Source organism: Homo sapiens, chromosome 7, assembly GCF_000001405.40.
Source record: "Homo sapiens chromosome 7, GRCh38.p14 Primary Assembly".
Classification (NCBI taxonomy): domain Eukaryota; kingdom Metazoa; phylum Chordata; class Mammalia; order Primates; family Hominidae; genus Homo; species Homo sapiens.
The window spans coordinates 25,549,214-25,793,006 of NC_000007.14; the positions used below are offsets into that span (position 1 = coordinate 25,549,214).

Here is a 243,793-nt window from a genome sequence, read left to right on the forward strand (position 1 = left end):
ACCCGCCTTCATGGTGAAAATCTAGGAACATTGGTATCATCTCGGTTAAAATGTTTGTTTTCATAAAAAGAGCCCAAACAGCCTTGGGATCAAAACAACTTTTCCTGGAACTGAGACATGTTTTATTCTCCTAAAGAAGTCCAAATTTAATTACGATTGGATAAACAGCATCTGGACATTCCTGATCTTATATTTTGACATGATTTAGCCTCAAAGGCAACGGTATTTTCTTAGGAGATGATCCTGCCTTTCCTTCTGACGGGTTTTATCCTCAGGTGGGGGAGGGGAGACACGGCTGGAATCTGTCACGGCCCAGCACCACTGTGCAGCCTCTTTCTGTGGGGCCTCTGCACGGGAGGCCAGAGGGGAACCCAGCACTTTGCAAAAGTATCCAAAAGGCTCTTCAAGAACCCTGAAGGGGGATGCCAACCAAATCTTAGCTGTCCTGTTTTACACAGTTTTATGACTTCTAATCTACTTCTATCAGTTATTCTGTTTTATGGCTGCAAATGATAAGATAAATTGGGTTCTCTTTCTCTCTCTCTCTCTCTCTCTCTGTGTGTGTGTGTGTGTGTGTGTGTATGTGTGTCAGTGTCACAGTTTAGAGGACTCATGACTTGTCTGTAAACCAAAACTGATCATTCCACAAACCCATGCCCTTTCTGACCTTGTGTAACCTCATCCAGTAACAACTAATGCAGAGAGAATATTGAACTCCAGAGCATATCTCTGAGGGCAAGAGACCAACCTGATGCCAATTTCGAATTGGCTTTAGTAAAGCTGTCTCCCTCAGAGATCTGATCATGCCTCTTTTATAAGGCCAGTCTCCTGGGTCCTGTGGGAGCAATTTCCCCTTATGTCTAAGCCCCTCACCTATGTGACATAGACGCATCACTTCACCTCTCTGGACTCATCTATAAAATGAGCAGATTGGATCAGGTTATTACTGTGGCCCTTCTAGTCCTAACATCCTACGATGCTATGACACCCTAATGCTGTATCCCGCCACCGTGATCTACAGTAGTTTTCTACAACCATAACTCTTTCTAGTGTCTCTCAGATAAAGGCCAGGTCCTAACCTCAAACCTGCATGGTATGTCTGCAATAGCAGGAACAGATGGGAGACAGGCACCAGCAATGTCCAGAGGAAAATGGGTAAGGTTAAATCAGTAGCATCCTTAATAACGTGGCCGTTCCTTTCTCCTTCTCCCCTCTGGGATTAAAGCTTGTGTGCTGACTGTTGAAAAATCAGTCATTAACAGCTAGGAAATGACTTCCCCATCCATCAGAACACTGCTCAGCCATGTTTCAGCTTTTCCCCCTTTCTCTGTGTAATTATTCTCATCCACCACTGATTACAGTTTATAATAGCCATAATTCTCTCCAAATCAATCATTACTTTACTTTACCACGGGGTTACCAGCAGAAACATGAGGGAATGCAGATACCCCCGGCTGGGCTTTATTTTTTGGAATTTGCAGGCTTTCGTCTGGATCTCATTTAATCATCTGGATGTTCAAAGAAAAGCAACGATTTTAATTCAAAGGCATTTTTTCTACTCACTCTTAATTCTTCCCCTCGTATTTTTTAAATGGAAATGATGGCTGGTTAAATGAGGCTAACACTGTGTGAAACCTGCTAGTGTTGTCACTTGGAAAGATTGGTAGGAGACATCACAGGATTCTCGTCATGAATCGATAAACTTCTTTGACACTTTACCTACCTGAATATTGTGTAGACTTCTCAGCCTGGGAGATTCCTGGGAAGTTCAATAATAGCTTTTTCTTTCCATGGACTGATTAGAACAAAAATTCCTACCATGGAGACAGTTTTTCTTGTACATTCTGTAGAGGTATGACAATCAGTCATTTACACTCTAGTTAGAATTTAAGGCAACCCAGTTTTATCCTATATTTAACAGACTTACTATGTACCATATACCGTGCCAGTGTTTGGGCAGGTTTCAAAAAACTAATTTGATCTATTCCTTGTATCCACATGGTTGCTGGAGGTAGTAGGAAGAAAAACGTGTAAATAACCATTTTGGCATTCATCATAGGCATCTTGGCTTATGGGGGTACACAGTACAGTAGGAGAATAAGAAGGGGAGGTATTTACATTCTAGGGATCTTAGAGTTCCTAGACAAAATGTAATTAGAACTGAACCCTGGAGGAGGGGGCGTAACTTGAGCAAGTTGTCATTCCAGGAGGGGGCAGCAGAAATTAATCACAAAGTCTTGTGGAGGAAGAGAGGATGAGGGAGATCAAGGCCAGTGGGAAGTGTCTGGAATAGTGAAATGCCCCGAGATGATGGGATGATATGAAGACCAGCAATCTGAAGGCTAGTGGCTGACTGCAGCATCAGGAAAACCTTTGGAGAACCACAGGGGCCCTTCCCAGGGAGCTCCAGAAACGTTTACTGAGGCAACCCTGGCAAATACAAGAGGATGAGACAAAACAGCAGGTCATTCAAGATGCATTATTAGAAACATCAGCTCATTCCTAGTGAAGTTTGGGACTTATAATGATGAAATTAGTAATTTTACAGTATTAGACTCCCCACCTACCCTCCAAAATGTGGTCTTTTCAAAGCCCCCAAAAAACTGGTTAAAGTTAACACTCTAACATAAGAATTTGTATAAGAAAATAAACATAACGTTTTGGAAGTACTGAATCAGCAGTGGTGGTGAGTGCTCTCAGACCTATTACACAAAGGCAGGGTTTGTATCCACGGTGGGAATGATGGCAGCTTATTCGATTTTGCATCCATCCTTATTAGGATATGCTTGGTTTACTAGGGAACCTTTAACTTTCATAAATCTCCTCACATCTTCATTAGCCACGTTAGCCCCATATGAGACATGAAATAATTTATGCAGCAAAAGCCCAGGGGTCTCCAGTCCAGGGGGAAATGTTCCAGGTAACTGCTAATCTGGAAGTGATTTTCTTTCTCAAACAGACTGGGTGGTCTATATCAGTGGTTTCCAGTTTTTTGCTTTTTGTTTTTTTTTAATTTCATGAGCCAGTAAAAAAAAAAAAAATTTTCGAGACAACATCTCACTCTGTCGCCCAGGCTGGAGTGCGGTGGCACGATCTCAGCTCACTTCAACCTCCACCTCCCAGGTTCAAACGATTCTCCCACCTCAGCCTCCTGAGTATCTGGGACTACAGAGATGCACCACCATGCCCGGCTAATTATTATATTTTTAGGTAGAGATGGGGTTTCACCATGTTGGCCAGGCTGGTCTCAAACTCCCAACCTCAAGTTATCCACCCGCCTCAGCCTCCCGAAGTGCTGGGATTACAGGCATGAGCAACTGCATCTAGCCAGATTTTTTTAAAAAAATTGTAATTGGATGGTGGTTGGTGATGGCGAGGGGAGTAACATGAGTTTGCCTACATTTTATTTTGCCAAGCCAGGGCATTAAAAATAACCACTACTATCTACTCTCTCCATTGTTTTACACCAAAAAAGCATAACTTTATACCAAAAATATAAGCAAGCCACAATCTCAGCATAAAGGATAAAGGATAGTCCTTTCCATTAAAAGCTTTATTGAACAAAATCTCGCTTCATTGTCCTTACTTTTCTTATTTTGCAACAGAATGCTCAAAGACATGTTCTTGAAGGGCTTGGGTCCCCTGAGAAGTTCTGGTCTGGGCGAGCCCTCCCTCCGGCTGCTAGAAGGTAGCCCAGAGAGACACAATCCTGGGGCCACTTCTCTGGACACACATTGGAAGAAATGGAAAGAACAGTCTCATCTTCCAGCACTGCCCAAATTGATCGGGAAGCAAATTATGACTATTCATCTTGACTCATGTTCAAAGTGTGACATTCAAAAACAGCAGGAGACAGAGGCTAAGAAGTTTGTCTTTCAATTAATATATAGGCCCTGTTATGGAGAGATGCCCAGCCTGTTAGGCTTTTTTGTGAAAGAGCAGCCATGTGGCATAGAGACGAGCCAACTCCACAGAATTAGGACAAAAAGTGCTAAATGTTTGGAACAGGACCTGGCCAGAAACGTCCTCTTGGCTAAGGTTTTCATTCATCCCCAGAGTGGGGGCAGAAAGAAGGAAAGGATTTGTGGCTAATAGTGATTATTGCTGAATACCTACAACATTCATGCTAAGACCTTCACCTACACCATTTCATTTAACCCACAAGGCAAGTTTATGACATAGGTATTCAAGGCAACTTTGTAGTGAAAAAAAAAAAAAGGCTAAGAAAGGGTAAGTTTTTTGCCCAAGATCACAGAGAGGTGGGAACAGAACTCTTGTCTGTCTGACCTCAAAGTCTGCCTTGACCACTGCACCAAGAAGCTCCTGTGGGATCTGTGGTTTGTTTTGCATCATCGCCTACCTATCCACGTGCACGGTCTGTAGTTATTTACTTAGGAAACTGTTTATACTGTTTTCCAGCACGGGCCTTTTCTGAATCTCAATGAATCCTTTGTTATTTTTATGAAGTTCTGTGTTGAGAGGCAGACTTAGCTATTGTTAGGGGCCAGCCAAAGGAACACTGGTACAGACAAGGGTCCGGCATCAAGAACGCTGGCCAGGTAAGCATCGGTCCTCATAGGACGGACCGCACTGGATCTCTCCACATCTGAGCAGACTGGCCTCGCCTTCAGGACCGGATACCTCATGATTTCCAGGGTTTTGAGAAAGCGTCTGCAGTCCTGCAGGCGATGGCCACTGGCTGCTGTGACTACAGGGCTGGATGCAAATTCCCAGAAACAGGAATCACCTTCTTTCCTCTAGGGCTTCCCTGCATCTCTGGCCCCAAATATTTCATAGCAGCCAGCACCAAGAAGAAATCCTGGGAGAGAGGAAGGCTTGCATGTTAATCCAGTGGTGATGTAATGAGAATTTCATTATCTACTCTGAATTCCCTCGTGTCCCCCATCCTCCTCTTGACTCATTAGCTCTCAGTATCTTGCTCCCTGCTGAATCTCAAGAGAATGCAATGAATGTCTCCCCCTTCCTCCAATAGACTGGCCATGGCCCTCTGCCTCCCTGCACTGACCCCAGGCCCACCCTGTGCCTTCCCTCCTGGCCCTCACAGAGGTCTTTATCCAGGCCCAGAAGTGCGCATCCTCCTTCTCCAGAGAGAATGGCATCCTTAGGGTGAGGTTCACTCTCAGGTCTGGAGTCCTTATCGGCTCTGCTGCTTCCATTCTGTGGGGTATGTGTGTGCGTGTGTGTATGTGTGCGTGTGTGTGTGTGTATGTGTGCTCCTGTAGTTCTGGCCACCCCCCAACACCACAGATATGTATTTCAGAGAGGGCTGTTCGGGTCAAAATATGACAAAATGCTTTTCAGTCTTCTGAGTCTAAAATTCCAGATAAAGATTTAGAACTATAGGAGATGATGCAGGGATGGAGAGTGGGGTTGTGGTTTGGGGAGAAAGTATAAACTAGAATTTTAAATCCATTGCACAGAGGTTACACTCAAAAGATGACAGTTTCATTCTTGACTTAGATAAACAAGGAAATATGTTTTCATATTTTAAAAAATCTGATTTTATTCTGCTGAACACTTCTGTCAGAGGGTTCTTGGAACTACCTGTCCAGGTGTTTGTGTGTGTGTTTGTGCATGTGTGTTTGTGTGCATGTGAGCATGTTAACTGGTCCCATAAACTAAGATGTGGAGAGGAAGGCAGGCTCCTCTCTGCGCTGTGGACCTGCTCCAGCTGTGCTCTCAAGGTGGCTGCTACCCTGAACACGCTGTTCAGTCTTTCAGAGGGGCAGGATCGACTTCACACTGGGCTCCATACATATAAAGGCTCTGCACTTAATGTTTTGCTATTGCCGTCTTGAGATTCATAGTAATCCGCATACAGGGGTTCTGCATTTTCATTTTGCACTGGGCCCCACAAATTATACAGCCAATCCTGTTGAGAAGAATATCATAGATAGAGCAATAGATAAAAAAAAAAATACAAATTTTTGTTGTATGTTTTGGGTTCACTTTACCTCTCTGAGCCTCAGCTGGGCTAGAATTTGGTGGCTCGCAGCCCTGACTGTACCTTCAAATCACCTGCAGGTCTTTGGAGAAATATCAACGTACCAGAACGAAGCCCAGTTTCATTTGGAAAGAATCCCAGTTTCAATATTGTTTTGGAGTTTTGTTTGAAATTCTTCAGGTGATTCTGATGCATGATCAGGTCTCAGTGTGCAGGCCTAGATGATTTCTAAGACCCCTTTAAGCTCTGTCTTCTGTAATCATGCATTCATTTCCCTCGGTGCTTGTTCAAGTTCTCATGACTGCTGCATTCAATTCCATAATATAGTCATGCTTGTTTTAATTTAAGACTCACATTTTAGGTTTGTTATTGCCTAGTAAAATTGACACTTCAGGAAGATGTTTCATGTTTATTTGTATGTAACTCATGACTTTGTACTCTTAAATGTGTGTGCAGCCCACATTAAGATTGGACTAATGATGATCTTTAAGGACCCTAATTTCTTCAATATTCCTTGCATTTGTGATCTATGACCCAAAGATCTTTCCACAGACATCCATGTTCATGTGAGAAATTAATTCCTTGGATGTGTATATGCTGTCGTGCTAACATCAATCCTGGGCCTTTGAGAAAATTTAATGTTTATACCAGAAAGGACAAAATAGGGAGTGATTGACTTCGTTCCAAAGCAGAAATTCAAATTCTCAGTTGCCCCAATAAGTTAAAAAAAGTCCCACCCTTAGTTGGTTTGGAAAACACCAATACTGTTGAACAGCTGATACCAAGCCCTACGCTGGGATTACTGTAGACAAAAACTTGGCATGGGAAAATTTGCCTTCCATGTTCTTGGTTCTTTCAGAGATCCCCCAAATGCCCAATGTGCTCAAATTGTATTATGCCCCCCTAGCCAGGCCTACCCTCCAAAGAGTGAGTACCCTATATGCCCCAAACCCTTCCTTCTTTCTCATAGCTGTCCCTGGAATAGGATTTTATAAGCTAGTTCTCACTAAAGTGTTAATTATTGATACAGTGAACTTTGTTATTTCTAAGTGTGTTATATTACATTTACTTAATCAAAAAGAATATGACTTTAAGATGGAATTTCAGGCATGTGTGGAAAGTAAGGTAGGAGTATATTTAGAACCAGAGCAGGCTTCCAGGGTCCCCTCAAATAACATGGCCCCCTCTGGCAACTAGCCATGTTTGTCATTTAAGCAACACAGAATGCTATGGGCAAACAAGTCTTTGTGAAACATGTGAAAGCATGTATTAAAAAGCTCAACCAACCAAATAAACAAAAGAATCCAAGGATGTCATTGGAATTCCTATTCACATTGCTCAATGCTGTAAACGTGAAGGTGCTTCAGTAAAACCTGGCAGATAAACAAGAGGTTAAACATGAATGCTGTGAAAAAGAGGAAAGGAAAAAAAAAGCGAATTGCAATTGAAAGAGAACTAAGCATAAAGGGTAGGCCTCTGGTGTCCCAGAAATATCTTGGGTCCGAGAAATAAGCTAAGAGAGACCTGTGAAAGATTTAATGAGAGAAATGAACCAAGGCGCCCCGTGGAGAGAGAGTGGGTGTTAAAATGCAGCCCGCCCCCCGCCACAGAATCTGGACCCCGGTACACAGCTATGTCCACGCAGAGAGGGGCTCCTTTTCCTAATGTGTCCCTTCAGAGGAAATGTCATAACATCATTTTCTAATTAGTTTGTCAGAAGACCACTCTTCTAATTTTCACAAAGATTCCCTACAAGCCAGCAGCAGCCCTGGAAACAAACCTATTTAATCTGCTGTCCCCTGGAAAAATATTTAAAGGCAGGAATAGCCAAAAGAAGCAGAATCTCATAGGAATTCAGACATAGACCCAACCAGGAAGGCACCAAAAAGAAAAAAAAAGAAAAAGAAAAAAAGGCAAGCAAAGAAGTCACAATTAGCGGTAAGAGAAAAACACAGAAACACATTTTGTAGGTCTCTGAAAATTTTCCATGGTATCAGGTCACCAATTACCAGTCAACTCTTGCCTGGAACAAACAAAAAGAAGTGACCTATCTCTCTTTCCTGCAAAGATCAGCCTGTAATTTAAGAACAATGTAAAAAAAATCAGAGTGTAGGGCTAAAGGGGTATCTCTTGAAACCTACAAGCAAAAGAAGTCGCCCTTTTTCATTTTGCTAATTTAATGTGAAAGTGAAATAGGTTCCTTTGCAACCTTGACAGCTAGCTTTCTGGGAAGGTGTCTAATATAGGACATAAAATGGAGACATGAATCGATGAGACTCATTAATATTCATAGACAGCAGATTAAGGTTGGTGGAAAAAATTATTTATGAAACGGGGGTATTGTCTTCCTTTCACCAAAAGGATTTTGTTTAGAGAGGATTGAATTGAGTGACAGGGCTATGACAGATTAGGTATGAATTTGCAGATTTCTTGGTTTATCTCCCAAAGAAACTAAAGCATTTGCAAGCAAAGAATGTCCTGGGCTGATCACAGTAAACGCTTCAGCACCACGTGCCAGTGGGTGTAATGAGGTGTCTCAAACGTGAGGTTCAGAGGCCACGGTGTGATGGAAAGCACTTGGGAGGAAATGAAAGAATGGACTGAGAGTGTGGTTATGTAACAAAGGAACAGGCTGAAAGCAAAACAGGGCTTACCTGATGTCAGAGAAAGGTGAGGGGATGAAACGGGCGATTCCTGTTTAAATGTATACATTGGGGGGATGAGAGAGAGCATAAAATCCAATAACATTGTATGTAATTTACAATTTCTCTTCTCATATTAAATATGTATTTGTTGTACTGCCTAAGAAGCCTTGTGTTATTTCTGACTGTTGTTCCTATGTGCTATTCTATAATCTAATAAAACAAGAGTGAAGGCAATGAGTTAAGAAGCAGGCACAGATCCTCAAGTGAACTCTGTGAACAATGCTTTGTACTCACACCGTTGGAGGATTTATTGATAGTTCCTTATCTGCATAAGCCCTTTCCTCCTTTATCTTTCTGATCCTTTACAGGCTTAGTGGAAATAAGCTGTTGGGATTTGTTGAAATTTTAAAGTGACAGATGAAAATTCTTTTTTGGAATTCAGCATTGAGAATGGCAGTGTGGGAACGTTGGAAGAGACCTTGAATTGTTCCCAAGGACGTCCGAAATGCCACAGATATTTAAAAGAAGTTTTCTGTTGGTTGTAATTGAAAAAATTTCAGCCTCCTATGCACAGGCCCAGCTCATTATAGTTTGAATGGTTGCTGTAATGTTGTAAGGATAATTGAAGAAGGGGAATATTTCATTAAAGACATCTACCCAAAAGGCCTAAATTAGGTAAGATCTCCAAACTAGTTTCTAAATTTTGGGGATACATATAAATGGATAGGATTGAAAAACACGTGCTGAGGAATTGAATAGGCTAATCTTTGAAAACAGGTCAGTTAGAACTGAGTCAAAGCAGAGACTGATGCAAAACAACGCAGCAGTGGCTAAAAGGAGGGTGCACAAACATAGTTTGAAAGCTGGGAGAATCCTTAGCCATCGTCTTCCCTAATCTCTTCATTTTGCAAGGGTAGAACCTAAGGCTGAAAAAGAACTTGGCCTGAATGGATCAACCATAAACCACATGTGGTACATCCATACAATGGAATATTATTCTGCCATAAAAAGGAATGAAGTCCTGACATATGCTCCAACAGAAGTGAATCTTGAAGATATCATTCTAGGTGAAAGTAGCAAAACAGAAAAGGCCACATACTATATGGTTCCATTGATGAGAACTGTCTAGAATAGGCAAATCCCTACAGACAGGAAACAAATTAGTCATTGCCCGGGGCTAGGGCAGGGGGAGTGGAGAGTGATGCTAACAGGGATGGGGTTTCTCTTTGGGGTAATGAAGTGTTCAGGAATTATATGGTAGTGATGGTTATAAAATCTCGTTAATATACTGAAATCCAGTGAGTGTACACTTTAAGATGGTAAGTTTTATATTATATGAATTTCATCTCAATTTTCTAAATTGTCCAAAAGAAATACATTAAAAGGAGGATTGATCAAAGTTGTTTAGCAAGTACCATACCCCAGGCCTCCTCGTATGAAAGGGGGCTCTTTCTATTCAGAGACTTTCTTCTCAGACCCATGTTTTTAATGTATAAAATAACATACATGAGATTAAAAAGAAAATCAGTTATATTAAAATGGAGTTATTAAAATATTTTCATAAAACCAAACTGTGACATAATATATGTATGTGCTTCTCTAATATGTGAGTGAATTCGGCATCAGTTGTGTGATGTTCATCTAGGGGAAGTTATCCAATGCAGACATTTGGTGTGACTTTTCCTTTTAAAAACAAAACCCCATTGATAATTAGCATCCCACACCCTACCAGTAAAATGCAGTTTATTAGGAAGCTAGTATGGAGAAAGATATTAACATGTAGAATTACCTCTGAATGGTGATACTGTCTTGTTTAAAATACTATTAAGCTCTGCTTTTTAATTTACTCAAGCCCCGCAGGTCCTCCCAGAACTAATCTGAACTCACAGTGAAGGTTTCCAGACACCACCAACATCGTAGGTTTTGATCTGCTCAGAGCCAAAGGACAAATTGGTTCTCTAACTCTGCGGTTCACATTCCACAGTCCCAGGGAGTCACAGCTGATCATGAGATCAGTTTTCAGGCATCTAACCCACAGGTGGCTGCCCTCTAATCTTGAGTTTTAATTGGCTGCCTTTAGTCATTTGCTTCTAATTAGTTAGAAAAGACGACTATCTGATGCAGACCAGCAAGGGAATAGGGCTTCTGGCTCTTTCCTTAAGTTGTTCTCCTCCATATGTAATATAGACGAAGCAAGTGTAATGTATATGATCTGCATGTGTGTACCCATACTCAAGTGAGATGCGTATGATCTGCACGTGCGTGTATCTATACCCAAGTGAGATGTATATGATCCACACGTGCGTGTGTCTATACTCAAGTGAGATGCATATGATCCGCACGTGCGTGTGTCTATGCTCAAGTGAGATGTATATGATTTGCACGTGCATGCATCTACACCCAAGTGAGATGTATATGATCTGCATGTGCGTGTATCTATACCCAAGTGAGATGCATATGATCTGCACATGTGTATGTCTATACTCAAGTGAGATGCATATGATCCTCAAGTACATGTAGCTATACTGAAGTGAGACGCATATGATCTCCATGTGTGTATATCTACTCACACACACATAAGTATGAGTCACATATATGTGAGTATACATACATATCCCCATCCACCTTGTCTCTTTGGACTTGCTCTTGCTTCACTATTCAAAACGGGAAGGAGCAGAGGACCCAGCTTGCTCCTCCTATCTGATGGGTAGTAGCCCAATTTCCTGACCCTTAACTCTAAGTCAGGTTACTGGACAATTTAGCTTGGCCCTCTGGCTTCTACTTAACCATTCTCTGGAGTCTTGATTCTTCCAAACAGCCTCATTAGCAGTGAATTTGATTTCTGATACTTCCAAAGCCTGCCATAATCATGTGTTTTGTGCTTTGGAGCAGGAAGTGCTCCTCCTTCTATCTCCTCTCCCACTTGCGAGTGTGACGTTCCCTTGGTTTTTGAGGCTTCAGCCAGCTCCACTTAAAGTGCAATCACCTCACTGGGTGCAGTAGGGGGGTGGCTATGACTTCTCATCTTCTCTACCTCTCATCCAGGGCGGACCTCACTAATTGAATGAACCTGGACCTAGCCTCAGACTCCTTCTGAACACAGTGAATCAATAAAGTCAACACGTGAGACAAAACTTATTTGCCAACCCTGAATTAAGCCGTTGTCCATGAACAGTGAAGAAGTAAGGTTTTTCCTCACTGACAGACAAGTATCTCCTCGTACAGTGAAAGGCTGTCCCCACCCACAGCTAACTCATTAAGACCAGCGTGTGGACTTCCGCATATAAGTTAAATGCTGCTGGACAACAGCTTCTCTAAAAGCAAAACAACATGTTTGAATCGTTGGTTAATATATGTAGGAAGAGCTGGTGCTAGGGAACCACTGGGGAGAGAAGAGCCAGAAGAAAGCTGTCTGTTCCCTGCACATTGTGAGATACCCCGCTCCCCTGGCATGACAAGCAGGTCGACACAGCTGCAAGGGTCCCTCTCATTCCCTGCACTGCCTCCTGGCCCCTGCAGTCAGCCCACTGAGTCCTCCTGGGCCTGGCAACCTGCTCTCCCTCTTCTCCCTGGACTGCTCCTGCCTTCTCTTTCTGAGCATGATTTGTTCACCTTCACGTGGACCTTAATCCCTCCAATTTCCCTCATGTCTTCAGATGCCAGCCTTAGTTTTTGAGCACATCAGGCATTGTTTTACCCACTAGCGTTTGATTATATTGTTCCATTATAACAGACCTCCCAGTTCCCTCTGCTGTTTCCACCTCTCTTAACAGCATTCCTGCCATCAAATCAGGAAGGCCTCTGGGAGGCTTCCTTGTTGAAGGAAGTATCCATTTATATTGTTTTACTCAACAATTCAGGTCCCATCTGTCATAGGATGACTTTCCTGGAACCAGACTCTTCTCCAGTCCAAACACATGCCACAGCCTTACCCTCTGCACCATCAAATTCTTGATTGTCGCATATTTCAGGCAGCAAAAGATCAGCTCCACGGCCAAAAGCAAGCCTGGCAGTGGAATAAGCCTATAAACTATGCCGGTCATCTTGGCTGCAGCTCCATCTTCAGCACAGAGATCTCTCTTAACACTACTGCTTCCCAGCACAGGGAAGAGCTTAAGGAATTCATCTTCCTCTCTCAGCTCTCACGCAGGCAGGGAGGGGGTACCTGAAGGTGAATTTCTACCCTCAGGTGAAGCCTTCTGGAACACCATTTAGCCTGGAGCCTCCTGAGCCCCTGAGCCTGTAAGCTTGACTTGGGATCTGAGAATTTGTCTGTGGGATGCAGAAAATACAGCCGTGTGCAGAGCATGGGGTGCCACCTCCCACCCCCGTCCCTGCCAGCCCAGAGAGGGAAAGCAAGCTCAAAACAATCAACCAAAGAGATCAATGCCTGTTTCCCAGGCACAGCTTGTAGTAAAAGCTGCAGCCAAGGGCAAAGGTGCCAGGCAGCTAAGAAGAACATAGCTGATCCTGAGTGTTCACTTTCCTCAGTATCAAATTTTTCATGGTGCCTTTCCCATGGCTACTATTCAAACAACCAGAAGACCAGCAGGGCCATGGAAATGGTCCTGGCTTTGGAATAAGAGTTGTGTGGGGTCCTGGCTCCTGCACTTGCTGGCAGTGTGACCTTAACCAAGTCCTGGGCAGAGCAATCTCAAGGCCCCTCAGTGCCCTGCTGATAAACTGAGGGATCATTACAGCATCCTGTTCTCTGCAGTGGTTATGAGGTTCTATAGTGCAATGGAGACACACAAGCCAATTATGTACTGTAATTGGCATTACAAAGGTGAAAACTTTTCCTTTCTGTCCTTAATTCAACAGCCTGTGGTTCTCCAGGGAGAGCTCCTCTGCCCACAGCTTCCCTGCCTGGCTATCTTCAGCATTTGCAGGGGCCACCCAAGGCTGGGAGTGGGGTGCTTGGTGGGTGAGTGAGGGGTAAGTTCTCCATGCCTCTGTCTCACCCATGCAGATGGATAAGGCGGCTGAAATTAATGACATTCTGAGCCACTGCCATGCTCATCTGCCTAACAATCCAATTTCTAGGACGTTTTAGAAGTTGTTAGCTGACTGCCAAAAATGAGGATCATTAAAAATAGATTCACAGCTGTTCAGGAAGCCAGAGATATAATTTTACCTTCATTATGCCTTATTGCAGATGTTATTGATTTAATCTCATTGCATTTTACTGTGTAATATCAATTTGCACTGTCTTTGACTTGGAAATCGGGAACTGTATTTATTCTTCTTATTCTCATCATAGCAGAAGATCTGCTTCGACTGACAGCCAAACTGACACCAGGCTCCGAGGCAGTGGCAGCATTTAGGCCAGGCCCGACAGTGTGGAGTGCAGAGGCAACTTAGTGGAGCTGAGTGAGAGAAAAATAATCTAAATATGGGGCCAGTGCCTCTTTTAGGAGTGTGTCTATGCTCACAACTGATTCAAACAAACGAATCAAAATAATCCTTCTGGCTTTGCTTGCATGTCACCAAATAAGTTCGTTTAATAAATCCTTCACTTTTCTGTCAATTATTTTATCCTGAAATTTTTACAGTGAAAATGCTAAAATAGAATTTAATCCAAAATAAAATAGGATGCATTAGGATATTATTTTCCAAGAGGTATTTCTCAGAACACTTGTCACGAGATACTCAATGATTTTTTTTTTTAAGTTTCCAAACTCAAAAAGTTTAGGAAACCCTACCCAATAAATATTCCTTTAAAAATGTTGTAATATGTGGTAGCGTATTAAAGGTTCCAAGAAGCAAATAAATGTGGTTGACTTTTTTTAATCCAGCATTTCCCAAATGAATTTGAAAAAACATTTATTCTCCTCATCCATTAACATCCCTCAGTGCTAGAGTGCCCAGGAACACCCTTTGGGAATCACTGGTTTAAGATCAATCTGGAAGAAGGAAGGCCAGCTCTCTGCTAAGGAGTCTTGCATCTTTGTTCACTGCCACTGCTGCCACCATCTTGAATCGACATGAACTGTTCTTGATTTACAAAGATTTGGGCCAGGTGCGGTGGCTCACGCCTGTAATCCCATCACTTTGGGAAGCCAAGGCAGGCAGATCACCTGAGGTCGGGAGTTCAAGACCAGCCAGACCAACAAGGAGAAACCCCATCTCTCCTAAAAACACAAAATCAGCCGGGTGTGGTGGCGCATGCCCGTAATCCCAGCTACTCCGGAGGCTGAGGCAGGAGAATCGCTTGAACACCAGGCGGTGAGCGAAACTCCATCTCAAAAAAAAAAAAAAAACCAAAGATTTGGTTCATGGGCTTTTGCACCTCAGTGGCTGCTGGTGCATCCCCCACTCTTTCCCTCGTTTCAGTGCCTCAGCTTCCAAACTCAGATTCTATACCACTCACTTCCAATCTCCTGCTTCCCCAAAGCCCATGCACAACCCTAGCCCAGAAGAGCGGGGGCTGTGCTGGCCACATCACCAGGAAGTGCACTGGGGCTCAGAAAGGCACAGCACATTTTTACCAGGTTCAGCCCATATGACAGCAGGGACAAAATTATTCCAAGTGTGTACTGTTTTTGTAACATTAACAGGCTTCACAGTTTTCAGCAACTCATTTAGTCTTGGTGATCAGTCGACATACCATTCGCTAAAATGTGCAACTGTTTCTGTCTATTTTATAAGAGGTTAGAAAGAGCCCTGTGACACCAACACGCGCATTTAAAAGGGTTCCATATGCACCGTTTGGTTTGATGAGCTCACACTCAACGTTTTACCAGCTCCAGTGGACTTCATCCAGGAGGGCATGTCTTGAGGACTTTTACTGCCTTGCAGACTTCATATTACTAGCTTCCAGGCTAGTGAACAACTATGTGAACCTGATGTATTTACAGCTTTGCCACTTTCTTTTGTTCGATAGAAAACATAACACCTTTGATCATGATGTCTAACATTCGCTGTCAGTTGGCAAAGAATGTTAAGCAATTGTATGAGCATCTCTCTCCAGCCTTCATCTGCTCTTCTCTGCCCTAATTCGATGATTTCCACCCAGACCCAGCCAGTGCTCAGTGGTGGCTTAGCATCACTTCTCAGGATCACAGCTGTGGGCAATGGTTTGGGCAGGGGTTAGGTCAGGGACACAGATCCAATATCATTTGGCACTTATTCCCCGGTATTACTAACCTCCCAAGACAGGACAACTCGTGCCCCTCATAGATTCTCAGGTACAGGGCCTGGCCTTTTTCTTCTCCACATCTTCCTCATGGGGTCTGCTGTGGAGCTCGCTGCCTGTTGCTAATTGACAAGTCAGTGTCTCCCAGCTACTCAGGAACAGAGCCAGAGTTGGATTCGTAGTCTGTCCCCGGGCAGAGCCAGCAAGTTCTGCTCCAGGGGTGCGATTCTGCCAGGGCAGGCAACTTATTCCTCGGTGTTCAGACTTCATTCTCACAAGAACGCCAGTTGAGTAACACGGATTGAAAAGTTGGCTGGGGCTCATAACTGCATATTTTGTGCCACTGAGAATTATCTAGAATTTTTTGAAAAGTCATAGTCTATGCATGTATGTTCAAGAATTGTGTTTGGAACAGGCAGGGGGCATAAGTTTGTTAATATACTCATAATTTCACTGCTTTTCAGATTGCCAAGAGATCTTTGAGAATGTTTAGAGGAACTGCCTCATTTTTATAATTAGGAATCCAAACTCCAGAGAGGGGCATAATTCACAGACACACAACTAATTCACTAAATAATTAATAAGACTGAGAGAAACTCCTCCTTATGCAAATTTAAATAGGAGAATCCATTCCCAGCTCCTTTATTGTTACCTGTTTTTCTTTTCCACTTTCAAGCTATGTTAGATTTTTGCTGTTCTGATATGATTCAGAATTATGTCTCCTCTTTTAAAATCAAACTAATATGTAATTTCCAATAAAACTGTAAAGAATAAGAGACAATGACAGACCAACAAGGAAAACTCAATCTGGACTCATATTTGAATTCCTGAAAAATACTGTGAAAGAAAATACAACTAATTTATGTAATGTAAAGAAAACATACTAACATAAATAACTAGTTCTACCTCTCTTAGCATACTTTTATAAAGGCAAAATGACAGACCCAGACATATTAAGAAAAGCATAGGAAAATAGAAATACATTTTACATCGCTAAAGCTAACCATTACAATTACTACTAAACAAAGGAATAAAAAAACGAAATTAAAAGCAGACATGAAGAAAACTAGCAGAGCGGCGCCACCTAGTGTCCATTTTATGAAAAGCGCCTAACATTTCCTGCGCCCTCCTGTGGTAGGATTTAGCAATCGGCCACAGACAAGAAAACAAATTCTATAAACATATGATTTGATTTCTTTCCTCTGGAAGGAAGACAGAAAGAGATAGCATCTCAGCATACTTTCTAAGCAAGATATACTTTCATTCACCATAATTAAAACAGAACAACTACAAACATACAATTTCCCATTGATCACAGCATCCTTTCTTTGGACATAATTTCAAGTAAACCCCAACCATTAACCTTTCTAAATGAAGTTACATTTTTTTAAGCCTCTCTGCCCTATGAAATTTTGTTCAGGACAAAATTTTGTGAATACCGTTCCTGTATCAACATTGTGGTAACATTTAAAAAGCAAAATGTAAAGAATTAATGTAGAAGTAAAGACGAGAGAATTTGAGGCAGAAATTAGAATCATCTTCCACACCTCAGTTTACCTATCTGGAGTGTGGGGATAATTCTAACTCCAGTGTGCTACCTTTCTTTGGTGGTCGAGGGGAGTTGTCATTGGCAAAATCAAATGGGATTAATGTCCATGGAAGCTATTGAAGAGTAGAAAGTATATGACTTACATGAAATAGATATACTTTGTTATTTTTATTAAGAGTTGAAAACTCTAGTGAGACATCAGCACTGGCTGAGTTGAGGACAAATCAGTGAATCAGGAAATTAGAAGCCCTGAACTAGCCCCACAGCTTCTCCTTGGACTAGTCATTTAAGTCTGGGTAGGGGCCCCTTTGTTCTATAAAATGAGGATATTTTGTGCTATATGGCCCATAGTGTCTATTTAGCTCTAAAATCTTAGATTCAATAATGCAATTGCTTTCTCCCTGCCTCTGTGCCTGCAAAGACCCTCACTGCCTGTTCTCTGGATTCTTGCAATATCTTTCTAACACATCTCTCCCAGCTCCAATCAATCTCTGACAGATTAATCAGGGAAGATGAGTATTTCCAACATACATATGAAAGTGTAAGTTCAGTCATCTCATTGCCCCACTTAAAGGCCCAAAATGACTTCCCATGGCATTTTGGGGGGCAACCAGCTTTTATGGGCATCATCTGCTCTGTGCCAGGCAGTGTAACTCATGCTTTCTGTGCCCAGTGTCATTCCATCCACACAGTGACACCTTAAGATAGACAAGGTATGAACCATTTTCATGAAGGAGGAAGCTGAGGGTACCAGAGACTCAGAGAAGGACTTCAAGTCTCCCAGTGAGCGAATGCAGAGCCTAGGATGAGAATCCAGGTCTCTGGTGCCAAATGGTGTAGTCTCTGTGAGTGATTAAGAGGTAGATTTTGGAGCCAGAAATACTGGTGTTGAAATCTGGGCTTTGTCACACACTGTATAACATTGGGAAGTCTCCTGAACTCTCTATGCCTCAGTTTCCTCATCTGTAAAATGGGGATAATAGAGATAATAATGATGTTTTGGTCAATGACGGACTGCATATATGATGGTGGTCTTACAAGATTATAATGGAGCTGAAAAATTCCTATCACCTAGCGGCATCATAGCTGTCGTACCGCTGTAGGCATTACTCACACGTTTGTGGCGATGCTTCTGTAAACAAACCTACTGAGCTGCTGGTCATGTAAAAGTATAGTGCATACAATTATGTACAGTACATAATACGTGACAATGTCAATCAAAACTATGTTATTAGTTTATGCATTTACTATACTATCCTTTTAATTGTTATTTTAGATTATGCATTTACTATACTATCCTTTTAATTGTTATTTTAGATTATGCATTTACTATACTATCCTTTTAATTGTTATTTTAGAGTGTACTCTATCTACTTATGGTTTTAAAAGTTACCTGTAAACAGCCTCAGGCAGGTCATCTAGGAGGCATTCTAGAAGAAGGCACTGTTACCACAGGAGACGACAGCTCCATGGGTGTTCTAGCCCCTGAAGACCTTTCAATGGGATAAGATGTGGGAGTGGAAGGTAGTGATATAAAAAGGAAATAAATAAATAAATAAACACATTTAAAAATAGAAAAAAAGCTTATAGGATGAGAATATAAGGAAAAAATATTTTGTACAGTTACACAATGTATTTGTGTTTTAAGCTAAGTGTTATTACAAAGGAGTCCAAATTGAAAAGTTTATAAAGCAAAAAAGTTACAGTAAGCTAAGGTTAATTTATTATTGAACAAAGAAAAAGATATTTTATAACCTCAGTGTAGCCTGAATGTGCAGTGTTTCTAAAGCCTACAATAGTGCAGTCATGCCCAGGCCTTCACATTCACCCACCACTCACTCACTCATGGACCCAGAGCCACCTCCAGTCCTGCAGGCTCCAGTCATGGTAAGTGTCCCATACACTTACCATTGTACCATTTGTTTTAAATCTACTGCTGTATCTTACTGTGCGTTTTCTATATTTAGATACACAAATACCATGTGTTACAACTGCCTACAGTATTGAGCACAGTATCACGCTGTTCCAGTTTGTAGCCAAGGAGCAATAGGCTATGCCACACAGCCCAGGGGTGTGGTGGACTCTGTGGTCTAGGTTTGTGTAAATACACTCTGGGTCTAGGTTTGTGTAAATACACTCTATGACGTTCACACGGCGTTGAAATCGCTAAACATGCACGTGTCAGAACATTTCCCCGTAGTGACACCTCACGTGACTGCATTGGTACCTCTCTCATAGTGAGTCAGTGCGTGTTGGACACTGGAACAGCAGGTATCACAAAGCGCTTCCAAAGTGTTTTGTTATCACCACATTTTCTCACGGAACTAGGTAGAAAGATTTTCCCTTCCCATTGAAGATGCTTCTAAACTTGACTCCAACTTGCCTTCCTGCCTTTTCTTCTACTTCGTAAGAGTTTAACACCTAATCGTTCCTGTCCCCTACCTCCCACCCCCACCTCAGATACTTCCAAGTGTATACAGTCCTTTGTCCAGGTCTCTGCTTTTGCCGCTACTGCTGGTGTTTCCGCATTCAGAAAGTCCATCTCCGCCTCGCTACCGACCCCTGGCGGTTAACAGGGTGACCGACGAGTGGCAAGCTTGTAATAAACAGTGGGTGTTGTCGATATTGCGGTCATCAATTATCAATAGCATTACAGTAGTCCCTCTTTATCCGAGGGGGATACGTTTCATGAACCCCAGTGGATGCCTGATACCACGGATAGTACCAAACCCTATGTCTGTGATATTTTTTCCTATACATACATACCGATGGTAAAGTTTAATTTATAAATTAGGCACAATAAGAGATTAACAAGGATAACTAATAATAAAAGAGAATAATTATAACAATATACTACAGTAAAAGTTACCTACTTGTGGTCTCTTTCTCTCAAAATATCTTTTTTTTTTTTTTTGATGGAGTCTTGCTCTGTCGCCCAGGCTGGAGTGCAGTGGTGTGATCTCAGCTCACTGCAACCTCCGCCTCCAGGGTTCAAGCGATTCTCCTGCCTCAGCCTCCCAAGTAGCTGAGACTGCAGGCACACGCCACCACGCCCGGCTAATTTTTTTGTATTTTTTTTTTAGTAGAGATGGGATTTCACCATGTTGGCCAGGCTGGTCTTGAGCTCCTGACCTCAAGTGATCCGCCCTCCTCGGCCTCCCAAAGTGCTGGGATTACAAGCGTGAGCCACTGCACCCGGCTCAAAATATCTTATTGTACTGTACTCACCCTTTTTCTTTTTGTGATGAAGAAGGGATGGAGCAGGACGGCAAGAGAGTTCATCAGGCAACTCAGAATGGCACACAACTTAAACTAATGAGTTGTTTATTTCTTGAATTTCCGTTTAATATTTTCAGACCATGGTTGACCACAGGTAACTGAAACTGCAGAGAGCAAAACCACCGATAAGGGGGAACTCCTGTATTGATAACATCTTTCAAGGCCCAATCTCAAAGCCACCTCCTTCATAGAGTTTTTCCTGCCTCCCACACATCTGAGACCTCCTCCTCTGAGTTCCTTCTGACTGTTACCTGGTCTACCTCAGGCTGCTTCTCATACTCTGAGGCTACACTTTTAAAAATATAAGAACCTAGTGATATTATTTTTAATAACACATTTTATTTAACATAATATATCCCAAATATTATCATTTCAACAAGTAATCAATAAAAATTAATATATCAAAAACTAAAATTAAAATGAAAAATAACAAAACTAAAATTGCCTGTGTTGTTTGCATTATATTTCTATTAGAGAGGCCTATTCTAAAGTTACTTTTTCTCCAGCTTAATTAAAATATAATTGACAAATGCAAATTGTATGCATTTATGGTATACAACATGATGTTTTGATATACATCATACGTTGTGAAATCATTAAATCAAGCTAATTAACATATCCATCACTTCATATGCTTACTTTTTTGATGTGAGAATATTTAAGATCTCTTAGCAATTTTCAAGTATACAGTGCATCATTATCTATAGTCATGATGCTATACAATAGGTCTCTAGAATGTATTCATCCAAAGTAAAACTTTATACCTTTTGACCAACATCTCCCAATCCACACCCTACCCCCCACCCCGGGAATATTAAAAAGCGCGGTATAGGAAAGGAAGATCCTTAGCATCCCACCTTTCAAGAAGAAACACTGATGTATGGCTTCTATTAGGTTAATGCAAAAGTAATCGCGATTTTGGCCATTGCTTTCCATGGCAAAAACCGCAATTACTTTTGCACCAACATAATAGATTTTTTTTTATTTGCAAATACGTTATTTTTGACAAAGTCAGGATCCTTGACAAAGTCAGGATACTCACCAATCCTGTCTCCTCTTCTTGGGCATAGTGAAGGGTTATACTTCCCGGTTTTAAGGATTATAACTCCCCTTACAGGTAGTTGTGGTCATATAACCAGGTTCTGGCCACAGAATGTGGTCAGAATGATTCAAGCCATATCCAGTCCATTACCTATCCAGGCATTCCTGTTTGCTCTTTCTCTTTATTCATCACTTGGATGAACTCAGGGGATCCAGAGGAAGAATTTGGGGTTCTAAAAGAGAGTAGGACTACACGACAGAATGAGCTAGGATCCCTAAACCACTGAGTGGAAGGCTGCCAAACAACCCACCTCGAACTGTATCCTGAGCAAAAAATAAGCAGTTATTGTGTTAAGCCACTGAGATCTTGTATTATTTGTTAGAGCAAGCTACCGTTAATTACCTGGATAGCTCGTATTGGGCATTTGGATCCAATTTCCCATTATTATTATTATTAATAAGCTCATTATTTCCAGTTTTTGTTATTATAATCCATATTTTTAGGATGAATTGCTAGAAGAATAAAGAGTATGTTTGTTTATTTTTTTATTTATTTTTATTTTGGATACAGGGTCTCGCTCTGTCACTCAGCCTGTAGTGCAGTGGTGCAATCTCAGCTCACTGCAACTTTGACTTCCTGGGCTCAAGTGAGCCTCCTGCCTCAGCCTACCGAGTAGCTGGGACTACAGATGTGTACCACCATGCCGGGCTAATTTTTTTTTTTTTTTTTTTTTTTGGTAGGGACAGGGTCTCACTATATTGCCCAAGCTGGTCTCAAACTCCTGGGCTCAAGTAATCCACCAGCCTCACCCTCCCACAGTGCTAGGATTACAGGCATGAGCAACCACACCTGGCCAGGTATTAACACTTTTATAACTTTTTGAAACAATTGACAAAATTCCCTTCAGAGAGAGTTTAATGTAGTATCTTTCTTCTTATATCTCTTATAGATGGGAAGCCAACTAAGGCGTTTGACTTCATTTGTTTTCAAGTATCTTGCAGATAATAGGCATGTGTTAAACAGTAAACAAATTAATTATTCAGCTCTCAGTGCATATGCAAAAGGAAATACTGTTATTTTTAAAATAATGACTACGAAGTGTAGATTTCAGAAACGGCATGAATTGTATAGGCGCTTTCAAGAAACAAGAGTGATAGAAAAAATGGCAGCAAGCAACGTCAACATGCTTAACTAGTAACTTCAGCTAAAAAGAAGGTGATTTTCTTCTTCTAATTCTCTCTAATTGCCACGATGAAGCCATGGATATAGCCAGCCAGTTTTGGTAAATACCTCCCACACCTTGAGCTGGCCCCTGGCACTTGGGCTACTAGGTGCATCTTTTCATTCCTCCATGAATTCTCTGTACAAATCTCATTGCATACATCTCTGCCAGGCATTTTTAATGTATCAGAAACTAGTGAGTTATTTGTCACCATATTTGGTCTTTTAAGAGACACAAGTGTTGAATTTGGGAGGGGTAAATATAAGAACAAATGACCTGTAAGATTCTTTCCAACTCTGAAATTTCAAATGAGAGGTTCTGCAAGAAAATAAATAAGATTGTCCGCTGCATGGGCCTACTCTGAAAGAAATCACAGAGCAAGCTGGGGGCCAAGTTTCAATCTATCATGAGTGTAGTTTTCTAGAAGCCCAAGCAGTGACAATAGCATATCTCTGTTTCAACCACAAACAAGGGCTGATTCTTGCTATCCAAGTTTACCCTAGTTTATGTCCAAAATTCTTTCAGAAGATTATGATTTCACTTTGAGTAGAGTTGAAGCTTTCAAGTCCTCAGGATGCTGAGAACAGCACAGACCCAGATTCCAGCCCTCTACTAACAAGGATATTCTCATGCTATAGTAGTATGAACCTCCTCTGAGTGCAATGAAAAAACATCATGCATTTGGAACGAATGAGGTCGCCATGGCCTTTGATGCTATTTCTCAAAGTTTTATTATTGATTAGGGGATGATGACCACAGAGGAATGAGAAAGAATTCTATCATATTTATTCTTGAAGGAATTTCAGTTGTAGATAAGTGGATTCCAGAACGTCCCAAGATAACAAACTGGCAAAAAGATTTTAAAGAAAAGAAGATCATCTTTCTATTGGACACCAAACAACTTGCTAGCTAGATTTGTTTTCTCTGGCTGAATTGAACTGATTGCCCAGCTGTCAAGTGTCACCAAGACACCCTTCATTAGGGAAAGTAGAGATGGAAATTGTACCTGTTAACTAAACCTCATGCCTCTTGAAGGAAAGTCAGAAAGAGATGGGCTTTAGGGAAGCAAAGCTGCTGGCATAGCATTTTTTTGTTTTCTTTGGACATTTTCTACTCTTTGATAGTAATATGGTGACTTGTAAACTGTAAACTCATCACCTTTTCAGACTTCTAGGTGGAAGGTGACTTCTACCAATGTCCTTTGCAACCTATCATGCATATACATATACATACACATATATACATACATATATACATATGTACATGCATACACATTTTATATATACATATGTGTATATATACACACACTCAGATAAGATCAAGGCTTAGAAAATGCTGTTTGATGGAAGAGAGCTTCAACAAGCCAAAGAGGATCAGAGCCTAACCATGGTACATGTGAACACAAGGACCTCATTCTCCAGTGCCTAGGGAATTCCTGGTGTGTAGAGGGTGCTCGAAAAATATTTTTTGACGGGCAAAGAGGGAGAAAGAAGGGGAGAACCATGAAACTCTTACTGGAGAAACTTTTTTTTTTTAAAAAAAAAGAACATAATTGCCAGATCTCCTAACACCTAAGTGGAGATGTATTGACCACCTCTAATATGTTTAACATGCCACCCAAGATGTATTGACCTCCTATGTTTAATATGACACCCAAAATATAAGCAATAACAGAATGAGATTCCAATCACATTTTAGTCAGAAAGCAGGTTCATTTCTATCAACTAACTCTTGAGAATTGATCTCAGAAAAGGACAGGAAACTACATATTGGCAATGCAGTGAATCATATGCCTTTCATTATCAGCCTGTTCTCTGCTGTTCTGCACCAGCCACTTCCGCTATCTCTGTATCAACTTGTGTTATGAGAATGGCTACCCAAAGTCATATCAAATAGCACACTCCCAATTTTCTTGCCATCTAGTATACATTTTAAATGACACAGTAGCACTGAGACTTTTCTAAATTCTGAAAGCACTGAATGAAACAATTGTGCATTGTGTTAATTATGGGGAGGATGGAGAAGCTGAAAATTGTGGGGACAAAGAATCAAGGCAAAGTAGAATGTTTCTTCTTTTGTATTGGGGGAAAGGTTTTAGCCCCAAAAATGATACAGCCTTTCTTATTGTTCATGGCATTGGTGATCGATCCTTCTTCCTTCATGGAAAAGCACCCGGTGCTGACCCTTGGGGGGTCTTCAGAAAACACAGCGTTCATTAAGTTTCATAAAATCCTCCACATCTGGGTTGAGCAGCTATCTCAAAAATGCTTTCCTGGCCCTCTAAACTGAAGCCTATTGTGTTCCTCGTCTCCTTTTTTGTTTGGACACCTTCATTTTGGCTTTAGCTGTATAAGGTACTTGGGAAAATGACTGCCCTAATCATAATCTTTAAGATCTCTACAGAAGGTGTCCATAACTGGAATTTCCTCATTACTTTAATATCCTTCTAGTCATAGCTTCATGGGCCTATTATGTGTAAATTAGAAACACATTATTCCACCAGCAAAGCTTTTCTTTCAAATGCGTAGAATTTTATAACCTGTCACAATGTATTAAATTCTGGATTGTTTGTACTGAAACTGACTTTTTTCTGTAAGAAGATGTCAAAGGATCTTAATTTCAGCTAATTCTGGCAACCAAAACAAGTCTCCTCTACTTAATAGCCGGCAATGGTCTCCGCAGCAAAATGCTTCCAGCAGCAATTGGAAATTACAAAGATAATAGTGTGTTTCTTTAGATTAGTATCACCTCTGAAATGTGAAGCTTTTGCCAATTCAAAGCTGCTTTGCTGTCATTTTAAAACTGAATTTCCTGAAAACTGCTTAAATATTAAGAAAGGTTGACACAGGTAGACAAGAAGACAGAAAACAGGAAAGTTAATGGGCAGATTGAGAATGACCTGTACAGAGTTCCAAAATTTCATATGAGCTACTTCCAAATAAGGGAAAACTTGGCAGGCATGGATTTGGAATCTTCTTTAGTTTATCCTTCTTTGCAGAGTCTGATAATCTCATTATTATTGCTTTTTGGCTTCATGACCATCAACTGGAATATTTCCAGGGATGATATATTTTGGGTGGGAAAATCATTATTTCCTTCACAACCAGCTCATAAAGTGTGATGAAAACTCAGCACTGGAGTAAAGAGTTTGCCATTAGGCATCCACTCTCTATCTTTGGATATTAACTCAAATATCTAACACCCAAGAGACATTATTGGGCAAATCAAGAAAAGTTCTATGCTTGACGAAAAGTAACTAACAAAAACAGCTAATTTTAACTAAACACTAGGCATGATAGTAAGTGCTCAATGTGCACGATCTTATTTAATCCTTAAAAAAATACCTATGGGGTAGATTTATTATTATCCCTGTTTTACAGAAAATGATCCTATGACCAAAGAGGTAGAATCAGGAGTTGAACTCAGATCTTCCTGAGTTCATACCTTAAAATTTTTGTTTTAATAACATCATCAGTTTCTCCTCTCTCTTTCTCTCTCTCTCCCTCTCTCACAAGATTCACTTCCCCCTTTTCTAAGAACCCAGGAATGTCAAACTCTCTATAAGAATGAGCTTGCCTGAATCATAAAGGAGATTCTGAGCCAGATATTGGAACTTCTTGTTGGTACCCCTAGGTCTCTTTGCATTTACGTAACCGTAGTACTTTTGTTCCCCATTAAGTAGGGATGCTGTGTGGCTGAGAATGTTCCTAAAAGATGCAGGCCTTTGTATTCAAGACGAACAGGTTACAGACCGATTTCCAAGGTACTCCAACTGACTAACCAATTCAATCAATTTGGGATTGAATAGAGCAAATCAATGGGTTGTCTTGGCATTGTGCCAATGGAGTTTCAGCCAGACTCAGTCAACTTCTGTGAATCTATCATTCTAGCTGCTTGGCCCTGAGTATGCAAACCAGTTGGTAGATGTTTTTTACTTTTCTCTCATTTAAAAAAAATTATGATTTTCCTTGTATTTTTGGCAAATTCTTCCTGAAACAACTCTAAGCTTGATGTTAAACTATTTTACCGATTATCCTCATGGTAATGTCAAATGCAGGTGTGCTTAATTTAAGTATTAACAATAAAAATAATTAAATTTGCTCTAAAATAATAACAGCATATACTTGTCATGCTTTATGGGCTATAATTTTTTTGTTTGCTTTTATCTGCATGTGGTTTCCAATAAGAAAATTCTCACAAGTGATATTCTCAGTTTTGTTGTTTACGTGACATGGGAAACTTGGACAGTCTCCTTTAAGACAGATGTAGCTTGGATGCCTCACACCTGAACAAGGACTCTCTTTTAATCAAGTGACTGCTGGGTTGCAATTAATAGAAAGTCACTCAAACTAGATGAAAAACAAAATGTACTTTATTAAGAAAGTGTTTTAAAAACAGAAACCAGAGCAAAAAGTATTTGTCAATGAACCAGAAGTTCAATTAATCAGAAAATTATTTCCCAAAGTGTTCTAACTCATCCAATTCCAGGCTTCTTTTTGTTCATTCATTTATTCATTTGTTCCATTAAGATGTACTGAGTGTCTATGATCAACCAATTATTGGGGACACAGAGATGGGGTGTGTGTTAGTCTGTTTTCACATTGCTATAAAGAAATGCCTGAGACTAGGTAATTTATAAAGAAAAGAGGTTTAATTGGTTCATGGTTCCACAGGCTGTACAGGAGGCATGGATGGGAAAACCTCAGGAAACTTACAATCATGGTGGAAGGTGAAGGGGAAGCAGGCACATCTTACATGGCCTGAGCAGGAGGAAGAAGAGAGGCAGGAAGGTGCCACACACTTTTAAAGATCCAGATCTCATGGGAACTCACTATCACGAGAACAGCAAGGGGGTAATCTACCTCTTGATCCAATCACCTCCCACCAGACCCCTCCTCCAACAGTGAGGATTCCAAATCCACATGAGATTTTGCAAGGGACATGGACCCAAAGCATATCACGGTGCTTGTATCTTTGCTTTCAATGAGCCTCATCTTCCCTTCCTTGGTATTCCTTCCTTCTGAGTGTCTCTGTTCACATGCTATTGAAGCATTGCTTAAAAATAATGCAAAAGATAGGAGTGAGTTAAGGAGAAGTTATAAAATGGTCATTCACTCTTTTTACTTTTTTTTTTTTTTTTTTGAGACAAAGTATCACTCTGTCACCCAGGCTGGAGTACAGTGGCACGATCTCGGCTCACTGCAGCCTCCCCCTTTCAGGTTCAAGTGATTCTCCTCCCTCAGCCTCCGAAGCAGCTGGGACTACAGGCATGTGCCACTATGCCCGGCTAATTTTTGTATTTTTAGTAGAGACGGATTTCACCATGTTGGCTAGGCTGGCCTCGAACCCCTGGCCTCAGGTGGTCCGCCTGCCTTGGCCTCCCAAAGTGCTGGGATTACAGGCATGAGCTACCACACCTAGCCTTAACTTTCTTAAATATTAACTTTGAACACCGGAATTGTGGACTTGATTAAAATGAGTACTTAGGTAAATTTCTGTAGAATGCACTACTTATTGGCTTTAAGGAAAATACAACTCAAAATTTTAAAAATTGAGTTCAGTAGGTCAGTACTGACATGATTATTTCCTTTGACTTGTACTTAAGGTTCTAACAGAAGAAATCTCCTAACGCCCCTGTTGTCGTCAGGCCTTTGCCCTGCTCAGCTGCAGGAGCAGTGGTTCTCCAAACTTGCATGCACCCTCTCAAGCGCCTGGAGGACTGGTAAAAGTCCCCATGGCTGGGCCTCATCTCCTGAGTTCCTGATTTCTTAGGTCTTGGCTGGGGACTGAGAGTTTGCATTTCTAACAAGTTTCCAGGTGATGCTGCTGGTCTAGGGCCCACACTTTGAGAACCATTGATCTAAACAAAGGTTACTCAAAGTGCCATGTGCAGATGTGAGCTAATTGTTACTGATCTGCAACAAGGCAAGCATGGAAATAGAAAGTATACATTTGGAATGTTTTATAATTTGACACTTTTATGGCTTCCCAGTGCATGATCAGTGGGCACACCTCATTAAATAGGATATAGATGAGTTCAGAGCTGTCGCATTTGCATCATGAGGCACATGTGGGGCAAGGTGCTGCTGGAGCCCACATTTCATTCTACGGTAGGTTGAAAACAGAAAACACTGGTCATTCACCATGCATAGTTTGAGAAGCATTGCTTCCTAAACCATCATGCTATATTGCCTCATTATTAAAAATCAAACAAATAAATGGTTAACACACAAATGAGTCAGGTTCATTCTTTCTTGTATTGTACGGGGCAGATGGGAGGAGGAATGGGCCAGACCTTGGCCTGGAACCCACTTCCTCAGGAGGCCCAGGGGAAATGGGCAGAGCTGAAAAGACTGGCCTCGAGTGTGACACTACACATCATTTGGGGGACAGAGGACAGCCCAGAGTCCAAGGAGCTTAGGCCCCTTTGAGGTTTTAGGTCTGAACAGAGAAATTGATCAGTTAGAATTAGGATGCCCACTCCTGCTTGAGGATTGAATTGGGTAAGCAAGAAGGTTGGCTGCTTCCCAGTGAGGTCGACATGGATCCCTCAATTACAGGTAGTCAAGGTGGGTTGAAACCCAATACAGAAGATTCTCAATTGCCACAAGTCACCTAAACCCCAGGTCTGGGAAACTGAGGTATAACCTGGTCTTGGGCATGGCTAAGTCTGCAGGTGGAGACCAAAAGCAGCCCTGGCCACAGCACACATGGGAAGGCAGGGACCAGGAAAAAGTAGGTTAGAAATCATCTCCTGATCTCAGCGAATTGGCTAGCATTTTCTTTTATATCTTTAAACACTTTTATTAAAATTTCCAATGATCTGATTCCTAATTATGAGGATTCAGCTGTTCTCTGCCTTCAATTGTAGGGTCCTCTTGAGCTGGCTAGAAGGATGCCCATGTGAATGAGGGCTTCTCTATGATTTTAAAGCTTGATGAATGTGCTTCAAATAGACTTTGCTAACTGTCTTTTCTAATGGATCTCCTGATGGCTCTACAATTTTACTAGCAGTGATTTATTTTTTAATATTTTGCACTTCAAGCTCTGATAAATTCAGTGTTCTTTCTAAGCACTTGTACAAATTAGATTGCAGTCAGAGGAGTTCAGCATTTTTACATGTTCAATACATCAAGATCTGATAAGCAGCTGTTGCAGCTGTCTGCTTACCTCTCTGGTCCTCATTGAAATCTGCCCTACTCCACAGCCTTCCTTGGCTGGATTGATCCCAAGAAGAGGTTTTCATTACTTTATATCTAGAAATAGCCTTCAGCTTGTTCTAATGATCTCCAGTCACCAATTTGAAAGAGTGCCCTTAGATGTCCACCAGTTACCTCTTGAACTTCATTCTTCCAGCCAGAGAACAAACTGCCCCAAAAATGCTGCAGACTGGCTGACTCAGCAGTGGTGCTACTGCCTGCTGATAAAGATGTGAGTTTAAGACCATCAGCTAGGAAAGTGGAAAGCAGTAGGACATGAGGTTTCACACGGGGGTCAGATAAGCCTGGGTTTCAATCTTGCTGTGTCATTTAGAATGCTTTTGATTGCAAGTAACAGAAAAAACAAGTGAAACAGCTTTAACACCAAAAGTTAGTAGCTGATATTGGAGCAGAGGCAGAGGACGCTTCCAGGTTGGTTGTTCAGCAGCTCAATGTCACCAGTAGTTCCTTTTCTCTCTACTCTGCTGTTTCAGCTCCATCCTCAGACTGATTCCCCGATTCCTCTCAAAGCTTCAGGCTGGCTCCAGCAGCAAGTGAGGCTAACTGCTTTTTCATTAGGGGCCAGCAGGAGAAAAAGAGGGACAACTGCTCTCCGCCAGTTGTCACACCGCCAATCGGATTGACTAGGGTAATGTCCTGCACTGATTAGCTGAGGTCTGGTTTATCTGAGCTATCCAATAAAACCACTGTCCAAAAGAAATAGGATTACCGCAGTTGTTTTAAATCAATTACAGTCACTCAATGGAGTTGAGGATGGAGCTGATCACACCAAAACCAGAAGTGCCCCTGGGGAAGAAGAAATGGATACTGGGGAGACCACCATAACATTCGTGATACTGGCTCTGCTGGTTGTATTCTCTTAGCCTAATCTTTTAACATCTCTGAGCCTCAGTTTTCTCATTAGTAAAAGAAGATTGCCTTGGTATCGACCTTCCTGGCTGTTCTAGAGATTAGGAAAAACATAGGATCATAAAGAGCTTTGCACTGGGCTTGGCACACTGTAAGGGCTCAATAAAAATTATGAGGGAGAAGATAAGTGAAGGGAGGTGCCCATTACATTTAAACATTACATTCTTTACAAGGCTTGTTTCAAGTGGGTCTTTTTCCTTAGCGTATGCACATTCAACGGCTATAAGTGAACAACAAAGACTTTGTTCAGAAACACCATTTATATGACTTATCAGGGCATGATTCACGTGAAGAAACTCAAGCTAGGCTGTTCTAACACATGGGAAGAATATCTGAGTTTAATACTACTACTAATAATGTTAAAACTCAAAAGATGAAATAAAGAAAAAGAAGAAAGTGAAGAGAGAAGTAGTTACAATTTATTGAGCATTTAGAGGTGTTATACTAAGCACTTTACAGGCATTGTGAGCCCTTGACATTGATTTTATTACATCTATTTGCATATGAGAAACACATTTACAGAAGTTGAGGAGTTTGCCCAAAGTCAATAGCCAGTAAATGACAAAACCTGGATTTGAACCCAAATTAATATGACTCCAAAGTTTATTTCATGTTCTCTACACCAAAACTGCTTGCAAGGGAGGGCACCCCATTCATTCATTTATTCATTCATTCATTGATTCATTCACTCACTTGAGCTCTCAGCAGATGGTCCCAGAGTCCCTGCCATGGGTCAGACACTGCTTGGTGTTCAGGGAAAGAAAGATGAATAGTACACAGGGGTACTTTTGAGATTTACACAGTGTGCAAGTCCTGGACTCCTGGCTTGTTTTGGGGAGTTTTTCAGGGCAAGACTTGCGAGGGGCAGGGTTTTATGCCCTTTTCTCAGTCAAATGAGAAGTGTTGGATCACTGAGGGTGATGGAGGCTGGCCATGGGCTGCTCTACCCCAGTTCCCTCCACCATCTGCTCTTCCCAATGAGACAGTTGAATCTTGCGATATCTCAGGGTGAAAGAGGTCGGAACATCAGAGGTCACCTTAACTCTCCATAACCCTGCTCCAAAAAAATAATTGTTTCAAAGGGAAATGGCATGACCAGTCAGATTCCTCTATGTTTGGAATCTGGACTAGACAACATGGATGGGTCTCAATGTTTAAATTGTCAATTCTGTTCAATTTAATTTATTAAAAAGTAAATGCAGCTGTTCTGGGATGGCTTATGTGCTGCAGATAGGGCTAGGTGCCAGAGATGTGTTAATATGTCAGCATCACAATGCCCCTGGCCTAAGTACACAGGCTGGCAGAACAGACAAACATAGAGAATATGGTATGCATTCTAATAGATTCCTGCCTGGTATGCCCCAATGTGGCTGAATAAGTTGTTAACATTTGTGTTACATTTTGGAAGATAAGTCCAGACTCGTTGGTAAATGCCCTCCTGACTGCCCAGGATCCATCCACCATCTTCTACACTTTCTGCCCTGACCCCTTCTCCAGGATGACTCCCCTCTGACTACATGTGCACTTGCCCATGACCCAAAAACTTAAGTCTCTAAGCCCCTCTCCAGCACCACAGTAGCCATCTGTTTTAATTGGTCCACATCTGTGCCATAACAGTACTTAAATACTTTGAGTGTCACCCCTAAATAAAGACACATACCACATGCTTCCTGGGAGTCCAGGAATGGGGAGAAAAAGTTGGGACCAACCAAAAGAGAGATTGCCTCTGAGAACACACACTGCTGGAACATTTTTGCTTCCTTGGATCTCTGACCACACGTCAATCATGGTCCTAGCACTTCTCAAAACTTCTCGCCCTTTACTCCCATCCTGCAGTCATCCTGCTCTGAGGCTCGAGGCAGCTGCTTACTGCCGTAGTCAACCAAAAGGCGCCAAGACATGTCTTAAGCACGGGGCTCCCAGAAGTTGGGGCCTGCCTCCAGGGAATAAGCTTCTGTGTGCACTTTGGTTTTGGTTTTTGTAGAAAATAAAGGACAAGCAAGTGGCTGGGTTCCCTTTAACCGATGATGGGAACTCTAACCATTAGGATGCTTTCGTCTGCAAGTGAAAAAACAGAAAGATTCAAATGACTTAACAGAAGCGAAAGTTCAAAAGAAGAGTAGTGTGAATCCCAGGCTTGATTCAACCTCTGTCCTGGTGATCTCATCAGGGTTCCATGTTTCTCCCATGTCTGTGCTGTGCCTGTCTCAGCTTAGCTTCAGCCTCAGTCAGGGCCCCTTATTGTTGCAAGATGGTGGGCAGCATACAAAATCTAAAAAGCTGTATTTTCTGGTGTTTCTGTCCTTAGAGGAAACCTTTCCCAGATGTCCCCAGTTGGCGTGTGGGCCTATCTCATAGTCAGAAAGGGGTCACATATTCACCCCTGATTAATGGTCCTTGAAGGGATTGCAGCCACCATTGCTGGCTTTTAAAATCAAGATTTGCCCTTAGAGTTGGAATAGGGATCTCTCTCCATGTCTCATGGGGTTCTGCTAGCAAATGAATATCATAGGCAAACAGTAATTGATGCTACCAGAACCTACTGGAAAGAGAAAGACCAAATTAGAGCAGATGGTGTTGGTAAACAAGGTGGAGTGCATGAGAGTGTGTCACTAGCGACTAGAGGTTAAAGGCAAAGGGCTTTGGAGTAAGGAAACCTAATTTAGAGTAATAGTATTACCTGGGCCATTGTTTCAGTTATTTGTTACTGTGTAATGCGCACCCCAAACTTTGGTAGCTTAAAACAACTATCCATTATTGCTCATGGGTCAGCAATCAGTTTGATGGTTCTTCCAATCTGGGCCAGGCTCATCTGAGTTCATCTGGACTTTCTCATATGTCTTCAGGAAGCTGGCTGGTCTAGAATGGTCTCTGCTAGAATGGCTTATGGGCTCCACGTGGTCTCTCATCCTTCAACAGGCTAGTCCAGGCTTGTACACCTGGCAGCCCAGAAATTTCCAAGAGAAAAAGCAGAAGAGTAGGAGGTCTCTTGAGACCTAGGCTCAGAACTAGGACACTGTCAGCAAAGCCTCGTTCTATTGTCCAAACGGAAGCCATAAGAACAGTCAAAAGCTGTGAAGTCACATTGCAGAGTGTGGATGCCAGGATTAATGAAGAATTATGGCCACCTTGCAATCAATCTACCACAACGACATTTGAAAGTCATTTCTCTTCTTTGCACCACAGTTTCATCACTTTTTATGAGGAACTAATAAAGGTATCCACCTCAAAGTCTTGAGAATTAAATAAGAAAATGCATATAAAGTACTTAACATAGTATTGGGCACATGGTAAGCATTAAGAAAGTAATAACTCTCATCGTGCTTGTGTATTGATGATCGCAGTTAGAGTTGTTATCATTATTATGTTTATTTTAATAATTATGATGATGTTGAATTTCTATCTGCTGGCTTTTAACACACTTTAGGATATAAGTCTAGTGAAACTGTGTCCAAAAAATTCTAGACTTTGTGGAAACCCTAGTTGGCAGAGCAGAAGGCTACTGATCAGAGATGGGTGATTGTTGAGAGTTCCCCATCTGCCTCCCCATGCTGTTTGGTGAGTATCATTCTCTTTAGGTTTTTGCTGTGCTGGCTGCTGGGAGCTCCCTAAGCTCATTTTCTGTTCCTCAAGTGGAACAGAGAATTCCTACGCTTCCTTCTCTAAGGAAGTGTAGTTTCATACTGTGATTTCAGCAGAAACCACTAATTTTGGCCAGCATTGCCCCCTGAAGGAGAGGAGCAGGCTTCACTCCTGCGACAGCTGACTTTCTGTTCCTTTCTGCTGTTGTCTCTGTGCCCAGTGCTGAAGTCCCTGGAGATGATCATGAAATTCAGGGTGACCAGGTTGGGCAGTGAGGAAGCGGAGAAGTCTCCCAGCCTCCTCTCACACCTACTCCTCGCCAAATCTCCAAGAATTAAAACCAGTTGGCAATTTCTTGGAAAAAGGGAATCGGCCTCTTAAATCTTGAGAAAAGAAAAAGGGTGTTTTTTTTTTTTAATGGCTATTTTGTTCCTGATGATCCTGGCATTTGTACCCCATGCAGACTCTGAACACGTGCAGGAGCTCGTTCCACAAGGCAGCCTGCTAATTTCATTTGCCATCACAGTTTTCCCATCTGCTAAGGGATGCACCCAGACAATTTTCCACATATAATTCACAGTCCTTTGTAATTTAGGCTCAAATAGAATCAACAGCTTGATCAAGACGCCATGGCAAGGACTTCAAGGGCAGGGCTTCCATTGTCTCCCATCTTTTGTGAGTGCATCCTCTCTCTGGCCGTTCTCTGCGTCTCTGTTTATGTCTCCTCCTACCTTGTTTCACAGTCCCTCACAATTTGTATTTGTCCTTCTCTTTCATCAAGCACGATATTTCTGTCTTGCAAATGTGCAGGTCTAACAAGATTCCTCCCATAGATTATGCAGCACAATGATCATTTTTGGGCCCCAACTTGCTAATTGCAGCCCCCACCCCCACTTCATCTGGCCAAGGCTAAGATGGATGCTCAATTTGCATTATTTATGTCTTTTTCTCTGTGTTTCTGGTGATGGCTTTTGCATAACATAGGTAAAATTTTGCTGACATCAAGAATTCATTTGGCTCGAGATGCTCAAAAGATTGTAGGAGTGGGGGGGACCCGGTTTGTGTAAACTCAAAAACCATCAGACATCCTTGCTCTCATCTGTTTCTTAGAGAAAAGTGGGCATTTGCTCCTAGCATTGGAAGGCGGCTTTTCATGAGAGTTCTCTGGATTACCTTGGACAGTCAGGTGAGCTCTTTTGTTTAAAGAACTTTGGTTCCTTTTGAGCTGTCAGTACCCTTTCTTTGAAAGGGCAGGGCAAGGCACCAAGGCTCATTTTAAAGTTCAAACACAAGTCCGTTGCCACATTGCAACTACAGCTAAAGATCATCAGAGCAAGGAGATCTCAGACAGTGTCTAATTTGACCTCCATATTTTGTCGAGGAAGAGACTGAGGCTCAGAAACAAGCAATGGCTCACCAAGGTCACAGAACTGCCACCAGCTAGTTCTGTGGTCTATCATTTTATTTGGTCCTTAAATCCCCTCCAATAGAACAGCAACCTTAAAGGGATCAGTCACTATTCTAAGCACTTCGCATATATTATCTCATTGAATCCTCATAAAATACCTATTCACTGGGACTTGTTGCTATCACCTTCGTTTCATAGATGAGAAGACTGAGGCACAGAGAAGGAAAATAACTTGCCTAAAGTCACATGGCACTAAGTAGCAGAGTTTGGATTCCACCCCAGGTAGCCTGGTTCAAGACTGCTTGATGTAACCACTCTGTTCTCCAACCTCGCTGAGCTGCCCCATTCCCCATATAATAATGCCCAAATTCCTTATTTTGCAACATAAAGCCTTCTACTCCTGGAAAAGCAGCCTGGTATTGGGAAAGGCAGTCTAGTGTGGGCAGTTTTGTGATTCTGCTTGGCCACATAAAAATGGGCCTTGGGCCTAGAGCTCTTCCTTACCAAGAGGTAGGGGCCCTCATAGCCTGTGCTGGGCTCATCACCTTGTGCAGGAATCTTCCTCTATTTCAAACTCAATGAGTACTGCTTAGGCGCAGGCATGGATGGCCCTCAGGCATGTCCCCTCACCTGCCCCCCGCCACCCCTTTTCTGCAATTCAGACCCCCATGGGGGAAGGGGAGGGGTCCTTCTATTCTCCACAAAGTGGGGTGCATGTAGCCACATCACCCACTTTTGCTGCAGGGTGGATCGATGGCCCTAGGGGCAATGCACTGCCAGCTGGATCTCATGCACACTGTCTCTACTCTCTTGCTGTAAGAGAACTGAATGCAGGAGAACCAAGGAGGCTGGTGTGTGTTTGCTCAGCTAGCAGCCTCTAATCATGCACTGGTCTCTTCCTTGGGTGGCACTCATCTGCCTTTTAACCTTGGCTGTACTTATTATATTCTATTCTGACACGCAGCCTAACACCCAGGGAACTGTTTATGAAGCTGCTATGCTGGGGATGACTTTTTGGCTACTTTCATGCATTCACTCTTCTTTGGGTACGCACGGATTTTCTCCTGGAGAGATACTCTTGGCTCCAGCAGAAGGCATGTGACTCAGGACTGGCCCATTAGAGCATCCCATTCCACGTAAGAGCTGGGCGTGTGATCCCTCAGAGCCATGTGCTGGAAAAGACTTGCTTATACCATCAAGAGAGAAGTAAGATTCTCTCTTCTCCACCAGAGCTCCCAGAGCTAAGGACATGAGGTGGGAGTTATCCATAGTTGTCTAGAGAATGAGGCCACTATGGGCCAGATCAGAGCTGAGATGAAGAGGTGGAGAGACACAGGGTCTCTTTGATACCATCTTAACTCTTACCGCAAGCTGAGCCCAAAGCCAGCTACTCTCTAGAATACTAAATTCCATGAGCCAGACGTTTCCCTTTTACTTAAGCCAGTTTGATTTAGGTTCTGTACTTGGAACGAAACTCTCAAATGATTACTGGGCTTCACCAAGTTCTTAGTCTCTCCACCTGGCCCTGCCGCCTCAAGCTCTGTCCTCTTTGAACTTCCTCTTTTCTCAAGCTGAAGTGCCAGTAAGAAGATGCAAGTCAAGCATCTTGTTGCATTTTGCCTGTCTCCCTCCTCTACAATGTAAGCTTCGTGAGAGGAACAAACAAAGAAACAAAAAAACCTAACCTGTCTTATTCTCACTGCTGTAGCCCCAGTGCCTTGAATAAGTCCTAGGACAGCAATAGGCACCCAAAAAATACTGTTGAATAAATGAATAAAGCTTTCCCTGATCATCTTCCCTCTCCTCCCTTTATGCTAAGTTGCTCATCCCCTATCAGACAGTGTTACATTATTCATCTTATACATTCCCTTTCCTAAATTATGAATTCTTTAAGGGGCCTGATACTTCTCCATATTCCCTGTGCCTAGCAGAGTTCCTGGCATAAAGTAAGGGCCCAAAATAATGGTTAATAGAAGGAATCAATTGATTAGGTCAACAGAACACTCTTCATTATACCATCTCAAGCTTTCTTAGCTCCCTGGTTGAGGTTTGCCTTATCCCATTCTCTGGCATCATTCATAATCACCACCTGGGGCTCAGCTGATGGACAATGGAGCAATTAACTTTCTAATGGCCAAGATATGAACCTTCCTCCTTCATGGTCAAGGCAGGAGGAAAGGACACAAAGAAAGGGCTAGCTACCACTCTCTGGGTTAGGTGATATTCAAGCTAGGAGTACTGGCTCAGAAAAGGAACCCCTGAAAAATAACAGAAGGAGGTGGAATGCATGCATTCAATCCACATAACAATCTCCTTGTGCAGGAACTGCACTTGGTTTCATAGTGAGCTCAAGTGCAATATAGTTTGCAGTTACTTTTGCTCCCTTACTTAGCTTTAAAGCTTTAACCTCACTTTGCTACAATAATGACTGCCACATCAATCAGGTCTGGCTGCATAGGATTATCATATCAGTCTATATGTTCCACCAAAGAGTAAGGAGATAATATAACTGCTATTACATTATAAGCTCTTGTTGAACAATAAACCATGCTTTTATGATTTATAACAACACATACTATAGTATTTCCATATTAAAAGACTAGAGTGATTTTACAAAGGAAACTCTTGGTAGACAGTACTTAATTACTACATATGATATGTATTTCATATGCATAATTCTGACATATTTATAAATCATGTTACATGATATATTCAGAAACTCTTTATAAGTGATAACTGTATTTTCTTTTCTTTTTTTTCTTTTTTTTTTTTTTTGAGATGGAGTCTTGCTCTGTTGCCAGGCTGGAGTGCAGTGGTGTGATCTCAGCTCACTGCAACCTCGGCCTCCCAGGCTCAAGCGATTCTCCTGCCTCAGCCTCCCCAGTAACTGGGATTACAGGCACACGCCACCATGCCCAGCTAATTTTTGTATTTTTAGTAGAGACAGGGTTTCACCATGTTGGCCAGGCTGGTCTCCATCTCTTGACCTGATAACTGTATTTTCTAAGCCACTTGCTTCCAAATGCAGGTTTATAACAAAGCTTTTATGGACCCAGAAAAATAAGGGCAATGATATTAGATATATCTTATATGTGTATGTATATAGTATGTGTGTATGATTATAAATTTATGAATGTTCTTTCTTGGGAAAAAAGGCCATTTATTCAAAGACCACAGACTCACACTTTTTTTTTTTTTTTTTTTGAGATGGAGTCTCACTCTGTTGCCCAGGCTGGAGTGCAGTGGTGCAATCTCAGCTCACTGTAACATCCGCCTCCCAGGTTTAAGCAATTGAGACTCACTTTTTTACTTTTTAATATCACCAACGGCAAGAAAAAAGGGCAAGAAATGTCCTCTCTTTTATGAAATAACAGTGTTTGTTATACTGGAAAAATATTGGGGTATTATACTTCAATCTCCTCAATTTTTTGACATTTTACCACATTCTCGGTTTATTGATTTTACTTCATTAGCTCATAAAATTACTCCAGCAAGGGCTCTCATGCTCTGACAAAACCCACAATGGGCCCAATCCTGACACTGCCTCTCTGGAAGTGGCCCATACCCCAAATTGTCCCTCTCTAAACCCTCCACCTCTCCGCCCCTCTGGTACCTGTACTCACCTTCTAATAGGAGGAAAGGCATGGAGAGCTATGAGACTTTAACTCAATGCTTTTTTCAGAGTGCTTGCATTATTAAACAGGATGCATATTACTCCAAAGGGTGATTTCTTATCATGAAATAAGCATGAAATATTACTCTTATTACTCCAAAGAGTAATTTCCTATCAGGCAGTGAGGTCAAGTAGGGTGAATAATTGCAATCAGCATTGGAAAGCTAATGTTGAGCACTTTAAATTAGAACCCTCAGCTGGCTCTCCTGAATGTCTGTCCTCAATGTAAACAGGTTGCTGGAAAAGCCAGAGCAGCAGTCTAGTGATGCCCCAGAAAATAGTCTTTCCCATGAGGTCGGAAATAAGAAGTCATTTCAATATCAGTATGGAAGTGGAGCTAAGAATAGTAATCATCTGCTGGTTATGCCACAAACTTCTTCTGTTTCATTTCTCACTCCCTTTATGACCTTTCTTTCTTCCCACTTTTTATTTTTTACCTCCCTCTTGTCACAAAACACTTTCTCCAAATACTTGAAACATATATTTAGTTGGTACAGCTAGCTACACATTGATATGATCTCTTGTGCAATTTGGATAATGGATTTCCAAGCTTTATAAGGAAGAACAAGCCCTTTTCCTTCTCTCCCAGAAAAGAAAATGAGATCAAGGACCCTTGGCTAAGAACATAATCAAGCCTTATTCAAATAGTAATCTTCAGCTTTTTCTCTTGAAAACTAAGGGAATGTCCATCCAAATCCCAAAGAGGAGAAAGAATATGTGGAGAGAAGAATGTAGAGGAAAGAACCAAGCAACATGACATGGAATTCATGGAGATAGCTGTATCTATTCAATTACAGCATAGGAAATGTTTCTGCTCTTCCTAAAGAGTTTGGGTAGTCCTGTCTGAGAGACTTAATGCTCGTTTCGGGAGATGTGTGCATTTAGGACAACAGTCATGCCTGTAACTCCAGCTGCAGAGGAGACTGAAGTAGACAAGCCCATGGCCACCCTAGGTATGTTTTATATGCCTTCCTCCACACCCCCAAACAGTATTGCCCTTCTCTGAGACCTAGGATGGCAATGGCCACTACTTCTGATCCTACTGAAGGTCCTCTCTGCATCTGTACTTTTCTCAGACTTGGGGAAATACACAAAGAGAAGTAGAGTTGAGGACCCTACTTCAGTTCCCACTTCTGTAACTGGTCAGGAAGCCCAACTTGGTCATCACAGCTGCCTTCTCCCCACCCTTCCTATGTTGTCTCTACCCACTGCCAGCAACTCAGCCAGGTAGGCTCTTACCTGATGGGATGACCAAACTTTCAATCTGGAATAATCTGAGTGCTTGATAGCCTTGGCCTTAACTGTGTTGCCTCACTTTTCCAGTGCCAGAGATTTTTGGGCAAGGGAGTGTGGAGACTGGATTGAAAGGCAGATACAGACTTAAATTTGAAAGGTTAAGAAAGGTATGCAAAGGTAGCATTATTGCCTAAAATATTTCACCAGAAAGGTGAACCTGAGTCTGATCATGCTTCTAGCTTTAACTAATAATTTACTGGGAAATACAGGGAAAAAGGCCCTGATATTTTTAATAAATTGAGAAGGAAGCTGTAGGGGAGATATTTAAAGACTAAGAAAGGCTAAGAGATTTAAGAGACATACCAACAAATTGCCATGTGTGAACCTTGTTTGAATTCCGATTTTAACAAACAGCCTCTTCCACCTCATTAAGAGATAAATATCCAGTACTTTTACTTTTCATGCTTAATAATTTTATTAAAGTTTATATTGTTGTTTGTTAAATATCAGTGGTAGAATTTTTAATACAAAAGATTAAGGGCACAATGAATAAAACTATTAATTTCAAATTTGATACATATTTTCGTTGCAGAGAAGTAAAATGTTCAAGAAAAGTCTTTTAAGTATGACAATACATTTCATTAAGATAAAACCATATGGAGAAAGTAGAATATAAAGAATGCATTTATAGAGATAAAGAAATGTAAAATTTCAAGAGCTTGTTTCTATATTTTTTTTAAAATAGTGAGATAGGCATCAAATTGTTATGATACTTAGGTTCTGTGGATACATTTAAAAGAGTAATATAGACCAGGCGTGATGGCTCAAGCCTGTAATCCCAGCACTTTGGGCGGGCAGCTCACTTAAGGCCAGGAGTTCGAGAACAGCCTGGACAATATGGCGAAACCCCAGCTCTACTAAAAATACAAAAAAATTAGCTGGGTGTGGTGGTGCATGCCTGTAATCCCAGCTACTCAGGAGGCTGAGGTGGGAGAATTGCTTGAATCCAGGAGGCGGAAGTTGCAGTGAGTCGAGATTGCACCACTGCACTCCAGCCCGGGTGACAGAACAAGACTTCATCTCAAAAAATAAAAAAAATAAATAAAAGAGTGATATAACAGTAGAAATGTGCCAGAAATTGCGTCCTTCATAACTGTCAAACATGCCAGAAATTGCGTCCTTTGTAACTGTTACAACTTGTGATTTAAAAAATTTAGATGCTAACTTAAAAGTGTGACAGGGTCCATAGTTTCAAAATTCTTTCAGGGGAATCTAAGAAAAAGAGATTAAAAATCCTTGCTGAATCCACTAATGCTCAACAATTTTTTTGGACTCGTGTTCGTTTTCTTGCATTAATACCTATCTACTCTCCTCAGAATGCATTTTAGGAAGAAAAATTTATATACTCTAAAAGTCTTTAATTGCTACAGTGGTACCAAGAGGCTTGTGCTTCTTAGCATCATTTATTCATTATTCATTTACTTAATACATTTCAGTTGAGCAGATACTAGGTTCAAAAACCTGTGCCAGGTCCCACAGAAATACCCACAGGGATCCGGTACAGATCCTCCTGTTAAAGAGCCTAGCAGTGATCAAACTCTTAAGCTCTGCCCTTGTTTAACACAGTCAGATAAGCCCAGTGAGACTCTTGCAGTAACCTCCTGAAAATTGAAATGGTCTTAAGAGGGTCTTGCACAACCACTATTGAAAATGAGTAAAAACTAAAAAATAATATTTCAAAAGGTATGTTCCCTAATTGTACTCTTAATTGAAATTGCTTCTTGGTTCTCTGGTGGCACCTCTGGAAAGATGAACTAGAAGCCAATTTATAAGGAGGTCAGTGTCAGAGAATCCATCCTTATTACTGGTAGGAAAAAAAAACTCAAGGAGGACAGGCTACAGAGTGATATCAATAATCCAGATCTGTCACTGCATGCCCCTAGACTTTGCAAATGCCCCAAAGATTATGTGTACATGGAGTTCTGATCTGAATATGATTTATCTGCCGCAGTCTGACCAGCTCTGTTGAACAGAGTCAGCTATATTTTTGGGGGCTTAGAAGATGACATTAATATTGCCCATATTTATCACTGTGCGGAGACATGGAGTTGCAAGCTGCAGTTCTGAGTTCTGTGGGTACAGAGTCGCAAGTGTATATTGGTTTCTGATGTGTGAATGATGCATGTGTTAAACCCAGTGAGCTTTTTTAAGAAATTTTTTACTCTTTTATGTATTTCTATCTACCTGCCTTCCTTACCGTACACAAACTCACACACTCATTTGTCCATTCTTACACAAAATAATCCCTTCTTTGATTATTCAGAGAAAAGCCCGTGTATGACTGGGACGTCGAGGATGCAAAAGTCACTATTTCTTAGTGAACAGTACTCCAGGCCTGACTCCTCTGGCAGTACATCAACAGGATGCAGTTCTGCAACTCTGCTTTTTATCAGTTTTGTGTTTTGTTTTGTTCTTAGCAATCAGAAGAGCAATCGCCCACCCATTCTCTCAGCGATTACTTAAAACATCAAGAAGGGATCTAGCCCACTGTTCTCAGTGATGGGCTCTAGGCATTATAAACCAGGCATTTCTGCTTGTCAACATTATTCACTCAGTCAACAAATGCTTATTGACCACCTATGGTATGCAAAGCCCTGGGCCAAGCATTAGGGAGAATTGTCTGTATTTCATAGATTCTGAAACAGTTATTTTTCAACATTTGAATGTCTCTGAATTTGGGGAGTTTACTTGGCAAGGCTTTTTTCTTTCTTAGTGATACCTAAAACAATGCCGTCCTATAATCAATGGCCTCTCAGATTTGATGAAATCCTACATTGTCCATGACATCTCTGCTTTCACCAAAAAAGGGATTATACAGAAGAAGAGGAGGTAAAACTCAGCTATCAGTGGGCTTTTCACTGATCGTCAACTTTCAGAGCAAGAGAAGTCTGAGCTTCTGTGGTTTGAAGATGATCTGTGTGTTTCATCTCCTCGTGCCCTCCCTGGCCTTACAAGCTGTCATAACTTCACATGGATTACCTATTATTATCCTATAGTTCTTAAAATCACAAATGAATTTTTTATTGATGTTGGGGGTGTGTGTGTGGTGCTTTCTGTAAAATAATTCATTAGGAAATTTATTTTTCATCCATTATTGAAGCCATCATTTGAAGAGACTGTTTCTTAGAATATATCTACCATGTGGATATATATGCCAGTGGAAACTAGTTAAAATATTTTTATTAAAGCAAAATAAAGGTTTTTTTGTGGTTGTTTTTGTTTTCCCTTTATTTATCCAAACATTTACAAACTCCCTATGATGCATCAGACACTGCTAAGTACTGTTAGGAGACAGTGACAAATTGGATACAGTTTTTGGCTTCAAAAGACTTACAATTAAAGGAAGGATAAAACCTGTAACTACCAATGCTCATATAGGGAAGAATGAGTGAGTCCTGGGGCCAAGATCCAAGAATATCTGAATGAAATCTGCATCATTCCATGGCACTACATCTACCATTACATATCACAAAACAAAAGCTGTTCTTCCTTTCCTCAGAAACACGGCTGCATCAGGTCTACCCAGGTAGACCACAGAATGATGAACCAAAACAGCCCTTCCACGGTTGATATACAAAGACAACTCCCAACCCCTGGTGGATAGAAAGGACTGCATATTTTGAAAACTTTACAATAAGCCAAGTGTTCCATGCCTCATATACCTGCTGTCATTGTTTTCTACCCACTGATCAGTGTTACCACTGTGTGGTTTCTACCCACTGATTGGTGTTTCCACCCAGTAGTCAGGGTGCTCCCCTGTTCTCCTTCCATAATGTTTCGTACCCTTTCACCCCTGCTCAGCTTCTCCCAGACCCCTCCCTCACGACTTTTTAAACTGGCTTTCAGAATCTTTTACCTTTAATTCCCTTGTAAAATGCTCCCTCTCCTTTATTTGAACTATAAGCTCTTTGAGGACAGGAACCAAGCATGGATGACACAGAGTAGACAATGAAAATATGCTTTGCTTTGTCAAGGAAGGATGAGAAAGAAGAGAAAATAGCTTATCTTCTTGAATATGGGAGTTTAGGAAACTGAAAAAAGCTTTGGCGCACCGACAGAGCAGGAAATTTTACCATAGAAGGCTGAAAAAGTTCAATCCTGGGTTTCCCCTCCTGGAACTATCTGATACCAGTGAATCCTTATCTTCTTTTTTTGCCCCAGCACACATGACAGTTGATAGTCACATGAATAACAGATTGTTGTGAGCAAAGTCAATTTATCTGGAATTCTCACATGATTGACTTTCAAGCCACCTTTCTGTCCTACTTGTTATACAAGTGATTAAAAGTGACGCTAATAAAGAGATAATATTGAATCCATTCTAATCTATGGGGGAAAAGTAAACCCACTTGCAGATTTTGCTATTTCATATTTAGTAACATGCTTCTTGAGACAAACCAGTCTGTGGATGCTCCAACACTGTCTTCAGCCCCTGGCCCTGCACACCCTCAGGACAGCTTAGCTTGCTGGCCACACCTTGTGCCAAGACCCAGAAGTCAGAATTCACAGCCACAGGAGCTCTTCCCACAGCTGGGACCCAGAAATGGTTCTACTTTCTTCTTTCAATATATAAAGGATCTGTAAACAAAAGGAACAAAAGGAAAAGCAGAAACATTATCAACATGAAAAGAAAACCATCCATTCTAAATATGTCCATTTATTTTAAAACAAAGCATACCAACACAAAGCTTTATTTCTAGTATATCCACGTTTATGGTGCCTAATTTTTAGAGCCTCCCATCTTGGGGGGCGAGCCTTTATAACATTTGTTGAGTAAAATTAACTGACTCATCATTCTTCTTCTAGTGATGCAGTCAATGTTTGTAGTTTATTTGAAACTCAAATTGAACTGGGTGTTTTGTGTTTTAGCTGGAATCTTATCCCTAGAGACTGTTGCTTGGGATTCACCAAACACTATATCCACTACTTCTGATCATGAGGATTTGAAGAAATAAGTACTTAATAATGGTGGCACTTCCAGTACTGGGGATCCTATCAAGAAGAAGGATTGGAGACCTCCTCACATCTCAGAAATCACAATACAGGCAGGGGCTCTACTTCCTGTATGGAAGGGGACCCACGTCTTCATAGCTGAGAAGGGAAGGCAGCAGCCAGCAACAAAATAAAAGATAAAAGGGAAGCCAAGCACTTGCAAGAACTACAGTAGATACCATCTTCTGGGCCCTGTACTGCGTCCCCTGTGCTATCCCAAGAGAGCTAATTCTGTTCAGCCTCCTTCCCTCCTGAGCCTCTGAGAAAGTAGAGAATAAGACTATAGTTCAGTGGTTTGAAAGCCATAATATTCTGACAAGGGTTCAATTTATGTTCAGCATTTTTTTTTCTTTTGCATCCCAGTCAGGACTTCCACTCAAGTTCTCTTAAAGGAAGGTAAATATTTACAGGTAGAAAATGGCACTAGGTGCCTTGATAAGTTCAAAGAAACAGTTAAATTTGTGTGTGGATCTTTGTTTTCTTTTTTCTTTTCTTTTTTTTTTTTTTGAGACCGAGTTTTGCTCTTGTTGCCCAGGCTGGAGTGCAATGGCACAATCTTGACTCACCGCAACCTCCACCTCCTGGGTTCAAGCAATTCTCCTGCCTCAGCCTCCTGAGTAGCTGGGATTACAGGCATGCACCACCATGCCCGGCTAATTTTGTATTTTTAGTAGAGATGGGATTTCTCCATGTTGGTCAGGCTGGTCTCGAACTTCTGACCTCAGGTGATCCACCTGCTTCAGCCTCCCTAAGTGCTGGGATTACAGGCGTGAGCCACGGTGCCCAGCCCGTGGTATGGATCATTTAATCACCATATCTGGAATATATAAACATGGCACATATTCTCTTTGCCACCCCCTGCTTTTTTGTAGCCTCAAAATTTGATCCAAGACTGGGAGTTAAAAAGTCCCATTTTGTGTAATCAGGTTCTGGTTGAACATGATTGCTGAATTATTTTAAATTAAAGACACATGTCTGGGGATTGAGCTGTATGTATTATTTCAGGATGGTGTCCATTAGGCCTTATCCACAGGGGCTATCTTCAACTTTTGCCACATTCAATGCATTCTTTATACATCAGTATTTTCAAAATGGTGAATCACATGTAAGGGAAAATTGGAGGGAATATGGTACTCGTTAAATGGTGATTTTTTGAAAATTATCTTGAACGCATTATTCAAACCTGTTTCCAGTCTCCCCTGCTAAGGGCCCCACTGCTGGTTGGAAAAGTTCTCTGGGGGGAGAAAAAACAATATTTTAAAGTCAATAACAATGCATAAATAAATAAAATCCTACAGTTGTGCAAGGCCCTTTTGCAAGCCTAAATCTTTGAAGACTTTACAACTGAATCAACATTTACTTTAACTCCTTGTCAGCCCTAAACACTTTAAATGTCTTAATTGCAGATCTAAATCATTGCGGCTGCCATCGGTTTTTCACTTTGAATGCAGATGTCCCTGAACTGAGGCTTTGTCAGACTTCACCTCGTAAGGGCAGCCTGCCTATTTAATAAATCGTTGCATCATGTCAAGGGCTCCTGCCCGGACTTACAGGTCGCCTTTCGTGAGGAGCAGTCAGGGTGAGGGAAACTGTGTGGCTGAATTCGTCTGTTGGCCCAGCCACATCAGGCATCCCTCCACTCCAAAGATCTCCTTCCTGCTAGGAGCTGGTGCGTCTGCTGCATGGTTGTTCATTTGCACAGCTTTATGGAGGTATTATTTACGTATCATAAAACTCACTCTTTTGAAGTCAAAACTCAATGATTTTTTTCATAAATATTCAGAGTTGTGAAACCATCACTGCAATCTAATTTTAGAGCAATTCCATCACCCCCAAAATAAACCTCATGCCCATTTGTAGTCATTCCCTCTTCCCACCTCTGGCCCATGGCAGTCACTAATTTTTCTGTCTCTATAGATTTGCCTTTTCTGGACATTTTATATACATGGAATCATACAATATGTGATCTGATCTTTTTTACTTTGCATAACTTTGAGATGTGTTCATGTAGCAAGGAGCAATACTTTTTTCATTGTAAGTAATATTCCACTGTGTAGATATACCATATTTTGTTCACCCAGGCATCCACTGATAGACATTCATCTGGGTCACTTCCACTTTGCAGCTATTATGAAACAACCTTCTGTGAACATATGGGTATTTTTTAATGAATTGGAGGTCAGATTGCTATTGTCATTCACAGTCAACTTTAAGTTGGGCTTACTCTTTTTTCAAGAAGTCACCCATATTTTTGTTAAAGCTGCCTATTGGAACATTCCAGAATAAAGTAGACTCCTGAGGGCTTCAAAAAATAATATTTATCAGAGTGAGACCCTCGGTAATTCCAGGGCATCAAGTGGTTAAACATAAGGGAGGGAACCATTGGAAGGAAGTTTCAAGACCAAGAGCGATTTGAAGAGCAGCAGGAGCCCCTTCTATGCCAGTCGTGACCCAGAGTTTAAAGAGCTCAGACCCACATGCGCCTACCACGCAAGTGTTCCTTCTGGCAGCCTCGGCACTGCCGGACTTCTGCAAGCCCTGCTTTCTTAAATAACATGGGGGCTACTCAGGGAGAAGTCAAGTTGGAAGTGGCAGGGGAGGTGAACAGGTCGTAACACAGGGAACGGAGTTGTCAGGCTTTGTTTATTTTCATGTCTTCTAAGACTTCAGCGACTGATAGGAGAGGCCAGCCATTCTGCCATCGAGGAAGGAGTGTTGTACTTGATGCGGAAGCAGCTAGATCAAAAGGCGCCCTTCTGTGTTGCCCCAAATCACCCATCTAGAGCCATGAAAAATCCGTGTCATGAGAAATCCTTTCCCCAGAAATCATCATGGAAAGCAGGCATATAAAAGGCAAACTGGTTTAGGAAATGTAATGTTGATCAAAAGGAAAGCCCCGCGTCCTGGGCCTGGCACAGCTCTAACTCTGACTGTGGCCTTGGGCAGGTCACTCACCACTCTGGGCCTCGGCTTCCTCGTTGCGAAATGAGAGAGATTGACATCTGGATTTCTGCCTGAGGTTTTTTTTCCCACATTCAATATTCTGTTTCTCTGAAGACTATGAAAACTGAAACTTTTGAAACCCATATTTAAAAGTGAAACCAGTAGCATCATCCCATTGGCAATCAAGCTACTGATGTCAAGAGGCATGATCTGGAATGCCAAAGGGTGAATAATTAGCATAAGGAACACAAGGTTTTTAAAATGTTGCCCAGTGGCACCCCTCCTTTATTTTGCAGATAGGAAAATTGTGGTTGGTTTTTTTACATATTCTCTTGCAGGTTGTTTAGCTTCTTTGTGTCGGAGTTAGGAATTGACCTAACATTTTAGGACTTCCAGACCTTTTACTGTATCAATTAATCCAGATTGCCTAGGAGAAAAGAAAATAATCATTCAAGAGCCTGTATAAAATAGGCCAGCATTTAAAAAAAAAAAAAGGAAGAAACTCTGACCTTCTAGCCAAAAACAAAAGCCATATTATTCTTGTTTTTGCTTTATGATTTCGGTTCTTATTGGAATGATGAAATCCTGCTGAAGAAAGAGGATGAAGGGTGGTTACAGTCTGATAATAAATGATGAGGCTGATGGACACCCAAGAAGAAAGAATGTTCCTGTTGAGAAGAACGTCAGCATGTCTCTTCCTCCCTTTTCCTCAGTTGCTTATGTCCTCTCTTGCCCATGGAGCCATCTGACATCTCTTGGCCAGGCTCTCAGACACATAGCCAGCTTTGGAGGGCTTAACACGCTTTCATTAGGACTTTCAAGTACATATCTTGCTGGAAGCCAGCGATCTCGGTCCACTTCCCCATGGCAACAACCAGCCTTAGAGTTCACAGGGATGCCTGCTCCTTTGAACTCCGTACAGAGTATTCCAGAGCCCTGGATTTTGACTGTCCTCCAAAGCCAGTGGCCAGCCTGGTAGTGAAAGAAATCTGGGGACAGATGGTATGAAATTGAAATCACATAATCACTACCCTCTCCCAAATGCTGGCCTGTTATATTAGCGAGTCTCCACAAAGTTCTGTGGCACTCATGCTGGTCTTGCTGGAGGCCTGCATCTTAAACAAGGGCGCCTGAACATCAGGGCTGATGAAGAGCTGGCCCATTAAAGAGGAATTTCATCAACGTCGTGTGGTCCCTCCGTGACCATCAGAACCACATGTGCATTTGAAGAAGTCCTCATGCCACTGGACCAATGACAAGGTCTCTTTCAACTTAGACCCATCTGTTGTTGAAAAACTACTGTATTTGTGAGAAGCCATTCTGAGGTGGAAAGGGAGTCTGATCTTTGGGGGAAAACATGGCTACAGGGGTTCTTTCCTCTGAAAATCTGTAAATTTAGCTAAAAGTTACTTCAGGAGAAAAAGCCATTGGTAGCAAGAACTTGGCATCATGGAAAGATCCCAACATCCTCTTTTGATTTACTGTAGATGTCTGGCAACTTCTCTTTGCTTCCCCTCTCTCAATTGTAAGATAGAAATGGTCAGTGTTCATGTTATAAACCAACATTTGCCTGCCCGAGCTGAATTCTTGTCAACCTCTGAAGCTACTGAGTGGGGAATGAAAGAAAGTGAGGGGAGGAGGAAGGCCCCTGGTGCACCCTGGAGGAACAGCACAGATTCCAGCTGAAATCTACATGAGGCTGGCTGATTCCACTTCTTCCAATCCTCAACTTTCATCAATGCCAGCAACAGCATATGGGACAATAGGATGCTTTGGTTGGCATCGACTCCTGGCCTGATGGTGTTAGTTTATTTTCATGGCAAATAATTATATTCTCTCCTTTCCTAAATATTTCAAAATGGTGCAAATAATATATAAATCCATAGGCATAAAAGTCATTAGATTCTTCAAGCAAGGGATTTTTAAGAATACACAAAATGACATATTAGATTTCTCCAAGCTCTTACTCAAAAAAAGCAAATAAACATTTATTTATTAAAACATGCTTGTCTCATTTTACCCTATTGTCATCCAAAAGGAGGAACAAAGGCAGAGAATTTGGAGTTTAATAATTTGTATTTTAAAGTGCCTCTTCCACTGCTTACTACTTGGATGATTAAAAAGAGTCTGAATTTCAGTTGTCTTATTTGAAAAAGTCAGTATGATAATAGTAAATAAAAACAAGAGCAATTTTAAGGGATTCTTGTAAACATTAAAAAAGTTATTATTATAAATATTAAAAGTACATGCTTTTTAAATTGTAAAGCCTTAAACAAAAACTGGTTATTATTGTCCATGGAGAGTAAAAGTGAATTCACCAAAACATCTGGAAAAGGTTTGTCTTTTGCACAGGGTTGTTTTTAGTGCGAGATGAAGAGAAAAATTCTGAGAATAGCATGATGAGAAGTGAGCTAGTTTCTACAACTTCTTTGTCTGCATTTCTCTCTTTCTGATTATGTCTCCAAAACTTCCTCGCTTCTTGAGCAGAATTCTCTATATTTCATAAACAGGGAGACATTGTTGTCAAAAGAACTCAAACTTGTGTTTGAGACAATCCTCCTGCCGTCTCCTATCTCTTCCAACACCTTTCCTCAGAGATCAGATACATTTTCCTGGCAAGATGTTCATTATTCAGAGGTTGCTTTGCAATTTCCTACAATTTCTGTTCACTTGCAAATAAAACCATGCCTTTATTTTAGGATATAGGGAAAGCTTTTAAGAACAGAAGTTAAAGTCAAGCATGAATAAATTTTATGCATGGCAAATATAGACTTTGATAACATTGTCTCCATCAGGGTTGATTGTAAGTGATTCATCACTTTCTTACTCATGTTACTGATAGAAATACTGGAGTTCTGAGTTTGTAAATTAATAAAACCCCTTATCGATAGCACAATATTCATTTAATAATATATTCCTAACACAGACCCATTGTATGAACATACATTGATTGCATTCTTAAATGGATCACATTACTGCATTTTTATCTATGGAGTTGGAATTATCCATCCCTCTAGAAGCCAGAAGTGTCATGAATTTTCTTTAGCTAATTCAGAGGGAAAAGGGTGAAAAGACTGGGGGCCAGGAGGCAAGACAGCATGGTGTTCAAAAGAAAGGTGGCCTTAGATTTTGAGAAGAGATGGCATGCTAAAGCACTGTGCCTTCTTCAGTTTATCTACACTGCCAAAAGTCTTTATGGAAAGTATAGTCTTTGGATTGCACTGGCCATCCTATGGACAAAACAGTAAGATGTTCTTTAAAATGTTCATTTTCATCTATATGTTAAGGAGACAAGCAGCAAGCTTTAGCAATCCTGCTAGCTAAGTAGTTCTGAACTTTTTCTAAGGGAGATGGGCAAGGATACTTTTCCAACTCTGATGAAGATTCCTCTTCCAAGCAAAAAACAAATATAAAACATTGCCTACCAATTCAGGCATTTTATGAATTGCCTGAACCCCATTTACTTCAGCTATTAAAAATAGCTGAAGTACTCCATGCCTCCTGAATGTACCCCTTTCTTAGCTCTTTTTCACATAAGTAATGGTCATGTTAACAACAGAGACTCTCCTTTATATGAAGCCATATGTCATAAATAGTATGTGATATGATTTATATGGTCAATAGTATCAATAAGTAGTATAGTCATACGTCATAAACAGTGATATGATTTATATGGTCAATAGTATCAATAAGTAGTATAGTCATACGTCATAAACAGTGATATGATTTATATGGTCAATAGTATCAATAAGTAGTATAGTCATACGTCATAAACAGTGATATGATTTATATGGTCAATAGTATCAATAAGTAGTATAGTCATACGTCATAAACAGTGATATGATTTATATGGTCAATAGTATCAATAAGTAGTATAGTCATACGTCATAAACAGTGATATGATTTATATGGTCAATAGTATCAATAAGTAGTATAGTCATACGTCATAAACAGTGATATGATTTATATGGTCAATAGTATCAATAAGTAGTATAGTCATACGTCATAAACAGTGATATGATTTATATGGTCAATAGTATCAATAAGTAGTATAGTCATACGTCATAAACAGTGATATGATTTATATGGTCAATAGTATCAATAAGTAGTATAGTCATATGTCATAAACAGTGATATGATTTATATGGTCAATAGTATCAATAAGTAGTATAGTCATACGTCATAAACAGTGATATGATTTATATGGTCAATAGTATCAATAAGTAGTATAGTCATACGTCATAAACAGTGATATGATTTATATGGTCAATAGTATCAATAAGTAGTATAGTCATACGTCATAAACACTAACCTTTTTTCTAAACCTTTTTAGCCCTTAATGGTCAGCCGAGGACAAAGACATCATCCTTTTATTAATTTTTTAAATGCCATAAAGTTAATAAAAAGTAAAACTATTTCCTGGAAAAGATTCCCCAATTCTTTGCTTTCCAGAAGGAATCTACATCTCTGTATCTATTTATTTAACTATTAGTCATCACTGCAATGAACACTTTCTTAATAATGAAACAAGTAAAATCGATGTGAGAGGAAAATCTTAATTAAAGAAATCCTAGCTAAAGAAAGAGCTAAAGAACGTAGTAATTCCTTTTTGTGGAAAATGGGTGAGGAGTAAAGACCTTTTATAAGAAATAAATTTCCTATGCAAATAAAAACTTGGTTTTATTTTTTAAATACAATATTATTTTTTAATAATGACAGAAGACTTAATGTGTCAGTTTTTTTCCTCATTTCATTGAGAATTAAGGGCCACCAATACTTTTTTTATAAGATACATCAAAAGCACATAAAGATCTTTCAAATTTTACCAAAGGTTTTCATTTAATTAAATCGACTTATTTAAAAGATATTATTTTATTCTGAAATAAATAGTTGCATAAATTCATATTCTTCTTTGTTAACAATTTTAAAAACATTTCTTGTATAAAAAATCAAAAGCAGTAGATGGCCGAATAGGAACAGCTCCGGTCTACAGCTCCCAGAGTGAGCGACGCAGAAGACGGGTGATTTCTCCATTTCCATCTGAGGTACCGGGTTCATCTCACTAGGGAGTGCCAGACAGTGGGCGCAGGCCAGTGGGTGCGCGCACCATGCGCGAGCCGAAGCAGGGCGAGGCATTGCCTCACCTGGGAAGCGCAAGGGGTCAGGGAGTTCCCTTTCCGAGTCAAAGAAAGGGGTGACCGACGCACCTGGAAAATCGGGTCACTCCCACCCGAATACTGCGCTTTTCAGACCGGCTTAAAAAACGGCGCACCACGCGACTATATCCCACACCTGGCTCGGAGGGTCCTACGCCCACGGAATCTCGCTGATTGCTAGCACAGCAGTCTGAGATCAAACTGCAAGGCGGCAGCGAGGCTGGGGGAGGGGAGCCCGCCATTGCCCAGGCTTGCTTAGGTAAACAAAGCAGCCGGGAAGCTCGAACTGGGCGGAGCCCACCACAGCTCAAGGAGGCCTGCCTGCCTCTGTAGGCTCCACCTCTGGGGGCAGGACACAGACAAATAAAAAGACAGCAGTAACCTCTGCAGACTTAAATGTCCCTGTCTGACAGCTTTGAAGAGAGCAGTGGTTCTCCCAGCACGCAGCTGGAGATCTGAGAACGGGCAGACTACCTCCTCAAGTGGGTCCCTGACTCCTGACCTCCGAGCAGCCTAACTGGGAGGCACCCCCCAGCAGGGGCACACTGACACCTCACACCGCAGGGTATTCCAACAGACCTGCAGCTGAGGGTCCTGTCTGTTAGAAGGAAAACTGACAAACAGAAAGGACATCCACACCAAAAACCCATCTGTACATCACCATCATCAAAGACTAAAAGTAGATAAAACCACAAAGATGGGGAAAAAACAGAACAGAAAAACTGGAAACTCTAAAACGCAGAGCGCCTCTCCTCCTCCAAAGGAACGCAGTTCCTCACCAGCAACGGAACAAAGCTGGATGGAGAATGACTTTGACGAGCTGAGAGAAGAAGGTTTCAGAGGATCAAATTACTCTGAGCTACGGGAGGACATTCAAACCAAAGGCAAAGAAGTTGAAAACTTTGAAAAAAATTTAGAAGAATGTATAACTAGAATAACCAATACAGAGAAGTGCTTAAAGGAGCTGATGGAGCTGAAAACCAAGGCTCAAGAACTACGTGAAGAATGCAGAAGCCTCAGGAGCTGATGGGATCAACTGGAAGAAAGGGTATCAGCGATGGAAGATGAAATGAATGAAATGAAGCGAGAAGGGAAGTTTAGAGAAAAAAGAATAAAAAGAAATGAGCAAAGCCTCCAAGAAATATGGGACTATGTGAAAAGACCAATTCTACGTCTGATTGGTGTACCTGAAAGTGATGTGGAGAATGGAACCAAGTTGGAAAACACTCTGCAGGATATTATCCAGGAGAACTTCCCCAATCTAGCAAGGCAGGCCAATGTTCAGATTCAGGAAATACAGAGAACGCCACAAACATACTCCTCGAGAAGAGCAACTCCAAGACACGTAATTGTCAGATTCACCAAAGTTGAAATGAAGGAAAAAATGTTAAGGGCAGCCAGAGAGAAAGGTCGGGTTACCCTCAAAGGGGAGCCCATCAGACTAACAGCGGATCTCTCGGCAGAAACCCTACAAGCCAGAAGAGAGTGGGGGCCAATATTCAACATTCTTAAAGAAAAGAATTTTCAACCCAGAATTTCATATCCAGCCAAACTAAGCTTCATAAGTGAAGGAGAAATAAAATACTTTACAGACAAGCAAATGCTGGGAGATTTTGTCACCACCAGGCCTGCCCTAAAAGAGCTCCTGAAGGAAGCGCTAAACATGGAAAGGAACAACCGGTACCAGCCGCTGCAAAATCATGCCAAAATGTAAAGACCATCGAGACTAGGAAGAAACTGCATCAACTAATGAGCAAAATCACCAGCTAACATCATAATGACAGGATCAAATTCACACATAACAATATTAACTTTAAATGTAAATGGACTAAATTCTCCAATTAAAAGACACAGACTGGCAAGTTGGATAAAGAGTCAAGACCCATCAGTGTGCTGTATTCAGGAAACCCATCTCACGTGTAGAGACACACATAGGCTGAAAATAAAAGGATGGAGGAAGATCTACCAAGCAAATGGAAAACAAAAAAAGGCAGGGGTTGCAATCCTAGTCTCTGATAAAACAGACTTTAAACCAACAAAGATCAAAAGAGACAAAGAAGGCCATTACATAATGGTAAAGGGATCAATTCAACAAGAGGAGCTAACTATCCTAAATATATATGCACCCAATACAGGAGCACCAACATTCATAAAGCAAGTCCTGAGTGACCTACAAAGAGACTTAGACTCCCACACATTGATAATGGGAGACTTTAACACCCCACTGTCAACATTAGACAGATCAACGAGACAGAAAGTCAACAAGGATACCCAGGAATTGAACTCAGCTCTGCACCAAGCGGACCTGATAGACATCTACAGAACTCTCCACCCCAAATCAACAGAATATACGTTTTTTTCAGCACCACACCACACCTATTCCAAAATTGACCACATAGTTGGAAGTAAAGCTCTCCTCAGCAAATGTAAAAGAACAGAAATTATAACAAACTATCTCTCAGACCACAGTGCAATCAAACTAGAACTCAGGATTAAGAATCTCACTCAAAGCCGCTCAACTACATGGAAACTGAACAACCTGCTCCTGAATGACTACTGGGTACATAACGAAATGAAGGCAGAAATAAAGATGTTCTTTGAAACCAACGAGAACAAAGACACAACATACCAGAATCTCTGGGACGCATTCAAAGCAGTGTGTAGAGGGAAATTTATAGTACTAAATGCCCACAAGAGAAAGCAGGAAAGATCCAAAATTGACACCCTAACATCACAATTAAAAGAACTAGAAAAGCAAGAGCAAACACATTCAAAAGCTAGCAGAAGGCAAGAAATAACTAAAATCAGAGCAGAACTGAAGGAAATAGGGACACAAAAAACCCTTCAAAAAATCAATGAATCCAGGAGCTGGTTTTTTGAAAGGATCAACAAAATTGATAGACCGCTAGCAAGACTAATAAAGAAAAAAAGAGAGGAGAATCAAATAGACACAATAAAAAATGATAAAGGGGATATCACCACCGATCCCACAGAAATACAAACTACCATCAGAGAATACTACAAACACCTCTACGCAAATAAACTAGAAAATCTAGAAGAAATGGATACATTCCTTGACACATACACTCTCCCAAGACTAAACCAGGAAGAAGTTGAATCTCTGAATAGACCAATAACAGGATCTGAAATTGTGGCAATAATCAATAGTTTACCAACCAAAAAGAGTCCAGGACCAGATGGATTCACAGCCGAATTCTACCAGAGGTACAAGGAGGAACTGGTACCATTCCTTCTGAAACTATTCCAATCAATAGAAAAAGAGGGAATCCTCCCTAACTCATTTCATGAGGCCAGCATCATTCTGATACCAAAGCCGGGCAGAGACACAACCAAAACAGAGAATTTTAGACCAATATCCTTGATGAACATTGATGCAAAAATCCTCAATAAAATACTGGCAAACCGAATCCAGCAGCACATCAAAAAGCTTATCCACCATGATCAAGTGGGCTTCATCCCTGGGATGCAAGGCTGGTTCAATATACGCAAATCAATAGATGTAATCCAGCATATAAACAGAGCCAAAGACAAAAACCACATGATTATCTCAATAGATGCAGAAAAAGCCTTTGACAAAATTCAACAACCCTTCATGCTAAAAACTCTCAATAAATTAGGTATTGATGGGACGTATTTCAAAATAATAAGAGCTATCTATGACAAACCCACAGCTAATATCATACTGAATGGGCAAAAACTGGAAGCATTCCCTTTGAAAACTGGCACAAGACAGGGATGCCCTCTCTCACCGCTCCTATTCAACATAGTGTTGGAAGTTCTGGCCAGGGCAATCAGGCAGGAGAAGGAAATAAAGGGTATTCAATTAGGAAAAGAGGAAGTCAAATTGTCCCTGTTTTCAGACGACATGATTGTTTATCTAGAAAACCCCATCGTCTCAGCCCAAAATCTCCTTAAGCTGATAAGCAACTTCAGCAAAGTCTCAGGATACAAAATCAATGTACAAAAATCACAAGCATTCTTATACACCAACAACAGACAAACAGAGAGCCAACTCATGAGTGAACTCCCATTCACAATTGCTTCAAAGAGAATAAAATACCTAGGAATCCAACTTACAAGGGATGTGAAGGACCTCTTCAAGGAGAACTACAAACCACTGCTCAAGGAAATAAAAGAGGATACAAACAAATGGAAGAACAATCCATGCTCATGGGTAGGAAGAATCAATATCGTGAACATGGCCATACTGTCCAAGGTAATTTACAGATTCAATGCCATCCCCATCAAGCTACCAATGCCTTTCTTCACAGAATTGGAAAAAACTACTTTAAAGTTCATATGGAACCAAAAAAGAGCCCGCATCGCCAAGTCAATCCTAAGCCAAAAGAACAAAGCTGGAGGCATCACACTACCTGACTTCAAACTATACTACAAGGCTACAGTAACCAAAACAGCATGGTACTGGTACCAAAACAGAGATATAGATCAATGGAACAGAACAGAGCCCTCAGAAATAATGCCACATACCTACAACTATCTGATCTTTGACAAACCTGAGAAAAACAAGCAATGGGGAAAGGATTCCCTATTTAATAAATGGTGCTGGGAAAACTGGCTAGCCATATGTAGAAAGCTGAAACTGGATCCCTTCCTTACACCTTATACAAAAATCAATTCAAGATGGATTAAAGATTTAAACGTTAGACCTAAAACCATAAAAACCCTAGAAGAAAACCTAGGCATTACCATTCAGGACATAGGCATGGGCAAGGACTTCATGTCCAAAACACCAAAGCAATGGCAACAAAAGACAAAATTGACAAATGGGATCTAATTAAACTAAAGAGCTTCTGCACAGCAAAAGAAACTACCATCAGAGTGAACAGGCAACCTACAACATGGGAGAAAATTTTCGCAACCTACTCATCTGACAAAGGGCTAATATCCAGAATCTACAATGAACTCAAACAAATTTACAAGAAAAAAACAAACAACCCCATCAAAAAGTGGGCGAAGGACATGAACAGACACTTCTCAAAAGAAGACATTTATGCAGCCAAAAAATACATGAAAAAATGCTCATCATCACTGGCCATCAGAGAAATGCAAATCAAAACCACTATGAGATACCATCTCACACCAGTTAGAATGGCAATCATTAAAAAGTCAGGAAACAACAGGTGCTGGAGAGGATGTGGAGAAATAGGAACACTTTTACACTGTTGGTGGGACTGTAAACTAGTTCAACCATTGTGGAAGTCAGTGTGGCGATTCCTCAGGGATCTAGAACTAGAAATACCATTTGACCCAGCCATCCCATTACTGGGTATATACCCAAATGACTATAAATCATGCTGCTATAAAGACACATGCACACGTATGTTTATTGCGGCATTATTCACAATAGCAAAGACTTGGAACCAACCCAAATGTCCAACAATGATAGACTGGATTAAGAAAATGTGGCACATATACACCATGGAACACTATGCAGCCATAAAAAATGATGAGTTCATGTCCTTTGTAGGGACATGGATGAAATTGGAAACCATCATTCTCAGTAAACTATCGCAAGAACAAAAAACCAAACACCGCATATTCTCACTCATAGGTGGGAATTGAACAATGAGATCACATGGTCACAGGAAGGGGAATATCACACTCTGGGGACTGTGGTGGGGTGGGGGGAGGGGGGAGGGGTAGCATTGGGAGATATACCTAATGCTAGATGACGAGTTAGTGGGTGCAGCGCACCAGCATGGCACATGTATACATATGTAACTAACCTGCACAATGTGCACATGTACCCTAAAACTTAAAGTATAATAAAAAAAAAAATCAAAAGCAGCTATAGCCAAGTTAAACTTCAAAAATTAACTTCAAACAACTGAAAATTATAAAAGGCATATGTTTTTGTTTTCTTTATTGTATCCCCAGGTAAATTATGGTATTAAAAATACCTCAGTCAAGGGCTTTACTCATGCCATAAAGCCTCATGTTACTTCTCAAAGAAACGAGAAAGAAAATAATTATATATGGGTAGATTATATGGTGATAATATTGTATAAGAATACTTTAAATGGAGTTGCCAAGATGGTTGCTTTATATTAAAAAAAGTCTATAAAACATATAATTCATAAGTGGACTCTTCTGCATTAGTAGAGTGAATGTTTCATTTTCAGAATTACAGACATATAAAAATCATACTTCCCTGCTATGAAAGACCAGTAAACATCCTTGTTTTCTGTAAAAACTTAAATGCTGGAGGCCAATACTCACAAAACATAATAATATTTCTGCTAAAAAAGCCAACTTTTTTTTAATGAGGAAAAGAAATCAAACATATACATCCTAAGTGCAATATTTCCAAACTTTTAAAAAAGGACAGTATGTGAAATTGCCAATTCTATATTTTTAATTTGCTCATGTTTGCTGAAATCAATTCTATTTACAGGAATGAATGGAATCGTTAAATACATACTGATGTGACTGGCTCATCTCATTTTACCTTGCTTTGAAGGAAGCCAGCTCTTATTGGAAAAAGACAACAAGGTAAAATAAGAATGGGACTTTTTTTTTAATGTTTGTGAAGCAAAACAAACAAACAAACAACCCCACAAGAACAAAAAGCAGGAACAACTCTCTTTCTTTTAAACACCTGTTACCATTAAACTCTGGGGATTTTATGCAACTGGATACCTGAGCAATATCCACGGTACATGCCTTACAAAGGAGTAGTATGCTAAGTTTCTCTTTCATAATCTGGAATGAAGAACATTTTTTCTTAGAATCAAATATTCCACTGGATAGGAGGATTCTCTGGTTGACTCACAAAATTCAAAACAACCCACAGTTTAGCTTGCCTTATATATGAATAATGTTTAAGCAGCAAACAACCATCAGAAAAAATACTTTCTATAGAAAAATGTACTCTATATTCCATCTCACAGTGCCAGAAGTAGCTCAATAACAACCCAGAGGCATGGCTAGCAGTTGGAGGGAGGAAGGAAGAACAGGTCAGCTAATCTTGACCACCATAAATTCCTACATTCTGTAATGTTGTTTGGAAAAGGTAATATTGTCTACAGCCATACTACTCTGAACACATCCAATCTTGTCTGAAAAAGGTAAAATTGTGACTCTCATAAAAAGATAAAATGACCTTGTTTCCAAGATTTTTTTCAGCTCATTAATTAATAAGGGATAAATAAGATGTTATAATCAGATCAAAGAAGAATTCAACAATCCACACATATATGGGTAATAAGGAATGTCAGAAATAATTTACAACAAGATGCAAAAGGATCTATCTGCAGGCAATGATCAATTACATTCCACCAGGTATAATAAATTTGACTTCTATAGATAAGAATTATTTTCCTTATTACCAGTTTTCTGCAACTTGCAAAACTATAAAATAGCTCAAGAACAATAAAATGTGGAAGTAACCCCAATTATACCCATCTAATTAGACAGAACACTTTTCTTTTATTTATTTCAAAGTACTTCATAATTTTCCCTGGCAATATATACAACAGTAGAGTCTATTAAGGCCAATCACATCCTTGATGTTGTGAATTGGGGAGGAAATACTGAATTCCGGATAGCAATACTCCCACTGTCTATTAATAAAGGCTATAATACCAGTGCTGTCCGGTAGAAATATAATGCAAGCTACCAATGCAGCCAACATAGATAAATTTTACATTTTCTAGCAGCCACACTTTTAAAAACATAGAAATTGTTAATTCGTTAAGTTTAATAAAATACATAAATAACTAAATGCAAAGTATTATCTCAACATATAATCAATAAGAAAAAATATCAATGAGATATTTTACATTCTTTTTTGCATTCTGTGTCTTCAAAAGCCAGTGGATGTTTTACACTTACAGCACATCTGAATTCAGACTAGCCACATTTCATATGCCTTACTGGCCATATGTGGCCAGTTGCTACTGAACAGCACAGGTCTACAGAAATCAAACTTTGGCAAGCTAGCTAAGCTTTGCAGGGTTTGGAATATTAATTAAAACATTTTAGGTTTGTCCCTATCTTATTTTCAAGATAGCCAAGTTCTCAGATATCCTCCTTTTAAAAAGAAGCATGATCAATGCCCGAGGAAATTATACAGGCATACCTCGGAGATATTTCAGATTCAATTCCAGTCACTGCAATGAAGTGAGTCACACAAAAATGTTTTGGTTTCCCACAGCATACAGAAGTTATGTTTACACTATAGTGTAGTTTATTAAATGGATATGTCTAAAAAAGAATGTGCATACCTTCATTAAAAACACCTTATTGATAAAAAATGCTAACGATCATTTGAGCCTGCAGTGAGTCGTCATCTTTTGCTGGTGGAGGGTCTTGCCTCAGTGTTGATGGCTGTGACAGATCAGGGTGGTGGTTGCTGAAGGCTGGGTGGCTGTGACAATTTCTTAAAATAACACAACATTGAAGTTTGCCACATCAGTGAACTCTTCCTTTCACAAGAGATTTCTCTGTAGCATGTGATGCTGTTTGATAGCAGTTTACCCACAGTAGAACTTCTTTCACAATTGGAGTCAATCCTCTCAAACCCTGTCACTGCTTTATCAACTAAGCTTATGTAATATTCTAAATTATTTGTTGTCATTTCAACAATGTTCACAGCATCTTCACCAGGAGTAGAAGCCACTTTCTTTGCTCGTCCATAAGAAGCAACTCCTCATCAATTCAAGTTTGATCATGAGATTGCAACAAGTCACTCGCATCTTCAGGGTACACTTCCAATTCCAGTTCTCTTGCTATTTCCACCACATCAGCAGTGACTACCTCCACTGAAGTCTTGAACCACTCAAAGTCATCTATAAGAGTTGGAATCAACTTCTTTCAAACCCCCATTAAAGTGGATATTTTGACCTCTTCCCATGACTCATGAATGCTCTTAATGGCATCTGAATGGTGAATCCTTTCCATACGTTTTTTAATTTACTTTGCCCCAGTCCCTCAGAGGAATCACTTTCTATTGCAGTTATAGCCTTATGAAATGTTTTTCGTAGATAAGGCTTGAAAGATGAAATTGCTTCTTGATCCATGGGTTGCAGAATGGATGTGGTACTAGCAGGCATGAAAACAGCATTAATCTTGTGCATCTCTAGCAGAGCTCTTGGCTGACCAGATGCATTATCAATGAGCAGTAATATTTTGAAAGGCATCTTCCTGAGCAGTAGGTCTCAACAGTGGGCTTAAAATATTCAGTAAACCCATGCTATAGACAGATGTGCTGTCATCCAGGCTTTGTTGTTTTATTTACAGAGCCCAGGCAGACTAGATTTAGTGTAATTCTTAAGGGCCTTGGGATTTTCAGAATGGTAAATGAGCATTGGCTTCAATTTCAAGTCACCAGTTGCATTAGCCCCTAACAAGAGAGTCAGCCTGCCTTTTGAAGCTTTGAAGCCAGACATTGGCTTCATCTCTCTAGCTTTCAAAGTGCTAGGTGGCATCTTCTTCCAAGAGAAAGCTGTTTCATCTACATTGAAAATTTGTTTAGTGTAGGCTCCTTCATCAAGGATCTTAGCTAGATCTGGATAACTTACTACAGCTCCTCCATCAGCACTTGCTAGCTCACCTTGCACTTTTATGTTATGAAGACACCTTCTCATCTTAAACCTCATGAACCAGTCTCTGTTAACTTCAGACTTTTCTTCTGTAGCTCCCTCACCTCTCTTGGCCTTCATAGAATTGAAAAGAGTGACAGCCTTGCTCTGGATCAGGTTCTGGTTCAAGGGAATGTGATGGCTGGTTTGATCTTCTATCCAGACCACTCAAACATTCTCCCTATCAGCAATAAGGCTGTTTCAATTTATTTTCATTCATGTGTTCACTGGAGTAGCACTTTTAATTTCCTTCAAGAGCTGTTTCTTCACATTCACAACTTGGCTGAGTAGTGCAGGAGGCCGAGCTTTCAGCCTATCTCAGCTTTAAGCATGCCTTCCTCACTAAGCCTAATCATTTCTAGCTTTTGATAAAGAGACATGTGACCCTTCCTTTCACTTGAACACTTAGAGGCTAATGTAGGGTTGTTCATCAGCCTAATTTCAATATTTTTGTGTCTTAGGGAACAGGGACGCCTGAGAAGAGGGACAGAGTCGGGGAAGGGTCAATCAGAATGGCTGGCAGTGGGGTAGTCAGAACAGAATTTATCAATGAAGTTCACCATCTTATATGGGCACAATTCGTGATGCTCCAAAGCAATGATAATAATGACATCAAAGATCACGGATCACCAAAACAGATACAATAATCATGAAAAAGTTTGAAATATTGTGAGAGTTACCAAAATGTGACACACAGACACCAGTGAGCATATGCTGTTAGAAAAATGGCACCAACCGAGTTGCTGGGCACAGGGTTGCCACAAATCTTCAATTTGTGAAAAAATGCAGTATCTGCAAAGTGCAATGAAGTGAAATGCAATAGAACGAGGATGGCCTGTGGCTGAAATGGCTGTCAGTGCGGCCCCATGGATGTCCTCATTAGCAGTCTGTACCAGTGTCTTTTCCAAAGGAAACCATACTTACCCTGTGATGTCAGAGGGAAAAATGAACACACAGGGACATGGCAATAACCATAACAATAAAGGTAATATTGCTGTACCTGTCACCTGAGTGTGACAGCGTGCATCAAAAACATTAACTTTTTCATTTTCAAATCACTCTTGTGGGGTAAAGAAAGGTAGAATGCTTCTCATAAGCCCTCTTCCACTGCAGCATGAGAAGAGACATTTTGCTTCTTAGCAAAGAAGTAGCTAAGGCATATCCAACTCAGTGTCTCAGAAACCACAAAGACCTCAACTAGTCACCAGAAGATCCAGCTCAAAGCTCCACCTCTGAAGGGAGAGAGCCTCCTTCCCCAGGGCACAGCCCTACAGCATCCCGCAATGCCGCAGCACCACGTCGTCAGTGCCAGGCAGGTGCTGAGGAGGAAGGTGGTAGGAGGAAGCCCAGCTTGCCTGTGTGAGCCAGGGCAGGGATGGCTCCTGGAGGGTTCCCTCATCTCTGTATTTATTTACTCCTCTTTATTGTGCCTTCTCCCCACAGGGGTTTCTGAGAAAGGGATTCAAGTCCCAGGGGTAGATGGCCTGCAGGGATCCCTAATAAAAAATTATTTCACAAAGTAATACAGTAACACTTGGAATTCTTCCTTTCTTGTCATGTTTCTGGTGTTTTATATAATCTGAACTAGGAGAATATAGGGCCATGTGTGTGTGAGAGAAAAAGAGACAGAGAGAGCAAAACAGAGAAAGACAGACAGCAGAGAAGAGAAAGAACTAGCCAAACGCTGGCTCTCAGACTCCAATCATATCCTCCCTTCCCATTTCCTCAGGATATCAGCTAAACTCAGTGCTCCAGGGACCAGTGGCCTCCAGATCGCCTTTGAGTCCTCTCCTCCCCCACCCTCACATCCTCTAGTGAACTTTCAAAAAAGCATGGAAGTCATCCTGCTCCCCACCCATCCAGCCAACTACCTAGACTCTGGTGGCCACCATGTGCAATCACTATCTCCTCTGCATGAATGGTACTTTCACCACCTGAGCGACACAGGCTTCCCATTCAATGGGCAGCATCCGCCTGTATTTAACATTAGCTGCTCAATAATAACCCATTGAAGGAGTAGGCCCTATGATGTTTGTATAAGGAGAGGGGCAGTGAAGAAAGGGCTCCATGTGCTGAATTCAAGAAGGGGGTTATTTCTTTCCTACTATAAACAGAAATGATTATAAAACCAGATCCCAGAAAGAGCCCCTCAGCCTTCACTTTGGCACGAGGGGGTTTCGTTTCTCTGCAAGACTACCTCTGCGTGCTGACTTCTCCAAGTTTTTACTGCATTCCAGGGAGGGAGATAGAAACCAAAGCAAATAAAGTGCCCCCAAGGGCCCTCTCCTCCCTCTGAAAAGCTTCTATTTTTAATTCTCTGCAGCTTTTAAAACAGTCAAATGGGGAAGTTTCAACAGTCTGTGGTGGAAGAGAATGCCTGCCCTCTCTAAGGACACCCACTTTAGATAATCCCAGTTGGCCACGGGACACCAGGGCCAGGGCTGGGCAAAGGGGTTTTCTTGGCAGTTTCTTTTCAGCACATTTCTGTCATCACAAAGTAACTTTTAACAACTGTGTTTTCCTCTCTACAAATGAGAAGAAGGCAGATTTTGAGCTGGTGGCTCACTGCATGCAAAATGTACCTGCTTCCCCCATAGCGTCTGGTTCATGCTACAAGTGCGTTTTCCTGGCACTTAGTGCTTTATAGAGATGCTAAACTGGAAACCAGGGATTCCTAAGCTCCCTGCAGAATTTCCCACATTCACCCCGCGTCCACCTCACCAGGTGGGTGGCAATCATGAGCCCATCATTTTCAGGTGGGAAAATGGGCAAAGCCAGAAAAATGGCAAGTCGTTTTCCCAAGCATGTCTTGGAGGATGTTAGCAGGAAGAGTAAACATTTCTTCTCTGACTCAGTCCGGTTTGTGGCCTCATGGTTACTCTCTCCCAACCACACAATCCTGACTGTCACCCTGTGAGCATCTCTTAAGCCACACACCATGCACTCTGACCCTTAAAAACCTGAAGTGCCCCCACACAGGTCTCCTGAGGTTGAAGTAGCTTTGGGCACCAGTCGCGTGGTGAGCACAGAAGAGCAGGGTTGTGGAGGAGGATTTCCTCCGCTTCCTCCTAGGCCACCTTTGCAGAGCTGTCTCTAATACCCACAGGGCCTACTTTCAAAAAGACATATTTAAGGCAATTGGCCGTAGAAAGCTCTAGATCCAAATAACCTTTCAGGGTTCTTAAGGACAGGACTTGAAGCTTGGGGAGGAAGCAGCAAATGAGCTCCAGGTGTGAAGGGGATGAGACAGGCTCCAATGCAGTGGAGAGGTAGGAAGCCCAGATTTCAAAGTTATTTCTACCTCCTAAGGTTACATCCATTACATCAAGAATTTAAGTCTTTAGCCAAAATGCCCTATTTCCTAATACAGAGTTTTTAGTTGGCAAAACCCAACTTATAAATGTCTCCTGAGCCCTCCTCTTCTCTCCAGCTTTTAGAACTCAACCAAAGCCCATTTTACATGAATGAAGGAACAAAACAGTAGAAAGAAAAAAAGAAGAAGAATGAATGTGGCTGTGCCTGTCCATCCTTTGTCCTATCATTTTTTATCAACTTTGAATCCAGTGAAACCTAACAATAATTCAGCCATGAACTTGCTACATAAACTGGAGAAATTTGGAGCATATATTTCCAATTCATTTACACTTGGCTCATCAAAATACGTTGCACTTAAAAAAAAAACGCTATTTGATGTTTAAGGAATTGTTTCCACCTTTTAAAATAAGCCTTTCTCAATTCAAACAGGAAGCTGCAGAATGCTAAGAGAATAGAAACTCAAATACAGGAAGGTCCAGGGACTGTTCAAAACTCAGAGCCATGAATTTAGAGAGGGTTCAAAAGTTGGCAGCGTGAACCCTCTCATCCCCATCCACAAATAATAAATATCACAAGAAGGAAAAGGAGAAAGGAGAAAGCCACTGGAAAGCCATAACTTATCCTGGCTCCAGACTTACAGTTCTCTCCAATAAACCAGGAGTTCTTGGAGAACTTAGGTTGTGCTGCCTACAGGGAGCTGAGCTACTCTTGTGTCATAAATTACCTTGCTGGGGATAAACTTTCCTCCAGGTTCAACAGACAGGCAGCTCTGCAAGACCCATCACCCAGCTCTGTGCTTCCTAAATTATACTTCATCTGGTTGTGACATCTGAAAAGCTACAGGGAGAATGATCACCCCAAATTTGACCTTCCTATGCCACTGGGTCTTTTTTTTTTTTTTTAAAGAATAATAACTACATCAGGGGAAAAAAGATACAAGAGCATCCTATTTGAAAACACAAACAGGTAAAAAATAGAGCTTCCTATACACCTCCCCAAATAATAGTATGATGTTTTCAAACTTGTCTACACTAAGGGTCTTTTTAAATTGCAATGTGACCCTAAGTTCTTCCCCAACTGAAATAGCAACAGTGAAGCTTAAAGTCATTGAAGTGAGAGCGGCAGGGATTAACTTTTCCCCTCCTTTCTTACTTTGCAATCAGCAACAGCCTCATTCCAGTTCTCCAGTCGTATTCAGATGTGTACACACAGAGAGACACATGCACTCAAACATCTGAGAACCCAGAATATTTAAGGAAGTGGCTACAGTGCCTTGAAATGTGATCAAGCCTCTGAGAGCAGGTATCAGGCCAAGAGAAATAACTCTTATCCGTAAAGAGTTCTCTAATAAATCAGAAAGCCTTTTCTTCCACATGTCACCTGACATGTTTAATTTATCTCGTTTGACAGAATTGTGGCAAGCAGACTGACCACTGGCACAATTAGAATGGGCCTTTGTGACCAAGGGCAGAATATCAGGCATGGAAGGGCACAGAAAAGGAATACACACAGTAGGTATCCTATAAATGCTTGTGGGCCAGCTCAGTGTGATGGAGGATGCAAAAGAAGAGAACGAAGATTTCAGATTTCACAGGTTTACAGCACATCAAGCCAATGCATAGACACAGTAACCAATCTTATCTAATCCAAGAAATTTAACTTAACTGGTTTGCTTCTTCCTGGAATTTGGCCTCTGTCATAAACTCTAGGGAATTGCATAGGCTTATTCATTTTTGCTTCTGCATTTTACTTATGGAACACAAGATTTACAAGGAAGAGTAGGAAGAAATGTACTCTTTCTAATGTCTGCACCTTCTGAACTTGTGAACGCAGTGGATTTATTAGTGTCAGCTGGCTAACCTTGCATCTGGTCATACAATTTGTCTTGAAAGAAAAAGCCTTTACCTGGAGAAAAAAACACACCTTGACCTTGCTATCAAAATAGCTTTTAAATACCTATACTTTATTTATTTAGGAAAAATGATCACAGTTACTAGCCCAATGTTCCCTTCCCTGCACCAACTGCTACACTCTAATTACCAAGGCTCTCCTGGCATTGAACAGGAGGAGACTGTCTTCACTTCACTTCTAAATCTTTATGTAAAGTAGGACTAAACTATCCCCAGTTATACAGGTGAGTAAACTGAGACATGGACAGAGATCAGCTTATTTTCTTCAAAATTAACTAGTGGCAGGGCCTAGACTTACACCCATTCTGGACCCCAGGTGTATGTTTTCAACTTCCTGGCAAGGCCACCTCTGTGTGCACCCGGTTCATCGATCTTCTTTCAGCAAGAAGATTATTATTGAATACCCAACGGGCATTCAACTTATCATTGATCATATACATATACTTTAATTATTTTTGTTCATTTACTTTTTCCTATTTTAAGATAATTGAAATATAATACACATAAATAAAAGTGCATAAGTATTCAGTCCCACGAATTTTCCACAAGGTGCATGTAAATCAGCACCCAGATCAAGAAACAGATCATTTGAACCCAAAAGCCCCCTCCTTTTTACCCTCTTCATTATACTCCTGTCTTCATTCCCAGCCAATATATGCCTTTCCTTTGGTTGGGGGCAGTAATAAATTTGGTTATAAGCACATGCTTTGGAAGCAGATTATCTGGGTTGAAATCCCAGTACCCCTTTTATAAACTTTGTGTCCTTAGGCAAGTTGCTTAATTTCTCTGTGCCTCAGTTTTCTCAACTCTAAATTGGAATATTAATAGAAACTCATGAGATCATGGGGAAGATGAAGGGCTATAATATGTATAAGAGCTTAGGAAAAGGTAAATAGAAAAGCTCGGGGTAAACCCGCAGGAAGAACCAGCTATTATTACTGGAACATTTCTCCTCATTCTCAGAGACTGTCCAGGGAAGACCAATAAGATGCAAAGATAGTAGAGCAAGGTAGATGGCAAGGGAGAGGGAGATAGAGAAATTCAATCAAGCATGTGCCTTATGTCAATATGAGAAATAAATCCACCTCTAGACTAGGGAGAGGATGAGAGCTGGACAGGTTGAAGAACAGCTCACTAGACAGTTTGCCAGTCACACAGAATCAAGTTTCTAAAGCAAAACTCTTATTTGAAACATAATGTATTTTCTCATCAGTCCTACTAATGCCCCATATGTGTGCAAATATGCCCCATATGCCAAAGATGATAAGCATGAGTGCTCTTTTAGATCACCCATGGGCCTTCCACTCCCACCATGACTCCTAATAGTCTAGAATTAGATGTATATTTGTTAGCTTCCTACACTAGAAAGAAAAAACGTGTAATTTTTTTCATCCAATTCACAGCTTAATTCCTTCTCCCTACTATACTTCATTAACTAGGCCATTTTGACTGACAGTGCAAAAATCTCTATTTGGCATAGCTTTTTAAGTAGAACAGATTCAGGCATTTTTTCCATGCTACATCTCTTCACATTTTTGAGTCACTTAAAATATTTTTGATCCATTTCATTTAGCACTTTTCAAAATTCTCTGTAGTGTAAATCAAAAGCAATACGTAGCTTAAAGCATAGTTTCCAAGAAGCCAGTTACCTCAGAGATGTAAAAATACAGGACAGATAATCTGCCATGCAAATTTCTTTTTATGTTTTCTAGCTGAAACAATGCATTTGCTGGAACTTCTTTCTTAGGTCTACATGTTTTATGTAGACATCAAAATATTTAACCAAGTTATAAAAGTCAAAAAAGAACAGAGAAAGAATAAAAACATCTTTCATGTAATATTAAAAATGGCAAGCATTTAATATTCATTTGAATAACGAGTTGACTACTGTAAAGAATTAACATAGTTTAGATTCTCAACAGTAACAGACAGATTGAGGTCTGACATATTGACATTATTAAGTTGCAATAGGATTTAGGAAAACTCAAAATAGATAGGAAAAGAGGCCCATGCTTGGTTTCTTCCCTCCCTCCCTTCTCTTGCTCTCTCTCCCTCTCCTTACCCTCCCTCTCCCTTGCCTCTGCAGTTTTTCTTTTCATGTTTGTTGTGAGGTAAACAGACCAGAGATGAATATTAAACTCTAACATGCTGTGCACTCTCAAGCTCTAACAGATCTTTTTTTTTAGTGGGATAGAGATAATGTTACTTACAGAGCCTTTCGACAACATGGCCATATGGCTGGCCAGACCCCCTGTCTAAAAGGAACAAAATGCTTCCTTCCTGGGTGGCTGGCTGTGGGCTGGAACAGTACATGATGTTCAAGATAAGAAAACGGAAGTTCCTCGTGCTGAGCTTAACCAAATGAGGTAAAATAAGAAATGGAAAGACAATGAGAAGCTGCCTTATTTGCAGCCTGTGTCAGAGCCAGCGCAGGGATTTGGAGTTGAACAGCATCTCTCTCGATCATAAGCGGGAAGGCCTTGTCCCAGCTACTTAACTCCGTGTAGATATAAATATGAGATGAAGCTGCTTTGTTACCTTTTAGGGATATTGCAAATACCACAGAGATCATTATAAACTGATTCTTCGTGCCCTTGAGCTTGCTGTGTAAAATAAATTGAGCCTGTAATTTCCAGTCCAGTGGCTAAGGATTCTGTCTACCCATTTCTAAGGCCAGTGATTCCCATTTGAAGGGTCTCTCCAACCCTTTAGAAACTAGATCTACCCTCCACAGGACGCTGGTGACCATCTCAGCCATGGCACTTGCCCTCCAGACTTTGCAATGCACCACGTGCCCAGCCTCTGCCCCAAGAAGCTCCAGCCACCACCACCTTATTCTGAGGCTTCATTTCCTCATCTGTAGAACAGGGAAAACATTAGTTTCTGCCTGATGGAGACACTTCTGCTCAGATTCTCTTTATGTGCCCAGCCTGCTGCAATCTATAGGTGATCAGGGCAATAGGCGTATCTGGCCATAATCAGCTCTGTGACCCTCAGCAACTTATGTAACTCTCCGGGTCTCCCTTCTCTCATCTGTAAAATGGGAATAATAAGACTGCTTCATAGTACTGTAAGAAGAGTTCAATGGCATATAACTCTCAGGAAGCCATTGCTAAGTAAAACAAAAGGATCCTCCTTCTGGCCTCATTCCTTCAGTTTCCTCCTTGACCCATTCCTCATGCTGTCTTTTAGGGTGGGACCCTCCAATTAGTCTTTCAGGTACTCCTTTCAGTTAAACATTTTTGAGCACAGTCACCAATATATATTTATATATTTATAAATTTTATACCTATAGTGCTTTGTTAATATGTTTTGTGCATTCTGAAAACACACACATACTACACAGAAGTTTTCAAAGAATGAGGTAAGAAAGTCAATAGAAATAGGAATTTAATCATGTTCTTCATGCACTCCAACTAATCATCTAGGGCTCCCTCTTCTGCTCTCTAGCCTCCCTGGCCCTGCAGGAGGAGTGTTCCCCTGTGGGATCCTGTATATCCCATCTTCTTGGGAGAGTTGCACACACCATAACCCAAGCATGGCTTCACTGGTCAGGATAAGCCTCCATTCTCAACACAGTAGCATGATCCCAGGTGACAGTCAGCTTCACGGACATGTGATCCATGCAGTGCCATAGGGTCTCATGCTCAAGTGGGTGCCATGCTTGGTTAATTCTCAGATGTTGCCATCTTGAAATTCTTAATAATTCTACCTTTGAACTTGTGCTTTGTAGGCAAAGTCTGATGGGACAACGGAATGTATATGTGAGCAGAGAAGACATGCACAGTACATGTGTCCACTGTTTCTTGCTGTCCCATTTATATGTATTGTTGGTGATGCCTCATGAGCACAGCAATTCTAGTGGGCCCACCTTGTGTGAGAGTTCAGTGACACTCCAAGTGAATACAAGGTGAGCATATTATGGAAGCTACCTGCTTCCAGAGTGCCGTAGTATACACGTGTTTCAAGAAGTGAAATAAAAGCAGTGGAGTTTTGTGCAGTGTTTTCACTGTTCTGGCAAGAATCAAATACCTATGCAAGTACAAGCTATGGAAACCAAATTGTATATTTTCAGTGATTCTACACACATGCTTTTACATTTTCATTTAAAGCTGACTTTGCACAATATAAAGATAAATGGGAAAATTTGTGCTAATAATTTAAAACTTTAATTTTTCTTTACTAAAAAATGACATCAGATAGCAAATAAATAACATGATGACAAGAGGAGAGAAAGAAATATGGAAGAAAGAAAAAAGTTTTCTATCTTGGTACCTTTAATACACTTCTTTAATGCTTTTTATACAAGCTGCCCCATGTTTTTATTTTACACCATAATCAGCTCTGCCCCCAGTCCTCTGACTCAGGTCCAACATGACTAATGTGTCTCTATGAGGAGTGAGTCCTCCCCACCATCTTCTCTCACTGGAAAAAGGGGAGAAGGCTCTCCATTCCGCCCTAAGAAATAATTTATCCTTCCGAGACCACAGGTAATCACATTCAGTTGATGACATGCTTCATATTTCACTTATTCATTCAACGAGTATTTGTGTGTTTATTGACTCTAAATGTAAATAATATCATGTTAAACATTTGCTCAAGGGAACCGGTACCTATTTTACCCTGTTTCTGACAACAGCAGAAAGTTCCTGCTGAAATGTCAAGATCTCAGTTCAAAAGAATCCTGCTGTTGAAACTCGAGAACTGAGCTCTGGAGCATCTACTCTTCAGAATCCTTTACCCACGCCCAGAAGCTAATGATTTCCAGAGGTGGCCACAGCAAAGAATTCATAGGAACATTGGTTATTGTGTCAAGAGTCATGTCAAGAAGGGAAGGTCACTGGTTCCAAAAATTCCAGAGGTGAAAAGTCACTCTTACAAATACCGTGTCCTCCACATTCAGCACATCATGGTATGTGCTTTATCATAATTTGGTGGGCCACCAGCTGTCACCAAGGCAGACATCATCCAAATGAAATTCTTCAACCTCACTAGCCAGGTGTCACTTTTACAGCTGGTTGACACTTTCTGCCAGGCATGGACATGGGTCAGGTTTTTGCCTCTTGAATGGACTAAGTCAGTGGTTCCCGAAGTGTAGTCTAGGAACAACTGGGGGTTCCTGAGACACTTCTTGTGGGTTTATGCAGTTAAAATATTTTCATAATAATCCAAAATGTTATTTGTCCTTTTCACTCTTCTCTCACGAATTTACAGTGTAGTTTTCTAGAGGCTACATAACAAATATTTCGTTGTTCTGATGGCTAATGGAATGGGTATTCTTGTATTTTGAAAATTTTTCAATTTTAATATCTAATATAGTTAATATTTATAGATATAGCCCAGATAAACATAAGCTCTCTGAAGTCATCAACAACTTTAAGAATGTAAAGAGATCCGAAAAACAGAACATTTGAGAAGTGCTGGACTAAGTGAAGCAGGTATCCATTACCATTTCCATTTCTTCAACGACTGGTCTACCCTCTTCTTTCCCAGATAATTCCTTCTCACAGTCCCAGCAATGACTAGTGTGATCCTTACAACTCACCAAGGAGACTGCCATGCCAATGACTAGCAGGCAGACAACTATAATTGAGCCTTGGTCACTTTGGCAAACAGAATACTAAAGATGTACAGCTATAGGACTCTGCAAAGTCACTCATCATATGACATAAGCCACAAACTACCCTTAGTATAATCAAGAGAATTTTAAACTGTTTTAAATTTTAAACTTCTTTTGCATAAAGAAGGATGTGGTATATATTAATTTTTAAAGTGCATTTAAAAAAATTACCTGGTTTTCCCAAACCAAAAAAAAAAAACAAACAAAGAAAAAATCAGTTGAATAAATTGCATCTGACAGAGCATATCCTTGGAAAAGGAAATCCCTGCTACCTCCTAAAGAATGTCTTCAACACACACATGAAACCCTTCATAGACACATATGGTATTTAATACATACCTGCTACGGAACAGCTGATGCTTTTACCTTTTCATGAACTATGAGTCATCCCCCTGCCCTGGAGAAGATTTTCTGAGCTTCATAAATATTGATCATACTCCCTAAATTCTAACAGGTGGTTTCTTCAAATATGAGTAATACTTCCCAACGTCACCCTTTATTTTCTACATTTAGTCATGATGTATTTGTTGACTACCACAGAAGAAAGAGGTATTCCATATAAATGAATATTCCGGATCACTGAAACTTAGCCACTTCAAATCCCAAGACATTTATTCATTCAAAAACATTCCTGGACCATGAGCTGGGCCTTGAGACTACTACGACCAATTAAGCAAAAAGTGCCCTTAGAATTGCTCATATTCTAATGGATGTTGAATAGAATCTGTCCTAAAATTTATTCCAGTCATCTTAAAAGTGGTGTATGTGAAGAAAAGATTAGAACATCTAATTTAATCTTTATCTTATTTTGGAGTATGTTTTATTATATAAACAATATATTCATTTAATAGCACATGCATAAATTATAAATAAATAAAAACACATCTATTGAGAGCGAGCACCCCCAAATTTTTACTGATGGGATGTGCAATTTTCCAAGGTTAGAGACACTGACTGAACGCCCTCTTCTAGGCCTTCTTTTTAAGACAAGGGGTCAGTCATCCTCATGAACCCTTCCTCAATCACTCACCAGCTGCATGGGCATTTGCTGGAAAATTAGAATACACTCTAAGCAGGTCTGGCTGTCAGGGAATTTAGAGATGATTGACCTTTTATTTTACAAAAGAATCAGGGCCCCAATTACTAAGTGACTGCCTAAGCGGTTTCCCAGTTTGGTGAAGGAGTTAGCAATGATTTCCAAAGTGGGAATGTGAGTTAGCATTGCAGTGGGTGGAGCCATGTGAAAACGCAGGATCCTGGACTGAGGATACAGATGTTTTTGGTCAGAATCTCCCAGTTTGTTATTTTCAGCAAGCTCCCTGGGTGATTCTCAAACATTCTCTGATTGGAGAACCGTGGGAGTTGGAAGAGGCCGAGGTCTCTGCACGAGCTGGCTCCTTCTCATACGTTGTCTCAGCTTTTAGAGCAGGAACTATGGTGTTCAGTACCACAGCGAGCCCTCAGGGCTTTCCAGATGTGTTTGACCCGATATATATGGCTGTGGAGAGCTGATTTTGCTAATTCTGGGACCACTTTCTAGGGGCTTGTTTCTGATTCTTCCTTTGATGTCAGGCTGTTGGCCATCATTTCTTACTGCCTTCGGTGTTATCCCTACCAATCTGTCTTACCTCCTTTGTTGGCCCCCTCCAATTTTCTGCTTTTAATTCGTTATGGGCTGAGAGACTATATAAATTGGCTTGTTAGAAGTATGTGTTAATTACAACTCAATCAGACATAGTTAAAGTGCATTGATTTGTGACTGGTGTTTCCGCTGCTTCGAGCCTGTTTTGCTTCCTTCCTCTTTCTCAAGCTGAATTCCAGAAGGCAGAGGTTGGGGGACGTCTGACCTCTGGTTAAGTGGGGCACTAGGATATTTACTTTCTTGTCACCTTTCACTGCTGTCAAAGCTCAGAGTCTGGTTGGCCCCCAGAGGAGCCAGTGTGCCTAATGATTCAGGACACCTGGGTCGACCCACTCCTCCATTTCTCTAAGCTCAAAGTGATTTACAGGAAGAACAGGAAGAGGGGATAGGAACCAGAAGCAAGAGGAAAGGCCCACTCTCCAGGGTGGACCAGGAAGTAGGAATCAGCTTCTCTGACAGACACACTAATTTCCAGTTCAAGAAGAGTCTAGGTCTGTCTCCCTCTAAGAGCTGCTGGGGCATCTCAGCCATGAAATGCCACATTAGGCAGCAAGGTTTCATCTGGCTGTGGGTGAGGAGGCATCTCTAGCCTAGAAGGCATAATCAATATATTTAACACTAAAGTTCATTCCATTCAAAAATACTGCTAGTTTCTAAAACATTTTCAACATATAATAATATCCTTATAGCCTAACCTTTATTTGGCTGTGATGCGATTGTTGAATGACATCAGGACAATTAGAAAGATCATAAAATTTTCATCTTCATCTTATATTAGGAAATAAAAATTAATTATCCTCACAATGCCCCAGGATCCTTCACTCTCCCTTCATTATACACAAACATACAATCTTCTGAGTGAAGAAAGCTCTCTGTCTTTACAAAGTTATAAAATGACAAAAATCAACCCAAAGTCAAATGTTATTTTATTTCATGGGGTTCTGGGCTTCTTGTGAGCTAATAATGTCTTGTTTTTTCCAGAAAAAAAAAATAATGTCTTTAGCTAATATCCCAGGTCAGGACATGCTTGACTGAAGATGAAGTGTGTGTTAATTTTGTTAAAAATGGGGTTTTGAGAAGAGGCAAAAAGCAAAAGGTACTTGTACACAGGGAGGGATCACACTGATCCATTTTCAGTGCTTAATTACAAATCTGCTCCAACTAATTTCCTTATTGTGCCCACAGCTGCTATTCTTTTGTCACCAGTTTATTTTTCTTTGAAAATCTGAAAAGCATCAAGGCTCACCCTGAAAGGCATCAGAAGCAGAACTGAGGTCCCAGATGCCCCATTACTGGTCTCGTTTGCAGGCCTGTTTGGTTGTTTATGTCTTGCATTCAAATCATTTATTTTGTTCAGACCCTCTTTTGCTTTGAAAATGACTTTAGGACACTGAACCGCTTTTATCACTCAACCGTTTGCTTGCTGGGTAACAGGAACATCCTGGTTTAATTAACATCATAACTTCTCAATAATCTCTAGGCAGGTCTTGTTCGGTAAATATCAAAAAGTTTAGAGTTCCAAAGACTTTCACAATGACCCAGGGGTCTGAGTATCTTTGTTGGAAAGAAAAAAAATGTTGCTCATATGAAGTCATAGTGATTTTGGAAGATTTTCATCTGTAAGTTTTCATGTCATATAGAATGGCTTGGAACTTGCAAAGGCTTTGCTTTCTCAGCCAGGAAGATTGGCTGCTAAAAGCAGCTAAGGCACTTGGTGGGTTGAGGGTGCTGGGGTATTAGTAAAATACACTATATTGCAAGCAGCATGGTAGAAAGCTTAAATGTTTGTTCCCAAGAGGCAGAGAGACCTAGGTTCAAATCCTGGCTTAGGCAAGTTATCTTAACCTCTTGAGGCTCAATGCTCCCAAATGTAAAAGAGAAATGAGTAGCATCTGACTTCTAGGGTTGTAATGAGAATTACATTAGCTAATGCTTGGAAAGCACTCCAACTCAGTAAACAAGAGCTCTCATTATTACCATTATTAATATTTGTTTCTTGTAAGAAGAGCTTAGTTGTTTGGCTGAATATTTCTGGTTTTTTTCTGGTTAATATCAGTATTGTGAAAAACAATGTAAGCTGATCTCAAGTGAAAATTGTTATGTTAACTAATCTAGGTAGGGTGACTATATAATTTGTGGTCCTAACCAAGACATTTTAAGAATGAAATTGTGCACTATTAATAATTATGCCAGGACAATAGGCACAAATCAGGACCATCCCAGGCAAACCATAACATATTCATCCCTTGCCGTAAGGAATCTCAAACCAAAAAATTATTAGAACTGAAGATAACCTTAGATATTTTCTAGTTCAATGCTCCAGTTTTACAGTTGAGGAAAATGAAGTCCAGAGCAGTGAAATAACTTACCCAAGGTCACACAGCTAGTAATTGAAAACCAGGGTCTGGAATTCCAGTCTTTTAATTTTAACTCCAGTGACTGTTCCACAGTATGGCTCTGCTTTCTAATGTCTTTAGCAAGGCTGGGGACTATTTTCCTCCTGTTTCTTCTTCAGGAAGGATCTCAAGCCATCCTACTTTGTTTTCTTCCCTCCACTTTACACCAGAACAGATGACGGCCTGTACAAAACAATCTTCTTAAAAGAAAGCTTGTCATTTTTCTAACCTAAATCCCTCATGCTGTTGTTAAAAGCTATTGTCCCTTTTTATTTATTCAGTCATGAGTTGAGAAAGAAAAAGAGCAACTGTTCCCCCTTCTATAAAGGAAATTATTTTTGGTCACTCTCAATTATTCTGTTTCATTTTCCCTTGGGATTAAAGATTTAGTTCTAAACCAGAATGCCCTTTTGAATGATTTTTTCCAAAACCTATCACCAGAAAACTTTTGCATCTAAGACCCCTGGAAATTATACATGTGAACGTACATCTTTATCCCTGTAAATTATACCACACGTATAATATTGTCATGAATAGATCTCAGAAGCTCTCATTTTAGGTGATTTTGTTGCATTATTTAGACAAAGCAAATATTCCGTAGACAGGATTTGACTTTAAAGAGATGAGAGAGCCAGATGACCAGAAATCACACATGTCAGGCCTTCCTGAGGTATATCACCAGCCTCTCTCTTTAATGAAGACCACATTTTATAACAATGCTCCTATACAAATGCAAATTTATGGAGATTGTTTATTTAGACTCTCGCTTTTGTACATCAATCTCCATGTTCCATCCTCCTCTCCTTTTTGCTTTGAAAGAGATAACGTGGTTATTCAGGTCATATCTCTCCAGGTTTTATGGTCTGGCATGCCCATAAAGATGACAGGAGGTGCATTTCGCAGGCAGCAGCCTTCCTCTCCCCAGGCTGTCTTGTGTTGTAGACCAGGTACCAAAGCAACTGCTACAGGATGGGTCCATACTTTCCTCCTGGATTTGTGGTTCATTGATGAACAAGGCATGAAGCCAGACAGTCATGAAGCTCCCAGACCCTACTGAGCATTGGCTGGGTGGAACAGCCAATGAATACCCTTAAAAGTTATCTTAACACACCGCCTCTACACAGTATGTTTGTTATGCACATAGATTTATCTCTAAGAGTTAAAATATGTGAGACTCTTTCTACATCTCTGATTAAAAGCCCATTTTTGAAAGAAGGGGCTAAGATATGTAGATGGCAAACTGTGTATTTACTCAGAACCTGGTCAGAAATGAATGAGAACTCAAAACCATCCATGCAGAACAGATACCAGCTTCATGATACCATTTAAGCAGGCAATATAAGTTGTGGTTAAGAGTGCAGACTAATGTCAGAGGTGAGTTCAAGCCCAGTCTCTACCACCATGTGACTTCAGGCAAGTTACTTATTCTCTCTCTGCCTCAGTTTCCTAATCTGTAAATTAGGAATAATAAAGAGTATCTGCCTCATGGGATTGCTATGAAAAGTAAATACTATGAGGTATGTAAGTCACTTATCATAGTAATTGGCACATTGGAAGGACAAAAGAAACTTTTGCAACAATTTTCTTTTTTATATAATAATGAAAGTTATCTGATATACATACATATATAGTTTGTTGTTTTATATATATAGTATATCATAGAGCATGTTTTGGAAGGAAAAGTTAACACAAGAAATATACATATATATAGTTTCAAGAACTATATATATATGTGTGTGTGTATATATATATACATTTATATATAGTTTGTTTAATAGAAGGCAGCAGAGAAGTTCAGGCTATGGTTAGAGCCAGCAGAAAGTGAGAGACGAGGACAATGATTTTAAGAACCGAGTGGCAGGCACAACAAGAGACAGAGACAAATGATGATGTAGACATGTGATGCCACATGGCTAAGCAAGAGCAATAGGACAGTAAGGAAAGGGCATAGTCAAAAATGCCAGTATGATCAGGATCATGTGTGGCAGGCCAGGCTGGTGCGGCATTTGATAAAGTGGCCCTATCTCTATAGCAAGATCTTGTAGCACCTCTTGTGAAGGGTTGCCTGAGGGCTCATCAGGGACCTCAGCCTCCAGAACCTAGGAGGAGAGGGGAATCTTCCCAGGATCACCAGGTGTTCCTCCGTAGAGAAGTCAGTAAGCAGGATGTATCTGCCTGTGCATCAGACCTTCATGTGCCCCCATCCCCACACTATAACCTCAGCCACAGAGAAACTGCAGCCCTGTGTGTTTATGAAAACCCCAGGGCCCAATGCATCTGGTTTTCAGCCATGGAGCTGGAAAGCAGAGCTACCCTGCCATGCTCTGCATCGGTCTGCACTCCATCCAACAGCTAAGAGAGTCAGGGCGGGCTCGAGTTTCATGGCCAGGCACTGAGGCCCTCCAGGTAAATTCCAACTGGTCCATTTCATGTGAAATGTTCCAGCTTGACCAAGAGTCGCTGACCTCGAGAGCAGTCGTTTAACCTCCATTACTTGGTTTATATTGGTAATATTTACATTGGGAACTTGATTAAAGCTGACCTTTGGTGAAAACGGAATCCAATATGTATTAGAAAACTCCCCGCCTTCTCCAGCCGTGTCAGGAGTCATCTGTTCCACGTCTCCCCTAATTGGCTGACTGCATCCACCTCTCTCACTGAATGTGTGCAATACTTTCCATTTGGTTTTGTGCCTTTGTCCCTCACTAGCACATTTGAAAGTTAACCAGGCTAGGAGCCGCTGCCTGGTTGAGGTTGAGGACAGAGTTAGTCTGTCATAAGTAGATCCTATTCATCACAAGGTGCAGAGAAGGCACTGAATGTCTCCTGGCCTTCCTGCTCTAAGGAACCTTGCCCCAGTGTGAAGTGATCCAGATGTCTCAACTCCTACCTTTACAAGGATAACTGAGTCCCCTGGGGAAGGAAGGTAGTGGCCATTGACTCAGGATAAAACTCCTCTTCCTACATGAAAATGTTATCTGTATTGCTTTTCAGATCAATAGATCCATAAAATTGAAAAGGAGGATACTTGATGAAATGTTTGTTTGCTGACATGTCCAGAAATTGCTCCTTACCACTGAATCAGTTCAGCAAGTATTTATCAATTACCTCTTTAAAATGCTGGACAGTCTGGGAGTCGATATACCTTCAAGGAACTTTAAATCTGAGGGCTGTGTGTGTGTGTGTGTGTGTGTGTGTGTGTGTGTGTGTGTTAGGAGTGGAGGCATGAATAGGAAACATATCTACACACAGAAGTTAAATAACAATCTCAGGTGATGAAAACACTATTGGCCCGTGCATCAAGATTCCTGGCTTTGCCACGAACTAGCTTTAATGCCCTTAGTAAGTCACACAACCTCTTGGGTTTCAAGGACATCCGCAGTAACGTGGAAGCCTTGGCCCAGAAGGTAAATTAGGTAAATTTCAGCTTGACAATATTCTGTGACTCCATCAACAAAGAACAACATAAGGAATGTCACAGACTGAATGTGATGAAGATACAAACGCCCAGTTGATTCAAGAGAAGGAGAAGCCATGGGTCACTGGCAGGCATAGAGCACAGAGGCACTGGGAAGAGGGTAACAGCACAGAGCATGAGCAATCTGGGAACACTGGTCCTGTAGCCTTGGGTTTATGGTTCCTGCTACAACTACGTAGTATGAGGCACAGACAGCTCAATATTCCCAATAGAATGGATTTCCTTTTGCAGAGATTAGGGGTAAACCTTTCAAATATGGACTGTTTTTCCTGTCTCAAGCATGCAATTTTATATCATTCTTATCACAATCCTGTGAAACTGGAATGATTATTCCCACTTTCCAGATAAAGTTGGAGACTGAGAGAGTTAATTTCCTCTGATCACATAGAGAATAGAACCAGGATGTAAACTTAACTCTGTTCATTCTAAAGCCCATACTCTGGTCTGGTGCAGACCCAGCCCTCTGTGTTCCCCAAGGAGTCAGTCCAAGTTACACCAGTTTGCTATACTAAAGGAGACAGGTGAGGAACACTAGCTGTCAGTGTTACTCACCTTGAGCACCACTCACTGAAAAAAACAATAGGTGCATGAGCATCCAATCTACCCTCCTACAAAATGAAAGGGCCTGAGCATCTCCAGAAGGCAGGAACAAACAAATGTCTGGAAAGAAATAAAATGAGTATGCATAGCAACAATTTAAAAGACTATATTGAGAGGAAGAAAGGCCACCAAATGAAAACTAGTTGGGGAGCTAGAGCCTTGTCTTTGAACCCAGGAGGCTGTTGGGTGTACCCTACACGATGTAAGGAGGCAAGGAGATTTCTCCCCATTCCTTCTCTCCAGTCCACCTGGCAAAAGCAGCCACTTGCAGTTTGGGCTGTCAAGGTCAAGGCCTAAAGAAAAGGTAGTACAAAGAAATGATAAATGTTTGAGGTGATGGAGATACTAATTACCCTGACATGATCATTACACAATGTATACATATGTCAAACATCACATTCTACGCCCATAAACATGTACAATTATTATGTGTCAAAGAAAAAATAAAAAGAAGAGGTAGTGACTCCTCTTGAAGTCACCTTGACCATATTTTCCCCAGCAAGCTCCCCACTGGGGGCAGGACACCCCAAGTGGTGTTGACACAGTCCCTCTGCAGTCCCTTTGGAAGCTGGGAGCCCAGGAGCAGAGCATGAGTGCTGGAACCAAGATGGCACTAACTTGGGGGTAGGCTTCGGGCACTGGAAGCCAACCCCACAAACAACAGAAGGAAATATCAAATTATTGGGAATCATGTGATAAATTAAAATTTCTTTTCAAGATAATGTTCTTTTTTCTATTTCTAGCCAAAGAATCTCTTTTCCCTTATCTAAACAATCAGAGAATTTGGTTCCCTCAAGTCTCAACCTTCCCTGTGAAGGTTATTATTGGCTCGGTTAAACAAAGTACTTGTTTATAATAGATATAAGAGATGACGAAGTCGTTTTGAAATTACACAGTTGTTGTAATAAAACCAGTTAAAACCTTATTTAAAAAATGTCACAGCTGGTCAAATGTATTAATGGCATATGGTTTAGTTTTCTCTTTTTTTTTCCCGCAGAACAATATGTGCATTGTCATTTCACAGAGTGAGTAGAGGATTAATGGAGCAAGATAAACTTTCTGCTTGCTGTTCTTATAGACAATCTACACTTTCATTAACTGACTCAAGCTTTATTTATCCCTTTCTATGTCTCATCTTCCCTGGCTTGCCATTTTCTTCCCCAAAGCACCCAATTACAGAATTCCTAAAATTCCGGGTAATGTAAGAGATGAATATTATATCATATAAAGCATGTTTTAGAAGGAGAAATTAATGCAGAAAGTACACACTACATAAACAAAATGCCCACAACTGGCAGACATAATTATTTTTTCTCCTGTTGATATTACCAACTGTAATAATAAAGTCAAAAATGTGCCCTAAAACATAATATTTCAGCTGCATGTAGTCATCATACCAGCAAAGAACATAATTGCATTATTTGTCCCCTCTGAAATCTCTCACTCATAGCTATACCTTTCCCAAGATCTCCTATTAGAGAATTATTTGGCTGTTTCCAAAAGTAACGCATTGACTGAAGTTTTGAAGTCTGGACTTGCCAACTTAGCTGTACCTGTTCACATGGGTCATCTCAGAATTGTGCCTGGATTCTGCCTGGAGCTTGGAGATGCCATCTCTAATCTACAACCCTGCCATGTATTTGTTTTTTGTCATAAATGAAGCATGGGGCTGTGCTTTAATTTTCCTTACTGCCCTCTGTCAAGTAATAACCATAAATATTGTCCTGAATCATTAAGTCACAACCTGAAATGTGATCCTGCCCAGCTCCCAATCAGACGGCCATCTGGAAGATGAAAGAAGTCTATTTGGGTTTCGGAATGATCCAGACTCTAATTTGTAGTAACAGTCTTAACAGGCTGTTTCAGAGACATTAACCAGCAACTTGTCTCAAGTTCTCAAGGAAGGCACATTGTCCACAGTTGGAGGCATTTGCTTCAAGCAGAACCGTGAACTGTAACTGTTGGAAAACCACCAGGCTCACTGGCTTTCAATCAAATGCCACATTCTTCCATGGACACTGGATTTCTACCCAAGGGCAAGAATATATGCATAGAGCAAATGCATACATAATATATCTCCAAATATTCTCTATGTCATAAGGAAAGCAAACATTTCAATACAGGAAAACAAATTGCAGCTTCTACAAGCAAACAACAATGCAACATGATAGATACATAATTTTTCCTATCACCCCAAGGTTACTCTTGCAGGGAAAATAAATTGTACTCTGATTTTGCCATAGAAATAATTTTGTAAACATAAAAAGAAAGTCACTATCTAAAGTCTAAAAACATATGCTTAGATATGAGTGCAGTACTGATTAAAAGGACGGTTGGTCAAACAATTTTTTTAACTATCTGAGCTTCCTGATCATTAGAGATGCAAACAGTATCAATAGGAGATGCCTTTCCATTTCTACTTGACTTTGGATTGGAAAACCAAGTAGAGAAAACAACTGTGAAAAATTATGCTTCTTCTCCAAGTTATACCTAGCACTGTTCTCTCTACGGAGTGAGTTGAATTTAATTTTTGAGCATTGAAAATACACGTAAAAATTAAATGAAGATATTCACTCATAAATAAATGATATTTTAGGCAAGTATGTCAATGGTGACTCTGAGAGAACTAAACAAATGCTAATGAACACAAGAGAGTTTCTTTTCAGCCTTCAGGGAAGGAAATTTCACGCCAACTTTCAGAAACCCTCTTTTTTGCCTCAAAATTTGGTTTGGCACCCCTCACTTTCAGTAATTAAAAATATTTATTAATTATTCATTAAAATTAGTGGCATAAAAAAGATAGATTAGAAGAAATTTAATTGTATTTAACAGCCTTATTTGAGCCTTTGAACAAATCAATTATTAAAAAGTCCATGATATGAGAGAATCTGATCATGGGCTGGGTATTAGATAATATTAAGGAATTATTACTACTCTTGTCAGATGTGATAGCATCATAGCAATTTTAAAAGTCCTTATCCTTCAGAGATACATACTTAAGTATTCATGAGTGAAATGATATGGTGGCTGAGATTTGCTTTAAAATAATAGGTGATAGATGTAATGTAGGCAGATGAAATAAATAATACTAGGTAGATGATACAAGACTGGCAAAATATTAATACGTATTAAAGAGGAGTGGTAGATACCTAAAATTCATCATCTTTTTTTTCTACTTTCATCTATACTTAAAATTTTTCTATTAAAAAATATTTTTTAGCATATTGAGAACCTAAAGCAGTGGTTCTCAACCGGGGTGATTTCTGGCTACTACAATTGAGGAGGCAGGGTGGTACCAGCATCTAGTGAGTAGAGGCCAGGGATGCCGCTACACATCCTGCTATGCACAGGACAGACCCACAGCAAGGAATTACTCAGCCCCAAATGTCAATGGTGCAGAGGTTGAGAAAACCTGGCCTGGACAATGTCTTGTTAGGATGGAGTTGATACATGGGTAAAATATAGTCACTGCCTTCATGGAGTTTACCATCTTCCAAAAAGAAGAAAACAAATAACTATCCTACAAGGCACCCTGCACCTGTCTTCTATCACATCTCTTTGTCAGTGACTTCCAGGAGGGATGGAAGGAAGATGAACTCCTTATAGTCAGGGGTTCAAAGGCAGTGCTTTTCGTTATTACTTACTTACAACACTAGCCTCTGGAAATAAGATTTTTAAAAGGTCTTTGATAGGAAGGTAATTTAATGGGTTACATTTTAGATAAAGATTGGTATATACACAGTGGAATACTACTAAGCCATAAAAAAGAAGAATGAAATAATGTCTTTTGCAGCAACTTGGATAAAGCTAGAGGCAATTATTCTAAGTGAAGTAACTCAGGAATGGAAAACCAAATCCCATATGTTCTCACTTATAAATGGGAGCTAAGCTATGGGTATCCAAAGGCAGACAGAGTGGTATAATGGACTTTGGAGACTCCAAAAAGGGAAGACAGGAAATGCCATGAGGGATTTTAAAAAAACTACACATTGGGTACAATGTACACCACTCGGGTGATGGGTGCACTAAAATCTCAGACTTTATAGTAATTGTATTTACTATACAATTAATCTATGTAAGCAAAAACCACTTGTACTCTAAAACTTTTTTAAAAAATTAAGATTGGAAGGGAAGTTGTTCTAAACAAAGAGAATAGAGAGTACAGAATGCAAGGGTGTGGAGGTAGTGGAAACTACAATTGGGAGAAATCTCTGATGAGCCTGAAAAGGAAGCGTCTCCAAGGCACACAGGCAGAGGCATTGGTCTTTGTACTTTCTGTGTAGAGAAGTTGTTCTGGTGTCCTCTCTCCCCCAAGCTACTAGGAAGCATAGTTATAAACATTCCCTTTCACCTCTCCAAATGAGGACATTGCATGCTCGGGACGGAGGAATGGGCCTGCACACCACGGAGGCGTCCGTGCAGAGGAGGGATCAGAAGTAACTGGATCATTTCCACCAGCCGCCCAACACTAAACCCACTGAAACCAAGCCACCAGCACTCCCTTATCTCTTCCAGGGAAAGTGTGCAGAAGTGTCCGCTTATTTTTAGAAGCCACTCAGCCACAGAACAGGTGTCCATAAGAAGAGGAGTGATTGTTCGTGTGGCTAAGTGGCGAGGAGAGAGTCACATCCATGGAGGGCCTGATGTGCCAGGCCTTGTCCTAGACACCTCTTATGAAACATCACCTTTAATCCACACACCAGCCCTGAGAGGTAGGTGGCATGAGCCCCACTGCACAGATAAAGACACTGCAACATGCTGAGAAATTGTGGCTTTTCTCAAGGTCCTGCAGCTCCTAAGCGGCATGTTTGGGATTCAGAGCCAGAACTCTCTGATTCTAAAGCCACACAATGAGCCTCCCATTCTCCATCCAATCTGAGCACATCAATAATACCAACAGTAACAATGAGTGGAGGCACTTCAGGCTGGGAGCTCTTCCTGGCCTTGCTGTGGAGGTGGGCAGTTTAGGTGAAAACCGGTACAGGCTGAGGCTGAAGCCAGGTGGACCAGGAAGGAAGAAACAGGCACCACTGTTTTGAGTCAGGACTTCCAGAACAGGGGTGGACAGCTGTCTCCTGTCTGAATGGAGGAAACTGGACATCCTCAGCCAAGGGCTGTGCATTAAGCACCAGCAGTGCACTGGTTGGGGGCTTTGAGAGGCTTATGGTACTTGAGCCTCAGGCCCAGGGGAGTTATCAGGAGGACCAGGAAAGCTGCCAACTCCATGTCAGAGTTCCCAAGCGAGCTCTGGCTAAGGAGCAGTTTGGGTGGTCCAGAATTGGTGCCTTCCCAAAACAAACAGGAGACGCCTATGTTCCTGGCTAACTCCCACTGTGACCCTAACATCTGGCACCCCAGGGCACTGCCTGGGCTTAGAGAGCTCATTAGTGCACACAGAAAGGAAGCTGTCCACGTCTGGGCAGAGGGGGTGGAAGAGAAGGTGGGTGGGACGAGAACAGTTGGAAACCACCCACTCCAAGAGACTCAGCTGAGCTAAGTATGGGCAGGGGGAAGGATCCCAAAGCACGAGGCGGGAACTCAGAGTCCTGTATCACCCGCTGTGTACCTGTCAGCAAGTTACCAATGCCTTGTGGACTGAGTTCAGTGTCTGTGAGCAAGGACTTTTGGTCAGCCAGACCTGGGTTCAAATCTAGCTCTGGCACTAACTAGATGTGTCACCTTGAGTAAGTCACTCTCTGAGCCTCATTTTCCTTATCAACAAAATGGCCAAAAAGAGGTACCTTCCTTACAGGGCAGCAGTGAGGAATAAACAGGCAACTGTGCATAGAATACAGGGCCAGGGCCCCATACATTGTAAGTATTCAATAAATGGCCAAATTTCTTAATATCATCACCATCCTTATAGATAATGCCACAGGCTCTGCTCTTTCTCAGCACAAGGTTGTTGTAATGATCCAATGAGACTGTCTACACAAGTAAAAGCATGATGAGGCAGCAAGGCACTGTGTAGACAATGGCCAGACTTCTAAGTAGGGACATGCTGCCTCTGCTCCCTTATTTTCTCTCCTGGGCTAAAGAAGATGTCCACAGGAATATTCCCTTGTTGAGGGTAACCAACTCTCTCATGGGGATGATTAATGGAGTAAATAATTCTATTTTCAGAGAAGTTACATGTCATTGGTTATTGGCTTTCAGCACATAACTAACAGCAAGAAACCATGTACTCACATAAGGCTTGGGGTTCAGATCATTGCACCCCTTCAAGTAGGGTCATAGCTTTGCATTCTTGAATTCCTTATCTACTAGCTTCCCCTCCACCTTCAGCTGACTGTCTTAAACAGAGCCTTTCTCAGTACACATTTGTTGGGGAAGTGATTTTTGTAAACATTTTAACAAATTGCTTGGGCATCATGGAGAGCCAGTTCAGTGTTATGTGTAACCCTTCCCAGGAGGCTGCAGGGAACACAGTGAGCATTTGCTATTTCCTCAGACCACTCAGACCTTCCAGTCTGGAAACCACAGTGAGAATCTCCAGAGAGAAGAGGCCTTATGGCTTGTTGACTCCTTCCTGCTTTCTATAGGACTAGCTCCAGCAGGATCACAGATGCTTCCTCTGAGTTTTATCTAAGACAGTTGAACACTCACAGGCCTGGGCAGGGCATAAAAATCTGGAAGGAACTTCCATGATGATCTGAAAAATGTCTTCTTTTCAGCCGGCTGGAAGTTTGGCTTAGGTTTGGGTCATAGATCAGGTCGATATTGAAGTGCCCCTCCCAGGTCACCCCAAGCTGGGAAGGGGAACTTTTGGGTCTGCTTTGATTTAGCCATTGCCAGTCTCCTTGTCATCACTCTGTCCTGTTTCTTTGGAGGCTGTGCTGTGAATGTTTTGCTTCTCCTGATGCTAGATGAGCCCTGTGGTCACTGGCCCGCCCTGGCCTACTGCCCACCACATCAGTCTTTCTGTCCAGTCTGCAGAGCCAGTACCTGCCTGGTCACATTTCCACTTCCTGGCTTATCTCTGTGCTCACAGCAGGTTTGGCTGCTCTGCAGATTCTGAGAATGGTGCCCAGCAGGACTTTCTGGGCTTTTCTTTTCTCCCCGTATAGAGGTGACTATGGATAAAGTATTGCCTCCCTAGTCACAGAGAGCTGCCTGGCAAAGCTGCAATGAGGGGCAGCCTTGCCTTTGGGCTAAAGATCTGAGGGATGGAATGAGAACTATGGCCTGCTCTGACTATGCAAGCTCTCAAAACCACGATTCAACTCTCTGGGGCCTTTCTGAGCCGTAGGGGACTGGGGAGGGCGTGGGCAGCTGGGGAGGGATTCAAATGCCCTTGTGATGAATTCTAATGCACCTATACACGTTCTACATCATTATTGTGTTCCGAAGACTCATCCACCACCTCCCTTCCTTGCTTGCTCATGGCTGCTGGTGTTCTCCCAAGCCCAACAACCCAGTGGGCCTCAGCTGCTACCAGGTATGAGGGATAGCGTACTGGGTGAGACCTGGACTCTGGAGCCAGATGGTGGGTTTGAACCCTGGCTCTGCTGCTTATTGGTCGTGTGACCTCAGGCAAGTTACTCAACCTCTCTATGCTTCCATTTCCTCATCCATAGAATGGAGGTGATAATAGGACCTACTCCACTGGGTCATGATAAGAATCAAATGAGTTAACATATGGAGAGTGCCTGTATCAGCACCTGGTATGCAGTGAGTGTTTGCAACATATAACAAATATTCACAGACCCAGTGTTAATTTTTCCATGGGATATAGGGGTCATTACTGAGCTTTGAGCTCTCTTGATGCTGGGGTTGAAGTTAACCTAGAATAATATAGTGGCAAGAAAACCACTTGACATCCTCAGCACTGGAGCAGTGTAGCTGTGTACCTTGGTTTCCTCTGCTGTACAATGGTAAACAAATACAATTCTCCAAATAGAATTATATTTTGGAATGAAATAATTCCAGTAATATTCTTAACAGAATACCTGGAAAATATTCAATATGTGTTTAGCTATATTCATTAATATTATTATTATGGTAACTGAGACAGGCCAAGGAAGGGTAAGAGTTGTTCTTGGACATCTGCTCCCCAAAGGACATCAGCAATGTCTGGGGTCATTTTGGGATGTCATAGCTGGGGTTTGCTACTAGTATCTAGTGAGTAGAGGCTAAGAATGCTGCTAAACATCCTATAATGCAAGGGAAAGTTCCCAGAGCAAATAATTATACAGCCCAAAATGTTTATAGTGTCAAGGTTGTGTGTTTTGAGTATAGCTACCGCCACAGGGCACCATATCCCTGACTGCTGTGTGATCACCCTTAGAAGGGAAATACCCTTGAGCAGGCTTTCCACTGTTGCACAGAAAAAAGGAGATAGTAACTCCAGATTCACTGGAGCAACTGAAGGGAGATGTCTCTCTAGGGCTAACTTCAGGTTTTCAAGTACCAGAATCAGGGAACCCCATGAAAGCAACAACAATCCCACACTGTGCACCTAGAATAGCTGCTTTGCTGAATTCTCCCTGATAATATTTGTAATCCTACCAAATGTGGGTACTGGCTCAATGGGCTTCTGCAAGCCAAACTTTCTCCCCAATACAGTCTCCACTGCTGTGAATGGCCACATACCCTTCCATGCAGTCACTCAAGCCAGAAACCTGGAAATCATTGTCAAGGCCTCACTCTCCCTTGTCCCCTGCAGCCAGTCATGCTGTTGATTCACTGTTCTAGATACCACTTACATCATTCACCTCTCCCCATTCCCACTGCCATTGCCTTGGTCTGGGTTTTCATGATCTTTCACTCAAGTTACTCCAAGAGCTCCTAATAGTCTCTATTTCCAGTCCCTTCCAACCCCTATCCATCCACCACCTTGCTCCAAGAAACATCTTCCCAAAACATAAGTCATGTCACTTATTTACTTAAAATTCTATCAGCAAACTATTGCCCCAAGCACAGGACATAAGATCCAAAGCACTTTGTGATCTGGCCTTGGCCTGCTTCTCCAAACTCACCTTGCCTTCCTCATTCTTCAGCTGCTTGCATGTCGCCAGACACGTGTCATATACAGTTGAGCCTCTGAGCCTTCTCATATGCTGTTACTGTGCCTACAACACTATTTCCAGCCTCTTCTGTGGGCTGACTCCTACTTTCCTTGAAGACTCAGTTTAAGCATCACTCCCTCTGGAAAAATTTCCTAAAACTCTCCCCGGGAGGCTGCATTTAGGACTTTCCTTTCTGCTTCCATAGTTCCTCATGCACACTCTTCTAATCCTGTATTATAATCATGGATTTCCTTACCTGATTCTTCCACTAGACCATCACCTCCTTTAGGTGAGGTGCTGTAATCATTTCTATTTACCAGCATTCTAGTACATGGCTTTGCACATGATAAGATGGTCAATAAATGTTAATGGAATGAGTAACTATTGGGGTTATGAACAATATATGGTTGTTGAATTAATTGAATGAATTATTTAATGATCTTTCACCCAAGTTACTCCAGGAGCTCCAAGGATGTCACTCACTATACTAAGCATCTGCTTTTTTTTTTCCTTTGGTGGATTTTTCAGGCACCTAGTATAAGCCAACCACTATACAGGTCTCTAGAAATTTCAAGATGAATAAGATCATGTAGTCTCTTCCTTGTGAAGTTTGTAGTCTGGCTAAGGACACAGACCCACTAATTCTGCCTCCCTCTCCATTCTTTTGCTCAAATAAAAAAATAGGATTCTCTCTTCATTGATCTCTTTTACTCACCCCCCTCATCCAACCCAGCAACAAGTCTCACTGAGTCTACCTCTAAATCATAATATCCTTCACTTTCATCTCCATTTCTACCACTATAATCCAAACCAGCATCTTTCTCTTTGACTCGTTAGTCTTCCAGCTTTCACTCTTGCCCTTTACAATTTATTCTCCCCATAACAGCCAGAACGATCTTTTGACAATGTAAAAAGAGCATGTTACTTCCGTTCTTAAAATAATTGCTCCTCATCACACTCTTACCAGGCCAATGAGGATGATTGAGCTCAATTCTTCACTTCATCCCTTAACAGAATTTTGCCTCCATACCCTTGCTATGGCTTCTTGGTAGGAATCATGTACTTCTCCACCTCTTGACCTAGAAATTGGCCATATGACTCCTTTGACCAATAGGATGTTAGCAGACATCACCAAAGCAGAGGCTCAACATGTGCTTGTAGAGACTGGCATGCCCCTTGTGCTTCTCTGACCTGCCAAGAGATGTTAAGCCCTGGTACTTCCTGTGCCAAAGAAAATGTGGAGACATATGGAGCAAATTTGAGGTGAACCCAAATCCTGGAGCAAAGCCCCACCAACCCACACACCTGCAAACAGGCGCTTAACCTGTGTAGTTGTACAGGACTCCTTGCTTAGAAGAGCCCCATGCTTGGTTTAATGTTCTTCTGTTACTGTTTTGAATGTTTTAATATTTTTAACAAGGGCCCTACACTTTCATTTTGTTCTAGGCCCCCAAAAATTATGTAGCTGGTAAGCAAGAATAAATGTTTGTTATTATAAGCTACTAAATTTTGGGTGGTTTTATTTATGTTCTTTCTTTGTAGTACCTATCAACTTCTGAAGTTGCCTCTCCACTTACTTGTTGACAATTGTCTTCTCCAAATAGACTGTAAACTTCTTAACAGCAAGGACCTTGTCTATCTTGTGTGTCTTTGTAGGCCCAGGGCCTGATGCATCCCAGACTTCCAATCAATGCTAGTCAAATAAATAAATGAACAACTTCCATAATTTCTAAAATCAGGCAAAAAGCACAAGAGCCTCATGGACAAAAGTATTGGTTCTATCCAAAGACAGGAGGTTTACAGAAGAGGCAATGCTTAAATTTCTTCATCTCCTTCACTCATCCTTTCTTGTCTTTTATCTATTCAGAGTACCCAGCACCTGAGTGAGATTAGCAACTTCTACAAAATCAGGTTTTTCTACAGTCATCTTCCAAAAACATAGATGGAGGAGAAAACAAGAAACACCCCTTTTCTCAGACCACTCCAAGGATAAGTTCACTGCTCGATACGTTAGGGGGTGGACAGAGGTGTTCACTGTCCCCCTGGCTTTCTTCTTCCTATTTATTTAATAACATGATGCCAAGAGTTTTATCTGGGCACTGATCACTCAGCTCAAGCCTCCTCTGCAGCCAGTTGTGCCACGTGACTCATTTCAGCCAATATAACATGAGCAGAAATAAATTACACTCAAACATTTGCTTCACAAAGTTGCTATAAGAACCTTGTGAAGTATGAGCTAACATCACACATAAAGGGCTTAGAAGAGTGTCTGACTCATAGTAAGCACCCAAGAAATGTGAGTCACAGTCATCATTAATATTTGAATCTTCAATTTTGCACTCATTATAAAAGAATAGTTTATGAATCTTCCACCGTTCTCACAGCCATGTAGTATCCCAAGTCTCTGGTTATCGATTCAGAGGCTGTTCCTTCATTGTTCTTCATTGTCTTCCATTGTCCTTTCTTCATTGTCCTTCCAGTGTATTACATTGGAGAAGACATTGCAATGGAACAAGTCACTAACCTAGCATTTCCCCTGCTATATTCCAACTCCCATAGGTAAAGGCGTGCCGGGGTCTCAGGAAAATGCATCCCATCTCAGATCTTATGGGCTGCTTTGTGCTCACCAGGCGGCTTTACCCAGCATCAGCATTTCCAAAGACATTTAGAGGCTCAGTAGAAGTGCCCAGAAGCACTTGACTGCTCTTGAGTAATAACTAGCTTCCTATTTGCAATATTTTGAAAACACTGTGCCATAGTCTATAAAACCGGAGGCAATTATGTGAGAAAGTGATAAAATGAAATAAACTATTTGCCCTGGAAAGCCACTGATTCTGAGGCAGTGTTGTAGATGCACGGTTCTTTCTTGAATCTTTCTTGAATCTTTCTGGCACAGCCAAATGATACAGTTAGGTGTTATGAGCACATGACCTTCAACATAGGCAATCTGGATTTGAGTCCTAGCTCCACCCTTTCCAACTGGGTGACCTTGGGAAAGTCACAGTCTCACCAAGTGTTTAAATGTGGCCCACTTCATACAATTGTAGTTTATGTAAGGAGCAAATGAGATGATGGAGGCAGAGCACTCTCAATAGCACCAGGAGCACAGTGGGTGCCACTGTTATTATTGTCGCATTGCTCAAAACTCACCGGGCCCAAGTCAGCTCTGTCACATGACTTTCAGCAGCGCTTCCTGACAACAAAGCTGTTTCTGCAAGTCACCAACAGCCAACAGACCCAGTGGACAAATAATTTTAACTGTCGCAGAGAGACTTCAATTTCCTATTGGTCAATTAAAGAATTCGTAACTGCCTCCTGCCCTTCTTGTTCAGCATTTTAAATGGTGCTCCCTAAATAGAACATGTTTCGTCCTCTTTTAGCCCAGCCCTTCCCAGTCAGGAGAATCTTTACGTGGGTTGTTCTAATCCACATTCATTTTCCATTTTGGAGTCCAGCTTATAATCTTGGGAATCAAGTCCTCCACTGGCTTCTCACCACAGGTGATTCTGGGAACAGGCCTCCCAGAAGAGCCTCTGAAAAACCTCCTGGGCAGAGGTGTGGCCCTAACATATTTTAAGCAGAGGAGGAAATTCTCTTCAAGCCACACAGGCAAAGGTTCATGAGAAAGTGCTTTCACACAGACAGGCTCAAGAGACTCCTCGACTCTGAAGAGGCAGGAACAGAATTCATGAGAAAATGGGACAAGAATTCAGCCCTCAGACCCACAGCGCTTTCAGATATTAACACCCTTGCCTTCAGTTTCTCCCAGATAGCAGGAAAAAGCAGCATGAACCATCACAGCTGAATCAAGCACAGGCTGGGCAAAAACAAACTCCCTCATGTCCCCATTGCAGAATTCACCTCTTGGCCAGCGTGAAAATATCCAGAACAATACAATTCAGGAATAAGCCATCTTATTTCCTACTGGTTTCTGTTATTGAATCAATAAAAGTTTTCCATTTTAAATATATACACTACTGTCCTGAAAATAATGCTCAGAGCATTTTAAAAATAAGTTAAGAATATTCCTCAATTGCATGTAACCCCCCGTATCCAAAGGAAACAAGGTCTCAGGTTATCATGTGGACGGAATGTGGTTGTGAGTAGGACGAGAGGCTCAGTGGGTCTCTAAGAGCTCTTCCAGTGCAATAATGAAGGCATTAAATTACCAGGTCAGAGGCCCCAGTTCACAAAGAAATAATATCAGTTTATTATTTCTAATCTTATTAAGTTAGAAAATAGTCTTGAGATGCAATGTCATCCTAGAATGGCTAAAGTATTGATTATGTGAGGCTGCACTCATGGATAGTTCAAGGAGCCTGATTTTATTTAATTTCAGTAATTTTTAAAGCATTCTAACAAATTTTCTATAAAGTAAATAATCCTGAATTATTTCCATAAATAATGTAGATATATGGTCAGATTTACTTAGTATTTACCAGTTACATATTTTGCATTACGAGTTAGAAAAAAAAGAATTATTTTTAATCCTATTTTCCCAATCCCCAGTGTCTTCCTTGAGAAAAATAGACTTTTAAAAATATATATTGCAGTTTTAAGAAAAATATGGATGTTATCAAACTAGGACTTGTGACAATCCATTGATGCTGTCATTTTCTTATAATTGCATTATGTCCAAAGCTGAAACCTCAATGTGCTATGATTTCGGATTATGCAAGGAAAAGCCTATAGCCAGGCATTGTTACAATGTCAACCTGCTGCAGCTGGAATTATAGACAGCAGTTAACCCTGCCAGTGCCCCTTTCTCCCCTGCCTACCAGCAGAGCTCCACTTGAGGGTAGGGCCAGAAAGAAGCTTCAGTCTCCTCAGCCACAAACCACATTCTCCCCTTATGTTCAAGGAAAGTGGCCCCAGTCTCTGGTGAGTGGGCAAGACTGGCTACTAGAGCCAACAGCTTAATCCAACATTGAATGAACACCTACTATATGCCAAGACCCAGGCCAGGCATTCAAGGATACAAGGTTTTCTTCCTTCTAGAAGTTTCCAGTTGGATGTATGTCTGGATAATGAAAGGCTTGGGAAAGTAATGTCCAGGGTGGCTAGGGACCTCTTCTCCATGACTAGATATTACCAAGGCTAAAAAAGTCACCACCCTCTGCTACCACCACCACATTCATGACATTGTTCTCAATATCCTTCTTTCCTTCCATATAGACAATTTTTTTTCATTCTCCAGGCAAATAACATGGCACCTGCCACGTCCCAGGTGCTGTGCCAGGCATTAGGAATACAGCAGTCAGTAAGATCTAGATTAGGCCATTTAGAGCCTTACAGTCTAATGGAGAATACAGGCAGGTCAATGAAAACCATATGGTATCATACACTGTATAAGAGTAGACACTTGGTACGAAAGGATCATGGAATTCTTTCTCGGGGAGGAGACAGCTAAGCTGAGTTTCCAAACATGATGACAACACATACAAAGGGAGATGGGAATGGAGTGCAGCATTTTAGACAACACATGCAAAGGCCCAGTGGTGAGAGAAAGAGACATGACAGGGAACTCCTAATTGATATGTCAGGAATACACAGTGCAAGGAGGCAAGGGAGGAGCCCCCAGTCCTGCTCCCAAAAGGCCCTGCATGAGGTGCTATGGAATTGGCTCTATGGTTGACTCACCTGGGGTCAGCCTCCACCAGTGGCTCACCTTGGCCTGTGTCCCGTAGGCCAAAGAATCCAGCAGTCTCTTCCCTGCCTCTCACTCACATCCCCTGAGGTTGTTAATTAGACTTTTCCTATCCCAAGATTTCATGAGCAGTAGGCAAAGTGCCTTCATGCAATTAGTGAGCCTGAAGTTACCAACCCAAACCTGAGACTCACGCCCTCAAGAATGTTTCCTCTCAGGATATTTGTTAGCTCAGAAGACATGTGTGAGCAAAGTATGTTATTTAGTGACCTATAATGCCTGAATAATGATCACAGTAAATCAGACCTCATTATGTGCAGGAGAGCCGGGCAGCCCAACTGGCTAGGTAATGAGGTCTAATTTAATGCCCTGGTATTATTCTCCACATGTTTGCTGGGAAGTTAGGGGTGGGATGGCGGGGTTGGCCTGGTGGATCCAGAAGCCCTGGGATGTTCAGCAGTTACCTAGGGAGGCTAGTACACATGTTAGGAGCTTGGGAAAGACTGTGCTCAGCAATGCTCAGTCCCTCCCAGTGGGTTACAACAAGGCCTGGTCCTCTCACAGTGGCTTAAACCAGAAAAGCTTATAGTCACAACTTATTACAACAAACAACAGCACCCTGGAAGCTATTTCTTTGAAATAAAAGGAAGGTTACAAAGGCAGGAAACGCCAGCACAGATAGCAAAATCAGAATCTCCATGAAAAGAAATATTAACTGTCAGAGGGTTCACTTCATGAGTCATGCGTCTCAGACCAGTTTGTGATCGAGTCTGCTCAGCATGTCAGAGCCAGGGGAGGTGGCTCTTGGTCCAGCCTTCTTTGAGTGTGAGTAGCCCTCATTTATTTCTTGCTTTGAGGAGCCTTTTCCATAGCAATCCAATATTGTGGTTTTTCATTCTTCATGCACAGCCTTTTCTCATTGATTACCTAACATCATTCGTTTGGGCCCGTTCCATACAAAAGTCAATGGAGAGATCAATTTTAACCATTTGATGTACAAAAATTTGCTCTTAAAACATCCAGAGACTGAAATCATTTATCTTTTGTTCACCAACTCATAACTCTTTTCCTGCTGTTGGTTTCTTGTTGGGTAGCAGACATCAAGAAGGAGACAGCCAGAGACCTTTGCGCAGGTGGCCTTCTCTGGATCCCCATGGAACTATCATCTAGGAAACCTCTGACATCTGATGGCAGTTTTAAAGGGTAATATCTGTGTGTGACATCAGGTGCCAGACAGGCTATAACACTCAACACGCTATCAGCTGAAGCTCCCTCACTGCCCCCTTCATCAGTTTTCAGTCCTCTCATTCCTATCAGTGGAATATGGTGAAACCCAACAAAGCAGACTGCACTGCCACGTGTTGGGGGCTCACATAAGGCGGATTGGCTCCCCACATGAAAAGCAATGTTTGGTGCAAATCCTCCTTGTCTTCCATATCAGCAAAATAGCAGGATTCTCTTGCATTTTCCCCGAGCAACAACTGGCGCATTTATTTCTACAGGGCACAGGAAATTGCTTCCTCCACATTCTCTTTGGACTTGAAAAAGATTCTTAGATCTCCCCCTTTTCTGGGAACTCTGGGCTCATAATCAGACAAAAAACCTTTTAGTAATACCAAGCTGTGATGCAAGATAATCATCCCAAGTGTAGGAGAACAGCAGAGAGAGACTCAATTGTGTTTTAAAGCACTCTGAAAAATAGCAAACCCATTCATTTGAACTCTTCAAAAGTATTCTGCATTATAGTTTCTCTAGCTGGTGTTTTAGCTGAATATGGCATTAAATCTTCATTGTATGGCAAAGCCTCTAACAAGCAAAATGGGAAGAGGCTAAATGTGCATTGGCTGCCAAGGCAGAGGTTTCTTTATTGTAAACCAGAACAGTGAGATGGGTGTGGGTGCAGTGGGCTAGTGGAGTAGAATCTGTCTGGGATTCAAAGTGATCACAATATGGTGAATATTGACTATGGTCAAAATATCCTGGAAAATCACATAGGATGGTGCCCATTGATGATGGACACACTGCCTCTCGCTAAAGTCAGCCCTGCTAGATTTTCTCTAGCATTGAAATAGGCCTATGTCTACACTTGAACTTCTGTCTAGGGACTAGTTGTCATGAAAACTGTGTGCCTATAAACAGTAGAATGGCACACAGCATTAAAAGAGGCTGATGCTGTGAAGGGCCGGGAAGACTGAAGTCATCTGCAAGAACAGCAAAGTTATGCTTCCCACTTCATGTACACCTTCTCCCAGTGGTCCTCAACCTTCAGCCCTCATCAGAACCACTGGAGGCTGGTTAAAGGACAGATCAAGAGTCCTACCCCCACAGTTTCTGATTCAGTAGGTCTGGGGTGGGCCTAAGAATTTACATTCCCAGTGAGGCTGTGGCCAACTCTGCAAACCACTGATTTGGGGGGTTGTGTGGACTGATGGGAACAACTTTCTATACTAACCACTTTCCTGCACTTCCATGCTGCCTTACTTGTACATCTGTACCCACATTTCCATTTTCTCCAATCTTGAAGTAATCGTCTGTCTCTAGCTATAGTTTCTACCAGCTTTGCTTCATTCTATTATTGGCTTTTTTTCCAGGTTGCAGAGAAATGTATGATGCCCTTCCTAATGTCTAAAAAATTTCATCAATCTTCAATTCCTTGCTGATATTGGTCTTGCATTTTCTCTACCACCCCACCAGCAGTGCCTAGATTTGCCAGAACACCAACCCTTTAATATGTAGGGCAATACTCTTTTTTTGTTCCTTTGAGCTAATTCAGGCATTCTCACATGCACACATTTTATTGGCCATTATAGGTCAAAACCTACCCCCACAAAGGCCACAGACAAGTAAATAACACACGTGGCACAGTGTGTTCAACTCAAGATGAGAGTCAGCACGTTTTCAATAAGGCACAGTAACTATTCACCAGATTATTATAGGATTCAGAGCACATAGGAGATATACAGTCATGTACGTAAGAGTGTGTGTGTTTGTGTGTTTATTTCAGAGACAAATAATGCTAAAATACTGCAATCCTTCACAGGTAGGACTTCAGTATCATATTCATGCTAAGAGTACATTGTTGGCATCACTTAAATTGTCTGTGATGTACTTGATTGACTGTGTTTTATGGCTAGTGAGAAAAATAGAGATATATAGTTTACAGTAACAAAAAAGAGAAAGGTGGCTATCCACCTCACATCTAATTCCCTGGTTTCAGAAGGTAACTCAGAAAAGGTTCTCTCCCACGCAATTAAGTGAGCTAATGAAAGGCAATTTACACAGCAGAAAGAGAAAATAACTAAACAAACTTATTTAACCTATGGCCTCATCAGGACCAGAGAGTCTCCTTCCTGTAGTCTAGAACTCCTGAACCTAAGAAACAATTCAGTTGATTTTCGTCTTTTGTCTGCAAACATCTAAGAAATGTTGGTTGAGAATAGAGTTTTGTGTTAAGCTGTTTGAATTTTTGAAAAATTATATATATATATATATATATTCATGCCTTATATGTCTCTAATATCACTAAATTTAATCAATAGTGGTTTTTAAACAAAGTATCATTTTCTCAATAACTGAAAACAGAAGTATTTTCCTTTGTGTCTGTCTTTGAGTTTTCCATATCTAAAGCTGAGAGTAGTGAGGGGCTCACACTGTCCCAAACAGATACCACCATACAAAGTGACTATTTTTATAAATACTGTCTTCCAGGAGCACAGCGACCTCTGCAAAAGCATTCTTGCAAACTCAATATTATCTCATGGTGGCAAAGTGATAGACCTATAAGGGGTCCAATTATTCAGGAAAGACTTGAGGAATGTTCTGCAATAATGTCGGAGTAATTCAAGTCTCTACTGCTCCCATACCTGCAGTCTCCTCCCATCAAAGTGAGGAATCTGTTGAGAGTTTTTTGAAGTCATAACTTCCCACTTTGCTAAGAATATTATAGCCAATATACCACAACATCTTTATCCACTGTGTGTTTTTTCTCTCCTACGCTGTAATTAAAATGTCCAACATTTAAATACTTTCTATTGTTTCCAGCTTAGTATGGGCAAAGGTTGTAATTCTGGGATAGACCTAATTACAAAGTCCCATGTCCCATTCTGAGCCAATTGCAAGCTTTTGCAAGAATTTTATAATCTGGAGCTCTGACATTTCCCAAGTGAATATCCACAAGTAGTGTTAGTGCCCGATTGTCTGAAGAAATATTGATCTCTCCAAGCTACAAGCATTTCATGTTTGGAGAATATATGATCCACACTAGATATTATTCTTGATCTACACTAGATATTCTTTTACTCCAGATGTAATCTACATTGAAGATTGTGAAGGATCTGTAGTTCTTTTTCTTTCTCCATCCATAATAAGCGCCATTCTCCAGTTCCTACAGGTTGTTCCTAGGCTTTATTTACGTATCTCGTTCTTTCAGAAAGTCCTAGACTGATGTTGTATTTTTCGAAGTAATGCTACCTGTTCTATCAGCAGAACCCAGAAATTTCAGTGGTTTAGCAAAAGGAAAGTTTCTTTCTCGCTCATGTCACAGTCCAGTGAGATTATTCCTGATTGGGAAGCTCTCCTCCATATGATGAATCAGGGACCCAGAATCTTCCCATCTCGTGGCTGAGCATCTTCATCAGGCAACTCCCAAAGCTGCCCTAGAAGTCATTTCCATCGTAACCAGCTGAAGGGATAATGAACATGGAGAACCTCACAAGGGAGCTTGAATATGACAGGCCTCAAAGTGGTGTAATTACTGCTGCTCATGTTTCCCAGGCTCAAACCCAGTCACACAGCCACTTAATTGCAATGGAGGTTGGAAAATGCAATGGGCTGTGTAAGCCCAGGGGGAAGAGGAAGCAGGTTTGCTAATTCCCAAGCAGCCTCTGTCACAAGGGCTTTTGCATCCTTTTGGACATCGTCACTGATGGAAGATGGCCATAGGACTGAAACAGCTGGCTTGCTCCGTGCAGACTTCTCCTTCCTGGTCTTCTGATTTCTGGGTAAGGGAACTCCTGGGCCTGCCCATGGGGAGCATCTTCTTTTTTTTTTTTTTTTTTTTTTATTATACTTTAAGTTTTAGGGTACATGTGCACATTGTGCAGGTTAGTTACATATGTATACATGTGCCATGCTGGTGCGCTGCACCCACTAACTCGTCATCTAGCATTAGGTATATCTCCCAATGCTACCCCTCCCCCCTCCCCCCACCCCACCACGGTCCCCAGAGTGTGATATTCCCCTTCCTGTGTCCATGTGATCTCACTGTTCAATTCCCACCTATGAGTGAGAATATGCAGCATTTGGTTTTTTGTTCTTGTGATAGTTTACTGAGAATGATGATTTCCAATTTCATCCATGTGCCTACAAAGGACATGAACTCATCATTTTTTATGGCTGCATAGTATTCCATGGTGTATATGTGCCACATTTTCTTAATCCAGTCTATCATTGTTGGACATTTGGGTTGGTTCCAAGTCTTTGCTATTGTGAATAATGCCGCAATAAACATACGTGTGCATGTGTCTTTATAGCAGCAAGATTTATATTCCTTTGGGTATATACCCAGTAATGGGATGGCTGGGTCAAATAGTATTTCTAGTTCTAGATCCCTGAGGAATCACCACACTGACTTCCACAATGGTTGAACTAGTTTACAGTCCCACCAACAGTGTAAAAGTGTTCCTATTTCTCCACATCCTCTCCAGCACCTGTTGTTTCCTGACTTTTTAATGACTGCCGTTCTAACTGGTGTGAGATGGTATCTCACTGTGGTTTTGATTTGCATTTCTCTGATGGCCAGTGATGATGAGCATTTTTTCATGTGTTTTTTGGCTGCATAAATGTCTTCTTTTGAGAAGTGTCTGTTCATGCATCTTCTAAGACAAGAAAGGAAAGAAAAAGTGGCAAAATGAATTACCAATAAATTATAGCTCCTTGGTTATCAGGGACACGTGTGCATACATTAAAAACAATTAAGCAGACATGATAGGAAGCTAAGTGTGCACAGTGAGAAGCTCTGAGAAGTAACTGGTAGGTGGCCCACACAATTTCAACCCCTCCTTAGTACACAGCTGGGGCTGGCATTCTGCTACAGATCTGCTAAGTCACCTGCCCTTTACTCATTGTTTCCCTGGTCCCCAGCATCAGAAGGAAGTTCAACTAGGGAGTTTGATTTTGCTGAGCTGGACAAAGCAATTTTCTGGTGTCATCTCATTTGCTAGCAACTGTGAGATGTCAGCACCATGCATGGTGTGGACCCAGGTGGTATGTGCATGCCCAGATACACAAAGAGCATACAACAAATGTCTGGAGAACTGTGAGAAAGACTCTTTCAGAGCAATAATTCTGTGTGATATAAGAAAGCCAGAGAGTTAACTGTCACCAAGGTCCTGGGAGTAATTTGATTTTTATGGTAAACCGGGAGACCTTTTTCCCTACCATTCCTATTTTGAGTGTAACTTTATCTTGTTTGCTTTTATGGATGCTAAAGGCTGGAAACCTTTAACACTGAGAAAGTTCTCAGATTTAATCTGGACATTGTTCAGCCAGATTTGCCAATCCAAATGGGATTTTCGGCCTCTGTGGAGAGAAGGGATCTGGAAGCAGGGAGATGCACAAATGCACAGTCACCTCTTCTTCCCAGCCCTCATTGCTAAGGCCGAAGGAAGAGAAAGAGGTCAAAGAAAGGGCTGGGTATTCCCCTTTAGGCTCTACCTTCCTGAGAAGAGTTACCCTGTGTGGGTTTCCTCCTGATCCCTGACATGGAACAAACTGGATCCCAGAAGAGACTGGGTATCTGCGGAGCTTGCTCTTTCGTGGATCTGGGGGCCCACAGTCTTCAGCCTACCACAGAAATGTTTCATTGCTTGGGCGAGAGACCTCACTAGAGCCCTGTAGCCCCCCACAGGGGAAAATCAGCAGGGCCATTTTGTGTAGTGCTTAGGATTAGAATGCCTGGTGTTCAAATCTTTGTAAAAGTGTCCTGTGACATTATTACAGTGCCCTATGTAATTCAACTGCTCAAAATGCATTTGAGAATTTGTCACACTTCTTGCTTTGCTTCTTTCTTTTTCTCTCTGGCCTCCCATATCATATTTCTTTAAGCGATCATTATCTTCACAGCCAGTGAGCAGGAAGAGGAAATAAATGAATGTCTCCTTCCTTCAGTGAATGAGGAGGGGCCCCCTCCAGATAGTCCTTTATATCCTCTCCTGAGAGACATTTGATTCCAAGTTGATCACGAAGGTCATAGTTCACAGTCAACACCCAAGCATCTACACAGCAGCATTAAAAAGAGGAGTTTTGTCATCAGTGATGAAAAGGAGGACAATTGGGGAATTTCAAGTAGCTCTAAAACACAGTAGAGTTCTCACACTCAAAAGCAGACAAGGGTCAACAGGTAATGAAGAGTGAAACTGGCTGGGAGGAGATTGGGGGCAAACTGAAGAGCCCTTGGCCCACTGGAAGGGCCACCACTCCCCAACATCCATTCATCACTGCCAGGCCAAATGGGGGGCCACTGTTGCTAGATCCATTGATTTTCTAGAGAAGCAGGGGAAAATGTTCCCATATGAATTATCCCATTCTCCAATACTGAAAATTAATTCATGCTTTCAAAAATACTTTGCTGGCCAACCCAGACACACTGAATGGTGGATGTCCATGGGGACTTCACTTTGCAACCTCTGTAAGTCTACCTCTCTACAAATAATTGAGGGCCAGCTATTATTGATATGCTCTTCTTGTCCATTTGTACATTTCCTGGTCATAGGACTTCTGTGTGAGGTAGTAAAATGAAATAATCCTCATTAAGAACATATCACTAGAGACCAGGAGCAGTGGCTCATGCCTATAATCCCAACATTTTGGGAGGCTGAGGCAGGAGGATCACTTGAAGCCAGTGAGCTATGGCCTCCTGTGAGAACCACTGCACCTACTGGACAACAGAGTGAGACTCTGTCTATAAAAATATAAGTAGATAAAAGTAAAAATAAGAACATTTAACTAGGAATACAGATAAAATAAATTCAATCTACGGTGGAAAGTAAGAAGCTACCTCATCTCCTTATAAAACTATGGTCTTTTCTCAGCAGTTTAAATTATTCAACATTATTAGATGTAATGTTCATTGAAAGAAGATTTTTGAAGTCATTCAAATCCAAGAATTTGTTCTTAGGAAGCCTGGCCACAGACATTACTAAACAGCAGCATTGGACAACTGTGGAAAATTCCTCTCAATCAGACCTCAAGAAAGATCTGTTGATTGATTGGAAATGGGAGAACTGCTTGTCCTCAGGAGGACAAGAAGAGAGGATTTGAATAAAAGTGCTGAAAATCTGAAACAAAGAAAGGGTCCTGTAAACAGCCTAGATAACTGGGCAGACAAGCCTGCCTGACTTACGAAGGAATATGACCCATCCATGATGGGTTCCATTAAAGGATCAAGGAGGCCTTCATAAGGAAGATTGGAGGACATGCCTGTGGCTGTATGCACATGTATGTATGTGGCCTTTGGCTAAAGGCCTGGACCAGAGTCCCCCAGAGTTTGGAGTTTGATTACTTCAAACATAGACATCTACACTACTAGATACATCTTCTTTACTAAGTGTAGGCTTCACCTCCATCCCACTCCCACCCCCAAACTCATCCCAAGGTTGAGAATCACTAATTAATTGGCCTGAATTCATAGTCACTGGACAAGGTTATTGGACATACACTGATTTCGTTATCACACACCTTCTAAAAGTTAATGAAAGGTTTTTATTAATCCAGGTTTTAATAGGCTACATTTCTTCATACCTAAAGAAGTAAAATGGGGGAAAAATTGAAAATAGTAACAGGAATTGATTATTTTTAATCTTTGTAAGTTCAAGATAACTCAGTTGATTGTTTTGTATCTCTTTGACAGAAAAACGAAATCAGGCACACACAAAACCGGATTCTCTGTGTCCTCATGAAACCTGCCTCTAAGGATGCATTTCTATTTATTTTTTAGTAGAAAAATTATCTTCCTTATGGTTTGCCTGTGCTTCCTTTTCATTGCTGCAGGGTTTCAGAGCCTGGGGAACTGGGCTTCTGGGGTCCAGGAGAGTCAGTGATGCCGGCAGATGCTGTGTCAGTGCCTTGCACGTGCCATCCTGGATCTTACGGAGGTCAAGATTTTTCCTCCTTCTTTTGTTCATCTTGTTCTAGGGGTATGAGAGTGCTTCTCCCTTGTTTAAGAACCCTAATTAGGGATTTTAAATCATATACTTAGTAATAACTGTAAGAGCAATTTTTAAAAAGTTTACAACAGGGTAGGAAATACAAAATAGTCACACTAATATAAAAAACACCCTCAAAAATAAAATGCATAGACAAAATATCAGAAATATTTTTCACAATTTTCCTTGGTCATGGGAGATTTTTCCAATCTTCTTTCTACAATTAATCAAAATGAAATGCCATTTAACTTCAGAGAGATGCTTTTTTTCCTTTGATGATGAAAGCAAATAATGGAAATAAATGAGAGTTTTATTACATTCAACTTTTCTTTGCTGAACATCAATTCATTCTATAATTAAAAATGTATTTTATAATTTACACATTTTTAATTTATGAAGTTAAGTGTCTTTGTTACCTGGTCTCAGTCATCTACAGCAGGGAGCAGGGACAGGATGTTATGAACTGATGGTCTCCACAGTCCAGCCCCTAGTGCTCAGAATCCAGGGGTACTCAGGCACTGGACGTTGGATCTCAGCATCAGCAATGAGCTGCATCATCTCTGACAGGAATGGGTGATAAGAACATTTCCCTTCACCATTTTTAAAAGCCAGGTCCTTGATTTGCATGGGCAGGAAGGGGGAACATGGTTGTGGGGGTGGTTAGTTTACCACATCACATTTTCACATTTTCATCTATCATAATTTAGATCTTTACATTTCTTGAGTTGGTGACTGATAGCCTCCAAACACATAAACACTCTCCACCTGTACAGAATGCACCAGGGACTCTGCTCTCATAAAGTCAGGACCAAGGTAGAAGTGAATAAAATTCTAAAGCCCACTCCTTAGCAGTAGTAAGTCCCAGGATCGGCCACGGCTACAGAAGGTGACAGTTTCTGGATGCTGTCAGTTTGCAGCAAATTGAAGTTTTGTGGTTTTATCTATTACCAGAAAAGCCCTCCAAAAAAATGTAGCCAGTGGGGAAGAAAGCAGGAGTCCACCGTCTCATTTTTAACAAGGACCAGCTGAAAAATGAAGGCGCACACCACACAAACCAGCTTATGTCTGCCAATTCATTTCCTGGCCCCAAAAGAAAAAAAAAACCCTCGTGTTTCCTCTTATGCAGGCCAAACATGGCAAAGCACCAAGGGAATTCTGAATGGAATCAATTGCACTTGTTACTAACTGAGTTTTCTTTTATTCTTATATTACCAAGGGCTGGATACTCAGCTGCAAGCAATTATAATGAAGAGTTACTGAGTAATGGTTTCCAGATTGCTCCATGATGGGGCATTAATTGAAAGGGACAATTTAAGAGCTTAGGCCATGTAAATGCATTTCTTATTCTGTCAGATTGAGAAATTTCTGGATGCAAAAGGCTGAAATGCTTAGAACTGATAAAGACTTAATAATGCCCATTTAAGCCGGTATTTTCAAAACGAGTTTCATGTTTTTAAGAGAACAAATATTAAATGGTGAACCTGTGAGCTTGTTCATTCAACCAGGACAATGATCTAAATAGCACATTGGCATGCTGCACTCATATTATAAACATATACATTGTATAAAATGTGACTTGTTTAGTCTGTTGCATTGCAAAGCCGGTTAAGTTTGCAAGTAAACTTTTATTTTTCAGTTCTCATGCTATTATGATGCATATTGAGCACCCTCTCTTGCTCTCTTGCTCTCTATATATGCTTTAAAATTTTAAACAGCATTTAAAAACACATAAATTAGTTTTATATGTGTATGCATGCTTTAAAATTTAAAACATTTCTAAACAGATTTGCTTGCATATGAAAGTGGACCTTCTCAAAAATTAATTGTGAAGTCCGTATCAGAAAGCTTTATTTTGGCTTTTTTAAAGTGGGCTTTTATTTCCCTGAGCCGCATTAAGCCGTAACATTTTCAAAGAGGTTCTCTGATATGCCACATTAAAGATAAGTATCATAAGACAGTAAGACAGTTAATGCCAAGCAAGGAAGAAAATCACCAGCTCTCTCAAAAAGGGGGAAAAAAAGAGTAGTACTCGTTTTTAAAGTCTAATTTCAGACTTCTGCATTAGTACTAGTTTTACTTATGAAAACGAAGGAAGAGAAGGAAGGAGGGAGAGAAAGAGAAAGAGAAAGAAGAAAGAAGGAAAGATGGATGGATGGATGGTAGACAGAAAGAAATAGATGCAGATACATTTTAAGACATGAATTCATCGTTGAGGAGAGATGGACACCACTGCTTTTTCTCATTCTGTTTTCTAAGTCTGAATTGCCATCTGAGAATTGGACTTTTACCTTTCCTTCTGACTTCAGTCTGGCATTCTGGATTTGTGCACAGTAGCTGTGGTGCTGATGGTAGACTTCTCCTAGAGTCTTGACACAAACCATGACATGGATGGCAACATAGGCAGAGGAAAGAAGTTGTCAACCTGGGGAAATTGAGAGCATTCAATCCAAGAGAATGAAAAGGAAAGGCCTCGTGTTATACTTGTTATTATACATTGCCCATTTTTACTCATTCATTCAACAAGCTATGTTGTACCCTTTCTCCATCTGTACTTCACATGCTGGCAAAGCACAAAACAAGGATGAAGGCATCTTATCTATTCATGGGCATATCTTCATTTATTAGACAATTCCTAGACTCTTCCTTGGATGGAAATCTTCTTTCTTATTGGATTAGTCATTCATAGAATGAAAGCCCTGAATTAATATCTGACTCTTCACCTTGGGCTGTTCTTTATCTGATAGTTGTGAAAGTAAGCTCAAGCACCAGTGAAAAAATCTGGTGGTCTTTTCTGCTCACTGTAAAGTCAAGGTCAAGCCCCATCAGAATGTCCCAAACAGAAGTCAAAAACACAAGCACTTGAAAAGTGGAAGGTCAATTTGGGACAGGGTTGAATACCATCATAAGTAATAAAGTAATCCAAGCTAATTATTCAAACAGAACTGTCAAGAATCCAAGATGAGATAGGGAAAGCATTCTTTGCCAGCAAAAAGCATTGCCTCAAATGATCCCTTTTTAGTCACAAAAATCTCCACTATGTATCTGTCCTTTACTTTGCTACCCTTTCTTTTTTCCATTCATTGCTGAAATCTGACATTTTAACTGAAGGTTCAAAACCCCTTTATTTATTTCCAAGATTTAAGGGGAAAAGGTTTCTTTTAAAACATCCTGAATTTAAAAATAAATAAACTGAACAGGAAGACTTAGACTGTCTATTTCAATTCATCTTGTGATTTCTCATTTTGTGGATTGTACTGATAAATTATTGTAAGTCACATCGTAATTTTGCCTAAGAAATGTGAGCATCATCGGGTGTTTTTAAAATATAATAGGGGCCCTCTTTCACCCAGCCATTTCCTGGGCTGCTGCTGTTCCTAGTAGCAGCCAAACACCTGAACAAACCCAGGAATTCCGGGCCAAATGGTTCTGATAACAGCAGATTTGGGTAGAATTGATTTGATCAAATAACTCATACAAAATGCAGCTTAATAGGTGTCCTTATTCTCAGGACTCCACTCAACTAGAGAGAAGAGAGTGAAAACACATCCTCTTTTGATAATGTAGTTTATTCCAAAAAAAATTTTGTACGAGTACATACACACATATTTGAATAATATATGAGTGTAACTACTACACGAAGGAGTATCATTATAATCTTGGATCCTGAACATATGCTTAATTTCAACAGCTTACAGAAAAGAATTAATGTTGCATGCATAAGGGTGCAGTGAAAACTTTGGACGTTGAGTTAGAGGGTTGGTTTTGTTCTGTTTTTTAACAATTTCAAAGTTCCTAAAATGCAGATAGTATGAAGAAAAGAACTGATTTTCTACATGACTAAAAATTCAGAGTCGGCAAGTTCATGCTTATGCTAAGCAGTTTTGCTTGAATCAGTACCTGGAAAAATTAAGGTAATTCCTGTGTTTACAGGCTCTATTCAAGCAAGGCAGGAGCAACATTTGAGAGGGATTAACAATCAAAAATTGAAAATCTACCATCACCACACAAGCTTGCCTTTTCATTTTGTACAGATCATAAAACATGTAACACGGACCAGACCCTTGTCCGGCAAATGTTCACATCCTAATTTTTAAAAATAGCTTTTATACACAATTGCTCTCTTTGCAATAAAACAAAGATTTGTTTATAGCTACAATTTAATTAAGAACCTTTTCGAAGAGGAAGATCTGGAAACCAGGGATCTTATTTTTTCTTTTTTTTTTTTCCACCAGGGTTGTTTGTTTATTGGTTTAATTTTCCCTGAAGTAAAAATACACTTTGAAATGTAACATGTCATTATGTAATTTGTAGTAACAAAGTGCAGGCCCTTGCACACGACAGCAAACAGGACCGCTCCGGCTCACAGACAGTCCCCATATCCACAGCCCCCTCCCCAGTCTGATTAACAGCCTGTATAAACATTCAGCCAACCAGAACAGCGGCCAGTGCACAATTTGGTCAGCCATAAAACTGCCAGCCAAACACAGACACGGGGGGGTTATGCAGAAATCTTAATTTGGGGGAAATGATCAAAACTGAGACAACATGGCCCCCACAGAGATCAGGAAGAGCTAACCTTTATTTTCATTAATCCCACCCCACCTCCCAAATAGCAAGGGATGCTATCACCACTGAAGGTAAAATGATAAATAAAATGTCCCTGAAATGCAGCGTTGCAGAGGGAGCATGGTCAAGAGCTCCACCCCTGAACAGCAAAATCTTAAGGGCAAAAATAAGCTTCTATTTTAAGGAGCAATTTTAAATGGTCTGAGTTATTTGGGAAAGGTCCTATTTTGACATATCCAGAATGGATTCCCTCCATCAGCATGTTTTCTATTGATGCAAGGAAAACTAATATGTATTCTAATTGTGCAGAAATTGGTGAAATTTATACAAAGGGTGTTTTGTGTTTTTTTTTTCCCTTCCCACCATTTTCATTGCCCTTGGCAAAAGACTTTAGACCCTTCACATAATGGAAAATTCAAAATGTTCGACGTAAATCAAATAATTAGTAAGAAACAGGTTTTAAAAAGTTTTTTTTTAGAATACTCTCGCAAGATGGTGAACTTGTTTTTTCTGGCTTGGGACAGGATTTCATAGCTCACTTTTGAGACTATATGGTACCCAACTTTTAACAGAATTGAGTCTTTTAAATATTCTCTTTTCTGAAAATATGCTGGTGGTAATGACAGTGATTGAATTAGCTATAGCAAAAAGACATTGCGTTAGTCTAGTTCCTTTCTCCTGAATAGCTTTTTGCTAACTGGTTACTATAGAGCATTGGGCTTCACAGAAATTTTTCACAATTTTCACCTTTGTTCTAGTCTTGCTCCTTAATTTGGAATCTCTAATTTGTTTGAGAAAAAACAAAAACAAGAAAGCATGATCAGCCACCTTACCAATGCTCTCCCAGACCGGGTTACCCACGTCTTCCTTCGTATATCTAATTGTGCTCACAAGCGTTTATTTTTTCCTCTCGTAAGAAACCTGCATGCTTTTTTCTAGGTGGCTTTCTGCTAAAGAAATTAATAACTAAACATAATGCAAGCTCCAAATAAAATGAGAAAATGTATAGATATATTGAATAATTATTTTTTCCAGGCCTTAGGCAAACCACTTGCCATTTCATTTAATTCTCACAAAACCTATGAGTTGGGTATATGTATTATCCACACTTTTTTTTTCTTTTCACAGATTAGGGAACTGAAGTACAAAGAGTTTCAGTAATTTGCCCCCAAGCCACATAGCATGTGAACAGCAGAGCGAGAGTACTAGCTCAAGCAGCCTAATTCAAGAATCAATCTACTGCCCCTCCTAGATATGATGTTATTGTCTTTGTCGAGAGGTAGGTATGTCTCAGATCCTTAGGGTCATTGCAAAGAGGTGGACAAGGAGCCCTCCATGATGATTTCACTTAGTTAGTAAGTGAGGTAGCCTGGTTAATCTAAGGAGCATCAGTTTCAAAGTTTGAAAGCTATGGGTTTCTTCGCAAGCTCACCATTGATTAGCTGCAGGACCTTGGAAATGTTTACTCACATATCCCAGCTTCTGTTTCCTCATCTGCAAAAAAGAAAAAATTTTGTGAGAGTTAAATGGAATGTCATTTTTTTTAATGCTTCACAAACATATAGAAGATTTTCAGGTCTTCTTTTCTCTCCCCTAGCTAATCCATTTATATCACGTTGTGATCAGTTTTAATCATTATAACATTACAAATATACTTTATGAAATTACCTTTCTAGGGTATAGCTTGATGAAAGGATTTCATATCTAAAACAAAATTTTAAACCGAATATTTGGGTACATTTTTTTTAACTCATTGGATCACACTAAATTGTAGATACTCTAAAAAATGAGTTAGGTCTCCTAAGTATGGCTGAAAAGTAGGCACATTTGCCTTCACTCCAAAAACCAGCAAGATAATTTCTAATATTCATGAATGTTCATTTCAAAAGCATATGGCAATTGCACATGGGCTACTCTTTGGTCAGCAAGTTAAAGAAGAGCAGAGATGTCAAAGAAGCTTCCTCTCTGATATCATCCATCAACTTATGGTTGTTGGACCTTCTCTGTCACAGCCTGCCTTCAACCGATTCTCTCTCATTGTTGGAAAAAGGGAAAAATGAGCAAAAACTACAACAAGCAATAATTCAAATCATTGCCCAAAATGTTCTTCCAACTCTGTGAGTTACATAACCTTAACCTATCTTGAAAACCACAGATTTCCATCTCCTTGGGATGGCAGAAAGCAACAGAATATTCTGAATGACATTTTCAGGTTTATGGGTTTGACATATCTTTCAAAACATTTCCGAATTTTCCCCACTTCATTCCCCAACACCTCCCAGGAGCACTTGCAGAGAGCAGGCCTAATGTTTTCGATGATAAATTAGTTGTCAATATATAGACAAGTTACTTTTTCCAAAGCCTCTTGGAGCAGAAGCGTATTCTACTTCCTCTCAAAGGCCCTAGAACTACCTGTGTACTGGCATGCTCACAAGAAAATTTTTATTCACAAGAATAATCTGTTGAAAGGAGGATAGATTTTCAAATGGAGTTTCAAATAATCCTCACCTTTGAGATCATCCGTGCTCACAGCCCAGTATTTTTACAAGATGAAATGATTTACAGAATCAAGCCTGGAAAAATTGGAGGGCAACTCCAAAAGGCAAGAACATGTTGCCGAGTCAATCATTCATCCTGCCAGGGAAACTTTTGTAGTTTCCAAACTGTTATGAGACACCGCTCTCTATCCAGGGCAGAGGAATCGTTGAAAAGGCAGGAGGTATGCTGGCCACACAGCCAGCATGGAGAGCTGGAGTTTTTGGCAGGGCACTTCCACCCCAAAAGCAGACAGAGTCCTGGAAGGGCGTTCGTGTAAACAAAGCAGGCAGATAGCTTCAACTCTGCAATGAGGCGCAACCTTTCCCAGATCAAAGCCTGGATCACAGAGACAGCCCTGAAGAACTGAGTGTCCTTTCTGGAACATCCAGCTCCAGGGGAGAGACTTGAACTGGAGCCACAACTTTGCCACCTGTAGCCAATGACTTGGCACACGAAAGCTCTCACAGGGTGGGGAGCCTGCAGCTGCTCCCACAACAGAAGATCAATGGAAAGATAAGACAACACAGGGAAGAAAGGTTTCTTACTCGAGATACTGAAGCTGAGATCATTTAACTAAAGCTTGCATCCAGGCAACCCAAGTTCTCTATGCAGTGTTGAAAGGGGATGGAAATCAGTACAGGGTCATAAGCTCTGAAGCCAGGTTGCTGGGGCTTTGACTCTCTACTCTGCGTTTACTAGCTGTATGACCTATGCCTCAGTTTCCTTACCTTCAGAAGGACCTAATAGTGCCTCCTCCATAGGATTTAATGAGTGACTGGGACACTAGAAAGCTCTCAAAATGTTGCCATTATTATTTGAAGTTACACAGACCTGGGTTTGAACCAGGTTTGGCTACTTAGCACTTTTGTGAACTTGGAGAAATGACAATCTTTGGGTGAACTCCCCAAGGGTAAAATGGATGTTAATACGGCCCTTGCAGTATTGCCATGGTGATTTAATTTTGTATGACACACAGTAGGCACTCAGTAATTGGCACTTCTGATTATTTTCATTTTTCCTGGTTTCTGACAGAGAAACCTGACAGGACTGGTGAGGCTGCAAGAAACATAGCCAGTAAAATTTAGGATCCTCTTAAGTCCCCAAAGCTTCATCCATATGCAAAAGAGATACATCCCCAGGGAAGACTGGGTCCTGGATGTTTTTAAATACACAACTTATTTTATTTTAAGAGCAAAAAGAGAACCTGGAAGTGTTCCCAAATTTAACATCTGCAGGCAGATAGGATGACGAAATGTATTAGTACTGAGGAATAACTTTCTCCCGTCTTCTTGGAAAACATCTGGGGTATTACCCTTTCCTCCACTCATTCCCCCACCTCTTACCCCAAAGCTGACTCTCAGCCGACAGTTTATCAGCAATAAATGGAAACACCTGTGTGGCAGATAAGGCCAACTGAGTGTGATCAGCTGAGGAAACCTTAGGGACGCATGTCACTCAATATTTCTTTTTCCATGCCAGGCAGGGCAGAGGCACAATCTAGCCTGTGACAGATGGCAAGGTTCACTTTCTCATTCATTCATTCATTCATTCATTCATTCAGTTAGTCATTCATTCAAAACAACCTCAGGAGGTCAGCAGGCCCAGCTCCCTGCCTGAAATAGGTCAATGCCTGAGCCACCAGGTGAATTAGAAGGCTATTGATCCTGCTTTTAACCACATCTGCAAAAAGACATTCTAGAAACTAACTCTGTGTCTTGTTCAAATCTTTAATCACCCTTTCTTTTGTGAAACCAAACCCCCTCCAGCTACAATTTCTCATCTTTATAGAGATGAGAAATATCATCTTCTGTACCCCATGGCCAGTCAAAAAGTATTTTTATTGCCATCTCTGCTGTAATAACCTCCCCAAACTTGAAAACTCTAAATCCGGTTTTCTTCCCATGTCCCCACACCATATTAAACAATCCCCACCTCCTTTGCTCTTTCTTCAAAGGTCCTACTCATCTACTCTTTAATTAGCTTGTTTCTTTTCTCTCAACTCATTCCAGCATCTACACATCATTTAGAAACCAAAACTTGACACAGAACTCTAATCGTTGACAAGAGATGTAGCTGCTATTAAAGTGAAAATGATCCATTGTGTGTTTTCACAAAGCCACTACCTGGACCCCCAAGCAAGTTACTTAACATTTCTGTTTCCTCACCTGTAAAGGTGATTCAATCATAAAGAATGAGGTCTGTGAACATGACATTAGGAAGACCTACCAGCAGCCGGTAGTCTGTAAAAGGTAAAAGTACTTCTTTTACTTCCTAAAAGAAGTAAGTTCAGAAAGACATATAGAAATTAACCAGGTCAAGAGAAGAAAGCAATCCTACCAGAGGCAACTGCCTGTGCAAAGGTCCTGAGGCCTGACCTGAGGACCAGGATGAGTAGATCCCAGAGAACAAGAAAAGGGTTGTGAAATGAGGCTGGTGAAGGAGGTAGAACCCAGATAACACAGGTCCATGTAAGCCAGGAGTTTGGTTTTTTTTTTCAAGGCACTGGGAAGATGATGAAGTTATAAGCAGATTTATATATTTTTTAAAGGCTCCTGGCTGCAGAATAGGTTGGACACAGAGAGGATGTGGGGAGAGTAGGAAGCTCTCCAGGTAACCCAGGAATGAGACTGTGAGAGCTCAGACTACGGTGGCATTTGTGAAGATGAAGAGACATGGCTAGATTTGGAAATGAGAATTAACAGCACTTCACTGATTCACTGAATATGGCAGTGAGCGGGAGGGAGGTGTCCAGGGTGCTGCCAAGTGTCTGATTTGCTCATCTTGGATGGCGCTGCTGTTTACTGAGGTGGAATGCTGGGGGAGGAATGGGTTTGAGGAAGAAGGCATGAGTTCAGTGTTTGGACATGCAGAGTCTGAAGTGCTGTGAGATGGCCAAGTCGAGATGTGGAATAGGCCATGGGATTTATGATTGGGAGCTCAGAGGAGAGCCTAAGCTGGAGATATAAATTTAAGAGTCACCAGCATATAGATAATAATTGAAACCATGAGTACGAACGAGGTCACGGAGGGAGGGTGTAGAATGTGAAGGAGAAGAGGGCAGTGTATCAAGCCTTGAAATTCTCCAATATTTAATGGTAAGCAAGAGGAGAATGAGCCAGGAAAGAGACTGGGGAGAGTCCCAAGAGGTGGGAGAAAATTAGAATGTCAGGTCATGGAATCCAAAGGAAGAGGATATTTTAAGAAGAAGGTGCTGCCAACAAGAGACACACAGAATGGCCAAGCAGGACCCATAGAATGTGACCTGTCAGGAAGTGAAATGTGGCATTTGTTTATCCTTAAGGATCTCATCTAGGTTACATTCCTGTGGGATTTTCAGGATTGTGTGTGCTCCTGGGTTTTGTTAACTCGGAATTTTTCCACCTTTCCTATGCACAGCTAAGGCTTACTGTTGCATGTTATGACTGAACTTTCTATCCAACGTGATCAGTTTAGCAACACCAGGGTTATATCTCATCTATCCAGATGCTTCTGCTGTTCAGACAGGAAAAAAGTCAAAAATCTCAATGATTCTTGCTAAAGTCCTGTCACTAATATTTGTGTGTTTACTAATAGAAGCCTTTATTTAGCTTTCACTGAGAGCTATTTAACCTTTACAGGTTTTACAAGGATCAATGTTCGGTTTCTTAATCCATAGTAAAATGGAAAAAAACCTGTGGGCAGGGGCCAAGGTGGAGGAGGAAGACCAAGAAGGAAGGTCACTGAGGCATGTGAAAATTGTTACAGTACAGTCAGTCCTCATTAGAAGTAGATTAAAATCTACAAAAACCAGGCAAAAGAACCACAAAATTACAGCAGTCTGAGTCCATTTAGTGAGGAGTAAATACACCTTAGTCCTCAGTAACCTTTGGAGAAAACATCACAATATACTGCCTGTTAATAACAGAGCAACCAAGGAAATTTTAAATAAATGCTTGCTACGTTAAAATAAGTGGGGGAAGCCTATCATGTGATTTTCTTTTCTGTCCCTTGTATTTTCTATAAAGTGGTTTTGAGAACTATAGGCTCAATCAGTTTCAAGTTAAATTTTTGGGTAAGAATTCACTCTAGGAGGTAATGTACACATCAGATTGTTCGGGGATGTTAGGATTGCCCAGAGGGCTCCAGGATCATCAGCCTTATCCAATAGAATGTTTCCTGTTGGCCTTTCACCTAATGGTTTCACAGCTATTAAATATGGTCCCCTAGATGTATCATTTTATTAGATATTAATACATTCAGAATGTGGCAAACTCTACAGTGCAAATAACTTAGTTTTTTAAACAAATAAATTGCAAGGAAAAAAGCCAGCGGGAAAGAGAAGCTACAGATTAAAATATATTTAAGAGCCACAACAACCAAATCCAGTGTATAGGTTTGTCCTGCTTATTAGTAAATGGACATTTGCTAATTAACTGCAGAAATTTTAAAACTGACTGGAAATCCAATCCTATTTTTTAGGTGTGATGACGCATGGTAATTACACATTTTTTAAAGTCCTTATCAAGATACATACTGAAGGATTTATAAATAAAATGACATGATGTCTGGTATTTGCTTCAAAACAATCCAGTGGATGGGGGTGGTGGGCCATGGAAGAACAGGGGAGAGGGCTTGGGGAGAGAGGAAATCAGATCAGCCTTGAGCTGCCGTGAAGGCTGGATGACGGGCACCTGTGGGTTCTCGGTGCCCTGCTCTCTACTGTGGATGACTTCTTGAAATTTCTCTAACAAAAAGCTTAAAAATAGAGAGAAGAGGCCAGGCATGGTGGCTAACGCCTATAATCCCAGCACTTCGGGAGGCCCAGGCGGGCAGATCACCTGAGGTCAGGAGTTTGAGACCAGCCTGGCCAACATGGTGAAACCCCGTCTCTACTAATAATACAAAAATTAGCTGGGCATGGTGGTGGGCACCTGTAGTCCCAGCTACTTGGGAGGCTGAGGCAGGAGAATTGCTTGAAGCCAGGAGGTGGAGATTGCAGAAAGCCGAGATCACGCCATTGCACTCCAGCATGGGGGACAAGAGTGAGACGCCGTCTCAAAAAATAAATAAATAAATAACGGGAAGAAGTCATTTCTTCTTCATCTTGTTATTTTGGAAGAAAACATTTCTAAACATCTTCTTCAGCAGGGTAGACTGAACAACACTAAAAACAGATTATTTAGAAAGTCCAATGGTGAATACAAAGATAAATTAAGAAGAAGCATACCTTGGAGTAATGGAGGTGTGACTATATTATTACCTCAGTAATTGAAACAACCAAATTGAAGCCAGGCGAGAAATCACTCCACACTATGATGGGTTAGAGAGCTCCAATGCCTCAATTAGAACTGATTTCTAATTGAAACACTGCTGAACTTCAGGCAGCAAAACCCGCTTCTGTCGCACCTCTGTGACTCTGTTCCGAAAGATAGGGTTCTGTGCTTCAGTGAGCTCCTGTATGAAGCCCAATCCCCCTACGCTTCTCCTTCCTTTGCTCTATGTTCCTCTGCTCCAGAGAAGTCACCCATTCATTTGCTAACTTAGGAGTGGCAATGCCAGTAAATATTTTGAGAAGTTTTAGGGAAAAAAAATATTTAAAATGAAATTCAAACTACTATGGAATGGACTCTTCACTTTCAAGCCATCAACTCTCTTTCCTTCTTACCTGGTCATGTGGTTCCCATCCAGATCCATCGTTGCCCCCTTGGGCTCCCTGGGCTACCTGCTTCGACAAGGGGAAGGCCACCATGCTGCCCTCTGCAGCTCCCTGGGTGAAGGGAGGACAGGTTGGCCAGGCAGGGAACCGCAGGCAAGGGCCTGTGACTGACTGACTTTTTGGTTCATAGTCATCTGGGTTGCATATGCCTGAAAACTTCTGGGGTTTCAGGGTACATCAGGGTCACTGGAGATGGCCAGTTCAGAGAATACCCAGCATCTGAGGTTTTTGCCCCCTCTCTGCTTGTGTTTTTACCTACACCATTTCCTGAGCTCAATAAGCCAATCACCCACTGAATTCCTATTCATCTTTTAAGAGCTCACTTCACCATCACCAAATCCGCAGATCTTTTCCCAACCTGCTCATCAGAGCTAAGGGGCCCTTCCTCTCCTTCCAATAGTTCTCTGCTTGTAAAGTTCTTATAAGATTTAAGTATCTAGGGAACCAACTATTTGGTGAGCTCCTCGAGGGCTGGACTGTGTCTCATTCACCTGTGTATCCATGCCCGGAGTAATGCCCATCCCTAGACAGTGCCTCATGTTCACCCCTGTGCATGTGAACAGGACACATGAGCTCTGTCCATAGCTCTCCAACCCCCTTCCACCGCTTGTCTCTAACCAACCCCCTTTGCCTCCTTCCTGCTACCCCTCCTTTTCCATACCACCACTTTCCCACACCATCTCCTTCTTCCCCTGAATCAAGAAGTGAGAACATCAGGAAAGAGAGGGATCAATTTCATGCCAGAGTCTCAGGCTGTCTCCACGGATTTTCCCATGCCAGACCATTTGGCTAGTGATTGCTGAACTAGATGAGAATTCTCAGCCCTACCCAGGAGTCCTCCAGCTCCCACTGCCTCATGGGCCCATCACAGCTTTCTGGATCAATAAACCTCTCCTTCAGTCAATAGGAGCTTTGTGAACTAAACAACAGATGCCACAGGGCCTAGAAGGCAAATAAATATGGTTATTCAACATTTTATCGCACTGTGTGTAATTCAGGAAATTTAATTATGGTCTCCCTAGCAACAGTAATGCAACTTCAAGCCTGGTACACAGGCCTTGTTTTCTGGTGCACAAGGGAGTGACCTTCACGCCTTCACCTGGATGGAGACCATGCAATCTGGCTGACTTACAGTTGCCATGGGAAACCTCAGTGAGTCTTCCTCCCAAATCCTCTGCTTCCAAATTCAAAGCTGATTTTCAGCATTTGGTATGGAGACTCGGGTGGGGGAAGGCACTAACATAACTCCAGACAAGTATAGGTAGTTAAGCATCAAAGGCACAGATCCAGACGCTGGATACACTTGAGACACAGAATGTCTGAGCAGGACTCTCAGAAAACGAAGTGTCAGGATCAGACCTGCCTACTGTTCTATTGCCTAGAGCAGGGGTTATTAACTTGGGGTCTGTGATGTCCCCAAAGAGAGACTGATGGCATGGTGATTGGGAGCATGGATTCCGGTGCCAGACTTCACAGGTTCAAATCCTATTTACCTCTTCCATTTATGGAGCTATATGACCTTAGGCAAAGGACTCACCTTCCCTGTGCCTCAGTCTCCTCATCCATAAACTAGGGGTAACATTATTGGGAGAATTCCGGGTGATTTGATTAGTTTTGCTTTGGAGCACAGAGTAATACTGGACCTCTAGGCAGGATTTACTAATGACAGCACTTAGCTATTTTGCATGGCCCCACTTGTAATCCTGTGCCTGAGCCAAGTCAGAATGGGGACGTGTCACATATGGGCTCCCTTGAGTTTGTTCTTTTTTATTTTCTGAGAAAACTATATTTCTTTTTCCACTCCTCACTCCTCTGCGAACTTTAATTAAGCCCTCTCCCATCTAGAGAGCCAGGCGAGGGTTAAGTTTTGTTTTTGAAAAGCCTCACAAGCTTGCACAGCAGCAGGTTTTGCCACAGTTTGACAGTTCCAGTTCAGCTCGGTGCGGCTGATTTATAAGACACTGAGCTCATTGGCTTTATCCTCTGTTCTCTCCCAGTCATTTCTCAATCGAGTCGCCCTGGCTGGAAACATCTGAGAAAGAAATTTACTGAGAGATGCACAGACAGCCTATTCACATTTCATAACTTTTCAGGAGCCTTCCCCCAGAGGAGCCAGCGGTAGCCAGTTAACTCATGCACAATCCCTAGCTAGTGTCCCTGCCCCCATCACTCCACTCACCTGTACAGACAAACCCAGGTCCCCTCCAAACTCGGCTTCTTTGACTCTAATGCTAAGTGATGTAGCCATCACAGCACATACTGTTCTTAGACCTCGCCCAGCCTCGCCTGTGACAGCAGGATTAGACAGGGAAATATGAATGGAAGGCACCCGATGGATTTAGTGATTTAATTGTCTGAGCACTTAAAAATTCAGGATTAATTCCACTTAAGTGCAGTTGTTTCTTTCTCATTAACAGGGATCTGTTTAGAATAATTTATAGAAATAGGAACCTAATGGAGGCTCAAAAGAAGCCTTTGCGTGACTTATCAACCTTGCTTTCCCCTTCTCTAGCCAGCCCCTCTCCCTGCACCAATCTGGTCTCAACATATAGAAGCCTCTAATCTGAAACTGGTGTTTCCCACTAAATCCTCCATTTGTGCTTGAAGTAATTTGCAATGGCCACTTTCTGTGTCTTGTTCTCAGATGTGTCTTCGTCAATTAGTGCAATGTCACAGCCGTGTGTAGTTATTGTAACTCCAGCTGTGAGCTGTTAATAATAAACTTGCCCACAGGACAACCCTGTCATATGGTTGATGGTCAATCAAGACTAAAATATGCATTAGAAGGAAAAAAAATGCTCCTGTCAACAGTGAGTGGGTGGAGGTCATTGGTTAGGATGCCGGCATGTAGCTGCCCAGTTCGGGTTAATGTCGTGTCGTCGGCATCCTTGACTCGCTCCCACTCTACGATGTTTGTCCTGAGACACAAAGGCGTGATAACTAAAATGACACAGCTGGAATCAGAAGACAAGTAGACAAAACATGGTGAAATGTAGAATATGGGTCAGGGAATAGGGATTTGTTGAAAAGAAACATAGCTCAGATTCTTTAGTAGGAAAAGAAGACAGATCTGCGTTTTGGTCATGGGAAATGATCTGTGGGCTACAAGACAAATTTTATTTAATGGGAGTTCTGAGGCAAATAAAAACAAGCTGATTTGTGGCAAATGAGTGAAGAAGGAACAGTCACCCACTTGGGTGATTCCTATTAATTTTCTTCACAGGATCACGAGGTGTTTTGATTATTTTAGTTCAGTTTTAAATTTTGGTTTTCCAAGGGGTGGCTATGAGTGGGGAGACTCTTGGCAAATAGATGAACCTTGACTTAGAAATCTGCCCCAGTATGAAAATCTAATGGCATTTACTTGTCTCGATGGCTAAACTGCTACTTACTCATCTCTATGTCAGTTTCATCTGCAATTACTAAGAACGAGTACAGAATGGTAAAAAGCCATGCCAACTGTCTCAGTCAGTCCATGCTTTTTTGTGTGTTTAAATAAGTTCTCAATACAATATCTATCATAGATAGCATTTCATAATACCCTGAAGGCCACACTCTAAACAATCTCCAGTCTCTTCACTACCACAGGTCTCGGTTCAACATTTTCTGTTAATAACTGAAAACCCAGGGAGGCCAAGGCGGGTGGATCACCTGAGGTCAGGAGTTCAAGACCAGCCTAGGTGACATGGTGAAACTCCATCTCTACTAAAAATACAAAAATTAGCTGGGCACGGTGGTGCGTGCCTGTAATCCCAGCTACTCAGGAGGCTGAGGCAGGAGAATCACTTGAGCCCAGGAGGCAGAGGTTGCAGTGAGCCGAGATTGTGCGTGCACTCCAGTCTGGGCGACAGAGCAAGACTCCATTTCAAAAAAAAAAAAAACCTGAAAACCCAGGTTAAAGCAGTACATGCAACTTTTTCTTTGAATTCAAGCATTCCATTGCCTCCTTTTAAAAAAGACATGTTTTTTTTCTCCTTTCTTTATCTTTTTTTTCTGTGCTGGTCAGGAAGTGAAATGATTCAATTCCTACCGAGGTTTCTTTTTCACAGAAAGAATGAAATATTTGTCCTCTACTAAAAACAGAAAAACTTTCAATTGGCATTCAAAGGGTAATCACACAATAAGGGCCTTATTAAAAGCCTGGAGCCCCGTTTACTCACTGTGGAGCCTGACTTGATTATTCGATAATTAGAAACACCCTGCTAATGACTGGACTGGAGTCTTCCCTGAGGGAGTGCCCCCTTCAGGCAACGCATTATTTGTGATTACACTTTTGTCATTAAGAAGGTAAATTACTCACTTCTCTTTCCTCCCATATTCTTTCCAGATTTGCCTGAAATTTGTGGGAATCCAGAGAAGGCTGCCCTGTCTGGAGATACCCACACACAGGCACATGTGCATACACATACATGCGTGCTTCTCCTCCATCCCAGTTAGTTGGTTGCTAAGGGTTTGCTGAATTTCCTGTCATTCTGAGGCTGTTTCACTTGCTCAGTGGTTCTCAGCTGGGTGCGTGGCAATGTCTGGAGTTGTGTTTGGTTATCAAACTGCAAAGAGGAGAGGAGCTACTGGCATCTAACTAGTGGAGGTCAGGGATGCTACTAAATCTATAATGCATAGAACCCCACCCCCGCACCCCCCACCTCGGCAAAGAATTATCTGGCTCAAAATGTCAACAACGCCAATGCTGAGAAATACTGCACTAATGATCAATTTAGTTTGAGATGACATGATCGATCTACGGGTTAATGTTCAGAATGAAAGCAGTAAGACAAAGGGGTATCAAATTCCTCTTACATCATTTTCCCTTCACCCCACCAAAAAATTATACCTGATTCACCCCAACTCTGCCTAAGCCAGTTTTCCACATGATATTGTAAGGTGGGGATCAGCAACCTACAGCTTAATGCATCTGCCACCTACTTTTGTACAGCCAACAAGCTATGACTGCTTGTTACGTGTTTAAATGGTTGAGAGGAAACAAAATGAATATTATCTGTGACCCATGAAAATTATGTGACATTTAAATTTAATATCCATAAATAAAATTTTACTGGGATCCAGCCACACCCACTTGTTTACATATTGGCCATTGTTACTTTTGCAATATAGCAGCAGATTAATTTTGACAGAGACTATATGGCCCCCAAAGCCTAAATATTTACTATCTGGCCTATGACAGAAAAGGTTTGCTGGCCTGTACTATAAAACCCAAAACCAATTATGTGCCCTGCACAAAAGACAGACTCAATGATTCCTGGAGGTCCCAGGTCCCACTTTGATTAGGAAAGGTGCATAAATAATGCTGCACTGTTTCTACATTTGCTACCCTCAGATATCACCAGATTGGTGGGAGGTCACTTACACACAAGTTATTTGTTTTTCTAATCTTACCACAGTTATAACTTTCTTGCCCCAATAAAACTCATCATGTGGTTTCAAAGCTGGGCTTTCCTCTCAATTTCCTTCCCCAGCATTAGCCTGAATCGATGATACAAAACCAGAGAGAGAAGACAGAAGGGTCTGATTTATCCTCCAACTGGATCCTCAGCCATGAGTAATTGAAAGAAAAACATAGGTGCACCCTAGCCGCAAATTCTCAGACATCCCCTGACTCCCCGCCGAGATTGACAGTCCTCTCCCTATTTCAGAAATAGTTTGAACTATTCTCCTTCCCCAGAAAAAAAGGGTATTTAGGGATGTTACCCACACAGACAGAAAGAGGTTAGCTGGAACAGGGTTCTACAAACACAGGGATTAATGCTGTTTAACCTCACCAATTTAAAATGTAAAGGAATACACGCAAAAAGCCTGCCCCTGGCACTGTGCATGCCAAAGGAGTTAAGCAGCCCCACATGCATGTATTCTAGTTTGGAGACATGACAAGGACACACATAGAAGGCTGTGAGGATGCAGAAGAGGGAGAGATCATTTCTGGATTTGGAGATGATAGTGATAAGGAGGAAGTGGGGCAAGAGGAGAGCATCATCATTTATTGGTGTCAGAAGTACTCTGAGCACTTTACATAGATCTTCACAGTAACTCAAAATGTTGATAGTGTTCAACCCGTTTTATAGATGGAAAAACTGAACTTCAAGACGTTAAGTAACTTGCCTAAGGGCACAGAGCCAGTAAGGTAGTGGAGCAAGGATTCGAAGCACATCTGTCTGACTGCTCTTCTCCATGTTGAGGGGATTTTGTCATTGAGAAAGTAAATTACTCACTTCTCTTTCCTCCCATTTTCTTTCTAGAGTTTTTGCCTTAAAATTGTGGGAATCCAGGGAAGACTGCCACAGCAGAGGCAGGATGTGAACAGGCCTGGATGAGTAGGATACAGATTGGAAAACTAAAGGGGAAAAAAACATTCTAAATAGGATAAAGGGATACGAATAAAAGAACAACTCTGGAATGGGTGTGTTACATTAGGGATGGTTCAGAGACAGAATAGAGGAGTCTCTTGGAAGCAGAGTTTACACAGGGCAGATAATACTCAAAGGTTTGATGAGGCCCAAACATTGCCAAATGCAACCATTGTTAGGAATCGATTTTGCAAAGTCTTGACATTTGACATTGAGTCCATGTGGAAGGAATGTGCTACAGTAATAGCAGCTTTATTCATGACTGCCAACACTTGCAAGCAACCAAGATGTCCTTCAATATGTAAATAGATCAAACCAATACAACCATGTGATGGCTGTACTTATTCAGTGATGAAAAGAGCTATCAAGCCACCAAGATACCTGGAGGAAACAAATGCATACTGCTAAGTGAAAGAAGTTCATCTTAGAAGAACTAAGAAAGAAGCTACATACTGTGTGACTTCAACTATATGACATTTGGGAAAAAGCAAAACTATGGAGACTGTAAAAAGACCAGTGGTTGTCAGCAATTACAGGAAGAGTAGGATGAAGAGGCAGAGGGTTTTTAGGGCAGTGGAACTATTCTGTACAATACTATAATGGCAGATACGTGGCATTATACATTTGTCAAACCCATAGGATGCACAACACAGAGAATGAACCCTAATGTAAACTATGAACTTTAGTTAATAATATGTCAATATTGGCTCATCAATTGTAACAAATGTGCCACACTAATGCCAGATAGTAAAAACAGGGGAATTTGGGGTGGGTGGAAGAGGGGACCTATGAGAACTCTATGTACTTTTGGTTCAATTTTTTCTGTAAACTGAAAACTGCTCCAAACAAATATTAATTAAAATTTTAAAAGGTTACTGGACCCAGATTCTAGACATGTCTCTGACTTTGAGCAAATCACAGCCTCTCTGGGTCTTATGGACCAAGAGATTAGTGCGTGACCCGCTACCATAGGACATCCTATGACTGGAATAATGTATATTTGTCCAACTTACTCTTTTCATTGAAGAGTGAAAGAGAGATGGAGGGTGCTTGGGCCTCAGGCTCATGAATGTAAGCCCTGAGGGTTTCTGGGTATTTGCAGCAGTGGATCAGGATCCATGAGATCACTTCCCTCTAGCACATGAGGTCACTTTGCATTTAGGGGCCCCAATACCAATGTGTTTGTGGTGTGGTCCTGGTTTGTTTAGAATGGTTACCAAATCCCAACTTCTTCAAACATTTTTTAAAGTGATGATTATTTTGCGGCATGATAGAAACTGACACCCACAAAATGTGTTGACTTTAATGAAGTAGATGTGAGAATTAAAACATCTTCCTTTCCACACCCAGCTTCTGAGCTTGTGTGCTGAGCTGCCTGACAGAAAGTTGGCCTCTGCAGGCCCCGCAGCTGCCATAGAAATGGCAGTGTGACTGGCAGCTCTCAGCAGTGTGTCCAGGATGTACTAATATTTACCAGAAGAGGCGGCCTCTGGTGTCACTGAGTCCCCACTCACCTCATGTGACTGCTGCTTCCAAGCCTGCTTCACAGAGTTGGCCCAGAGGAGGGTGTGGTCTGAGTTTGCATCAGAGATCTGGTTTTACCTTAACCCCTCAAAAATCACAATTATATTTAGCAGATCTCAGCAGGCATAGTATAAACAATAAAAACCAACCTTTAAGGATATTGTTCACAAAGGATGTAAATGCCAAGTAAGATGGGTAATTTAACTTTACATATATATGGATGGAAACATATATGGCTTTTAGATTGTGCCTGAATTTTCTACATATACAAACACACATACTTTTTAAACAGTTTGGGTACAGAAAATAATATCACCAACTTTTACTTGTGTGTGAACTTTGTAGACACAAAACTTAAACAGATGTGCATGTTTATGATTTTTAAAGATGCACATATGTAAAACATTCAATAGTATATTTGTTCACACAGTTGATTTAACTGAAAGACCCTGTATTTACATGTTTTAATTGTGTTATGTGAGACAGTGATACGTATATTATGTATGTTGACATTTATGATTGAAAACCAAGTGGCTCGGTAAAAGTGAGTTCTTCATGTGTTTTGAAACTGTTCCAGACCTAAAAGTTATGCACCACTTAGGAAGGGCTAAGGAATAGGAGGGGAGCTGAATGTGGATTGATTCCAAAATACTTCATGAAGGTAAATCATAAGAAATTAAACTTAAAATGTTTAAATTCCCTGCTCCACACAAATCGCAAACTCTGAGGCTATTTTTCTCATTCAGAGAAAGCAAGCAGCCTTCTGCTTCTGTTGATGTGTGACATTTGAAAGAAGAGTGGAGTCTGGGACTGGGGACGGGAGGTGGGCAGGCGTCTATGGAGGCTCCTCCATCCAACACTTCTCAATGAGGATTCCAGGAGGCCCAGCCTGTAAATGCTTGTATTGTCTTCCCGCTCTGCAGTCACGGGCAGCTGAACATTTTGCTTGGTACGTCCACAGAAGTTTTCTTCTTGCATGCAAGATTTGGGGTTTTAATACCTGCTGCGTTTGGAAAAATTCTAAAATCAGAAATGATGTGGTCTGAAGTGTTGACATGTTTGGCCCCATATGGACTACACAGCTCAGAGAAATGAAGTGGCACATTTATCAAGTCTCAAGTTTGGGGTCCCATATAGATTTATTTGAGCCACACCGGCCAGAGGTGACTGAGCCTCCACAGTCCTTAACGTGCTTATGTTTTTTATTGTCCTCTCCAGCTGTATAAGTGCCTCTGCCCTTTGGAACACAGTATTAACGGCACTGACAATTCTGCTCATTTCCCCTCTTTTTATCAGTAATTCAGCCTTATGAATCCAATAAATATCAGACTAGGCTTGAATTATACATTGGTGAATTCTTTATCTGTCCTTTTGCTAGTTTTCCACAGCTTTGGAGCAAATTATCATACCTAGTGCGACATACTTGGCATGGAACAGTGTCCCTAGGGAAACTCTGGTAAAGTTATGAGGTCATATCAAGTCAATCTAGAAATACAAGCAGTAGTACCAATCTTCAAATGCAGAAACTAGAGGCTCTCTCAGAACTTACAATTGCTCTCCATTTTATAATTCCAATGAACATAGAAACAATCAAGGCTAAGGAATTTTCTGCTCCACTCTGCAGAGCTGCGTAGTGCCCGGGTCGGTGTGAGGGGCACCAGGAAAGGGGATTTATGTCTCTTTGCCTTTACCCCTAATTCTCGCCTTGACCATATCCAGTAAAATCAGCAAGTAAAATCTAGCAAGCTCCAGTGAAATCAGGTTAAAATAATCACATGGGTAGCTTTCAGGAGGCTTAAGGTAACTGGGGCAAGTTTGTACGCATAGGAACTTCAGGCCGCTTCTAGTACCAGTTCCTCAGTCACAGCCCAGAACCAGCCCCACCTCCAGCCTGGGCCACCACTGTGGCTCCACTGGGGGGCCCAGTTTCACAAAGCCATAACTGTGTCCTCTCAACATTTAGAGAAAACAAGAGGCAAGCTCTAAACAACCTGTAAGGACAAAGTACACAATAGGAACGCAAAAAATTGGGAGGGAAAGCAGGCATTCAGAAGATTGTGTCAAATAAGCAGATTTCTGTAATAGTGGAAAGATAGAGTCAGAAGTAGGAGAATGTATGATGAAGGGGTAGGGGTGTGTGTTGCAAGAGAAAAATGATATTCTCTCTTAACCTTTTCTTTTGTCCCTCCCCCAACTGTTCTGCAACCTGCCAAAGGGGAATTAGCAAAGAAATAGACCTGCTCCTATCACACAGGTAATGCCAAGAAGCCCATGGAGAGAAAAGGGGAAGACCAGGAGGCCAGGCCCACCTTTCCACCATATTTGAGCATCACCACCACCACTGTCAATCACTACTACCAAAGTTTCTTTCTCTACACCTTTTAGGGGATAGGACAAGTTTTGTCTGAGAGCAAAGTTTTAAATCTGAGGGAAAGACAATCACTATGGATTTCAAGAGGACTAAATGTCTTAGCAGCTTGCAGTTAAATGTCTTAGCTTGCAGTTTCCCCTGAGCAGCTGCAGCTCTTGTGGTTGCCCCAGAGGTTGCAGATGGAAGGAGCCCACCGCTCCTGCAGGGCTTAGCACGTGGCTGGTCACTGCCTCGGTGGGGTCGATCAGGCCCCCTCTCTCTGCCATTCTGGGAGAAGTATCTATCATGGTTCTTTCCACACTGATTTTATTCAGGAGTTTCTACTTTAATCCTCACGTCTTTGCCCTCTTGTTTTGCCTGTAAAGAACTTCTCCGTAAGGCCTGGTTTTCCCTCCTTTTTCAACGTGAGCCTCAGCATCTTCTGCTCTTTGCTGCCCCACCAAATCTCCCTCTGTGGCATCAACCTGCCACCACACACATTGTCAGAGGTGGCATTGGGCAACGCAACTTCAGAGTTCCTTGTCCTGCCGATCTCTGAGAATCCATGGGGCACATTCCACAGGACACTGGAGATGTGTCTTGAGGAGGGGGAGATGCTGTGTGCCACATTCCACTCTTGGGTGGAATTCTGTAGTGCTCATTAGTCCACATTGAAGGTCCTAAGGCTTCTCACTGTTAAGTGGCCTGCTTAACTGCCCATAAATTGGTGTTGCACCAACTTGTTTTACCATGGCCCTTGCCTTTTGAGTCATACCTTCTACCATTTTGCAGAACTGCTGCTCTGAGGATCATGTCTCAGGAAATGTTGCTGATCCACATGGAGGGTCTACCCAGGAGCCAAGTGCTTGTTATGTGCCATGCTTCAGGAAACAAACTCCCTTTCTGTCCTCCTTGCCTTCTCTTTGACTCAAGCACACAGCAATTCCTGTTCAGGCCCAAGATGCAGATATAGAATTACCAGCCCTGGGATCCCAGCCCCAACTCAATGTACTACTGCTACTACCCAAAGAACTCCAGGAGGTTCCTCCTGTCTGCTTTAATGTAGCAAAGACTGATGGTTGTCCTACAAAATCTTTTCTTTCTTTCTTCTTTAATAAAAGAACCTCTGATTTCTGGCTGGACATGTGGTCACTGAGTAAAACTATAGTTCTCTGTCTCCCTTGCACCTAGGTGTGCAACTATAGGGGGTGCTGGGTACAACATCTAGGCACTATGTTTAAAGGGAGGGAGCATGTGCTTCTTTGTCTTCTTCTCCTTTTTACTGCTGGAATAAGGATGTGATTACAAGAACTTCTGCAGCCATTTTGGGTCATGAAGTGGAAGCCACATGCTGAGCAGGATAGAAGGGAACTGGGTCCCTGACATTATAGAGTAAAATCGTGTTCTAAGCTGACACACCTGGGCTTCTTTTTTTTTTTTTTTTTTTTTTTTGAGATGGAGTCTTGCTCAGTCGCCCAGTCTGGAGTGCAGTGGTGCAATCTCAGCTCACTGCAAGTTCTGCCTCCCAGGTTCACGCCATTCTCCTGCCTCAGCCTCCCGAGTGGCTGGGACTACAGGTGCCCACTACCATGCCTGGCTAATTTTTTTTGTATTTTTAGTAGAGATGGGGTTTCACCATGTTAGCCAGGATGGTCACGATCTCCTGACCTCATGATCCACCCGCCTCAGCCTCCCAAAGTGCTGGGATTACAGGCGTGAGCCACCACGCCTGGCCACACCTGGGCTTCTCTTATGAGAAAGAGAAATAGACTTTTTTTTATAATTTAAGCTACTAGTTTTTTATGGTTTTTTTTTTTAATTTTTATTTTTTATCCTTAGCAAACTAACACAGGATTAAGCCACTATTATGATGGGGTTTCTGCTACCTCAACAGAGTCTAATCCTAACTGCTTTGGTTCCTCTCTTCAGCTAACCCCTCAGACCTCTCAAGAACAAACTGAAAGCACAGATCATTTCCTAGAACAACCTCTCAGAAAGTCATCTTGACTGGGAACAAGTTAGCCTCAGGATGACCCCACTGGAATTCCTCTCCTGATGACCATCAGCCCCCTGTATCCAGACCCTCTGTCACTCAAGACCTTTTTTGAGGAGATGGGGAGATGGGGCTGGCTGGGGAAGTCTCCACACCACAGTGATTTGCACATCAGCAGATCCAACTGGGTGGTCTAGTCTAAGTGGCCATATGTTTTCCCACTGTTTGCCCCAAATAGCCATTCCCTGAGTTTTCCAAATTTTTAGTCTTCATGTGTTCACTTGGCTGTGTTCCCATTCACTGTTGGTGCCTTTCCCACAAGAACCATCCAATTTGTTCATTATCATATACACACCATCTATTCTGAAGGACCTCAGCGTGATTTGGTTCCAATTCAACCTCACACAACTTCTAAGTTAACAAAGATATTCTAATCTACTACCACGGTCCTGCCAGTCTATTCCATGTTTAAATCCTTGGTGCCAAGGCTAGTAATTCAAACAAAGGCACAACTCAGGCTATGTCACCCACAGATACCGCCTGAGCTGGGCAAGCCCTGGACCAGCGATCGTTGGCTGGAATTTGGTTCTCTGCACAAAACCAAAGCATGCTAATGTAGCAACCCGATGTGTGTGCTTCCAGTTTTGATGAATTTTTCTTCATCTCTGCTTATGAGATACATGAATAAAGATTAATTATATATCATGACAGTAAAACTAGGCAACTCTGTATATATACAAACGTGGTTATCAGCCTTTTTGTTTGTACCCTTATTGTAGCAGATATCCAATGCCTGGAATTAGAAGAGTTCACGGCATATGCTTGTCCTCTGCCATTAGACTGTGAAGTGCTTGTCCTCTGTCATTAGACTGTGAAGTGCTTGCAGCACCTTTACATCCTCTGCAGTACCTAGCTTCATGCAGCAGTTGAGGAAAAGCAAGTGTGTTGGACTCGCATGGACTTGGCCTGAAATTTTGAATAGCTGTGTAATTCTAAGTGAATTACTTAATCTTGCCAAGTCTCAATTTCCTCATCCAAAAAAAAACAGGGATAATAATACATACCTCTTAGGTTGTGCTGAAGATTACATTAAATAGTGTATAAGGCTGATAGCAAGTGGGAGCTGTGACTAAGTCATAGTGACACAAGTGTTAAGTGCTCAAGAAATACCTAATCAAATGGAGTTTTCAAGAAGCAAGACCCCCATGTCCATAATCTATTAATTATCCTATATATCACTAGGTCCCCTCTCTAAGATATTGAGTCATTTGTTATTTGTTCAGCCAAAAAGCATTAAGCATACATTACCTGCCAAGTGTTAAAAGAAGCTAGGGATACTGAGATATATTTGACATAGTCCTTGCCCTCACGGTGATTAGAATCTAGTAAAGAAACAGAAAGGTAAACCAGTAAGTGCTATAAAAAGTTATAGATGCTGTGCTAGAAGTGTTCTAGAATTCACGGAGTTCCCAAAGAAGGGAGTAGTCTGCTCTACTTGGAGCAGGTGTGAAGATGGCAAAGTCATGAAAGTCTTCAAGAAGTGGTGATTCTCAAACTGAGACTTGAAAAATAGATTGGTATGGGGCAGGCAAACCATCCTCAGCACAAATTAGTGTGAGCAGAGGCAATGGAAAGAAGTGCATTAGGCTGGTTTTGGGGGGAAACAGTAAATAATTCCTCATGGCTTAGGGTCAACAGAGGAGAGGACACCTGGGTGAGAGTTTGAGTTGGAAATGGGGTATAGGCCACCTAGGGAGGTTAGTCTTGATTAGTGGCAGGGAGTTTACTCAGCAAATTCCAGTCACCATCCAAGGGAGACGGACAGATACCCAGAGAAGGAACGAGGTGACACCACAATGGCCTGGTTTTCTACTATCCAGAGACAATGGAGCAATGTCTATACATCTAGGTTATAGGGCCCTGGTCTTGTGCACTCTCACAAATCCCCAGCAATATTCCATGTTCTGGTCCATCCCTTCCACTAACAGGCGTCACCCACCTGGTGTTTCCCTTTCCTTAGGAGTCAGTTCTCTGCTAGATGATAGTTAATTGTATAATTTTTAAAATCTCAAACATCTCAGTACACATCAGTGTACATTATTTATCCCAAGTTATAGACTTGCACTTGAACAGGGACTTTCTGGGCTAATACTTTAAACCAAATGGACAAAAACTCTAGTGGTAGAATTTCAAGCACTCTGGCACCTCTGTGAATGTGAGATTTTTGTACAGGAAAGTGGTGTTTTACCACCAGTCTTAGGCTGTGGGATCAGCTCCTTCCTTCGTGTTTGTGGCCAACAAAAGGGTTTACAGAAAAAGAAAATAATTTGCCCTTGCAAAGACTGTGAAAACAGTCATATTTATAAGCACAATTACATACACTTCTGACTCTATCTCAGTGGCCAGTATATGGTAGCTGCCTAACATATGACCAAAGAAGGAAGAAGAAAAAAGAAAGGGAGGAAAGAAGAAAGGAAATAAGGTTGTCCATAATCTTTTTTAACATGGCTTCCAGCATAAAACTTGGTAACTAAAAACAGATATTTTTTCATTCCTAAGGGGGCAGGGCAAGGGACATAGATATCCAATTTATTACCACTAAGATTTTTATCCTAAAATTTGAAATATTTTGAGTGTACAAAAAGCTTCATGTTGTATGCTCTTTATTGGATGCATGGATCTATGTTTATGGAAAGTTTTAACGGTTGCAAAGTCAAATTGCAAAAACGATTCATTTTTGTAGAGATCTTGATATATCATACTGCATTCTAATAAAATTTTCAATACTGGCAGTAACGTAGATTATAATACTAATGTTTCCCACGGGATCCCATGATCATAACTCCTTTGGTAAATGTCCTAGAGTTAAGGTGAATGCACCAAAGAGCTGTAACTCACTGACATTTAATATTGGCTAATGCAATATGAAAAATTCGGCAGCAAATACAGGCTGTAGAGAAACACTCCTTCAAGATTTGGAGTCCATGTCACTCAAAAAATGTTTTCTCCTCATATTCTGAGATTAATGCAGTTCTGACACTTTCCTCACAGATACACGATGATTTAGGAAAGACAACAAGAAAGTCATGGAGATAACAGATGAATGGGACCTTCAAGCAGTAACATTGTGACAAGAAATGAAACTTGAACTCTTTGAACAGAATTTTTCCAGGAAAGCCCTTTCAAACTCTTGAAAGGGAAACATCAAAGTCTGAAGGGCAGATATGAAAAAAGTTTCCCCTCTTACACCAAAGTGACACAAATTCAATCTGACACACATTTATAGTGAATTTTGTGTGCCAACAAAGATAAAAAGGAAAAGGATACGTGGTTGTCCTCAAGGAACTTATTACAATTATCTCTCATCTGACTGGGACCTCTGTTTTCTGAATATTGTTCCCTTCTATCCTCTGCCTACTTCAAAAAGGACTGAAGTGGTACAGGATTTTTCAAAGTACTCTTTAAGATGCTCAATTTCTGTCAAAATATTAGGAAACACAAATGGTAACTGCCATGAGAAAACATTTTTTCACCAATCAGTGTGGCAAAGATCAAGAGGTTTAAAAACAGAATCTGTTGGTAAGAGCGTGGAGCAACAGGCACTCTCAGACATTTCTGGTGGGCATGGAAAGAGATATGACCATTACAGAAAGCAACCTGGTGATGCTTACCTGAAGTTTAAATTCATTACAAGGTGATCCAACAACTCTTCTTCTGGAAATTTATTGCCCTTTACAAGTACTTTACTCGTGTGAAATGATGGATGTTAGGTATATTTGTGGCACCACATATATTCTGAATATGTCCATAGGCACATGCATATTGACACATATATTCTGAATAAGCAGAAGCTATAATAACTGAGGAATCTCTATATGAGCTCATACGGAACCAGAGCCAGATATATTTCTAGGAGAAACAAACAAGGTGCAGAAAGACCTTATGGTGTGTTCCTATTTACATTTAAATAGGTGCTGTGGGTGTGTGTATAGAGAAAGAGCCATGTTGTGCATAAAACATCTCTGGAAGACGACACAAGAAACTGAACACGGTGGCTCCTCTAGGGAGGGTGAGAGGGTGGCTGGGTCCCTGGGATAGAAGGGAGACTTACTGTTCATTATCTACCATCCTTTTGTATCTTTTGTACTAGGTGCCTCTATTACCAATTCAAATAATTAAATTTAAAGGGAAGGTTTCTAGAAGGGCATGTTTCCAAACCAGAGAGCTGAGTGAATGCACAATGCACACTATTAAACTAGTCATTTCTACAAGGCCCTACCACTTTTGAAGGCCATCAAATAGAAGGAGTTCGTTCTGGAACACAAGTCCTAAAACTAGATCCCCACAGACAGAATTGGGGTGACTCTGTCCAGGGGTCTTTGGGACTCACTTCCCAGGTCAGCATTTTGGGACGCCAGTGCCCTCTTTCTGCCTTGACTGTTGCCACCTTGAGGAAAAGCTCAGTTCCTCGGATTTCTGCGTCCATCAGCACCCTCAGCTGCGCTCTGTGCACCCCTGTCATCGGGGTGCCCCATGGCCTTCCTCACCCATGCTTGGTCCTGTCTCCATGTCCTCAAGCCCCACCCATCCACCTGGAGATCACAGGCAGTCCTAGCCACCATCCCCCGGGATGTTTACTACCTTCTGTCTCCCGCTGCTGCTGAGGAACACTCTCTGTGACAGGACATCTCAGTTATAGCATTTTTTTCATTGCATTTATTTGTTTGTCTCCCCAAACGGAATGTGAATTCCCTGGAGAGGGATCTGTTCATCTTTGTTTCCCCACAAGAGCCATTCAGTTGAGATGTTTAATAACTGACCATCAGCTGAAGAGCTGCTTCAAAGCTGGTGCCCCCTGTGCCTCCTGTGCCCTCTGTACACAAAACATTAGCCCCCACTGCCCAGCAGGGCCCAGGGATGCCAACCCTTTGGGGACTGTGCCGGCCCAATGGCAAAGGAGTTGCCTTCTTCCCAAAAGGTCCGTCCTGCCCCACCCTTCCAGAATTCACTCTCAGGCTTGGAACTGAAAAGAAGCCCCATGCTGTGATGGAAAAACAGGGTAGCTGTTCCACCAATTCATACTCTTTATTACATACCATGTTACACCCAACACCAGGACACAGTTTGACCTGCAGCTGAGGGCATTTCCCCTAGCCCACTTTCCTTCCCAGGGCCCCCAGTCCCCTGACGTTGCCTGAGAAGTTCCTGCTCAGGGCAACCGACCAGCAACAGTGTCCCCTTAGCTCCCTGAATGTCCCAAAGAGACAACTCCTGGACTCAGCAGCGGGCTGTCTTGTTTCCAAAGCCCACCCTCTGAGAACGGAAGCTCTGCCTTGGTTCTATGAAAACACAGTCAGTCCTGGCATTTTGAAAATGAAATTTCCCTGGAGGATACTTCACATCAACACGCAACTGTGCAACTTTCTGCCACACTTTCACCCCGACACCTTGGGAGTGGTGCTGCTGGTGCCTCTAGCACCTGCTTCCCTGTCCTGCCACCTGGATAAGAAACAAAGTGCAGTAGCCACATGCCTTATAGGGGCTGGTGTGGGGGTGGGAGTCCTCAGGATCGGCTTGGCTTAAACTAGGATTCAGAGTCTGGCCATGTCTAGAGAACTTCTGAATCAAAGGGGTTTGGTGTTCATTGGCATGAGGAGTGAGACCTGGAAGAAGGAAGGTTCATGCTTCAGGGCCCTGAGCAGAGGCACCAATGCCCCAGGAGAGACGACAGAGTGGCTCCAGCACAGTGAGTCCGGAAGGGGGCCTGGGATCTTCTGGCACCACTGGAAGCTCTGACAATTGGTGTTCAAGGCAGCCACGGGGAAAGAGGGCATGAAAGTCCCCAGGAAACAGCATTCTCAAGTGGCTTTGCAGGAAACAGACACTAACAAGGAAACCTAAGTAAAGAACCTGTGAGAACTGTCCTGAGCCCATGTGAAACACAACCATAAATAAAATCAGGGCAGAGGGCAGAGGCACTTCTGTCATGCAGCCGGACACAGTGAGGCAGCCAAGTCTGATGGTTCATGTCAAGGTGGCAACCTTCCTACACCAGGAAGAAGAGGCCTGAGGAATTTCAGGCTACAAAAGCAACTTGCAGACGTCAAGGGTACTGAAAACTGAATCGACAGTCTTTCATCCCTGAGGATGACAGCTCCCAAAATGTAGAACATAGTCTGCCTCAGGCTCTCCTGCCCCACCAAGTTCACTCCTGCCCTTCCCAGAAATGAGGTATGCAGGGACCAGTGAAATGCCAGCCCTTGCCCTTGTTTCTGCTGCTCTTAGAAATGACAGCTTGTCTTGACTACAGACACCTCTCCGGATGCACCCAGAGCCTCTGTCTATTATGCAAAGGGAATATAACTCTTGATAAGAGGAAATAAATCTGATCACCCAAAGCAGAAGCCAAAACCAGAAGGGTGATGGTGGTTTTCCAGCAGTGAAGAAATCCACGGCTTGATTTTTTTTTTTTTTTTTGAATATACATTCCAGATGTTTAAGAGAAATCTACAAGCCACATTTCTAGATTCCAAACTGGCCTCTCTGTTCATCTCCTCTCTGCCCTAAGCAACTCTCCTCTCTGTAGTTGAGTTAATTTCCCCCAAAGCCCACTTTGTTTATTTATTTGCTGAAGAGGTTCTCCAGTCATCACACATTTGCTTTCAGAACTGGGTGGACTGAACCAGTATTTCCAGGACTATCCCCTGCTAAGCTTCAGGCTCATCTGTTCTCCAAAAAGCATTTTTCCATCTTTGTTCTTGTTGCCTGTCACTCACCCCATACCCATAGTCATCTGTGGATATCTTGCCATCTTTCAAAATCAAACTCAACACCACCTCTTCCAGGAAGACCTTCCTGATTCTTCCAGTAGGAATTGATCTCTCTCTCTCTCTCTCTCTCTCTCCCGAACTGCTACAGGCCCTTGTTGTCTCTGCTCCTTTCGCGTGATTCCTCTCACATTGCTTTGTGTTATGTTTGCTTTCCAAACAGGCTGTGCTCCCAAGGAGTGAGTTGTATTTTGGATTTTCTGTACTACAAATTTTCTGGTATCTCACAGTACTTAGCATTACACCTCACATGTAATATAGACTTGCAGCCTTTAGACTGCAAGGGGCCTGCTATGGACTAAATTGTATTCCCCCTCAAATAATTAATATTTTGGAGCTGCAACCCCCAATGTGATGGTATTTGAATATTAGACCTTGGGGAAATAATTAGGTTTAGATGAGATCATGAGGGTGAGATCCTCACGATGGGACTGCTGTCCTTTCAAAAAGAGACACCAGCTGGGTGTGGTGGCTCATGCCTCAAATCTTAGCAATTTAGGAGGCCAAGGCGGGTGGATGACTTGAGTCAAGGAGTTCAAGACCAGCCTGGGCAACATGATGAATCCCTGTATCTACAAAAAATACAAAAATTTAGCCAGGCATGATGGTGTGCGCCTGTGTTCCCAAATACCAGAAAGGCTGAGGCGGGAGGATCTCCTGAGCCCGGGAGCTCGAGGCTGCAGTGAGCTGAGGTTGCACCACTGCACTCCAGCCTGGGTAGCAGAGTGAGATCCTATCTCAAAAAAAAAAAAAAGTGGGGGAGAGAGAGAGAGAAGGAGACACTAGAGGTTTTGCCAACTGTCTGTCTGTCTCTGCCGTGTGAATGCACAGTGAGGAGATGGTCATCTGCAAGCAAGAAAGGGAGCCCTCAGCACAACCTAACCATGGTGGCACCCTCATCTCACACTTTCCAGCCACCAGAACTGTGAAAAAGTACGTTTCTGTTGTTTAAACTCCCAATCCACCTATGGCACTTTGTTATGGCAGCCTGAACTGACCAAAACAGGCTGTCCACTGAGCCGGCCTTTTAATTTTCTACAGTGGTTAAGTACCAGGTCCAAAGCGACACAGAGCAGAGCAGGGATCAAAACCCAGTCAGTCTCCTAACCCCCAGCCCACAGCTCAAGCAAATAGAACAAGCTTGCCAAATAACACAGAATGAAAGAAAAGGCCCAAAGCAATAAGTATATTTTTCTTAGACATGTCCATATCTTAAACTCTTTTTATCCTAGCTTTGAAAAAACAAACCGAAGGTCCAAGGGGACTTCCAGCAAGGTCTGAAATTGAGAATTTGGCTTAAAAGACTGCAAGGGATGAAGAAAAGACCGGGAGAAGGCTAACTATTTGGTTAAGACAATATCATATTACAGAGTTATGAATTATGCAAATGAAACCACGGGATTCACAACCTCATGAGATTTCTTGTACCTACACAAAAAACTGTGTGAACAAGCATTTCGGAGCTTTGCTTTAAAATCTTCTGTTACTACCACCCAGTTACACTAGCTATAGGGTTTTACATCTCATGAAGGGCTTCCACATATATCATCTCATGGAATACATGCAACAGCCAGCACAGGTATCACCATCTCCCTGAAGCAGAGTACACTCCTGAGCCTTAGCTCGCTAAGTGACCAAGCGAAGTCACAGAGTTGTTGGAACTGTGACTGGAATACCCTGTGTGTCTATGTGTGTGCAAGAGAGCGAGGGAGAGACATAAACAGAGAGAGAGAGTTGGGGTGGGATTGATCCCACTTCACTATATTTTCCCAAGACGGCATTCAAAGAAGTCCCACAAATGTTCCCCATCAGCAGGCAGCTGAAAGAAAATAAACCACCGATGAGAGCTCTGGGCTTAGCCGTTGTTCTGTCACCAATTCAGTATTGACTGGGGTGAGCCACTTAGCCTCTCTAGTTCTGTTTCATCAACTGCAAAAAAAAGGTGTGTTGAATTGTTTTGTCTTTTTTTTTGTCCAGTCAATGAAAGGGACACTTTATTGAGGCCCCAGGGCCATGGGGCCTGGGCAGGAGGCTGCCCTTGGGGGAAGGAAGAGCCTTATTTGATCTTCCTCTTGGGGCACAGGTTGTTGGTGTGGCCTCACTTCTTGCAGCAGTTGACAGCACGGGGGTGCAGGCAAGCACAGCACTTGCGGCAGATCATCTTGTCGCAGTTGTATTTCTGGGCAAGCTGGCAGAGGGCTCAATAATGCCACCTCACAGGTGCAGCCCCAGGTGCAGGATGGACTCTTTCTGGATGTTGCAGTCTGAGAGAGTACGGCCATCCTCCAGCTGTTTGCCCACAAATATCAGACATTGCTGGTCAAGTGGAACGCCCTCCTTGTCTTGAATTTCGGCCTTGACATTCTCAGTGGTGTCACTGGGCTCGACCTCGAGGGTGATGGTCTTGCCTGTGAGGGTCTTCACAAAGATCTGCATCTCTGCGTCTGTAGCTCAGCCGCCTCACTCTTGTTTTGCCTTTGATTCCCTTTAAGTTCAGACAATCTGTGGTTTTCTAAATTAGACAGTTAGATAAAAGATCAGGCCAAGTCACTTCCAAAAATGTCTGAGCTCTGGATCAGGTACTCAGGAGGAATATGTATTTTTTCATGATGTTTCTTCCCCAAACTCTTCATAGGGGAAGGGAGCAGAGACAAGACTGCAACTAGTCTGAATGCAACAAGAATTTAAGCCAGTGCTGTCCTTAAAAAAACTCAGCTTTAGTCATTGGCACCAATGTGGGCAACATGGCTTTGCAGGAAACCAGATCCAAGTATGCAGAAGATCAAAAGCTTTACTCCACTGAGACGAGCAAAAGGCACATTTCTCAGACATTCTTCTCTATGGAATTTAAGATCTTGTGACATCCTGCCTAATTTAGACCCTAAACACCATTAATTTCAGGCCAGTGACAGCCCCAGATCAATAAATACTCATATCATAGTAAATCAGAAAACAATGTTAATAGCACCAAAAATTGCTTTATATGGCAGCAACTGTATTTATTCACCATATGTATTACTAATAAAATACAGAGAAGGTAAGGGCTTAATATGTCATTCTGTGAGTTTTTATATTTAACACAGACTATTTTTAATCAAATTCAAAAGATTTCCTCAATGATCCCCTGGCTCTAGAGCAACTAAGAACATTCATCAAGAGAAAGACATTAGGGCAGGTTTTTAACAAATGAGAAATAAAGTCATTCTCTAGAAAAGATGAGGGTTTAAGACATAATTATTAGGTCTTGAAAGCCTTGAAATTAAAGCCAGTACTAATACCGGCTTTCAAGTCCCATATTGTTTAGTGGGTATATTAGTCAGGGTTCGTTAAAGGGACAGAACTAATAGGATAGATGTATATATAAAGGGGAGTTTATTAGAATTGACTCACACAATCACAAGGTGAAGTCACACAACATGCTGTCTGCAAGCTGAGGACCCAGGAAGGCAGTCTGAGTCCAAAAACCTCAAAAGTAGGGAAGCTGACAGTGCAGCCTTCAGTCTGTGGCCGAAGGCCCGAGAGCCCCTGGAAAGTCACTGGTGTAGGTCCAAGAGTTCAAAAGCTGAAGAACTTAGAGTCTAATGTTCGAAGGCAGGAAGCATCCAGCACAGGAGAAAGATGGAGGCTGGAAGATTCAGCAAGTCTTCTCTTTCCATGCCTGATTTTATGCTGGCAGCTGATTAGATGTTGCCCACCCGATTGAGGGTAGGTCTGCCTCTCGCAGTCCACTGACTCAAAGGTTAATCTCCTTTGGCAATACCCTCACAGACACACCCAGGGACAATAATTTGCATCCTTCCATCCAAACAAGTTGACACTCAGTATTAACCATCATAGTGGATAAAGTACAATACTTGCTTTCAAGTCCCATATTGCATAATTGTTGTATTTTGTATTAATTCATGTTGGCACATATTATGGAAATTTCAAGGACTCTCTACCAATGAGTTTCTCCTTATCAGCAGATGTCCATAAGGAAGATGGCAGGAAAACTCATTCATCAGAAGAAATGTAGCTCATGACTATGATCGCTTTCCCAGCTCCAGCACTGAAGTCCCAACTTCACAATTTTTTGCCTTTCCAATATACAACATTACCTACCTGGCATCTTACTTTATGTTCATACTAAACAATGAAATTGGTGAAATGGGAAGTTCAATATCTAAGTTACAGTTCTTTCCAAACACATTAAACTATATAATACCTATTTAAAATGTTTATTCCAGCACCCCTTAAAATTATGCATTATGCACTCACACAACAAGTTGATCTGTAACTTTCAAAGTGTGTTGACTGTAATTTGGGTTTCAGCATTCATCACTTATCAAATACTCAGTTAATATCCGCCCTATAGATATAAAATAAATACTCCACAGTCCTTGCCACAATAGTCACCATATAGTGACTATTATAGAGACAAACATTATATTATAATATAAAGACAAACATTATATTATAATATAAAGACAAACATTATATTATATTATACAGACAAACATTAAAATGAGTAATTACAGTAATGCAGCTAGTGGTTCAATAGAGATATGTATAGTCAATAAATGTCAATAAATATCTATTGACATTTATTCTATTAAATTTAAAACTGAGAATTTTAAGTATTTATTGTTCATTGAAATAACAATAAGAAATCCATTGTATGCTAACATAAATAACATTGTTATGAAAATGACTATATTTCAAAAAAAAAAGCAAGAAAGTTACTAAGTGAAATAAACCAGTCACAAAAAGACAAATACTATATGATTTCACTTATATGAAGTACCCAGAGTTGTTAAATTCAGATGTAAATTCAAGTAGAATGATGGTTGCCAAGGGCTGAGGGGCAGAGGGCGTAATCGGGAGTTATTGGTTAGCGGGTGTAAAATTTTAGTTTTGCAAGATGAAAAAAGTTCTAGGGATTAGTTGCCCAACAATGTTAATGTACTTAACACTACTGAACTGTACACTCAAAAATGATTAAGATGGTAAATTTTATGTTCATGTGTATTTTACCACAAATTTTTTTAATTTTAAAAATTTAGTAACAAGAATGGCATAGTTTTACAGTTTTATGCATCTTATAAATGTCTAGTTTAATAGAACACAGCTGGATTCTTATATCTGCTCCTACATTCAATCTGTTACAATATATTGTTTTGATGGAAGTTTATGAAGATTATCCAGCATCACACATATTTTTTTCTAACTGCGATTAGGTACTTAGAAAAGGAAGAGCATTTTGATAGCTTTATCTGATCATTGCAGATATTCTTTGGTATCACACCAAAACTTAACAAGTGGTAGCTTCTTAAAGGTTAGTTATAATGTGGAATCTGAAACTATACAAATTAACTGTTGCTATATTCTGTAACATTACCATCCACTGTTTACTTCCTACATTGAATGAATCTTTTACCTATGCATGATTTTGTAACATCAAGCATTGGTCATTGGGGAAATATTGGTTGACTCTGTTAGTTATGCAGTTTTCCAGATGTTGCCATATCTTACTTTATATCACAAAATTGCATGTGTTAATTTCACTTCTGGGCTCAGAAAAGTCTTTAAGTATCCTGAAGCTATCAAGCTCATGGTGGTGAATACAAAATCTCCAAGATTCTAATTTTCTCTTGAAAGCTCAAATTTTATTATTAGCCATAAATACTATCAGTGAGTTTCTTGACACAATAAGCACATTTTGTTTATTTTTGCAAAAATGCACCACTAAAAAGATCTGCCATGTCTAAGTATCTATCGTTTGTCTTATTCTTTCAAGTAAAAATGGGGCCCCATGAAAGAAAGGACTAGACAGCTCCCAGTTCAAACGATCAAACAGTGATAGCATTGTACTTCAGTGTGCAGAAGAAGGGCCTTGTGCTCATGTCTCATTTTGTCACACAGAATATGTTTTAAAATTTTTTCATAAGGGCCAAGGTTTAGAAAAATTAATAATTTCTTACTCCTTCATCAAGGACGTTGTTAAAAGAAATTGTCTTTTTTATCTCCCCAGAAATACATGGCAGTGAAGAACACAAGGACCACTAGCACAACTTGATTTTAACACTTTGATTCGTGCTAAGAAGCAGCAGTTTTCCTGCCATTGCTTCTGCACCATTAGCGCAAATGTCAGCACAGAAAGGCAAGTAACCTCTTAGTGTTAATATGAAAATACTTTGATGTCATGGGTTCCCAGAAAACAGTCCATGAACCACAGTTGGAGAGCCTCTGATCTAGAAGGTTCTTGACTCTGGAAACAAATTTCCTAGGACTGTGTCCTGGCTTTTTCATTAGCCATATGGTGTTAGGCAAATTACTAAACTTTAGTGAGCCTCAGTTTTCTCATCCGTTAATAGAGATAATAATAGTACCTACCCCAAAAGAGTGCTGGAGGAAAAAATAAGCCAAACTATATAATGTGCTTACCTCAGTGCCTGGCTGATTGTATGTAACAAATGTTAGCTCCCAATGCCAGCTATTGTTATTAATGTTATTACCTTCTGCTTCTTTGCAAAATGCTGTAGATATTAAATGTCCTATAAATGTTGCTTAAAAAGCAATGATCTTCTCATTTCTCAGATGATGTTTTTATTTTGCCAAAACAAGATCTCATTTGACAACAAATCCCTAAAAATCCTGTCAATAAATTAAATATTGACATATTAAATGTCCCATACATATTAAATGTCCTATAAATGCTGCTTAAAAAGCAATGATCTTCTCATTTCTCAGATGATAAGTTTTTATTTTGCCAAAACAAGATCTCATTTGACAAGAAATCCCTAAAAATCCTGTCAATAAATGTTGGTGGACTGAATAAAGAGTCCCATATGGGAAGAGGTCATTGCAGATGTATGTTTATATTTAGGCATTATACCGGAAATGTTTTAGCTCCTCAGTGTAAAGAAAGACTATCATGATGTTTCTAAGGGCCAAATGGAGTGTTTTAACGTTTGAATGTAATGATTTGGAAATACCTAGATCTAAGACAACCCTAGCATGGAATCTTCAGTGTTAAAGAAAAAATTAAAACAGGTAGCATATCAGAAATGCAACAATAAAACAAAAATCATCCATCCAAGCCAGTTACTGGGTTTCTATCTCTAAGAGAGATTTGTGGCTTTTAAATGTTGTTTCTTTTTCAAGAGGATGATGTTTTTCTCTCTCTCCCACGAAAAATTTAATAGAGAAGAGGGAATCCCCAGTCCTCATCTTATTTCTTTATTTGGGCAAAAGTCGTGGCCTTCACAACCAATGACAGCGGAAACCTTTATGAAAACAGCACAGCCTTTTCAATCTCAAAACATTTACAGGACTATTAGATTTCAAGGAATGAAATAGCTGAAAAGTGACTACATTTGCCGTATTTCAAGCTGAGTGTGTAAATAACTAAGGTCAAACTCAGAAAACAAGGCTGGTAATTCCATGGTGACCAGCCAGACTCCGGTTCCCATCATTTATTCATATGTTGATAGACTTCCCCAGGAAGCCTGGGAAAATAACAGAAGTTACTCAACTTCCCCCAAGAGAAAAGGGCTTCATTTTTCCTTGGCAGATTCATTTCTAATCACATAGCAGGGAACCATTATTAACATCTGGATATTCAAAAAGAGCCACTGAATTATTATAAAAATGTTTCAAATCATCAGCCTAAAACTCAAATGATCTACAATGTGTATGATCTTTTTCCCTCTTTAGTCAAGAAGATAAATGGAGAAATTCTTTATATTTCAACTTTCATTACACATTTGTTTTTAATCTAGGAAAATTCATGTCTGCCTACTACACCTCCGTATCAAAGACTGATATGTCAGCATTGGTTTCTGCTCCTCCCACCATGAGCTTCTTTTGAGAACAGGTTTTTTTCTTTCTTTTAGAGACAAGGTCTTGCTCTGTCACCTAAGCTGGAGTGTAGTGGTGTGATCACAGCTCATTGTAGCCTCAAACTCCTGGGCTCAAGGGATCCTCCTGCCTCAGCCTCCCAACTCACTAGGATTACAGATGCATGCCACCACATCCAGCTAATTTTTAATTTTTTATAAAGACAAAGTCTCACTACATTGCCCAGGCTGGTCTCAAACTTCTGGCTTCAAGCCATCCTTCTGCCTCAGCCTCCCAAAATGCTGGGATTTCAGGCATGAACCGCTGTACTTGGCCAAGAACACGTTTTTTTAGGAGTGAGATTACTGCAAAAATTAGTTGGTTCAAAACAGCCACAGTCTACTACTATTACAGATTAATACTGAGTTATATTCTCTTTAACACAGTTACATGCTGTTAGGTTGAACAAGAATGAGGCAGATCAAATATCATGTTTAACCAGCCCCTTCCTCCTTTACACAGTTTTTAAAAATTTAATTGTCATGACTTGTTACAAACACACTCAGATATTTTGATGCCCTTTACCAAACCTCATCCAAGTCCTCAACATTAGAACCTGACAGCACTTGATAAATATGTAACACTTCTCATTAAAACGTCTAGTAGCTTCTCATTGCTCTTAGGATATTATACAAATTCCTGCCATGGCCCACAGGGCTCTGCTTGCAACCCCATCAAGAATAGGTCAGAGGACAAATGTGGTTCATGCCTACAATCTCAAAATTTGGGAGGCCAAGACAGGAAGATAAGGATTGCTTCAGTCCAGGAGTTTGAGACCAGCCTGGGCAACATAGCGAGAACCTATCTCTGCAAAGAAAAAAAAAATTAGCTGGACATGGTCATTCTCACCTGTAATCCCAGCTACTTGAGAGGCTGAGGCAGGAGGATTGCTTAAGCCTAGGAGTTCAAGGCTGCACAGAGCTGTGATCATGCCACTGCACTCTAGCCTAGGTGACAGAGTAAAACCCTGTCTCTAAAAAAAATTTAAATTTAAATTTAAATTTAAAAAGAATAGGTCAGGCCCAGGTGAAAAATGATGGACCATCCCCTCCAACCCCAAACCCACCCCAGCAAGGATGGACAGGCTAAAATCTTTGCAAGCAATATTTACTTAGGCAAAGCCCATTTCAAACTTCTTGCCCTACTAATGGCACCAACTTCCCACCACTGCACTCCACCTTCTGCAGGACCAGGCCCTCCTCACCCACCTAATCACCTGCTCCAGCCTCCTCTCCCGCCACACTGCCCATCTCTAGCCACCCTGAACCAAGACTCTGCCCAAGGTGCTTCCTGTGACTGTTTTTTCTGGCCAAATGCTACTTAACCTTAAGTCTCAGCATAAGAGTCACTTTCTTGAGGACATCTTGCCCAGCTCTACCTCATACACACTCAAGACTCCACAGGCATCCTTTGTCACACTCACCATAACAATAAATAGCTAACAAGCTATTGAAGTAGCCTGCTGTTCAATGTCCATCTCCCTACTTAGTCAAAAATGCAAAGATTAGGTCTGTTTGACTAGTGTAACCTCCCCAAAGCCCAGAATATAACTATATATAGGCGCTCAAAAAACATTCCTTCACTATGCGAGAGAGTTTTTAACAAGGTGAAACCCCTCCTGACTAAACTTCACATTCAGATGAAATTCAGTACAGATCAAAGAGTATTTCAGAGGGGAGAAATCTTTACAGTCTATTGGCTGTAAGGTACAGAAACTGAAGAGGCCAAGGGGTTTTGGTTGGTTGCAGACTTAAGAGGGCCAGGGCTCCCCAACATTTGTGTGACCCCCACACAACAGTGGGGGTCCCAAAACCACTGGTCTAAATATTTATAATCTTCAGATCGAGCTAACAAACAGTTAGATAAAATATGTCCTCTAGTCTTATCTTGAAAATATGCCTTCAAATCAATTAGAGGTCCAGATAATTAAACATAGTGAAATATAGAGACTTTAATCAAGTTGGGTTTTCAGCACGAAAATTATCCACATTTTAAAATTCTTGAGTAGGGGATAATCATTCTCTTCATCACATGCACACATACACACACACACACACAGAGAGAGAGAGTATGTAGTTATCCATTAAGAAAGAATGGTTGCCACTGTTTTGAAAAAAAAAACAAAACTAAGATTCATAGGATGCTCAGAATCCAGTTCTACTGAATTGCAAAACCAACATGTGTACGCATGGGAATTCTTGCCCATAAAGAAAGTGCTGCTCTCACTTAATCATCTCTCTTCTTCCATATCTACCCCAAGAAAAAGTCATGCTATGTTCCTCCTTTGTAGGAGGAAGTTTGTCAACTACATTCCAACTTTGATGGAAGTTGTCAACTTCCATCCTACATTTTCCAATATTCATCTTTGGTGCCTCCCAAAGAGTGGTATTATGAGAGAGTCTTTAGGTCTCAACCAACTAGCAGCAGTGTCCTGTCTTGTAATTACCAAGAGCATTTTGCACATTATCATGGGGTGAGGATCTCAAAAAGTGAAGAAAGACATTCACGATGTAGCACGAGTATACCTCGCACTACCACATGGATGTGATCTGACGCACTGTGTTCCTTCCCACTGACTCCCGCTTTCCTTCCCTTCGTCTTCCGTGCCTTTGCAGATTGTTCATCTGCATTTCTGACAGTGACTTTAACAAGGGTCTTTAATTTCATCCCTTCTCATTCTCTTTGTTAGGTAATTACCATAAACTGCATTCAAATACTCTATGAGAAACTTTAATATATGATTTATAATTAAATATAAAAAGAATATTAAATATAAAAGGACCCATGAATCCCTTTGAAGAGTGAAACAATCTATTGTGATGTGAACTAAATTACTAAACTATACTTGTTCTGTACAATTCTGTTTTTCCTGTGTTGTGATACAACCATACCCTGGAGAAGGCTTTGCTCGGGCTTCTGTTTGCTTACTTGCTACTGCACTTACTACTTTTTTGTAAAGACAAAAATATCTCAAAACGCTAACTTGGAAGAACCTGACATTCCAATTGTTTCACTGACAATATTGGTTGAGACATAAGGAATTACTTTGAGTGTCAATGTACCTGTGTTGATGAGAACTCCTAAATGTTTCTGAAGTGGCTTCCCAGGCTGAAACTTGCCGCATAACCAGTAGTAGAGGGAAGAAGGATAAAATTCCAAGGTGAAATGTATTAAACACAGACTTATTTTTCAGCTTCTCCTTTCGCTCCGCCTCCAGGAGAACTAATGCCTAATGATTCCAGGAAGTGAAAAGTAATTAAATTTCACCTGGTGTAAAGTTGAAGAAATTGTCCCATGTGAAAAGAATGTTTCTTTGCCACATTCCATAGATGGCAATAAACAGGCAAATTTCACTGGTTTTGATATAGCAGTATGAGCTTTCACAGGGCTCAGGTTGATTTCATTTTAAAAAGTTGAATTTATGGGACAGAGGATTGAAAGGTTTGTACTGACATGTTTAAAACCCTCTTTTAAAAAGTGGCATATTGCATCGTTCCATTTAAGTGTTCACACCGCAGACTGAAACATAATCTGTTTACTGAAAAAACAACATTTTATTGCCCTGTGAATAATTTCCCATTGAAAAAGAAAACAACTTACAGTATTTTAGTGCTTTGTGAAACATCTGGAAATTTTTCTTCAGTTGTGAAAGCTATGAAGAATTTGCATCCACAAATTACAAATTTTTAAAAAATGTAACACAGGAAAACTTCAAACATACTATTGAACCTACCTAACTTTGCTCCAAAAAAGCAAGTTTCCAAAGGCCCACTGAAGACACTCAGAGAAACAAGGCAACCAACTCACCTGAAGGCAAGTCTGGTTTCACAGAGAGTCCATTAGAGATGTTTTGCTTTTTTGTCCTCATTTTCTGAACACAACATAAAGTGGATTGTATCAGCTGTTAGGGTTATGCCAGGTGTTCAACAAATAAGCCCCAAGTTCCAGTGGCTTAGCATAGTGGGAGCTTTTTTTCTTGCTCACTTAACAGTCCAACGTGGTGTGCCAGATAAGGCAGGCATGGAGGTACTGACAGTGCCACCTCTGCCTCTGCCATCTTCAACAGGGGGCTTTCCAGCAAGGAGAAAGAGTCTGCGGCCTAGAAGTTGCCCATTAGGACAGGGACATTCCATTGGCTAAAACTGGACCATGTGACTAAGTGAGCTGCAAGGGAGGTGGAAACTGTAGACTAGTTGTCCCAGGAGGGACCCAACCAGCACTTTACAAGATTAAACTCTTTCTCCACATTCCAACATGGACAGTGCTTAGTACTGGCTTATCCAACCCTGACTGTGGGCTCTCTGTCAAGCACTCTGCTATGGGTACTGGGGTGTTTCTGAGGTAACACGTGGAGGAAAGCCACTTGACTTTAGACACTGTTTTGTGATATCAGCTCCTAAGCCTGCAGCGGTATCTGTGAAAGCTGTAAAATGGAACTAATTATTGAGATAGCAAGTTAACTAATTGAAGCTCTGCGAAGAGTTCAAGCTTTGGAGTTAAAAATCCTTTTGGCATTTTATTCTATTTTACTTTTTTCCCCTGAGACTTTTATTTTCCCACAAGGTGTGTCCGGAATTGGTTCCTGCTGGTGGGTTCTTCGTCTCACTGACTTCAAGAATGAAGCTGCGGACCTTCGCGGTGTTACAGTTCTTAAAGGCGTGTCCCGAGTTTGTTCCTTCAGATGTTCAGATGTGTCCAGAATTTCTTCCTTCAGGTGGGTTCATGGTCTTACTGACTTCAGGAATGAAGCTGCAGACCTTCGCAGTGAGTGTTACAGCTCATAAAGGCAATGTGGACTCAGAGGGAGCAGCAGTAAGCTTTATGGCAAACAGTGAAAGAGCAAAGCTGCCAAAGCTTCAAAGTGGATCGTTGAGCACTGTTGCCACTGCTGGCTCCCCTGGCCTACTTTTCTTCCCTTATTTGGCCCCACCCACATCCTGCTGATTGGTCCATTTTACAGAGTGCTGATTGGTCCATTTTACAGAGTGCTGATTGGTCTGTTTTACAGAGTGCAGATTGGTCCGTTTTACAGAGTGCGGATTGGTCCGTTTTACAGAGTGCGGATTGGTCCATTTTACAGAGTGCTGATTGGTCCATTTTTACAGAGTGCTGATTGGTGCGTTTACAACCCTTTAGCTAGACAGAAAAGTTCTCCAGGTCCCTACCCGATTAGCTAGACACAGAGTGGTGATTGGTGTGTTTACAGACCTTTAGCTAGACACAGAGCACTGACTGGTGCATTTACAGTCCTTCAGCTAGACAGAAAAGTTCTCCAGGTCCCCACCCAATTAGCTAGACACAGAGTGCTGATTGGTGTGTTTACAAACCTTTAGCTAGACACAGAGTGCTGATTGGTGCATTTACAATCCTTTAGGTAGACAGAAAAGTTCTCCAAGTCCCCACCCAACCCGGAAGCCCAGCTGGCTTCATCTCTCAAAGGGAGCTTCACGCAAATTTCAGACTCAGGAGCTTTGTGCAAAAACATCTTTCCAAAGTTGTAAGTGCTTCTTCCTATCCATCAGCATGGAATGTTCTTCCACTTGTTTGTATCCTCTTTTATTTCGTTGAGCAGTGGTTTGTAGTTCTCCTTGAAGAGGTCCTTCACATCCCTTGTAAGTTGGATTCCTAGGTATTTTATTCTCTTTGAAGCAATTGTGAATGGGAGTTCACTCATGATTTGGCTCTCTGTTTGTCTGTTATTGGTGTATAAGAATGCTTGTGATTTTTGCACATTGATTTTGTATCCTGAGACTTTGCTGAAGTTGCTTATCAGCTTAAGGAGATTTTGGGCTGAGACAATGGGGTTTTCTAGCTATACAATCATGTCATCTGCAAACAGGGACAATTTGACTTCCTCTTTTCCTAATTCAATACCCTTTATTTCCTTCTCCTGCCTAATTGCCCTGGCCAGAACTTCCAACACTATGTTGAATAGGAGTGGTGAGAGAGGACATCCCTGTCTTGTGCCAGTTTTCAAAGGGAATGCTTCCAGTTTTTGCCCATTCAGTATGATATTGGCTGTGGGTTTGTCATAAATAGCTCTTATTATTTTCAGATATGTCCCATCAATACCTAATTTATTGAGAGTTTTTAGCATGAAGGTTGTTGAATTTTGTCAAAGGGCTTTTCTGCATCTATTGAGATAATCATATGGTTTTTGTCTTTGGTTCTGTTTATATGCTGGATTACATTTATTGGTTTGCATATGTTGAACCAGACTTGCATCCCAGGGATGAAGCCCACTTGGATCATGGTGGATAAGCTTTTTGATGTGCTGCTGGATTCGGTTTGCCAGTATTTTATTGGGGATTTTTGCATCAATGTTCATCAAGGATATTGGTCTAAAATTCTCTTTTTTGTGTGTGTCTCTGCCAGGTTTCGGTATCAGGATGATGCTGGCCTCATAAAATGAGTTAGGGAGGATTCCCTCTTTTTCAATTGATTGGAATAGTTTCAGAAGGAATGGTACCAACTCCTCCTTGTACCTCTGGTAGAATTCGGCTGTGAATCCATCTGGTCCTGGAATTTTTTTGGTTGGTAAGATATTAATTATTGCCTCAATTTCAGAGCCTGTTGTAGGTCTATTCAGAGATTCAACTTCTTCCTGGTTTAGTCTTGGGAGGGTGTATGTGTTGAGGAATTTATCCATCTCTTCTAGATTTTCTAGTTTATTTGCATAGAGGTGTTTATAGTATTCTCTGATGGTAGTTTGTATTTCTGTGGGATCAGTGGTGATATCCCCTTTATCATTTTTTATTGCATCTATTTGATTCTTCTCTCTTTTCTTCTTTATTAGTCATGAAAATGGCCATACTGCCCAAGGTAATTTATAGATTCAATGCCATCCCCATCAAGCTACCAATGACTTTCTTCACGGAATTGGAAAAAACTACTTTAAAGTTCATATGGAACCAAAAAAAGAGCCCCCATTACCAAGTCAATCCTAAGCCAGAAGAACAAAGCTGGAGGCATCATGCTACCTGACTTCAAACTATACTACGAGGCTACAGTAACCAAAACAGCATGGTACTGGTACCAAAACAGAGATACAATGGAACAGAACAGAGCCCTCAGAAATAATACCACACATCTGCAACTATCTGATCTTTGACAAACCTGACAAAAACAGAAATGGGGAAAGGATTCCCTAATTAATAAATGGTGCTGGGAAAATTGGCTAGCCATATGTAGAAAGCTGAATCTGGATCCATTCCTTACACCTTATACAAAAATTAATTCAAGATGGATTAAAGACTTAAATGTTAGACCTAAAACCATAAAAACCCTAGAAGAAAACCTAGGCAATACCATTCAGGACACAGGCATGGACAAGGACTTCATGTCTAAAACACCAAAAGCAATGGCAACAAAAGCCAGAATTGACAAATGGGATCTAATTAAACTAAAGAGCTTCTGCACAGCAAAAGAAACTATCATCAGAGTGAACAGGCAACCTACAGAATGGGAGAACATTTTTGCAATCTACTCATCTGACAAAGGGCTAATGTCCAGAATCTACAAAGAACTCAAACAAATTTACAAGAAAAAAACAAACGACCCCATCAACAAGTGGGCAAAGGATATGAACAGACACTTCTCAAAAGAAGACATTTATGCAGCCAAGAGACACATGAAAAAATGCTCACCATCACTGGCCATCAGAGAAATGCAAATGAAAACCACAACGGGATACCATCTCACACCAGTTAGAATGGCGATCATTAAAAAGTTAGGAAACAACAGGTGCTGGAGAGGATGTGGAGAAATAGGAACACTTTTACACTGTTGGTGGGACTGTAAACCAGTTCAACCATTGTGGAAGTCAGTGTGACGATTCCTCAGGGAGCTAGAACTAGAAATACCATTTGACCCCGCCATCCCGTTACTGGGTATATACCCAAAGGATTATAAATCATGCTGCTATAAAGACACATGCACATGTATTTATTGCGGGGCTATTCACAATAGCAAAGACTTGGAACCAACCCAAATGTCCAACAATGATAGACTGGATTAAGAAAATGTGGCACATATACACCATGGAATACTATGCAGCCATAAAAAATGATGAGTTCATGTCCTTTGTAGGGACATGGATGTAGCTGGAAACCGTCATTCTCAGCAAACTATCGCAAAGACAAAAAAACCGAACACTGCATGTTCTCACTCATAGGTGGGAATTGAACAACGAGAGCACTTGGACACAGGAAGGGGAACATCACACACCGGGGCCTGTTGTGGGGTGGGGGAGGGGGGAGGGGGGAGGGATAGCATTAGGAGAGATACCTAATGTAAATGACGAGTTAATGGGTGCAGCACACCAACATGGCACATGTATACATATGTAACAAACCTGCACGTTGTGCACATGTACCCTAGAACTTAAAGTGTAATAAAAATGTATATATTAAAAAAAAAACCAAAGTTGTAAGTGCTGATGTATAGGCACAATACTTAGGCTTCAAGGACATGCAGTGATATCAGCCAATTTCCCTCAAGAACAGGTCCACCTAGAAGGTATAAATGAAAATATAGATAACTGAGGGGGATATTTGCCTGTAGATTCTTTTGCCCTTGTGCCCCAGTTTATGAAGCAGCCTTTTTCTGTGCTACCATCAGACACTCTCCTGCTTCGTCACCCTATGGGAATTGTCTGTTTCCTTGTCAGCCTCCTTCATTAGACTATAAATTCTGTGAGGAAAGGGATCCTTGATACCTCATTTAACCCCAGCACATGCCAGAGTCTGTAGCTCCTGATAGATGCTTGTTAGGTATTTGTGGAATAGGTACGTTAGAAAAAGTGAGAGCCAATCCCAGCACTTTTGGAGGCTGAGGTGGGTGGATCATGAGGTCAGGAGATCGAGACCATCCTGGCTAACACGGTGAAACCCAGTCTATACTAATAACACAAAAAATTAGCTGGGTGTGGTGGCGGGCGCCTGTAGTCCCAGCTACTCGGGAGGCTGAGGCAGGAGATTGGCGTAAACCCGGGAGGCGGAGCTTGCAGTGAGACGAGATTGTGCCACTGCACTCCAGCCTGAGCAACACAGCAAGACTCCGTCTCAAGAAAAAAAAAAAGAAAAGAAAAAGTGAGAGCCATAAGATATAAAAGAATCAAAGAGCTACTAGTGTTCTAAAGAGGGAGCAACATGCAGGGGGTCGGGGAGGAGGGAAGGTTTCCTGAAGCATTTGAAGTGGACTTTAAAGGAAGGATAGAGTTTCAGCATGCAGAATCTCCGGGATGGCATTGCAGGCAGAGCAGCGGCATATGTAAATGCTCAGAGGTGGAAAGGCAAAGATGTGTTTGTGGAATAGTCAGTATTCTCGTTTATCTTGCGCCTAGAGTATGTGGAGGAAGGGATAAGAGTTGTGGCTATTCCAGAAAGAGTTTTAGCTCTCGGGCTGGTAAGCATCTATTTAATTCTGTGGGCAGTGGGGAGCCAGGTATCTTGGTACCAAAAGGATCAATTTACTAAGTGGGTAGGGGGTGGAATATGTTGATGCGAGGCAGGAAGAGGAGAGACTTCGTGGAAGGCATGATAACCACCCAGGTGAATGGTAGGGCCCTAAATAAGGAAAATGACAGTGAGGAGGGACAGGACAGGAAGAGTTCAGGGCATAGGGCAGAGGGAGAGCCAACAGCTCTTGAAAACTGGTCACATTTTAAGGAACGATGATGAAGGAGGAGTGCAAAGTGGATGACAATACCGTGTGGCCATTTACAGAAGGAAAGACTTTACAAGAAAGAACTGATTTGGTGATTCAGGGCAAGGTGAAAAACTGGGTTTAAGATATTTTGAGCCTTGGGAGGGGCAGGGCAGGAGTTAGGGAGATGAGACATCCAAATGCAACCAAGAGGGAGTTGCAATGCAGAGCTGTTAGGTGGGGGTGGGGATGGGGGAGAAGGAGGGCCATTTGGCCCAGGCCTCATATTCATGAATTTCTCAAACTGAGACTTTTGACATTGCCTTTAAATGAGTGCCATGATCTGAATGGCTCCTAAAATTCATAGATTAAAACTTAGTCCCCATTGGGGTGATATTAAAAGATGCGGCCTTTTGGGAAATGATTAAATCATGCCCTCATGAATGGATTAGTGCCTGATAAAAGAGCTGGAGGGAACTAGCTTAAGGCCTTTTTGCTCTTCTGCCATGTGAGGACACACAGTTCATCCCCTCTGGAGGAGGCAGCTACAAGGCGCCATCTTGGAAGCGGAGACAGGGTTTCACCAGACACGAAACCTGCTGGCACTTTGATTTTGAACGTTGTAGCCCACAAAACTATGAGGACTAAATTTCTGTTATTTGTAAATTACCCAGTCTTAAGTATTTTGTTATATAATAGCAGCACAAATGGCCTGAGATGATGAGTTAATGTATACAGTCCTTGAATTCATGTGGGTATTGAAGTTTGATAAATACAAACTTTAAAAATACCACAATTTTGCAGCTCTATTGATATATTAATTTAGTGCTCTAATATACATGGAAATGTAAAAATATTATAGAAGTGCCTTCTAAGAACACTGACAAGGGATCCTCTCATAATCTGCATTTACCTCCAATTGTAGCAATATTTTCACTGAGTTATAACTGCTGCCTCCCTGTCTGTCTTCCTGCCTGCATGAGGGATAGAATTGTGTTCTGCTTAGTTGAAATTCCAGTAGCTAATCTAATCTCTGGCTGAAAGAAGGTTACCAAAAATTAAATAATTTGGGAGGGATAGTAAGAAAGGAAACTCATCTATATTGAAGTAAAATAAGTACAGACATCAAAGTGGAGAACAACTTTATAGAAGAAAACAAGTATCTTCCCTTCAAAAAGGGCAACAAAACAATCTTGTGGTATTAGTAATTGTAACTAACATATGGCAGCTCTCAAATACAAACCAGGCGCCATCTTTTGTGTGAAGCTTCCTGACATTATCAGAGAAGTTCTGTCCAACTCAGTGTTGGGGTTGGGGAAGAGGAGAGGAGAGCTATCAAGGGGAATACCACCCAGTTCTTTTTAGCATCTTGGATTCCACTTTTGAGCTCATAGAAACTTTTCCAGAGAAGCTCTCTGACCATCTTTTCTATTTCTTCCTTTGGCTCCAGAGTGAGCATGGATTAAGAGAAATAAAATCAAGATCTGGGAGATTTAAGCAGATCTGAAGACGAGAGAAAAATAATCCTGGCTATTTTTCTTCCCCAGTAAATCCTGGGCAGAATGTTTCGAAAAGAAAGAACATCACATTGCCCAATTATTACAAGAATATACTTCTGATACACCTGTTCTACTTCTCAAAGTCAACTTTGATGACCTTAATTTTATCTACACTACAGTATAAATTTTCACTGAGATCTTTATCTCATCCTGACACCAATTAGCACATGCATTTCAGCAGAAGAATCTACAGCAATTTAATACATACCTTCGAAGAAAACAAAACGCTAATCGAAATGAAGACTGTCCCAAAACCAACTGAACAGGTGTGCATTTCCATAATGGCTGCACAATTCAGCAACCAAGTGGTGTTTGCTGCTTTTGCTTGTGAACTGAATTAGTAATCTTCACATGCCCTGTCCCGGTGATTGAAATAAATTACTTTGTTAAATTGCGAAGCAGGTTGACCCATCTGTTGGCCCATGAATGTTCAGATTCTCAGAGGGTTTATTATTCTAAATAATGACTGCCATATGCAGCAGTAAACAGTTCCTTTAAAACTGACTGAAGGATTTGGTGCTACTTTTGAAGGCAATTTATAAAGCTATTCATGTTCCTCTAAAGGATCTGCCCTGCAACTAAACTTCCAGAAAGGTTGTCTTGATCTGTTAATCCTGACAGAGACACCTTGTTCTCTTTGGAGAGGAAAGAGGAGGGAAAAAACAGAAACATAAGTTCCAGCAGCACCTACTAAGTGTCAGGTGCCGGCACATATGGTAGCACTGCCCTGTGAAATCTCACAACAACTATGTGAGGTGGATATTATGATCCCGGAGAAAACAGGAGATCAGAGAGGTTAAGTGACACATCCAAAGGCAACTGCTATGCTGGGGAACTGGGACTCGAACCCGGTCCGCCTGGCTCCATGACACATTGTGCTGTCAGAGCATCTGATGAAAAGTGTTCACACTGGGACTCGCAGTGAGTGATAATTCTTTTGCACAATTCAGATCCATGGGAGAAAAGAAGTAAAAAAAATTTTAAAAAAAGTTTATGCCACTGTTCTGATTCTACTTAATTCAAACTGTTCTAATCATGCTTTCCCCCTCTTTTCTAAAGTATAAGCCCCACTATTCCCTCCCTGATATTCTCCTTTAAGGAGGAAGAAGGCAGAGCTCTGAACTCTCATTGGTAAGAATCGAATAGGAATGTTTCAAAGACAAAATTCTGTGAGCCCTCTTCACATGCAGCTTTCCTTACTTCAGATCATCCTCATTTTCAAATCCCTGGGAAGAATGCAAGCTCTGCCCACACAAGGTCCATAAACTGCTCAGACCATGAACCAGCCATGATTTGTTTGTGATGTTAACAGTGACTCGTTGTGGCTAGATTACAGATGTTAGATTGCTGATGGATGGCCCAGAGCCAGCACATGGTCGGCTCTTCTGGTATTCAACTGCAAAATTAATCATGTGTGGAAAGGTACTTTTTTCCATCTGTGAAAAATGAAATGGCTAATATACAGTATGGAATGAGTGCCCTGGAACAATTCCTTTCTTAACGGGCAAAGAATAAAGCTATTAAAAGAATAAACTCCTGTATGTGACATGATGACAGTGGGATTTTTTTTGATGAGCTAAATGAATAAACTCTCTCTCTCTCCTTTGATTTATGCCAGCGCAGTCTCTCAAAGCTTCAAAAGGCAGAAAGCACGTTTGGAGATGCCGATGGTCTCTACTCTCTTTGTTTAAAGGGAGTGAGAAGCTATGATTGGGCCAAAGGCAAGCGTCTGACAGGCAAAGACCTGAAAAGGTCAGCACCCAAGTGCTCAATCACAGGGAAGAGAAGGGGTGCCTTGGGGGGTTTGCCAGAACCTTTGGTTAAGGAAGCTTGCCCTCATTTCAACAACCCCCAGGCACCTCTGCATGGGCCGAGGCCAGGCCCTGCCTCTGTGGTTGGTCTCCTCCCACGACCAGAGGAAATTAGACCTGTTCTTTGCTGTCAGCTTAAATCCTTAGGAGGGGGCTAGAAATTAAGATTGTTCTTCACTCTACCAATGATGGAACCAAAAGAAACAAAGCCCACATTGAGAAACTTAGAAAAGGCTTAACATATACAGTGAAAATAAATTCCTGGCCAAGTACATTGAACATCAGAAAAGATCACCCAGGTAAAATGTAGTTGGGTTATATAATTAGTTTATTTAAATCAAGAGCAAGGAATACATGTTCAGAAAAGCATAAAACATCAGACAAATCCAAATTCAAAAAAAAAAAACAACAACAAATTCAGAAATATGCTACAAAATAAGCAGCCAATACTCTTTAAAATTGTAAAAAACAAAGACTAAGGAACCGTTACAGATCGGAAGAAAGGAAGGAAAGACAATAGCTACATGCAATGTGAGATCACAGGCTGGATCCTGGACCAGATCAAGAACATAATGGCATAACGAAGACACTCATAGATTAATTAATGGCAGTTAACCATCAACCTGCAAATTGTTAGCAATGCTCTATCAGTGTTAATTTCTTGGTTTTAGATCATTGTAGCATGGTTATGTAAGATGTTAACATTTGGAGAAATCTCTGTAGCGTTTTTGCAACTTTTTTGTAAGTCTGAAATTATTTCAGAATAAAAAGTTTTGTTACAAGGCACTGATGCAGAAAAGCCTACAATGAGAAGCAGCAGCCCAGGGGTCACTGTTTCTCCATCCCAGTCCTATTCCCCATATGCAGTCACTTTTATCTCTTTCAACTGTTTCTTCAAATAGTTACTCATGTATTGCTAAATAGTATGCTTAAAATACTATTTCTTGATTTATTAATTTTATACAATAACTACTGACTTCACACCATGATGGGTAAGAATTTAGCTCACTTTCACCAACTTTTAAATTATTTTTCAGGCTGGGCATGCTGGTTCATGCCTATAATCCCAGTACTTTGGGAAGCCAAGGCGGCCGGATCACATGAGCCCAGGAGTTTGAGGTGAGCTTGGGCAACATGGCGAGACCCTGTCTCTACAAAAAATTAAAAAAGTAAAAAAATTAACTGGGCATCGTTGTGCATGCCTGTGGTTCCAGCTACGTGGGAGGCTGAGATGGGAAGATTGCTTGAGCCCCAGGAGGTCAAGGTTGCTATGAACTGTGATCACACCACTGCACTCCAGCCTGGGTGACAGAATGAGACCTCATCTCAAAAATAAAAACAAAAATAAATTAAAAATAAAAGGTAAAAAACTAAATTACTTTGAATTAATTTTAGACTTTTTGAAAGAAGTTGCAAAGACCATAAAGTCCCCAATTACCCTTCACCCAGCTTTCTCCAATGTCAACACCTTCCATAACCATGATACAATTATCAAAACTCAGACATTAGCATGGTCTAATTCTGTTAACTAAACTATAGCTTTTGTTGAGATTTCTCTGATCTTTCCAGTGCTGTCTCTTTTCTGTTCCAGGATTCCATCCAGGACACCATATTGCACTTAGTTGTCATCTTCTCTGGTCTGTGACAGTTCCTCCATCCTTCCTTGTGTTTTGTGACCCTGACATATTTCAAAACAGCTGGTCAAATATTTTGTAGAATGTCCATCAGTTTGGGTTTGTCTGATATTTTCTCGGGATTAGATACAGTTATAGATTTTTGGAAGGAATGCCACAGAGGTGACATGCCCTTTGCAACATTTCAGGGATATTATATCAATATGTCTTATTATTGGTGAACTTAACCTTGATCACTGGATTAAGGTAGTATCTATGAGACTTCTTTAAGGAAAAGTTACTAATTAATTTCTCCTTTTCATTAGAAGCATGTCATGAAATCCAGCTCACATTCAAGGGGAGATGAATTAAACTCCAAGTCCTAGAGAGAGATATATCAAAGAATTTGCAGACACATGTTAAAACCACCACAGTAATACACAAACATTTTGGGGAAGACACTCTGAGGCTACATAGCTATCCCACTTCTCTTTAAAGTTTCACCCACTATTCTTAGCATTTCTTGGTGGATATTGCCGCGGTAATCACTATTGTGAGGTTCTTATGGCAATTTTCAATTTCCCTCATTCCATCATTTCTTAACATTATTTAATATATGTAAGTAAGACTTGTTCCTTCTCCCCATGTATTTATTTAAACATGTATTTATATCAGTATGGATTTATAGATATTTGTTTCATTTGGGGGTTATAATCTAATACTGTCATTGTTGATTTTGCTTCTCAGATTTTCTAGGTTTGGCCATTAGAAACTCTTTCAGGTTGGATCGTGTGTCCTTTGGATATGTCCCATCCTTTCCTTTTTTTTCTTAACCACTTCTTTAAATTCTGGCACCATGAGATGCTCCAGGCTCATCTTATGTTTTCACTGCCCCAGCCCTAGAATTAGCCATTTTCCCAAGAACATCAGGTTCCTTTTATTAGAGAATAATGTTTAGAAACCAAAATCTGGAGCTAAGTGTATTCATTGCTCAAGGATGTCACTGATCCTAGCTCTCAGTGAACAACATTAGGTTATGTGTGTATGTATACTAACCCATGTATATTTACTTCTGTATCTGCTTAGCTGTATATGTATTAAAATAAACATGACTTCATACGACATCTCTGACTGCAATCCAGCACCACAGAGTTTATTCTGGCATTACTCCCTTATTTATCTGTAACTTCTTTTCAAATAGACAATCATGTTGTCTGCAAATAGAGACAGTTTTGTTTCTTATTTCCCAGTATGCATGGACTTTCTTTATTTTGCTTTTCAAGCTCACTGAACAGTGATGAGAGAGGAGATCCTTGCCTCATTCCCAATTTTGGAGAGAAAGCTTCCAGTCTGTCACCATTAAGTATGATATTAGCTGTATATTTTTCACAGAAGACCTTATCAGGTTGAGAATTTCCTTTCTATTCCTGATATGCAGAGAGATTTGTCTTGAACGAATGTTGAATTTGTTAGATGCTTTTTCTGCATCTATTGAGATGATCACATGACTTTGCCTCTTTGATCTGTTAATATTTTCCCATTTTTCCCAAAAATTTCCAAATATTTTCCCAACTATACCCGTTGATTGTGAATGTTCAACCAGCCAGGCTGAATGGTCCAGGTTCATTCCTGGAATGAACCTTGCTTGGTCCTGATATATTAACCTTTTTCTATATTATTGGGAACAATTTGCTAATATTTTACAGAGGATTTTGAATCTATATTCATGAGAGATAGTCTGGGGTTTTCTTTTCTTGTATTGTCTCTAGTTTTGGTACTAGTAAGGGTAGAGTATAGAAATAGAAGAGGAGATGGTGGGGAAATACCTCTAAAGACTGCCTATCACTTTAGAGATTGAATAAGATAAAAATCAAGCCATCAGATGAAACAAAGTGAAGCTGAAATATATAAATTTAACAATGTAAAAAGAAACATGAATTCAAAACATTGATACTCACACAATTGGTCTTAAAACCAAATTCTGTCCTTCCCTGAAGAACAAATGGAGCTTGGGTTAGCTGGCTCTGGCAAAGCCTGTAGCCTTCCTCTCCCTACTTTCCACAATTAGAACACTATTGGCCAAGGTCCTTTTGGATCAGCTGCTATATAATGTTGACAATAATGTCAACTGCACTCTCCTGGAACTAACTAATTAAATTTCAAAGTTTAATCAAAAGAAAGTGTACATGTTCCCTATTAATATGCTGACTTTTTTGGAAGTTGGGTGAATGTTAGCTGCACTTTCAAAATAAGCTAGGGATTAGTATACAAGATACACCGTGAAATTGAGGCCTAGGCTCCTAGAATAGAAAGCCAGAAAATATTGGCCTGAATATAGTGGGTGTTAATAAATATTTGTTGAATGAATATATTTAAAACTTGTTGTACTCGGAATGATTGTCAAGACTCATACTACTCAAATTTTCAAGATTCTCTGTTTACCAAAACTAAAATGTGGATTTTTCTTAAAAAGTCTCATTCTCTTCTACTTTCTATCCAGTTGTGTCCTAGAGGAAAACTTACCCCATTAGTTTCTCGTTTGATCATACTTATGCAAAGTGTTGTTTGTCAAAAGTCCAAAGTAATATTTTATTCACATTTGTCTCAAGAGCTACTATACTGCCATTGTCCAAGAGCAAATGAGGTCACAGCCTACACTGCCTGCTCTCAGTTTCAAATTTAGAACAAAAGGATTCTCTAAAAGTGTGGCTGTTTCCCAAGACCATCCAGCAGTGAAAAATTGGTCTGAGAGCCTAAAATACCTGCATATGCATAGCAGCTGTTACTTTTTGTTTCCTTTGTGCCAAGCACTTTGCTAAGCTGCTTTTATACATATTATCTCACTTAATTCTCACAACCAGCCCATGTGATTGCTGTCAAAAGTGTCACCTTGTTCATCTTATCTTGTTCAGAAAACTGCATCTCAGTGCAGGAGGTGAAGGGCACCTGAGATAACAGTTTCCAAAATGATGCCTCAAATCTCTAGCCCCAGCAAAATTTTTATCATTGAGATAACCATGAGATAATTACAGCTTAGATTTTGCTGATAGTTCAGAAGAAACCCCAGTTTTGAATGTAAGCAGGAAGAGGAGGTGAGTAGGGAAGAAGGAGACTAGAAACTAATATTCATTGCATGCCAATATCAGTGACTGGGATGGAAACTTTATATTAACTCATTCAATTTGCACAAAACTCCAGGTAGATATTATCCCCACTTTACAGAGAAAAAAAAGCTGAGGTTTAAGGCTTAAGAGGTGGAGGCAGCCTTCAAACTCAGGTCTGTCTGACTTCAGAACACATTCTCTTTCAATACATATAACACGCTTCCCCATTTCTTCTTGATGGAAAAAAGCAGCCAGTGGTTTAGATTGTCATTCCAGTTCCCTATATTACTACCTCTTGAATACTGAAAAATTGGTTCCATATTAAGAGTGGTGAAAACTTTGGTGGCCAAATAGAATCCTTTTTCCAAACACATAGTTTTAGTTGTACCCAGAGAAAGGTTACATTAGATGCATCTCATGCCTTTTCAGAGTTATTTGTTGAAACTTATAATCAAATTAGACATTGATAAGTCTTTGCCAAGAGTTTTCAACTGCAAACTCTATGAGCTCAGAAACTTTATCTTGTTCATAATTTATCCCCATTACCTAAAATATTGCTTAACTAACAGCAGGCACACAACAAATATTTATTGGGGAAACCAACGTTTTCAAGTACAATAATCCAGGATTTAGCTTACATAGTGCCATCTGTCATATTTAATAAATAGCTTCTCCCCTGTGTGCATGTCCTATGTGTACCCTGAGGTCATAGTCTAAAGAGGGAAATCTTTCCCCAAACCGTAGGACTGGATAACAGCAGCAGACAATATCCCTGGTAATGTTTGCAGCTTAATGCCTGGAATGTAGAAAATGCTCAGTAAACATTTGTTGACTTAATTATTGATGAAGAAGACCTACACCTACTGAATGCTTACTCTTAGTCCGACAGTCTACTTGCTTTATCTCATAAAAGCATCCTACGGCAGTTCTATAATAGCTCCCTTTTCATAGAAAAGCAAAGTAGGATTTAGAGAGGTTAAGTAACGTGCCCAAATTAGTACAGTTATTATGTGGCAGCACTGAGATCAAACCAGGACAGCCTGATTTCAGAGTTCTCAGCCTGAGTCACCCCATAGCACTTGGTGAACTTGCCAATCCCACTCCTCCCTCAAGGCCTTTGCTCTTCTCTCCCCTGGATCTTTGCACAGCTGGCTCCTTATTCAAGTCTCTGCCCAGTGTCACCTCAGAGACCTTCCCTAACGACTCCCTACTCTGTCTCCGGATCCTGTTAGAGTGCCTTCACAGCATGACCCACCATCTAACATTCTCTTGTTTATGATTTGATTGCTATCAAGTCCCCCAACCAGACCTTGAGCTTCATGAGATCAGGGCCTTGTCCATCTTATTGGCCACTGTGATCTACAGTATGGTGCTGAGCCTAGGACATCAAGGCCCTTTCTAAATATTTGCTGAATTGCTGAATGACTACTGCAGGCTGGATAACCCCTGGTGTGTTAAAGAGGACAGTTCTTTGCAGGCCAGTCTTCAGAAGAGTGTCTGGTGCATGACTGATGCTTCTCTCCAAACCTATTAAGCCCAATTCCCATATTAATGCTTCTCTGCCATTTTGAACAAAAAAAATAGATTTATATGTGGGCCAATTGAGCAAATGTTTTCTGCAAAGAGGAAGGTTCAACGACTTAATGATTGTAGCATGCTCTATAATTTCTCCAACAAAGACACTTTGCTGAATAAAAATAATTTCCACCCCTCTCATATTGGAGCCATACCCTACTTAGCTTCTAAAGACCAAAATGTCAGTTGTTCCTGGTTTACAGAATGCTTCTCCACTGACAGCCTTAAACTTTATGTATCTCACAGGATAAAATCCAAGGAAAAAAATTTATTACAGAAAACGCTCTCTGGCCTGGGTCCAACATTTGATGATGGAGAATATTAATAATATTGCTTGGGCTTGACTCTCTTAAGTCTCTCACTTCCCCCAACACATGTCTGAAAGAGCTTGATATATGTGACACACATCTTGTTTTCAACCTCCGTCAGTGAGCTAGTTACCAGCAGAATTGTTTTGCAGATCTCCAACCAGTTTGAGACCTCCCACCTTGCTGCCAGGTTTGTTTCTTCAGAAAGTCTGGCCGTTCTGATAACATCACCCTCCTCTTCATCCACCCCAGCTTTGTGCTTTCCAACCCAGTCACTTGGAATCACTCTGAGCTCACTCACCTTGAGGTACCGTACTCCTTGCTTAGAGTCGCTCTCCCCCTACTTATGTCTTCCTCTCCTTCTTTTTAAAGACTCACATCTGCATTCCCACCTCCTCTTGCCTGACATTATCCCCAGTCCAGGCTCACTCACTCCCAAATACTTCCCAGGTTAAGTCAGATGCCCTTCCTCTAAAAGAACTTTATACAGACACGTGACTTAATTACTTACAATACTCTACTTATCAATGGGCTCCTGGCATGTCTGCTGTATCCTGCACATGACAGGTAGCTCCTCATAAATGGCTGGGAACTGAATTTATCCTGGCTCCCCCACCTCACCTTTATATTATCTCATTTAATTTGTACAAAAGTCCAGGTAGACATTATTCCCATTTTACAGAGGAGGAAACTGAGGCTTAAGGCATAAGAGGTGGAGGCAACCTTCAAGGTCAGGTTATCTAAGAGGAAAAAAAAAATCATTCTCCTCTACTCATTCTTCAGAAAGTTGATTTCACTCATCAAATAAGAAGGCAAGATTTTAGTTCCTGATGTCATTCTCCCAAATCTGTCTCATGATCTACGGTCACCCAGAATCATGGTGGGTAGAGGTGATGGCCTCAGGAGCAAAGAACAAACACATGGACATCAAGAGCATGAAGGCATTCCTTGGACAGAAAGTTTCTTACACTCATATGCTCCTATAGGTCATTATGCATGAACCAAAAAAAGGACCAGGATGGGCAAGAATCAAGGAAGCTTCCTTGTTTTTGCCCAGCCTTCATCTGACTGAAAACATACCTGCATGTATAAGCTTTCCCTTTAAATCACTGTACCCATCTCCAAGACACAAAGGAAATAATAATTGTGTCCTCTGTAAGAAATGACCATCTAGTAAAAAGACCAGTGTCATTTATAGCTTGCAGAATGAATTGCTCATGCAGCCACCTGCCAAACATAGTTTAGGATAGCATAGCTACCGGGCATATTGGTATGCTTTTTCCTGGCTGCCACTATTTTAGAAAACATTTTGAGAACTTGTCCACCCTGGACTCATTGAAGACATTTTATGGTAAAGTCAGTTTAGGCAGAACCTCCGTCTGGGACCATGGCCAGGCTCTGCACACCTGGCATACTTCTCGCCACTTCCTAAACCCTCTCAACCATAGGGCCATCATCTCTTACAGCCTCCAAGGAATCACCAATGTGGACTTCCTATCCCAGGCTTCCATTCTCCATGCCGCTATCTACACGTAAAATATAGGCTAAGAGGCAGCGTCATACTTAGAGCCCACAAATTCCTCCCCTGACCTACTTTACCCACTGAACCTCGAGAGCCCTCAGCAAGACTCAGTGCTGAGTCACCACACACAGCCTGCATCTCCCATGCCTTCCTTCCTGGGAATCTTATAAGGAATAGTGATGTGGCATCAAAGAAAGGTACCTTCCTCCCGCTCCCATGGTTTTGCTACTTAACTTGGCCAAAATATGTTTTCACAGTCAGTCTTAATGATCTGACTTCCCAATGGACTGCACCAAGTCCAAAAATACAAAATACAAACAATACTTCAAAGTGGCCGGGCGCAGTGGCTCATGCCTGTAATCCCAGAACTTTGGGAGGCTGAGGAGGGCAGATCACCTGAGGTCAGGAGTTTGAGACCAGCCTGACCAACGTGGAGAAACCCCGTTTCTACTAAAAATACAAAATTAGCCAGGAGTGGTGGTGCATGCCTGTAATCCCAGCTACTCGGGAGGCTGAGGCAGGAGAATTGCTTGAACCCAGGAGGTGGGGGTTGTGGTGAGCCGAGATCGCATCATAGCACTCCAGCCTGGGCAACAAGAGTGAAACTCCATCTCAAAAAAAAAATTTTACAGAGGAGGAAACTGAGGCAGGAGGCTGAGGCAGGAGAATTGCTTGAACCCGGTGGGCAAAGGTTGCAGTGAGCCAAAATTGTGCCACTGCATTCCAGCCTGGGCAACAGAGCAAGACTCTGTTTTTTTAAAAAAAGAATTTCCACAGATTATTCACTCCACAAATGCTGTTGTCTGTCACCCTGTACTGAGCACTGTTTGAGGTGCTAGAGATGCAATGAAGAACAAGATATGTAAGGCCCCAGCTCCTACATTCTAGAGACAGGGATGGGCAGAGACAAACAGTAGTCAAGGAAATAAACCAACATGATCATATCACAGAATGGCAAGTATTAGGGCAGAAATATAAAAAGGTGATACAATAGAAAGTGATTAAATCAAGAGTGATTGGCAGGAGCAACAGGAGTGATAGTAGCTGGCTAGAGAAAGCCTCAGAAGGAGGTGATGTTTTAAAGGGTACCTAAATGACGAAACACTTGACCAAAAAAAGGGCCAAAGGAAGAGAGGAAAGAGGGTTATGGTGATTTAAAGAGAAAACTTGCACATAGAGGTATGTTTTCAGTCAGATGAAGGCTGGGCAAAAATGAGGAATCTAGGCCTTCCTTGACCCTTGCCCTTCTTGGTCCCTTTTTGGTCCATGCAGCTTTGCTGCCTCTCAGCATTCATCCATTGAAGGCTGAGGTCCACTTAGGGACCAGTAATGGCAAGGGTTATAGAACATCATATTTAGTGTAAATTACATACAGATGCTGAAATAGAAGGTTTATCATCTCACATACTGTGAAAAACTCTTCCCACACCTCAGTATGAAGGATGCTTGCATGGTGATGTGCACTGGAAAGAAATATTCAAGATGCTGTCTCCGGGGAATAAACTCTTAAGACACTGGGAACCATGTTCATAGCATATCTGGGGAAAGAAGATCAGAAACTGCCCCTTTGGTCTGCATGAAACAGCACCTTTTCTGAGAGCAAAACAAAGCAAAATTCCTAGTGACCTAATATAAAGAGGAGGCTTATAATTTATATAATGAAAATATAAATTATGTTATAATATGATAACTTAGTAGAGGTACATGGTTATTGCTTTACAATATAGTCTCTTGGAAAGAAAGCTGAGGTCGTTATACCAATATGGAAAAACAAGTTCATTCTTTCCCAGTGGTTAACTATAAATGTTTTCTTTATTAAGCAAAATATCCACGCAAGTGTTGTTTTCTTCATTGTTTCAAGGTCAGCAAGGCTAGGAACTGATTAGCAAAAGCAAGCAGTGTCTCTCAGACACAGGAGGACAGGCCAGATGGGGGTAAATATTTTTCAGAACAGCAGATTTTCCTCTACCAGCAATCTTTGGGGAAGAGAAGGGAGCTCCTGGGACAACTATCAACACAGTAGCAGCCTGGTGCATTTTCTTGTCCTCCCCTGGAGACCTATTTTCTTTGCAAAACTACTGTAATTTTAATGGGCTGCCATTTGCTCATTAAAGTCACCTGGGAATTTAGTCAGCATACGGACCACAAAACAGGACCCTGTATAATGTTTAGGATTTTGTCGTTTAATAAAACATTTTATAAGCTCAGTGCGTACCTATTAATAACTGCACTTCTCTGGGCTCAGCAGCCTACCCTGTGGTCTACAGTGCAGTGCACTGACTACTATAGGTGAGTTATAGAGAGATCTTTTCCCAAGTTCCCATTTGTCTTTATTATGACACTCAAATAGCAGATGATGAGCAATCAGTCATTGTTAAATTCCATCCCTGGGAATTGAACCAGGCTTGGCTTCTTTTCATTCAAAGTCTTCTTGCAGGCGGCCTCCTTTGGAAAAGGGAGGCCCTGAGCTTCTGATCCCATGGAGGGATTTATTATCTGCTGCAGAGGAGTGAGTGAATGAGTGTGTGTGTGTGTGTGTGTGTGTGTGTGTGTGTGTGTGTGTGGCTATCACCGATGGAGCAGTTCCTAAAGGCCAGTCCATGAATTGGCCCTGTCAGAATCTCCCAGGATGAGTGACAAAAACAGGCATTCCTAGTCCCCAGCCCAGACCCACAGAATTATCCTCAAGGACAAGATCCAGAATTGTTTGAAAACCAGTGCCTCCAATTTTTTCTAATACACAGCCAGATTTGGGAGGCACTTGGAAAACAGAATATTCACCAGATCAGATGTTCATCAGATCAAATGTTCACCAGATCTACATACTCTGTCTGCATAGTGGAATAGTTCGCTTTTAACAAGAAAAGTGAAAACAAACCAAAACACAGATGCTGGTGCATAGCCACAGAATGCATCTCAGAGCCTGACCCTCCCATTCCATGAGTGCTGATCACAATAGTGGAAATGTGAAAGGTGCCACACAATCAATCAACATGGGTAGAAAACTCAAAAAAGACACCACTTACTAACAGGCATTGTTTTCTTGCACTTATTACTTATTTCTAGCATGTTTTCTCATTTTACCTTCAGTTCCTACAACTATGGGAGAGAGGGCTTACATAGCCCCAGGTTCCACATGAGGCATGACTCAACCCTAAGAAGAAAATGAGTCCCCAGTACAAGAAGGCAAGGAAGGTGGCAGTGTTTGAATAGCAATGGGGATGAGCTGAGGGTGAGGTCGGCCAGAGAGCAGGGCCCACACCAGGGACAGGCAAGAGAATGCACACAGAGAAAGTTTCCACCCGGGCAGGTGGCGGTGGCTCACACCTGTAATCCCAGTACTTTGGGAGGCGGAGGCAGGTGGATCACCTGAGGTCAGGAGTTCGAGACCAGCCTGGCCAACATGGTGAAACCTCGTCTCTACTAAAAATACAAAAATTGGCCGGGCGTGGTGGCAGGTGCCTATAATCCCAGCTACTCTGGAGGCTGAGGCAGGAGAATCGCTTGAACCCGGGAGACGGAGGTTGCAGTGAGCTGAGATCGCGCCACTACACTCCAGCCTGGGTGACAGAGTGAGACTTCATCTCAAAAAAAAAAAGAAAGAGAAAGAAAGTTTCCATCCTTTGACTACCTTGACTATGTTCCATTGACATATTTCTCAGGGCTTTCTTTAATATCTTCTCACCATAAATACAACAAATCTCAAGTCAACGTATCCTAAAATTTGTTGAGAAGGCACCACTTTTTGAAGTTTGTGCTTAGGGAAAGCAGTTGTTCCTTTGAAAAAGCCCAGTTTTGTTTCTGATTGGGAGGTGGGCATTGGGAGGGGAGCACACGCCCCCGAGAGTTCCTAAGGGAAGAAAATTGTGACCAAAGGAAATGCCCCAGTGCTGTCTGAAGACAGAAATCAGCGACATAAATTGTGAGACATCAAGCCTGGTTCTACTTGTCTTGTCCTATTATCAACTAATGTCCACTAGGGGCTGTCTCTGCTCAGCGACTGCACTCCATTCCTGGCCAGCACTGTCACCTTTGTTCTTCCCAAATCCCTTATCAGCTGGGTGTTATTATTATCCCCATTTTAAAGATGGGAAAACTGAAGCTCAGGGAGAGTTCAATAATTTGTCAAAATTATGACTCAAATGTTTTCATCAATCTTTGTTCCCAGATTCAAACAATACCATCTGGGGCACTGCAGGCTGCCAGCTATTCTTTCCTGTCTAAGGAAGGAGAAGAGAATGTTAACTGCAGCAAAATGATCTTTTAACCAAAAACTTTCCAACAGGAAACCAAGCCAGTTTTAATGGACAAAAAAAACAAAATAAAATAAAATAATACTTATTTAGAACATGAGGCACGAGAGCCACTACAACCCAGCACACTTGTAGTTTGGGATTTGCAGTCCTTCTGTGACCAGCTCCATCTCTCCCCATCACCTCTGCCCCTCAACAAAAACACAATTGGGATAAAAATTTTAAAAAGTTAAAATATCTTTACCTTCCCTCAAACAACAATCAAATCTCTTTCTAGAACTTGTCTTTTCTGAAAGCCAAGCCCTCCCAGAGAGCATCTTAGATCTGGGACCCCTTCTCAATAGGCGATTGATGATGCGGGACCCAGGTCCCTGCATTCCTCAGGCGGCTTTTCTCCAGGGAGTCCCACCCACACTTGAGCTTTCTCTCAACCTCTCCTTTCTGGATCCTGCACCTCAGAGAACATAGAAATTTGGCAGGAGGTAAATTTGAGTCCTTTGGAGATTCTAAGAAGCCCGCTATGACCCAGTAGCACATCAAAAGCATCTGACTTTTGCCCTGCACAGAGCCTTCATGCCCTTTCCAAAGAGCGTCCACCCACTCTCTATGATGATTAGTATTGATACTTAGTGAGCAATTACAATGCACCACACACAATGAGAAACACAAAAGCTCCTTTACCTTCCTTCCACCCAGTGCCCAGCGTCCTACAGATGAAACGAACAATAGCTGCCATTCACTGTGCCCTTACTATGGTTCAGATCTTGTGCTGACCAACTGACATTTACTCTTCACAAGAATGTCAATAGGTGGGAAGACTTAAGTATCCCCATTTTATAGATGGTAAAGCTGAGACTTGGATTCTTTCCACGCTAGTGAGTAGCTGTGCTGAGATCAGCAGGTTCCAAAGCCCAAGCTCTTAACTAGTGTACCATAATGTCTTCTACCACTTAGTAACTATTCACGGCCAGGACAGAGAAAATGATGGGCTTTGAGTGACACACATTTTCTGCTCAGGTTATCTCCCATCTTGTCTTGGTTGCACTATTAAATATTTTAAAAGGAGAGGCAACAAGATGGAAAAAGACCTTCACATTTCACTTGCATTTATTTTACCTTCAGGCAGGCTTTGCAAACACTCTACAAAGGGAGGTAGACAAGACACAGAATAGCAGTAAATGCCGAGGAAAATGCAAATCCCTTCTTTCACAGACACAGTTATCATTATTCCAATAAAGTGTAATGAAATAATAGAACAGCCATGCAAAGTGGGATTCAAGGGGACTTTTATGTTTTCTCTGTATCTATTGTCCACAAATGCTTTCCAGCATGACATTTTCCCAGGCCTGGGTCAAAACTGAGAAAAAGAAGGACACTGAAATGATCATGCTTTTTATAAAACTAAATATGTTTACTCTAACTGATTATTCTTTATGCTAAAAAAATTTTTAGTATACTAATAGCCTTTCTCCATAGAAGTGATGATGAGAGAAGCTGTTCCTTTTCTTTCTCTGTCTTTTAATTGTCCTTACTTGATCAAATAAGAGTTGGCCACCTTATGTCAGTTTTTCAAAAAACTCTTTTTAAAATTTTACTTATTCTAGAAAGTCTTGGGATAATTGCTTCTGATTTTTCTATTTTTTCTGAATAACATGTATTGTTTTTGAAAAACTAATAAAAAGTTACTTTAAAAGAAATAAACCATAAATAATTAAGGGAACTACATATGCATACCTGTCCTCCTGACTATAATTTTATTTTTTTAAAAATTTTAATGCAGCCATTTCTGATTCTTTGTGTTACCTTCCATCACTGGTGGGAAAATGCAGAAAAGCAATGTCAAGGGGTTTTTTGGCAATGTCGAAAAATGTTAGAGGTGAGAGAATAATTAGAAGCAGCAGCGGGTCAAGTGAAATTTAGCAAAAGAATATTTTAAAATTATTTTGATGAAACCAAACTGATACAATAAGAAATCATTTGTTTGCTGGGCAACAGACGACATTTTTCTCTATTGCAGAAGTGAAACTTAAAAAAATTAGCTTTGCCATAGCTTAGACTGCGGCAAAAAAAAATGGTAAATATCTGATTTAAAAAATTTTAAAGCTAATTATCTGACCTTATTGACAGTCAAGGAACAAAACCTCTATTGTGAACAGACTCTATTTCAAGAGCAGACCAAGGAAGGATTTGGCAAAATGAAGTTTAGACTTAGACTAATTTCACATGCTAATGAGAATCTCCAGATAAAAGCTGCTTTGTAATGGGTGCTAACCAATTGGCAGATTAACAAGATTCAAACCAAACAGAGCACGAATTAGTCATGTTTGTCATAAGACCATATGGCTAGAAAGAAACCAGGTGAATTTGGTTTAGCCTGTGTTGGAGGTATTTTTTGGTACAATATAGTTAAACAGCCAGAAAAATCAGAGTATCTCATAGTCTAACAGCCTTTACAGGGAGATTGTGCAAGGTTCATGTAACCCCTTGGAATACCTTTCAGGTGGATAACGTTTGTATCCATCAAAATAAGATGCTAGAGTTTACATTCATTCCCTTTCTTTCAGTCTCCAGAATCCCTGCACCAAAGAGAGAAAACATGGCAAAGAAAAGAATACAGGTTCTCGAGCTACTATCTAATATGTTAGCCCTAGCTACATGTGGCTATTTCCATTTAAATTCAAGTGAATAAAGTTTGTAAAAAGTAATAAAATTTAGAATCCAGTTACCTCACCACATTTCCATTGCTCAACAGTCACATGTGCCCTGGCTACTGTATTGACGAGCATAGATATAGAATATTTCTATCATTGCAGAAGCTTCTATTGGGCAATGCTGCTTCAGAGTCAAGGATCTCACTACATGAACTTCACTTAATTTACTCATCTGCAAAATTAGGAAACTAATAATACCAATCTCACAGGTATGTTAGGAGAATCAAATGTATGCAAGAGTTGTTTGTAAGCTATAAGACAAATAAATGTTAGCTATTTGGATGAGGATAGTGCTAACGATGATTGTGACGATGATGATTAATGATTTCCATATAGGAAGGCTTCAGATGGTTAGGGATGATAAGCACTCTTAGCCTTTACTCAAAGTTTGCACGACCCCAAGTTGTGAGGGTTTTCCTCCAACTGTATGCTCCCTCTTTCTTCTTGAAAGTTTTTCCTTCACTCCATGCTGGGAACAAAGACCTAGACAACGTAAAAGGAAAACATCCCAGAATTCTATCTGAACACAAATTATGTGTGACTACTAAGCTTAAAATATATATATATATTTATATATAAATATCATACATAAATATATAATATATAAATATTTAAATATATATAATATATATGTATCAGACAGAATTCATGTTATCCACCAAATTTTGTGTTTCCCAAGGAAGTGCTCCTAACCCCAAGGAGCCTGTGGAAGTATAAGGGTTGGCCAGAGCAGGGGCAGGTGGAGGAAAGGAAGGGAGTGTCAAGGAATGTGGTATTAGAGTTATTGCTACTATTACAAAAGTTTTCCCAGAACTAGTATGTTTTCCAGGATGAATCTAACCTGGCTGATTTACATATAAAGCATTCATTCTGTCTGAAATTAAATTAATTCAGTCAACAATATTATTTGGCAGAGCCACAAACAATTTTCATTTTTGTAAGTCAAAAATAGTCAAACACTGGCAATTTCATATGGTTCAACCTAATATTGCCTCAATTTGACCTGTAGCAGACGAGCCAAGATTTCAGGTTTTAGCTGATAGACCTGGGTTCATATCTCACTCTGCCATAATTGCTTGTCTTTGGGAAATTAAAAAATAATAGGAAAAAGAAATTTAGTATTTGGACTAAATCTGAATCTTTGAGAAAAGAAAATAAGAAAGTGGTTTTTGGCGGCAAAAAGGTTGACAACCATTGATCTACTCCGCAAGGTAGGGCTTTTAATTGGCAACATACTGCCTCCTTTAGGCAATTTTAATCATCTAGAACATAGAGAAGAAGAGAGATAAGTAAGCAAAGGACATCTTAAAAAACAAAGACTTATCAAAAAGCCCATGTCCTTCATATCTTAGGCGTGATAGAAGCACTTTCAGGTTTGACCAAGACAATTGTGTGTAAAAAGCTATACCAATGGCAGAAAGAAGCAAAACTAACTGCAAAGGCCGGATACAGAGGTTAAAAATATATTTATCTAACAGAACTGACAAGAAACTCTTGGTCTTGACCTTCTCAATGGCCTGACAACTTTACCATATTATAATAATGCTAAATATCCCTACTCGAGAAAGCAGAAACGTATTATGTTGTCAGGCTGTTCCTATATAAATAAGAAGTCATTGCGCTAAAAGCTATGATGCAGAGAAGGGCAGCCCATATGCCTGCCACCGATAAGGGAACCAAGGGAGAAAGGCTGCTCAAATACCACTTGCCCATCATGGCCATGCATGAGAAGGGAAAGCTGTGTCTGCGAGGACACCCCATCAGTGCCAGAAGAGGAAGGCCAAATCAGGTTGTTGAGACCAGGGGTGAGATAGAACACCAGCCAAGACACAGAATCCACACAAACCGAGAGAAGTTGAAGAACCAAGAGATCTGAAAGCAAAAAGTCGCAGAGCAGACAATCAAAAGGTGGGCTAGATGGATTCTGGAACAAAAAATTACTAAAATTGTGGCTTTTACACAACATGAGCATAGCTCTATGTGGACAAAAGGGACCAAAAGGGATACACTTTTTACTGAAAACTCACCCATGTAGGAGGCCCTGTTTCAAACCACAAAAATTCCAACTTGTTACTGGAAATGAAGAAAATACGGTCTTAATTTTAAACAACAACCTGATATTCATTTAGACCAGCTGTTAAAATGACAGTATGCAGAAAAGAGCACAGAATTTTGATTCAGACAATCCTGAGTCATGTGGCTCAACCATTTATTTTTATGCACAAGGTCACATACTTGAATCTCGGAGGATGTCAGTGTCTTCATCTTTGAAACAGAAGCAGTAGTGCCACTTTCCCAGTGTTGTGGTAAAGACTAGATGAATCCACATATGGAGAGTACCTGGGTCAATACCTGGTACTTAGTGTGTATTCAATAAGCCTTAGATCGCTTCTCTTCTCTGTATTGATAATTCATTTTTAGCAACTGAAACAACAGTTTCTAGACTTATTTTCTCTGTTCTATTTGTGCTTCATCAGTCATTCCCCTTGCACACTACCAAACATAAGTTGCTACCTAAGAAGGCTGCCCTGTTTATTCTTCCAAAGCAATGTCAATTTCAATCCCCACTTTTAGACTTACTTAGAAAGAATATCTGAGCTTTATTTTTGGTCTTAGTGATGATAGTATCCTTTAGCTGGATGTCAACTCTAGGAAGATTTCATTGTCAGCTGATGGCAGCAGGGTGGAAAAAATCCTTTAAAAGCAAGAATAACCTCCCCCACACCTGCCCAAGAAACAAAACACCAAAGCCAGCAGCCCTCGCCTCCCAGCGTGAGCAGCTGCTCTGGGCTGAGCCCTTAGCTCTCCAGGCCAGGCTGCTGCCTACCTCACCCTCCAGAGGAGCCCTTGTTGGGTCTTCAGTCCCTGGTCTCTGGACTTATCAGGAGCAGACATCTGCAGCCACGTCTGTGGGGACCACCCAGAGGGCAGCTGGAGAACCCTGGGGCTCCTTGCAGAATTTGCAGAAAGGTCAAGAGTCACATGCCCCAACCCGTTCTCTAAAAGCATCTCAGAAAGACCCGGTGGAAAGGTCATCTTAAGACAGTGACAGGGCACAGCTTGTTGGGGGAAGAGAGGAGAGGACAGAAGAATTTCTTTTTTAAGTAGCAGAAAGTACATCTGTTTCTTGCTCAGCTTAGACTTTCAAGTCTGATTTTTATTTCGATGGCATTTCCTTGGCTTTTCCAATTCATGTCTAAATCACAAAATGTGTCCATTGTGCACTTCTGGGCTTGCGTACATGTGCCACAGAGCACAACACCGCAAATGCATTTTCTCACTTCATTAAACATTGCTTTAAAATGGCATCCAAATGTCCGCTCTCACAATCGCGTCTAGGGGAGATTGTGTTACTTTTTCCCCCACAGTGGGAACAGAAGGAACAGCTAAGTCACAAGCTGTGATGTTTAATATTTTTCAATTTCACACGTCCAACTCTGAAAGCTGATTGTAGGGACAGCCTGGTCAGCCATGCCACTGCGTGCAAGGGCTCTGGTTGTCTTGGGGAGGCTTCCCTTTAGCCTTGCAATTCTCTGATCTACACTGCAACAGCCATAACTGGCCTCACCCCAGGGGATCCCTTCTCACTTCACTGGGTGAGGTGCTGACTCCACCTCCCCCAGGCAGGTCAGGACGCATTCTGCTGACTTAAGAAGATGCCACGTAAATTAGAACTCATGTAACCATATGGTTCAAACCTGCGGGTCATATTTTATACACAAATGACTATGACAGGCAGTATTTTTGTGCTGACAAGTTGTATTTCATCCATGTTTACTTAGAATTCCATGCTATCATTAAAAGCTGAACAATAGAACTTTATCTTATTTTCACGCAAAAATTTCACTGAGTGTCCCTCTTATTAAAAAAAAAAGAAGAAGAAAAATTCACCATGAAGCTTTTGCTCTCTCTTTAACTCTTATTATCCAAGTGTTGGGTGCTAAGATGCTTTCATATATTCTGACATCGGGAATTTGAAAGTTCTTGAGCCCTGGCTTCCAGACTGGCCAGCATTAAGTGTGCTAAACAGCTATTTTATTTGGGTCCCAAAAATAAAAAGTATATTAGTTTACCAACCACCGCATGCTGTGCAGTGACCTCTGGATGTTTGAAAGCTGAACCAATTGATTCAGTCTTCTGTGACTTTACCTCCTGTAGAGCAGCAAATAAGAGAATCTCCAATATAGTGGCCAGTTACCTCCCAGACCTCTAGGTTAAGAAAGAAAATAGTAAACAAAATGCTAGCTGGGTCACTCTATAGCCTCTGGTCCTTCAAAGACAAACCTTAGAAAATACTTCTCATGTTTCCTAGAATTCTGATTAAACCCACAACCCAGCAAGTCCTAGAGACTCTGACTATATTAAGGTTGCAGGAACTAAGAGACTTCAGCACAAATCTTGAACTCAAGCTGGAAAAAATAAATATAAATATATATATATATACACATATACATAAATAAATAAATATATACACACACATTAATAATGCCTTCCACCTTGAGAAAATGTCTTAGACCCCCACATTCTCCTCTCTGCTTTTGCAATCCAATGTGACCCTATTGGCTGGGCATGATGGCTCACGCCTGTAATCTGAGCAATTTGGGAGGCCGAGGTGGGAAGATTGCTTGAGCCCAGGAGTTCAAGACAGCCTGGGCAACACAGGGAGACCCTGACTCTATGAAAAGTAAAAATAAAAAGAATCATCTGCAGTGTGACTCTATTTTCTCAATCAAAACTAGGCAAGTGGTCTGGGAAAGGTATTTTTCCAATTTATAAATGAATTGATGGAAAATCCTCTGACAAAGCTATCAAAATTATAGTCATATTGGATTACATATTTAACAACTGACCCTTCTTGGGGTCATTTCTTTTAAATCAGGGCTGCCCTGATCACTCCAGGCACATGGTTGCCAAATCTCAACCCTCCCCAGAACCTTCAGAAAGCTGTCCTGAAGTCTGAGAGGCATCTCTGGAAGCTCAGGGAAGACAGTTCATCGCCTCTCTCCAGACCTGGCTGTGAATCCTCACTACACTTCTTACTTTCTTTAAGCAACTCCATAGTGCCACCGAGCCATTTCCTCACTTGTTAAATGGAATGCAATATACAATGCCTAACGCATTTACCAAATGATCATGTCTTCACTCTATCCCTAATTGAAAGAACAACATGAAATTGCTGCCAGGTAGCTGCCCAGGACAAGGAAAAGTGCGACGGGACTGAAATCTGATTTTGCTTCCTTCCAGGCTCCTCCCTTTTGGAGGTGTCTGTCTTCCCCAGGTGTGTATCTTTCAAGTCTTTACTGATGATGGCTTAAGAATTGATTCATCCCAGGTGTATTTTAATGAGAGACTGCAAAACTTTAAAGACTTTAAAGATTGAAAGGAATTATTTTCTTTCAATGAACATGTGTCATTCTATTATTAAAGTAATATATGATTACTACAAAAAAAATGCAGAAAAGTAAAAAGCAAAAGAATTGCCCATCATTCTGCTACTGAAACACAAGCACCATTAAAATTTTGTTGTATTTTTGGCACGCATATTCTTTGTAGCCTTTACTTGTGTGTGTGTGTGTGTGTGTGTGTGTGTGTAAAAGGGGATGATTATATTGTTGATTTTAGTTTTGACTTAGGAAAAATTGCATATACAACTTTGTATCCTTCTTGTCATTTAGTATGGTAACCCACCAAGCATTTGCTGCATTACCATACCCTTTCCATAAATAATAATTTTTAATGGCTGCAAAATAAGGGATGCATTTTTGAAAGTAAAGTTCTTTTTTAAATTTTTTTAAACAAAAATTTCTAACTCTAATAGATCCTGGAGAAGATAAATGTATAAAACCAAAATTAAATGTAAGTTCTCTGAGAGCAAAGACTTCTGTCTCTTTTTATTCTCTGCAGTAACCTTGGTGCTTAGACTACTGCCTGGCCCATGATAGGTGTCCTCTAATGAATAAGAATAAAATCAGAGGAACATGAGGCCTCTAGGACTCCAGCTTCCAATGTAGCACTGTGCCCTGGTTTGCTATGAACTCATTCTACAGAATGATTGACAAGTAGCCTGCTTTCTCTATGTTTTTATTTTCTCCACGGTCTTTTGCTAAGACACAAGTACAAGTAAACACATGATTCATCAAAATATCAATTGATTTTTAAAAGCACCTGTTTCCCATTTAAACCTTCACAACCATGTTTTGAAAACTGTGGGGAAATCTGAAACTGTCTCAAAATCTTTTTAGAGTTCTTTAGAAATTTTTTTTAATGCCAGTTGTAAAGTCATGTCCATGTCAGTGATTCTCTGATCCCCAAATATCTAAACCTGTTGGAAACTGTGCAAACAGATAATAATAGGACCTCATTTAAAGCAAAAGTAAATTATAAAAAATCCATTACTTTGTTTAGCCAACAGCTTTGATACCCAAGAAAACACATCGAGACTTTGCCCTGTCCTGGAAGCATTTGGGTAAAGTGCTGGCGAATGTGATATCTAATTAGATTCTAGGGTCTCATCACCAAGAACTAGGGGAAAGATCAGGAGTTCAACCCAAGAAACCAGTTCATGGAAAATATCAAATAACAGTTGGGCAATGCTGAGAGGCTATTTACTGAAATGCTCATACCTAGTGAAAAGACCTCCTGGGCAAAAACTTTTTTTTCTAATCTAGGAACAACTATTGAATTTGCTTTTTGCATTATACTGAATAATTCTTCTTTTTTTTTTTTTTTTTTTTTTTTTGGAGACAGAGTCTTGCTCTGTCGCCAGGCTGGAGTGCAGTGGCATGATCTCAGCTCACTGCAACCTCCACCTCCTGAGTTCAAGCAATTCTCCTGCCTCAGCCTCCCCAGTAGCTGGGACTACAGCTACGTGCCACCACACCCAGCTAAGTTTTGTATTTTTAGTAGAGACGGGGTTTGACCATGTTGGCCAGGATGGTCTCGATCTCTTGACCTCATGATCCACCCACCTCAGCCTCCCGAAGTGCTGGGATTATAGGCATGAGCCACCGCGCCCGGCCTATACTGAATAATTCTTAGTATATTACATTAACGTATTGCCATAATTTGGTTTTGCCCTTCTGAAACCTAAAGATATAATATATGCCTCTGTAAATGCCCACAGAACTACTGTGTGAGCAAAATTTGACTTTGAAAACAATTATAATGTGGGCAAGAAAAATGTTAAAATCTTTAAACATTATCAGGCCAATATATAGCTTGTTATATGAGTTCCAGCACAGGCAGCCCAAAGAAATAAGGAGAGATGTGCATTGCCACTTTCTCCCATCTCTCCCAGCCTACAAAATGGGCTTCAGATGACAGAGGAAGTGTCTGAGGCAACGGCAAATGTGGATAACAGGTTGGAAGATGGAACTACCAAGGGAAAGAAGGCTAAAGGAAGTGGGGAGATTCAATGAGATAAAGAGGAGATAGAGAACTTTTTGGATTTTAAAAATTAATCTTCAATTACGTGAAAGGATGTTTGTGCAAAATGGTGACCCACTTTTTTCCATCTCTACTGGGGCAGATCAAAAGAAAATGGACTTAAACTGAGGCCGAGTGGTTTAGGTAAGACAGAAGAAGGAATTTCCTGAATGTGGAGGTCGTTAAAAACTAGAATGAGTTACTAAGGAAGTCTGTGGACACTCTTCCTCTGGGGAACATTTAAAAATAAGATAAATTTTCATCTGTCAGGGCGAGTTTAGAAGTAATCCTACTAGAAGGCCTCTCAAAGCATTTTCCAGCCCTATAACCTGAGGGCCAAATTCCCTCTGATTTTATTTCTAAAGTTAACTAGATGCGAGATGAATGCCTGAAGCAGAATTCCAGATTTTAGATACAGTAACTCGAGGCTGTCACCTTTTGTTCTATAATAAGATGCCACTTTGCATAAAAACTAAAGTCCTAATCCTTCCTGGAAACCACAGCAAGGAAAAAATTCACAACTCAAAACTTGGCAAATTAACTCTTGCTCAGACACCTTCACTCTCATCCTTAAAAATACAAAATACCATCTCCTCCTCTACACTGTTTTTTGTTCCCTTATGCCTATGGAGCACGTCTTTCCAGTTCTTAATTTTATTTTTCCCAGACAGCCATTCCGAATATTCCATTTTTACAGCTAGTCAGTTTCTTTAAACAGTCTTTTGAAACCTAACCAAATACTTTCCCAGCAATTATTTGGCGATGTTTCAATCTTAGATATACCAAGCTAAAAAACAAGTTTGCATTTTGAACAGCTGTACTCAGACACATTCCTTTCTCTTCATCTTCTTCTGAGTTTTAATCAAGCCAATCGGGGGCTTTCATTACACCTCCCAGGATGGAATAACCTGACATGGTGAATATTGATATAACACCCTCCCTTATAATTGATCAGCTTTGTTTCAGTTCCATGGTTTTCTTTTCTTTTAAAAGCTTCGGGTCTCCTTTGTTTCAGGTTAAATCAGGAACATTAAAAGCAACTGATATCTAAAGCCTCCTCCAGGTCACTGCTGCCTCCTCCTCCTCATTCTTAGCCTAAGGTTTTTTTGTTGTTTTTTTCTTTTTTCTTTAGCTTCTCCATCCTCCTACTCACCCCTCACCCCAAGGCATTTGTCAAAGGTTTCCTCTGACTTCTCCAACCCTTTTCTCCAGTGTGAACTCTGGATTCAAGTGTGAGGAAAGGAAATCTGGCTTAGGTAAGGAAAGGGGAGACCATCCAGGGTAAAGGGAAAAGAAAGGGGTTTCAGTCGCAGCGATCGCTGGCCAGACACTTCCTAACAGTTACCTCTCAAGGACAGCAAGAAAAGTCCTTGAAAATCTCATCTGGGCACATGGATGGCAGGATGGGGCACAAAGAGCTATGTGGGCTCCTAGAGAGACAAGGTGAACTTATTCCTCAGTTAGGAATCCAAATAAATCATAATGCTTAAACTATTCGTGAAATCATCAAGTATCTACAGATTTTTTTCCAGTTCTAAATGAAAGTAGCCAAATGATGGTCATTAAAATGAAAGAAAATCATCCTTATTTTTACTTCTGTACAAGCTTCTCGAAGAACTTCAAGTCTTAGTGGAGATGGGGTGAGGAGCTAGTGACAGGGCTCTGATGAGTGGAGAACACCAGGTTCTTCATCTCGAGTAGAATTAGAAAAAATGAAACGGACACACATGGAGTAGTTTTAAGGAGCAGAGAGTTTAATAGACAAGAAAGAAGGGGGAAGAAAGAAAGAAGAAGCTTCCCTGTACAGAGACAGAGGGAGGGAGGGCTCCAAAGCTGAGAGGGAACCCTGCTATCAACTAGCTATATTCGATGGCTGGAGGAGGCGGTGTCTGATTTGCATGGGGCTCAGGGGATTGGTTTGACAAGGCATGTCATTCACGTAGACCGTGAAAAAACTGGCTCTCTCACCCTAGTCTTTTAACATGCAAATGTAGGGCGCCATGATGTTCCACACACCTGGGGATATGTGGGGGCAACCATGCTGCTAGGCACATGTGGGGGCAAGGGTAAGAGGGCAACGGTGGGAATCGCCATGTTGGGTGGACCCAGTTTCTAACGCCTTGCATTTGCATATTAAAGGTTGCCAGCCGGCCATGTTGGGTGGATCCAGTTTCTAACGGTTTGCATTTGCATATCAAAGGTTGCCAGCTGGGGTCTAAGAGTCAGGATTCTCTTTCATGCTAGACAAGAGCCGCGAAAAATCTTCCAAGGACCCCTTTTTTCCTCTCTATCTGCCTAAAATAATTTCTTAGTAACTCCTACCACACTAGATCGTCTTAGTCTTTACACTGAGAAAAGTAAAAGAGGTGTGTTCTCTTTTTGTACAAATGGGGAAAGCCAGGAATAGAGTGATGACATATTTTACCCAGAGTGACATAAGTAATCACAAGGTTCTCTGCATCTATATTACTATATGCTTTGCCAGAATGCCCTGTTAGGATGAAATTTATTTATATAGTTAAATAGTTAATAACTACATAAAGGAAGGAGAGAGGAAAAATAAAAACTAAATATATATATGTGTGCACAAAAAGATATTAAATTGAGCTTATGAATAATATATTTCAATAATACATTACTAATTATTTAACATGAGGAGAGGAGCTGATTAGTAGTAGTCAGTCTTCTTGGCCATAGTCAGTTTCATCAACCTCTTCAGTTCTGAAACCCCAAGGCTCTCCCAAGGTTTACCTGGGGAGATAACCACAGCCCCTGTCCTCTTCAGGCAACTCGGAGTTCAACTTTCCTTTCTCAGAAAGAGAGATAGCAACATCTCAAGAGATAGAGCTAGAGAAAAGTCACAGAAGCATCTATGAATTGGTTCCCCATCAAGGACACCCAGACACACAACCCACTCAGAGACAAACCGTTCTGGAATACTTCATGTTGGAGTGGTTAGCCCTGCTCTGTGAACTGGTAATCCAGTCCTTTGTGGAGCCATCTCTGGGCTAATTGTCTCTTTGTTTCTTGAAGGTTGAGAGATTATCTTCAGCAAAATTCCTCCGTTTAACCCCTGGACTTCCTTACCCCAATTCATCCAACCACCACTCTCATTTGCAGATGAGAATCTTCATTTGCACACATGGCCTTGGCCTTTGCCTCAACCCTTTCCCTAAGACAGCTAGCTGGTTCTATCTTGCTCTCTCTCCTTCGTTTTTGGTGCAGATCAACAGCAGAGCCAACCTTGGACAGGACAGGACGAATCCACACTTCCAACTCACAGAAGCATGGAACCCAGTTAGGGAGAGTCTCCCAAAGCCTTAAGGTACCACAGGGCACCATGTCCTCTGCCAAAACTTTTGGAAACAGGGCTGGTTCTACTGCAGCAGAACAGATCACCCTTTGAACAAAAAGCTCCAAAACTTACAAGAAAGAGAAGATGAAAGCTGCAGCTCTCTTCTTTGAATTATATATTATCTATGCCTAGAATGCCCAGAGGGGTCATGAATTTAGAGAACTCAACAACAACAAAAAGTCAATATCTGACACCTTGTGTTTCTAAAACTCATTACAGCTCTGGGAATGAAAGTATAGGAAGAAAAAAAAAAACAGTGAATAAATTATTTAGAAGAGGAAATGTTTGGATTATTTTCTTGCGTTTTCTTGAGCTTTTCCCAATAGTTTCAGAACTGGTGGAAAGAGAAGGAGTTCTGTCTCCTAAATTATCTCTTGAATTCAAATTTTCTCTGGTCTGGGATTGGAAGGATCCTTCATACTTTTATAAACTGGACTGAAAAATACAGAAGCCCCCAATCTTAACCCTTTCTTCTCTTTCTAAAATATCCTAAGGAAAAGCAATAAGAGATTTAAATCCCATATCATCTGAGAAAGGGACTGGGTTTTTTTCCCAAATCAACCTTTCCAATTAATGAAGCCCCTATTCCTTATACTGAATTGGGGAAATGTCTTGTGAAAAAGTTGCTGACCCTCCTCTGATACCTGGAACCCTACTACAGAGTCTCAGATTTGACTCAGAGAAGGTTCCAGAGGTGTGTCTGCGTTGTGCTGTATTGCACTGAGCTGGTGCCTGACATTTTAGATGCTCAGTGAACATGTGGCTCTAACTCAGTCACTGCAAACTCCTTAAGATGTCTTGCTCATCTCAATGGCCACAGTAGGTAAACATTCAATAAAGCCTGATTGACTAAACAAATAAATAAATGAGCAATCATGTCTAAATCACTAAGGGAGAGGTTTGCCCCCTCCTTCCCCACTCCCATCCTCCAGATCGATCTTTTCTGAGAATCACTGCTTGTCCGTTTTCGTCCCCTAAGACATTTTAGTAATCAAAGGAATGTACCCTATTCCAAGAGTCCTACACATTCTGTTTCTTATTTCATCTGAGAAAGAATTTACTGAAGAGTCCTCTCCACCACATGTGGATTGAATTTCCATTCTCTTCTCCCCATTTCCACCTTTCTTTTTATTTCTGTCTCCATCAGAGCAGAGCATTCAATATGCTGCAGAAATAATTTTCTGCTGAATGAGGTTCGGCCATAAGTCAAGGGCAGATTTATTAAGGCCCCTGCACAGCCTGTTCCTCGGCTTACTGTCGACATGACAGTTTAAATCTTTGATCACCCTTACACGTAACCCCTTCACTGCTGAACAGCCCAGATCTACAAGATGAGCAGCTCCTCCTGGTACTTGAGATGAGTTGAAAATGGTTCTAAATCCAAGCAGACAGGGCATCTTCACCAGGACCCAGGGGTGTCCAGTGTGTTCAGGGATTTTCAAGGTACAGTGAGGCATGGCTTAATGACAGGGACATCTTCTGGGAAATGCATTGCTAGACGATTTCATCATCGTGTGAACATCATAGCGTGTACTTACACAGACCTAGATGGTAGAGCCTACCACACACCCAACCTATATGCTATAGCCTATTGCTCCCATGCTACAAACGTGTAGAGCATGTTACTGTACTGAATACTGTAGGCGATTGTAACACAGTAGTAAGGATTTGTGTATCTAAACATATCCAAACCCAGAAAAGGTAATGCATTTTGTGCTAGGACCTTATGGCAGCTATGATGTCATTAGACAATAGGAATTTTCCAGCTCCATTATAGTTTTGTCGGCACACTGTCATAAGTGTGGTCTGTGGTTGACCGGAACACAGCTATGCAGCACGTGACTGTATCCCTCCTCCCATGCTCACTTCTCTTTTCTACCTGCTTCTGCTTCCAGGCAGGAACTTCATCATCTCCACTGCTGTGCTGTGGGAAAACTCCACTGCAGCTTCTGTTCCCAGAATAGCTGTTTTATCTAGTGAGTTCACTGGCTGTTCTGTGAGAGACTATTATTTCTGTGTTCTGTTTCTGTTTTTAGTAATTTTACCTTTCTGTGGCAAACACCTGGCATCACATAAACCAGTGTTTTAAAACCCATGAACCAGTCGGCTAGTAAGGTTGTATGGGTGCTATGACAATTACTTTTACATGTAATTTGATGTTGTATATTGCATTTGAGGTACTTTGGTTGCCACTACATACACCCACACCCACACACACACACACACACACTTCACAAAACAGTGCTAGAAGCTGCTATTAAGAATATTAAAATGCTTGCACAAACTTGAAGTCTCCAAGAAAAGATTCCTCTGTCCATGCTAACACACGTAAAATACCTGTATCGTGTTTCTTTGATATTCCCTTGTCTTAGATTCCTTGGCCTAAGTCTGGCTCACTGATTCCCACTGAGCAAATGATTACTATTGTTATTCCTCCTATATAGATAGCACTTTACATGTATCCATGTATCCACTTTACACATATCCTCATTAGCTTCTAATAATTCCTGCAAGTGGGTGTTATTCTGATTTTGCACACAAGAAAATCTGAGGCCTTAACCCAATGAGTTGCTCAAAGTGAGTCACTAATGTAAGTAAAAGACAACCCTCAGATCCTCTTTGGAGGCACAATCTCCTTACAAATAACTCCTTAAGAAATCAACACAATGCTGAATGGCTTGTGAAAGAGGGGTGTTAGTAAAATACCTCTTTTTGTCTGAGTGTAAGTACAAGTTTGCACTATACAGAAAGGTATTAAAAAGGGGGAAAATGACCCAAATCCCCCAAAGAAAAACCATGCTACCATTTCGATTCATATCCTTCCAGATTTTTTTCAACGAGAAGATGTTGCTGTGTTTGTTTCTTTGTTTGTTTTGGTTTGGTTTTTTGAGACAGGGCCTCACTCTGTCGCCCAGACTAGAGTGCAGTGGCGCAATCTTGGCTCATTGCAACCTCCACCTCCCAGGCTCAAATGATTCTCCTGCCTCAGCCTTCCGAGTAGCTGGGATTACAGGCATGAGCCACTACCACTGGTTAATTTTTTATTTGTTTTTGTATTTTTAGTAGAGACGGGGTTTCACCATGTTGGCCAGGCTGGTCTCGAACTCCTGACCTCAAATGATCCACCTGCCTCAGCCTCCCAAAGTGTTGGGATTACAGGCGTGAGCCACCATGCCTATCAGTTGCTGTTGTTTTAAGATGAGATACTAATCCATTTTAATCAAAAATGTTCACAAAATACCCCTTGAGCATATAGAAACAGGAAGAGGGGATTAGACATTGGCAAAACTGAGATTGTATAGCTAATGAGAAAACCCCAGCAAATAAGTTCTTTATTAAAAAGTAGTTTAATTGATTCAGCCTAGAAGTAACCTTAAAGATTTCTCTATTTTTGAATATTAAAACAGAAGGCAGAGACTGGCAAACTCCTTTTGAATGATGCAGGAGAGTTTGGAGAAAAAAAGATAAGATACGGACTAGAAATGTATAGATTAATTATACAGCATGTGTATAATGGATGTGAGGAAGAGTTATTCCACCTTCAGGAGAGAATGATTTCTCACAGTTATCACAGGGAGAAGTCAGCCTACCAAATCTTCAGTTAAGGAACCTTAACTTCCCTTGGTGGAAAACAAAATGACAGGAATTGGGGTGGAGAAGACAGGCATGGAGAAGAAAGTATAAATGGAGGAAACATCCAAGAATTTGGGGTAGATTTCCCCTTTTACAAAGAGAAGGAGAAAACCATGACCAGACATGAGGACCAACGCAACCACCATCAACTCATCAGCCACAATATCGCCCATGGGGTATATTCCTCTAAAGTTGCAATTCTAGAAAAGAAAAAGAATCTCAGAATTCAGCCCTAGACTGGTGGAAGAGCTAAGCCACAGAAGTGCTTAGAGGTCGTACATCTTCTGTTTCTGTTCAGGTAAACACAAGTTCCTGCCCACGCCCAGTTATTGCCAGCCACACTTGAAAAGAAATAAGAATACATTTTTCTTTCAGCAGAAGATTAATTGTGCATCCACTGACTTGAGTGTCAGTGTGGTCCTCGGGGCCTGAGAAACTGCTCGGAAGAAGGAAAAGAAAGCAATACACAAAGTACGCAATCAGCTGAGGAGAGCAAAATCATCAGGACCTGGCTTGGTGCTCTCAGGAGAAGTAACAAAAAAAGTAGTCAAATTCCCAGAAAGTTGAGTGTTTGCAAAAGACCCTAAGTGTTTCCTACTTCGGGCAACCCATATGAGTACACTGTGCTGGTCCCCTGTTAGCCCTGCAGAAACAGCCTAGCACCCTGCACTCTGTCCTCATCCTAAAACTGAGGTTTATCGAAGGGGAAAACTGTCCACTAGGCTGCCATTTTTCTCCCAGCAAGTCCTCAATTGTCACTAACACCAGCCAGCTGTACAAGGTCATCCACCCCGCTCACTTGCAGGATATTTTCATTATCTGCCAAATGAGCTGGGGGAGCTCTTACTTGTAGAGAAATATATGTGCTCCCTCCCTAGTCACACCCATTCATCTCCTTCTTAGAGCGTTTTACTTGGGCCCTATTAATGATTTCAGGCAGGCATTTATCTTGGAGTTTATGGGATATTTGGCCATATCTGCTAATACCGTGAACATATCTTTAATCAATGTGCTTTGATGTGCAGTTGTAATAATATAGGTGTATCATTCCATAAAAGTTTCCAATTTTAAAAAATTCAAAATACTATTTATGATTGAATTTGGTCCCACAAATTCTTATTTATGAAAACAAGTTGCCCATAAATATGTTTGAAAAGCTACTTTCTCAACATTTCTCCCCAAATACCTTAAAAGCCAAGCGTATAACAGCCGCATTAGAACAATGAGGAACAATGAGGATAACTGACAGGTTTTGTGCCTGTGTATTTTTCTCCTTTGTGCCACAAAGTTTCTAAGCCTTTGGGAGCCCCCAGGAACAATGACTCTGGTTTAATAACTGTGAAATGCTATTGAACTAGCAATAAAAAATATTCTCCACTGCCAAACAATATGATACTTACAACAGCCAGCATTCCTGCCAATCACAGGGCATTCACGCAAAAGTGGCCTGAGTTCCTTTAGCAACGAGAGTGCCCCTTATAAAATGTGTGTGCACAAGCACAAGGGTTTGGCAACACTGGAGGAGCTCTGCAGCTTGACATCACAGTTTAGACTGCATTCAACTACTGTATTTATGTTCACCTAGAAGAAAAAACATCTCTCTTGTTTGCAGAAGATAAATTAAAACATCAGGGTTGTGTGCAAGTGTCAATGGCCTCTACTACATGCATTTTTTGCTCTGTAAGTCCATCTTTCATAAATTAGAGCCCCTATTCTATAGGTCCACTAGTACGTTCCCAAGGTTCCTTATTTTGTTGGATAGATTTGGCAAAGAAGCAAGTTATTCCACATGAAGGTGATTTTCTCTTTAAGTGAAAGAAGTGAGCAGGATAAAGCGAGGCCTCACTTAAAATAAACAAGAAAGGAAGAAACCATCCATTTCTTTAAAGCTGAGAAGTATTCCTTTCTGGGAAGCAGTCTGTAAGGTCCAACAAGTCCTCAACCGGACGGCTGAGCAAATGACCACTCAAGGAAGGTTAATATAACCATATTCTCCCGGCAGGGAATTCTTTTTCTACATGAGATAAAAACTGGCCTGAGTTGGGCAATTCGTCTATGTTTTTAGGTACACATTATGTGGAGGAGAATTGGTGGGCAAACACTCTGAAATTGAGATATTTAGAATAAATCATCACTGCTTGATCACTGCTGCACCAAGTCTGGAAATCTAAATCAAGATATATGGACAGAGGAAGCATAGAAGGTCATCTCAGATGCCATCTAGTTGGAGAACCCAGTTATGCATAAACTGAAGTCACAGTAAAATTTCGGTAATTCTTCTGCTATGCGCCATTATTATTCTTCACCCTCTGCTTGTGTGAATTGGGGATTTGATGCAGCAACAGATGAGATTTTGAGTTGGTTCTTTCCCAGACAAAAGGAATGAAAGGAGAAAATTCAGCGCTGGGCGTGGTGGTGCAAACCTGTAATCCCAGCACTTTGGGGGCCCAAGGCAGGTGGATCACCTGAGGTCAGGAGTTCGCGACCAGCCTGACTAACATGGTGAAACCCCATCTCTACTAAATACAAAAAAATTAGTTGGGCATGGTGGCGAGTGCCTGTAATCCAAGTTACTTGGGAGACTGCGACAGGAGAATCACTTGAACCCAGGAGGTGGAGGTTGCAGTGAGCCGAGATCACGCCACTGCACTCTAGCCCGGACAACAAGAGCAAAACTCCATTTCAAAAAATGAAAACAAAAAAGAAAGGAGAAAATTCTCATGGAGGTGGGGTGAATCAGCACAGAGACCAAACGAAAAGGCATATTGTATTATGTTCCATATTTTCCTTGATTCTTGACTTTGGGGGCTGCAGTGTAACAGTTTCTAAAGGATTCAAAGAAGACAGAAGTTGCAAGCAAAGGAGTTCTAGGAAGTGTAGCAACAGAACTCTTCTTCGAATTTGACACTATAAAAAGATCCTTCTCAAATTGTACAAATGACATTTCATTGATAAATAAGAAATCTTTTTTTAAAAAAATACTAATTTTTTCATTAGTTTAGGGAGTGAGGCCAACACTATAATCAGTGCTTTCTCAGTAAGTTCTTGGTCCCTCACTTGGCTGTGACCTCCCTGAGAAGAGGGACCTTATGTTCTCCATCCAAAACTCCCTCACAGCACTTAACACAATATCCACACATAGTAGGTTCTCAACAAATGTTAACTGACAGTGTGGCTACTTTCTCAGTAGCTGAAAATATTATTAGTTTAACCATGTGAAATTGCTTCTTCTGTAGTCAAAAATGGTCAAATAGTGGTGATTTCACATAGTTAAGCCCAATACTTACTAACTACCCTTATACTGTTAGGTACTTCATTCATTCCACAAAAATTCCCTAAGAGGGACTGTGTGCCCACCACTGCAGCCAGAACAAATCCCACTTTACAAGTGAGGAAAGAGATACGTAGCTTAGCTAAGAGATTGCCAAAGCCAAGAAGTTGCCCGAAGAATAGAGAAATCTTGTGTATTAGTCCCTAAACCCAATATAAACCCAATATAAACAATTGCAAGCAGAAAAGTGGGTTTAGGGTGGAAATTTTTTCAAGCACAGTGCTCAAGTAATAAGAAAATTATCTTTCTCCCTCTATCTTTCTCTCTCCATCTCTCTGTTGTACTGGTCTCTCTTCTTTTGTATGTTGACCTCATTCTCTCTTGTCATAGGCTTTCTGTGTATACAGCTTGCCATCCAAAAGTATCTCAAATCTGTCCCAGTGCCCACACACTAGCTTTTATAGAAGGATATAACTGACCCTACTTGGGCCATATGCCCTGGCCCATTCCTTATGGAGAGAGCAAGATTGAAGTTGGCCAGGCCTAGACCATGAGCCTACCTCCCAGGGCCAGGGATGAGGCTCTGTAATTGACAAGTCACCAGAACCATCAGGGATAGAAAGGCAATTTCCCAGTAGAAAGAGAGGGAGTGGCAGACAAAACCACAGATGCCCAATATATCAAAGGAATGCCTGCACTCGCATGTTTATTGCAGCACTATTCACAATTGCAAAGATGTGGAATCAACCTAAGTGTCCATCAGTGGAGAATAGGTAAAGAAAATGTGGTATATATACACAACAGAATACTATTCAGCCATAAGAAGTAATGAAATCATCTCATTTACAGCAGCATGGTTGGAACTGGAGGTCATTAACTTAAGTGAAATAAGCCTGGCACAAAAAGACAAATATCTCATGTTCTCACTTATATGTGGGGCTAAAACTCTGGACACAAGGGGTAGAGAGTAGAAAAGTAGATAAAGACTAGGAAGGGTGAGTGCAGGGGGAAGATGAAGACAAATAGATTAAAGGGTACAAACATACAGTAAGATGGAAGGAATAAATTCATTGTTTGATAGCAGAGTAAGGTGACTCTACTTAATAAAAATATATTGCACTCAGGTGATGGACAGCCTGAATACCCTGAGTTGATCACTACATATTACATACATGTAACAAAATCTCTCCTGTACCCCATAAATTTGCACAAATAAAAACAAAACACCACAGATGGCCAATATCACTTTGCTGCTGTCCTGCCTGAGAGCTCTAAAACTATTTATTTGCTGACTCATGAATTATGTCTGCATCACAAGAGTTCGAGACTGAAAGACCAAATCACTACCTACTCCAATTTGGATGACCCCAACTTTTTCATCCCCAGCCACAGGATGTATCTGTCACTTGCTTCTTGCCAGGGCCAAGACACTATAGGAATTAGTACACACTTTTGCTGAGCCAAATGGATTTGGGGTCCCTCTGAGCCAGTTAGTTCTGAGCTACAACCGAGCTATATCACGTCTGCAGACTATACTGTGGCCAGGTCAGACCTGCTCAAGGGTTTCTGAATTAGGTGCCTCTTATTTCACTATATTAACCAAACAAAAGTGTGTGTGGGCATCAGTGCAAGCCTGTAAGAGGTGAGAACCAGAGGGAGCACTGTGCTGCCTTTCTAAAACAAGATCAACATTACAGGTATTTGAGAATTAATTTCGGCAGGGCAAAGGTTATCAGAAAATGTAGTTAAAATAATCTGCAGATTTTCTTACATTCTTATAATATTTATACAGGAATTTATTGATAGGAAATAAAATAAGTGATTAAAGGCATCTATAGGTGTTTAATAAATATTAATTGAACTAACCTGGATTAAATTTAGGGTTGTTTGTCCTTCCAGTTAAATAGGAAAGCATGCTATGACTGCTAGACTTAGCTATCTTCCCAAAGGGAAAGTGACAAATCTGGTAGCAATTAGGAAGCGGCGGGTGCAATGCCCTGGCAGGATTTGGCTGTGGTTGAAGCCCAAGGGGTGGGACTGCATCCACTATATGAGATGGTCTGGAAAACACAAAGGTGGCCAAAGGAGGGGGCCTGGTTATCAAAAATAGCCTCACTGCACAGGGATGCCCTGCCTCCTGCCTATGCACCCTGCTGAGGTCTTCTCTAGTTTCCAGGCTATTTTCTTAACAGAGGGACCATTTGAATATCATGTATTAGCTCTATATGGACGTGAGGGAGAGTCACGACAAGTTTAACGAGTCAAAGGTCAAACATCTTAGATGAATATGGCCTGGCCTTCAAGGGCCAGGCACAGCCCTTCAGAGACTGCCCAGCGAGAATAGACAGGTGCCCAGAGAGTGAGATGCCACCCCCAGGGACCTTAGAAGCCTTTGGCCACCTCTGTGGAAGTCTAAACTGCACTAGGACTAATTCAGTGTTGCCCTGAGGTAAATGCCTCCCTGCAGGGTTGCCTGCTCACAAGGGAACTTTCCCAAGAAGGTTTTTTTTAAACCATTCACTCACCAGAAATTCACTGTTGCAAGCCTTGGGCCATTTTATATGCCAACACGACCACTATTTGGAGGATGCTTGGTAGTGAGAGGAGGGAAAGGGCTTATTGCCGTTGATAAAGAATGCTGTTCCTGGAGGAGGAGCCAAGATGGCCGAATAGGAACAGCTCCGGTCTACAGCTCCCAGCGTGAGCGACGCAGAAGACGGTGATTTCTGCATTTCCATCTGAGGTACCGGGTTCATCTCACTAGGGAGCGCCAGACAGTGGGCGCAGGTCAGTGGGTGCGCGCACCGTGCGCGAGCCGAAGCAGGGCGAGGCATTGCCTCACTTGGGAAACGCAAGGGGTCAGCGAGTTCCATTTCCGAGTCAAAGAAAGGGGTGACGGATGGCACCTGGAAAATCGGGTCACTCCCACCCCAATACTGCACTTTTCCGACGGGCTTAAAAAACGGCGCACCACGAGATTATAACCCGCACCTGGCTTGGAGGGTCCTACCCCACCGAGTCTCGCTGATTGCTAGCACAGCAGTCTGAGATCAAACTGCAAGGCGCAGTGAGGCTGGGGGGAGGGGCGCCCGCCATTGCCCAGGCTTGCTTAGGTAAACAAAGCAGCCGGGAAGCTCGAACTGGGCGGAGCCCACCACAGCTCAAGGAGGCCTGCCTGCCTCTGTAGGCTCCACCTCTGGGGGCAGGGCACAGACAAATAAAAAGACAGCAGTAACCTCTGCAGACTTAAATGTCCCTGTCTGACAGCTTTGAAGAGAGCAGTGGTTCTCCCAGCACGCAGCTGGAGATCTGAGAACGGGCAGACTGCCTCCTCAAGTGGGTCCCTGACCCCTGACCCCCGAGCAGCCTAACTGGGAGGCACCCCCCAGCAGGGGCACACTGACACCTCACACGGCAGGGTATTCCAACAGACCTGCAGCTGAGGGTCCTGTCTGTTAGAAGGAAAACTAATAAACAGAAAGGACATCCACACCAAAAACCCATCTGTACATCACCATCATCAAAGACCAAAAGTAGATAAAACCACAAAGATGGGGAAAAAACAGAACAGAAAAACTGGAAACTCTAAAAAGCAGAGCGCCTCTCCTCCTCCAAAGGAACGCAGTTCCTCACCAGCAACGGAACAAAGCTGGATGGAGAATGACTTTGACGAGCTGAGAGAAGAAGGCTTCAGACGATCAAATTACTCTGAGCTACGGGAGGACATTCAAACCAAAGGCAAAGAAGTTGAAAACTTTGAACAAAATTTAGAAGAATTTATAACTAGAATTTCCAATACAGAGAAGTGCTTAAAGGAGCTGATGGAGCTGAAAACCAAGGCTCGAGAACTACGTGAAGAATGCAGAAGCCTCAGGAGCTGATGCGATCAACTGGAAGAAAGGGTATCAGCGATGGAAGATGAAATGAATGAAATGAAGCGAGAAGGGAAGTTTAGAGAAAAAAGAATAAAAAGAAATGAGCAAAGCCTCCAAGAAATATGGGACTACGTGAAAAGACCAAATCTACGTCTGATTGGTGTACCTGAAAGTGATGGGGAGAATGGAACCAAGCTGGAAAACACTCTGCAGGATATTATCCAGGAGAACTTCCCCAATCTAGCAAGGCAGGCCAACGTTCAGATTCAGGAAATACAGAGAACGCCACAAACATACTCCTCGAGAAGAGCAACTCCAAGACACATAATTGTCAGATTCACCAAAGTTGAAATGAAGGAAAAAATGTTAAAGGCAGCCAGAGAGAAAGGTCGGGTTACCCTCAAAGGGAAGCCCATCAGACTAACAGCGGATCTCTCGGCAGAAACCCTACAAGCCAGAAGAGAGTGGGGGCCAATATTCAACATTCTTAAAGAAAAGAATTTTCAACCCAGAATTTCATATCCAGCCAAACTAAGCTTCATAAGTGAAGGAGAAATAAAATACCTTACAGACAAGCAAATGCTGAGAGATTTTGTCACCACCAGGCCTGCCCTAAAAGAGGTCCTGAAGGAAGCGCTAAACATGGAAAGGAACAACCGGTACGAGCCGCTGCAAAATCATGCCAAAATGTAAAGACCATCGAGACTAGGAAGAAACTGCATCAACTAACGAGCAAAATAACCAGCTAACATCATAATGACAGGATCAAATTCACACATAACAATATTAACTTTAAATGTAAATGGACTAAATGCTCCAATTAAAAGACACAGACTGGCAAATTGGATAAAGAGACAAGACCCATCAGTGTGCTGTATTCAGGAAACCCATCTCACGAGCAGAGACACACATAGGCTCAAAATAAAAGGATGGAGGAAGGTCTACCAAGCAAATGGAAAACAAAAAAAGGCAGGGATTGCAATCCTAGTCTCTGATAAAACAGACTTTAAACCAACAAAGATCAAAAGAGACAAAGAAGGCCATTACATAATGGTAAAGGGATCAATTCAACAAGAAGAGCTAACTATCCTAAATATATATGCACCCAATACAGGAGCACCAACATTCATAAAGCAAGTCCTGAGTGACCTACAAAGAGACTTAGACTCCCACACATTAATAATGGGAGACTTTAACACCCCACTGTCAACATTAGACAGATCAACGAGACAGAAAGTCAACAAGGATACCCAGGAATTGAACTCAGCTCTGCACCAAGCGGACCTGATAGACATCTACAGAACTCTCCACCCCAAATCAACAGAATATACATTTTTTTCAGCACCACACCACACCTATTCCAAAATTGACCACATACTTGGAAGTAAAGCTCTCCTCAGCAAATGTAAAAGAACAGAAATTATAACAAACTATCTCTCAGACCACAGTGCAATCAAACTAGAACTCAGGATTAAGAAACTCACTCAAAACGGCTCAACTACATGGAAACTGAACAACCTGCTCCTGAATGACTACTGGGTACATAACGAAATGAAGGCAGAAATAAAGATGTTCTTTGAAACCAATGAGAACAAAGACACAACATACCAGAATCTCTGGGACGCATTCAAAGCAGTGTGTAGAGGGAAATTTATAGCACTAAATGCCCACAAGAGAAAGCAGGAAAGATCCAAAATTGACACCTAACATCACAATTAAAAGAACTAGAAAAGCAAGAGCAAACACATTCAAAAGCTAACAGAAGGCAAGAAATAACTAAGATCAGAGCAGAACTGAAGGAAACAGAGACACAAAAAACCCTTCAAAAAATTAATGAATCCAGGAGCTGGTTTTTTGAAAGGATCAACAAAATTGATAGACTGCTAGCAAGACTAATAAAGAAAAAAAGAGAGAAGAATCTAATAGACGCAATAAAAAATGACAAAGGGGATATCACCACCGATCCCACAGAAATACAAACTACCATCAGAGAATACTACAAACACCTCTACGCAAATAAACTAGAAAATCTAGAAGAAATGGATAAATTCCTTGACACATACACTCTCCCAAGACTAAACCAGGAAGAAGTTGAATCTCTGAATAGACCAATAACAGGATCTGAAATTGTGGCAATAATCAATAGCTTACCAACCAAAAAGAGTCCAGGACCAGATGGATTCACAGCTGAATTCTACCAGAGGTACAAAGAGGAACTGGTACCATTCCTTCTGAAACTATTCCAATCAATAGAAAAAGAGGGAATCCTCCCTAACTCATTTTATGAGGCCAGCATCATTCTGATACCAAAGCCAGGCAGAGACACAACAAAAAAAGAGAATTTTAGACCAATATCCTTGATGAACATTGATGCAAAAATCCTCAATAAAATACTGGCAAAACAAATCCAGCAGCACATCAAAAAGCTTATCCACCATGATCAAGTGGGCTTCATCCCTGGGATCCAAGGCTGGTTCAATATACGCAAATCAATAGATGTAATCCAGCATATAAACAGAGCCAAAGACAAAAACCACATGATTATCTCAATAGATGCAGAGAAAGCCTTTGACAAAATTCAACAACCCTTCATGCTAAAAACTCTCAGTAAATTAGGTATTGATGGGACGTATTTCAAAATAATAAGAGCTATCTATGACAAACCCACAGCCAATATCATACTGAATGGGCAAAAACTGGAAGCATTCCCTTTGAAAACTGGTACAAGACAGGGATGCCCTCTCTCACCACTCCTATTCAACATAGTGTTGGAAGTTCTGGCCAGGGCAATTAGGCAGGAGAAGGAAATAAAGGGTATTCAATTAGGAAAAGAGGAAGTCAAATTGTCCCTGTTTGCAGATGACATGATTGTATATCTAGAAAACCCCGTTGTCTCAGCCCAAAATCTCCTTAAGCTGATAAGCAACTTCAGCAAAGTCTCAGGATACAAAATCAATGTACAAAAATCACAAGCATTCTTATACACCAACAACAGACAAACAGAGAGCCAAATCATGAGTGAACTCCCATTCACAACTGCTTCAAAGAGAATAAAATACCTAGGAATCCAACTTACAAGGGATGTGAAGGACCTCTTCAAGGAGAACTACAAACCACTGCTCAATGAAATAAAAGAGGATACAAACAAATGGAAGAACATTCCATGCTCATGGGTAGGAAGAATCAATATCGTGAAAATGGCCATACTGCCCAAGGTAATTTACAGATTCAATGCCATCCCCATCAAGCTACCAATGACTTTCTTCACAGAATTGGAAAAAACTACTTTAAAGTTCATATGGAACCAAAAAAGAGCCCGCATCGCTAAGTCAATCCTAAGCCAAAAGAACAAAGCTGGAGGCATCATGCTACCTGACTTCAAACTATACTACAAGGCCACAGTAACCAAAACAGCATGGTACTGGTACCAAAACAGAGACATAGATCAATGGAACAGAACAGAGCCCTCAGAAATAACGCCGCACATCTACAACTATCTGATCTTTGACAAACCTGACAAAAACAAGCAATGGGGAAAGGATTCCCTATTTAATAAATGGTGCTGGGAAAACTGGCGAGCCATATGCAGAAAGCTGAAACTGGATCCCTTCCTTACACCTTATACAAAAATTAATTCAAGATGGATTAAAGACTTAAACGTTAGACCTAAAACCATAAAAACCCTAGAAGAAAACCTAGGCATTACCATTCAGGACATAGGCATGGGCAAGGACTTCATGTCCAAAACACCAAAAGCAATGGCAACAAAAGCCAAAATTGACAAATGGGATCTAATTAAACTAAAGAGCTTCTGCACAGCAAAAGAAACTACCATCAGAGTGAACAGGCAACCTACAAAATGGGAGAAAATTTTTGCAACCTACTCATCTGACAAAGGGCTAATATCCAGAATCTACAATGAACTCAAACAAATTTACAAGAAAAAAACAAACAACCCCATCAAAAAGTGGGTGAAGGACATGAACAGACACTTCTCAAAAGAAGACATTTATGCAGCCAAAAAACACAGGAGAAAATGCTCATCATCACTGGCCTTCAGAGAAATGCAAATCAAAACCACAATGAGATACCATCTCACACCAGTTTAGAACGGCAATCATTAAAAAGTCAGGAAACAACAGGTGCTGGAGAGGATGTGGAGAAATAGGAACACTTTTACACTGTTGTTGGGACTGTAAACTAGTTCAACCATTGTGGAAGTCAGTATGGCGATTCCTCAGGGATCTAGAACTGGAAATACCATTTGACCCAGCCATCCCATTACTGGGTATATACCCAAAGGACTATAAATCATGCTGCTATAAAGACACATGCACACGTATGTTTATTGCAGCATTATTCACAATAGCAAAGACTTGGAACCAACCCAAATGTCCAACAATGATAGACTGGATTAAGAAAATGTGGCACATATACACCATGGAATACTATGCAGCCATAAAAAATGATGAGTTCATGTCCTTTGTAGGGACATGGATGAAATTGGAAAACATCATTCTCAGTAAACTATCGCAAGAACAAAAAACCAAACACCGCATATTCTCACTCATAGGTGGGAATTGAACAATGAGATCACATGGACACAGGAAGGGGAACATCACACTCTGGGGACTGTTGTGGGGTGGGGGGAGGGGGGAGGGATAGCATTGGGAGATATACCTAATGCTAGATGACGAGTTAGTGGGTGCAGTGCACCAGCATAGCACATGTATACATATGTAACTAACCTGCACAATGTGCACATGTACCCTAAAACTTAAAGTATAATTAAAAAAAAAAAAAGAATGCTGTTCCTAATTGGTGGACGCTACCCTCACATTATTCATGTAGGCTACACAGTAGAACAAAACAATAATAATAGTATTAACACTTATACAGCACCTATGTTGGACCAGGAATACTTCCCTGGGCTTTCCAAATACTAACTCATTTAGTTACACAACCAACTTGTGAAGTCCATGCTATTATTACCCCAATGTGATAGCTGAGCATCACAGGCAGGGAGCAGTTGTCACCCAAGGCCAGGCTCTTAGCCACCATAAACATTGTTTCAAAGAGGAGGCTTTTGTCTTTTAAATAATATACGGAATGCATGAGGAATGCACTTAGCACATGTTATTATCATCCAAATAACATAATATATAATCAATACATTATATTATCATTAATAATTATTACCAGAATTATTATTATTACAAATAATTAATCACAAAGATGATCTAATTCGACTAAAAATCACACAAGAACTAATAATGAAGGAAATGGATGGGCAGGCCAAGGCTCTGACTCTGTTTCCAACCCTTGGTTACTGATTTACTAGTTTACAAACTTGGGTTTAGTTTTCCCCTGAACTTCCTGTAGAGATGGCCCCTCAAGTCTTTGGGTAATCTGGTTTGGAGATCTTCAGCTAAAACTCCAAGAGTGTGCTATTTGTGTAACTGACATGTAAGTTTCTGAATATTAAAATAGACTTGAAAAGGGAATTTCAAATCTTAATCAGTCCAAAAAATAGAAAGAATTTAAGCATTATCAAGCAGACTTTCAGATGTAGTTTTCAGTTGTTTCTGCACGCAACTCCAGAAAGGAAATTGTGTTTCTTAGAGCATCCATCTAAGACAAAAGATTTAGCAACCATCCTAATGAAAGCCCAGCAGGACAGATGTTTTGCAGGCATTATTTAAGTATGAAGGCTGACAAACTTACCATGGGCGATATCTGAATGTTATGTCCACGCACCATCAAGCCACAGAATTGACTGTATTTGGTACTGAGTGGGAAGGATGTTCAGGTCACGTGTGGACACAACCACACCAGCCATGACAGGATCAATGCCGTGTGGCTGGATTGTGACTTCGCAGCAGCCTCTCTCTACGTCTCTCCAACCACAGCCATAGGAAAGGACACAGGGAAATTGAAAAGCTGTTTGCTCCTAACCGTGCTTTTATGGACTGAATTTGGGAGCTGCCAGAGCAACACGTAGGATTTTGGTTTATTTGTATTTTTTGGTTTGTGTGTATGTTTATTTGCTTTTTAACCAGAGCAATTTTTTGGGTGTCACCTGTGAAGAAATGGGAGGATTAAGAGCTTTATCTGAAGTGTTTTTCTCCCCACTAGAGAACACACTGCCATTATAAGAAGTATTTTTATCAGCTGCATGCTTTCGCTTGCAAGTGTTTGCGTAGCTGTTAATGTTAAAAACAGAAGCCGTGGCATCCATTTTAAGTCTCAGGGATAAGAGAAAAAAAATGTTTCCCTTGTTTAGAAGGCTCCAGTGTTTCCCGGCAGTACCCGAATAGGATGTTTGTTTTAGGCTGAGAGAAGGAATGGCAGGCAGGCAGCAAGTGAACTTTTCATTTATAAAACATGGCTTTTTTATAAAGTGTGCCAGATCGTTAATAACCAGTGAAGGATGGACTCAGGAAGCCTCAGAGCACATATTTTTGGAATGAAGCTGAAGACTTCATTACTATTCTAGAGGAATATTGTTCCCATGAAGTTTTCCGTGGGCATAAAATCTAACCCATAGTCCCTTCTAAACATCTTGAGGCACTGCAGGCTCTAAGATAGCTCACAGAACCTGATTATCATTTGAGAAAAGACTTTCTTTCTCCACCTCAGTATAGAAATCAGTTATCGTGCTTTTGCTTTGTTGTTAATCCCTTCCCATTTAGTCCATCGTGATTCTCTAATTTCATAGATGGGGGTAAAATGCTGAAAATTCATTTCTTCGGAAATTGTTTAGCTTTAGTAACAGAGAGTGTGCCATATTTATTTTAACATCTTTAGACCTACTTCAGCTTGACAAAGTGTATCAGTCTATGCCAGAGGCCTTTCAAATTTCAGTTTAGTCTGTCTAAAACAGGTTTATACCTAGGGGCCCATGCCCATGGTTAGAAAAAAACACAAAGTTGACACTTTTGGCTAGAGAGGGATGGAAGGAGAGAAGAAGGGGAATTTTTCATTGCCTAATACACCAATGTAACGCGAGCGGTCCCAGGAGCTGCTGGAAGATGGACACCCCAATACCTAGACCTGAGCAGGGGATAAAAAAGAGAAAAGAAAAGAAACAAAATTTTGCTAACTGACTAATTTGGGAAGTGTGTTGGGAGGTAGAAGGTAGGCATGTCAAAGAAAAGAAAACTGCAGGGCTGGGGGGAAGTAGGGAAGATTGCTCTTGTTTTATACAAAATCTCCTGAGGAGAGGCAAGAAAACAGGCAAGTAATAAATAACATACTCAAGTTTATCCTGAGCCCAAACAACCCTCAGGGCTGAGGCTCTGCAGACCGCCTTCCCTGCCAGACCCACTGCCACTCATCTGCGGCAAGGGGATGCCTTTCCTGCCTGAACACCCAGGCCTTCAGCCCTGGGTAAAAATATCTGTATTGGTATTTTGTAGCTTTTTCTCCTGCACGCTGATAAAAACAAACCCCGTTTGTTTAAAAATCAACTTCCCCACTCCCTCCGCCCTATTTCCACTCTACTCTCATCCTTTTCCAATTTTTTTTTGAAACCCCTTAAAGGAAATGTCACCCAAACATAAGGAATTGGTCATTAGTATGTCTAATGGTGGACATTTTTTATGTAACGCTCTGAATCTATAGTGAACAAAAGCAACTGTTGAGAACTCTGCAAAAAAACTGCCCAGCAATTTTAAGTTAATGGGCAAGATTAATGGATTGTCATATAATGTGAAGGGAAAGTATTAGAAAGAAATGAAAGTGGCTAGACAAAATTGGTTTGGAATTGGAGTCTACCTGAAGGCCCCTCAGCAAGAACATTACTGTCTGCTGTATTTTCAGCTAAGCAGTGTATTAATTTGAAAGCCATGCCTCGTACGGATACCCAGCACTTAGTGGTTGGTTTTATGTTTAAAATGCTTAGTATGAAACCTGTGCTGAAAATTTGCCCAAACATCTCACAGTTGATTGCAAACCCGAGTGCCTGGGGGCTCTGAGTCCACACCTCAAGAATGCTGGAGTGGGGGGACTTTCTGGCTCCACACCTGGGTTTGTCAAGGCCTCTTCGGGCTGCTGGGAATGTGCCCTGCCTGGGGCCCGCTGCTCTCCTCATCAGCCCTCTGACAGATTAAAACACAACAGGGTCTGTTGCCTGACTGACACATTCCTCTCCTGTCTGCCTCTGAAAGGACTTTATTTAACAGTCCTGGAGTCGGGCTTTGACTGACAGATTGTGAAGGGTAAAAGTCATTCAGTTCCATTAAGCTCTGTAACTGCCCTGGAACAAAACACCTTCCAAAAAAAGTGTCGGAGGGAGGGGAAAATAGAGCTGTGGAGAGTGGGGGCATGAGCTTTCGGGAGAAAAAAAGGGGGTTTCTTTTCAGGTTCAAAAACAATCCTCCTCTTTGCCTTCTGTCTATCAATTAGGGCGGCATTCCCAGAGGGAATACAGGCCCGGCCTCATTGGTGTCATTCAGCTGCCAATCTCCTGACAGAGACACCAAAGGGCCTCATGTAGCGCTGCGGAAACTGTCTGTCAGGCCATCAGCAGCTGCTATGACGACATCGCCTCTGTTTTTCTAGGACTCTTATGGAGGGGGGAGTTCACCCCAACAGAGTCTCAGAGTCTCGACTCCAAACCTCTGTTCATATTTTCCTTTTACAACCCATCCCCAGTGTGAATTTCTTCACAAAAACAACCCCCGGCTCCCTTGCCTGGCTCGGCTACGAGGTAAATAATAGCTTGCCAGCCAAGGACATGGTCTTGGGTGTGAGAAAGGGGTTCTGCTTCTGGGAAAAACCGAGTCGTGACTGAACACATTCAACGACTCTGGCTCAGATGAGTCCAAAGAAACCCGATTTGCAGTGAAAGGTCTCCATCCACCGAAAGGCCTGCACAGGCCGCGTGTGAAGAGCAGTGTGGCCCCACAGACGGCCTCCTGCTCAGCCTTAACCTTGTTTGGGTTGCTGTGGGTTTCATTCCCCTGGAGTTTTGCTTGGAGCCTGAAGGCTCAAGCACAGCTCAACACTTTAAGCCAAACTCAGCACCAAGCAACCACTTCCCACTGCTCTGTTTTTCTGCCTTGCTCCCCGCTTTCCCCAAGGCCTGACTTACACGGCTGCCTTGAGTTTGCCCCAAAGATTCCTCAGCCTCAGCTGATCACACAGAAGACCCAAGAGTACAAAGGAAGGGCCCGTTTACCCGAGCTTTCTGGCTGGACTGGGGAAAATATCTTTACCCCCTCCCTGCCCTCAACTCCCTCCTGTCCACTCCAGATTCTGCCTAAGACTTGGGGAGGCAGATCCGGGCCACCAATGGCCACCTGCAAAGATAGTGGTTGTCTCTGCATTCTGTAAAGGCTGTGTTTGTGATTCCTGGCATTTCCCTGGAAGTGTTTTCACATTACAGGGAGCTGCTTCCAAATGGTAATGATAGCACTTTGTACCAAACTGAGAGCTGGAGCAAGTTGCTGCCAAGCCCCCATGGTCGGGCCATCGTGTTGCAACGCTTCTGCTTCTATTACAGTTCTTCACATGTTCCACCCGAACCGTACAAAATGTTTAGCCAAACCCTGTAAGAACATGTACATAAAGCTGTCTCCATGCTGCCAAGGTGGTAAAGTCGATCTTTTTTCTTCCTTAAGTCTGAAAGCTCTGCTAAGGTCCAACACTTCCTGAGCATAAACTCCATCTGGGGTGGCTAAAATCTGTCTACAGGGCAATATACTGATTTTAGACACCCAGATGCTGGGCCTTGGATATGCACTACCTAAATGAAGACACTGCCTGGGGAAATTCAGAATTAACTAGATTTTTGGCACTGGGAGTATATGCAGAGAGGAGCAAATGGACAGGATGATGCGAGGGAGAGAGAGGTTGATGTGATTGTCACCTTCCTGCTCTGCAGCCTCAGGAAGACACACTCAGAAGCCAGCCCTTTGCCATCTGCATGGATAGAAATGGCAACAGTCATGGGAGGCACTGATAGTTCACTAATGAGTGAATATTTCCACATTGCTTTGCAGGTCTTTGGTTATTGCAGCACATTTTCATTACTGAAGCAGAGAAGAAACCAACCTAAGGAATTGGGCAGGCCACCAGGGATATACACAAAGTGCTCTCACCTCCTGGGGCATCACCAAAAAGAGACTTTAGTCGCTGGATCAAAGGCTATTGGGAACATTTCACTCAGGATGAATTATCTTGAAAACACCACCTGGAGTAGCCCCAAATAAGCAGATGCTTTGGAGCTCCTGGATGCTGAGTGGTGGCACAGATTCCCATCCTGGGGCTCCGTGTCACCATCCAATGTCTGGTAACCCCATCCATTCCCTTTGTATCTTCCACAAAGACTTCAGATCCTCACACTTCAGGCCTTCCAAAAGCTTCTCAATTGAAGGCCCAATAGTCTAAGATCTGAATATTGAATTGCCTTTGCTGGAAAGACAACTGTCTTTGTTTACTGCTTTCTCAAGCAATTCCTGGCTGTTTATGCCACCTGAGATTCTACATAGTTCTCTCTGGCCTTGTGTTCCAACATCTATTATATTAGGTACTGTGCCTCTCCTGTTTTTCTTTCCATTGTGCTAGGGAAGAATTAAAGGGTCCTTTGAGCCCTCAAGACAGTGATGTGTATAGTATTCATTGTGTAACATCTTATTTGATTTTTTTTTTTCTTTGAGGTGGAGTCTTGCTCTGTTGCCCAGGCTGGAGAGCAGTGGCGCCATCTGGGCCCATTGCAAGCTCCACCTCCTGGGTTCACGCCATTCTCCTGCCTCAGCCTCCCAAGTAGCTGAGACTACAGGCGCCTGCCACCACGCCCAGCTAATTTTTTGTATTTTTAGTAGAGACGGGGTTTCACCGTGTTAGCCAGGATGGTCTCGATATCCTGACCTCGTGATCCACCCGCCTCAGCCTCCCAAAGTGCTGGGATTACAGCCGTGAGCCACTGCACCTGGCCCTTGGTTGAATTTTTATCCTTACAGTATTTCCCCTTGACTGGTTACGTTGTGGGTAATCTTCAACCAAACCTGTTACAGTTTAATTTTAGCTAAATAAATAGTTCCTACTATTTAGTAAATATATGTAAGTTTAGACAATTTGTTCTTATTTCTGTGAGTAGATTCCCCCCCACTGTAAATTAGCTTAATCCTAATTAATCTTAATTAACATTACTCAGGTTCGTATTATAGCAATAAAATACATCATAAGCACCACCATTCCATCTTTTCATTTCATTCATGCAAACTATGAGGCCAAGAAAGACATGCTTGCCATGCACCTCCCCAACTCAGGAAAATTCTAATTCACAAATATAAATACATAACATGCCACTTGGTGTTGGTGTTACAACTTTTAGTCCATCTCCAGAATGAGATAGAAAGTAAGGACTTGAATGATCACCTAGCATCCCCATGGACACAAATCCTATGAGGATGGCGCCAATATGTTCCTCAGAATGTTATGAATTTCTAAAATGTCACATATGCCCATGTGCAAAGATCTATAAAACTTCATTATTGTTACAATTATGCACCATTTTCTGTTAGCCACACAAAGAAATCTCTTGATAAAACAAAAATAACTTTGAAGGACATGGTATACAGAAAGTGTCAGAATAACCAAAATGATTGACTGAAAAAAATCCAATATATCATCCTTAAATAACAAAACTACACAGATGAGAAGTGTGTTCTTGGCACATCAAGGAAGCATTTGGAAGAGCTCATTTGAATAGATGAATGGAATTGATCTATTAAAAGCACAGAGACAGCTGTCAGACCTCAAAACAGTAATGAGGCTAAATTTTCCCAAGTTAAGACTTTGATCCTCAGCAATGATCTTAGACTTGTGATCAAAGATACCCAGGCACTTTAATCTTCACTTTACTTTCCTAAATCCCATGGATTATAATATCATGACTTTACAAGAATAATCACTATACAGGAGAAGACTGGCTTTTTAAAAAGGAACTCAGCTAAGAGAAGCCAAGCTAAAGGTGAAGTTACCTCTGGTTAGGAATGTGGAGTACCCAGTGCCCTCTTAATAACAGTGGAGACTATAAATCTAATCCAAATATTTATGAAGTACCTTGTTTCTTTTATATGACTGGCTGGTTTACAAAATGTTGTGCCCTTTAACCTCCAAACTCTTGTGTTGTTCTTAAATATAGAAGGAGAAGGAATGGAAGGAAAAAACAGAGAGAATAAAGGAAAAGATGAGAAATAAAGATGGTTATGCCTGTCTCTCAGGTTACTAAGGATCATCTTTGAAAGGTCCATTCATCCACTGGGTTGAGAAAGCCACTGAGCCCAAAGGTGGGTCAGAGCAGCACCCAGAGAGTGCTGAGCCAGCCACAGATGACTTTTCTCAAGATGTTGACATCTGATTAATGCTTAAACAAAGCAATGAGAAAAAGTTTTAACTTTTTCACAAATGAAATTGGTATCATGGTGCCTCCATAGCCTGAAGGAATGAATTGTCAAACGAATTCTGTTTCATAATCTTTTTTTCTAACTTTTAAGCTTTATTGCCTTTTATGCATTTAGAAACTGACATCATTTATACTAAAATGTGGTTAGCCTTTTGTGAAGAAGCAAATTCTCACTCGACACAATGACTTCAGCCATCCTAGGAAAACATGCCTCTAATCAGGACTGAAAGCCTAGCACCATTTGTGTGTTGAAAATGAACGTATTTCACTGAATTTCATGGTATTTTTTATTATAACTTTAACAGGAGTGGGCGTTAAGAATCTTTGACAGAAGATCTTTGTTTTAGAAGGTTGCTCCAAGGTCCAAACCTCAGTTTTCTTGCCTCACAGGCATTCATTTCTTTATCTACTGATGCTAAGTTCACAATTCTTATTCCTTTCCAGACCCTCCTCCTCTTTCCTGGGAAAGATGCTTTTTGAAATATCCAAGTTTCTTCAAAGACTCTGGAAATAAAGAACTAAGAGAGAAGCTAGCTCATTCTGGTTTCTATTTGTTCCACACAACTTGAGAATATTTTAAATGCCCAATTTTCTATAAGAATTGATTAATACCTGACCTGTTTCCTAGTCTTGGTAGTTAAATATGTGAATGTGGAATTCTTACTGTGAATGTTGAGCGGTGATAATGGTGTAAGCTACAAACTCATGACACTGAAAGATGCCACTCCTTTCTTCCTAACAGTCTTGTACACCTTGGCCAAGTCACTGTCATCTCCAATTCCTATCCATATAACATGAATAATATTTCATCTCAGTTGTGCCATGATAAAATGTACTTGTAGCCTATTGTTGAGTTCCTGGGAATGATCTTCCATGAAGCCTTAGTCTTTCTTCTTGTTTCTTCTATGATTTAGGCCACAGGGAAAATCAAAATCCAAGGTGGGAGCCAACCAAGAACCTAAAACCAACTTCTCCATTCTGACATGTTTGTAAACATCAAGTAAATTAAATTTTTTCTTCAGTTCTTTTAGATGTACATTTCACCAAAACTGAGATTTTTCTGCTTTAAATGCTTATCTAATTGGCTATTTTTCTGTAACGGTTCACCACTCATGTACTCTTAAATGGGTTCAAAAAACATAGTGTGCCCTTAATATTGGCTTGACATTTCCAGTTCTGGTGGCTAATGTGCAGAAGTGGCTTCTGTGCTAGGTTGATGCATTGCCTTTTCTAGACAAATGTACTTCGTGACATCTGACAACAGTAACATGATTAAACCATTGTAACCTGAGTGTCAGTTCCTCAGGGGTGCTTTAAAAATACTTGAGAGTAGGATCTTACATGTAACAGAAGAATGCAAGCCCACACTCGCCCGACTGTAACTATCAACTACCACACACAGAAAAGACCAGAAACAAATAAAGCTTTCCTTTTAGGTTTGGTTTAGAACATATCCCAGTACCAAAATTTGTTTTGTATTACAGTCCTCTTTATTACTGGTTTTCTATACCTATTAGGGTATAATTTCAAATTAATTTCAATTTAAATTCAAATTAAAAAAATAAAAATAAAAAACTCATTTGAAACAAATACAAAGCAATAGCAAGGCGTCACTTTGAAATCATTATGACACCGAGGCACAAAAATGTCCACTTACTAATTAACCTTACGTTCGTGTTTATAGTACACTTCTGGGCAAATCTAAAAGGTTTTATTTATAATTATGGCATTTCCCCTATTGTGAAAAGTGTATTATCTTTACTATAACTTTATTTTCATCTCCATTAGTTAAAAAGCAAAGGAATGTGGCACAGAAGGCAAAATATTTTAAGACATGGAATCAACTGTTTAAAAATACATACCCACTAACTCCAGTAGCATTTATAACAACATAATGGCAAGATTCTAGTAACTTGTCTTTGGCTGTTTTCAGAGGTCCAATGTGAAATGGAAACATTGAGTTCAATTATGCAGCTATTTTAGGTTTGGTTGCTTGGCTTGAATGATTAGGATAATTGTCCCAATTATTCTCTGTACTTTGTGTGTGCAGACCCAGACCTAAAATGTGATTGGGTGTAGAGTATCTGATGGGAAGACAGAAAACCTGGATTCTGTGTTTCAATGGATCCATGATTAAGCCTGTAATTTTGAACAGTTGCATCCTCTATGTGCCTCAGTTTATCCATCTTACAGAGAAATAGAAATGCTATTTTATCAGAGCAAATCAAGATGATTGAACTTAAAAATTTTTTCAGCAGCTTTTAGAGAAAATGTCATATGAAAACAAAATAATCCTATGTTAGCCCAGTTCTCCTAGAAAACAGAGCTGAAGCAGGAATTCCATCCCAGTGCTTTCTATGGGAGGTGCAATCCCAGAGCAATTAAAGTGAAAGAAAGAGAAGTGAAGCAGGGAAGGATAAAAAGCAATGCAAAGTGATGCATGAATATGCTGGCCATTACTTCACAATGGGCCTAAAGAGACGCAGGAGTCCACTGAGGAAGGAAGGAGAGGGAATTGGTCCTCCAGGTTCCCTCCCATCTCCTGTTTGCCATTGATCAAAACACATACCACAGGGAATTATGTCCCTACACTTCCAGGTTGCACCATCTGGCCCCTCTGACAGAGCCGATGCCCTGCCGAGTGTCATTTCATCAAGTTTGGGAGAATGTGGGAGAACCCGGGAGCTCAGGTGTGTTAACCAAATGGCATCAGGCTGTAGAAAGACATGGGTCCCCACAGAGTTTCAACACAGCAGGAGCTGAGTAGGGTGAGCAGCTGAGAGCCTGGGGACAGAGCTGAGAGAGGCTGAGGAGGCTCATCAGAGGCATGCAATGCACACGTGGTTAGCCAGTTGGCTCCCTGTTATAATTACAGATTTGGTATATCAATAAGTTACCCAAGAGTTACCAAAGTGCCAATCAATTTGCCTAAGTCCACTGGCCCAAACCAAAAACTTTGCAATTTCTGACTTTGAACAGCTAAGTTGGAATATTTTCTCTAAATAAATGATTTAAATGGAAAGGATAAAATGCTAAAAACATAGATGATTCCCAACCTTTCTAGAACAACCATGTCACTAATAGGGGACAGCATGGAAGAGACAGCACCGCACTAAGAATTCAGCCCACATTTTCCTTAACAAACTAACACAGGAACAGAAAACCAAATACCGCATGTTCTCACTTATAAGTGGGAGCTAAATGATGAGAACACATGGACATAAGAGGGGAACAACACACACAGGGGCCTACTTGAGAAGATCATGAGCCAGCCGGGCGTGGTGGCTCACGCCTGTAATCGCAGCACTTTGGGAGGCCAAGGCAGGCGGATCACGAGGTCAGGAGATCGAGACCATCCTGTCTGACACGGTGAAACCCCAACTCTACTAAAAATACAAAATATTAGCCGGGCATTGTGGCGGGCACCTGTAGTCCCAGCTACTCGGGAGGCTGAGGCAGGAGAATGGTGTGAACCTGGAAGGCGGAGCTTGCAGTGAGCCGAGATGGTGCCACTGCACTCCAGCCTGGGCGACAGAGCGAGACTACATCTCAAAAACAAAAACAAAAAACATCCAAACAGCATAGAAAGTAAAGAAAATAAGCTGTTAAGATGAAGGCAGGTTTTCATCACATGAAGTAGTCCAATGTGTTTGGTAGGTATGAGTCTAGGGAAGTCCTAGGAGGAGCTGGGCAAGTAGAAAGAGCCAAGGAGTAAAAGACCTTGATAGAGAACACCTGGTGCTTGTCTGTCTACCATCCATACTGTCTTTAGAGAGCTGCTCCTTCACTGTATGCAGTCCCAGAGAGGATATCATCACTGTCCAGACACCCACAGTCATGGGGGTGAGCATGTGGCTCAGATGAAGATCATTAGAACAGACATTAACGACTGGTCCGGGGGTGAACACAAGATCAGAGCAGGGTCAATCAGGACTTTCTGGATTAATGTAAGGATATCCACTTCTGGGCATGAGCACCAGGCAGTTGTATTTTTTTTTTTTTTTTTTTTTTGAGACAAAGTCTCACTCCATCGCCCAGGCTGGAGTGCGGTGGCACGATCTTGGCTCACTGCAACCTCTGCCTCCCGGGTGCAGGTGATTCTCCTGCCTCAGCTTCCCGAGTAGCTGGGATTACAGGCACGCACCACCATGCCTGTCTAATTTTTTTTTAATTTTTAGTAGAGACGGGGTTTCACCATCTTGGCCAGGCTTGTCTCAAACACCTGACCTCGTGATCCGCCCACCTCGGCCTCCCAAAGTGCTGGGATTACAGGAGTGAGACACCACGCCCAGCCTCAGACGTTGTTCTTCTACAGGAAAACTCAAGTTCTAGGCAGAGAGGGCAATGGTTTTTTTTCTGCATTACCCAGCATCCATTCTTCCTTCTTCTAATAATGGTTCCCCAAATATCATTTGCGGACCTATCCTCCTCCTAGTCTCAGTCATTACAGTTTAGATAGGACAGACTCCATGCACAGCTTCATAGGCATCTACCCTAGGCCCAGCCAATCAGAGCCACAAGATTGGTTCAGGAGTGCTTCTGAGCCCATCTCAACCAGTCTGGCAGAGAGAAGGTCCTCTTTTTCCCCTCTGGATTTGGAGCTGTAACAATCTATGTCTAGGCTAGTGGCAGCCACTTGTCCTCACCAGTTAAAGCATGCCAGAACAATGGAGCCAGTGTGGAGGAAGGTGGGACTGAGAAATGGAGAGACTGGAGCCAACTAAACATTTGGTTACTGAGTCAATAGCGTCCTTTTTTTTGTTTGTTTGTTTGTTTTGATGAAAATAATTTGAGCTGAGTTTTCAGTACTTGCAGCAGAAAGACTCTGACCTGATACAGAGGGATAGATACACAGGTAATCACAATGCAATGTGATAAATCTTAATGTGAAAAGAAAAATAAAGTGCTTTGGGAGTTGTGGACAGTCAGTGTTGCTTCTTTGGTTCTTCGTTGGTAAAATGGCTCACCTGCCTAGATAACAATTAAAGTGCCCCCCAACCTGACCCTATGCCCACATAATCTATCATTCAGGGAAGATTTGGCTCGTTAGGGCGTCTCTCCTGGTATCCAGAACTGCTGCACAGGGAATATGCATGTTCACAGCCATCTGTTTACTAGTAAAGCAGTGCTGATTCCTCTGCCTCCTTAAAGATTCCATCGCATTATTAACATGGTAGGTCACTGGTTGGAAATGCAAACGCATAGCCAATTAGTGGAAGACAAGGTGAGCTTGCCAATCGATAATCACCACACCACCTGTTGCGCTTTGAAAAATTACCTCACAACATTCTTGGGTCCTTAGGTAAATCCTTAAACTTCATCCTGAAGAAAATGAATCACATATGTGTCTTCCTCGCCATGGGATATGCATTGGTCCGCGTGAAGCATTGTAGCTGTTCTATACAAACATGAAAAGCATTTGAATACAGGGGATAATGGGCATCATAAAAGGGGTAATAAAAAGCAGAGTTCCTGGAGTTGTCTCACCTAGCAGTGGACTCTATTCTGGGATTCCTTTCCTGTAGCGTCTACAATTATGCTATTATAAATAGGCACAGAGTTTATTCATAAAATGGCTTGGTTTCCTTCCCTCAACCGGTAGACCCTTCAACCAGGGACAGGGGATCCTCCACACACTGGGTGTCATGTGGTCAAAGGGGGCTTCTGCCCCTCGCTCTGCAGGCTGACTGCACATTTCAGATGCAGTGGAAATAAAAACTGCTGCTGCCAGTGTTGCTCTCAACTGAGATAACTGACCTCTAACCACCCACATATTCCACCCTCTCAGTGCATCCATCATTCTGGTCATTAGACAGTAACACTGTTATCCAGGTAGCTACAGTCACAACTGAGAGTGTCCTTTAATGCATTCCCAGTATAGACTCACACAATGTGACTGACATGACTACCCTGAAAAACAAAAAACAGGTACCTTACTTGTACCTTGGCTCTGAGGCTGGGGGAGCCAAGCTTCTACATGAGCCCCTGTTAGAAGCCAGGTACTGTGTCAAGTATTCCACATGCATTATCTTGTTTTATTCTCACGATAGTCCTATAACATAAATACTCTAGTATCACTGCTTTACAAAGAAGAGACTGAGGCACACAGACGTTAGTCAACTTGTCCAAGATCACATAGCTAACAAGTAGCAGAACCTGAATTCTAACCTGGAGGCTGCATTCTTGCCATTATGCTCAACTTCCTTCCCCTAGCTCTTCCTCTTTCTCCACGGAGGATGCATGTCAGTCCTGCATTCATTCCTACAGCACACCCAGGTTTTTTCACTTGATAGATTTTCTCCCACAACCCCATTCACAACTCATCATCCTCCCTAACCCAGAGATTAAAAAGTCACCAATAAGACAATGTGCTTGTAACTAAGCTAACAGTGTTATTCCCAGTGTATTACTGGGAATATACAAAAGTCCTATGTGTGTATCATTAAGCAGATATTATATATATGGAGCCTGAGTGTGTGTGTGTGTGTGTGTGTGTGTGTGTGCGCGCGTGCATTTGGGTAGATTTAATACATTGAATCCTCTCAAAAAAAGACCTTGGAAGAATGCTTCTCCAACCAACAAATGTTTATTGCCTATCTCCTATGAGATTACTAGATGCTTAGAGCAATCTTGACATTGTAGACATGTAAACAAGTAACTCCAAATAGAGGGGAGGATAAACAAACTCTCTAAAAGTTTTATCAGCCAAATCCTTTGGTGGCAAAGTGGAAGAACTTGAAGTATAGGTAAGGGTTTTGAAGGAAGCAGCATTTTGATTAAGCCTCGAAGACTGAGAAAAATTTTGGTAAGTATAGAAGGGGAAGAAAAAAAAATCCAAGGCCGGCACGATTTCTCATGCCTGTAATCCCAGCACTTTGGGAGGCCGAGGCGGGCAGATCACAAGGTCAGGAGATCAAGACCATCCTGTCTAACATGGTGAAACCCCATTTCTACTAAAAATACAAAATATTAGCCGGGCATGGTGGCGGGCGCCTGTAGTCCCAGCTACTCGGGAGGCTGAGGCAGGAGAAGGGAGTGAACCCGGGAGGTGGAGCTTGCAGCGAGCCGATATCGCCCCATCACACTCCAGCCTGGGCGATAGAGTGAGACTCCGTCTCAAAAAAAAAAGAAAGAAAGAAAGAAAAAAAAATCCAAACAGCATAGAAAGTAAAGAAAATAAGCTGTTAAGATGAAGGCAGGTTTTCATCGCATGAAGTCGTCCAATGTGTTTGGTAGGTATGAGTCTAGGGAAGTCCTAGGAGGAGCTGGGCAAGTAGAAAGAGCCAAGGAGTAAAAGACCTTGATAGAGAACACCTGGTGTTTGTCTGTCTACCATCCATACTGTCTTTAGAGAGCTGCTACTTCACTGTGTGCAGTCCCAGAGAGGATATCATCACTGCCCAGACACCCACAGTCATGGGGGTGAGCACGTGGCTCAGACGAAGATCATTAGAACAGGCGTTAATGACAAAGATCATCAGAACAGACATTAACGACTGGTCCGGGGGTGAACACAAGATCAGAGCAGGGTCACTCAGGGCTTTCTGGATTAATGTAAGGATATCAGAAGAAAGAAATGGCTGTTTTATCTGAGGTTGAAAGGATATAAATTTGAGGATGTTAGCAGTTATCTTTCCCATTTTCTAGAAAGATGTTGTCTGTAAAATGAAGCTATGACAATGAAGAACCGGGAACCAAGATATAGCAAAAGACAGAGAGAGCCCTGAGAGCATTATGTGATCCCCTGGACCCACCTACACCTGAAGCTCTAGATCCTTCCTTGGACTTTTCAGTTACATGAGTCATTCAATGCCCTTTTGCCTTGAGCTAGTTTGAGCTAAAAAAGTCCTGGCTAGTACAGCTGTGAGTGTTATGCTGAAGAGTTTGGACTGATTGATATAGGACTGGAAAGCCTCTGAAAGTCCCCCATTCTTAAGTGGTTAGAGAACAGAGACACAGAGTGGACAGAAAGACTATGAAGAGATTAAAACCTCTTATCTTCAGCCTCCTAAATTCACATGTCACAAGATGAACCCTTACCAAATAGGAGCTACTCAGGGCTGGGAAAAACTTCAAGTGGGCACCTGGTCTTCCAGCATAAGAGGACATATAAGCCCAACAACATGCCTCCGTGGAGCTGGAAGGGTCTGCTTGTGGGGTAACTTCTTACCATGCCAACAGGACCTTCCAATCCATCATGTAAGTTAAGCCAATAATACTACAGCCACAATAGAATGACATACTTTGCTAGCCAAAGCAAGATCCACACAAAACAATGACGAGTTTGAGCTAGAAATTATTCCCAATATTGTTAGCAAAATCTGGATAGTAGATGTCTCACCCCAGAGGGTGAAAATACCTCAAGAGGAGCAGGTGATTTCTAAGGTCAAGGAACAAGGCCTGAAACAGCATTACTGTAGCAAATGTGAAGGGTCTGGTTACCTCCCTGTCTGAAACCCAAGACGTTTGGAGGAAAAGAGGTGCTGAAATATCTGCAGTTGGTGGTGACACCTGAGAACCTGGGTGATCCTACCTCCCTACATACAAGGGCAGGGATCATGCCTTTTGCTTCAAATAGCTTTGAACCTTCTGGCCCCCCTCCAGCCCTGATTCTATCTCAGAGAAAAAAGAAAACCACTTTGCTCTTAGGCCCAAGGCCAGGGCATCAGGTTATTTGTCACTTTGAAAGTAACCTAAGATGAACCTTATTTTTCCTGAAGTAAAACCCAAATTAAAATGACCCCTAGGTGTACTAAATAAGGAGACTTCTCAGCCTCCCATCTGTAATTACAAGATGAACGCTTACCAAATAAGAGCTCCTTGGGCCTGGGAAAAAATTCAAATGGGCACCTGACCTTCTAGCGCCTCTGGATAAGAAAACATACAAGCTGGCCGGGCGCAGTGGCTCACGCCTGTAATCCCAGCACTTTGGGAGGCCAAGGTGGGTGGATCACGAGGTCAAGAGATCGAGACCATCCTGGCCAATATGGTGAAACCCCGTCTCTACTAAAAAAAAAAACACACACACACAAAAATTAGCTGGGTGTGGTGGCATGCACCTGTAATCCCAGCTACTTGGGAGGCTAAGGCAGGAGAATCGCTTGAACCCGGAGGCAAAGTTTCAGTGAGCCGAGATTGCGCCACTGCACTCCAGCCTGGTGACAGAGCGAGGCTCCGTCTCAAAAAAAAAAAAAGAGAACATATAAGCCAGGCAACGTGGCTCCTCGGAGCTGGAAGCGACTGCCTCTGGGGCAACTTCCTACCGTAACCTTACAGATTTATCATAGCAACAAGGAGACTGAAGGAGGCATTGCCAGGTCATAACAGAAAGCATCCCATCTCCTGGGCTTTGCATTCTTTGCACACCTCTGCTTAGTCTCCACCAGCAACTCCACCACTGCCTTCACAGAATAAAAGACCTGGGAGAAGCAAGAGGCCAGTCAGTTGCAGCTTAGCATAGGGGTGCTCAGCAGTGCTATGGCTGCAATGGAGGTTGAGGCAAGGGCAGGGAGCAGGGAGACTCCAGCACCTGCCATGACCGGGCTCAGAGGACTCAAAGCAGATGTTTGCAGCAATAATCTTGCTGTAATTTGACCAATTCTCAGACACTCATTTTTCATATTTTAGTCACTCTGAAATAGGGGTGCATCTTGTAATCAGCAGTGTGTCATGCTTTAAAGTTGGCAGCACTTTTGCCTTTCCTGGTGATTTATGAAATGATGGTGTGTTTTACAATTGATGGTATTGTAGGTTCAACAAAATATGGTACATCAGGACCAGCTGTTCACAATGTTAAACTAAAACTCTCTAACGATTCCAAAGAGACATTTCTATTATCCAAAAGCCCATTGCAGCAGTGGGAGCTGGAGCCACAAAACCAGAAGGGATCGCAGTGCAGCAAGAGACAGAAATGATCGGCCCCACTCAATTTCTCGGAAGTTGCAACATACCAAAATAAAAAGATATGGCATATGAACCATTTACACTTGGAAAATGCCATATTGCTGGCTCCTATAAGAGGTCATCAGCTCCAGTGGACATTTCCCATCTTGAGGACTGGGTTGATGGCAGATGGTGACAAAGGTGGTAAGGTAAGAGAGATGGTAATTTGACAGTTTCCACAATAAAACCTAACATCAAAATTGTACTTTACAGTTTTCAAACATTTTCCTGGAACAGCATGGTGGCTCACACCTGTAATCCCAGCACTCTGAGAGGCTGAGGCAGGAGGATCACTTGAGGCCAGGAGTTCAAGACCACCTGGGAAACAGAGTAAGACCCTCTCTCTAATTAAAAAAAAAAAAATTAGAAAAAATTTTCCTGAGCATTACACGATCTCAGGCCTAGCTGGTGGTATCGTCCCCTTTTTAAAGCTGAGGAAAATGAACCACAAGCAGCTGGGAGATTTATCCAAGCTCGCACAGTTAGTCGATGGAGAGAAGTGACTAGCCTGCCGAGATAAAGGATCTTGCCTTAAGAGCCTTCCACTATTCCACAAAAGACAAGAGAAAGACTTAGTCCTGGGCAGACTTTTCTTCAATCTTTTCAAGTCTCCGAAGTAGACTAATTTTCATGCTATGTCTTTTTACCAGCATTCCAGAAATAAAAGGGTAAGGAGAGTTAAAAGGGTGAATGTATGTTTTAAATGGCCATGTGCAAAAATGTCTGCACGGATCCTGATAATTACATTTTTAGTATGAGAGATAATTTGTGCCTTGGTGGCACATTTTTCTGATTGTTAAAGTCATACAAATTTAGAAAATAATGAGGTTCAAACTGTTGAAAGTATTTACACAATCAATTAGCCCACAGTTAATAAGTGATTTCACCGAGCAATCAGCACTAAAAAAGCATTAAAAGGCTGTGACAGAATTCTTCCCCCATGGAAGCAGACAGTGCAATTTGAAGAAAAGAGAAACATTAAAAAATATAGTATACAATTTGGAAGGGATGAGCTCAAATAAAGAAGGAAGGACTATAGACTGGAATTGTCAAGGCAGCCTTCTCAGAGAAGGAAGGATTTGAGATGGGCCTTAAAGGATGATTAAGATTTAGCTCAGCTGAGAGGGAGGTGGGTGGCATTCCTGCATCTAGTAAACAGGTGAAGAAACAAATGAGATGCTATATAAGAGCTTGGCATGTAGCAGGGTGATCAGTGAGGGTCATTGGGGAGAAATGGAAAGAACAGCAGCCTCTCAGGGGTGAGCAAGGGCAAACCTGGTGGAAGGGGGCTTGAAAATAGAGTAAAGACAGTTCCAAAGGGAGGTTACACAGGATCTTAAAACCAGGCTGGAGTATTTGAATTTTAACCTATAAATAATGAGAAGCTATTGAAAGTTTTTGAGCGGAAGAACAGGTGGTAAGAGGTTTTACATAGATAACTTCTGCAACATGCCTAGGAAGGACCCCATTAAAATTTTTATATAAAACAGGGGTCAGGGAGGGTCATTGAAATAGAGAAGTCCTTGTCCAAGGTGGATCCTGAGATGGAAACAAACCATTGACTTAAATGACAAACCAACTGCTCAGCCCTCAAAGACAAATGACAGAGATTAGGCTGTCTGTGGGCATACAAGTGGAAATGCCCAACAGTAGTTGAACTATGGGGTCTTGCTTCAGGAGAAGGGTCCAAACACACATAGATAAAGATAGAGACAGACAGGAAGGTAGATTTAATAGTTTTCCACATTAATTAGTGAAATTTTTTTGTTTTGTTTTGTTTTTGAGACAGAGTCTCGCTCTGTCATCCAGGCTGGAGTGCAATGGCGTGATCTCAGCTCACTGCAACCTCTGCCTCCTAGGTTCAAGCGATTCTCTTGCCTCAGCCTCCAGAGTAGCTGGGACTACAGGCACGTGCCACCACACCCAGCTAATTTTTGTATTTTTAGTAGAGATGGGGTTTCACCATGTTGATCAGGCTGGTCTCAAACTCCTGACCTCATTATCCACCCGCCTCGGCCTCCCAGCGCCCGCCTCAGCCTCCCAAAGTGCTGGGATTATAGGTGTGAGCCACCGCGCCCGTCCTAATTAATGAATTTTAACAGCTAGTTTTATATATGTGTGTGTGGATGGATGGAAAGAAAGAAGGAGGGAGGGAGGGAGGAAAGAAGGGGAAGGGAAGGAGAAGGGAAGGGAAGGGAAGGGAAGGAGAAGGGAAGGGAAGGGGAGGGAATGGAAGGGAAGGGGAGGGGAGGGGAGGGGAGAGAGAGAGAGAGAGAGAGAAATAGAGAGAAAGAGAAAGAGAGAAAGAGAAAGAAAGAAAGAAAGAAAGAAAGAAAGAAAGAAAGAAAGAAAAGCAAGCAAGCTTGACATTTAATTTTGCTCTTTTTTCTCTCTCTAGTCATTCATCCTCCCACCCCTTCCACAGTCTAGCACCTTATCTCAGTACCTTTCAACACTGAATTTTTCAAATAATAACAATAAGCCACCAAAAAGACCTCAATATTGCCTATCTCTGATATGCAAGAGTATTGAAGATAGAAATACCTGCTGACACTGTGATTTGCACAATTCTTTTATTTATTTATTTATTTATGTGACAATCATTTATTGAGTGCTTTCCATGTGCTAAATACTGTGCCCAGTGCTGGAGATACAGCAATCATTCATTCATTTAATACATGTTTGTAGAATACATACTGTGTAAAAAGCTCTGTGCAAAGAGCTGTGTAAGTCATGGCTCCTAACTTCAAGGTAAATAAACCCCTACTGGTGATATCAATATACATGAAGTTATCTTCTTATAGGGAGTACATTCACAATTCCAGGCTCAAATAAAGTGTTCTATTCCACACACCTGGGAGGCACTAAGGTCTAGGGAGGAAATGAAACTCTTATAACTGTCCTGAGCATGTGAGATTAACAAGTGCTCTTGTAAAACTAAATGCCAACTGCAGAGCTGCCTATTGGCCAGTGGCCTCCTCACAGGTATTTACGTTTATTTATTTGCTAGATTTATCACATTTGCAGGCTGTGCCATTTGGCCTCAGGGTCAAATAAATCACTTTTAAATTTTTAACATCATTCTTAAGCATTGCGTGCCCCTATATGCCCCTGACAGACTTTCTAAAGCCTTTACAGGAACAGAATTAAATCCATTTCGCAAATAAATACACTGGAAACAGCAGGGTTTAAATGTACCGATAAGGGAAAAAATAAATTCTAGGAAAAACCTGGAGATAGGATTGATGTGTTCTGCAGTACTTTTTAGATGTGGAAAAATTCCTCCCCACAAAACTGGGGTTTCTAGCTGACCTTCTAGACAGTAAAAAAAAGAAAAAAGAAAAAAGACTTGGGGTGGCATGTGGAATTCTGTCTCTCTTCTTCTTGGCACACATTCCTTTTCAAAGATATGTGCTCCATGAGGATTTGTCATAAGGTTCAAAAAGACAGCCAAAGATCATAACAAAGTACGTAATGGAATGGAATAGAAATGCATTTTTAAGAAAGCTGGCCACGTCATTTGGAAATTCAGCCGAGGTAGATTCTCCCATCTCCCAAAGCCTAAATCTGTCTCTGGGAGAAAGCTAAACATGTAGAAAGGAGAACTGACTCTTTGAATATTATTGTACTCACATAATTAATGTTATATTAAATTATCCTTTCATATGCTCATCAAACATTTATTGAGCACTGTACTAAGAACAGATTTGGTGCCACGGAGTACAAAAAATAAGACAGGGTCCCTGCTATTAAGGAGCATTCACGCAAATTAAAAATTACCATATGTATAGTTAATAACAATGTATTATATACTTGAAAATTACTGACAGTAGATTTTAGATGTTCTCACCACAATTAAATGTTGCATGTGTAGTAACGCATGTTAATTAGCTTGATTTAGCCATTCCATAATGTATCCATATTTCAAAACATTGTGTTGTGTCATCAACATATACAATTATACGTCAATTTAAACACAAAGAAATAATTTTCATCACCATATTACAAATCCTACAAAATGTTGTTACAAGAGCCTGAGAAAGATGCTTTATATTAGGAATGACTGTTTCTTTGTCATATAATCTCAGTCTAGCATTCTCTTTTTTTTTCTGTGCTCTATGGAAATGACAATATATATTTATTCGACTGTAAAGCAACTTCATTTTTCCAGTATCTCTTTGCTTTTCTCCACTACCTCTTTCAAGTGGTGCTGACTTATCATGACTAAATTGGTTTACGATGGAAAGATGTTTTGATATTTGATCTGAAAGACGTGTGTATTTTTGTTCTGGGTATAATCTTACACCATTATTTTGGATTAACCGACAGACTCCAAATCCCAGTTGCATTGGATAGGTGACCTTCTGCTATATAATTTCTGCCACTACAATGAACTACCAAAGACCAGAAGCCATGTTTTAAAAATCTATGATTCCCTACCCCACAAAAACAAGAATGACAAACAGGAATTCAATAAATATTTAATAATTCAGACAAGTAGTTTCTAGATCTTGTCATCTCATACAACAAGTAAACCTGTGTTCTAAGCCACTGAGATTTAGGCATTATTTGCTACTCCAGAATACCTTAGCTTAAGCCGACCAATACACCAGACTTCAATATGTAAATATGAGTAAATGGCAAGTGAATGAATATATCTGTAGTGTTTTGTTTGTTTGTTTTTTGAGACAGAGTCTTGCTCTGTCGCCCAGGCTGCGATGCAGTGGCCCAATCGTGGCTCACTGCAACTCCACCTCCAGGGTTCAAGCAATTCTCCTGTCTCAGCCTCCCAAGTAGCTGGGACTACAGGCGTGCACCACCACGCCCAGCTAATTTTTTTATTTTTAGTAGAGACAGAGTTTCACCATGTTGGCCAGGCTGGTTTTGAATTCCTGACCTCAGATGATTCGCCCGCCTCAGCCTCCCGTGGTGCTGGGATTACAGGAGTGAGCCACCGTGCATAGCTGTGTAGTTTAATTAATCTATTTTACTGGTATCTTTTCCTAATTCTCTGAAAAGTCTGACAGAGCGAACTTTACCTCTTTCTATTCCTCCATTCCCTTTAAACTCTGCTGTGCATTTCAAGTGAAATATCATTTATCCTTGTTTTTTATTCTCTCCCATGTACTGTCCCTATAGTCACTGACTAAGATCCTCGAAGCCTCGAAAAATAAAAACACTGGGAAAAAGGAAAGATCTTCCAAAGAAAAATGAAAGTCTCTGTTGTTTTGTGGTTGCAAGACCACTGCCATAAGAACTAATAACAATAGCTGTCATTTATTGAGTGGCTACTTTGTGCCCAGTGCTGAGCATTAAATGCATAATCCTCCCACCAAACCAGTGAACTAGCACCATCATTATCTGCATTTCACAGAGGAAGAAAGTAACAGTTCAGGAGATGGATAAATTTTGACAAGGACTGTTTGTCTTTAGGAGGAAGACTATTTTAAAAGGCAGCTCAGCGTTCGCTTGGATGCAGTCTATCTTCGGAACTGCTTCGAACAGAAGGGGTAGAAAAATGCTTATTTTGTGGCTAATTGAATTAGTGCCTCTCTCTCAAACATAATGAAATTCAAAGCCATTTTATTAGCCCTCTTGGGACTCTTTTTAAAAATTCTTCCTCTACTGTATTAGATTAGCCTGCCAAGATGACCCTGTATAAAATGAGGTCAGGCTTCTTTCAGGGTATTTCTTTGTTGCTCCTACCTATACCAGGGCATGTGAAGGTCACTTTGTTCAGTCCTCCCATTTCCCTTCCAAATACCCCAGAAAGAGATCAGAGTATCTTCTAAACATCAGAATCAAACGGGCCCTCCCTCCATTCTCCCATATGCTCTCAGTGGCTAGTACTGTGTGTTTCTGGATGCATCATGAAAACATTACCTCCCACACCTCAGGGGAACGGAGATGTGTTTTAAAGGAAATTATGTTAGTCTCCAACCAGTGTCACCCCACTTGTACTCAGAGCCTTTGAAAAACTTGACTATGTGCTGAAAGGTCTTTTGAGGATAACATGATGCAGTGGACTAAATGTCTGTGTCCTCCCAAAATTCGTATGTTGAAACCCTCAAGGTGATGGTCTAGAAGGTGAGACCTTTGGGAGGTGATTAGGTCATGACAGTGAAGCCCTCGTGAATGGGATTAATCCCTTTTTAAAAGAGGCCCCAGAGAGCTCTCTCACCCTCTTTCCACCGCGTGAGAATATAATGAGAAGATAGCAGTCTGCAACCCAGAAGCAGGCCCTCGCCAGAACCTGACCATTCTGGCACCCTGATCTTGGACTTCGAGCTTTCAAAACTGTTAGAAATCAATGTTTCTTTTCTTTTCTTTTTTTTTTTTTTAGAGACGGAGTCTCACTCTGTCACGCAGGCTGGAGTGTAGTGGCGTGATCTTGGCTCACTGCAACCTCTGCCTCCCAGTTCAAGCAATTCTCCCACCTCAGCCTCCCGAGTAGCTGGGACTACAGGCGCCCACCACCATGCCCGGCTAATTTTTGTATTTTTTTAGTAGAGACGGGGTTTCACCATGTTGGCCAGGCTAGTCTTGAACTCCTGACCTTGGGATCTACCCCCCTTGGCCTCCCAAAGTGCTGGGATTACTGGCATGAGCCACAGTGTCCGGCCCCAATGTCTGTTCTTTCTAAGCCATCCAGTCTATGTTACCTTGTTACAGCAGCTCCAGATACATAGTCTGACTAAATATACAACTTGGAACAAACAGTAGCTATTATTAGGAACACAGCTTTGGAAAGACCAATTTGTAATCATGAAATGCCCTTCTTTGATATTCTTTCCAACCCCTCCCTTCCATGGACTCTTCTACATGGCCTTAGGCTGGAGACAACATCAAAGAATTTGAACCTAGCTCCACCACTACTAACGACATGGCATTGCTAAGTTACTTAACTTCTCTCCCACAGTTTTCTCATCTGTAAAATGGGGTTGCTAAAGTTGTCTATCTCCAACAATGCTGTGTAATATACCTAAGGCTCTTAAGTCAATGCCTGGCACTTGGTAAACCCCACAGAAGGGGTTTGCAATTTTTATTTTTCCCTTCCATCTATTCCTTCTCTCCTCACAATGCCCTGATTAAAGGAATGATTCCAGCCTCAGCCATTCACCCTCATTAGCTCAAGCTAATGTTTCTCAACTTTTTTTCATGAAGCAGTGTATTAATTGTTTTCTATCACAACAAAATACACATAAAAACACATACAAAATGTAAACAAGAGTTTCATGAAACAATATTTACCTTTATCATATGCAATGTGCTCTAGTCTTATCTTTTTTGTTTGTTTTGTTTTTTTGGTTTTCAAGCTAGTCACAGTCCACTAAATTTACTTCATGACTTAGCACTAGGCTGCTGCAGTTGGTTTGAAAAATAGCTGATCTAAGCTAACCACCATTCATTAAATTCTGACAACACCAGTATAAGGCAGATATGTCAATTTGACATATTTTTTAAAACTTAGGCACAGAGAGGTTAAGTGACTTACGCAAGGTCACACAGTTTGCCAATAACTGGCATAGGAACTTATGAAGATTGTTCCTGATCCAGAAGTAGGCAGGTGGCCTAAGTCAGCCCAGTTAAACTGAGTATGGAGGATGTGTGTAGCTCAATTGACCCCCATGTTACTAACCTGAGTGGGGTGCTGTGTCTGGGGAGAGCTGCCACTACAGATGGCAGCCTAGCCTAGGCTAGGCTCTCCAGTATGTATGTCTTTGTCTTCATTTTTAACAAAAAAAACAAGTTTAAAAAGTAGAAAATAAAGTTTAAAAATAGAATAAAATCTTATAGAATAAGGATATAAAGAAAGTATTTTTGTACAGCTATATCATGTGTCTGTGTTTTAAGCTAAATGTTATTATAAAAGAGTCAGAAAGTTTAAAAAATTAAAAAGTTTATAAAGTAAAAAAGTTGCAGTAATCTAAGGTTAACTTGTTATTATAGAAAGAATTTTTTATACATTTAGTGTAGCCTAAGTATACAATGTTTATAAAGCCTACAGTCGTGTACAGTAATGTCCCGCGTCTTCACCTTCACCCGCCACTCACTCACTGACTGAGCCAGAGCAGCTTCCAGTCCTGCAGGCTCCATTCATGGTAAGTGCCCTACAAAGGTGTACCATTTTTTACCTTTTACACCATATTTTTTACTGTATCTTTTCTATGTTTAGATATGTTTAGATGCATAAATAGTTACCATTGTGTTACAGTAGCCTAGAGTATTTGGTACAGTACCATGCCATACAGGTTTGTAGCCTAGGATATAGCGTATAGTTTAGGTGTGTAGTAGCCTATACCATCTAAGTTTGTGGAAGCACATGCTATGATGTACGCATAATGAGGAAATTGCTTAACAACACATTTCTCACAATGTATCCCCCCTCATTAGGCAATGCATGGCTGCAATATCAATCCCCATTTTGTAGAAAATGAAGCTCAAAAATTTTACCAGAGGAGTCCTAGCTAGTAAAAGGTGGATCCAAGATTCAGACCAAGGTCTGTCTGATATCAAGACACTGCACCACGCAGCCCACAGCAGACGGTGTACTCAAATATAAAGGACAAAATAAGGGGTTGATAGGTGCTGACTTTCTCCAAAGAAGGCCCATCATTACCACCTGCACCCTCCCCACCAACACAAGCACTCTGCTGCTCGCCTTAAATGTTCTTACCCCTTTCTACTTTACCTTACAGCTGTCAGTGTTTGTGCTTTAGGTTCTTCACTGGAACTCTGTGCTCCTAGGGAGAGGGGCCAGGGACATGTAGCTTGTAGCTCTGTGCCTGCATATCAAAGGCATGCAAGAAATACACAATTCATTGGTTGTTTTTGGATCACTTTTTGTCCCATTAAGAAATAATGGAGGAAGTGGAGAGGGGGTGAAGAGAATCCTCCAGAATTTGGTGATAAGTTTTATGCAAATTCCATTCCACATGCCCTGTCATCACTGTGTGTTATGTGCGGGCACTCCTTGCTGGTCCTTATAAGTATCTCTCTCAGACAGGCAAGAGGGTGGAAGAAAGATGGGTGGAATCACTTTAACAACAGATAAAATATTGGCACTGCTGTTGATGCAGGGACCAGACCAGCTAAATCTAACCCCTGTGGGTTTTCAGATCTGACCTAATCCTCCTCATTAAAGCTAAACTCTCATCCACTTTGGACTGTGGCCTGGCCCGGAGTTCATTTTAAATCCCAGGACCAATGGCTTTGCCAATATTTTATGTGTTCCCTGGGTAACTCTTGGAAGGCTGCATTCAAGAAGCAAACAGCTCTGACAGTGGCTATCACCACTTATAATGAATCCTTTGGTGGCCTCCCTACCTGCCAAATTCAGTGTAAACTCTTAGAATGCATCCAAGGTGCTCCAAAGCAGGCCTTCATTTTTTTTTAAATCTTAACTCCTATATTTCCTCCTCCCTTAGCCAAACTAGCCTACTCCAGTTGCCCCAAACATCCCCTGCTCCATGTGGCCTCTTGGCCTTGTTCATGCTGGTGCTTTTGCTTGCACGCCTTTGTAGCCATGCTGCCTGTTGTGATCACATCCTTTCTGGAAGGCCCAGCTCTAAGACCACCTCCCTTGTGAAGTCTTTGTTCTTTCTACAGGTACTCTCCCCATTCTGAACCCTCATAGCATTTTGCCTATATCTCTTCTAAAGCAGCTATGACAATTATTTGGGAACTGGCTTCTATCCACTAATTAAAATTTTAATATTCATGATTATTGCCAATTACTTACTTACTGGGGTTTCCTAATGCCAGGCATTGTGTTAAGTGCTCTGTATACATTAACTCATTTAATCTTCATTATATCTCATAAAGGATGTAAAAATGGAGGTAATAATAACCTACCTCATTGGTTTATTGTGAGGATTGAATGAGGACTACGCGAAAGTTCCATGCTTCTGAGTTCCATGCCTGTAAGCCTGGCAGGTTGTGAGTACTCAATACGTGTTTGCTATCACCATCATCGTTATTATCATCACGATCATCATCATTACCATGATCATCAAATCCATTTTACAGAAGAAGAAACTGAGTTGTCAAGTAATTTACATATAAGTACACCACTAGTAAAAAGTGAAACTTGTATACTGTGTTAATCACTGCCCTATACCACATTTTAATGTAAATCCTTTCAGGGCAGACATTGCATGAACACATCTTTATACCCCTTCAGAGTTTAGCACAGAGCCTGACCCAGAGGCAGCCTATAAGCATATGATGAATAAATAAGGCCCATCAAAAACTGTCAGATCTTGCTTGGTGGTTTCCACCAACTGCCATCTAATAGTTGATTTTCCTGGGTGGGGTGAAAATGTACACACCTGGTATAGGCTTTTCTGCATATAGGTTTGAATATAGGTTTCCTACTTGTCAATCCTTTCAAATGACGCACCTTCCTTAAGCTACTAAAAATGTCCTCTTCCAGTGCACGATGTAAATAAACGCAACTATTTTCACAATTTTAATATGAGCAAAGTATGTGTTCATGGTCCAAATTCTGCAGCCGTCCTGCCCAGACTCACGCATAGGAGTGAATGGATCTGAAGTGCATTAAGCACACCCACACTTTTCTCCTATCTCCCTCATCTTGTAGTTTCAGCTCAGGCTGCTTAGGTTTTGTTTACGTTGCCATAAATTAAAGGGCATGCTTTTTACACGTCCTGAATACATTTCACTCAAGATGACAGAGAATGGGAAAAGTGGTTTCGCTAACCCTCTCAAATGTCCCTCTCAAATGTCACATGGAGGAGCATGCTTTGCAGCCAGGCACAATGATACCTGAACAGGGGCATGACCACTTGAAATTAATACATAATCAACAGCAAGCTGCCCGTCGGCCAGAGATGGAGGGAGATCATTTTCACCCATGCATGACTGAAGCCTCTCACCCCAGGCGATGGTGTGCCTCTCAGCTAACCATGAAAATCGGTCACATATGTCTCCTGCTCTCTTACACAGCTGCGATTTGGCCACAATATTTCGATTTGTTTCACCAACATTTTCTAAGTGACCTACGACTTCATCATAGTCCCAGTTAGTCCCCTTGTGCAGAGCCCCCACACAGAGGCCTGAAGTCAACAATAATTGCTGAATCTCAAATATCCAGGGTCCCACCCATCCTGGCTTGGCCCCCGTTGTGCTGAAATCAGGTCAGATCCAGGGCTCCCAGCCACTCTAGGAAAACTGCAGAGACCAAGCTGCTTATCCAAGAGGAGAGGCTAAAGGTTAGTACCTAAGGGTGAAAAAAAAACCCACCCTTCTTACAGAGGCATGTTTTATACAGCATGGTGATGACAAAAGTAACATGTACACAAGATGCATGCATTCATCCCACCTAATAAAAATGAAAAGACTGTGATTTTCTGTAGGTCATTTTATTTGACCTGTCTTCACCCTCACAACAATCAAATTGTTCTGGTGTCATTATCTCCACTTTACAGATAAGAACACTGAGGCTCAAAAAGTTTGAGTTACGTGCTTAATGTTATTCAGCCCATTAATAGCAAAGTCAGGACTCATGGTTATGTGATTTGAGCCAGGACCCATTTTATGTGTTAGGGGCAGAGAGAAGCTCTGGCAGTTGTAGTCAACCCTGGTATCACCTGAGAATCACCCAGAGATCTATAAAAATTAACCCACCCCTCATGAGTGTCCCTGGCCAACCCCAGACCAATTGCATCAGAATCACTGGGGGAAAGGGCTCAGATATAGTTATTGCATTAGTCAGGGTTCTCCAAAGGAACAGAACAAGTAGGGTGTGTGTATATATATAGTGAGAGATTTATTTTAAGGATTTGGCTCACTTGATTATACAGGTAGGCTGGGTAGGCTGGCAGGCTGGAGACCCAGGAGAGAGCTAATGTTCCAGTTCAAGTCCAAAGGTCAGTCTTTTGTTCTGTGTAGACCTTCAACTGACTGGATGCGGCCCACCCATATTAGGGAGGACAATCAGGTTTACACAAAGTCTATTGATTTAAATGTTATTCTCATCCAAAAACACCCTCACACAAACACCCAAAATAGTGTTAAACCAATTATCTGCACACCGTGACCCAGTAAAGTTGACACATAAAATTCACCATGACGGGTATTTTTAAAGCTGCACAGGTGCTTCCACTGTGCAGCCAATGTGGAGAGCCACTGATCTGTCATTTCACGTACTCGTCACTGTCTCCAACCTCTTCAGAACCAGAATCCACCTAACCATTAACAAATTGCCCAGGATAGAGATAGACAAGGCATCTGTCCAAACCAGGTACTGCTTATTTTGTGGAAATTAGCAGAGTGGTTTCTATGGGTATGGCCAAGAGGTACATTTGGAGTTTTGCTAGAAGGTAGGTAAAGCAATCATATCATGCACAGGCCATTTTGGCTGCAGGTTGCAAATGGTTTCTGGTGAATGGCCAATGGGTAGTCTCTTTATTCTCTTCTCTAAGCCCTCTCAAAGCAAAATTCCCTATCTTAGAGGGAAGGTTTAATTTTTACAACTTGAAAAAAGCCAGAATGAAATGGTTCATTTGCACCTGGCCTATGGCTTGACAAGAAATCCTGGAGGCTAGTGTTGAAAGACAATAAATCTTTGCAAGATGGCAGGAAAATTTGTAGCCAGAGCTGGGCAAAGCGTCTTCTATAGCAATGAATTCAGAAAAGCTGATAGGACTGGCTGATAGTATATTTGCAAAATTTAGAAGCCCCTCTCTTGTTGGCTGAGAAAGTCTGAAAGTACAAAGCATTATGCCACTGAAGCATTAAGAGGCAGTATGCTTGTCTTATTTAATTTAGTTTTAAGCATCAAAACTTTGGTATTTTGTGGTGCATTGTTTTGGAAACATTGAGATGCATTTTACATAAGCTTAATTAACTCAGAATAAGTAAAGAGATTCACAGCAGCAAATCATTTGCTGGAAGATGGTTCTTTAGGGTCAGGATCCCTATGCAGTACAGGAGTGCCTCCTGGGAATCAGAGCATGAATCCTAGGTGACATACTCCTCCCAGCTGCCCCCTAGGATGCAGGTGCTGCCACTAGGTCCAGGCTCAGAGATGCCTGCTGAGTTGCCATTTTCCTCCTTATAGAATTCCTTCTCTGCCCATTTCTTTTTCTGGCTTACTCCTCTTTTTGTTCACTTCAGTTTATAACACAGATGTTAGCTAATCATGATTTTTATCTGGATCCTCCAACATCCCAAAGGAATATTTTAGAAGGGACTTTTTCTATGGTAAAATGGCAGGCCATAGGATAATTCCAGTGGGTTGGGGAAAGATATTTGGGAAGGAGATGTATTAGGAGGCTTAAATTATACCATGTGACTGGTTCTCATGGCCTTCAGTGGTAACTCACAGTAACTTTACCACCTGTTATGGCTGAATTGTGCTTCCTCCCTGAAAAAAGGATATATTGAAATGCTAACTGTCAGTACCTCAGAATGTGACCTTATTTGGAAATAGGGTGATAAAGTTAAAATGAGGTCATTAGGATGGGCCCTGCTATGGTTTGACTGTGTCATCTTCAAAATTTAGGTCTTGAAACTTAATGGCCAATATGATGAAATTAAGAGGTGGGACCATTAAGAGGTGATTAGGCCATAATGACTCCTCCCCCAAGAACAGAATTAAATCACTATTAAAGAGACTTCATGCAGCATTCAACTAGCCTGCGCTTCCACCTTCCACCGAGTGAGAGCACCACATTCCTCCCCTTCAGAGGATGCAGCATCAAGGCACCATCTTGGAAGCAGAGAGCAGCCTTCACCAGAAAACCAAACCTGGCAATGCCTTGACCTTGGACTGCCAGCCTCAAGAACCATAAGAAAGTAAATTTCTGTTCTTTATAAACTACTCAGTCTCAATTACCCTGTTAGAGCAGCACAAAGTGGACTAAGATAAGCCCTATTCCAATATGACTGGTGTCTTTATAAAATGGGCAAATTTGGACATATGGACAGACACACAAAGACAGAAGATGATGTAAAGACCAGAGAACATATGTGAAGATGAAAGAGTGGGTGACGCATCTGCAAGCCAAAGAATGCCTAAGGCTACACGAAGCTAAGAGAGAGACATGGCACAATCCTTTCCTAGTGCCTTCAGAGGGAGAACAGCCCTATTGACACCTTCATTTCAGATTTCTAGACTCCAGAATTGTGAAGCAACAAATTTCTGTTGTTCTAAGCCATCCATTTGTGGTTCTTTGTCACATCATTTCTGGGACTCTAATATACCACCTGTTTTACCTTTTAGCCAAGGCTCTTGTATCAATTGTCTATTGCCCCAATAAAGCTACACAACAAACTACCACAAAATTTCAATTGCAAACAACAACAAACACTAGTCAAACTCATCAAGTCTGTAGGATCCAGCTAATTTGAACTGAGCTCAACTAATCTTTGCTAGGCTTTCTTAAGAGGTCTCTGTCAGCTGCACATCAATCTATCAATTGCTCCTGCCAATAATAGTGGCTTGCTCATCATGTGTTTGGGTGTTGACTGGTTCCTAGCTGATATAGGTTGGCCTTAATCAGAATGACTGGGATGACTTGGCTTCTTTCACCTATCTCATTTTCCAGCAGGTTAGCTCAAATGTATTTCTCTCAAGGCAATAGCAGATGGCAAGAGCACAAGCAGAAATAAACAAGTACCTTTTCAAGCCTCCATTTGCATGATGCATGCTAACGTCCAATTATTCTGAGTAAGTCATATGGCTGGGTCCCTTGTAGAGCACTATAAGATTATAGGACTATGGGTTAGAGAGGGGTATAGAATAAGGGCCCTTAATGCAATCAATCTACTATAGCTCTGATTTCCATGTAAAACTCTCAGAAATAGGGCAGTAAAGTACCCCCTGGAAAAGCCCCTAGCATTTTTTCTGTGTTTGGACAGTCTACCTTGTTCAATCACAACACAGTTATCCAGCTAGTCAATCTTCATAGGGATTGACTCTAGGCTAAGAACTCTAGGGTATACAGAAATAAGTAAGGATTGTGTCCTACCATAAGGGAGCTTCTAATATAATAGCCATAAACCCAAAAAATGTCAGCATGATGAGGACCTTGAGAAGGGCCAAAGAGGTACCAATAAGTTGTCACAGGGTTGAGATTGCCAAATACCATGATCTGCAGAAGGGTCCAAACCCATAGTAAAATTATCAGAAGTCTAATGTGAAATGATGCAGAAAAAATGTAGACAGATTTTTTTGGTAACATTAACTCTGTCCTACTTTAAAAACTATTGTTTATTCTGAAATCATGTCCTTCCTACCTTTGAAATTAACATACTAACTTTTATAAAGTAGAAAACAGTTTTTGTTTGTGCATTTTTAAATATCATTCCTTGGTAAAATAAAAGTTCTCCATCCAAATCGATCCTTCCCAAATCCCCAAGTTGTTTCTTGGTTTTATCCCAATAGTCTGTGCATCACAGCTAGAGAGAAGGGAGAGAGCACTTTCAGAGGAATCATTCCACAGAAAAGGGATCATCTGAGACAGGCCTTGAAGGGTGAGCTGGATTTCAGCACATGGAAATGACTATGAATGGGATGGAGCCTAGAAAAGGTGCAAGGTGGGGAGTAAGACTAGGTCATCTCTATTCACAGCCAGGAATAAAGTTTATCTGGGCACCCTTGAGCAACTGAAGTTGCTGGAGGCAGGGCTCCTTGAGAGCAACAAGCATCACCTTGAGGTCCATCTTCCCTTCCTTTAGCAGGCCTGTTTTGGCCTGGCTGCAACTGACTCCTGGAGATTGTCTCCAGCCACATATTTTGAAGGTTTCTCACCATTGCTACAGGCTATAGGACAATTTTCCTCTATTCCTGCTCCATCTACCAGTAGTGCTTACTGGAAATCAGCTTTCCATACCTTTCCTTCCAGTTGCTGCTTCTCCTACAGGAAAGTCAAGCTGATTGGATGAGACCAAAGCTAATTTTTTTCTGTCCTGAACCATCTGCCCACCGGCATTCTCCAGGGTTGTCCTATTGTGAGCCACCCCAGTAGGCATCCTTGATGCAAAGACCACATTCTCATCTCAACTGAGCAAGAATAATAATAGAAATTATAATATTGCTTATTTGATATTAATTCAAAGCATAGCTACAGAACAGAGCTCTTTAAACCCAAGTCAGTCTGACTCAAAAGCTGGTGCACTCCGCCATCTCCCCATACACACACGTACATACTACGATAACCTCCTTGATGTTTTCATCGCCGCAGATACTACTGAAAAAGTAAAGTAGGCCCATCATCCTAGTTACTACCCAGCCCTAGTAGCCCAGGTTCAAACATCACTTGGGAATCACAGAATTGGATAGTTTTCTTTCAGCTAGAATTTTGAGGTTGGGCTTAGATTGGAAATCACCTCTGTTCATCTGGAGTAAGGGCTTTTAATACTTTTTAATAGTTTATACTTTGGAGCACTGTGGCTCAGAGTTACCATCAAGGGGCCACTGCATGCAGTCCCACGGAATTTACTGGAGTTGGAGGATGGAGAATTCCATTGTCCTCATTCCACATGTGCTACCTCAGGGCCCAAACTTCAGGACAGCTCGATGAATGAAATGATGACATTTGCCAAAAACAGCAGCTATACCACACAGAACCGCTGAGCACGTGAAATTGAATGGCAATGTATTGTAAGATTTTGAACACAGATCCAGGATAAGGTTAACATAATACTCCTTTTTAAAAGTCACCAAAAGAGAACGCTTTCAGTGCAAAGACTTCCATTTGCATAACACCTTACGCTTCTCAGCATACTCTCACCTCATTGGATACAAACTAATCACTAGCATAACAAACTAATATCATCTCTTTTACAGAAGAGAAAGTTAGCTGCTAGTCCAAGTCAACTGATCTATGCAAAGTTATATGGCTTGTCAATAATGGATATGAGACTAGAATTCAGGACAGGTATTTTTGTGGCCAAGTCTACTCAGATAAACACAATTAAGCTAGTTTTGTTGACTTGATTTGTTTTGTTGGCCTGTTTCATTTTGCTAGAGAATCTTGATTAACCAATTAGATTATCTGGAACTCATGTTGCTTTGTAAATGGAATAGTTGCCTGCAGCAATCTCAGACCATGTAAGTGGGATCACTCAATTGACTTAACCAGAAAAGAGGTCTAAGCTGCATAAATGGAAAAGAAGACATACTCAGATATTTGGACATTCCTTCAAGACTGTAGACCCTCATTACCATGAGTGTTCTGACCCAAATCAGATGGGTGCAATGCGAGGGAAGAGTTTCCCAGCCCAGTGTCATATTGAGAACTCTTGGCAACAAGCAATGCCAGAATTCTATCTAAAAGAAGTTTTGTTAGGGATGGCAGTTCCCACTGGAAGGTGTGTGTGTGTTGCATTATATGTTTTGGATCAAAAAAATTTTTTTCTGAAGTAGCTTTCAACTAACTTTGCATAAATTGAGAAAATTTAAATTGCACCTAAAAGAGAATATTAGAAACTATTAGAATAAGAGGAATATTAAAAAATATTAAAATATTAATGGTAGCAGTAGTTGTAGTAGTAATCATGGTAGTAGGGTGACCAATTTTTCCGGTATGCACAGGACCATCTCAGTTACACAGCAGAAAGCCCCACATTTCAGGGTCTCTGTCCAACCCATCCCAGACAAGTTGGGACAGTTGATCACTCTAAGTGATAGAATGATATTAATAATTGTTATTATTTTTATTTTTATTTTTATTCTTATCAGAATGGCTAGAGGGGAATCTGACAGAATTGTATGGTACTTCAATCTCAAAGCCACCATCTTGATGTTGCCACTGACTGCCTAAATTGGGTTATTTGGTGGCAAGTTATCAGCGTCCAATGAAGCTGGTCCTCAAGGTTGTCATCCTTCCCCAGTGGCCATGTTCCTTCTCCCCATCTGGACTTTCAGCATCAATCTACTCAAGTGACCACCAAATATCGCCAAACCCAGTTGAATGCCTCATTGGGCCTGGTCCTCTCTCAGCAACATCTGTTCCCCTCTGAGTGTAGGGAACTCTTGGGGCTATCCTGAGCAATAATCTCTACTCTGGGTTCTTAATTCATCCCCAGGGGTCTCTCCAGGAGCTCAAGGTTTCTCTACTTGCAGATGGCCCTAAACACCTCTGGAGTTTCTGTTGTCTCGAAAAGAGCAAGAGGGACTATAAATACTATGTGTATTAGGAAGAGGAAAGCAAATGGGGTTGGGAATGCCGAAAGAGTTGGGACTGGAAATGTATTCTGAAGGTATGGTAAGGTTTAGATAGGAACAAGCAAGAGGAAATGCATTTCAAGTGGGGGAAAACACAGGAACAAAGAACTAAAGGGCATTAACAAATGTCTGGGGACTGGGAGGCAGACATGCCTCAAGGAGAGGATGAGGGAGGTGGAGATTAATGGAGAAGGAAAGATCTATACTCTTTATTCAGTAGACCAGTGTTTCTCAAACAGGACTGATTTTTCCCTCCAGGGAACATTTGGCAATGCCCAAAAACATTTTTGGTTGTCATGACTCAGTGGGGATGTAATTTGGTCTGAATGTTTATGTCCCCCCAAAATTCTTATGTTGAAATCCTCACCTCCCTACAAGATGATGGTATTAGGAGGTGGAGGCTTTGGGGGTGATTAGGTCATGAAGGTGGAGCTCTCACAAATAAGATTAGGGCCCTTATGAAAGAGACCTGAGAGACTTCTCACTCCTTCCACCCTCTGGGGTTAGAGTTAGAAGTTGGCTGTCTGTGAGGAAGTGGGTCCTCAAGAGACACCAAATCTACTGGCACCTTGATATGGGACCTCCCAGCCTCTAGAACCATGAGAAATAAATTTCTGTTGCTTATAAACCACCCAATCAATGACATCAATGTCAATAGCACCAAGGTTGAGAAACCTTGCAATAGACAATGGGGAGGCACAGGAGGTTTTTGAGCAGGAAAATGACAAAATGATGTCAATGCCGATAGCTTCATAAAGCTGAGAGGAAATTAGCTAGCACAAGAACATCTCTCTTTATGCAATGGAGCATTTCCTAAAAAGCTTTGTGTTTTTTGTGTGTTTTTCTTTAAAAAAATCAATATTTTAGAAATTCAATTTTATTTTAAATGTACTAGAGCAGCTACTAGACAAATCTAGGGATGAATACACTCCTAGAAAGTGAAGAATCTTGCCAACGCAAGCATCATTCCTGTCTCATTCTGATATATCCAAATGGCTGTACTTTAGTGTCTCTCAAAGTGGGTTACACCTAAGTCTCTTCCAGACACCGGAGGACAATGCAGGCTTCCCCCCAAAGAATGGAAGATGAGAAGCCAGATTCCCTGGTTCCTACCCACTGTGTGACCCAGAGCAGCTCTATATTAGATCATTAGCTGCTTCCAGGATCATCATTTCTTTTTCTCCATGATTCATTGACTCTTAAATGCAACCATTTCTTCACCCTGTCATTGTGGAGCACATAATCCAAAATTTTATTGAAATCAAGAGATGTTTTCCTTGCTATTATATTGGGAGCAGAATACGATTCCTTTGAACACTTCCAAAGTTCATTTTTGTTTCTCAGTGACTGCTTTCAAGTTTTCAAACAAGAAAGGATTTTGTTTTTCTCTGGCTAAAGCTTATTTTTACCCAGCCTTGGTTTTCTTTCCTTTCCTTTAAAAATCCTCAGCACATCTAAGTACACTAAATATTTATGAATGTAATTTATGAGCTTTGGCCGTTTACTCCTTGCCAAAACTAAAAAGTATGTCTGTGTGTGGCCTGAAAAATCCCAGCTATGACAAAACCAAAACAGAGAAATAAGCAACTACTTCACATAAAAAAAGAGAAAAAGAGGTCAAACTTCACAAAAGTCCAGAAATTACTCACTTGACATATTCAGACTGGCACAAAGGAAAATAAATAATATTACATCTCCTCCAAGAACCTTGTCCTGTATGTCCTGCCTCAGATGTCCTGCAGTAAACATTTATTGAGAGCATCAGGAGGGAAAATGTCCCAGGCATCTGAAAGACAGAGGCCTGCAGCTTGCTGGGCAGCTAGGGCCCAGGGTGCTGCCCACCTCAGCCCTGTCCCCCAAAGCCTGTGTCAGCTGCGTATACTGAGCACTTAACTGTGCAGGAAGGGAAGTCAGCAGATCTCTAATGAATTCCTGATCTGACTCCAATCCCTCTCTTCCTTGAACACATTTCTTTGGAGAATCAAAACCCAACATCTGGAATTTGGCTTTTCACTGTCACAGGATGTCTCCAATGCTGGCTCTTGTTTCTGGAGTTACATAATTTCTCCTAAGCAGCTTTTTTCTCACTTCAAAAAGAAAGTGAGAGAGATTGCAGAGGAAATGCCTATGATATTAAAAAGTCATAAGCACTCATCTGTGATAACAAAAAAGCAGTGGTCCTGGACACACATAGGTTCTGATAGTTAACGACGAACTTGAGGGAATGAGGCCTGGTGGAACTGACCATAAATGAACAGAAATAAAGAGTGTGAGGAAAAGAGGTAAATGCCTCATGATGTGCAAACATTGTGGCAGTGGTTTAAACATCTCAGGAAGGAATTGAAGAATCATTGGTTTGATAGGCATCTGGTTAGCTCAGACCATCTCATCAAGATAATCTTATAAACCTTCAATCAACGGTTGGCTTAAAGTCTTTAAGCCTTGCCACTAGACACCTCCTGCATACTGCAGAAGGGCCACCTTGGAAGCGCATACTGCAGTGTTCAAGAAAGAACCTGAGGCAATTACAGACACCTGTCTATAGCAGCCAGACCCCAGACCAGCCCACAGCTTTCACTGGGCAGACCTTGGCTTTTCACCCAAGATTCCACTGGCCCCACTGAGTGGAAATGAGCTTTGTAAACCACTGCTTGTTCTCTTGAAAGAGGCAGTTGACCTAATGGCTGATTATTTTCCTGAAATGGCCCCTTGAACTGGAGTTCCATTCTCCCTATTAAAGGAGAACAGGAATAAATACAATCCAAGAATCATTATAAACAGAGTTTTACTCTCCTCCTGTTGAAACTTCTACCACAGCTCTAAAGTGCCTCAGTGCAGAAGATTTAAGAAAAAAAATAGGTCCATTCTTAAATGCTCAAGGATTTTAATCTCAAAATGTATGTAAGTTCTCTGCCTAACCCAGAAATGAGAGCCAAGAGCAGCTGTGTGTGTGTGTTTGTGTGTGAGCATGAGTGGTGTTGGGTGAGTGTGATGACATTGTTGAATATTTTATCCTCTTCCAAGAAACCAGTATTGGTAAGTAGATTAGATTGAATTTCTCTGGAATCTCAAGATGTCTCTCCATTCAGAGTGCTTAAACATAAGAAAGGTTCTAAAGTTGTCATAAAGTCATCAACTTTAAAACTGAACACTGTGTGCCTGGTGCTTGGGATTCAATAGTTAACAGGTATGGTCTCTCCTCAGGAAGCCTATGGTCTAACAGGAGATCTAGATGATGAAATAGGCAATCACCATTTAGGGCAATAAGTGTCCATTCACGTCACAATGGGAAGTTTGAGACTCCCTGGAAGCATATATGAGAGTCACTTAACTCAGTCTTTGGAAGTCAAGCAAGGCATCATGGAAGAAATGACATCTAAGCTGAGATCAGAGAAGCAAGGCAAAAGTTTAAAAGAGAAAGGACAGAACATCAAGGCAGAGGCAATCTTAATTGCAAAGCCCCAGAAAGGAAAGTGCATGGCTTTTGGCTGAAATGTAATTAACAGGCGATAAACAAAGACAGATTTCATAAAGAGGGATCAACAAACCTTTCTGTAAAGGACAGACAGTAAGTAATTTAGGATTTATGGGTCATGCACTCTGTTGCAACTATTCAATTCTGCTGCTGTAACTAGAAAGCACCCATGGACAATATGTAAATGAATGTGTTTTCATAAAACTTTATTTACAAAAACAGGTTGTAGGTCAGACCCAGCTGACATCCTGACTCTGCTGGCACCTGAACCCTCACTGTTCTGTGGTCCCCAGGCCAGCAGCATCAGCATCACCTTGGCAGCTCATTAGAAAGGCAGACTCTCAGACTCTCCCTTCTGACCTATAATCTGAATTTTACATTCGAGAGATCCCCAGGTTGACAGAGCCCTGTTAAGGCATTTGGTCTCTGTCTTTGACACACTCATGTATGCATGTTTGAAAGATCCCTGTGGCTACAGTACTGCAAGTACACAACAGTGAGCAGCTCCTGAAATTTTGTCTCCCTCGTTGCCCAACTTGCCTCCCTTATACCTGGTCCTGGTGAGGAAAATGGACAGTAGAGGGCAAGACGGCAGGATGGTTTCTCTTTTCTCCCAGCCCCTGAAAGCCCACCCCTATCCCACCTCCCTTCACAACAAAGGCTGACCTTCAAAAACTACTGGAGGTAGTACTCATTACGCTTCCCAAAGGCTAACCGACTGGGTGTATTTCTAAGTCTCACTTGAAGCCATTCTTCTAGGGACCTCCTACCAGACCAGAGCTGGGCATCGTGTTTCTCTGCTGTCCATTAGGTCCTCCTTTGTTCCCATAGACATTCCATAGCACTCTGGGGGTCCAGTCTTCTGGGCCAGTTCCACCTCTAGAGGTATTTCTGGCCAAATGGGCTTGATGTCGGCTTCCAGACAAGCATGCAGGCAGCAGCTCTGAGCGTGAGCAGAATAAAGCCCCTTAATTAGGCAAGAGAGGGACTCAGCCAGCTGTGCACACTTGAGGGAAGACATCCATCAAAGAATGCATCTCCCTTCCCTACCTTTTATTTATGCTTTAGAAAATCCAATTAAAGCCGAGCCTGGCACTCTCCTAACTTTCAGCCATTTAACACATACAACAGAGTTGCTGGCCATGAATTTAAACACGCACATACACACACAGTCATGCGTGCACACAAAATAAACATGCACACATCCTGTTTCTTCCTTGTGGGCTCCCAGGACTTAGGGACTTTGGGTGTGCCTGTGGACGCTTAGCCAAAACGATGACCAAAGGTTGGTCAGAAAATGTCATTCAGCTGCTTTCGCTGGTTTCTCATGTCTTTTCCACTGCATCTGATGATTATATTTCATCCACATGCCTTTCCTGCTCATTTGGGCTTGTCCTTGGGGATGATTCACTGAGATTATGCTGATGTGAACAAACTCTGTGAACGTTTTTCCCTGCTGTTTCACTGGTTTAAGATTAGACTGCCACTTTATAGTCCAACCTTCACTTTGCTGGCAGTACCTTGATAACGTATGGCCCCAGGAAAGACACCCTGTGGAAATTACTGCAATTATCAGGCTTGGACAAAATGGACACTGGGAATTTCCTGGTGTGGGGCATGCTGAGCTCCTCATGTCTGTAAATGCCCCATGCCAGGTCAACTACTCTGTCACCTGAGTGCAGGAACTCAACACACATGCACTCAGTCACCTGAGCCCCCGAGAGTACCTTCTCACATCTAGAACCCTGTAAATGCTCTTTCTGTCCTACCAGTGTATTTGGTACATGACAAAGCTTAACATTTTTTAAATGGGATAAACCCCAGGCATAGTGTTGGGAACTTGGATTTTAGGGTCAGCCAACTTTAGTATGAATCCCCATTCTGCTTACTAGCTGAGTAACCTTGAACATGTGGCCTAACCTTCTCTATGACTCAGTTTCGCTATATTTTAAAATGAGGATAACGATAGTACCTGGCTCACAGGGTTATGGTGAGGGTTCTATGAGATCATGCACATGGAGGAGTTGGCAGAGTGAATGGAACATGGTAACACAAACAAATGTTAGCTATAATTCCCAGGGTTTATTATTGTTAAAGCCTTCCCTCCAGCTTTCGCTAATCCATGTGTGTCCCTTCTCTCAAAAGCTTTCCTAGCTAAACCCAGCCAGCCAGGACATGATTTTGGTTCTTGTTCGCCAGCACATTTAAATAGGGCTGCTAGTGGCTTTGCTTTTACTGGGTTTTCAAAAAATGTTTCCCATTTACATGTTTTATCTCCTCAAGCAAATTATAAATTTCTTAAGGGAGAGGACCTGATCTTGTTTTGCTATGACCCTCCCACACCCTAAGATATTTACCATAATGATTACATCTTAATCATTTTCCCCTTATAGTATCAATGTTTATTTTAGATTTGGGGATACATGTGCAGGTTTGTTACGTGGGTATATTGCATGATGCTGAGGATTGGGGTACAAATGTTCCCATCACCCAGGTAGTGAGCATAGTACCCAACAGTTTTTCAACCCGGGCTTCTCTCCCTCCCTCCTCCTTCTTGTAGTTCCCAGTGTCTATTGTTGCCATCTTTAACATCTTAATCTTTGATGAATAAATTTTATTTAAGAATATATAGCATAATGTGTATTACAAGTAACATGGATTTGGTTTGGTTTATCATCTGTGGTCCTGTGACCTGTGCACATGGAGAAGCACAGACTAAACAGAAATTTCCTTTTGTCATTAAAGTAGTCAGAATGCCAGCTCTGTAGCCTGACTTCCCAGTTTGAATTCAAGCTTTTCTCGTTACTAATCATGTGACTGGGGAAAGCTTCCTAACTCTCCCAGCCTTGGTTTACTTATCTGTAAAATGGGAATTTGGGTGAAGATTAAATGGGTTAGGGCAAGTTAGGTGCTCCAGAACATTGTAATTTATTATTGTTTATAAATAATTTGATATAAAATTAATACTACAAACACATTTGCAGAGAAGAATGGCATTAAATAGAGGAATAAACTATTTGATAAAAATTATACTATATTGACTTTTTAGCATAACCCATAATCACATGCCAAATAAATTGTGTAAATGATGCAATTGTTTTTCCCTTAACAACTTTTTTTTACATAAGTATATACAATCTTTATTTTCAATAAAGAAATAATATGAAAAGAAGAATCACAACACCCAAAAATCCCCCCCAAAATTTAGCTTTTCTGTAAGTGTGTGGTAGTGTTTCATCATGGTTTTGATTTGCCATTTCCCTAATAATTGACGATCTTAAGCATCATTTCAGGTACTTATATGCTCTCATTGAGTTAAATACATATTCAAATAAGTTGTCCATTTTTTAGAATTATTTTTTATTTTATTGAGTTTTGAGAGTTCTTTATATATTCTGGACACAGTTCCTTTGCTAGATATGTATTTTGCAACTATTTTCTCTCTGTGGCTTTTCACTTTCTGAACATGTTTGAAGAGCAGATTTTATTAAAAATTTTGATGATGTCCAATTAATCATTTTTAATGACTCTTCCTTGTGTACTAACAAATCTTTTCCCATCACAGGGTCATAACATTTTCTCTTTTTTTCCTAGTAAAGTGTATTAGTCTATTCTCACACTGCTATAAGGATATATCTGAGACTGGATTTATGAAGAAAAGAGGTTTAATTGGCGCACAGTTCCACAGACAGTACAGAAGGCGTGGATAGGAGGCCTCAGGAAACTTACAATCACGGCGGAAGGGGAAGGGGAAGCAAGCACGTCTTACTACGGCCAAGCAGAAGAGAGAGAGAGAGAGAGCGAAGGGGGAAGTGCTATACACTTTTAAACAACCAGATCTCACTCACTATCACGAGAACAGCAAGGAGGAAATCTGCCCCCATGATCCAGTCACTTCCCACCAGGCCCTTTCTCCAACA

The 243,793-nt window shown here is 41.3% G+C and overlaps 1 long non-coding RNA gene and 1 pseudogene across 23 annotated transcripts, besides 8 other annotated features; both read right to left on the reverse strand.

The window, feature by feature from the left end:
• Nucleotides 1-44,087: 44,087 nt before the first annotated feature.
• Nucleotides 44,088-240,906, reverse strand: LINC03007 (long intergenic non-protein coding RNA 3007). Of its 23 annotated transcripts, none has more exons than NR_157808.1 (5): nt 240,540-240,906; nt 112,457-112,518; nt 108,747-108,880; nt 47,101-47,151; nt 44,088-45,503 (listed from the first exon to the last, which is right to left on the reverse strand). It is a non-coding gene; the product is annotated as a long intergenic non-protein coding RNA 3007 (long non-coding RNA). The 23 variants fall into 23 exon arrangements; NR_157809.1 differs by lacking the exon at nt 240,540-240,906 and adding an exon at nt 226,895-226,986; NR_157815.1 differs by lacking the exon at nt 240,540-240,906 and adding an exon at nt 201,573-201,819.
• Nucleotides 53,182-53,382: a silencer, noted in NCBI's record as "peak6444 fragment used in MPRA reporter construct". NCBI's record gives its function as "represses an SCP1 promoter by STARR-seq MPRAs in K562 erythroleukemia cells {active_cell/tissue: K562}" and the evidence as "EXISTENCE:reporter gene assay evidence [ECO:0000049][PMID:32103011]".
• Nucleotides 106,204-108,783: an enhancer, noted in NCBI's record as "VISTA enhancer hs1600". NCBI's record gives its function as "enhancer in: forebrain[4/5] | limb[3/5] | branchial arch[4/5] | nose[4/5] | facial mesenchyme[4/5]" and the evidence as "EXISTENCE:transgenic organism evidence [ECO:0001131][PMID:17130149]".
• Nucleotides 140,078-140,579: an enhancer, noted in NCBI's record as "H3K27ac hESC enhancer chr7:25728911-25729412 (GRCh37/hg19 assembly coordinates)". NCBI's record gives its function as "activates a minimal SCP1, AML or CMV promoter by ChIP-STARR-seq in naive H9 embryonic stem cells {active_cell/tissue: H9 hESC(naive)}" and the evidence as "EXISTENCE:reporter gene assay evidence [ECO:0000049][PMID:30033119]".
• On the reverse strand, nt 140,283-140,775 carry UBA52P1 (ubiquitin A-52 residue ribosomal protein fusion product 1 pseudogene 1; annotated as a pseudogene).
• Nucleotides 147,321-147,938: an enhancer, noted in NCBI's record as "OCT4-NANOG hESC enhancer chr7:25736154-25736771 (GRCh37/hg19 assembly coordinates)". NCBI's record gives its function as "activates a minimal SCP1, AML or CMV promoter by ChIP-STARR-seq in naive H9 embryonic stem cells {active_cell/tissue: H9 hESC(naive)}" and the evidence as "EXISTENCE:reporter gene assay evidence [ECO:0000049][PMID:30033119]".
• Nucleotides 183,509-184,175: an enhancer, noted in NCBI's record as "OCT4-NANOG-H3K27ac hESC enhancer chr7:25772342-25773008 (GRCh37/hg19 assembly coordinates)". NCBI's record gives its function as "activates a minimal SCP1, AML or CMV promoter by ChIP-STARR-seq in naive H9 embryonic stem cells {active_cell/tissue: H9 hESC(naive)}" and the evidence as "EXISTENCE:reporter gene assay evidence [ECO:0000049][PMID:30033119]".
• Nucleotides 184,443-184,953: an enhancer, noted in NCBI's record as "NANOG hESC enhancer chr7:25773276-25773786 (GRCh37/hg19 assembly coordinates)". NCBI's record gives its function as "activates a minimal SCP1, AML or CMV promoter by ChIP-STARR-seq in naive H9 embryonic stem cells {active_cell/tissue: H9 hESC(naive)}" and the evidence as "EXISTENCE:reporter gene assay evidence [ECO:0000049][PMID:30033119]".
• Nucleotides 194,722-195,315: an enhancer, noted in NCBI's record as "H3K27ac-H3K4me1 hESC enhancer chr7:25783555-25784148 (GRCh37/hg19 assembly coordinates)". NCBI's record gives its function as "activates a minimal SCP1, AML or CMV promoter by ChIP-STARR-seq in primed H9 embryonic stem cells {active_cell/tissue: H9 hESC(primed)}" and the evidence as "EXISTENCE:reporter gene assay evidence [ECO:0000049][PMID:30033119]".
• Nucleotides 203,070-205,449: an enhancer, noted in NCBI's record as "VISTA enhancer hs1325". NCBI's record gives its function as "enhancer in: hindbrain (rhombencephalon)[5/5] | midbrain (mesencephalon)[5/5] | forebrain[5/5]" and the evidence as "EXISTENCE:transgenic organism evidence [ECO:0001131][PMID:17130149]".
• Nucleotides 240,907-243,793: the final 2,887 nt, after the last annotated feature.